General features: G+C 40.0%; 21 protein-coding genes, 2 long non-coding RNA genes and 1 pseudogene across 57 annotated transcripts in view; 10 read left to right on the top strand and 14 right to left on the bottom strand.

The window, feature by feature from the left end:
• Positions 1–844, top strand: part of LOC143521543 (fibroleukin) — a 3,368-nt gene extending 2,524 nt beyond the window's left edge. The window contains exons 5-6 of the mRNA XM_077014497.1: positions 1–34; positions 305–844. The exon at positions 1–34 is cut by the window's left edge and continues 229 nt beyond it. Of these exons, the coding sequence (XP_076870612.1) occupies positions 1–34; positions 305–635 (365 nt within the window). The 3' untranslated portion in view covers positions 636–844. The remainder of the gene's footprint in view (positions 35–304) is intronic.
• A 6,920-nt stretch (positions 845–7,764) lies between these two features.
• On the top strand, positions 7,765–14,448 carry gata2b (GATA binding protein 2b). Its single transcript, XM_077013625.1, has 6 exons — positions 7,765–8,042; positions 8,277–8,695; positions 9,235–9,774; positions 10,452–10,597; positions 12,785–12,910; positions 13,199–14,448. Exons 2-6 carry the CDS (start codon positions 8,446–8,448, stop codon positions 13,439–13,441), a joined length of 1,305 nt encoding a protein of 434 aa, XP_076869740.1. The 5' UTR covers positions 7,765–8,042; positions 8,277–8,445; the 3' UTR covers positions 13,442–14,448.
• A 7,017-nt stretch (positions 14,449–21,465) lies between these two features.
• On the bottom strand, positions 21,466–27,886 carry eefsec (eukaryotic elongation factor, selenocysteine-tRNA-specific). Of its 2 annotated transcripts, none has more exons than XM_077014479.1 (7): positions 27,281–27,417; positions 25,872–26,158; positions 25,622–25,718; positions 25,277–25,441; positions 24,448–25,083; positions 23,980–24,136; positions 21,466–22,700 (listed from the first exon to the last, which is right to left on the bottom strand). In XM_077014479.1, exons 1-7 carry the CDS (start codon positions 27,308–27,310, stop codon positions 22,525–22,527), a joined length of 1,548 nt encoding a protein of 515 aa, XP_076870594.1. In that variant the 5' UTR covers positions 27,311–27,417; the 3' UTR covers positions 21,466–22,524. The 2 variants fall into 2 exon arrangements, with proteins under 2 accessions (XP_076870594.1, XP_076870593.1); XM_077014478.1 differs by having other exon boundaries at positions 21,470–22,700; positions 25,872–26,079; positions 27,281–27,886.
• Positions 27,887–28,342: 456 nt separating this feature from the next.
• ruvbl1 (RuvB-like AAA ATPase 1) lies at positions 28,343–33,437 on the top strand. The gene is made up of 11 exons (XM_077014487.1): positions 28,343–28,635; positions 29,055–29,141; positions 29,281–29,413; positions 30,018–30,169; positions 30,264–30,353; positions 30,863–31,012; positions 31,125–31,188; positions 32,205–32,403; positions 32,491–32,593; positions 32,675–32,766; positions 32,948–33,437. The coding sequence occupies exons 1-11, from the start codon at positions 28,495–28,497 to the stop codon at positions 33,105–33,107; spliced, it is 1,371 nt and encodes a 456-aa protein (XP_076870602.1). The 5' UTR covers positions 28,343–28,494; the 3' UTR covers positions 33,108–33,437.
• Positions 33,438–33,605: 168 nt separating this feature from the next.
• mustn1a (musculoskeletal, embryonic nuclear protein 1a) lies at positions 33,606–36,497 on the bottom strand. Its single transcript, XM_077014496.1, has 3 exons — positions 36,336–36,497; positions 36,132–36,261; positions 33,606–33,727 (listed from the first exon to the last, which is right to left on the bottom strand). Exons 1-3 carry the CDS (start codon positions 36,342–36,344, stop codon positions 33,639–33,641), a joined length of 228 nt encoding a protein of 75 aa, XP_076870611.1. The 5' UTR covers positions 36,345–36,497; the 3' UTR covers positions 33,606–33,638.
• An 833-nt stretch (positions 36,498–37,330) lies between these two features.
• On the bottom strand, positions 37,331–41,020 carry rft1 (RFT1 homolog). Its single transcript, XM_077014480.1, has 13 exons — positions 40,761–41,020; positions 40,484–40,569; positions 40,290–40,409; positions 39,971–40,160; positions 39,756–39,857; positions 39,545–39,679; positions 39,188–39,266; positions 39,041–39,091; positions 38,775–38,905; positions 38,540–38,684; positions 38,296–38,401; positions 37,878–38,127; positions 37,331–37,787 (listed from the first exon to the last, which is right to left on the bottom strand). Exons 1-13 carry the CDS (start codon positions 40,821–40,823, stop codon positions 37,626–37,628), a joined length of 1,620 nt encoding a protein of 539 aa, XP_076870595.1. The 5' UTR covers positions 40,824–41,020; the 3' UTR covers positions 37,331–37,625.
• A 209-nt stretch (positions 41,021–41,229) lies between these two features.
• c8h1orf74 (chromosome 8 C1orf74 homolog) lies at positions 41,230–43,492 on the top strand. The gene has a single exon (XM_077014495.1). It carries the CDS (start codon positions 41,513–41,515, stop codon positions 42,305–42,307), a length of 795 nt encoding a protein of 264 aa, XP_076870610.1. The 5' UTR covers positions 41,230–41,512; the 3' UTR covers positions 42,308–43,492.
• sirt4 (sirtuin 4) lies at positions 42,031–57,312 on the bottom strand. 5 transcript variants are annotated; one of them, XM_077014488.1, is made up of 5 exons: positions 57,059–57,198; positions 49,894–50,063; positions 44,101–44,588; positions 43,615–43,909; positions 42,031–43,151 (listed from the first exon to the last, which is right to left on the bottom strand). In XM_077014488.1, exons 2-5 carry the CDS (start codon positions 50,053–50,055, stop codon positions 42,999–43,001), a joined length of 1,098 nt encoding a protein of 365 aa, XP_076870603.1. In that variant the 5' UTR covers positions 50,056–50,063; positions 57,059–57,198; the 3' UTR covers positions 42,031–42,998. The 5 variants fall into 5 exon arrangements, with proteins under 5 accessions (XP_076870603.1, XP_076870604.1, XP_076870606.1 ...); XM_077014489.1 differs by lacking the exon at positions 49,894–50,063 and having other exon boundaries at positions 57,059–57,312; XM_077014491.1 differs by lacking the exons at positions 49,894–50,063; positions 57,059–57,198 and adding an exon at positions 49,322–49,510.
• LOC143521539 (putative G-protein coupled receptor) lies at positions 50,100–53,158 on the bottom strand. Its single transcript, XM_077014494.1, has one exon. It carries the CDS (start codon positions 53,022–53,024, stop codon positions 52,128–52,130), a length of 897 nt encoding a protein of 298 aa, XP_076870609.1. The 5' UTR covers positions 53,025–53,158; the 3' UTR covers positions 50,100–52,127.
• On the top strand, positions 56,092–58,240 carry LOC143521542 (uncharacterized). The gene is made up of 3 exons (XR_013132796.1): positions 56,092–56,232; positions 57,728–57,869; positions 58,137–58,240. It is a non-coding gene; the product is annotated as an uncharacterized LOC143521542 (long non-coding RNA).
• Positions 57,338–63,322, bottom strand: sxph (saxiphilin). Of its 2 annotated transcripts, XM_077014476.1 has the most exons (17): positions 63,130–63,319; positions 62,485–62,648; positions 62,253–62,352; positions 61,830–62,009; positions 61,288–61,450; positions 61,067–61,131; positions 60,714–60,871; positions 60,447–60,633; positions 60,167–60,315; positions 59,896–59,986; positions 59,739–59,789; positions 59,238–59,420; positions 58,948–59,095; positions 58,756–58,838; positions 58,188–58,372; positions 57,673–57,859; positions 57,338–57,460 (listed from the first exon to the last, which is right to left on the bottom strand). In XM_077014476.1, the coding sequence occupies exons 1-17, from the start codon at positions 63,179–63,181 to the stop codon at positions 57,411–57,413; spliced, it is 2,196 nt and encodes a 731-aa protein (XP_076870591.1). In that variant the 5' UTR covers positions 63,182–63,319; the 3' UTR covers positions 57,338–57,410. The 2 variants fall into 2 exon arrangements, with proteins under 2 accessions (XP_076870591.1, XP_076870592.1); XM_077014477.1 differs by lacking the exons at positions 57,338–57,460; positions 57,673–57,859 and having other exon boundaries at positions 58,239–58,377; positions 63,130–63,322.
• Positions 63,323–63,646: 324 nt separating this feature from the next.
• sfi1 (SFI1 centrin binding protein) lies at positions 63,647–70,968 on the bottom strand. Of its 5 annotated transcripts, none has more exons than XM_077014486.1 (13): positions 70,921–70,968; positions 69,404–69,540; positions 69,250–69,321; positions 69,032–69,142; positions 68,651–68,745; positions 68,258–68,375; positions 67,877–68,014; positions 66,922–67,017; positions 66,554–66,797; positions 66,351–66,423; positions 64,831–64,978; positions 64,619–64,721; positions 63,647–64,012 (listed from the first exon to the last, which is right to left on the bottom strand). In XM_077014486.1, exons 2-13 carry the CDS (start codon positions 69,535–69,537, stop codon positions 63,890–63,892), a joined length of 1,455 nt encoding a protein of 484 aa, XP_076870601.1. In that variant the 5' UTR covers positions 69,538–69,540; positions 70,921–70,968; the 3' UTR covers positions 63,647–63,889. The 5 variants fall into 5 exon arrangements, with proteins under 5 accessions (XP_076870601.1, XP_076870597.1, XP_076870598.1 ...); XM_077014482.1 differs by lacking the exon at positions 70,921–70,968 and adding an exon at positions 70,820–70,906; XM_077014483.1 differs by lacking the exon at positions 70,921–70,968 and adding an exon at positions 70,820–70,906 and having other exon boundaries at positions 64,831–64,975.
• A 208-nt stretch (positions 70,969–71,176) lies between these two features.
• Positions 71,177–82,809, top strand: eif4enif1 (eukaryotic translation initiation factor 4E nuclear import factor 1). Of its 5 annotated transcripts, none has more exons than XM_077014473.1 (19): positions 71,177–71,272; positions 72,563–72,711; positions 72,840–72,913; positions 73,136–73,260; positions 73,431–73,693; positions 74,170–74,368; positions 74,477–74,634; positions 75,252–75,390; positions 75,491–75,664; positions 75,752–76,026; positions 77,671–77,754; positions 77,904–78,090; positions 79,973–80,058; positions 80,164–80,300; positions 80,394–80,469; positions 80,695–80,812; positions 80,893–81,225; positions 81,415–81,570; positions 81,748–82,809. In XM_077014473.1, the coding sequence occupies exons 2-19, from the start codon at positions 72,622–72,624 to the stop codon at positions 81,942–81,944; spliced, it is 2,871 nt and encodes a 956-aa protein (XP_076870588.1). In that variant the 5' UTR covers positions 71,177–71,272; positions 72,563–72,621; the 3' UTR covers positions 81,945–82,809. The 5 variants fall into 5 exon arrangements, with proteins under 5 accessions (XP_076870588.1, XP_076870587.1, XP_076870590.1 ...); XM_077014472.1 differs by having other exon boundaries at positions 71,210–71,885; positions 72,566–72,711; XM_077014475.1 differs by having other exon boundaries at positions 71,210–71,885; positions 75,752–75,981.
• Positions 82,810–85,182: 2,373 nt separating this feature from the next.
• On the top strand, positions 85,183–94,337 carry patz1 (POZ/BTB and AT hook containing zinc finger 1). Of its 6 annotated transcripts, XM_077014466.1 has the most exons (7): positions 85,183–85,284; positions 85,561–86,749; positions 86,995–87,058; positions 87,501–87,672; positions 88,173–88,334; positions 90,115–90,327; positions 91,630–94,337. In XM_077014466.1, exons 2-7 carry the CDS (start codon positions 85,587–85,589, stop codon positions 92,085–92,087), a joined length of 2,232 nt encoding a protein of 743 aa, XP_076870581.1. In that variant the 5' UTR covers positions 85,183–85,284; positions 85,561–85,586; the 3' UTR covers positions 92,088–94,337. The 6 variants fall into 6 exon arrangements, with proteins under 6 accessions (XP_076870581.1, XP_076870580.1, XP_076870582.1 ...); XM_077014465.1 differs by lacking the exon at positions 85,183–85,284 and having other exon boundaries at positions 85,372–86,749; positions 88,248–88,334; XM_077014464.1 differs by lacking the exon at positions 85,183–85,284 and having other exon boundaries at positions 85,373–86,749.
• A 3,537-nt stretch (positions 94,338–97,874) lies between these two features.
• On the bottom strand, positions 97,875–106,067 carry slc2a11a (solute carrier family 2 member 11a). Its single transcript, XM_077014463.1, has 12 exons — positions 105,936–106,067; positions 105,054–105,152; positions 104,728–104,888; positions 104,366–104,490; positions 104,037–104,166; positions 103,591–103,739; positions 103,133–103,320; positions 102,178–102,288; positions 101,787–101,888; positions 101,408–101,483; positions 101,030–101,157; positions 97,875–100,856 (listed from the first exon to the last, which is right to left on the bottom strand). The coding sequence occupies exons 1-12, from the start codon at positions 105,978–105,980 to the stop codon at positions 100,638–100,640; spliced, it is 1,533 nt and encodes a 510-aa protein (XP_076870578.1). The 5' UTR covers positions 105,981–106,067; the 3' UTR covers positions 97,875–100,637.
• Positions 106,068–112,151: 6,084 nt separating this feature from the next.
• Positions 112,152–120,151, top strand: tgfa (transforming growth factor, alpha). Of its 7 annotated transcripts, XM_077014459.1 has the most exons (8): positions 112,152–112,585; positions 112,672–112,749; positions 113,800–113,875; positions 114,299–114,433; positions 114,909–115,023; positions 116,003–116,152; positions 116,553–116,658; positions 117,632–120,151. In XM_077014459.1, the coding sequence occupies exons 4-8, from the start codon at positions 114,352–114,354 to the stop codon at positions 117,653–117,655; spliced, it is 477 nt and encodes a 158-aa protein (XP_076870574.1). In that variant the 5' UTR covers positions 112,152–112,585; positions 112,672–112,749; positions 113,800–113,875; positions 114,299–114,351; the 3' UTR covers positions 117,656–120,151. The 7 variants fall into 7 exon arrangements, 5 of the variants coding, with proteins under 5 accessions (XP_076870574.1, XP_076870576.1, XP_076870575.1 ...); XR_013132794.1 differs by lacking the exons at positions 112,672–112,749; positions 113,800–113,875 and having other exon boundaries at positions 117,632–117,753; positions 117,868–120,151; XR_013132795.1 differs by lacking the exons at positions 112,672–112,749; positions 113,800–113,875 and having other exon boundaries at positions 116,553–116,662; positions 117,632–117,753; positions 117,868–120,151.
• A 2,142-nt stretch (positions 120,152–122,293) lies between these two features.
• On the bottom strand, positions 122,294–124,161 carry hdhd3 (haloacid dehalogenase-like hydrolase domain containing 3). The gene is made up of 3 exons (XM_077014456.1): positions 124,046–124,161; positions 123,360–123,693; positions 122,294–123,043 (listed from the first exon to the last, which is right to left on the bottom strand). Exons 2-3 carry the CDS (start codon positions 123,687–123,689, stop codon positions 122,648–122,650), a joined length of 726 nt encoding a protein of 241 aa, XP_076870571.1. The 5' UTR covers positions 123,690–123,693; positions 124,046–124,161; the 3' UTR covers positions 122,294–122,647.
• Positions 124,162–124,648: 487 nt separating this feature from the next.
• trub2 (TruB pseudouridine (psi) synthase family member 2) lies at positions 124,649–127,250 on the bottom strand. Its single transcript, XM_077014455.1, has 8 exons — positions 126,937–127,250; positions 126,625–126,759; positions 126,467–126,541; positions 126,279–126,340; positions 125,855–125,936; positions 125,646–125,718; positions 125,358–125,494; positions 124,649–125,198 (listed from the first exon to the last, which is right to left on the bottom strand). The coding sequence occupies exons 1-8, from the start codon at positions 127,064–127,066 to the stop codon at positions 124,861–124,863; spliced, it is 1,032 nt and encodes a 343-aa protein (XP_076870570.1). The 5' UTR covers positions 127,067–127,250; the 3' UTR covers positions 124,649–124,860.
• Positions 127,251–134,819: 7,569 nt separating this feature from the next.
• entpd8 (ectonucleoside triphosphate diphosphohydrolase 8) lies at positions 134,820–141,927 on the top strand. Its single transcript, XM_077014454.1, has 10 exons — positions 134,820–135,065; positions 135,414–135,553; positions 136,185–136,302; positions 136,432–136,582; positions 138,699–138,858; positions 139,051–139,281; positions 139,556–139,819; positions 140,061–140,171; positions 140,342–140,476; positions 141,431–141,927. The coding sequence occupies exons 2-10, from the start codon at positions 135,425–135,427 to the stop codon at positions 141,623–141,625; spliced, it is 1,494 nt and encodes a 497-aa protein (XP_076870569.1). The 5' UTR covers positions 134,820–135,065; positions 135,414–135,424; the 3' UTR covers positions 141,626–141,927.
• On the bottom strand, positions 139,678–153,418 carry rab44 (RAB44, member RAS oncogene family). Of its 2 annotated transcripts, XR_013132793.1 has the most exons (12): positions 153,230–153,418; positions 151,948–152,373; positions 144,586–151,074; positions 144,402–144,484; positions 143,933–144,090; positions 143,697–143,819; positions 143,443–143,524; positions 143,231–143,345; positions 142,948–143,046; positions 142,701–142,777; positions 142,415–142,586; positions 139,678–140,161 (listed from the first exon to the last, which is right to left on the bottom strand). XR_013132793.1 is itself a non-coding variant. In XM_077014452.1 (11 exons), exons 2-11 carry the CDS (start codon positions 152,344–152,346, stop codon positions 142,499–142,501), a joined length of 7,713 nt encoding a protein of 2,570 aa, XP_076870567.1. In that variant the 5' UTR covers positions 152,347–152,373; positions 153,230–153,418; the 3' UTR covers positions 142,311–142,498. The 2 variants fall into 2 exon arrangements, 1 of the variants encoding a protein (XP_076870567.1); XM_077014452.1 differs by lacking the exon at positions 139,678–140,161 and having other exon boundaries at positions 142,311–142,586.
• Positions 153,419–153,927: 509 nt separating this feature from the next.
• LOC143521523 (uncharacterized) lies at positions 153,928–157,396 on the bottom strand. Its single transcript, XR_013132792.1, has 3 exons — positions 157,241–157,396; positions 156,854–157,017; positions 153,928–155,755 (listed from the first exon to the last, which is right to left on the bottom strand). It is a non-coding gene; the product is annotated as an uncharacterized LOC143521523 (long non-coding RNA).
• Positions 157,397–161,079: 3,683 nt separating this feature from the next.
• fkbp5 (FKBP prolyl isomerase 5) lies at positions 161,080–178,042 on the top strand. 3 transcript variants are annotated; one of them, XM_077014451.1, is made up of 11 exons: positions 161,080–161,338; positions 165,222–165,348; positions 168,297–168,441; positions 171,732–171,874; positions 172,721–172,793; positions 173,153–173,309; positions 173,441–173,531; positions 173,857–173,940; positions 174,060–174,245; positions 174,396–174,635; positions 176,449–178,042. In XM_077014451.1, the coding sequence occupies exons 1-11, from the start codon at positions 161,295–161,297 to the stop codon at positions 176,557–176,559; spliced, it is 1,401 nt and encodes a 466-aa protein (XP_076870566.1). In that variant the 5' UTR covers positions 161,080–161,294; the 3' UTR covers positions 176,560–178,042. The 3 variants fall into 3 exon arrangements, with proteins under 3 accessions (XP_076870566.1, XP_076870563.1, XP_076870564.1); XM_077014448.1 differs by having other exon boundaries at positions 161,088–161,338; positions 172,721–172,835; XM_077014449.1 differs by having other exon boundaries at positions 161,089–161,338; positions 172,721–172,835; positions 176,464–178,042.
• Positions 178,043–183,516: 5,474 nt separating this feature from the next.
• LOC143521520 (sodium- and chloride-dependent GABA transporter 2-like) lies at positions 183,517–201,317 on the bottom strand. Of its 6 annotated transcripts, none has more exons than XM_077014447.1 (15): positions 201,228–201,317; positions 195,108–195,307; positions 194,693–194,827; positions 193,717–193,857; positions 193,523–193,610; positions 193,292–193,424; positions 193,052–193,186; positions 192,654–192,757; positions 192,232–192,356; positions 192,013–192,125; positions 191,763–191,900; positions 191,429–191,531; positions 188,204–188,304; positions 187,950–188,120; positions 183,517–187,743 (listed from the first exon to the last, which is right to left on the bottom strand). In XM_077014447.1, the coding sequence occupies exons 2-15, from the start codon at positions 195,301–195,303 to the stop codon at positions 187,675–187,677; spliced, it is 1,752 nt and encodes a 583-aa protein (XP_076870562.1). In that variant the 5' UTR covers positions 195,304–195,307; positions 201,228–201,317; the 3' UTR covers positions 183,517–187,674. The 6 variants fall into 6 exon arrangements, with proteins under 6 accessions (XP_076870562.1, XP_076870560.1, XP_076870559.1 ...); XM_077014445.1 differs by lacking the exon at positions 201,228–201,317 and adding an exon at positions 196,933–197,063; XM_077014444.1 differs by lacking the exon at positions 201,228–201,317 and adding an exon at positions 196,919–197,039.
• Positions 201,318–203,638: 2,321 nt separating this feature from the next.
• Positions 203,639–209,788, bottom strand: LOC143521519 (sodium- and chloride-dependent GABA transporter 2-like; annotated as a pseudogene). The gene is made up of 14 exons (XR_013132791.1): positions 209,292–209,788; positions 208,894–209,028; positions 208,475–208,615; positions 208,281–208,368; positions 208,050–208,182; positions 207,819–207,953; positions 207,395–207,498; positions 207,025–207,149; positions 206,823–206,935; positions 206,560–206,697; positions 206,221–206,323; positions 205,944–206,044; positions 205,683–205,853; positions 203,639–205,490 (listed from the first exon to the last, which is right to left on the bottom strand). The product of XR_013132791.1 is annotated as a sodium- and chloride-dependent GABA transporter 2-like (transcript).
• Positions 209,789–220,372: the final 10,584 nt, after the last annotated feature.

The raw sequence follows: 220,372 nt of genomic DNA, 5'->3' as shown, positions 1-220,372 counted from the left end.
ACAACACCTTCAAAGTGGCAGGGGAGAACCAGAGGTATATTCCCCCCAACCAACTTCAAATGTATACATACATACACAAACATGCCTACTCTGTCTGTCTCTAACACCCCCCCCCCCACACACACACACACACACAGATAAGACAGACACAAATGCAAACAAATGCACATAGAGTTACACAAAGACTTGTGCACTGCATGGCAACACAAATCACTTGGCACCAATCACTCATGTAAAAAAAATATCACTATCACAGCACACAACAAATTTCTCTTTCTGCTCTCTTTTTAATTTTACCTCTCAGGTTCCGTCTCACCGCACAAGCCTATCATGGAGATGCTGGTAACGCCCTCAGTTACAGTAAACGTTACAACCATGATGGCAGAGCTTTCAGCACATATGATCGTGACAATGACCGCTACGGTGCAGGAAACTGTGCTCAGTATTACGGTGCAGGCTGGTGGTTCGACTCCTGCTTGGCTGCCAATCTCAATGGCCGCTATTACCGTGGTCGCTACAGCGGCATCACGGATGGCATCTACTGGGGCACCTGGTACATCCTCACTGACTCTCGAACTGGGGAGAGATACTCCTTTAAAAGTGTAGAGATGAAAACACGGGCAAAACAGCCATAAAAAGGCCTATATACTATATTATACAGACATACTTTAATTGCCACACACACATTTACTCACACACACTCTCTGTTTTACACACACACACACACAGACACAAACATACACAGACCTTAATTAATGGTATTTTATTATGGTATTATAATGGTATTGGTATTATATAATGGTATTATAAACTATATGCAAAGGTTGACATCTGACAATTTGTTTATAGCCAATTCTATGGAAATATGACAGTAAAAATAAAATTACAATTTAATTGGAGTATCATCTGTGTCTATTTCTCATAGTGATGCCTTTTATTTGGGTTCAGGTAAATAGTTTATTACAAGCACATAATATGAAATGTACACATTAACCACCGACTTACACAATGATTCCTTACACCAGTAGCTGGAAAATTATGAAGAAAAGACACCAAAAGCTTATAAGGAAGAACTAGGCCTGAACAAGGTCTTGGACTAAGAGAAGTCATTCAAATGCACTTAAGAACTAAGAGTTCTCAACATCTAGCCGATTTTAATGTGAAATTAAACACTCTGTAATCTCTATATCCACCCAGACCTTTTCCTTCTGTTTATCATAGAGCACCATTACAGTGCAGTTACACATACAGCAGGTGATCAAATATTCAATATTGCCTCCAACAATAGCGTCTAACTAAAATCTTACTCTGATCTGTTTTCATCTGACTGGCTAGCTTTTCAAAAGTATGCTGAGAGAAATTTAGAGGAGTTGACGTCTTTACACAAACACAAACTCTGTAACTATTTACTCCTAGTTTCAGGGAAGATTTGACAGGAAACTGTGGATAAATGTGGGGATTCACTTCAGGTTGGAGAGTAAAAGAAGGGAGGTGTCAACCACAGGGACCATGATGCTAGCATATTTCTGTACTTGCATCACAAGCCAAAATGAGTATGAGCCATAATCAAGGTAACACATAATTTGGCACAAATTGTATTTTAATCCAAAGTTAAGACCATGTGCATGGAGAAGAATAGAAGAGAGTCTGTTCAGCATGAACGCATGTGTGTACATGTGTGTGTGTACATGTGTGTGTGTGCATGTGTGTGTGTGCATGTGTGTGCATGTGGATGTGTGTGTGTGTGTGTGTGTGTGTGTGTGTGTGTGTGTGTGTGTGTGTGTGTGTGTGTACCTGACACACAGCAGTGTGTACACTCAAGAGTGCACCATTTTAGCTGTATTCACAGTGGGACACCGATCTGATCTGCAACCACCGAACATCTATTAATACCACAGGTCTCTGATCTGCTGACTAACTACCAACCATATATGATATTTCACATGCACTTACTAACATACACATGCATACACACCTACACGAAGACACACATACACAGCTGTGCTGTATGAGCCACACGCTTCCCTTCAAAGGACATTTCATCACATGAATTGTACAGTTCTATGTTTGGAAGATGAGAAATAAAATATATGAATATAAAACAATGAATTTGTTTATCTATGTAAGGCAGTGGGTACTAGACTGTTGTAAAAAGCACTATATAAACAAATTTTGATTGGTTGATATGGCAATGATCTTTTAAATTCCACAAAAATATAAAGTGCTCTGGCTAAAAGACTAGTAAATGATCAAATGAAAATGTTGCTTAAACACATCAGATTTATGGGGACATGTGAACAAGTTCAATCTGCTGAATCATTTCACATGTGTTTTATTACAGTTTAGAATGGGTTTCTAGAATGGGCTAAATATGTAGACTAATCTAATAGAACAATTGAATTTACCTGCCTCAGAGAAACTAATAGTAGGCCTTCAACATTATGTGGGTTATGAATATTATTATAAACTTTATGAAAGCAATGTAGGTGAGATATGATTTGAAAATAAACATTAAAATGATGTGATTCACCTCATTATCAAAGACAACAATTTACTGTGAAGAATACTATTTATCAAAGGCAGAGATAAGTGATACAATTCATGAACACAATAACCTTTCAACTTTTGACTGTATAAATTGTTCCTTAATGTCTGTCTTGTTTTCATTTATCATGACGTGTTTAAATCCTTTATGCCACTTTATAACACTTTATGACACTATATGCCAAGAACAAGACAGAGTGAGTAACACAGAAACAAAACCAAGTTAAACAGCAAAGTACGCTTCATGTATCAGAATCTAAATGTGTTGGAAGCGATATGTTGGTGACCGACCACTCAGGTGAGTCAGACAAACAAGTCAAAGGTCATGAACAACGAGAAGAGCCAACAGTGCTGCCCTGTCATCAAGTTCTCTCCGAATCACTCCGCTGCCTTCTCCACTGTGGCGGTGGGGGCTCGATGTGAAGCGGAAGCCTGCTATACTGTCACCACATTGTCCTGGCTGAGTGCCTGGCCTGTGTGACAGAGAGATAGCAGGAGTGATGGAGAGACAGATAGCAGGAGAAGGGGAGAGGAACCGGCAGTATGCAGGCGCCCACTCCAGAAACCCAAAGCGGGCAGCAGTTACCCAGCACATCCCCCGGAAGCTGACAGAGGCACATTTACAGACACACATACACGTGCACATGTGCAACTCCACAGAGCCACATTCTATGCTAGGGACCCAGGAAATCTGTATTAGTTAACACCATTTCAAAAGCTAACTGTGTGTTATAATTTTACATTGAAGAAACATATAGAAGATAGTGATTATCAGCAAGTGATCGCTTAGGGTCATGACGTGGAGATTCAATAAAGGCCTATCTAAAGCCAGGGACCGACATATGTAACCAAATCAGGCAGCCTTTGTGGGTTTGACTAGAGTGCTAAGTGGCTGCCTCTTTCTCTGTGGCCAGGAGATGGCAGCTTTAGTTTAGAAATGATACTGAGGCAGTATCTGTGACTGGCAACAGGCCCTTTGCAATCACATCTTCAATCTCAGCGCTACCCTCAAATATCCCTCTCACAGACTTTGACCCCTCCCTCTTTCTGATACAAAATAAAGGTGTGCTTGTCATTTGTGTCAAAAGGTGTGTGTGTGTGTGTGTGTGTGTGTGTGTGTGTGTGTGTGTGTGTGTGTGTGTGTGTGTGTGTGTGTGTGTGTAAAAAATAGGGCTGCATGTGTGTGAATGTGTGTGCATACATGCCAGCATGTGTGTGTGTGTGTGTGTGTGTGTGTGTGTGTGTGTGTGTGTGTGTGTATTAAGATTTCTGTCAAAGCCGAAAGTGTGTACTTACGTGCATATATATTACAACAATGAAATATCTATACAAAATGTTTGAGTTATGTATGTGACTCCTACAATTGTGAACATCATGAGCTTTGTGTGTTATTATAGTAATGTATTTATTTTAGATTACTTTGTATGTATACTATGTATGTGTGTGCGTGTGTGCTAGTGTCCGTTAGGGGCACGTGTCTCTCAGTGTGGAGAGGGATATTTGTGTGTATAACACACACGTTGCGGTGCACCAGCGCTCCGTTTCATACCGGAATTCAGCAAGCAACCCTGTATCCTGATGTGGTGAAAACCAGGCCTGCAAGGCACTATGGGTAAAGGAGGGGGAAAGGGTTATTCCTACCACACTGGTACATCTGATAAAACAAATACACACACACACACACAAACAAGCATGTACATACATACACATGAACACACACCCAGAGCCACATACATATATATATGTGCCAACACACAAACACAATCCAATTTGTGCTGATGTACAGCACACACACATACACACAACATGGTTATCTTGGCAAACTGCAAGGCCTTAATTAAGAAGGAAATTGAACAATTTAACAAAGTTACACACACAAACTCACACACAAATGTTCATAAAGACTATCCTGTGGTGCAGAAGTGTTGAACAGATCTTTTTTGAAAGCAGCACAATCATCATCTAACCAAAAAGCCATTGTGCTTGCATGAAGCATAATACACTCAGCATGCTGTTCTTGAACTTGTGCAAAATCCTTGACACAGAGCTTAAGGGAGTCTGAAAGGATTCACCTGCTTGTGGTCTTATGGAGGGAATGAATGGATGTGACCATCTTTCAACGTGTATTATGTAACATACCAACAAAACTGGGCACCTGCATAACTGCACATCACTAAAAACCTTAGAAATTTTCTTTTTTTAATGAATGTGCTCACTACTACATTGAAAGCAGTTTTGAAAAGATGACCCGTATTTCCTTGTGTTATTGTCTGTGGTAAGGTGCAGTTTCAGTTTGAATCCATGTCAAAATGGGAAAATCAAGCAATCTGAGCTACTTTGAACACGTTGTGGTCATCAGTGCTGGAGCAGCTGGGGTCAGTATTTCAAAAGCTGCTGATGTTGTGGAGTTTTATCGAATAACTGTGTTTAGAGTATACAGAGAATGGTGTGATCAAGAAAAGCATCCAATGGGACCCTGTGTATAAGGGAAACAGAAAGGCTACACACTCCCAGGGGCAAATGAATGGAACAGATCACTGAGCAGTGGAGCCAGTGATGAGACCAGAATTTGTTGCACCATGTTGATGGGAGGGTCAGAATTTGGTGCAAGCCATATGAATTGATGAGCCATTCCAGTTGGTATCAGCAATTCTGGCTGGTGGAAGAAGAATAATGATTTTGGGAATGTTTTCTTGGGACATCCTGGGTCCTCTGACACCTTTGAATTGATACTTGGATAGTAGGACTTACCAAAGCATTGTGGTTGAACAAGTAAATCTCATCATGGCTGCTTTTTATCCTATGGCAGGACACTTTCATCATGACAGAGCACCGTGCCTCAAGAATCGTATAGACATTAATTGGTTCAAGTAATAGGACAGTGAGTTGCTTCCCTGGCCTACAGATCGTACAGAGATGTCATGTCTAGTATGTAAAGCTCTTTAGCATTCTGTCTCTGGTTCACTATTAAGAGCAAGTCAGTACCTCCATCTAAAATTGGGCAACTGCAGTTTGGGCCAAGACTCTTGCAGAACACTTTCAACACCTAGTGGATTTTTTAGGCCATAGTTTATTGCTGCTGTTCTGAAAATCCAAAACACTTAAGTAGACATTCAGGAATGTCCTCAGTAGCCTAATGTCTTCATAGTCTTGTGTTATACATAGGACCATGAATTAACTGAAGATGTGTGAATGTCAGTAAAAGAATTCAGGGATTCACTGGTATACCATTTCTGGTTGGATTGTAATGGTGCAACCATTACGCAAAAAAGAAAAAGGCTTTTCATTGCCTAATGAAAGATTTTCTCTGGCTTTTTAGCACGGACTGAAAAACTGTATCAATTAAATATCTGGTCAGTTTTCTTGGGAGAAGGATAATGTGATTGGCAGGCTGTTACTGTAATATGCAATAAATACTGTTTTTCTGTTTCTCCCTCTGCAGGAAATGAACTTTTGACTGCAAGGCAATAAGGAAGACATGAGTTACACTGTTCAGCTCCAGCGACTGCAGAAAACTGAAAAAAGGGAAAATGCTCTAAATATTGTTACACGCAATGTGAAGGTTTGACAAACAAGTTCTAAGTAGAACCATAAACTATTCTGAAGTTGTATATTCTGCAGAGAGGCAAGTATCGTGTTCATAGACGTTCTGTAAAGAACCACTAAGGAATGCTTAGGTTTCGTAATAAAGGGGTGTTCAACGAGACCCACAAGGAACCTGGAGAACTAGCTGCTGAAATGGTTAAGACAAGGATGGACAAAACAGAATCATACATTTGGAGTACTGATATCGGCTATGCGATTGGCTTTCGGAAACTGACTGGTTCCTAGATCTGGTATGAGCAGACATCCTTCATGTAGATAACTTTGTGGCAGTACTGCATTAGTTAGACTGCTAAAGAAATGATATGCTTCTCTATGCTTCAGCTTTAGGGGAATCCATTTTAGTACCAGATAGAACCATCTCAGAACTGGATGTGGGAAAGTAAATATCAAATCCTAACAATTCTATTATATCAATCCTTATTTAATGTTCTTTGTTCATCACAACTTGCTGCTTTGATACTGTTTTTATTCAGATTCACAGTCACAAAGCCCTTGCAGCACAGAGACGTGCAGAATAGCTATGTAACTTCAAAACTTTTAAAAGTATTTAACTACTGTGATACAGCTATCTCAATAATCACAATTAACTAATGATTTTAACAAATGACATTTTTAATGCATTCTGCTATTTTGAAGGATCAGATTTTTTGTTATCTTGTCCTGCTGTCTGTGAAAAGGTCATTTTAAATATAAGGAACATCTAAGACATTACTAGTGATTCAATAATGTAACCTGATTTACAAGTTAACTATGTATGAGAATCTGTTTCTGAAGCACAAATCTACTACAAATGATTTCATTCTTTTAAGCCTATCCTGTCACAGTTAGGCATGAGAGGTAACCAATAGGCTGTAAAATCAATCTCTCTCTCACACAATGACAACACTCTTGAGAGACAAACAGAGCCTACAAAGAAGTTGACTCTCTGAATTAATGCTTAAGAGATGTCTTTGTGCAAAGTTGCACAGCCAATGAGTGGGGACAAGCTCATTAACCTCAGTTAGAAAAGGGGCTCTTTGCCTTAGATGTCCATTTTCAGCTATTGAAATACATTCTTTCATGATGTATTGTGTTGGAATGAGTTTAGCTATATATGTGGCTAAATCTTGATGCTGTAGTGAAAAGCAAAAAGAATAATGACATGAAGCCTATTTCTCCAAATTTATATTAGGGAAAACCAGATTTTATTTTATTTCTTATGTATTTTTTTATACTACATCATCTCACAAAAGAGTGCTGGCAGTATACTGAGTAAAATGCCTTATAGGCTATAGTACTGAACACGTTAGAAAATGTTTTCTGGCATAGTACTTTTTATTTATCATAAAACAATGATAAAAATAAACGATTACAATTACAGTTTCCTGAGGTTTTATGCACATTATTATATTCTTGTCTGTTTTAAACCTTCTGCATTATTAAAGCAATTAATCATTTTTGTTTACCAAGCACCTCTACTTACTGATACTTTCATGTCCTAATTTACGCTCAATGGCACAGGCAATGTGATAGCACTTAACCCAGCCTTTTACACACATACTTCCAGACTGTTAATAAGCTAAGTACCCATTAATGACCTCCTCGTAAGTGCGCGGTGTAGCGCACTGAGTCAGGAGAAGAGTCACCTACGGTGAAAACCTGGTTTCACGTGTCAAACGTGAAAAAGAGCGACGTCTAATTGGCCAGGAAGACTTCAATGTTGGGGACAAGATCCCGCCCCTGGCCTCATAAATAAGAATTCTGTTTCATCTAGGCTGGCAGGTCATTGGACAAATGTCTAGTTAGGATTCAAACACAAAACGTGGACTAAAACTTGAACAAGAACAAATGCACTCACTCATCCCTGCTTTGCAGACACAAGCCAGATTTCCCTGATAGACGAGCGTAATTGGGTAAGTTGTACTTTTTTATATATATAGAATTTATTTTTCGAGTAAGTAATCAGCTTTAGAAAACAAATGGCATATTGAAGATTTCTCGAGGTTATGGTGAGATTTGAGATCGCACGAAGTCTCTGCCATCAAATAAATCTCTCGGGTCACTTCATCTTCTCAAAACAGGACCAGTCACGCGGGCACAGAGTAAATATCTGAAATAACAATATCTGTTACCTGGCTTTCTTCTAGGTGTTCCATCACGGTGTGCGCTTTGGAGTAAGATAATTTTACATGCTTCGCTGTGTAAAAGACAGACGGGCCACAGTGGATAAACTTAGAAAGGGTTTTCTGTCAGGTGTCTAATCACCTCACACAGTAGCGCGGAGCCCAGTTCACCTGGATAGCACTACACTTACACATGGAACTCTCGGCGGAGCCCCGATGGGTGATGCACGCTCATCATCCAGCCATGTTGGGCACGCAGGACACAATCACGTCTCACGCGAGCTTGGGGAATCACTGCACTGGGTTTATAGAGCCATCAGCACCATTACTCCCGCCAGAGGATGTGGATGTATTCCTGAGTCATATAGACTCTCAAGGAAATTCCTATTATCATGCACACGCGTCTCACACCCGAGCAAGGATGTCTTACAGCCAAACTCCAGGTATGAAACCGGGACCTAGCTCAACTTATTTTCACCCATGCAAGAACTAACACATTGTATTTCAACATTTTAAAGTATTTTAAGTAGAGCAAGGTAGCAGAATATATATATATATATATCAATATTATATGTGTTAATTTAGTACTGGATATAGAATAAAACTACAATCTGTTATAAAGATGTCATGACATCGGCACATGAGTGGAGAAATCATTTTGACTTCATGACGCATTTAACAGCTTCGTTTATACTCAATAATACATAATCAAATCATCCATTATTAGTTTATTACTTATTCGTTTATTTATTGGTTAAGAAACTAGATAATATTCAAAAGAAAAAAACAATGGTCGCGATATTTAAATGACCAAACAAATGTTTCTTTGCGTTAACTTTAATATTTCTTTAAATAATGAATCATTAACAAATATAGTAGGCTACGTAATTTTATTAAGCTTATCTAATCTGTTTTGACCTAATGATTGCACTGTAGGCTATTTCGGTGACCAGACCTGTTCTTGTGTCGTTCATATCTACAGCTGGATTGACTGGTGGTTCCATGTGTCGACCTCGTATTCTACACGCCCAAGCTTTCCCATGGCTGGAGAGCAAATCGGCCACTTCTGCGTCCCAGCACCACAACACATGGACAGCAGGCCACTTCAGTAAGACCGTTTTACACCCTGCAGCGTCAAGCGGGATTTCATCAGTATACCCCGGAACTTGTGCTGCCAGCTCGGGTTCGGTGTCCTGCCTATCACAAGCCCAGCGATGCAGTCCTCAACTGTACTGTCTTCCGCCCACACCGCCTACGGACTCGTCCCCGGATCCCCCAAGCGTTAGTGAGCGGGACGTGAGGAAGTACCCAATGTCTCTCGTAGACGGGATGAAGATGGAGAGCGCTGTACCGCTCCGGAACAGTTTGGCGCACCATGCAGCATCACTGCCTTCATATTCGCCATACGCCTTACCAGGAGCGCAAGAATACACGGGCCGCTCGCTCCACACAGGCGGTCTTCTCGGTGGGAACACCGGTGGCTTAATTGCAAAATCAAAAAACAAAAGTCGCGCTTGTTCTGGTGTGTAGAATTACAAATCGAAATATTATCGATATGTTACAGGCCTCATAAAGTACGAGAGGTCATGTTTTTAATGAGTTTCTTAATGGAACGTGAAACGTGAAATTAACGTGAAACTTCGGCCACAAATATACATAGGTGGACATGCAGGACATGCAGGTTCAGAAAGTAAAACTTCTTCTGAGGATTTTACTCAAACTTGCTGGATTTTCTAATTAGTGTATGTCAGGTAAAATTAGTGGAATCAACACAATCCAGGAAGCCTGAGCACAATCTTGATGAGGACTTTTTGAACCTGGAATGTCCACCTCTGCAAATATATAACTGAATTCCATCCATACACGACCGCCTATGAACTGACTTGTGGTGATGAATGACATGGATTTGTGTGAGTGCACCTGGTGACCTGGCGCGTGCCTTTTAGTAGATATCATGAGCAGCTTTTAACACCTCCAATGTATTAGATTTTGAAGATACCACTTCAAATATTTATTTAGTTCAACATATCTAAATCTTTTAAATTTGCACAATGAATGTAGTCATATTAGGGGTTTTAAGTAATCTTTAAGCATTACCCATGAGAAGGTGAACCATGTGAACCAAATTGTGTGTGTGTGTGTGTGTGTGTGTGTGTGTGTGTGTGTGTGTGTGTGTGTGTGTGTGTGTGTGTGTGTTAGAAGGACGTGAGTGTGTGAATTGTGGGGCTACCTCCACGCCTTTGTGGCGACGAGATGGTACAGGCCATTACTTATGTAATGCTTGTGGACTCTACCACAAAATGAACGGCCAGAACCGACCACTCATCAGACCCAAACGTCGACTGGTAAGTCAAACACATCCACATAAACTGAAATATTCTGTATTGACTAGAAATAGTTCTATTGATTCCACTTTGAACAATTTGCAGCAGTATTTGAACAATTTGACAACGGTTTGAAAAGGGGCAGAGCTGTGAGACTTCTTTATTGAGTGGTGCTTTTCACTTCCATTGTGGTGGTTGAATTGGGGCTTACTTGAATTACACACGCAGAAGGTAGGTTAAAGAGACTGAGGAGAATAAAGGAGGGAGAAATAGGGAGAGGAGAGAGAGAAAGAGAGGAGGGGGGTCAACTCACCATGGATCGTGAAGTTTCCTTCGCCAAACACACAGGCTTAAATAGCAAGTACTTAACTGTAGTTAATTAGAATCAATAAGTGATAACATGATATTGGATACTTAGCAATCCCTATATCCATCAGACTGGCATTTACAATTGTGGTATTATACATTACAGTTTCAACTAAAGACACAATGTATTCTTGTCTATAATGGTGAATTTTGCACCATTAATTAAATATTTATTCAACCTCCCTATCAGTATTTCCAGTGAATACAGTCTAAAAATAAATGGTTAAATATGGTGCTACTTTAAGTCTTTGGGATGCTGCTTTTAGTTATATATATATATATGTGTGTGTGTGTGTGTGTGTGTGTGTGTGTGTTATTATTAACTAAAAGCAGCATCCCAAAGACTTAAGTAGCAGTAGCATCATAAAAGATGACAAAATAACAAAACACTTTCAGGTACTGACAAAATAACCTGTATACCAGCCTTTTAGGTCATTATTAGTCTGGCACACACAGCATTGCAGAAAACTAAAGTATTACCTTCAGTGTTGTATGATCACGTACAGTGTTTTCAATGTACAATGTAACTTTCTTCAGCTGGACTGTCTTTACTTCCTTTAAAAGTGTGCTGGTTTCTGGCTATTTCGTAGCCTATCTACTAGGTGTTTGATGGATAACAACAGCAACATCCACATATGTAAGATGTAACTATGACCAAAGCTCTATAGAATATTGTTCATAGAGCAATAGAAAAACGGAGGTGAATCAAAAAGTCACGTCAGTCGTATTAATGCCGTCTGCACGCAGCTGAAGGTCATGACGTTCTGGATGGTTTTTGCTAGTCTAAACTGTGGCAACTCAAGCAGTTACTTGGGAATAATACGTGCTTTAATGTATTTTTTGGCCAAGACTATAAAATTAGCGTTATTCCGTGTTGCTGTTTTGCAACTTGGATGATTTTCTTGGGGGAAAAAGTTTTTTGTTTTAATTTATCAACCAAAAGATGGGTCATCTGATAAGCGACGCCTTCTTGAATGTGATATCAATATGCAATAAAAAATAATAAACGCTTTAAGCTTCCCATACTTTTCAGCTTTCCGTTGAGCATTCGATACAAAAGAGTCTGGTTAAAAGGCAAATAATATACAAAAGAAAAAATCACCAAAGGTGTTCCTATTGTGAGCAAAAAACGATTTATTCTGCAAGCTAGGTACTGATCATGTCAGATTCATTATGACTTGATATATTTTACAAGTAAGAAATGTTGGCGTTCAACCCGAATATACAACCCACTTTACCGCAGTCGTATATTTGAGGTTCTCACGCAGAGACGGGTCGATCCAGTTGTTTCCGGAGCCGGATGTCTGCTCGGTACCGATAGAGAAGCGGGGACCATGAGAACGCGCTTCCGCCCGAGTTTTTAAAAGCCGACCGGTGCTTTACAGCGCGCGGTTTTGCGCGGCAGGACGGGAACGTAAAAGAAAAAAAGCCAAAAGGGAAACGTGAGGGCTGGGAAGAAAAGCACACGTCGAGGGGCTTTTGTAGGTTCGCCCATTTGTCGGTACGATTTCAAGTAGACCTGTCTCGCAGTAACTGTTCACCAAGTCTGCGCGAGATGTGATTTATAGGCTTTTATTGAGAAAGCCTGCAAAGTGTGACATTTGGCCGTATATATATAAATAGGTAGCCTATAATAAAATACATGGGAGTACATAGGGCAGTAGACCTATTGGATCACTAATCAGTGACTGAAACACAACGTGCGTAAGCTAAACACTTCATATGTTATTCAAGAAACATAATGTAAATTTACAGGCCTGTATGTTTATGTATGTGTGTGTGTGTGTGTGTGTATGTGTGTGTGTGTGGTGGGGGGATGCATTTGTGCGTGTGTGTTTGCAGTCAGCAGCTAGACGAGCGGGTACCTGCTGCGCTAACTGTCACACAGGAACCACCACACTTTGGAGACGAAATGCTAATGGTGAGCCTGTGTGTAATGCTTGTGGCCTCTACTACAAACTACACAACGTAAGTATCACGTGTTGTGTCCATTATATGCCTTCTATATGAGTTGTTATTATAGAGATACTGTAAGAGAGAGAGAAACATGTATTTGTATACAATATCACAGAACACATTAAATTTACAGTGCAATAGCTGAGCTGAAATTGCTTGTGAATCTGCTGTTGGCATATATTAATAATTACTAATATAAAACAGGGAAGAAACTTTATACACTGTATAATGTATTCCATATATACAGAACAGGCAAACATAATATTTCTGTCTGTATGTGTGATTACTCGTTTTTATCAGATAAATCGCCCGCTCACAATGAAGAAAGACGGTATTCAGACTCGAAACAGAAAAATATCCAGCAAGTCCAAAAGAAGGAGAGGGGAGAGCTCTCAGCATCTGACCAGTTTCATGCAGGACAAGCCAGCCACATTTAACCACATTACCAATATCTCCCACTCCTTCAGCATGACTCCACCCATAGAGCTACATCCAGCCTTCAGCCATAGCCACCACACTAGTTTGGTTACTGCCATCGGCTGAGCAACCGAGCTCATATTACACACAAAGACACACATTTTCAACATTCTTTAGTTTTAGAATGAAATGTTTTTGTACAACCACACACAAATTAACACACTAGTTAACACAACAAAATTTTCATTTCTAAGTTTCAAAGAATTTTACTTCATTATAACAATAAATTATGTATAATAAGTTGCACTTTATGTAGAGAACTCCATTGTATGATTCTAGTTTATGAGAGTCTTAAGACTTTGACTGTGCCTCCACTGGGCATTTTGTAATTTTTTGTAAAGTTTTGTACTTTTACTTTTAAATCTGGTAACTAACCAGCTAGCTGTTCTTTAGGCATACTAGCCAACTCTTACACATTCAAACTGGGTTACTGTACAGATAAAGTGTACTTGTGCACCTGGGAAGTGTACTGGTGCACCTGGGAAATGTACTGGTGAATCATGTGGCATAGGCAGTACATCAGTGTGATAAATCCAGAACAATGCAGTGTTTGTAAAGTAGCAGGTCTTAAGGTCTGGTGTTTTCAGATCATTTAGAAATGATTAGCCATTTCAGCAGTGGATGCCATGGCAATGACAGATGAATGTAGAGACAGTGAGACTTTACAGTTAGTCTATTAATGCAGAAAAACAACATGGGCTCAGTTGTATTCTTGTCACATTTGTGTTAATATTTTAAAGATCTTTTTACTTTGCTAGAGCTCTATAATTTAAGACAAGGATGTCACAGTGTGTGTGTATCTGATAGAACTGTGTTGAACATCCCTAAAAGTCTCCTGTTACCCAGTTGTGCTGCTCCAGTTCCCACTCCTCTCAGATACATTTTCTTCATTAGTTCCCAATTATGTGGCTGTAGACCCCTTCAACTATCTTATCCAAAGGTGCCCAGACTTCAAGCACTGGATTCAGGCCCGTAGCCAGCATTGTGATGGGGGCGATCTTTTTCCCCCAAAAGTGGACTTCATTTGGCTCTCTCATTATAAGCATGGTTGCCAACTTTTCAAAATCACTAGGAGTGAGATTTGATGTGGGGGGGGATTGGGGGGGGGGGGGGGGGGGGGGGTTATGTCTTATATGTTTCCTCTATGTTGCGCCTAAAGCGATCGATCGCCAGTAGTTGGCGCCAGAGCGAACTAGTAACTCATTGAATCATAGATGTACATCGGAGATAAATAAACTAGATTTTTTCAGCGTGAGAAATCGGATGTATGGCGTGTGAAGACAGTCAAATGCGAGTGTCTCATGCTCATTGCGTGAGAGTTGGCAACACTGTTATAAGTTTGTTGTGAGTCTGTTGTTGCTGTCCTTATTTGTTTGTCTGTATATCCACCGGAGATTAACAATTCATTCGTTGAATAGCCTACCTATCTTGAGGGGGCATGTGTGTACGGGGGAGGGGGCGGGGGGGGGGGGGGGGGATCGAACGAACCCTCCGATCCCCCCTGGCTACGGGCCTGTCCATATACTTTAAGTAATTTTTACTAACTAATCTTGCATCGTTATCCTCCTATAGTGGAGGTACTCTCCAGATTACAGAATGACATTAAGATTTCATGCCCGTTCTTGTAATTATATCTACAATCTCAAAATAACTATTTGAAACAAGTTTATGATTGAGATTATTTCATTACAAGTATTATTTAAATTTATTTTATTTCCTTCATTGCTTGTTTCCAGTGTTGGCAAATGAATGGTTGTGTGTTGTGTACATGTCTTTAGTCAGTACCCAAACTCATATACAAGTACATACTTAAAATATACTAAATGCACATTTTTCTTGTTATATATTCAGTAAAACAAAAGACTAAAATACTGGTGTTATGGGATTGCATTCTTCTTTATGGGCATCTAAATGTGGCCTATGCATATGGGTGATTGTTGCCCTCTGGGCTGTCTGGTTCCACGGCAGACTTAATGCACCTCCTCAGATACTGGAATTACATTTCAGCTGTCACTGAAACACTTTTAAAACAGGTATACTGACCACAGCAGCATCTGCAGCAATTACACAAGTAAACACACAGACAGACCTGAACACATGCGTGATTTAGCGGAGGAACCTCCGTGCTGATGTCCGAGATGCTGTCTGCAAGAAGGTGCAAGAAAGAGAATGAAAGCAGTCATGGACCCCAGAGAAATGAGTGAAAGTGGAGAGATGAGATAATGGTGAAAGGAGAGACAGCTATCTGCTAACAGCTGGGGGAGTGTCAGGGTTGAGTGTGCAGGTCATGGGTGCCACTGTAGGGCCCGTCTGGGGCCTCCTTATAAAACCCTCTCTGTTCCTCTCTCCTTTACTCACATGTTCGTATTTCTTCTCAAAAAGAATATGTGGAGTGGTGCTGTAATTCATTATTTTAATTCTTGTCAATGTTTGAAGTTTGACCATACATCAACTAACAACTTAAAGTGTACAATAAAGCCTAATTTATAGAAATGTTTGAACGTGCATCGGCATTCTATGTCAACAAACACTTAATGCAGTTGTTGTTTCTATTTGTAAAAAAAGAACTGATACATAATTGAAAGTAAAATTAAAATTGTTCTTCAGCTGACCTCTGAAGATAGACCACATCATGTATGACTATATACTATATGCTTAAATACATAATCTCATAATGCTTTTGTCTCTCTTTCTTTCTTTCTTTCTTTCTTTCTTTCTTTCTTTCGTCTTTTCTTTATTTACAATCAGGAAATTTGTCCCAGAGGTTCTAGGTATAGGATGCTGTTTTCAACTGAGACCAATTAATGTATCACATTATATGCTTACAAAGCTTAAGTAGCTACATAACAGCATAAATTTAAAGTTTAGTTTTCCCGTCGCCCAAATCTTGTCAGTTGGGTTATCTTCACATGTAGGGACCGGTGTAAATGATAGTATCTGTACACATCATTCTACTAGATCTGCTGCCACGTGCCTTTGCCCCCCCCCCCCCCCCCCCCCCCCCCCAATATCTAAGGGAGGGTGGCTAGCATCTAATGTTCAGCTGTGGACCTGGAACTGTCCAAAATAATAAAATACTGTACACTATAGCAAGCAAGACAGCACAAGGGTTAACTATGAATTTCTTCAGCCATATATAGTGATATATTATTGTATACTAGTGCAATAATGTACCACAGTTAATTTTGAAATGTGTTTGTTTATAACAATGCAGTCTATTGAATTTGTATCCCTTGATTGTATTTGTTTCTCAAAATATTATACAAGGATGCAGTGTTAATTGCCAATTTATATAAAACTATAAAAATTATTTACTTAAATATGTTAGAACATTATTTGTGAATATATACATTAAAAAGTTTGAATGTGCAATCATCATACTCAGTGTCAGGAGTTTTATTCAACCTTAATTCAATAGCAGCATTACCATATGGTGGTTGCAAGGTCTGGCTCAACAGGTGTGTGTTTACTAAGGTTTTAACTAAAAACTGGGACACACAACTCCTTCAACCCCAGGATACATTCATCAGCTTTCTTTACCTTTTCTTTTGCTTTCTCTTCCTTTCTGTATCTTTCTGTTTAGCAGGTAAATTAATTCATCCCTTTGTTAAAAAAACAATCATTCCTTTCAAATGGCAAACGCCAACTTGAAATACTCAGTTCCTCTCTCTAGGGACAGTTTGTGTGATATGAGGAGCTGAATATCTGAGGATGTGTGTGTGTGTGTGTGTGTGTGTGTAAGTGAGAGAGAGAGAAGGAGAGAGGGAGAGAAAGAGAGAGATAATGTTTATGTGTGTATTCTATTGCAAGTCTTTTCTTTTACTTGTTCTAGTGGTTTTGTCCTGAGGGAAATTTTAGAGGGAGGAAAGTAGGCCGGAGGCAGGAGAGAGGTTATTACTTATGCACACACATCCCTGCGTGTGTGTGTGTGTGTGTGTGTGTGTGTGTGTGTGTGTGTATGTATAAGTAATAACATCTCTTCTGCCAAATATATATATATATACTTAAATATATATGTATATAAACCATATATATATATATATATATATATATATATATATATATATATATATATATATATATATATATATATATATATATATATATGGCTTAAATCCCATTGTTAAGTGTAGGCCTATCAAACAGAAGCCTGTGTTATGAATGTACAATGTACAAAGTTCTAATGTTTTTACATGCAAATATTTATAATATTTTGGTGATAGACAGAAAAAGCCACCAAAATATTATAAATATTTGCATGTAAAAACATTAGAACTTTGTACATTGTACATTCATAACACAGGTTTCTGTTTCTGTTTGATAGGCCTACACTTAACAATGGGATTTAAGCCCTGAAACTCACCCTCCTTTATTCAATTACATGAGGGGGGGATAATAAGAACAGCAATATTAATGTATAAGGACACACAGACGTGAAACCAGAAGACTAAAAAAGTGGCTAAAGGAGCAGAGGGCATGGCAAACTACTGATGACAGATAAGCTGGCTGACTGACAAATATTTGCAAAATGTGCATGGTGGGGGACAAAGGAGACCCACATATGTAGAGAGAGGGAGAGAGAGAAATACATGCACACCCAGATATACACAGGTATATAAAAGTTTGACCTAGACAGAACAAGTCAGATCATTTACTGAACTCCAATTGTGTTTATATTGTTTTGATTGAAAAAGAAAATTCTAGAAGCTTATGGGTAGAATAGGATTCCTATCACCAGAGTAACCTGAGCGCTGTATTGAGTGATAGATGGATCCTTTGAGTTTGACCTGTAATTAGAATACATACTGTAACCACACTCCCTATATACACAGTTGACATTCACTCCACTATCTGTATGCATGCACCACAGCGGCGAAACCTTACACTTTGCTGGCGTATAAGATTTTAAGCGTAACATTATATTAATGAATCTAAATTAGGAGCACATTTGTGTACATGTGTGTTAATGTACATGATCCTCCTGATGAGATTGAATGCGTCCTCTATGGTGGAAACAGAGAGAGAGAAAGGAAGAAGTCTGTGCTTGTGGGTGTATCTGGTTTCACACTTTCTACTCTATTATAGTAATGTTTTGATGTTATCTAACTAATACAGTTCACTAAGCACAGAAATTCCTCACAACATAGAATTATTTTATTAAAACTCTTTCACAGCTCGATCTTTTGCTCGGTCATACATAAAAAAATAAACATTACATGCTTATGACCACATGCTGACTACTGCTTATCTTTGTATCAAACACACACAGACTCATGCAAATATGAGATCATGTAAGCCCTCGGTCACACATACACGCACAGAAATGATCTCCATAAACATCACACTCTTACACTCTGATAATTGTTTGTTTAGACATAGGCCTTAATTGAATAGCTGTAATTTAATAGATGACTCTGTTTATCGTTTCCAGATAAGAGAGAGAGCCCACTAATGCTGTTAGTCTCATTACTAACGGATCCAGAAGGCTTTTAGCTCACTAGGTTATTAGATTGGTGAGTCTGAGAATGTATGTGTGTGTTCAACTATGACCCTGCTATTGTGCACAAAATGACCTGTCTTAGAGCTTTTTTTCCTTTCAGTCCCTTCATAGTCTGTACTGTACTGTATTTAACTTGTATACCTTAATTTCTTTATTACACACACACACACACACACACACACACACACACACACACACACACACACACACACACACACACACACACACACACACACACAGTCACACCTATGTATTTTATGAGCACACTATGATGCTGATGTACATAAATAACTGAGCTCACAAGGAAACAGAAGGAAGAGATTAAACAAAAAGGACAGACGTAAAGACCAGGACAAAGGAAGAGTAAGGACAAGGTGGGAGTGGACAAAGTCACGATATGGAGAGAATACAGAAGCTGGGATCATGGGAAATTGAATAGCCCAGAACAAAGACTCACTGCTGAATGACTGTGTTACATGACTGTGGCTTTGCTATGGTCAAGTTTTATGTTTTTGTTTCCCATATACCGTCATAACACCTGTACTTGAAGGAGTGAAACAAGATACGTGCACAGTGAGACGGATATACATATATCACCACCAAACACTATACATAAAATGTCATTTCTGAAAATTTTGATAAAAATATTATAAGAACAAATACCCTGCTACCAATCTTTGACATATTCATATGTTTTCAGAATACAGGAGTGTTCGGTGTGCTACTAGTGCTGTCTTCCGCCTTAGAACAGTAACAGAGGCATTACTTCATGTTCAGCAGAGAGACATCCAGAGTTGCCTAACTGATCAATAGATTGATCAATTGATTTTGTTGTGTAATTAAATAACTGACTGACTAATTGAAATTGTCAAGTTGGCAAGAGGAAATGGATGACTTACATACAGAACATGGATGTTTCTTATGTAAGAAAGCTGCTTCCATTATTAATGCTTTAAATGTAGTGGTTTCATTATATAATAGTTATGCTTAAGATGTGTAAAGTTTAACTGCAAATTTGAAAAAAAAAAACCTGTGACAGGTAAGTTTTAAAGTCTGAAATTATCATAATGTAATTTTTTTTGTACTTTTTTACTAATTACAACTGCAGTTTTGCAGCAGATAAAGCTGTTTACAGGTATAAAGCACTAAACTGGAGTTAGAGAAAATCAACCACACAGACCCTAAATCAGGCAGTTGAATAAAAGCTGATGTATTTCTATAGTATTTGCTTGAGATTGCAAAATCTCCCAAGACAATCTCAGACATTTCCTTTAAAAATGCAGACTGTCTCTCCCCTTTAAATCACTTGTGGATGTGTGTATAGAGTTGGTATGCATTTTTGGTTCTCACCAATGAGGGCTCTGCCTTTCCAACTCAAACAGCTATTATTGCTTATACAGTTATTATTACATATTGTTTTAGTTGAATGTGACAGAATAAAAGACTGCTCCAACTCGCAGGACTGCATTCGATATGACTGAAAGGAAAATTCATCAGGTCTGGTAAAGACAAAAAACTGCTTTCAGTGTTCTCGGCAGACACTCAAGCTTTAAAGCTGCCACTGCTGATGTCACTAAGCAAGATAATTATTTTGCAGGAAGCTTCAAAACGACATTTCTCAGCTGAAAACCTTGCTCCAGCTTCATGGTTTCGTGGCTCCTTTTTAGAGTCATTGGGAACTTAATAAGAAATCATTAAACAGGTCAGGTTTAAAGTGAACTGTATCATGACTGGCATGAAGCATCGTCCAGTTTGGCAGGTTTCTGTGTGTCTGTGGTACTTCTATTCTTATGTCATAACTTTTTATTATTTTACTACTGGTGAATTTTATTTACTTTTTCTGAACAACTACAGGCTCAGTGACAAATCTGCAGTATTTTCTTATCCTTTAACAATACATCCTAGTGTCATACATAAATGCTGAGCACAAAGCAATTACATGTCAGATCTAATAATAATTTGTTCTGTCACCTGTCACTTGTCTCTCTCTCGCTCGCACGCACACACAAACACACACACACACACACAAGGTAATTGTTCCTCACCTGATGAAGCCGATAGTGTTAATATTAGTAATGACTCATATGCAAAACGTGACCCCGTTTCACACAGGTCTCATCTAAAGGTCAGCCAGCGTTTGGGGTAGAGATGGAGCCAATCAGCAGCTTCTATCTCATGGGAACTGTTCTGTTTTCATTCCCCTACTGCCCCTTAACTCTTTTCCCCCTTTCGGTTCCTCCACTTTCCTTTCTTTCCACTCGTTTATAAATTGTAAACAGGCACAATATAGAACCTCTCTGATAAAGGACCCTGATTAGAGAGGTTAACAGACTCAAGCTGTCATATCAAAGCCAGGTTCATAAATACATACACACACCACACTTGAAAGAGCTCCATTTTAACATAATCGGACTGAGATTTCTATCTGACTGTCACAGACAGGGAATGAGAGAAAGAAAGAGAGAGATCAAATGCATGTAAAATGGGAGATTCAAAACAGTCACAATTATCGTAACATGGCTGCATGTCACTTATAAAAATAATCATAATCAAAGGTGACTATTGAGTTATTTATTGGTAAAACCAGTGAGTACCTAAGTAATAGGAGTCATGGTATAGTCATTCAACAAAAGTATTTTTTTTAAAGGCCACAATCACACACTTCTGTGATGAGTGAGTGAGTGAGTGAGAGAGAGAGAGAGTTGTGCCCTGCAGTGTTTAGCTGAATACTCTTGTTCCTGTTGTAATTAATGAAAGAAACTCAACTCTGCTTCATGTTTATACAGAGCACAGGAAAACCTTGACACACACACGACATACAACACACACAGAATGGTCATATCCACACTGCTAATAGAAGAGAAACTGAGACAATGTGGGAATATTTTGTTATACAATTTGTGAATTAGAAAATACTTTTGCCTTATAGGTTGTTTCCTTTGAGCAGATGAATAGTATATGAACTCTTATATGCCAAGTAATGTTTAACACCCACTGTAACATTTGTGGCAAATGACAAACGCACACAGCAGATGGCTGGGGTGAAATTAAAAAATGCTCAAAAATCAGGGTACATGAGGTCAAAATACACATGATTTGACAACAGAAAATATGTCCTACCATTAATTTTGTTTACTCACACAAAGACATATTTAATATTCCACTACTGAATATGGTAAACCTAAGAGCAACATGTCCAACGAGAGCTGAAGTCCACTTAGCTGTGAAGGGGAACAGTCCCAACAATCGGCATCAGTTTAGTGTTGGCTCCAAAGTGCCTGAAGGTCACAGTCCTCCGAGCAGCACTTTGGAGATGGCCAGAAATGCAGCTCTCTACATGGGAATACCAGACTAAGCCCTAGAGCACAACTGCGGTGAAATTGATTTGTTTGTCTTTTTTCTTCATCTAGCAGACCATGGTATATACAAATTAAGTACACAGTTTTTTTAAAGAATGTACAGTCTTTTATTCCAGAGAGAAAATATATGAAGACTTCAAAATAACAGAACGCCAAACAGATGAAGACATTCATACGTACATACACCTTCCACACTCACGTGCCCAGCAACTCATCTGTCATGCACTGCTGTCATGCAGAAAAACTCCTGTCAAGTGGTCTTTCCCACAGCAATTAGTGTTGTTTAATATTCAAAACTGTACCATCTTTTTTTGGGGGTCATAAACGTATCTTTTGAAGTTCAGGTGAATGGTGATTGGCTGAGAGTCTGTCTTGGCTTGTTCTTCATTGGTCGGTTCATTTTTGGCCTTTCCTTTTTTCTTGGAAGAAGAGGAAAGCAGCTGCTTTGTTTCTTCCTTTAGTCCCTCTGGAATTAAAAAGATTTTTTAGCAAAAGGTAACAATGAAAATGTGAAATGAAATGTGAAATTAAATCCTCAGTGTTGACATGAAGACAAGTATGACAAGAGTCACTTACTCCAAAATCCAAAGATTTCCTAAGGAAAGTATCTGTTCATAATTACGGTAAGTATGGCCATCCCTAATTATGCTTTTAGAGTTTTAACTAAAACTCGCTGTCAAAGAGAAAATGTTTAATAGGATCCTCAGTATTTTGAGGATTCTGGCCATGATTTGTATGAAACCACATTTCTGTGCATTGTGCTTTTGATAGCAAAAACTGGCCTCTGAATTACAATCATTTTAATCTACGGTGTGGCAATGTAATATTAGAGGTTAAAATTATTATAGATTAAAATTCTAAAAGGCTGCTGAGTGATGATCAGTGGTAAACCTTTTTAAATTGCCATTTAATTTTATTTGTCACAAGATTTTCACAAGGTTTGCACCAAATTCAAACATTATATTATGATTATGGTTTTCTCATACCCTGACTCAGACCATAGATTCTCAAACCAAAGACAGCAAATGGACCAAAGCCTACCATGTCAAAATATGCCTTAGCTCATAACCACGTTCTGTATAGTACATAGTACTACAATGTCAAAATTAAAGACAATATCAACTGATCCAGTTGTTTCTATATTCAAGCTGAGAAAATTGTTTTCAAGTTCAGGCCACATTTTTCTTCTTTTTGTTAATTTTTTTAGATCCAACCTGCAAAAGTGATATCTGCACTAAAAGAAATCTGTGTCTACGCATATGTTTAAATTCTATAAAAGAGCCTTTAGGGTAAGGAAAAGGACAAGTATTTTCAAGTGTGATTAAAATAAAGTGACTCTACATGTGTGTCAGGGGCATTACATCTCTCTGCCAGTCTATACATAAATAGACACGCACACACACACGCACACGCACACGTATATACTACAGCCAAAAGTTTTGACACACCTTCTTATTCAATGCTCATTCAATTGTTTATTTCCATGACTATTTACATTGTAGATTCACTGAAGGCATCAAAACTATAAATGAATACATGTGGAGTTATGTACTTAACAAAAAAAAGGTGAAATAACTGAAAATATGTTTTATATTTTAGTTTCTTCAAAATGGCCACCCTTTGCTCTGATTACTGCATTGCACACTCTTGGAATTCTCTTATTTACATTGTGTACACAAACACACACAAATAAAAAAAACTTTCTTTACATATCCTTATCACTTATATGTAAGTGTGTTACATACCTGGCACTCTAATTTTGATCTTGCCACTCTGACCAAAGCCACCTTCAATGATCCCTGCTTCTCCTGATGAAAGTGTAACCTTTAACCCCACAAACAGTTGAAGATTGGTCTCTTTCTTGAACAGGTTTTTGCCTATCACAGTGTAGTCATCAGTCACCTGACCACAGAGAATAAGGAGTTAAGTGCAGTTAGTGAACTATAAATTATACATATTATTTAGGGAGGTTTTGGACACTTCCTAGTTTAGTGTCAGACAGAAAAATATATGCTACAATCTAATCTGGAAATATTTCTTACAGTACATTTAAATGTCCAGTGATACAATTCCTACTTAATACACACACGCGCACACACGCGCGCACACACACACACACACACACACACACACACACACACACACACACACACACACACACACACACACACAGCTTCATTGTAAGATTCAGAATAACGGATTTGTCGTGTTACCCGTTCTACTGCTCCTTCTTTGTGCTTGTCTTTACTGATTTTAAGCCTTGGCAGTGACGTCTCTGTGTAGTTTTTGTCTTCGAAGCCCTCCAGCAGCTTTCCGTGGAACACAAGTCTGCATGTATTACTGTGAATATCAGAATCCAGGCGTGAGCCAATCACCAAGCACAGCGGTGGACATGTGACCGGCCGCTCAAACTCTAGTAACGCCCACTGCTCAGGTTCCCGCCCCTCAGCTTCTCCCTGCCCAGTCAAATACTCCTCCTGGTGATGAAACTCCCAGTCAAATGAGAAGGAGTCTGGACTCGCTTCTGTAGCTGAGGGACTTCCGCCTGAGGGCACTCCAGATTGGCTATGGGACGCCCGGCTGAAGAATGAAACACGCGCCATGACCGTTTCGTGTCCGATGGTGATGTGGAATTTGGAACGGCTACTTATTGCGCCGCGGTAGTACTGGATCTTCTGCGCAGTGATAATGCCAGCGTGAAGGGTGTTTACAGAGCCAGGCGTACACACCAGGCCACGCTCCAGCAGTTTGGGGTCGAACTGCGTCACACACACACCTACCCGATCCCCTTGCATCGCACTGGGAACTGGCTTACGAAACATCTGTACTGACTTCACCTTGCGGGTCACCTAAGGATCACAGCAAACTGATCAGACAAAAATATGCACTACAACCAGTATTGATAACAGTACAGAGCTCCATTTGAGCTCCAAGTTTAGTAACATCAGTTAATGTAATGACGTGTGTTTGTGTGAGCACTTCAATGATGCAGTTATCCACACAATATAGATGTGTAATGTATGTGCATGTGTGTGTGTGTACCTTAAGTGCAGGTATCTCAAGTGTATCATTGACATGGAGCGCCCCCTGCAGAACAGTGCCAGTAATTACCGTTCCCTGGCCACGAATAGAGAAACAGTGATCCACAGCCATGAGCAGAGAACCAGATGGGTCTCTGTGAGGCAGGAATGCCTGGGCCTTCAGCAACTAAATACAGGCATCAAACAAAACACATTTCTCATGATACATAACTTAGAGGTACATATCAGACTACATCCACAGACAACAAACTCCAGTAGTCAATGTAATATGGGGTTGTGTTGGTGGAATGCAGCACAAATGTGAACTTGTTGTACCAATATTAGGTTGTACCAATGTATGTCTGACCTGCATGAGCTCAGCAATCCCCTGAGCTTCCTCTGTATCTGGAGCCTCTGGTCCTCCTGGTTTTGCTGCCACGGCGATGACAGGGCAACCTTTAAATCTAATGAAATTAGAACAGCCATGATGAAAACAAGAGGGTTTAAGAAGTTACCTGGAGCTACCATACCAGAACTCCTCTGCAACATTTCCAGTATTTATTTTTTGCCATACTATATTTCACGTATCTTTGCATGGGATTTCTGTTTATATTTACCTGGTGTTTTCCAATGTTTTGTGCATCCTCTTGGTCATCTTGTCAATGGCACTCTGTTTTTTGTTTCTAGGCAATAGGTCTATTTTATTGAGGATGATGACCATGCGTGAGCAGGTGAGCTGTCCAATCAGGAGACACTCTGCTGTTTGTGTCTGCATACCTTTTACAATGTCAACCACCAACAGCATCAGATCAATGATCTGAGCACCTAAACACACACACACACACACACACACACACACACACACACACACACACACACACACACACACACAAAACATAAGAACCTAAAAACACAAAAAAAGACAAAGACAAAGACAGAGCCCAGAATGGAGAATGAGACAGAGAAGAAAGGGAGGGAAGAGAGAGAGAAGTGAAGGATAGAAAGAGGAGGGGAGAAAGAGAAGGGGGGGGGGGTCTTGTTATGTCTTTCCTTTCTCTCCTTGGCACACGTTCTTTACTGAGTGATCCCCTCGGGGGGCAGAGAGGAAGTTTAGATGGAACCTTAAACAGCAGCTTTCCGCCTTAATCAACCACATGTGCCCCCCACACTACATCCTCATAAGTAGACTTGACCCTGTCCTTTCTCTTCTCCCTTCCTCCATTCTTTTCTTTTTATAAAATATGTTTAGTCCTTGTTAAGTGAGGCCTCTGAAGATTTTGCTTCCCTCTGAATGCACCCTCTCTAACCGCAGGGCCTCTGAGACATGGTCGATGTAAGATGTAAGATATCTGGCTTAATCTCTACATCTTAATTCAGCTGTGCACAAGACCAGTGACAACCATGTAACCATGTTTTTACTAAAGCATCAACCTTTTCAAAAGAATACTTCTGTATCATGACTAGTCCTGCATTGTGCACTTTTTTAACATGTCTGAATTTAAATTAAAAACTTTATTATATGTTTTTTTTCTGAGAATCCACATCAAAATCTTTCAACAGAAAATAAAATGAAAGAAAAAATGAGAATAGACTATTGTGAATTCTTAGCGCGTAGGGTAAGTGAATGTGCATTTTGGGTCATATTAGTAAAAACTTTAGCAGGTCTATCGCCACCTTCTGATCGTAACTGGAAGTGCATGGTCTTATGCAAACCAAATTAGTAGTACTTCTCGACTACTTTCCATTACGTCTTTTTAATAAATGCATATATGATAGAATATAATAAGTTATTCATGGTTTTATGCCTTTTATGCAATGCCAGTCCATTTTTTTTAGCAAAACACTGCTGGAGATGGAGAAAGAGAAGGAGATGAAATTGTCATAAGCTTAGATTTAATCTTTGTACAGCCGTAAAATAATACCCTAACATCCATCTACGTTTCGTCTCTTTCATCGGAACGCTTCACAGGGGACCGACCACAATGCGTTCATAAGAGAATCAGGGCAATCTGAAGCAGACACTCACCACCAATGATGGTGCGGATGAGGGAGGCATGTCCCGGGCAGTCAACCAGCGTGAACTGCAAATGGTCGAATCGATCTCCGCAGGCTTGTGTTAGATGTTCGGGCAAAGGCACCATGAGCGCACTGAAGCCCAGGTCCAGGGTGATCCCGCGCTCTTTGGACTGCGGGTTCTTGTCGAACGCGGCCGTGGACGCGGTGCTGCTCAGCGCGCGTGCGAGCGACGTCTTCCCGCTGTCTACATGGCCGAGGACGCCGACGTTAAAATTGAGGATTCTGGGGACACCGACCCCGGTATTCGCAGCGGGGTCTGCCATACTGGGGATATGTGGTTGTAGGGGATCTGTGTGAAGCAACCGAGCTTGGAGGTAAGGTATAAGTGGACCTAAACGGGACGTTGCTATTTCGGATATTTTCACAACAATCACAAAATAATGTCAACAAACAAACCCGCAGATCTTCCAATCGTACGCGATTAAGCCTAAAATTTTCACGAATGAAAATGACATCCAAGTTAGCTGTAAACACACAACTAAAGTCTGAAGTACGCAAATTTGACAGACACGCTTCCTGCGCTACCGAAAATGTATCCACCTGCAAACATGATCCAGCTTAAGGTTCCAAGCACATTCGATTATATGCGCAGCAACGCTAAAGAAAATGTTACTAAACAGTAATAACCGTATTTACGAATAATACGAATCAATTACATTTGCCAGTTTATTGAAACGAGCAAAAAAATTAACATTATGTAATGACAAAGCAAATATTATTATATCAGTAAAGAGAAAATGAATTTAAAGGTCAATCCTTAAATTGGCATTTGAATATTATTTATTTAATGACTGGTCATAGAGATCTTGTCTGGCTAATCGGGAGTAAAAGCCAATGCATACGAATAAATATAAATATTGCAAATGTTTCGATAGGGATTTTCAAACTCGTACACAAACGGAAAAGGGGCGTGTCTTAAGACGTTGATTCCTGATGGGCATCAATATCGCCCAATGAGCTAAATCTTCTGAGCACCAGCAACCAATGCTTACAAGGCGAAACACAAAAAACCACTTCCTGAAATTTCCTTGGTAACACGCATGGAAACGCGGTCCCCGTGTTTGCAGTCGCGCCGATTTCAACGACAAAAACACATAACTGGTTTTGAAGGCAGTTTAGAGTTTTACTTGCTTATTTCAAGCTTTTGTATCACAAAAGACAGTCATGAAGATCGAAGAAGTGAAAAGCACAACAAAGACCCAGCGCATCGCGTCTCACAGCCATGTGAAAGGCCTTGGACTAGATGAAGCCGGCAATGCGAAGCAGTCATCGTCCGGCCTGGTGGGGCAGGAGACCGCTAGAGAGGTAACGTTCACTGGCTTGTTGGCTACATACTCTTAGAATTAAATTAGATAACATATTCAGCATATTAACATTTTGTAATTTAATTAAAAATTCATTGCTTAATTTAATGTCAAAATATTAATCTTCATAATATATTGTGTTTGGGGTTTTTCCTAGTTACAGGTATTGTTGACCCTTTTTGAAGAAAAAGTTGATTACAACATGGCATTTAACAACAAAGAGCAATATTGCTCAGATTTACTTACTTTTGCAACTATAAAACTTGCTCCAAAAATTTTACACAAGATATAAAGCAAACAAGCATCTAAGTAGCTTGTTGAACATGATGGTTGAACATTTGTAACAATTGAGGATAATCCATAAATTACGAGTGAAAGCTGTTTCACTTTCTGACTTGCTTGTTACTAAATGTTTTTCAGGCCTGTGGCATAATTGTAGATCTTATTCGTTCCAAAAAGATGGCTGGTAGAGCGGTTTTATTGGCTGGGCCGCCTGGAACTGGAAAGGTATACAGTATTACTGTGGTTACTTTTGTCCCTCAATGTGAAACATTACATGTAATTGTAGTGATATGTCATGCTTTTGACCATATGAAAAATGTAAGAATTTGAGTATGTGTCTGTGTTCTTGATTTACACCTACCAGACTGCCTTAGCATTGGCCATGGCACAGGACCTGGGGAATAAGGTTCCTTTCTGTCCTATGGTGGGGAGTGAGGTGTACTCATCAGAAATCAAGAAGACAGAGGTACTTATGGAGAACTTCAGGAGAGCTATTGGTAAGTCCATACGCAGGGATAAGGAAAGAGAATTCCTCTACAGACAAGTCCATGATCCAAGCCAAAACCTGCTCACATGCTAGAGCTTCTTCTGAGGCTTCATATACATTTTGCTGCTCATCCTGATGATGAAATTAGAGAAAAGGAAACATTTGGAATGAGAACTGATGAATAGGATTTGTGTGTGTGTGTGTGTGTGTGTGTGTGTGTTGACACAACCTGTCAAGAGGCAAGGAAATAGAGTAAGAAAGAGGTTACATTACACTCACCTCTCAAAAGAAGGATACTGTGTGAGGCCAGAGAGGGTCGTTTATCTGTCTGTCATCACAACTGCGGACATTTGCCCTTTTCTTCTGGCATGTACGCACGCACGCGCACACACACATAGTTACCTAATACAGACAGGCAGTGTGCTGCTGAAACAGTGGCTACTGTGTGGTAAAGCCTGCAAAACTACACCATTATTAACACTCAACGTCAAATAATAGTTGAATATTATAGTGGAATAATTGAGTGCATTTATATAAGGTAGTGTGTTTTCTTTCTGTAGTCTGTGACTACTGATGTCCTTTCATCAGTTACATTTCTATTTATGTCTGCGTAGGTCTGCGGATTAAAGAAACTAAAGAAGTGTATGAAGGTGAGGTGACAGAACTGACACCATGCGAGACGGAGAATCCCATGGGCGGTTATGGCAAAACCATTAGTCACGTCATCATCGGCCTGAAAACGGGGAAGGGTACTAAACAGCTGAAGGTAAAATAATCAAAAATGGTGTTCTTGAACATGTATGCTTGTTGCAGTTGAGCTTCTTGTACACGCATACATGTTGTGATTTGTTGTGACGCAGCTTGATCCCAGTATCTATGAGAGTTTACAAAAGGAGAGGGTGGAGGTTGGCGATGTCATCTACATTGAAGCTAACAGTGGGGCAGTCAAGGTAAGGACACACACGAGCTATTCCCTTCTTGCACACTCTCCAGTTTAGGTGTGTTGATTTATTCTTTAGTCAGTGCAGGTGGGCAATGCCGTCTGGCAAAGGATGAAAGGGAAGACTGTATTTCATTCTGCTGAAAGATCGTTCATGCTCTTCATATACACAAGTGCGCACACACACACACATTGTGGCACAATTCCATGAAATGTCACTTTCTCACTTTCAACAGTACTGAATTTGTAAAGAAGCCTTCTTATGAATATTGGGGTCACCTTTAATATTTTTCAAGATGGTTTTTGGGACTCAAACCAAACACAAAGGACAGCTACTTGTTTGATCTGTCACGACTGTCTGGGTCTGATTATTAAGTGAAGTGATGAATATTAGGTGAAGATCATTAGATAATGGTTAAGCTTTACCTTTTCTATCTGCTAATAATGGTGAATAAATATATGGCACTTACTTCATGTTTTAGAACAGTGATTGGTCACTGTGCTGTAATTGGTCCACAGAGGCAGGGACGTTGCGACACATTTGCTACAGAATTTGATTTGGAGGCAGAAGAATATGTGCCACTGCCCAAAGGAGATGTGCACAAGAAGAAAGAGATTATTCAAGATGTTACGCTTCATGACCTAGACATAGCCAACGCGCGACCTCAGGTAAACACATGTGCACAGAATTTACATATGCACTCTCTGTGTAAGACATCGAATGCACTACGTAAATGCATGTAACACATGGTGTCATACCTGTTCTGGCTTTGTGTTTCAGGGTGGCCAGGACATTCTTTCTATGATGGGTCAGCTAATGAAACCCAAGAAGACTGAGATCACAGGTAGGATGTGTTCTTTAGACATACATACACTAGGGTGTTTCTTATTTGGGGTAAAAAAATTTTTTTTTGTTTTTCAGTGGGCCACCCACTGAAATGGTTCATTTTGGTGAGAAAATAAATGTGTAAAAATTTCAAGGGGAAAAAAACATTTTTACTGGGCGCTACCAGTCATTGAAATTTAAGGCATATTTTACTATGCGCTCTTAGTCATTAACATAGGAAAAAATCATAAAACTGATGGAGACTGGTGATAATGACTCATTTACTTGGTACACATTTATTTACTTATTACATGCATTAAAAACATCCATTTTCTGTCATTGCATTTCTACTTATTTATTAAAAGACGTTGCGTTGGCATGGGCAATATCGAATAGTTCTTCTAACCCAGGGGTCACCAACGTGGTGCCCGCGGGCACCATGTCGCCCGCGAGGACGTTATGAGTCGCCCGCGGGCTTGTTTTAAAAACAGCTCACTATATTGCCATGCACCAAAGCGCTGCATCGTTTATGTTTTTGCTGCTATTAGCGATTGTCCGCGGATGCTAGCGGTCTTCCCGCTTAGCAATTGACACGCGCACACGAACCCAATCCCCCCCCCCCGCTCAACAACTTTCGTTCGCCACCCCGTTCGGAACAATTAAGCATTATAGACACAATTTTGCACACTAAAAGTAAAAGAATTACTAAATAAAAGAGATTTGTACGCTAAGCACCAACCACTTTTGTTGCTTAACATCATATGCAACATGAGCATTTTTAGGGTACATTTGCGCAATACTGTAGGGTCGGTAGCGACCCCTAAAAATCATTCTATAAAAAAATTTAAAAGGTATTACTTTTTTATGATAATGAACCAAATGGCAGGGTGGCCCATGCAAAAATCGAATCTTCAAAAATAAGAAACACCCTAACATACACTGCATAATTAGTATTCCAGTTTTGCTGCTTTTTCTGTTGCGCTGATTCCTTGTATGAACACATGTACAAATTGCATTTTGTGTGTGTGTGTATAGACAAGCTGCGAGGAGAGATCAATAAGGTGGTGAACAGGTATATAGATCAAGGTGTGGCAGAGCTGGTGCCTGGTGTTCTGTTTATCGATGAGGTTCACATGTTGGATATTGAGTGTTTCACGTACCTCCATCGAGCTCTGGAGAGCTCCATCGCACCCATCGTAGTGTTCGCATCCAACAGAGGAAACTGCCTCATTAGGTAAGACTCTTAGCTAGTCTCATTATGCGAAGATGATTTGATGGGATGCTGCCAGCAAGTTGTTTTGATTGCTTTCTGTTTTCTCAGGGGGACAGAGGATATCAGCTCTCCTCATGGAATACCTCTTGATCTACTAGACAGAGTCATGATCATCAGAACCATGTTGTACACTCCTCAGGAAATGAAACAGGTGAATGTATAAAGAGAAAGAGACAGGCAAAGATCCATCTATCCTGTGCTAATTTCCGTGTGCCTATCTCTCCCTTTCCAGATAATTAAAATCCGAGCTCAAACGGAGGGCATCAACATTAGTGAGGAAGCTCTATCTCACCTGGGAGAGATTGGCACCAAGACTACCCTCAGGTAACCCAGAAAGACACACGCACAACACATTAGTTCTCTCCATTCACTACAATGTTCCACATACCTTAATAAGACATGGAGTATAAATAGAATGTACTTTTAATTATCCTCTAAAAATACTCAAAACAGTTTATAGCTGATGTAGATTGAAGTAATTGATTACTTTGGGGGGTGTGTGTAGGTATGCAGTGCAGCTTTTGACTCCTGCCAATCTGCTGGCCCGAGTTCAGGGGAAGGAAGGTGTGGACAGAGAACATGTGGAAGAAATTAACGAGCTCTTCTACGACGCCAAGTCTTCTGCAAAGATACTGCAGGACCAGCACACCAAGTTCATGAAATAAGGCCCTCTCTTTCAGCCTATCAGCTGCTTGCTCACTTGAGTTATTTGGCCACAGCTGAGATGTCCGTAAAATGGAAGAAATCTTTAGACCAAACGTTTCATAGGTCAGCAAAGCCATCGCACTCATTTTATGATGAATCTGGTAATGGAAAATTTTCCCTTACTGGATTATTTCTTCAGCCACCTGTGCATTTTCATTTTCATTCTCTGATCTTTTTGCTTTTTTCTTTGGAGCAGAAGGTTTTTTTTCATGCTGTTTGTTTTTTAGAAAAACATGTTTTGAATGTAAAAATGTGAATGCAATACATTTAAATAAATCTCTTTATAACTATGTATTTTATATTTCATGACAATTCACTGGAAATTATAGAAAGTCCTGGCATCATTGTCATTACTAAAGCATACATTACTCTGTAGTAGCACAAAGACAAAAAAATGCATATTCCCTATTTAGCACTTTGCACCAGTACATGAAGAAAAATGACAATGTACAAATCTGTTACTTGGAATTTTACTTTATTTTCTTTGTGTGTTATTTTCTTCTGCTGGGTTTGTTGAAGGCGGTCTCTGCTCCTGAGCGAACATTACTGAACACAGATGGAGCCACTTTGCCAGTACGCTCTGGTGGCAGAACACATACATTGACAGGTTAATAGTTAACAGAGCCTTGAGTCATTTAATGAGGCTAACAGGTGTGTAATATATAAACACACACACACACACACACACACACAGGAGATCAAAATTTGAGAACAATGTACTTGTATTTTTTTCCAGAAACAATCTATATTGATCAACATTTGAAAGATTATTATATAAAGATTATTATTATAAGGGTACACCATGCCTCTAAAACAATGATTTACAAAATAAACAAAGTATATCAACATTTAGCAAAAATGCTGTTCTATAATTATGATCACAATGACTAACAGTAAGATTACAACCAAATTTTCTGAAGGTTCCAACAGTCAGTAATCAGTAGGGAGTGTACAGGCCTTTGAATGACCAATACATCTGTGGCCACAGGACATCACTAGTCTCTCACACTGCTCTGGTGGGATTTTGGTCCACTCTTCCACAGTTCTGTGACTTGAGGGTTTCTTGGCCATAACGGTCACCAAAGATTTTCCAGAGGTTGTCTATTGAGTTTAGATTAGGACTCTGGGCTGGCCATTTCATTGTTTCAGTGTTTTCAATTTCAAGATATTGCCCATTTTGCTATGTGACTGGAGCATTGTCATGCATGAAAATTGCTGGCTGATTAAATGCAAGAAAGGAACCACGTGGTGTTGAAGGTTCTGAAGACACTGGCATTCACTCTGCCTTGTAACTGTACGAGAAGTCCAACTCCTGCTGCCGAAAACATTCAGCAAACCATGACACTTCCTCCTCCACTGACTTCTTTACACACTTTGAGTTCAGTCTTTCCCCTGTTTGTCAACAATGTTTCCCATCAGACCCTTCCCATTAGTGCTTTCATCACTAAAATGAACTCTTGGCCACTTCTCTTCTGTCCACACATGGTCAACAATGGTGAGTCTTGCTTTTTGATTCTTTCTGCTAATGAGAGGTTTAGTCACGGCATAGTGGGCTCTCAGTCCAAATGTTCTTAAAGACACTGTATGACTAGACAGATCCTTAGCCTGTTCAGTGTTGAACTTGTGAGCAATTCCAGCTGCAGTGTTGAACCAATTATCCATGGAGATTCACTATATTATCCTGTCTTCTCTTGCATTTGTCTTTTGTGGGCAACCAGCCATCTTGGGGGATTTGAATGAGTTTGTGATCTAAAGAAGCAATATTCTAGAAATCACATACTTGCTATGGTTGTGACAGGATAATCTCTTTGGCCTTCAGCTAGATAGCCTGCTGCCGAAGGGTTTTAGTCACTGTAGCTCACCATTTTTGCAAACTCAGTGAAAACTGGAAGGTTAGTCTGCCAGTTAAATAGGTTAACACCAATAACTTGCGGGTATCTGAAAGTATTCTCTAATTTTGATCAGTGCTCTTTTTCAAGTATATCATTTAAATTTTTATGCTGTGATTTAGAATATATACAATGTATGAAATAAGCTTAACATACTGCAATTTCACTCCTGTTAGGATAATTTCACATATGGTTAGTCAATGACCTTGACATTTAGTAAATTTGTCGTTCTCTAATTTTGATCTCCAGTGTGTGTGTGTGTGTGTGTGTGTGTATTGAAGTGCACTACATTTGGAAAGAGGTCCTTCCATTAGCTGTGCAAAGTGCTCTCATTTCACACTCTCTTTTAATATTATGATATTAAGCTTGACAGAGCTAGCAATTAGGTGACAATAATAATTTTACACTCAGCTAGTGGAATCTCCAGGCTATAGTCATCTCCATAACCACTCCTTCACTGTCCACCATGTGTGTGAGAGAGTGTATGCCTGTGTACCCCAGTCTCCAGGCTATAGTCATCTCCATAACCACTCCTTCACTGTCCACCATGTGTGTGAGAGAGTGTATGCCTGTGTACCCCAGTCTCCAGGCTATAGTCATCTCCATAACCACTCCTTCACTGTCCACCATGTGTGTGAGAGAGTGTATGCCTGTGTACCCCAGTCTCCAGGCTATAGTCATCTCCATAACCACTCCTTCACTGTCCACCATGTGTGTGAGAGAGAGTGTATGCCTGTGTACCCCAGTCTCCAGGCTATAGTCATCTCCATAACCACTCCTTCACTGTCCACCATGTGTGTGAGAGAGTGTATGCCTGTGTACCCCAGTCTCCAGGCTATAGTCATCTCCATAACCACTCCTTCACTGTCCACCATGTGTGTGAGAGAGTGTATGCCTGTGTACCCCAGTCTCCAGGCCCTGTACTACTTTATATGGACAGGAAACATCAGGAAGCCTAGCTGAGGCACACATTTGTCAAACCTACCCAAACAAATGGGTCCACAGAAACTTCCTGAGCAGCACTGTCGCTGGACACACACATACACACACACTTCACAGAACCTGAGCTGCTGTAATTTCACGAGCTGTACTCACCACATTCCTCCATCACCTCGAAGGTCTTACTCTTCACTTGTGTCCCAGATGCCAGATTGTCCTTTGCTTGAATCAGATCCTCCTCTTTCATCTCTGGTCTGTTAATTTTCTCCTCTCCCTCCTCCTGAAGCTAGACATCAGGAAAGATAAGTTCCTCTCCTGATGATGACTGCGTTGGCGCTCTAATAAGTAGCTTTCACATACCTGAGACATCTTTAGAGTTTAGGTGGTTAAATCCAAAACTCCACTGAAGTCTTGCAGCTTTACACTGTTCTGTAAACTCCGTTTTGTTCTTTCCTACTTATACATGCACACACCCTTCCTCTGCAGAGTACACACACACAAACCCTAGGGAACTTTAATGTTGTTATCCAGAGCATGAGTCAGATACTCCTCCCACATTCTTTATTTCCTCTGTTCTCACAGTGGTGTAGAAGATAATTGGCCAAATTCTCATTTTAGCTGGTTCCTGCAACTTTGCAATGACAAATGTAAGTGTTAATTAATTCATTGAAATATTTCTCATGTGCTCCTATAGGTCCTCGCTTTGTGTTAGAGGATGGTATGTTTTTAATTTGTTTGGTCCTGTTTTTAAGTCACTGTGAGTCCTCCCTCCTTCATTCCATTTAAATGAGTGTATGGTTTTGTTCATTTTAGAACAGATGGCATCTTTATCATGTATTAAATATAAAAAAAACTTAGATGATCTAGATGAAGGTTTGTCTCATCCTCTTAATTACACTATTTCCCTGCCACCCTGTCACTAGTCCGTTAGCTCAGGGCATTAGAACAGGTATATGACGCAGATCAGACAGATTAAAATAAACAATTTTATTGTTTTGTACTTTCTCCCATAACATCCAATTGCATATATTTCCCCCAATTATGTATTATATGTGGTATCCAGCACCTTTAAGTAAATATCCATTACCTACGTTATTATTATTATTATTATTTTTACGCAAGTAAAAAAAAGGTATATAAAGTGTAGCCACTGTTACAGAAAGCTGTCAGAAAGCCACTTTGTAAACTGTAATAACCCAATATCACTCTTTGGTCTAACTTTAATAAAATGTAATTTTAATCATTTAAAGGCTTCATTTTACTTAATTTTGTCAATCAATTTTCTTTTTCACTTTCACCGTTTACGTTTCAATTTATCAACAGAATATATATATATATATATATATATATATATATATATATATATATATATATATATATATATATATATAATTACATATTACACACACACACAAAAAGTGACACTTGTATTTCATAGACTAAAGCATACACCACAAAATCCATAAAATCATTTGGTTGAGGTATTCCAAGTTTTCAAAAACAGTTTGTGATTAGCCTAGAGTGAACATCAAATGCGTCAGGTAGGTCAGTGGAATACCTATGCAGCTCTTAAAAATATGTGGTCCATATCTGAACACCAAATTCATAGATACAATGTAATTCAATGGCAATGTTTAAGTGGTTACAGACTTATGTCTGTTTATTGCTGTATTTGGGTTGCAGCTGGGTTCGGATGAACTGGACAAGTCTCGTTTCTGTAAGAAACACTACAATGAACACACCTAGTAAACAAACAGCTCCCACGGCGACATGAGCCAGCCTTAGCAACCAGCCACCGTCACAGAATATATGCTGAAATACACAAAGAAAACAATTTTTAGAAGCACTGATTTTACACAACTCATATTCAAATAGTAGTAAATACCACATATACAGCTTTACCTCTGAAAAGGCTGTGAGGATGGAGCTTATCGTGAGGGCGATCAGAACAGCTGAATTTGGGCAGAGCCCAGACAGAGGGGTGTGGTCACTGTGTCTGAAGTAGCGGTGTATGAACACAAGACTATGTATGCTTCGGAGAGCCATGTTGCAGCAGTTTGCCAGGATGAAGCCCACACTCCCCAACAGGCAAGTCAGCCAATAGGAAATCAGTAGAAAGGATGCGGACAGTGCCAGCATCATCAGGTTATACCTGCAAATGAACAGGAGACCCCTATATTTTGAAAACATTACAAAACAAAAAAGCAGCATCTAGAATTCTTTTTGTTACCGAAAGAACTTATTAAAACGATTGTTAATGTGTGAATACACTTATGCTTAGATCTACACTTTCAGCATTTAGAATGGGACATATTCTTACCTGTCCACCTGCTCCTTGCTCATGGCAGCAAAAACAAAACACTCTGTTATGCCATTCAAGGCTAAAAGAAGTACATAAAAACTGTAGCACCTTAGAAGAGTAGGCCCTGCAACACACACACACACACACAGTCCAATATCATACATTACCATTAAATGCTAAATTGTATATGCAAATATATCTATGCTATTCTTAAGTACATTTTAAAAGACATTGTAAAGTTCATAATGTGTGCAGGCTATACCTGTCCCACTGCTCAAAAGTTCCCCTCCATATATATGAAGAGCCAGGTGAGAGTAGGAGTAACCAAATACAGTGATAATCAGACCAATCAGAAGAACCAGCTTCAGTAAACATTCCAGTACATTTGCTGCTATGAAAACGTCATCCTGTGGACCAAGTAACACGCACCAATGTCATCCAAGTTTTGAGCTGCCCGAGGGTCCAGACTAAGGGGATATGTGATTGAATGTACAGACTTGTTTCTGATCCTTTATTTCCCGTCCTCGCTCTAACACTTTGGCGAAGAAAACATAGAAACTCTCCTCAATGGGCAGAAACAGGAACCGAGCCACCATCGAGCCAAGATTGTTCACTATATCATATACCCCTACACAGAAAACACAAGCATGCAGAATGTAAGCCCAACCTAAAGACCACAGAAAGCTGTTTGTGTACTTTTTAATTTCATTTCTATTTGTGTACTTGTATGTAGTTGTATTAGTTTCCTGACCAACACACTCACCCTGGTCTCCAAAGTTGAGAACGTTCAGAAAGGTCATTACGTAGCGCTCCCCTGCAACATAAATTTCCTCAAAGTCTCTTAAAACGTTCAACATGCCGTTACAGATAAATACACGTCAGACCATTGATGTTAGTGTATGTGTATTACCTTCTGTAAGTATCTGTTTGAGAAAGGACTGCTTGAAGAAACTCCAAGTCAGTGTGGCAAGTTTCCAGTTGATCACAGGCTACACACACACATACATGCATACACACACACACACACACACACACACACACACACACACACCTTTTACAAAAAAACTGACATCAACTTATCTTATCTTAGTATGTCCAGACTATTGTACTGTAATCTAAAGGTGCATGAAATAGAATTTTGCATCAATATGTAAGCCGTCAGCTAAGTACCTTATTGTCTTATGACTGAGACAATAAGAAACTAAAGGAATTAAAAAGAGACATAAATGGAGGTCTATTGTAAAGCTAGATAGGAAATTCTCTGCACCTGTCCCTTCACTCTGGAGGGTAGCAGCTCTGAGATGTGTTGTAGAGGGAAGGACTTCCTCTTTGACTCATCAGAACCAAGAAAATGCATGAAGTAGGCAGTGTAACAGAGAACCAGGATCCCTGCATATACACACTATAAACACACACACGGTAAGAAAAACACCAACACAGCAAAAGATCACACACGACATCACACATGTAAACCTCACCTGTGCAGCAGAGAATATATACAGGCCCCACTGAGGAGCAGCGACTACCATTGTTACAGTGAAAACACACTTAGCAATCATGGATAGGCTTTCAGCGATCACCTGTTAAAAAAAAACAAACAAAAAAAAAACATAATGTTTACTATTATTAGATGCAAATTCTATTTGATTCTCGTTTATTATTTCAAGTCAAGTTTTTTTATTATCTTGCTTGCCTTTAAGCGGACAAGCATGTGTGCTTGTGCAAGGACCCAGAGAGGCTCAGACAGCAGCTCTGTAAGTGCAGCTAGGCAGAAGATCATCACAGCAGGTACATAATGTGGAACAGTCTGAGGGTCTGGAGCCTGTAGGACCCACCACCACACACACACAAGAACAACTCCCCAAAGACAGCCTAGTGGCAACCTGAGGACCAAAAAGAGTGAGAAGCAGTGAGAAAATCCAACACACACTAATGATAATATATTCAGATCGCACGTGCATCCTATGATAATACTATGCCCATGGTCTTAAGCTTAAGATGAATCTACATACGTAAGCCATAGCAGGTTGATAACCTGTCTCCAGTTACGTCCCACTGTGTCTCCACTCAGACATGCCCTCCTGAATGCTTCTCTGGACAGAAAAACTAGAGTGGAGTAGAGTAGCATCAACCTAAAACACAAGCAATGCAATGAGTTCACCATACATGTATAATAAGAACAACGTATGTAGGGATATCAACACACCTGACGTTCACCACGCCAATTAATTCTTTGGACACGAAGCGTAAGGTGAAAGCATTCAAGAAGAAGGTTAACGCACGGAACATCACCTAAACAAACGGTGAAAAAAATTAGGGATGCCGAGGCATATTTGAAGTTATCTAGCTCTAGTAACAGATCTGGGGTGAGTTTCCCGAAACGTTCTTAGCGCTAAGTACTTATTAACCTCATACATACGAGGTTACGAAGTACTTAGCGCTACGAACGTTTCGGGAAACCCACCCCAGGACAGTAGGCCTACCTGAAGTAAGACACTATAAGACGCAAGAGTTGATGTACTTCTGAGTATGTCCTCAGAGCCCATGATAAAGACCGATTTAAGCTAATGCACACCACGGAGATAAAATTACTATTATATTTTCTAACGTGTCATCGCATAAACTACGACCTGCACTGCTAACCTACATACATTAGCATTAATTATCTAAAACCATAGAAAATGCTCATAATATAGCTAGTGAGATAGCTGTGACAGCCAAAACATACGTTTACTTATTGAAAACGAACGTCATGAATTTATTTCATAATAAAAGCATACACACGATATAGGCAGCATTAAAATCGTGCTTAAATATATATCAGAACAATCACAGACTTTATATAAATTCGTTAGGATATCGTATTAACTTGTGACTATATTTTGTGTGGGTATTAGTTGTATTTTAAAACATGTGACATGTGAGACCACGTGACATGTGAGACCTTTATTTTGATGCTTCGTAACCACGTTTGCAAAATGTTCAAACTAGAATGCGTGCACTATGTAGCTTCGATAACTAGTTGAACAGAAAGTTGGTTGGCTAAAAAGCTGGGAGATTTTGTTGAAATTCTTAGTATCTTAATAGCTACCTGTCTGTTTTTTTCCACAACGTCTTCGGGTACAACAACTAAATACTGTCATGTTAGCTAGCTAGCTGCGACAGAACGTAAACCAGTCATTATTCCGAGATTCCCTCATATTGTGTTCGTGTCTGGTCTTCAAGAGTGGGAACGATGGTGGTTTCAGCAGACCTCTTCATCTCAACTGCCCATAAGTTTCTTTGCCGTGGGAGAAAGAAGAAACGACTTCCAATATCAACATGTCTTGATGTGGCTGTCCAGATTATAGCGGTGGACCTGGGCCTTAAACCTGCTCTTTTGTATGACAGTAATTCAGCATCTTCAGAACAAGTGCATCAGTACGTGAACTCCTTGTTCGGGATTGGGTTGCTGACCACAGAACTGCAGGTGGTGTCTATCAGTGGGAGTACTCTTGTAGTTAACTCTAAATTAATGAAGTTACACCTTGAAGAACTGCTCCAAAGCAGGAATCTCATCAGTATTGATGTGTGTCCCTGGAGGGAAGAGCCATGCATTACTGCCATGGACAAGAGCACTGAGGATATGGTCAAGGACATTTTAAAGTTCTTCATGGACAATGAGAACAAATATTCAACAGTCATTGGGTTGGGAGAGGACATGTGTGGTAACTGGAATCTGTGTACCCTTTTTGGGATCCTTTTGGGCTATCCTGCTTCTTACTGGTTTGATCAAGCCCAGAGTTTGGAGAACTGTCTGAGTATGACTCCACTGGTGGTGAATAAGGCTTGGGTTTGCTCACAGATAGGAGATTGTAGGCATGGCACTTGTCTTTACTCATTCAGTTTTCCTGAAGTACTGTGGTCTGAAATCCACATATTTATAGAACGATGGACTGAGCTTTTGAGAGACAAATTTAGCCAACAAGCAGTTTTAACTGAGCTCAGTTTTTCAAAAGATACTGTTGTTTTACCCTGTGTTGCATTATGAATGCCTTGTTTTTTATTAGTGTTTGAAATAGGTCTAAGTAGCCTACTTCTGTGCAGTTTCCATCTACACTACAAATGGACACCCATAAGTTAGTTTATTTAAAATATTTTTTCAAGATATAGTAGTAACAATACAGTACAAATACTATTATTCCCAAATATATGCTTACAACAAATTATGGGTTTGCATTTGAAATATGTTAAATGTAAGGTCTAAAATTACTTTTCCAGAACAATGCAAATGCCAAAAAGTAAAAGATCCCAAACTTCAAAATGGGGGGGGGGGGGGGGGATTAAAGTCCAGTAACACTTTATCTGGATATACATAATACAAAATTAACAATTCCCATTACCAACATTAAGGGTTTTACAACACTACCCCTACCATTACAGTGAGTTACAGTTAAAAAGCCATAGCAGAGTCTCACTGAATTTCTTATTCCCAGACACATGTGCATGAATAGGTCTTCTTCATATAAATTTTCACATTTCCCATCATATATTCTGTCTAGTGGTCACCAAATAAGGCTACCTGATACAGATGATCATGTCTCCTAAATAATGTATTCTGTACATTGCTTAATGAGGTAGAATGCTAACTGTTTATGGGGAACAGCCATGAAGTAAAACAGTCTTAAGAGGGTGTTATGAGTTACAAAGTCCACTAAAAACGCCTTCCATGTGTCTTCATCTCAGCAGGGAGTGAGTGTTGAAAGCACTTCTCCACAGCGAGCACTCACTTTGATTTCAGCAAGATGGTCAGCCCTCGTGTGGCCAATGTTCAGAATGGCCACTGGGATTCGTCTCTCTTTGGCTGCTAACAGGAAACGATATCCAGAATAAACCTGCCAAAAATAGCTAATATTTAGACAAATAATTTCATGTTTTACATACAAATAATGCATTCAGACAACATTAAGATTTTTAACTCTGTTCTACTCATTACAAATGTGTTATACAAAATCAGCCTGGTGACCAAAAATTACACCCTTTCAAAAGTATGTTCTCATGGCTATTCTTAGTAAATGCCTTGGATGAATTCTTTATTTTAGAAACCTCTGCATATTCCTTTCTTGTCAAGCAAGTTAAAATAGCCATTTGTCAAAATGACAAATTGTATTTGTCATTAAGGGTCACCAAGTCCACAATCTTACAAAAATGCTCAAAAATAAAACCCTTGAAGAAGCTTTTGATAAATCTCTGTACACAAGTGGATCAAAACAGAATTATTCCACAGATGTTGCTTTTGTAAACAATTTTTATTACCTCTTCATGGTTAACTCTTTAGAAGCATGTATGGGTAGTCACCTGCAGTGAGGATCCAGCCACAAGCACAGCGTCACACTCAGCCAGCCTGTCTTGCACAAACTGCACAATTGCTCGGTCGACAGTGTCACCAAAAAACGTCACATCAGGCTTGAGTATGCCGCCGCAGGCCTGACACGCAGGCACTCTGAAGTTCAGCACCTGCTCATCTTCCAGCAGAACGTCCCCGTCAGGTGCCATCTCCCCTGCACCCACCTTCCAGCTGGGGTTCAGGGCAGCAAAGTGCTTCTGGAGCTCCTCCCGAGTAGTCAGCTGCCTGCATCCCAGACACATCACCCTGAAAGAACCACAATAACACATTAAGATTATTTTAGGAATAAGTTTATGATGTAGGCTTGTGCCTACTGTTTGTTCTTAAGGTGACAAAACTCAGAATCTTGTTGGATTGCAATTTGTGCAAATCAAAACCAATATATAGCTGTATGTTCAAACAAGGTTTTTTTTTTAAGACTTCTTGACCTACTGTACCTGTGGGAACAGCCATGCAGCTCAGTCAAGCTCTGCTGTCCTGCCTTTGAATGTAAAGCATCTACATTCTGAGTGACAAGCCAGTGAACTTTGCCTTTCTTTTCCCAGTTCCTCAAGGCATAGTGGGCTGAATTGGGCAGGTGAGAGGAGAACTGCGGCCAGCCAACAAAGTTACGAGCCCAGTAACGCTGCCGGGCCTTGGCATTACGCACAAACTCGACGTGTTGCATAGGCCGTCGATTTGTCCGCGCGTACAACCCAACTCCCTCTGAACGATAGTCAGGGATCCCAGACTCAGTCGACAGTCCTGCTCCAGTTATTACAAAGAGACGTGAGGCTTGTGATATAAACGTCTGGAGCTGCTCTAAGGAGGTCCTGTCAACTGAGCTGCTGGACGGAACAAAATCGAGTGCACCTGCATGTACTGAAGAGGCAGTTCGTCTTCCGGCTGCTGCAGATGATGGCAGGGATCGCCATGACCGCACCATCTAGGAACAAAGTGCATTAGACATAAATCAAGGTGTTCTATTCCATCTGAACACCACAGCTTTTACCAACCTTCTAGGCACCCTCTTTTATGCTGGATAGTAATGTCACTACATAATCAGAGGACTGATATCAAAGACACAAGTAACCCAGTCCAATGCAACCTGCATGGGACAAACTGGACACCTCACCTCATGTACCATTCTAACTGCATGTGGGTGCCCAAGGATGCTGCTAAGCATTAGTTGTTACATGAAATGTCTTTTTTTCGTTATATATAGCCTTTTGTCAAATAAAATCATCCTAATTTCTGTTAATAAATATTTTTAAATGATGTGTGTGCATTAATAATAGGCATCTTCCTTACTACACATTAATAAATCACACCCTGCAGTTGTACAATCCAAATGAGCGGAGTTGAAAAAAAAAACAGTTCAGCCGTTTGTCGTTTCGGTCATGTCCTGTCATCTCGTCGCGTCTCGGCAAGTAGTCCTATAAACATTTTTTGTTGTTGTTTGCTTTTTAAATCCCGTTACTTAAACCTTTACTTCTAATTTTTTTGCTGTTGTGTGGCAATTTTTTTTATATTTTCAGGCAGGCATATTTTATTTAAAATATTTTTGACATTTTGCACAGTGCCTGTCTGACAGTTAGATATGCGCACTGACAGTAACTTTTTTTTGTTAATGTTCTCTAACGTTTAATAAAAAAATAAATAAATAAAAGCTGAATAAAGCCAACCTACCATGTTTATTCATTTATCTGAGTGTTTTAGGTTTTTTATTTAAAGTGGAAAAAAGTCCTGAATGAGAACGGGATCCCGTTTAAGGTGCTCTAGATAAAAAAAAAAACCCGATTCGACTATTAGTCGAATTTATACAGTCACTTATGTGGTCAATCAAACCTGCTTGTCAAATTTCTGAGACGATGTAGGAATCAGGAGATACAGCCATAGAAACTAAGACAAATGCACTGTATGCACAGTACATTCTATCGCCTGACATGCCAAGTTCACAGGGTGATCAAACAAATATTCTACAGTAAAAAAATCTTTTTCTTCTGGATTTATACAGACACTTATGTGGTAAATCAAACCTGCTCGTCAGATTTCTGAGACGATGTAAGAATCAGGAGATACAGCCATAGAAACGTACAATACATTCTATCGCGGCGACATAATGAAACTACCGCATTATTTTTTAAGGTGGAACGGAAAGTGCGAATAAGACACTGGCGAATAAGGAACCAACTTCAGCCTCGTGTAAAAAAACTAACTTTTATTGAACGTATAACTAGTTCCATTAGTCATCCTACGGAGTGGTAAAACAGTCTATATTATTATGATATATTATAATATTATGAATGATACTGACAGCTTTAGTTAACAATATCTAGCTAGATTAGCAAGCCGAGTAACGTCAGCTATTGATTGTTTGGTTTACATCAGTATCAATAAAGTTCATGACACACACCAAGTTATTAAGTGTTGTTGTTTATTCAGTGTCCAATATAATCGATATTAATAATAAAAGTGATGGTCAGAGCTGGATGAGCTAGATACTAGTGGATCAGAGCTAGATGCTAACGGACCAGGGCTAGATGCTAGCGGATCAGGGCTAGATGTTAGCGGATCAGGGCTAGATGCTAGCGGACCAGGGCTAGATGCTAGCGGACCAGGGCTAGATGCTAGCGGACCAGGGCTAGAAGCTAGCGGATCAGGGCTAGATGCTAGCGGATCAGGGCTAGATGCTAGCGGACCAGGGCTAGATGCTAGCGGACCAGGGCTAGATGCTAGCGGATCAGGGCTAGATGCTACCGCAAATGCTCAAATATTCCACAACCCCCGACTCTGGGAGTCTGAACACCCTGGTGCACTGCAAATGCTCTTGTTATTGGACTCTGCCATTGTTTAAATGTGTAACGGAAGTAACTTTACCCTGCGCCGAGAGCTTTCCAAAAGAAAAAATGCAAAAAGGCCTATTGCTCAAAAACCGTATTTTACGTGTAATAAAAATTCAAAGTTTCTCGTCCGGCCCGTTCACTTACATGGAAATGGGCGGGGTTAAAACTTGTACTGCAGCTTCACTTTTCTGGTCTCTGGTTACTAAGTAACGCATTACTAACAACACTAGTGACGTCACACTTCAAGTGACTATAAAAGGAGCGGCCGCTGTTTAAAACGACAGACGACGTTTTTGATGATTGCGGAGCAATGTTTCATGCGATATACGTAATCAATTGGACCGTGAGAGAACTGATGAGCGTAAGTTCAAGTTCTTTTGAGATGGTTACATTTTAACTATTTATAGTAGGTCTAACTAGATAGACAAAGTTTGTTCACAAACTTTGCCTATGTTGGCTTGCAAAGCAGCTAAAACGCTGTTTTGAATGTTGATGACCTAATGTTAAAGGTTGTTTTAAATTTATCATTGTTAAATTTTGTTGCGGTTAAGGTTTAGGTGTTTGGGGTAATTACTGCTGAGGGGTAATTGGCTGTGGGGTAGTTGATACTGAGGGGTTATTGACCTGTTGGGGTTATTGTTTTTGATGGCTATTAAGATTACTGTGTAGTTCCTGTTAAAAGCTTGTTTAGATGTGGATTTTTTTGTTGAGTGGGTATTTACCTGTGGTGGGGTAATTACTGTTAAGGAGCTATTGCCATTGGGGCAGTTAATGCTGATGTATTTGATATTGTTGAAGGCTATTAGTTTAATGGGGTTTTTGAGGTTAAGAGGTAGCTTAGCTGTTTGGGGCAATTACTGCTGAGGGGTAATTGGCTGTGGGGTAGTTGATATTGAGGGGTTATTGACCTGTTGGGGTTATTGTTGTTGATGGTTATTAAGATTACTGTGTAGTTCCTGTTAAAAGCTTGATTAGATGTTGATTATTTTGTTGAGGGGGTATTTTCCTGTGGTGAAGCAATTACTGTTGAGGGGCTATTGCCATTGGGGTAGTTAATGCAGATGTATTTGATATTGTTGAAGGCTATTAGTTTAATGGGGTTGTTGATGTTAAGAGGTAATTTAGCTGTTTGGGGCAATTACTGCTGAGGGGTAATTGGCTGTGTGGTAGTTGACATTGAGGGGTTATTGACCTGTTGGGGTTATTGTTGTTGATGGCTATTAAGATTACTGTGTAATTTATGTTAAAAGCTTGTTTAGATGTGATTTTTTTGTTAAGGGGGTATTTACCTGTGATGAGGCAATTACTGTTATGGGGCAATTACTGTTGAGGGGTAATTGGTTGTGGGTTAGTTAAAATTGAGTGGTAGTGCAGTTATACAGTTAATGGGAAAAAGTCAACTTTGGAGCGTTGTCCTGAGGACACCGTATGTCCGACATGTCCCTGCTACATTTCAAGGTTCTAGCTCAAAAACTGCGACCTGTGAAAAGTGCCAAAAACTGGAATAGAAGAAGAATAATAATAAGAAGAAGAATAGGGAGAACAGTATGTTGGCTGCTTCGTAAGCCAACATAATTACAATTCAGGTTGTTGCAAAATAGATTGTGTAAATGATTTATCCAAAATGACTATCATGAACTAAGCGGCACTGGCTTTCATATACGAAAGTGTTCATGATGCTGTTTTACGTCAGGGGCGGAGACAGGTAATTTTACGGGGAATATGTCTAGCTTTTGGTGTGATTAAGTTTGAGGGATTAAAACCATCTGAGGATATTACGATTGAAATCTCTGACCAATACTATTCTCACCTTTAGCGGTTAGTGGAAAAAAAGCATAAATTTTCTCCCAACCCAGTTCAGATGTCCACAGCCTGTATATGCGTGATAGATTTGGTAAAAGTACAAACCTTTCCGTTCCTCAGCTAAGAAGGCCTCCCCATGACACCACCCAGGCTCCCCAGGATGCAGCCCAGGACACTGCGCCCGTGAATCTGGCTCCCCAGGACGCCGCCCCGGCTGCCCAGGATGCCGCCTGTGACCGTGCCGCCGCCCGTGACCGTGCCGCCGCCCGTGACCGTGCCGCCGCCCGTGCCGCCGCCCGTGCCGCCGCCCGTGCCGCTGCCCGTGACATGGCCCATGCCACGGCTCGTGACGTGGCCCGTGACGCAGCCCGTGACGCGGCCCGTGACGCGGCCCGTGATGCGGCCCGTGACCGTGCCCGTGACGCGGCCCGTGACCGTGCCCGTGACGCCGTCTATAACACAGCCGCCCGTCACGTAGCCGCCCGTAACGCAGCCGCCCGTAACGCAGCCGCCCGTCTCAGAGGCGACGGTGACACAGCTGCCTGTGGCCGCCGCCCGTAGACGCCCCCAGTGTTCTCCAGGATGCCGGAACTAAATCTATGCTAAGACAACGCGAATACGGTTAGCGAGATTTCACATTAACGACTGACAGCCTATTAATTGTAAATTCCTCTCTTAATGCCATTTCACCTAAACGCAATGTTTTTGCGGGGTAGCTAAGCATTGGTTAAATATAACATTTGAGTGTGATTGTAGAGTGTGTTGGGTCGAGGAGGTGAAATGAGGATATCCATTTTGGAGTACCAGCTAACGTTTTATTTCCTTTTATTTTATTTATTTATCCTTTTATTTATTTTATTTTCCTTTTTATTTCATTTTATTTATTTTTTATTTTATTTTATTAACGTATTTCCTCAGTTTTTGAAACTGCTGGATATAAAAGACATATACTATTTAGTGTGATTTAACTTTTAAATATTCTATCACTTAAAGAAATAATATAATTATTAGGAGTTCATACTTATTATACCTGTGTCACCTCTAACAATGTCTTTACAGGTCCAGTGGTGCAGGGGGCTTCCTCTTTCTGAGTGCGGGGCGATGCACAAAAATGGTGGGAACAGCATCTGCTCTCAGCCTAGTCTTGCCCTGTTTGGTTTTGATGAACTGGTCTGCCTCAAAATGTGCCTGCAGAGTGATGTGAGTTTACTCCTCACACATGACAACTCAGTTTTGTCTACTCATATACATATCCCATAGTGGGTGAATACACAGTATTAGAGAACACTTACTGGATATGTATACACTCATTACACATATAAAAAAAAAACCAAGGATGTGCAACAAATTCAAATTCATATCACATCAATACTCATAATAATCATTTTCTCCTGTCTTTTTCTCCTCTCTCTCTTTAAGCCAAAGAACCATAGGGGATTCAATGGAGCCTGCAACCAGATAGCACCCTCACCCTGCACCAGAGTCTGTCTGGAGTCTTTGATTTTTTTTTTGTTCACTATTCTGTATTTTAATAAATCAGGCATTAAGCTTTCCAATAGTGTGTTTATTGTGAAAAGTGCAAATGCAGTGTTTGATGATTACCTCACATATATATTTGCTGTTGTAATATTTAGTGAGGGTAAGATTGCTCCTGCTTAGTTGAGACAACCATTTTTTTCTCCTCTCAGTATCAGTGGGGAAACCATACATTTTTGCTCCTTTCTCTGATCGATTGGAGCATCCCCATGCAGCACAGCAAACCATGGTGGACACTACACAAACAACACGGAGGAAAGCACACAGAAAAACGTCTTGACGATATTCATATTTGAGATTATTAAATTTATTTAATGAATTAATTGCTGTAAATAAGTGTGTATTAAAAAGACAAGATATTAAAATACATTGATAAATTATATATATATATATCATATACTGTCTGGATGTAAATGTAATGTGTTATAATACCCTTTTAAAGCATATTTCTGCACAATGAAGTCAAAGAATTTCCTTCTGTCAGAAAATGTACATTAGTCATTTAGATTACTTAGGTCCCCAATACCATGGGATTACAGAAATCACCATGATTTAAACATATGTTAATGTTAGAAAATTTATTTAATCTGAATTTCTCACCCCTTCCTGTCCTTCTAAATATATAAATGAACGTAATATATAACAATTATAAAACAATCAAAGCATTAAACAGCAATGTGCTCTAACATTAGCCTAAAGTTGGTTGCTATATGTTCACAATAATCCTCAAATCGCAGTTCTGTCTCTGTGTGCACTCAAATTGAACTTCCTGGAACTATCTGTAGCCTCTGTGAATCACGTGACCACCAAGTGTTTTGAACTTCCGTTGTCACGACTCTCTCTATATGGCTCTGCTCTTAGGGTGGGGAGCATGCATTGTATGTGTGGGGTCTCCTAAGATATCTTGGTACAAATAAAGCTTTTTATTTGCAGTAGATTGGTCTGTTTCTAATTATTTCCTTCTACATCAACGAACACGCTACGCTGATGTACTGAAGAGAAGTTGAAGAACAACAAAGGCGAGGAAGATCACCAACTTAAATGAAAATTTAAAAAATGACAATAAATCAGGGTTCCCGCGGGGTCTTAAAAAGTCTTAAAATGTCTGAAATTCAAAATTTTAAGGCCTTAAAAGACTTAAAAAACAGCCAGATTTTCATCCAATGTCTTAAATTTAATTTAGTCAGGTCTTCAAATTTTACCTTAGTTAATTTTAGAGAAGTGTAGTTTAATAGGAACGTCCGGAAGTCAGTTCTGTGTTGTCTGTGTTTGTGCGGGGCTACAGGTGTTGGTACGTGTTAATTAAACTACAAAACCCATAATAACCGCAGGCAGCAAACGGCCTTTGCCATGAAAAGCATTCAGCAGACTCAAGCCATCACGCAATTTTGTGCCTCATTCCTGCCGTCTTCTCTATCGTCCAGACGTGTGGACTCGAGTCACATGACTTGGACTCGAGTCCGACTCGAGTCACTAAACTGATGACTTGTGACTTGACTTAACAACATCACTGAAGACTTGCGACTTGACTTAGACTTTACCTTTACTGACTTGGACTTGTAATCGGACTTGAGCTTTAAGACTTGAAAAGACTTGAAATCCTTATTTTAACATAATAAATAAGTAATATAGAATCACATAACTGGATCATTTTGTATTAAATGGTGCTGTAAAATGTGAAACCTCAAAGGTGGTTCATTTTATGCAGACAGTGTGAAGTAACAAACAAGTGGTTATCCACAGGTAATGTGTTATCATGGCTTTGCTTGGGTGAAAACGCTACTGCAGGACATGGCATTTTATCCAATTTACAAGGAAACCCAAGAACTCCTCTCAAAAGAACCCTGTTGCTATGCAAAGCTGTGGCTAAACAGCATTTCCATGGAGACGAGCAGATGGAATTAGTAAGCTACATCAGAGGCTGCTTGTAGACACAGGGAAACTCAGCTTGTTGGCTTAGAATTAGTTCAATTAGATTAAAACTCACAGTTGTATGGGATGAAAATAATGAAAACATAATAAGATTTCTGGTATACAGTTGCATTGTTCATTTGTTTTGTCTTTAACACGACATGTAAAAGTAATATTGAACTTTAAATGTTGCTTACAGTTACTACTGTAATTGTGAAGTTACAAGATGAGCCACATAGTAGTCATATCAATAGAAAATGAAATTGTTTCATTTGAAATGGACGTGTGTGCACCCACACCCACCAACAATTCATATAATGTCTCGCACATTTCTCAGGTTTAGCCATGTCAAGTCAAGAGTCAAGAGGTTTTATTGTCATAGGTCTCCATCACTCTTCAGGTATCTCCCCAGGTATTCTAACCCCATGGTCCAAGGTATTTTTAGGGCTGGAGTTTACACAGGTATTCCTAAGACTGGAGTTCGCACAGCTGGACTTGGTGGTCTCAACTGCGCTGTTCGTCCTCTGCAGGAACTGCAGAAAGTTCTCCTGGATGGATCCTTCATGACTCGAGGCTCCAAGTTCCACGGGCAGGTGGGGAGCACAGCACCTTCTCAGGTTGACGAGCTCCTCGCGGATCTGCCTGTTGAGCAGGCCGTAGAAGAATGGGTTCACCGCGAAAGAGGAGTACGCCAACCAGGTGACGGCCTCCTCTACATCTCCCGGGCTCTGGAGCGGGGCGGTGATGGACATGTGCAGGTGAAAACTGAAGTACGGCAGCCAGCACAGCAGGAACTGCCCCACGATGACCACGAGGGTGATGGCAGCTTTCCTACCCCCAAACACCCTCTCTGGGGACAGTCTCTGAGGCAGACTGCGGGTGGTGGTGATGATGGTGGTCTGGCTGTTGATGGAGTCCGAGCGGCACTTAGCCCGATCGACGGCCCAGGTGGGCACGGGCGTGTGCTGGAGGGCGGCGGTTCGTGCGACTTTGTAGACGTTGCAGTACACGGTGAAGATCACGACCGCAGGAACCAGAAAGCACACCAGGAAGAACAGCACTGCAAACACTTTCCTGAGACGACTATGGCTCCAATGCAGAGAGCAATGGGCGGCCGCGATGGAACTTTGGTTCCCGTATGCTGGCCAGCCGAGCATAGTGATAAGAGCTAAAAGGATGGACTTCACCCAGATGAACACCATGACCCCAATGGCCAGGTGAATAGTCATCTTAACCTCGTAGCACATAGGATGTTGAAGGTGTGGAAGGTGCCAATATATGTACATTAAAACGCCAACAAGCTTATTATACAGCACTTATGCTGCTCTTCTGCTGTTACCAAACACGGTATAATCTCTTTAATGAGATAAAAAGCGAAATATTTGGAATAATTTCGAGTATATGTGTGTTTGTATAAATATGTAAATTAAGGTGAAGGTGCTGGAAAATAATGAAAATTCGCACGACCTCGCGACACGACCGCGCGTGGCCAACGCGCTTGGGCGGAGCCACCGCGATTGCGTCATTTTTGCCGCGCGGACCCTTGCGGCAGTCACGGCGTTAAGTGAACCTAGATTACAAAGCTCAAGTGTTCAGTGAAGGCAGCAGCAGAGTAAACGAGACGCAACCGGAGCATCAGGGCCGGCCCTTTCATTAGGCGACATAGGCAAATGCTAGGGGCGCCGTCTGTCCAGGGGGGCGCTCGCGTGCATGCGTTTTTTTTTTTTTTTTTTTTTTACAAATGAATAATTAATAAATGTGAAAACAAGCAAAGTCCACATAATCATAATTTCATTGTTTAATAATATTAGTCAAATTAATAATTCTTATAATAACAACACATGACACCTCTCACCCGCGCGCCAACCCACCCTCCCGCGCGCGCTCTGCGCACCTCGTTACTGTTTCTCTGTGGGGAAAAAGACACCACAGAGTGAGTGACATCTCCTCGAAAAGACGTCAAAAAGGCAGAAGTCCTCTGGTGCCCAGGGTAGTAAAAGGAGAAAAGTGGAGGAAGAAAGGTGGCAAAAAAAACCTGGTAATATAATGGTAATATGTGGTGAATTAACACTATACCATTGACGTCAGGGACTTCAACGCCTTCTCTGAAGGTTAATTGATCTTTAAAATGATGCTTTATCTATTATATGCAGTGTTGCGAATAACGCCGTTAAAAATAACGGCGTTAGGTAACGTCGTCATTTTGTCAGTAACGGGATAATATAATTAATTACTTTTCCTGTCGTTACAACGTCGTTTACGTTACTGGTCATTAAAAGCGGTGCGTTACTATATATTGATATACTAATGCGAGCGGACCGCTGCCCAGGCTAGTGAGGATTAACAGATCCCGTTAGGTCAGTTCTCGGTGTAACACCTGTTTAACTTAACAAGTCAATAAGCGTTTAGCTAAGGCAGCGTTATGATAGCCAATCAGAGCCAGTGTTTTTACACGCGCGCCGAAGCACGCGAGTGACACGACACAAACGGAGAAGAGGCCGAAATGGCGTCAGGTGCAAGCCGAAGAAAACTAGAACTTTCAAGGCGATATAAACATTATTTAAGAAAATACTTGAAGTTCCCGAATGTCTACCAGACTGGGTATTTGATTTATTTAATTAAGAATAGAGGTTTTATTGTTAAGTTTACTTCTGTTGTAAACAAACCAGTTGTCTCAGGTTGAGAGAATTTAATTTAATTTCATAGATGTAAATGCACTTTATATAGTGTAACTGTTTACTTTTGCTTTTTTTTCCCCAAAGATTTTGGGATTTTAAAGGATTTTATCCTGCACTGGTCTGTGGATGTGCAATAAATATCAAAAGTTAAACAATTTTCTGATCTACTCATTTCAACTGACTGTGAAAACTGCTTAAAAAAAACTTAATTAATTGGCATATAACCTTTTTTTAACTGTAACGCAAATAGTTACTTTCCCTGGTAACGAGTTACTTTTATTATAGAGTAATTCAGTTACTAACTCAGTTACTTTTTTGAACAAGTAGTGAGTAACTATAACTAATTACTTTTTTAAAGTAACGTTCCCAACACTGATTATATGTAATATATGTTAATAACGCTTCACCAATAATTTGTATTTTCCCTATAAATCGGCTTTCAAATCCACTTTTCGTGCATGTGATGAAAAAAAAAAACTTAGTGCTGAAATAAAAAATCAACCAATCAGAATATTTCACACTGTTGTTTCTAGGTAAAAGAGAGAAAGGCCCTCCCCTCAGGAACTTCTGTTTATCTGTCACCTACCCTTGTCTTTTACATTGAGAGCTTTTATTATAGATTGGCAGTTTTATCAACCAATCATATTATCGAATTAGAATCGTGGGGGCGTGCTCCAATTGTCTCTCATTTTTATTTGAAACAAATCCAAAATGTTGCCAATCTGTAGCTGTTGTGTTTTTCTTTTAAACCAGCTCTCTTGACTCACAACTAACACTCAATCGTCATTGTGGCTTTTCCCCTCTGTATGATCTTAGTGAAAACCGCCACTGTCATCATACTGCCCAATCCTAGTAGGTGCTATTATTAGCTTAGCTCAGCAAGTTTTTAAAATAAATATATATTAAAAACACACATATGCTCCTCTGTTCATTGCAGATGCACTTTTGAAATAATAATGTTGCAGTAGGCAAATTGCCCTGATTTGCACTGGTGGTAGTTGTTGTTTTTTATTTTTTACATTTATTATTTATATTTAAAAGTTGTTCTCTGCACTACGTTATGTAAAATATGATTGATGATGCAGGGGGCACCAACCAAAATCTCGCCTAGGGCACCACATTGGTCAGGGCCGGTGTTACACCGAATTCTGCGACCGTCGAATTTTGTGACCGCAGAGGGCGCTATTTCGCAGTTTCAGTTAGTTTCAGTTCACAGGCACGAGCGCTTTACGAATGCTGCGTAAGCTACGCCGACGCGCTTTCATTTCTCGTTTTGCTGCTGTCCACGAGCCAAAATATGAGATGCGTGTATTTACATTTTATGTCGTCTGTTAACAAGAATGTTTCATTACAACATTTTTACACTATATTTAAACATTTTATTCAGAAGTGTATAATTACCATTCGGAATGAGGTCCAAATGACAGCAGCTTACATAACTTATGAAAAGTTTGCTATTGTCAGGCGTATGTATTGGCTGACTTTAGGCTACTCCTGTCGTCACGTGTAAAAATGTTGTAATGAAACATTCTTGTTAACAGACGACATAAAATGTAAATACACGCATCTCTCATATTTTGGCTCGTGGACAGCAGCAAAACGAGAAAAGAAAGCGCGTCGGCGTAGCTTACGCAGCATTCGTAATGCGCTCGTGCCTGTGAACTGAAACTAACTGAAACTGCGAAATAGCGCCCTCTGCGGTCACAGAATTCGACGGTCGCAGAATTCGGTGTAACACCGGCTCTGCGGAGCATGCACAGTTTTCTCATAAGCCTGATTGCTTGACCCGGTGACAGCGCCAGCTAACATCTTAATTGTGAGTAACTATATAGCACGTAAAAAATGTATCGGAGTAAAAGTATTAAACTGCTAACTGTAAAAGTGGAAGTAGGAGAAAAAAAATAATACTCCAGTAAAGTACAGATACAGCATTTTAGTACTTAGAGGAACTACAGAAAACCTGGATTTCAAAAATGTCAATAAATTATTAACTTTAAATAATTTAAATAACTTTTTTTTAATTTGATGTCAGTTACTCGCAATTTAAGCATACACGTGATAACAAAAATATATTAATATTTTGTGTCTTGTTAATTTTACGGTCATTGAGTCGCATAAATTAACATCCATTTGAAAGTTAATTGCTTTATTGTGTTAAATGACAGTCGCAGGGTTGCCAACTCTCACGCATTGAGCGTGAGACACACGCATTTTACCGATCGCGATATAATACTTAATTTGTGTCCATTTTACGTTCGTACTGAGCCCGGGAGGGGACATGGGTAAAAAAACATTTAAGCGATCTTCAAAAGTTGGCAACCCTGCAGTCGTTCAATATCTTACAGAAAGCTCTGGCTGATTCGCCAAATCGTGTAACAAAATATTTTTAGTAGGCCTACTGAGAAATCTCGTTTTATTCGCTTAAGAAGACAGAATTTACAAAGTCCGTATAGGTAGCATCTCTTACATTACATAATAACAATCAAGAATGTTCATTATTCCAAGTGCAGTCGTTTTATGTACAGTCAACATATAGAGTTAGCTAAGACATTTCTCAATTCCAACAGTTTGAAAAAATACATCGTCCCGATCTAGCAGCTTTAATTCATTGCATTTAACATCAGGGGAAAAAAAAAACTTACCGATACTGAGAATTGTTTCCACAGGCTCATGACTACAGATCTTACATTGCGAATGTAACGCCTTTCGTGTAGGTTATCGACAAATACTTCCGTTTTAGAAATGACAAGATGCATCATGGGAACTGAAGTCCCACAGCTTCCTAATTCGTTGGCGAATTCATTCTTGATGGGTTGTGACTGATCACTTACAAAATGTCATTTATGTATTTGTCATTTTTAACAACTCTACTAGTCAGCATTCATTCCTGCGTAGTTAAAGCACCCAATAAATTGCACCAGTAAAGCAGGAGAGTGGGAATTTATTGTGCATTGGGAAATTATTTAACATAAGGGAGAAAATGTTGTGTCATTTTCAGAATGAGAATATGCTACACACATCTTGGTTGCAAAACCTCAGGATATCTGTCAAAAAGAAGACAATTTTCACCAATTCCATTATGAAAAATCTACATTTTGAACTTTCTTCATTTATGTAATATATTCTTTTAATATTGTATCATACTATTAATATGAGTTAATAAGAAAATGCCAGAGAACTCCAAAGGTTGTCAGGGTATGAAGTGTTGACAATCATCCAGCAATATATCCAGCAATATATGTGAATTCAATCTCACCTGAATGTGTGCAGTTAAAGATATTTTCTGCCTGTGAATAAAACTCTTCTCCCAGTATAGTGCGGTAGTCCAAATGGCTGGTGTGGACCAGACACTGAGTTGCATCTTTGAAGAGCAGGTCACTTTCTCCATATTGCTGAGACTCAAACAGCTTGAACTCGGATTCAGGGTGTGCTGCCATGGTCTCCTGGGAACAGGTAACAAAGACACGATCAGCGATCAGCATTTGTGAATGTCCACGTCTGTCATATTTACTGATATACTGTGTTCTTTGAGATCTACTATATTTTCATGGGAAGCATTATGTATTATGAAGATGTGAAGATACTGATCAACCTGAGAAGTCTGAGAACTTTTATTTTCGCTAACCCAAAATGACAGTCATTTTACATATTATGATATAGTATTATAATGTCATGATAATATATGTTCATTACATAAAAATAATAATCTTCACATTCTAGAAAGTGCACGAGGCTCATTTTGTGAAGCGTTTGACCCAGTAATGCGGCGACCTGTGACTTCATGAGGAAATCGTAGATGCGAGCAGTGAGTACAGGTCGGGTCATGACGGTGTTGGGTGGGACCGCTCCCAGATTACAGTTCTTCCACTCCACCACAGGAACTCTCCTTCCGTCCCCACACAGCAGCTCAAAATCCCAGGGAAGCCAGCCCTCTGCCCAGCCACTGCTGTTTAGGTCTGCCCTCCGGTAGAGTAATAATGGCATCACTTGTGTGATGATGGTAACAAGCTCTAAAATGTATTTCAAAGCTACTTTAAGGTAATGCAGTCTTAATCTATTATGGTGACCACACCTCTCCACACGTATTTTAATTGATATGTTTTAAAAAAATGTGAGACCCAATTTGGATTAATTATCATACATTCACTATGAGTCTCAATGAAGTGATCGACACAATGGTTTGTGAAATATACAGTATCCAGGTAAATACATTATGTGGAAGGTTTTACCACCAACTCTACCCCACCTGCTCCAAACAATAAACATGATTAGCAAAAGAAATTAAACAGTAGCAAACTACATCCAACACGTCAGTGTATAAAACTGTAATGCAGCCTACATTTAATGTTGCTCTCTAGGTTGTGGTGTTCCATAAATGCTACATCCCCATAGCTCTTGCCACTGGGGTCTCCAACCAGACACCTAAGAGGGAGGCAGCATTGTTATGTAGCAATATGCTCTTTTGGAATGACGATGACATTCTGAAACATGGTTCTGAAATGCCACCTGGCAAACAGTGGCATTCACTCACCGCAATGCTCCAAGGTTGCCATAGTAGCGCTCATTGTGGTTGTCAGAGCAGCGTTTGGTGGCAGCCTCCTCTGTGCCACCTACACACACCTTACACAGGCTGCCCTGAGCTCCTGGCAAGCAGCCCTTCCAAAATACCTCAGAGTAAACTAAGATCACAGGACAAGCACAGGCATTCAAAACACTCTAGCATCTAGTATTAGTTACCTTGCAGTGCTTTCATATACAAATAGTGAAGATTAACTACAAATGCTTGCAATATTCTTAATATTTTAGGGAGAGCTGTAGTACCTTTGTTTGGCTCACAAGTGGCGCTGTTGTTGTGTTCTGTGCTCAGTGTATGTTTCACAGGCAGTACCCATCCTGCAGGACTGTACATATGACCGTGACAGGAGCGTCGACCACCCATATTCCCAAAATATACATTTCTACTGGAGCGACGTACCACTGCCACACTATACACTGATGGCAAGTCTACATGGACAAAAAGCATTTATTTATTTTTCTGGGTTTTTATGTGTGTCATCACATTATAACCTTCTGTGCAGAAGGCTTGAAAGTTACACAAATGTATTCAAGCATGATGTATGCAAGTCCATAGTTCATTTATAAATGAAAACCCTTTTTTATATCAAATGAATATATTGTTTGTGATATATATGTGATTTATGCGTATACTACATTATTTAGCGTCTGCTAAATGCCATAAATGTAAACAAATGTAAATATACTTTCGTTATACCACAGTTTTGGTACATGTGTCTTTCAATTAGAAAATAGGTTGATTTTTACCTTTAGTCTCAAAATGGCCATTTCCTCCATCAGTAAATTCACACTTCGTCCCTTATGGCCAGAACAGTGTACAAGAACAACAACAAAAGAAAAGCTTTAGACAGAGCAGGTGAAAAAAACAGAACACAAAGGACATAAATAAAGACATCGTATTTACCATAATATTCAGTCACTACCGAGACAAGACCACATTTCCCAGCAATGAAGGAGTGTGTAGCATCCAGGGAGACAGCATCTACCTCATCCCTCTGCATGAAGACACAAAAAAGCCCTGTGAGTTGAAGCTTATGCTTCATCTATTTTGTGGTACAGACTTTACCTTGGAGGACAGAGGACATCAGGGGACAGTGCTGTGCTGCGTTCATGTGAAAGTGTCTCTGCCTGTTGTACATAAGAAGCCAGTAAGTACTTGTTTCATCATACTGCACCTTGACTTTCTCGATGCAGTCGCTCATGGAAGATGCTCTGACACATACAAGAGGGTCAGACTTTATGTTGAAGGCCCACTGCTCACATTTCTTCTGTTCAGCATGACTTATACAGCACCACCTTACCACGCTGTCCTCTAGAGAACTCCCTACACACACACACACACACACACACACACACACACAGCAGAGAATGAGAACTAAAAAATACAAGTAAAATACTAATACACAAAAATCTATAGCTATTAAGACACATTAAGATGGCTGGGATAGACGGTACCTTCATGTCTGAGGCCTTTGAGTAAAGCCACATAGTCCAGACCGAGAAGCCGATTGATGTCTACGTCTTCTTGCAGGACAGACAGTTTGGCAGTCACATCTCTGAAGAGCAGGTCACTCACTCCATAATGTGATGAATTAAAAAGCTGGAAACGTTGACGGTCTCGTCCCTGCCAGCCAAACGCTGTCTAATAAACAGATTCGTAAACTATTATGAAACACTTAGACATTCTCGGTGAAGAGAACACACGTGGCTCGCAGAAATTACCTGAGCAGCTATTAGAAATTTGCGGACAATCTTGCGGTGGTTGACTCGCGTGACCACACCTCCGCCAGGGCCACGCCCTAGATTGCACTTCCTGAAATGGCTGAGCGGAGCCTGTGTACCATCTGTGCACAGTAACTTGTACTCTTCCTTCTCTCTTGCTGTAGAGGGCAATGGAAAAAGAGGGCGTGGCAGAAAGGGGGACAGAAAGGGTATGAAAAAGCATTACATGTCATACAGTAAAGTCTCTGCCATAAGGTTAACTCCAGAACAAGGCAGCATGAGCAGGACCTTAAAATACATTTTAAATAATGTATTATTATAATGTATTATTATATACAATAACATTGTATTACCATCTAACACATCAAAAGCCGTATGGTCCACAAAGGCCACGTCTCCTGCTCCTGTTTGCAGACACCTTAGAGAAACCAGGAGAAAGCGCCAAACAAAGTAGATGCATTTGCCATGCTACCACACAGTTTGTGTGTGTGTGTCTGTATATATGTGTTTCTTTTTGTACCATCAAGGGTGTGTTAGTGCGTGTATGCATGTGTGCATGTGAGAGGTTTTAAACCTGAGTGCCCCTTGGTTGTGATAGAATGGTTCACTGTGAGAAGTTTCACAATAGAAGTTCTTCTGTGGGATGTAAGACCTTTGACCCTGGCACTGGGAACACAAACTGAGTGCCATGGCAGCTGCGCCTGGCACACAGCTGGCACTGAAGAAGGCCCTGATGGCTGGCACACACACGCACACACAGACAGAGCACATACGCACAGACACACACACACACAGCACATTCACACAGATGGAGCACACACAGACACACAGACGGAGCACAGATACTCACACAGAGATGCAAAACACACATATACAGATGGAGCATTCTCTTAGCCTCGAGACTGGCAATCAATATAGGATATCATACAAATGTAATTAACACATGTAGGTAAAACATAACCACATACAACTCATTCATCTGAACTGAACATAGGACGATGATATAACGAGGATATTATAAGTAATTTTAACTGGCTAAATGTGTATTTGGTGTAAATTCCATTTTAAGCTGATTCTCTGTTTCCAGGTTTACTACATAACAAGCAAACTAATTACCCTGACTGAGGGGCTGTTCCTCTTCCCAAAGCAGGTAGTTACGAGAAAGGAGGTGTCCTAAAGGCAGACTCCAGCCAGCAGTCCATCGAGCCCCACTGTGACAACTCCTCGATCCCTTCAGAGAGCGGATGTCTAATGAGCTGCTGTTTCTCACCACTGCCACTGCCAGAATACAGCTGCCTGACAAACGGTGCAAAGCATTTGAACAAACTGGCAGTGTCTTCAGAAATACATTTCTATGCATCAATTTCATCAAACTTAATGGCATGCATTGCTTATGTGCAACAGTGATGAAAATTCAACATAAAGAGGATCTGCTAAAATGATCACTGCTTGCAGTTTTTCATATTTATGCATTATGCATGTTGATGAGAGACAAATGTTTTGGTTTAGATAATAATTATGATAATAATAATTCTCTACCATCACTGTAGATCTCCTTTGCAACTGCTGTCAGACCGAACTGCTTTACTGCAGAGTAGACCTCTCCAGCATCCAGAGTCACCAGGTCAGCTTTATTGGCCTGAGGTGACATGAAAACGGCAAGTGCAGGCCAGGAATAGGATTTATTTTTGTTCTGAGCTTTATTTTTTTTATGGTAATACCAATATATTTCTCTAGTATGAAGTGCCTTGCATGAAGACTAGTGACTCACCCGTATCTTACTGATACAGTCGGCTGTGCTGTAGGCCCGTACACAGGACAGTCGGGCAAAGGCTGTGACCGCAGCCGGAGGTAAGGAAGCCACCAGTGCTTTAGCCAAGTCTGCACACTTCCTCTGTTCTAGCTCAGATACTGTGCACCAACGCATCTTCTTAGCTGGAAAACAGAACCACGTGTGTAACACATAATACCAACTGGCAGTATGAGACTGGTCTGAAGCATAGATGGGCTAAAAAAATTCTTTATGTGTCATTGAAATGTATTACTACATCTTGCAGACAGTTGTATGGCTTAATATATTAAATCTAAATCTAGGACATACACATAAGATTCCTAATTTAGATTGATTTAAACAATTTAACTAAAAAACAATTTGAAATTTGCCAGCTGTTCTTTCATCAACTTTGTAGGTGAGTTTTAAAACTATACAAAATAGCAGCAAGAATGTTTTTTTTAAATTGGTGTCAGGTTAATTACAGCAAAATGAGCTGCTCTTCACTGTAGAGCCTGAGTTCATGTTTTCTGCAAAACTCTTTACTGAAAAGTAAAGCTGAAAGTAGGTTTTTGAACATCTTATGGGTATAGGTTCAGAAATATATCTAGTAGGCTATATATGTAGTGAGAACTTCGTACCTACCATAAGCGACAGTGGCGAGAAGCAGGAAGACAATTCCGAACTCCCCCTTCATGATGACATTATCCGATGGAAAAGTCGCTCGCGCTGCTTCCCATATACACGCTCGTGCAGATGTTTGGCGACCCCGCAGCTTAGAGCGCGCATTCAGTCTGCGAACAGGCTGCTTTCAGTCTAGTCTACCAATTCAAAGTAGTTATTGAGCAATAGTGTTTTCAGAGTGAATGGTATTCTTGGGCCCGTGGCCATATGGAAGGAATTAACGGTGGCTATCTCATACTGCCGGCAGGTTTCCCAACTTTCGCAGAAGGCTTGGCGCCCGTGTCCATCAACTTCATGTTCATTAAGAAACTAATTATGTCCGAACCTAAACATATGGAAAGACATACGTAATCCTAACAATGTTCCACTGCCAAGCATTCAGTTAGTACTCACTAGCAGAGGAGTCCTTAGAAATCGTCAAAAATAAATAAATAAATGCCTTAATGATTCACAAATATACACCATGATTTGTTTTATTATAAATAAAATTTCAATGTGTCATCATAAAAGAAACAGCAACGTGACAAACAATCTTTGCAAGTTTCATCTTGAATTTGGCATAGAAGTCTTCATACATCTCAAACAATGCCAAGAATACATTTAATTTAGTGCAGATCTGAAGATCAAGTCACAGGTTTCAAGAAACTGTTAAGGATAATATTAGTAATACAATAAAAATGTAGTGGTTGTCAGATCTAAGCTCTGGATGGGGTAGGATGATCTACGTTGGAGCGCTTGATCCCAGCAGCTGGCTCGCTATGCTTTGGACCCTTGCGGCATGGCAGATCATGGTGGGCTTCTGTTCAGTCAGTTTCACAGACAGAGCGGAAATACGGCTCTCCAGCTACAAAAAAAACGGTGAAGGATGAAACAATCTTGAATGACTTGAGTTACTAGTACGAGTCAGCGCTTCGAGTTGTACTTCACCACGGTTCCCCATGTGTATTATACACATACAAAAACTATTATGAGGAGGTTCACCGGGCAACCAGCCCTTGGCCATACACCTACAACAGTAAAACACCCAACAGCTGGTTTTCACATGGAAAGATTTATGCTTTAAATGCCCTTCCAAAAGAATGTACAAAAACTCAAACCAGAACTGACTCATTTATAAGTATGTTGCTTGTGGATGTACAGCACCTACAGAAAAATCTTTCATTGCCTTAAAAAAAATCCCTGTCTCGCATAAAAACCTTAAGTGCATTTCCTCCTCTTACTCAAAATTTAAAAAGAAACACAATGTGTTTACATAAATAATGCATAAATAATAGGGTTAATTATATTATGATGGGTGGGAAAACACTCAATAAATAAATAAATAAATAAATCTACATAGATCAGGTCATTCCATTGTAACCACTTGAGTCAAGTACGTGTCCGTGTGTGTGTGTGTTTATACATGCATACAGGAGCCTGCGAGACGTTGGTGAATACATAAGACAAATACCTCGGATAGTTCTTGTATGATGGTCCCTCTTTCCTCAGTTTCACCATCACTGCCTGTGGTTTGTAGCCAGTTTGTCATTACCTTCTGGAGCTTACGCCACGCTCTATGCAGAGATGGACAGACAACCTTTACCAAGACATCTGCTGTGCATAAATCACAGTAGCAGCATGGTGAACTGTCCAGTTGTACTGGGCCGGACTGAGAGCACATACTGCAGCTGGTTTCTCTCTTGCTGGTATCTCTGCAGGTGCAGTTGGATTTCTAGTAGTTCTTCAGTCAGAGCTTCAGTTGGCTCGCAGGCTGACTGCGTAAGCAGATCATCACCTTCCTCATCCAGAGTACCACTCTTAAACACACCTGCTGGTTAGACACCAAAATGATCCTTAAAAGACTCACAACATCCAGTCTTAATCTACCAAAACATCTTTACAGAATACTATCACATTTCAACAAACAGGAGTGCGCTTCCCAAAAAGTTCATAATGCTAAGTACTTTGTAACCTCCTACTTAAGAACATTTTTAAATTTACAAAGAGTTTCCGGAAACACTTGTAACTTACATCGTACTTAGTACATTCGTACTTAAGAATATTCGGACCCATTCATAATTCACTAAGCGCTTCTTAACTCAAAGCTCACGTACAGTTCTACCCCAAATAGGATAGAGTCCCCTAATTTCACTTTTTAAAAACCCGCACTGGTTTTAAGCACGGTATGAGCACATTTGCTAATATAAATATTATTGTGAATTTCATATTTATTGTGAAAAGGCAAAGCTATTAGCATGAATACTGTAGTCAGTATTTTCCTAGAATTAAATTAACTTTGGATGTATGAGTCAGGGTTTAGTGGAGTCACAACAACCCACTATGAAGGTCTTTTAGATCAAACCTGAACATAAATATATATTGTTTCATTTTATTCCAGGGTTAAGTCATTTCATTCACATCAAACAATGTTGATATCATGCTGATGTACACATTTAATAAAATTATTTCAATTTAATAAAATGCCATTTCCAATTAATTACATTAATACAGCTATTTAAAAAAATCTAATAAATGTATTCTCTGCAAATAAATTATTACAATTAGCCTAATAATCTTGACATAGCCAATCAATTGGACTGTCCTGCGTTGCCCATGAGCAAAGCTGCTGTTGTAACTACAACAATGTTGTAACTAAAGCACTGCTGTGCCATGCACCAATACATAGAACATTTCCACATACTAAAGATGCATTGCATGAAATCAGAATAGGTTTTCATATAATTGGAAGCATTCCTGGAATCGTCAGTGCAGTGGATGCACAATGATCCTCATACACACTCTCAGCATCTTGAGTCCTATTATAAAGGAGTACAAGTCCCCACCCAATAATTCCTGCTCAAACTACAAAACTACATACTATTCATACTACTGTGTTAGTTTGGGTGATGTGGGTGGTGTGAGCGGTTTTCAACTAGCAGAGCTTTTCCAGTGTAGATGCAGAGGCAGAGTCAACAAAGAACTTAAAAGAAGAAGAAGTTTTAAGAACTTAAAACTCGTTCATAAATTTGGAGACCTAGAAGGCTTTTGGGAAATACTTTGGAAAAATTGCCATTCTTAAAGATACATGATTCTTAAAATTGTTCATAAACCTCTAAGATTGTTCATTGTCCCCAGAACTACATTACCCAACATTCAACATTATTTGGTACATGTTAACAAAGGAGTATGTGTGCATTGTTTACCTTGGCCAGACAGGTTATGGTGAGTGAAATCATGGGGGGTAAGTAGTAGGGAGTCCTTATGTCTTGAACTTGTCTGTGCAAGGCAAATGGATATACAGAAAATGGTTTACTCTGTACCTAAAATACTAATGCAAATTAAATTGATGAAATACTATCTAATACAAGAAAAACACTGTTTATAGCTGTATGTCTGGTGTGTTCACCTTGCTGGATGCAGTAAATGAAGAAGGAGGAAGCAGAATATCCTGGCTTACAGGACTGGGCTGTGTGGCAGGAACTACTGTCGGGGCAGGCCTAGAACACAGGACTGGAGGGCATGTGGCCAGAGCAGGGGCCCACAGCTGGGTGGAGGGGGGTGAGACTGGAGCCTGCGGCTGGTCAGGGGGCGCTGGGAGACGCGCTATAGGAGCAGACAAGTCAGTCTGGCTCGCGTTCGCCGTCCGGAGACTGCAACACCAACCATAAAGACACAGAAAAGAACGCCACATGGGAGAATTTAAAGAATCGTCCAATACATGTTATAAATAATCGAGCATTGACACATGCTGTGTGCATGTCTGATCAGCTGTACCTGCTGGGCAGGGGGTGCTGCGTTAGCTGCTTGGCTGGAGAGTGTAACAGGTCATCAGGCCTGCGAGGCTGAAGCCTGGAGGCTCGAACCTGTAGCCTGAAGGTTTGAGAAAACCATTAGCCCTGTGACATTTGCCACATCACTGCTGAACTGACTACAATTCAAAGCCCACAGTCAATCAATAAATGCTCAAATAGGTACACTGTGTAGGAAATGTCACTGTAGTCCATCCGGTTTAAGAAAGAAAGGAAGAAGAAAAAGATATAACACCACAATGTAAGAATACCATTACCCCCCCCCCCCCCCATATGATTCAGATTTCTCTTGTATCTGTAGAAATAGTCAACTGGTAGCAACTACTCCCAAACAGCTCTGTGCTTTATCTTCCGAGACCTTCTCTCTCTCTCTCTCACACACACACACACACACACACACAGATTCCCCCTCCCACTGCCATTCTTCACGAACACCTTCTTTCTCCTGCTTCTTCTCTGGAGCTTTTTCCGACCACAACTGCCTCTGGCCTCTTGAGCCACTACAGTGACGCACTACAGCAGGGGTACTCAAATAGAAATGATGACGGGCCACATTTTATTTTTTCAATCACTGACGGGGCCGGTTACGGGGGGGTAGCGAACGTAAACTGTCGAGGGGGGGGGGGGGGGGGGGTGTGTGTGTGTGAAGTGAACGCATTTGGGCGTCTGCTACGTGTTTGTAGCATCGTCTTGAGATCGCGGTGCACGATTTCAAAATAAGAGCGGATAGCGCGATTGAAAAAAAAGATTCCTAAAAAAAAAAAACACTTTTCAAAACAGCTCGCGGGCCAGAAATACATCTGGCCCGCGGGCCGCTATTTGAGTATGGGGGCACTACAGTGTCTTCAAACAATACTTAAAAAGAGAGAACAAATAAATGAAGACAACAGGTAACAAACCTGTCCAACAATTTAACTTACAGTCTGTCTGCAATGGAGTCTCCCGGCAGAATTTGCGTGTTTCCTGCTGTATGTTTCTTGGCTGGGCTAAGGGGGTATCTGGAGCTCTGGTCTTCAGGCAGGTTGAACGACACACTCTTTTTAGGAGGCAGCCCAGTGCTGTAGAGACAGGGCACCTTGATGACACTCTCTATGGCGCTGCTGTAATGCAGCTTGCCACACAGTCCAAACCCACCTATAATCACACACACACACACACACACACACACACACACACACACACACACACACACACACACACACACACACACACACACACACACACACACACACACACAATGAAAGTCTATATGTTACTTAGACTAGACACAAATGTGACATGTGTGCAGACATGAAGCTCACCGAGCAGTAGTGAGTGTTTGGTGCTTTACAGCTGCCTCTTGCATCCTGCGCTTTAAGTGTTGCATTTCAACATACAGCTCCCAGCCATCCCACGCGAGACGCAACCTACGCTGCCCTACTACAACACAGCACAAAATGAGAGGGTTATGTAAGGAACGATCCCAGAGTAACTCAAGCATGTTATAATCAGTAAGAAATATAAAAGATATTTTAATTGTGCCAATTCAGTGTGGTGCAGTTCACTTTGCTCAAGTTAAATCTCACCCAGACAGACCGTCTGAGCGCAAGGTAAATTAAATAGCTACTCTTAATTAGTCACTACCTTGGAGATGGTTAACAGCCATTGGAAACAATGATATTCAAGGTAAACATCTGAATGAATATGTCCCGCACCAAACTTAAATGCAAGCAGTAGTTTTCTTTTTTCTTCTTCCTGGACCGACACATATTCACGCCAGGCTTGATATACTTTACTGTACAGGACATACCTGCAAAACGTGTATAAAAGAGTTATTAGATGCATTTAGAATTTTTTAGTCATCTGGCCACAGAGCAACCTCCACATTACATCAGCCTGTTCCAACATTACTGTACTCTAAAGATCAAGATAATAGTGCAAAGAGCACAGTAAAAAAAAATTAATTCCCCCAAATAAATGATAAACACACCAGTAGAGAGCAGTGTTATCTCATAATATGCAAAACATATCGACTTGTCTACATCATTAATGCTATCATAATTTTTGCATAATGTATTCTCTTATGTAACGCTCACTTATAATGACAGTCTGCTCTAATGGTTAAGGTCCATTCCCTTCTAGCATGCCACCATTCATCTCTCCAGGCCCTTAGAGTCTTCCTCAAGAGCACATTACGATAGAAAGACCTAGAAGGAAAATGTTGCTTTAAAACCTTTTGCATTATTAACTCAGTAATTCTAACTGTATGTGTTCAAATGACACAAAAACAACAGTGAGAGCGCCAGAACTGAACCTGGCCTGTGATATAGTGATTTGCCCGAAGGTCTTCTGGATCCACACGTGAAGGAACTTCCGTGCAAGATGCCTAGACAGTCAAGAGCAGCATACTTATATTATAATGCAAACCACCATCTCTATAGCATATACTGCTTTGGTAGACTTCAAACCTGATCCTGAGCTCTTTGAGACGTCCACCTCTGTTCCATGTGTATCCAACTCGATAAGTGACCTTTCTGGTTGGTGGGTGCCATCTCTTCCTAGAAAAACCCACTTTTGCAGACTGTGGCCTTGCTGTGTACATAATCTTTTTAAACATTGAAAAATCAGACATTTAAGACCTAGCAATACCACCTTAACACAGATCTAATATCATCTAATATACCTTGTCTCTGTGAGTTTTTTTATATATTTACCACTAGTAAACACATTGGTTTCATGAATATTTAAACTTTTCAGATATTTCCAAGTGAGATACTCCAGTCTCCAAACACAAATACTATGGATAAAACTCAATTCATAGACTATGCAGTCATTCTAACTCTGACCTGTCATCCATGTCAGCTAGCTACGCTAAGTAACTATAAGCATAGATTGCCTCCAACATTTTGCTCTCCTGAATTCCCTCACTGCTCATCTTAAAACATTAGCTTGTTAACTAGCTAGCTACCTTTTACAGGCAGGGACCTAACTTTGCTGTAGTAGCTAGTTAGCTAACCTATAGTAAACGCAGGTTTGTCGCCCGCTTGTTTTGTCTTTGATACAAATAATGAAATAAACGAATATTTAAAACTAAAGTCTACTAACATCGCTTACCAGCTCTGAGTAAAGTATTGTTAAGATGCATTAGCAGAATAACTCATTTGACTACAGGAATCACAATAGTCCATTTGGGTAACTAATTAGCTAACTTGTATGGGTGAAATTGACTTTCCATCACAAACCATCTAGGATGTAAGAAACTGTAACTGCCGCGTTCAGTGTTTCCGAAGAACTTCCGGTCGGTCAATTTCACAATAAAAGTGCGTTCTAGTTACATGCTAGGTACAGACTTCGCCTGTGTTATATTAATATCTCAGAGTCGTTGTGTGCTCCACTGAGCGATACAAGCTCTGTATCCTTTTTGGAGGTCTTCAGTTTCATGCACAGCTGCTTCATACACTTATTTTGCATAATTTTCGATGCAAATTAGCATTATACAAAATTAAAGTCTGATCCTCAGGTTTTCTAAGGATCTGTGTTCTGTGTTGTCTCCATATGTGCTTGCTCTCTTGTGAATTTTGCTACAGAAATTATTCAATGTCTTTATTAAAGCATTTAGTCTTTTCTAGTCAAACACCAAGTGCAGATGAGTAGTGTTTGCAACTAGAAAGGAAATAGTCTCACTATATCCTATATGCAGTTTACTGCTCCTTTGTATTATATTAATATTGGAGATGGCAGCCAAAGAGTAAAGGTTGAGAGGGAGACACTTTTGTCCGACCCTAATAAACCCTTGATAAACAAACTGGTTTTTGCCAACACTTCCAAAGTAACGTGTCAAAACGTTGGTCCAGATAACCACAGGAGTAAGTTTTGAATTTTACCATGTCAACTCCATAGTCAAATGCATTCGGATATTTTAGTACATTTACATTTATACTCTCCATGCAACGTATACAAGCATTCCCCCCTGCGCGTTTTGTACCTGTAGTCCCAAGAACCTCGTCACCGAAAATGCGAACGTGATTTATAATAGGAGACCAATTGGAATGCCTGACAGCTATTATATACATCGTTATTTAATTGCACTTTATAATAATTTTGAAGCATCCCTAAAGCTGATTTCCTAAATAATAAATGTATTTTTATTTAAATTAGCTGTCATACAAAAAATAAAAGGCGCGCATTTTTTTTTATTTTAATGAAGGCAGCGGCGGTCACTATATAATCCTTGATTGGGCCTTCAATCAGAACCTGTAGTGATCAGAAGAAATTCGCCGCTGAGCGACTGGAGAAAGACCAAAGAGGGAGAGAGCTTATTTAAAAAGTGCCCCGAGGTACAATTATAGTTGCAGGCAGCTTCAAACGAGGGTCTGAACTGAATATCCTGCATAAATCAATGCAAACTTACTATCGTACTTAAATTGTTAACGCGCTTTCTGGCTATATTGGACTTGATAGTGAGTATTGATAAATTAGCTGGCTGGCTAGCGTGTTAGCTGGCTGGCTAGCTGGCTGGCTAAGCTAGCCGGAGACCTTTCGGCTCTTTTTGGTAGTTTATAACCGGCAGTAAAAACGCTGCGAACATCTTGGATGCGAGTTACTTGCTGTGTGACTTCAGCGTTAAGCGGTGGAATATAACGAAAGAGACCGGCGGTTGGATGTGGCGCTTTTAGTTAAAAGGAAGCTAGCTAACGGACATCACTGGTTCGGTTGAGCGTTTAGCTAGCCAGCTAACGACTACGCGGTTCTCGGGACGTTTCACCCGGACCGCCGCGGTCGACCGCAGCCTGGAAACCCGAGAGAACGAACCTGCGCGCCGGACTGTGAATATTAAGTGTGGCGGACTGCTGAATAGTTTAAACACAGTCGCGTCTAAAAGTTTGTGTAGTTAACCTAGCTAGACTGTAGCATCAAGAGAGCCTGTGGTGTATTTTTGTCTAGAACCGGGTAAGTTAAACTTGAGTACAAGCAAGGCAATATACACATGTGTTGATGTGGTGGTCGTTTATACGACGATGTTAGTTGAATCAACTACACGTTTTAACTATGCAACTTAGTTGGCTAATTACCTTTGCTAAATAATCAGATAACTATTAGGTTTGCACCTGGCTGATGACCGCTTATTATTACTATTGGGCTCGCTAGGCTTCAGCTAACCAATATAGCTGACAAATATTTTTTTAACAAGCTCAGTTTTGTTCAGTCAATGAAAGCGTGAAAATAAACTCAACAAACAAACGAGTTTACGCCCTGTTCGTGTGTGTACGAGCCACTAGCATCTTCATTCTGCTGATCAAATAAGATTGTGGCCTGGATGGGTTCGTGATGTGCACCAATATTCAGAGCTGGTAGACGGCCTACACGACTAATCCGACGGAAACGTACGATATGTATTGCTATGTTTTTAGGGAAGACTGCTGTTATTGCCAAGTCGTGTATTAAGGGAGTTGTACTTTACCAATTTGGAGCCCATGCACAACAAACTATACTGAACTCCACCACCAAACTATACTGAACAGCCATTGCGTGTTCACGTTTCCATATTGGTGCTCCTAATCATTTTGTTTATTAGGTTTTTGGTCCATTTGGTTGACTCTTGCATTAATGCCCTAATTTTTCACCAGCAGGTACTTCGAGTGTTTAATAGGGAAGCCATACTTTGGTTTGGCCTCCTGCCTCAGTCATGGAAAAAGATGCCTGTATAGAGGATCAGGAAAATGGCGAGAACACACCGAAGAATTCTGTAGTAACGTCTGCCTACCGATACACCAAGGTCATTACTGTTTCATGTTTAACCAGATGAGAAGGTTCATGTTGTCTCTAACATTCTTTAAAAGGTGCTAACAAATCAGACTTGTTTAATTTAAGTTTTACTTAAGTGAGCTTAATTTTCTTTCACAGGAGGAGCTTTTGGAAATCAAACAATTACCGATCTCTAATGAAAGACCAGAGTGTCTGTCAGAGAAATATGACAGGTGAACTTGTATGCACAGTTTATAAAATGATGTTTAATATGGTGCCACTTTACTCCATTTACTTACAAGTTCTGCTTATGACCAATGTTCTGTTTCATGATATTGGTCTTGTAGGCCTGTTTTTGTGCTCTCCATAACAGTCCAAAAGTCTGTCTTAATAAGTAGATGTCCTTCTGAAAGCCATAATATCCCATGAGGAGCTAACTTCTTTGTCATCCATAGTGATGGTGTGTGGGACCCAGAAAAATGGCACGCTTCCCTGTATCCATCAGAGTGCAACTCACCAGTAGAGGGATACAAAAGAGACTATCCTGAGGATAGGGCTCCACTGAAACGCAGAATTGCAGGTAATTTGGAGAGAGGGGGAGAGAGAACGAACGAACACTGGTACAACACTTGTTGATTAAATTGATGTCTGTTTTGGTAGAGCACTGTTTGGAATGGATGCTACTATTACACTCGTCATTTCCCATTGCAAGTGGGAGCCCTTTCATACTTTGAATGCTTGTCCTTCTAGACCCACGAGAGCGTCTAAAAGAGGATGACTTGGAGGTGGTCCTTAGTCCACAGCGCCGTAGTTTTGGAAGCGGCTGCCAAGTGGCTCCTGCTGCGTTGACCCGGCGTCCCATCAGCCCCTTGGAGAATAAAGAAAATGAGTCTCTGCGCCTGGGGGGCACGCGGCGCATCGGGAGTGGCCGCATAATGGCAACACGGGGGTTTGAAAGGGATGCTCGGGTGGAGAAGGAACGAGAACGTGACTTTAAGGACAAAAGATTTAGGGTAGTGTGACCTTTTTACTTCATGTATTTCATACTTTGATATGCATGTGGCAAGATTGGTAACCTTTTACATTTCCTACAATTCCTCTTCATGTTATGCCAAATAATGCACGTGGTACAAATGTTTTGTTGTGGAGTCTGCATAGCCAGTGTTGATTCCTGACATTTTCATAACTGTTCGATGCTGGTGATCATTCACAAGATTTCTTGGCAGAAGTAGTTGAATACACAATCCTGGGATTGAACAAATTAATTTTATTGGCCTAAATTTAATCATATGAAGGGTGTTGAAAGGGAAATTCATTGGTGCTTGCCTGCAATTTCAAACCATTGAGACTTGCACATGAATAAGAGTGTTGGAAATATTATTGGTCTTGGAGATGGGCAAGTCTTATTTAAATGCTGTTAAATACAATCTCTTGTTTGGTCTTCAATGTAAGTAATTCATTTATGTAATGAGTGCATCTATAATTACAGAGAGACTTTGGTGACAAAAAAGTGTTTAATGAGAGGAGAAGAAATGACTCGTATGTTGAGGAAGAGCCAGAGTGGTTCTCTGCTGGCCCCACCAGCCAGTCGGAAACCATTGAACTCATTGGCTTTGATGAGAAGATCCTGGAGGATGACAAGAGGAAGTCGAAGCGCTCTAGGAAGCGGGTGGAGTCTGTGAGAGAAGGCATGTGGTGGAATTTTTCCCAACTGTCGATGTGTCTCAAACCTTTCATGGCTTTTTCTCAGAACTAGTCAAGCTTGCTTAATCTCTTGTTTGCTCCTTCTCCTGCAGCGGAGTGCAATGGTGGTCTTTCTGAGGAACCACAGCTGGTGCAAGAGACTGGTGCTGATCAAGAGGTTCCTCACTCGGTTCTTCCCGATCAAACGCATGGAGAGTTTGACTTCAATGAGTTTTTCAATCTGGAGAAAACAATGCCTGGTCTGGCATCGGTAAGATATGGGGAGCACTGCATGCTTAGGGTGCTGGGTATGGGGTGGATTGCTTGTATTAAAAAAGACAAAAAAAAAACCTCAAAGCTATGCACGCTTGGTACATTTTAAGGGGGGGGGTGTCCTTCACAGTCCACTTAACTCTAGGATGCTTTGTATGTTTCTGCAGCTGCCCTGCTTGTATTTGATCTGTGCGTTATGTTGAATTACTCCTGTGTGATATGGGTGTGTGATCCTTTGGTTTGCGTTTGCTCAAAGCTGTTGTTGGAGGCTGAGCTCTTGGTAGATGACCAGAAAATGATACAAATTTATGCCCATCACTAATACAGGTTAGGTGTAGTTTGGAAATGAAATTGAGATTGAAGGATCTGTGCTGAAGCTTTGTGGACCTAGTAATGCTTAAAAAAACAAAATTAAAAAATCATTTTGGTGGATGGAGCAGTTTTTGGTTAATTGATGTGAATGTTGCCCATGGTTTTGAATTTTGCCCTCATTGCTGTAAACAGCCTGCGAGCTCATCATGTAAGTTCCATCCTCACCCCCCACCCCTTCCCCATTTACCCTTTCCTGTCTTTTATTCGGACGCTTGCTAAGTCTCCTTTCCATCCGTCATTCAGATGATCGAAGATGTGCTCGGTGAAGGGCCCGTCACAGCCAGCCGTTTCAGCCGCTGGTTCTCCAGCAACCAGAGTCCCGGTGGCAGCCGCTCGAGCAGTCTGCGTTCCACCCCACATGAAGAGCTGGAGAAACTAGCAGGTAAAGGAAGACCCCAGCTGGGAGCACCAACACGCTGCTCTGTAGCAGTTTTCCTCCGTTACATGATGCATGTGGTGGTTTATTTTTTTGTGTTATTTAGGTGTAGACCTCCCCGGTAGTTCACCTAATAAGGGTCCTTCAGCTTATTTTACCCCCATTCCCTTGGAGCGAAAAGAGAAGGTGGATATCTTGGAGCTCCTCCATAAGGCCAAGGTTGACCTTAAACCACTTCTCTCCAGCTTGAGTGCCAACAAGGCCCATCTGAAGGAGAGCAGTGAGTGACGCCTGCCCGAGACTTGGAAACATCCCGTTTTACCTATTTGAACAGAATCCAAAATGCTACCATTTTGTGTTTTGACAGCTAACTCTGGGGTGGTGCTGTCCCTGGAGGAGGTTGAGAGTGGTTTCAAGGGGCTGAAGCTTCAGGCCGAGCAGGCCCGGGCGGCTCCACGACCGCTACAGAGTCAGGGTGCAGGCACACCTTTCATGGTCGAGCACCTGGAGGAAGCACTTACTGGAGGTTCGGGCACGGTGCTGCGTTCACGCGATCCCGACATGTCTGCCTTCAACAAGCTGGTCAGCAGCATGAAGGCAAGTGGAACGCTACCCACCCACCCCAAGGCCAGCGGGAACAGCGTAAGTGTATCGACCCACACTCGGGTTGCGCGCGTGTGTGTGTGCGCATGCGACTTCCTCACACTGCTCAGCATCTGATTGCAAATGAGCAAGAATAACTGATGGAATGTGAACTGAAAAGACAATGCCGTTTGTTTTGTATTTGTGTGTTACAATTGGCTATCTGTCAGTATGGCTTGTGATGCAAGGTTCTTAATCAGTTATCAGATGTTCTATTGGATAAGATTAATGATGGGCATAAATTTGTATTCTGCAGCTAAGAATAATCTGAATAGCCTTCATTGGAATTGTAAATATGGATATGCTAAATGGCAGATTTCATGGATTTTGTTGGTAAACAGTGATTTGACATTGGGATTAAATTCTGGATATTTTTTGTTAAATTGGATGCAGTTGAGCTCGTTGCTTAGTCATTTTTGGCAACTTGTGTTCAGTGTATTGAGTTAGGAAGGTGATTTGGATGATTACAGTCATTTTGAGGATACAGGGCGCCAGAACTGCTGAAACCACACGTCTTTTCAAAAGGTGTTGCAGATGGTATATTTGTTATAGTTAAACCAGAAGACACTTCTAGATTCTAGACACTGACCTGTTTCCCTTCAGGACTGCACACAGGCTGTAGATGTTAAACCCGTCATGATGCCCATATATGTGTTAATTGCTTCCTTAATACCAAACTCTTTGTGGAGCAGATTAGGTGCATGGGTCTTCAGTCCTAGCACTTCATAATGCTTCAAAAGAGCTCGTTCTTTGGCTCCACCCACAACCCCACCCTCTTTACTGAGTCTTTCTCAAGGTAAACAGAGTGATGGATGACTGCACTATTTGGACTATATTTTGGCAAACTTTTGGCCAATATTTGCCTTTTTAAATTAGCATTGGCATTTGCTTCTCATCACTTGAAGTGGGTGGTTTTGTTTGTTTGCTCCCCCCCTCCTTGTTTACATGTGAGTTGCTATTACTCCACCCTGTAGTCCAGGCCTCTGTGAGGCAGGAAGTCCATGCACTGAACAGGACAGTAATGAGCAGAGTTGATCTTTACAGTCTGATTGGAGTGAAACATTACAAAAGACAACACAGCCTACAAAGCTGCACTCCTGCACTCTGTAAACACAAAGTCTTGGGGATGGCCAAGTAAATAAACTAAGAGGATAATAAGTAAAATTAGGCTGTTGAAATACTATTGACAAGTGGTACTGCATCTTCTATAGTCATCCATAACGAACAGGTTAGTGGTGGTGGAGGTAGTACATGGTGCCTTGTTTATATCATGCAGTAACTTATTTTTTAATCGTTTTCTTGGAAATTTTTGGGTTGTGAGGATTAAAGGCTACATTACATATGAACATGCTTCCAACATGTGTGCGATGGTGCCGAGACTCTTGCAGACAATTTGCTGTCTGAACAGTTGCTTCCATGCTGGTGATGAGGGACCTCCTTAAGGCAGGTTGTCTTCTGGGGCAGTGATCCTTCCAGGCTAATTCTTTTTCACTGGTGATGGAGTTCTGAACGTTTTTGGTACCTGTGCTTGATGTAAATATGAACAGAGCCTAACCATGTAATTGGACTGGGGAGGAGCTAGTCTGGTTCACAAGCTCGTATGTGGCTCTGTTCTAAATTTGCTGCCTTCCTCCATGTGCTCAGCTGCAGCAGTCAGCAGAGCCTGCGACCTTGAGCCCCTTACCTGAGACTCCAGTACCCGTCACACAGCAGAAAAACATATTTCAGGTAATTCACCCAAGCCTGATATTTCTAAATGATGCTTTTTCAGTGCATTAAAGAGGCACACATTTACTGAAATTCAACTCTCAACGGGATTCCTGGGATTGAGTGAGTTTGTATGACTCATTTGGGATCATGTTTTCACTTGTCTGTAGGAGTTGTTGGGTGTTCAGGGAGCTCCACGGGCAGGCTCCCCACTTCTGAGTGGACTGCTGCGGAGTTCTGATGCCCCACATGCCCCTCCCTCGGGCCTAATGCCCCACCGTGGCTCTTCACCCCCTCTTTTCTCGCAGAGAGCTCCGGTTCAGGACTTCTTCCCAGGCTGCATGCCACCAGGAACGGGTATGAACGTTGCTAATGTTGCTCTGTCAATTAGGGGTGGGCGATATAATATCGTTCACAAAAATACCGGTACATTTCTTTATTCGATAGGATTTCGCAATATCGCGACATTATGACGCAAGGACGCAGGTTGTGCGTGCAGCGCGCAAAATAAACATGGCCAACAGCGGAGAGAGCAGCAGTGCTCACACTGTGAATGATTTAGTTCCTAAACGAGGAGCTACATCAGTAGTGTGGAAGTATTTCATGAACAGTTCACGTTCAAAGTTCACAATTTTAATTATGAAATAGTTCAAAGTTCAGTTAATTTTACTTTTTTCGTGAGATATTCAAATAGTTTTTTCAGGATTTGGCTGTTGCGCAATCAAGGGGCGGACACATGCGAAGTAGATGGTACAATCTCATTAGATTTTATTTCACATCTTACAGTTGCAGACGACACGCGAGTGGACCGCGAATGACGTGGCATGATGAATAGAGAACTAACGCTTAATACACTAAAAGGCAGCGGAAATGACAAGGGCACAAAACTAGACCAAACACAAGAGTACAACTAATTGTTACATACACTGACATGAACACAAACACGGGAAGCAAGTAACGGCCATACATGAACATGAAGTCCAACAGAACATACATGTATTGCCAGGCACGATATCACGTTAGAGAACACAGAGACCAAACATGAACTGAAAACCTAAAACACTACGAACCTAAAAATGGAACAGAGACTTTAACCATACACGAAGCTAATCAAAACCACGAATCACAGATAAGGCGTGAATACCGTGCACATCCAACTAGGAAATAAAGAAACGACAATGATCCCTCAAGGTATAGTCTAGACATAGGCAATACACACACACACACACTTGTAAAACTAAGACAAGCTAACACGGAACAGCTGAAACAGAGGGGCGTAACAAGAACAAGGAAAACATAAAAAACGACGAGACTAGAAGGGGGCGGAGCCAGACGTGACGACTACAAGCTAGAAATCACTATACGTTCTTATAAGTGCTATGCCTACCCCGCTCTGCTGCAATTCATCACGGGTAACGTCGTGCGGAAGCCAGTATGTTATTAACTAGCCAGTATGTTAACTATTCTCATGCGGACACTACGTTGCCCACAATGCATTGCGCACACAACGTCAAAACCATTTCTGTCTGGTGATGCATGATTTAAGCGGCACCAGCGAGAATACAGGAGGGAGGAACTTTCTCTCGTTGCGTTTCAAAAGAGAAAACAGATGTCACTCAGTTTTCAATGGAAACAAATTCCAACGTTCATTTACAGTGATGTCTACCGTTCATGACACATAATGTGAACTAATTCACGTTCAAGTTATTAAAAAATGTCGTTCAGTTCAACGTTCACGAAAAAATGCGCGTGTTCAATGAACGCGTTCTTTTGAACTCTGTCACGCACAACACTGTGAATAGTGAATTTACTTGAGTTTCTCTTTTAACAACTTCCGCCCTGTCCTGCCTCTCCTTCGCGCAACTCATTTGGGACGTAGATTTGACTTATTACTGCCTCTGTTATTACCTTTTGGGAAGAAAAAATATCAAGATATATATCGTGTATCGCCATTCAGCTAAAATATCGAGATTATTTTTGCTCCATATCGCCCAGCCTTACTGTCAATACACCAAGATTCTTTAGTTTGCTTATCTTGGTGCTGGTTGTTGCAGTAGGTATAAATGCTTTTTTATATGGGTCTCTTCACAATGTATTGCAGCATGTGAAAAGTTGTATTTTTGGTTTTGTAAAAATGTTCTAGGTGTCCTCATGACCAGGTACTTTGTGTTGATTCCAAAATGCAACCTGGTTAAAGCTGCTGTAGAGGAGGTTTATTTTTTTTTTGGTTTCCACACAGGCTTCCCTGTTGGTCCACAACAGTTACTCAGGGAACAGATTCCTGAGATGCACCAGCCCATAAGTCCTGGACCAACTCCACAACAGGTCAGAACTTGAAGTTTTTTCCAAGTACTGTAATTGCCAGCTGCAAAGCAATAGAAATCTGAAATTTGTATAAAGACACCATCTGAAATATTACCTGGGTTTCAGATGAGGCTGCTGTCTATGGGAGTAGACCAAGCAGAATTGGATGCCTTGATGATCCAGCAGGATTTGGCCGTACAAGCTCGCCATCAGTACCAACAAGGCTACAGTAAGCACGTTCAGGATAAGGCATACCGGAACAGGTACGGCTTTTCTGTGTCCATTTCCCTTTGTAGATGGAGCTGATCTACTGTAGAAATGTAAGTGGTTCACATGCTCTGTTTTGGGTGTTGTAGACAGCCAAGGATGATGCGGTCCCCTGGTCCACACCTGCCCGGCAGGAATTCACCTGGTGGTGCTGTGACTAGTATGGTGAGACTGTATACTACAATTAAGTGAAAAATGTCCTGCCCCAAACAAAATGTACTGTTTTTTGTTTCTACTAATTAAAGTCTTGAACGTGTCCCTGGAAAATACATATATTTTTCCTCTTTCGTCCTTAGAAATGCTTTAACTTAATGACAACTGTAACTGCTCATTTTTCTAGCAATATTATGGCCAATTACACAAGTCTTTATTTATTTTTTTTTTTTGCAGCTATCCCCGTCCTTTACTCCTACCTCAGTGATCAAGAAGATGTACGAGTCAAAAGAGAAGACTAGAGATGAGCCAAGCAGACCAGGAAGCAAAGAGGACACTGCGAACTCGCAGGAAGGTGAGTGAGATTCTTTATAGATTTCTGGCAGGCAGTTGTTTCTCAGTCTACAAGCACTCACCCTTTTTCTTTGGCTTTAGACACTCCCTCCCCCAGCTCCTTCCTTGAGGGAGTGGACAACAGTGGGTCTCAGACAGGTGGGGTAAAGACCTGCTCCACCCCGGTGTCCGCCCAGAACCGTTCTAAAGAGGCAGAGCGACCCAGGCCAACCTCTAGCAGCGGGCACCACACTCCTGCCATGCTGTCCCCAGGTGCCTCTTCTACCTTCCCCAGACCCATTTACCCAGTGCCCCTGTTGTCTCACGTCCCACTGGTGAGGCCGCCACCACCACAGCTGCATCCCAGTGTGGTACAAAGGATGCTGGCCCAAGGTATACAGCCCACACAGCTTGGACCTGCACTGCTACAAACAGGTTTGTGAATTGGGCTCGAGTTGCATGTCATTTCTGTTTAGGTTTGCTAAAGGATTGACTTGTGATGAGGGCTGAGATGTCCTAGGTTACTCACTTTATTAAACTACATTTTAAATCCATTATTGTTGGTTTTTGAGCCAACTACAGTGGCATTGGTTTTAACTTGTGGTTTTGGTTTTGTTTGAACAGGAATATTCCCCCAAACTGTGGATCTGTCCCTGCAAGGTCTATCCCCTGCACTCCTAAGCCAGCCTCTGTATCCACTGGGCACTACAGGCCATCCCCTCATCCCTCCCCGAGCTGCAGGAACACACATGCAGTTAGTCATGCAGCAACAGAGACAGAGTAAGTAGCGAGACCCCTGTCAAAAATCATTACCTCTTTTTCCCTTTAAAAAAAGTTTAAGTTTTGAATTGGTTATTCTGCAAGTACATAGTCACACACAAGGAAAGGTAGTGTTCATTTAAAACCTGTGCAAATAGCTGTATAAACATGAGTCTCTCTTGCTTTTTGTCTATGCAGATGTGCACACAGGACTCACAGGAGCCCCGCAGTCACAGAGCCATGGCACGCATCGAACGAACCACTCTCAGAGGAGAGGGGGGAGTCCCCCTCTCGGCCTGGCCAAGTGGTTTGGCTCAGATGTGCTGCAGCAACCCCTCCCTTCTATGCCCTCAACTAAAGTAATCAGTGTTGACGAATTGGAGTTCCGCCAGTGACATCCCACAGCCAGAAGACCAACCACCCTTCCCCATTGCCTTGTGTAAATTGAAAAATGTGAACTTTAATTTCTACGATAATGTACAGATGACGGAGGCTCTGTCATAAACCTTGCAGATGCTCAATAGTTGTTAAAGGCCTGAAAGGGGAAAGGCCTGTCCTGTCGCTATTGTCAAGTACTGTAGTGAATTTTATTTTTAACATTTTTTTTGGGTGTTTTTGTACTTTTTGAGTTCATTTCAAGTAAATAATGTATAGGCCAGAATTGTACAGACTATGGGAATAGATTTTTTTTTTATTTTATTTTTTTTTCTTCTCTCTGCCCTGTACATAGTGTGCTTTTTTTTTTTGTTTGTTTTGCAGTGGGGAAGACTAGCGGTGGGGGGTGCTGAGGATTTGCGCTTATTCTTTTTGCTTTTTTTGTTTGTGTTTTTTTTTTTTTTTTTTTTACCTTTTGGCTGACCCTGTTTCACAAGTAGTGGGATTCCATGCTTCCCACCCTGGACTGTGGGGAACAGGCTGCACTACTGATTACTTGTTCATTGGACTGGAGATGCCTACATGTTTAGGAGCAATGCTTCCCTGATCCATAAGCCCAACCTCTCGCTGGACAAGAGTAGCTGGACCCTGCTAGAGTCGAGCCCAAAGGGGCTGTATTATGTATGTGCCTTTTTGCCCTGCCCCTCGCTGTCCTTTTTTCCTTTCTCCTGCCCTCTTGCCCCTTCCTTTCTCCCCTAGACAGTCTTCATAGTTACTGAAGGAGAAGCACTGCTCTGAATCACATTTGTTTTAGGGTGGCAAGGGTTCAATTAAAAGAAGTGTGCTATTAGAATTAAAGATGTTCAATAAAAAGAATTCACTTTCTCTTTTTTGTTCTTGATCTTTGTTTTGGAGGGGGGTCCTGACCTGTCTGTAGTGTGAGGGGAAAGGGCACACTAAAGAGATGATGGCACATGGACGGCTGTTGATCAGAATCTACCGCACATGTGTTCGAAATTGGATCAGGACTTACATTTTTAGCTGAGGACTAACCACCTTGTTATTCATTTGGTGCTAAACATGACTCATGATCTTCCATCACACCGGCTGCTGTGAAATTTGTTACCTGAGACCAAGGCTGCCCTGAGTTAACAGGTGTTCCATGCAACAGTTATTTCCTCTTGAATAGTCTTTTTCTTAATGTCTGAACATTCATTTGGCAACAAGTGTTTATTTAAACATTAAACTGCCTTCTTGACCTTGGCTGCAGCATCATCTGCTGGGATGATTGAGCAGTATTCTAAGATAAGGTTGGAGGGGGAGGGGGGTGATTGCCTCCGAGCATTAGGGGAGAAAAGTTGGGGATGTTCTTAGAAGGTGCTTGTGCTGACATAACTAGAAATCTTGGGCATGTTGGCTTTTTTTTTTTTTTTTTTTTTTTTTTTTTACCATTATTGTTTACTGACTGGGTCATGTATGTTTGGATATAAATATAATATCCAGCACTTTTGCTCAATTTCTCCTAAAAATTATTGGCTGTGAGTGGAGGATGGGGTTGTTAATCACTTGTAACTACCAGCTGGAAGCAGGCAGTGAAGTGACTGAAATTTGCATAATTTTCAGTAACCTTTGTGATTTGCAAATGCCATGACACTTTCTTTGCAGTTGGGTGTATCGTAGGGAGGACTAACACATTTTAATTGTGAAATGGTGTAAACCATTTTGAGTATTAAAAGGAGCAGTGTCTTGAATTCTGACAATGTGAGATGTGGTTGGTGTGTTCAAATCTTTTTGCAAGTCAAAGATTGCACAATCAACAAGTAGACATGAGGGTTGAGAAGATTTTTAGCTCCTAAAAACACCACTTGTGACCTTTCATTGACATGTAAAACAACAAACACCCTGAAAGTGTTGTGGGGCGAGGACACTCTGAGTAAGCTTCAGAAATTGCTTGACTTAATGTGCTCATTTTAATCACTTTACATGTGAATATCAGCCCTTTATGGATGCATTTATAACAGGCTTCAGTTATAAATGTAGAACCTGGACCGCTGACCCAGGCAGACAGGAAAAGGTATGTAGGCCAGTCGTGGATATTACGTAGTTCGTATGCTGCCATTTCATAAACACTTTAGCTACTTATTCGCCTGTGTAACAATCTTATAAGTAGTTGTATTTCACAATAGCTATTACAGAATGAAATTGTAAGAAAATACTACTTCAGTTTTTGTGAAAATTGTTTGTTTCCCTCCACATTTAGTACATTTAATTTGCATTACACATTTTATGCGCCGATCTGAATTATCATTTTCAGTATGTCTGTTAACCTCATAACACAAATCGATTTAATAAGTTATTTAAATATGAGGGGTATAGTTTTCCTATTTTCTAGTGAATGTGTTTACCAGTAATTCAAATAAGCAGCTAAAGACCCTTCAGCCCAAGGCTAAGTGGTCATCAGTGATTATTATGTCTAGTTCTCCCATCTAACTAAAAATGAAATGGAACTGATCTCATATGGACCTTCTAGAGTTGCAATAGGTATAACTTCCTAAAATTTGCAAGGCCTATTTGAATCGAGAACAAAGCCGTATAATAATTGCGATGTACTTATCATTTGCCTCATTGTATAATATACTAAAGACTGTAGGCTATACAGTGTATACAGTCTTTGGTCACAGTCTTTGGTCCAGAAAGGTAAAATATCCCATGTTTCGCTTTTATATTTTGGAAGTTTAAGTAGGCTAAATGTAACAAAATAATGTGGCCATCAAAACCGACCAACGCGTGGCTTAGTACGTTGTGGGCTATGCTGTTTCACATGATTTTGTTGACTGTTCAAAATGTTAATATTTCAAAACGGAGTTACGTAGCAAACAAAAAATGTAATTGTTTAGGAAATATGTTAAAATTGGAATGTCGATATACCTCGCAAGAGATATGCTGATATAGTATTTAGTCGTTCCTAGTTGGGTTAATATGAAACTTGGGGGAGGGGGTGGTTTGTTTTTTTTACCCCTCAGAGACCTTGAAGGGGGCGGGGGCCACGGGCATGTATCGTTTCAGAAGCAGGTCTGCGTTTCCCGTGCATTATTCGCATTACATGAAACCGACCGTGTCTGACAACGTGCGGCAGGAACAAAGTGCTGCGGTGTAGTCCGCTTTTGTTGGCCGGGTGTGCTTGTCTTTTTTTGGGGGGGAGGGAGGGCTACGAGGGGGGGCTACGAGGGGGGGGGGGGGCTGACTGGAAAACAAGGACGTGAATTCATAACACGCCAGAGGGGGAGAGACAAGCGACACACACAACACGCACAACGAACGAACAACACGCATAATTCCAGCGGTTAAATGCGTTTAAGTGTAAGTACAACACGTTTAAGTACAAAGCGAAGACAAAAATAAAAGCGAGCGGCATACCCCTCCCTCCAAGCAAAAGGTCAAAGTTCACAGGAAGCTGGGGGGCTGCCATTTTTTCCCCTTTGCTAACATGGTGGATGCTAAAGCGAAGAGGGGTGGTCGTCGTTGAAAGGCTTGTTTTTTGTTTGTTTTCCACGGACCCCCCCCCTCCCTCCCTCCCTCACCAACAGGGGCTGGTTTTGTATTTACGTGGTCGCCCTCTTTTGTCACATGTGTTAGGGCGTCGTCGTAGCACCGAAGGCGGCATGGAGAGACCGGAGCAGTCGTGGAGTTCCTCGTACACGTACCAGGTGAGCGAGCACAGCGCCGAGATGCTGCACAACCTCGACGGCCAGAGGAAAGATGGAGGCCGGTTCTGCGACGTGGTGCTGCGCGTCGGGGAGGAGAGCTTCCCCGCCCACAAAGCGGTGCTGGCCGCGTGCAGCGAGTACTTCGAGTCGGTGTTCAGCCGTCAGGCCGAGGGCGACGGCGAGGGGAAGGAGCTGGAGATGCACACGATCAGCCCCAAAGTTTTTGGGGACATCCTGGACTTCGCCTACACCTCCAAGATCGTGGTGCGGCTGGAGAGCTTCCCGGAGCTGATGACCGCCGCCAAGTTCCTGCTGATGCGCTCCGTCGTCGAGATCTGTCAGGAGGTGATCAAGCAGTCCAACGTCCAGATCCTCGTACCCCCTCCGCGAGGGGGTGACCACGGCTTTCACCGTGCCGCGGGGAACCCCGAGCTGCCCAACGGCGCGGTGTTTACCAACAATCTGGATAGCGACGGAACCACCGGTCCGACACGGTCCGGCGACGGTTCCCATCCCACCGTAACGACCGGGAGGCTGCCCGTCTCTCCTACAGATTTGACGGGGAATCCCTTGAACGGCGAGGGCTCCGCCGGGTCCAAGCGAGGCCGGGGACGACCGAAGAAAGAACCCGCGGTGGGCTCCGCTGCGTACAATAACGGTACTACCAATGAAAACGAGGGCCTGTTTCCCTGTGGGGTCTGTGGTAAGATGTTTACGGACACCGTACAGCTGAGGAACCACGAAGCACAACACGGGACGTTCAGCGGTGGAGTCAGCACCGGGAGGGAACTGGTACCAGTGGACATCCCGTCGATGGTCCCTCACTCCCAGTCGGGACTGCACGAAAATGGACTGCCGGCCCACGGTGCGGCGGACGGCGGGCGCAGACGAGAGAGGACGAGGCGACACGTTGGATGTGACCTCTGTGGGAAGGTTTTCAGAGACGTGTATCACCTAAACCGACACAAGCTGTCGCACTCCGGTGAAAAGCCTTATGCTTGCCCGGTGTGTGGTTTACGCTTCAAGCGTAAAGATAGGATGTCCTACCATGTGCGTTCCCACGACGGATCTGTGGGGAAACCATACGTGTGTCAGAGCTGTGGAAAGGGGTTTTCAAGGTGAGTTATTTTGAATACTCAACCTCAACCCTATCTACTTATCTATTTATCGATGTCTTAGTAGACATGCCAGCACTGGACTGTTGGAAGTGTACACAAAACTATAAACGTTTAGTACTTGTGTGTGTGTGTGTGTGTGTGTGTGTGTGTGTATGTATGTATGTACACACACATTTCTGCACAGAACATTTTGTGTCTGTTTTCCATTACTATTTTATGTATCATTGTTTTCTTGGTTATTGCAGGCCAGACCATCTAAATGGACACATCAAACAGGTTCATACCACAGAAAGACCTCATAAATGTCAGGTGAGAGACACTGGACACTGTTTCCTTAAATATTTGTAAATAGTTCAATACTTGTAAATGTATCCAGTACTTAAATGTATACATTTATAAATGTATTTGTTTTCAGGCCTATTATTATTAGTTTGAAAATTGAGTATTTTTTTAAATAAAGCTATTAATTCCAGTTTAATGCAGATATTAAATTATACTTGAATATAGGCCTTTTATGAAGGAATGCTACCATAATTTCTGTATTTCTACAGGAAAGGTCCCATAAGTGACAATATTTGCAACTTCACTGGCCAATATAAAAAAGCTTACATATAATCTGGTCTCTTTATTGACATGCTGCTAGTTTTTTATCATGTTGTAGGGTTTTTTTTAATTTAAAAATGGATTTTCAAATATGCAAAATATATAGACGTAAAAACATAAATGAAAGTCACTATTGCTTTTTGTGTAGGTTTGCAATGCGTCATTTGCAACTCGAGATCGTCTGCGGTCACACCTGGCCTGCCATGAAGATAAGATACCATGCCAAGTGTGTGGAAAATTCTTACGGGCTGCATATATGACAGACCACCTGAAAAAACACAGTGAAGGACCTCACAACTACTGTGGCATATGCAATAAAGGTAACCCTCAAGCACAGATTAATTATGCATTTGATAGGAAATCATTCACATGCAAACTGCCAATTATTCAGTGCTAACTTTGCATAGGATATGCATGCATTTACAAAAAGATACTATGCCTACACTCGTGGACAGGTAATAACAAATATGCCAAGCTAAAGTTGGAACAAAGGATATAATCTGGTTGAATTTTGATTCACTAAGTACATGCTAGGAAGAAGAATGCCATTCAGTTATATACAAGCATTTCCACATTTGAATTATTGTTTAATTCAGTCCTTTGCAAACATGTTTGTGGAGAATTCCTTAGCTCAGTTGTGTATTCCTGCTGCACTTCACTTGTACATCCCTGAACCTGTAGCCAATAAAGTTTTTTTTTTTTTTTCGTAATCTCCAGCTAAATGGGAGATTGTAATCGTAATGTAAAACAAGACTCTGCTTGTTCTATTTTTTCCTTCTCTTTTTGTTTTTGCTTTTTTTTGCTCCTCCGATGGTCTCAGGTTTTTCCACTGCGTCCTACCTTAAGGTACATGTAAAAACGCACCACGGCTCGTCCATGCTCCCTTCCTCCACAGCAAACCAGTTCCTAGAGCCGCGTTCCAATGGGCCGCAGATGCACAACGGCGCCCCCTACCACTCAGGACGCCCGTGCGCAGTGGAAGGCAAGCAAGCCTCCCCCCACCAGCGTCCTTGTCACTCGCTCACTCGCTCTTTCACCCTGCTGCTAAATATCTGCTTGCAAAAAGCACTCGCTCACATACACACTTACATGGTCCATATTTTTGCACTAATTTATCACCATGGCTGAGTACCATCATTCTCTTTTCTTGCATTGTAAGTAAATGTTTGAGAGGCATCTCCAGTACCCGAAATGTACTTTTGGACTTTTATTTCAAAGGAATGTAGCTTTAACTTTGAATTGTTCAGCCTAAACTGGGCTTTTCGTTGGAGGGGGGGGGTTCTTTTTAATATCCAGTATATTTGATTCTTATTAATATCCATTTGAGGTATCGGGAACAATGTGGCCTTTTTAGTATTCAGCAAACTATCACAAGCAAATAGCTTGTTCAAACAGACACATCCAGTCAGGTTTTCAGTTGAACTTTGCAGAACAAGTCTGATTGGAGCGTCTGAAAAGCCCTGTGTTTAAGCTCGACTTCATAAGCGTTTTCAACTCAATTTAAAGGATTAACTGTGTGAGCCGCTTGCTGGCTACTGCAGTGCATGTATTTACACTGGGTCTGGGTCGTTCTGGGGGAGGTCAAACTGCACGATGGTGCAAGGCTGCAGTGCTCTGTTAGTTTGGAAGCCAGACGGTCCACCTTAAGAAATCGAATGTTTTAAGCAGTGTTTTGTAACTCCAACATAATAGTGCTTTTCTTTCCCTGACGTTTTGCTTATTGTTAGATTAGGTGAGTGTTTTACTTCCACACCGAATTGGTGTCCTTGTGTTGAAAAGAACTTTGGTGCTTAATTTGCCAAAGTATAAAGAATGAGTCATAGTTGCAGCCATACCAGCTTTCACTATGATGAAGACCACGGCCCCTTATACTGCTGAGTTCGCATGGCAGCATATTTCTGTCTGTTGCTTTCTGTCATTTCCATCACATGCTGGCTAAGCAAATGTTCCATTAATGCATGTCCAAATTTAGGCCTGCATTTTTTTGTGCAATCTCTTTTTGGTATCTAATGGACCTTTTTTTCATACAATTATTGCCATGGAAACCAGCAGCCTGTTGTTGGGGGTATGCTGAGAAGAAGAATTTGGTCTTAGTTGGTTGTTGAGTCATTTTTCATTGTAAGATATTATGTTAGGCACTGAAAAAGATTTTTTTTTCTCTGCATATTGTGAAGCTTGGCATTTTAATAGAGAAAGTACTGGGTAAAATTCCAGTCAGTGATGCTTCAAAAAGAATTATATTAAATCATTATATATATATATATATATAACCACTTGCATATTATGAGTTCATTTTGCAGTACTCAACTAAAAGTACTTTGTAATGTTTATTTGTGGTTAGGACTTGAGGTTGAGGTTATTTACAGTATAACTGATTCATGATGGATGTTTTCTGAGTTATGGAAAATGGAGAAAAGTGAAAAACATCAGAAATGAGACATTAACTTTACATCAGTACTGAGATTGTTTTTTTTAAAGATGGGCTCCAACAATATTTCTGCAGGCTTGGCAAGTAATAAAGGAAAAAAGATTCATTTCCTTGTGGTATTACTCAGACTGCACTTGAATAGTACACTAAAAGTACATAATTCAAGCAATGGAGAGTAACTACCAAGTGTGGTGTGTACACAAACTGATGTGAAGTTAGTCATCATTCTGGATGTATTGACGGTAAATTTCCCCCCTCCCCTGGCCTCCCTGTCTCTCCTTCTGTCTCTATTCCTCATCTCTCTCCCTTGTCGGGGTGGTTGATAACGGTGTAGACCTTTGCACCAGCCGCCGGCTCCTGGTTACCTTTCCTGAGACTGAGGGGTCTTTTCGGGGGCTTTCTGGGCCTCCGGTTCTCCCCCAGCCAGGCCCTCCTGCCCTTGGCTTGCAGCCTGAGCTGCTCCTTGGCAGGCCAGGGACGACTCCCTATGTATGGGAGTGCCGCTCTGCTGGAGCACCAGGCTTCTCTCTGCATGGGCCTCTCCCAGGTCAGTATGGGTCAGCCGGAGGGTGGGCGTGGGAAGAGACATACGCCGCCTTTCAACACAGGATGTAGGACTAGTGGCCCGCTGTTGGACGGACTCGATCCGCTCTGACAAAAACAATTAGAATGAGGTGTTCTGAATGGTTAGGAAAAACACATAGGCTATGGGGAACCTTCAAGTAAGCTAAACTTTACATTTTGTTTAATTGTTTGTTAATTAAGTTGACTATCTACACAGTGCTGGCCTTCGTTGTTCCAAATGGGCAAACAAATGGATTACTTACTGAAATATGATATTTAGTGTAATTGGGAGTAATTAGTGTCTTCACTGATTGTGTGCATTCTGAAAATTCTTTCATTCCTTTGTGTACGTTCTGAAAAAAAAATTATACAAGAAAAGATTTAATAACAAAACGCACGTCCTGGATAAGCACCAAAGTGCACACCTATGGAGGAGTTTTGAAACACAGTAAAGTCTCTGGAATACACTGCTGGATCATCTACATCTCTTGATGCTGCCACACATTTCACAGATAACTGAGATATGTGATGATAACTCATTTTGCCTGCTGTTTCCTTGCAAACTAGATTTTGTCAACTACACAAGTTGATTGGCCTGCCAAAAAACAGACATTGAATTAGGGGTGAAATCTTTCTGGTGTTGCATTCCTTGGATATTGTTTTGTGTGTGCACAAGCAGTGGGCTGTATATCTCATCAGTGCATGTATAGTGGCCGTTTTATTTTTATTCTTTCCTCCTTATGACAGGCATTATGCATTTTAGTTGCAGACTTGTGTATGGGATAGAAACTAAGAAGGCAATCTTGATGTGTTTATTAAAGCATGGAGCAATTGTCCAGTGTATACACATTTATATTTTCAATTCTGACCAAAGGAAAGTCAGTTAATGTGTTTTAAAAAGGCAATGTTTATACAAAAGTAATGAGCCATTTGCTTTAATATAAACTACAGTACTGTGCAGAAGTCTTGGGCCACCATGAGATTTGTTGTAATGACCCATTAAATTTTAAAGGTTTTTTGGTAGCTGCATTTGTTAAAACCTTTCCCAGCTGATTTACTAGCCATTATATATAGTCATATTCTTTTTTTAAACTTTTTCTGTAATGTATCTGTGTATCAAGTTGTTGTTTGTGTCCAAAGACTTAGGCAGGTGGTGGCAAATTGATCTACATTTCTTGCCTAATGTGAGGTTCTTTTCCCATTTCCCCCTCTGTCCTTCTCCGCTTCTGCCACATCTCATTTCCTCTGATCTTCCTACCCCCACCCAACTCTGTGTTTACCTCAGACGGGCAGGAGAATACTGGGAAGTGCCCCCATCAAGATTCTGATGGTTCGGAAGCCGCGTACGGGGACCTCTCTAACGGAGCCGACCTCAAAGCCGAGCAGAAGTCTGAGGGCGAGGAGTTGAGGGGACCCTCGCTGGTGTTCAACGGGGAATCCAACGGGACTCCGGCAGAGGCCTGTGGCTCCAAACAAAAAACTGACGTGGAGAAAAAGTTTGCTTGTGGCGAATGTGGCCAGACCTTCCGCACAAAGTCTTACCTCAGCAAGCACCAGCATCGGGTGCACAAGAAACACGGTGGGTCCGGGCCCAGCTTGGGAGACCTCACCTCTCCCTTTTCACCGCAGCAGAACATGTCTCTGCTGGAGTCGTTTGGGTTTCAGATCGTGCAGTCGGCTTTTGCATCTTCACTGGTGGACGCTGAGGTGGGGAGCAGTGGTCTGGGTTTAGGAGATAAATGACTCTAAAGCAAGGAAAGCGGCCATGTTCTTACTGAGGTTTGACAGTAACTACAGTTCTACCTTTTCTCATCTTTCACCGTAAACTGCTTTTTCTTTGCTTGTCGTCAGTGTTTATCATCTAATGTTTTAATTTGTTTGCCAACGTGTTTTTGTTTTCGTGTTGGTATAAAGCAACTATCTTTTTTCCCCCCTCCATTGTAGTGATTTTTTAAATACTTAATAGTTGTAGTGTTCTAGAGGAAGCCAGACCACTTGCAGCTTGAGCTGTTATTTGAATAAATTACACAATTAGATCTAAATTCTCAGCTTGTCTGAATGTTTTGGACACATTTTAAATTCCATGACAATTCTAAAACGTTTAAATATTGTGTCCTAATTAATAGTTGTTCGCGCAAGTTTGTTTTCTTTGCAAGATGGATTCTTTTTGGTTATGCAGAGTGCACGAGTTTTGAATATACAGCAGGGACCAATTTCAGGTATGACTGTAAGATATCACAAGAAATGAAGAGTATATTTTATTAACTTATTGATATTAAGTGTCCCTGTCTCCTTTACGAAATGATTTATATAAAGTTGTTGTTAAAATTTAGATCTGTGCTGTGCTATTTTGTCTTTGAATTATTTGTCTGACAGGAACCTAGCAAAAGAGCTTGTGTGTGTGTGCGCGCGCATGATGACTGACATGGACATGTGTGGGCCAGGGTCTCTTAATCTTCAGAATGTAATATAATCAGAGGGCTTTTTAATATATCAGATTTTTTTTTCTATAAGGTTCAATACATTCCTGCTTAACTTAAGAATTCCTATATGTGTATAATGTTCATATATGTAAGAAATGTGTATATATCTATATCGATAACTATATGGCCAACATTTTTAGTTTATGTGAGTGGGACACTTTGATTATCACATTTTCCTTGGCCTTCCTGGATGAATGATTTTTTAAATTGAGAAACCTGATTTAAGACAAGGAGCCCAAGTAGTCTGAAGTTGGTACCGGCAGACTCTCAAACTCACTCTGATTCTTCGTGTGTGCAGGTGTAGAACTGTGTGATTGTGTAAACTGGCATTGTGTGTGTTTCCTTGTAGTGTGTGCCATCACTGTTTCAGATCTAAATTTCATTGTTTCCTTTTTTTGTACCTTCCAGCTAAACAGTATGAACTACTGTGTAAGTGGTCAGTGTTTTAAGAGGACACGGGAGGTTAGGAAAACCTTTAACTGCATCAAACTAATGTGCTGACAAATGCTTTCTGGTATGCCTGAGAGGCTGTTTTATGTAAATGTGATTTAATGCTGATGATATAATATTTAATTATTGTTTGGGGAGCTGATCGAATTTCCATTCATTGGTTTTTTCCATATTTTTTTTCTAATACAGCTTTGTTATACCTTGGTCCCCCAATAGCTTAAAAATTGTAACAGATTTTCAATATGAGGCCTGTTATATTGATGTATAATCTAAGTAAGTTGATGGTTGTCGGTTTGATGTAGGTTTCAAATACATAGTGACTAGGGCTTCAAAAACAAAGGACCTGTGTAACTGCTTGCTATTCCTTTCCTGACAGCACTGTATCCGGCTGCTGTTTCTCCTAGCTAGCCTACCAATCCCTCCAGATTGTTACTGTCAAACTAGAATTTCATCTCACTGTTTGGACAATTATTTCTTAGTCTGCATCAACCAGTATGTCTTTCAATGCCACTCCAGCATTCTGAGGCTGATTTGAGTGCATTTCACTTTTGTTTGATGAATCACAGTGGGCCTTGGTTAAGATTCTTTGCTCAGTGATAAATATACTGATGTTTTTTTCATGTTTTGAGGCACATTGGATCACTGGAAATATATATTTTTTTCAGTCACTGTTTCATTTGTTTGTATTCTGCTTACGTTTTTATATATGCGTATGTTGCAAAGTGCCTTCCCAGTACTGATTGTGAACAGCAATGGGTAGGAAAATCTGTCATTAAAAGGACCATCTTCAGAATAACCATGTACGCAAAGTGACTTGCATTGACACTTTTGTATAAAGACATGCACATAGAAAAAGAAATGTACATTTGTATGTATGTTTGGTATTTTTTGTTCTCTGACAGTAAGTTTCTTTGCGATTTATGTCAAGAATTTCATTGATTTTTTTGACATTTGGATATAGACATACTTTTCTATTGATGTTTGTTTTTGTACACTGTTTTGTGTCTTTGTTTATTTGCTACAGAGATGAGTATAAAATAAAATTGTATTTGAGAACCTTTTCAGTGGTATCGCAATGCATTTTGTATCACTGGCTTTGAACTGGACTAAGAACCTCGAACCTTGTGGGGCCCTACAGTGCTTTCTTACTTGATTTCCTCTGGTTGCAATGCATGTTGTAGCTTTGCAAACAAGTGGATAAAACAAGTTTAGCACTCACTTCTGCTGCCCCTGCTTCTCATACTGGAGTGCCTTACATTAGTCTTCATTCACATTGGACATTTCCATATTTTGTTTATTTTGAGTAGATGCCTCATTCACAACTGACACTGGGAGAGATTAAAATTAGATTTAGAAAGTGCTGAGCATAAGCAAACCATCTTATTTGTAAAGTACACATCATCTTAGCATTCTGATATAGGTGCAAAAATCAAGTGTCAAACTGTTGAGATTTTCACGTATTGAGACAGACATGAGGGACAGCTCATCAGGAGTTTAAGAACGTCATGACTTATACTGATAGCTTATCTCTCAGCTCCTTATCTCGTTTTACACGGTGCCAAAATTGCAATGACTGTCAATTCTTAACCTAGTAAAACATTACAAACTAGTTGGAGATTACAATTATTGATTAGAATGTGCTATGTGTTTGAAGTAGTGGTGGGACTTTAACGCGGTAATTTCGATTCATTAATTACAGGAAAATTAACGAACTAAAAAAATTAACGCATTTAACGCATGAGACACTTGCACCGTGGAATGTTTCTCAGTGCATGAGACAGACATACAGATTATATGGACGCACAATAAGATCATGATGGAGATGACTGAAGAGGCTACGCTGGTGGATGGGAAATTTAAATATCAGAAACTTCCAGATGGAAGTACAAACACAAATAGTGTTATTTGCACTTTATGTAGAAAGGAGTTCGCTTATCACAGGAGCACTTTCACCCTTCTACAACCTCAACGCAAAACATGTTGGGGCTAACGCACAGGTCAGTAATGATCACTTAGCTGCTAAATGTATTCCTAGTACGATAGGGTGACGAAACGTCCGTATTTCCCGGGACATTTCCGTATTTCACATCCTGTCCCGGGCGTCCCGGGTTTTTTTAAGTGAGGAAATGTTCTGGTTTTATAATTACCTTCATTGGACCATTAAGACTGGATTAAACTTTCGCGAGTTACCGTAGCGCGCGACTCCGCACACCTCGCGCGAGCGGCGTCACATTATTTGCAGTGTTGTTCGCTCTCTGTGGTCGAAGATAAAGGCTTACAAGAAGCACTGCAAATTGCGTCAGCTGATGCAATTTACGAACTGCCGTCCAGAAAGACAATGTCTAAGAAAATCCAGCAGCTGTATGCCGAGGAAAGGGAAGTAAAACAGGTTATTGTGAAGAGCGCCACAAATATGGCTCTGACTGGGGATCACTGGACCTCTGTTAGCAACAAGAATTATCTTGGTGTGACAGCTCTTATTATAGATGATGAATGGAAGATCCAGTCATTTGCTTTTAGCATTCAGAAGACGGCTTCTAGGCACTATGGAGATGCCTGCGGCAGAAATTAAAGAAAAAGTATCCCATCTAAAATGGTATTTAAAAACATATTCTGATTTACTTCAATTCTTCTTATTCTTCCAGTATCCTGAGCAAAACTCCCAAACTTAAACAACATTTTTGGTCAGAATTTCCAGTGTTCTGAAAACTGTTTGCTCTGTTTTCTGCACTCATCTATTGGTCTGTGTAGTAGACTGGTGGAAAAATAAACAAGATGTTGAAGTTTATGATTATGTTCATTGATTCATTCATCATTCAAACTTAAATTAATATTTCTCATGTTAAATACTGAAATGCGATTAATTTCGATTAATTAATTACAAAGCTTCTGATTAATTCGATTAATTTTTTTATCGCGTCCCACCCCTAATATGAAGTTTATTCAGCTTTTTAATTGTCCTAATACTTTTGGTCATTACATAACATTTTTTGTTGATGTATCTGGTAATTTTGAGGTCATACCAAAGCATGAAATGGACGAAGGAATTAATATCAGTGACCTTAATGAGGACAACAGCAGTGATAAGATAGCATTAGCAGCAAAGGAGGCCATAAGCAGGAGAATTTTGCATATATTTAATTGGTATTTCAAATAATATATTAGATGCATCCTGTAAGAGACTTGCACATTAACTGCAAAAAAATATATATAAATCAGAGTATGGTTTGGAACTGCTTTTAAGTTGAGCATGGCTCAGTAAGTTTTCTAATTCTTAGAATTTTATTCATGTGATTACATGAATGCAGTCCAGTTCAATATATATGGAACCATTATGAGAGAAGCCCCAGAAATCTTAACACTATTAATCAACATGTTATTTATTATTGCTACATATTCCTTAAATGCTGCAGAACATTGAACAGCAGTTATGTATCTTATCACTTCTGTATCTAATGTGAATAGCACACAAATTATTGTATTAGAGTAAATAAAATATGCAGGTTAACTAAACATATACTTAAAGTATAAAGCAAAATGCTACTTCTCTAAAATAACTTACTTCACATATTCACATACTTTTTAGTGTCACAGTCCAGCTCTGCCTACCTTGGTCACGGTTTATCTGCAAAAAGTATTTTGCTGCACTTATCCATGTTATAGGTAAATGTTTCCGATACATTTACAATTCAGTGCACCTTAAAAAGGAATGGGATTCAAACATAATCTTGTGTGCCAATCTTACCTTTACAGAAAGACTGCACAAATGTCCTGGAGAAACACAGTTTGTTTTGATTTCCCTGCTCAAAACACATCACTCAACACATCAGGTAATAATGAGGTTATAAGTTTGAGCAGGGAAATAATTATTTCTGTCCAGCTCTAATCTCTTAGGGTAAGATGCATCCCTGCTTACAAAATCAATACAAAAACAGGCCTTGCACATAACTATTCATATATCAACACTGTGCAATTTTCAAACCTCCAAATCCGGTCTTCAGAAACCTCTGCCTCAACACAGATTCTTCTAATGACCTAGAAGAGTTGGGATCAAAACGCTGACGTGGATCAAGATTTTTAAGAAGCCTATTGTATATGGCTGGCTACAAAATATCAGATGAACTGCAACTGAAGCAGAATTCAGTTTGTATTGCCTATTGTGAGTGACCTCCGATATCCCCGTTATACATGAATATAGAAAGGAAGAAAGCAAGTTTAAACACTTTATAAGTGATCTTCTAATATTGGTATATTTAAAATAATGCTAAGAAAAAAGTAGTAAAACAAAGGGATGTCAATTACTAAACTCTGATAAGTTTTCAGGAAGGATTACTTCTTAGCTTGCCATTACATTGCCTTGCAAAATAACAAAAAAATTAATCTGTTCTCAGCTGTAATAATGCATCATATTATTTGCTCATTAATGATGTTCAGTGAAATATTTGGTGTTTAAAGACCATAATTCATGTACGTTGCATACAGCTAAAAATACTTCTGTATGGGGGAAATGATACAGCACAGAACAAGAAGGTGACCATCACCCTTGGCATGCTGAAAAGACAGCAGTCTGGGCTAAGACAATACACCTGCAAATATAACCATGTTTATCACTAAATGTTTTTATCTGTATTATGAAAACATTAACAATCAAATGCATAGGAACTTTCACATGCTGACATAACCTGTTGTTTCTAGCCAGGCTCCTTGTTGTGGGTTGATGCAATGCAAGAACCAGGGAGTTCAGAATGACAGTGCAGCAGCTGGTGGTGCTGTTTCATTGGCAGACTTCTCTGGTTTCTTGATAAATATAAAACAATACTGACAGGGTCCATCCCCACAACTGGCTTGCACAAAATGGGCTTCTATTTGAGCAATATAAGTATCGTCTTTCATTTACTGTATGATATTGAAGAACTTAACAAATCATCTCTAGTGTTTCTCAAAGATCAAATTCACAAAAACAACAGTGCATATGTTTTAAACCTCCATACATTCATCTACATAAACAAAAAAGTGTGCCAGTTTGAATCTTAACTGATACACCGGAATGACAAAATCAGCATGGCTTGGTGAAAACACTGTTGCTGGATGGAGCACACAACAGAGAAGAAGACTATAACTGCTCCCAAAGTTTTTCTTCTGGTACAGACGAGTGTACTCTTCGACTGGTGTTATGTATTTTTATTAGGGGTGGGACGCGATCAAAAAAATTAATCGAATTAATTGGAAGCTTTGTCATTAATTAATCGAAATTAATCGCATTTTAATTGCATTTCAGTATTTAACATGAGAAATATTAATTTAAGTTTGAATGATGAATGAATCAATGAACATAATCATAAACTTCAACATCTTGTTTATTTTTCCACCAGTCTACTACATAGACCAATAGATGAGTGCAGAAAACAGTTCAGAACACTGGAAATTCTGACCAAAAATGTTGTTTAATTTTGGAAGTTTTGCTCAGGATATTGGAAGAATTGAAGTAAATCAGAAGATGTTTTTTAATTCCATTTTAGATGGTACATTTTTCTTTAATTTCCCAGGCCTCTGCCACAGGGATCTCCATAGTGCCTAGAAGTGGTCTTCTGCATGCTCAAAGCAAATGACTGGATCTTCATCATCTATAGATTCATCATCTATAATATGAGCTGTCACACCAAGATAATTCTTGTTGCTAACAGAGGTCCAGTGATCCCCAGTCAGAGCCACATTTGTGGCGCTCTTCACAATAACCTGTTTTACTTCCCTTTCCTCATCATACAGCTGCTGGATTTTCTTCGGAAAAGTTAGACTATCGCATCGCCAAAATTCGAAAAAACTGGATGGAAAAGGGTTTTTCGCATAAACGATGACGTATCATGCCTCAAATCATGTGGTTCTGTACATGATCGCGATGTAAAGATGGCAAATGCATGCAAAAACAGTTCTGGAGAGAGCAAAAATTGAATTTAACTTCTCCATGTATAGAAAAGAAAAAGAAAAAAATGTTTCAAAACCTCAACGTGCAAAAATGCGTAACTGCCAGATGGACGTAAAACCACTATTGTTTTGGCGTCCTCTCACGTGATCTAAAGTTTATTCGCACAACTGTAATGAATGGAAACAAGGCTTAATTCGCATTTTTTTCTGCCGAAACTTGGAAATTGCGCATTATTTTTTCGAAAGGTTTGGATGTGCAGCGCTTCTTGTAAGCCTTTATCTTCGACCACAGAGAGCGAACAACAATGCAAATAATATGAAGCGTCATGTATAAACGCGTGCGGAGTCGCGCGCTGCGGTCACTCGCGAAAGTTTAATCCAGTCTTAATGGTCCAATGAAGGTAATTTAAAAACCAGGGGTGGGTTTCCCAAAACGTTCTTAGCTCTAAGTACATCTTAACCTCGTGAACGTTTTGGGAAACTCACCCCAGGACATTTCCTCACTTAAAAAAAAAACCCGCGACGACCGGGACAGGATGTGAAATACGGACATGTCCCGGGAAATACGGACGTTTGTTCACCATATCGTACTAGGAATACATTTAGCAGCTAAGTGATCATTACTGACCTGCGCATTAGCCCCAACATGTTTTGCGTTGAGGTGGTAACGAAGGGTGGAAGTGCTCCTGTGATAAGCGAACTCCTTCCTACATAAAGTGCAAATAACACTATTTTTGTTTGTACTTCCATCTGGAAGTTTCTTATATTTAAATTTCCCATTCTCGTGCACGGAGAAACATTCCACGGTGCAAAAGTGTCTCATGCGTTAAAATGCGTTAATATTTTTAGTGCGTTAATTTTCCTGTAATTAATTAATCGAAATTAACGCGTTAAAGTCCCACCACTAATTTTTATTTAACCTCTTTTTCACCTTCACATCTTTACACACTGTGAAAAACTTAAATAGAACAAACACCACATCTTTTACATTAGCAGTGCGTAGAATCTCCATAGCTAATAATCATTCTTGTTTGATTAACATTTATCATACTTGTTAAACGACATTAATAAATTACTAAACCAAACGTACCATGTGCATCTTCTGTCCAGAAATGAGGAGAGGTTAGGTTTATACACTTTCCTCTGTGTCCCGCTCTGTACAATTTTTATCCTCCTCTCACAACCCTTAACATGGCCACACAACTTGCAGCTACCAGCACGAACGATAAGCGTGATTACTGAATGGTACACATTTGCATACGTATCCATACATATTTCATAAATAATACAACATACATCCTGATAGGCTGCCTCTACAGTAATAAACACAAATCAAATTTCCTGCGACAGCTACAAAGACAAACCACCAGGTGGTATATTGCATACTAGATGGTCTACTAATAACTACCTTACACCAACATTTAAATTTATGCAACTTCTACAGGGCAATTGAGTGAAAAACAACACTCAGTTGGTCATGAGCCTGTTTGCTCTTTGGCTCTGTGCTTTCTTGTTTATGGAAGTTCAGCGTGCGAAACTCGTTGGTGATTGTGGAGAGAGTCTTCCCTTTGGTCTCTGGTAGAACTAGCCCAACGTACACAGCAGTGAGGAGACAGACAACACCAAACGGCATGAAGCAGAACTGTCCCAGCCCGTTCTGATTGAAACACACGAGGAAGAAAGGCATTAGAGACGCTTCTACTGACATGATTCATACAGATGCAACCACCATCCTTGAGACATATATCCTTGAAAATCCTCTGGTCAATAAATTTTTTTTTTCTTTTTCTTTTTTTACATGGTGTTGTGTTATTTGTTTAATGTGCTCACCACAAGGAAAGGGAATATCATCCCCATAATAAAGAGGTTTAGCCACATTAGAGAGCCAGCGATCATGTAGGCAGATGGGCGGGCTGTGTGGTTAAAGATCTCAGTAGGTAGAATTCCAGTCACGCCAGCTTTGGGGAAAATGAATCCCTTTATCATAAACATACTGCACAAATGATAATAATGTGACTGCCTTATATTGGGTAGTAGATTTTTTGTCTAAATTAATGCATTTAAGAATGTTAAAGCCTATGATGGCAGGTTTATCTGGAATAGAAATCTGAGTTTTTTTTGTACATTAAATATAGTTATTACCTCTTACAGTGGTACACAATTGAACAGTTAGAGCAGTGCCACTCAATGCAGTGTTATGTTACTGACCTGGTCCCATCCCAAAGCTGAGGATATAGGTGAATACACAGACCATGCTCATGTACGGCATCCAGGACACTACATCCTGGGGGATCAGTATAAAACATACATTCTGTTTATCTACTCATCTTTGCTCTGGTGGATCTTCATGATGTTAGACCTGTAAATCAAAGTATTTCTACCACTTCTCCTGGTTTAACCACAAATCGTTAAATTCTTTAAAATAAATCTAAATAAAGCTTAGAGCACAACATCATGGCCTCAGTTTCAGTGTCATAGCAACAGGCAGCTTCATCACCCTGCCCTTCTTTTTCCTGTGGTGCATCTTTTGCACCTGTGACAGTGGAGATCTTTTTTTACTGTGTATGGGACTATTGAAAATGCAAACCTGAAATGAAAGAGCCACAGTGAAGATTGCAGCGCAGCATGTCATGAGTGCATAACCTCCCACCAAAAGCATCCTTCTGCCCTGCTGTTCAATTAACAGGTTCTGAACACACACACACACACACACATTCCCGTTCACATTTACATCAAGAGAGGGAAACCTTTAAAGTTTTACTGAAAAGATGAACATTATTATTCATTATACATTGGTAACTTTGAACTGTGGTAATCTAGACCAACCCTCCCAGTATGTGGTCTTGGCATTGAAAGCTACATTTGTCTAACCTGGGTGTACTGGTATAACATTCACAAATGACAGAAATCAGCAGTCTTTAGCAGTCATGGAACACTTACATAACATGTGAATAGATTACTTCTTGTTAAACACTTACGCACAGAATACAGGCGGTGAATTCACATGCGCCTGTACCAATGGTCACATACTGGATGTGCTCAGCAGATATGCCTGCCTCTTGAAATATGTAAGATGCATAGAAGTAAATCTGCGAAAGGGGAGACCAAATGTCTCAATGTTTGGAATTTCTACAGAAACACAAATATCTTCATAGGTGTCCTCAAGAGCCATTTTTAAGTAATATAGTTTGTAATAGAGGTTGATACAGTGTGTCATACAGAAGGACAAGGGGAAAGGTTGGCACTTATTCTCTCAGCACAGCTTACTGAGTCACTCATTTATTCAGACAAGGCTCCACTCCTGGTTAATTTTCAGTCCCTCTTGTCTTTTATTTCCTTTCTGTATCGAGTCCAATGTAAGACTGAATTACTCAGAATTTCAGAAGATAGGCTGCTGGAAAATATATCAGCCTGTTTGAGCGTCAATTTTCATATTACAAGGATATTTTCCCCTCTTGCATTCACAGTCAAACTAGGGTTTTATGAATATGAATGAAATTTCTCAACCTCTTAATGAGCTGATGCACCCTGTTAACCCTTCATTACAAACTGACACAAAGTGTCCTATCACACCAATTTGCTGACATAAAAAAGACCATAAATAATCCAGGAGATATGGAATAATACTAGATAATATGATGTGGAATAATACATGCATACATCTCCTTTGAAAAGCACAGTATTTCCTTTGTTTCTTGAGTGTTTCTGAAGTCCAGTTATACATTAAAAGCAATCAGGAGACTTAGTTTTTCTTGTGCAGTGTCAGATTACTATTCAAACTAATGGAGAAACACTGACGCAGAGTGTTTAGCTCAGCATGATGATACCATAACATGTAGGGTAGAACATTGTGTAATCTGTAGCTTCATCCTGAGGTAGAACTCTTCGCTGACTGCTGCCCATCAAATCATGAGAAGAGTTGACATTCCTCACCGAGTCATTACCACATAGCTGCATGGCGCTGCTAATGATGGCGATGGAGATGAGCTGCCAGCGTACAGAGCAGTCGCTGATGAGGTCCCACGGCTGCTGGGTTCTCTTGCCCTGGGCCTCGTCCTGCTCCTGCAATATCTCATCCAGCTCGTCGGTCCGCACCTCACGGCCTCGCAGCTGCCGAAGTGCTGACCAACATACGCCAAAGAAAAGCACATGTCCCTGGTGCTCGGAAAGTGCTTCTTTTTCCAGAGATATGGTTTAACTCCCACTAGACTTGCCGCACAACTTGCTGAAATGGTCTAACCTGTGGAGCTTGAACTAAAGCACTCAAAGTTTGAAGCAAAGAAATGCTACGCACTAAACTTCGTCTTCCAATCTTGCTCTACGTTAGGTATAATAAATCACCCATCCCACCCACCCAAATGACCATTCAAAATTAGCCAGAGACCTATTACCCTTCAAGCAGCCATCTTTGTCTCCACAGTCAATGAGGAGGTAGCGGGGACTCTCTGGGAACCAGGGCAGGGTGAAGAGTTGAATGAAGCCGGGCACGGCATTACTGGCCAGCAGGTACTGCCAGCACGACTCACAGCCCAAGAGCTCCCTACATGCACACACATGTTGTTAAACCATGATAAAATAGTGAAGGAGGACATCATTTTACTGCCTTGCTGTTACAGATTATGGCTTTCAATATTAGACTCTGAGGTTTTGATTTCTTTGCGATACCATTTCAATAAATCATCTGAAAGTGCATGTGGTTATTAAAAATCTTTTTCACCATAACTGAATGAAACCCATACACACTCATATACATGTAACTACAATAACATGTAATCTCTAATCACAGTCATATTACTGGTGTAGTGGTACTGGTGTTTCTACTGCTTTGCAGACAAACCTCAGACCCACCACTTGACCCAGCACCACTCCAAAAGAGGTGAAGACAGCTGAGGACAGGGACACAGCCCCTCGTAAATGTTTAGGAGCACTTTCCCCAAAATACATTGGCTGGACATTCATACTGACACCTAGAAATGAACAGAGCAGAAATACCCATTCAGAACAGAGCAATACACATTCAGAAGTGCAGTGATGCACAAGGAAATAGGACACTAAGAGTTCATGATGTTCGCATGAACGTTTATGAACACAGCATATGAACACAGAGATGCATGTAACATGCTCTGATATAAAACATTTTGAGATTTGGTTTTGTAGGTTCCACACCTGCATTGATGCCAACTAGAAATCTGGAGATCATGATCATCTCAAAAGACCTAGCTGTTCGGCTTGTCACGGCCAAGAGTGCACTTGACATTAGAAATATATTATTTAGCAACAGAGTCTTCTTCCTTGAGGGAAATTACAATGAAATCATTGTACGTTTATAATTAGCAATTAGGAGGCAGAAATATGTTAAAATGCTTGCATGTTTCTATGTATGAAAAAGGAGGTAATATTTTAGATTATCTGTTGAATTATTTCTGTAAGATACTGTTCAAACATAAAGAGTGGAATGCTTTAGCATCATGTCTTAATGTATTGTAAAGTTTAGCATAACACACTTTGAATTGAGAGAGAAGTGGTACCTTCCAAAGTGGATGGACATTGGCCCAGCCAAAAGTGCCCCTATAAGGCCCCCCAAGGAGAAGCCAGAGACTATAAATGTCCATATAAGAGTCACCTTATACACCTCTAAGTGCACTCCCCAACGCTCCTGAAATGTCTCATTAATGAACTTCTGAATGTACTGCAAGGAAAACAACAGAATAAATGCTAGTAATGAAAAGTACAGTAGACTCAATGAACCTCTCATTCCCAATCAGGCATATGATGAGGAAACTCCATCTCTCTCTCTCTCTCTCTCTCTCTCTCTCTCTCTCTCTCTCTCTCTTTCTCTCTCTCTTTTGCTTACTACAGTGGGTGCATTCGTAATGGCAAGGTTGTATCCATATTGTACTGTTCCTCCAACTGCAGTAGATGCTACCATTAAAGCCAGAGTGAGGCTGTGGCCCTATAAAACAAGAACAATACCAAAACACAATGGTGCTGTGCACAAAGTAGTGGCATTAATCTAATACACAAATAGATAACCAAAATAAACAGGTGCTGCAACAGAAGGAAAAACATGATACATTTCAAGAAAGCACAAAGAATGCACTGTTTAAGCTCTGTTAGCAAAATTCGCAGTTTGAAAGTTCTTTTTTGTATCTCTGACGTTATTCATCTCGCACTATCAATTAACTTAAAGTGAGCACAGAGCAAGCTTAACCTTGAAAGCGCCCTTTACAAGGTACACAGTGTCATAGAACCCTCGCTCTTACACAGATAACAACCCTGGCCATCTGCCAGCATTCATTTCGTCTTAATTGCATCTCGCAACAGCTTCTCCACAAATTGTAGTGTGCATTCGGCTCCTATCGCGTATGAAACCACAATACAATGTGGCAAAATAAAGGGGGAATGTAGGAGGGAATACGTCCTTTCAGTTTTTCCAGTCATTGAAGCTTTCCCACCGATGTTTTATTTAACACTTTATTATTTGGGGTTTTGTTTACAGGCTAGTTTCAGTAAAAAAAGAAACAGTAATCAGTCTAATGCCTGATTAAGGGATCAGTGAGTTGAATTAAAAAGTCCTGAAATGTACTAATCATAAAGTGGTTGTATTACGTAATTAGCGCGAGATTTAAAATATTACATAACAAAATATATTACAAAACAACATAATTATCTATAAATTTAACTTATTATATTTTATAACATTTTAAAATGAAAAAAGTCATCCATTTTAACCCACCTTCTGTTCCTCAACCGTGACAGTTTGCTTGCCATATGAAGTCATGATGTTCGTATGATAAGCACCGCTGTGGATCGACTGTGATTCCACTAGTGCTCGTGCAAGAGTGCGCGTGCTTTTGAGGGAGGGAGAGTTGATGTAACAAAACTGATCAGCTCAATCTACACGTGTTAAAACCGACGTTCGAATGTCGCAATATTCCTGTTCAACCCCCTGCAATTCCTAGAAAATTAGGTTTTGAAATAATATAACGTCATATAACGTATTCGATATTCTACAGAGATCAAGTCTACCGTAACTGACTTGAGCTGTGTCATTTACACCTGAAATCGATGTTCTCTCAACATGCCAGTAAAACAGGCTGTCACATCATAAGTACATCAAAGATATCGAAATCAGCTGTTTAATTGCTAAAGGGCAAGAATGTTTTGATAAACTTCATAGTGGCCTGACACACTACAGCCCGAGCAAACAAGTGAACACACACGGCCTGGCTGAACACCTCTGTGTTGGGGGACTTATAACAGGAGATCTTTCAGTCATTAAGAAAAGTTTTTACAGGATGAAGGACATTCTGGACATTCTGGGAATATACCAGCATGTCCTCAAGAGAGTTTACAGCAGGGGTGTAAAACTTATGACCCGCGGACGGGACCCAGGGGGTTTCAGTCCAGCCCGCGGAATCAACCTGCATTATTAAAGAAGAATAAACTCAATTTTATTTAAAATCTGCAGTTCCTATATTGTCTGCGTGTTTTAGTCAGTTCTATCGCTTTCCCTCGCTTTTTCTGTTGACCCTGGCACCCTCTTAAGTGAAATATGTCTTTGTCAAATAAGAGAAAAGTGGACAGTGTCGGATTTTTCAAGAAAAATGGAAAGTCTTGTTGAAATTGCACATACTTTTCTTAAAAAGTAAAATCTTGTTCATAATATATTTAGTAAAAGAACAATTCATTTGCACCAGCACAACAGCTGAACAGAACATTCTTTTAGATAACATCTCCAGAACAGAACATTCTTTTAGATAACATATATGAAATTCTCGCCACAGCAAAAAGTCCAATGTTGAATTGACAGAGAATCCCACAGAGTTAATTTTAACACTTTTTGAGGTTTTATATAGCTCCACACTCTGCAGTTAAATTAACACTTTCAAAATAGTTAAAACATTTAACACTTAGTGAGTTACATTGTTAACTCTCAAAACAGAGTTAAAGTAACACTTTCTTTGAGTTATTTATTTATTTTTATATTTCAGTAGTGTTAGTTTCACTCCCAGTTAGCTATTAACACTATTAAAATTAGTATAATATATTCCCATACATTTTTTGCTTTTTTCCTCTTGAGGTCCTTCAAAGTTGAACTAAAACATTGTGAAAGAAGGTACAATGTACAATGTTGGTGTTGTATTGGTGTGTTAATGTGCTGTTGTGTGCAGGTTCCTGGTGGCGAGAGAGGTTCCCGGCCAGCGTTCCCGACAGAGACCCTCCTCTTCGGGCTCGGGGTGACTAGGGTGTTCCTGTGACAGATTTCCCAGGCCTGATGGGGTGCCCAGGGCCCTATAGTCTCTGGCGCTCCTGGGTTGGGTGGAGGAGTCCACCTGGCTATGAGTGGCCCTGGGAGGGGCTGACTCCCCAGGAGGCTGGGGTGACCCCTAGCAGAAGGCAGGGGTCAGCCCCGAGAGGTAAGGTAGCTGGGAGCGGTTAGCAGGTGGTGATTCCGCGCCCCAGGGAGGCAACCTGCACACACAGACACCACGGACGAAGGGGGAGCTGTAGCTCCTCGTCCGCACACACTTGTGGGGCTCAGTGGTCGAATGCGGGTTAGGGCGTGAGGGCCCTGTGACCGACCAGAGCGTGGTTTCATCTTGTTGACGGCCCAGTCGGTTCTGGGTCCCACCCAGGGAGGTGAGCTAACGTGTTTGTGTTTTGTGTTTCAGCTCCAGGACTGCAGGGGGTGTGTCCCTGCCTTGTCCCCGCCTTCCTGCCCCTTCATGTTTTGTGTGCTGCCGCTGTGTGCCGCACAGCCGTTGGAGGGGAGTGCGGCTTGGTGAGGGGGCTGTCACAGTACAGCGGGCCCCCTACTGGTCGCAGACAACTGGCAGTTGTCTTGTTGTTGTTGCGTTGTATTCGTCCCTCATGTGGGCGGGGCCTATGATCTGTCTCACCTGAGGGTCGTTTGTTTGTCTATACAGTGAGTCCCCGCTTACGGGGTTAGAGACTGAAAAGTCCGTCATAAAGCAGTTTTCGTTGTTAAGCGTGACCCTAGATTTAGATATGCTTTGATCGTAAATACAGTATAGAAAAAAACTAACAATGTTCTCGTGTGTGCATACAGCGTGAGAAAGAGCGATCGCGTTGCCGAGATGGGCTACGGTGGAGGCTGCGCTGCCTCAGCTTATCGTACACTAGAGTCCCGCACCGGGTCGGGTACCCACGGGTACGGGCAAATAGATGCTGAAACGAATGAGAGGGCAGACGATGGACAGGTTCAGTTACAAGGAGTTGATTTGGTGAAGGTTGACGAGTTTACCTACTTAGGGTCGAGGATACAGAGTAATGGAGGAAGTGTGAAAGAGAGGTAAAGAAGAGAGTGCAGGCAGGGTGGTGTGGATGGCATAAACTGTCTGGGGTGATCTGTGATAGAAGCGTGTCAGCTAGAATGAACAACACCGCCACCCTGCAAACAGAGGGTCACGACAAGCACCATGAAGAACTACTTGTAAAGAAAGACATGAAGAAAATTCAGAATGTTACCCAACAAGAGGCTATGCTGACCATGGTGCAAACCACCCAACACGTGCTCACTAGCAGAGGACGGTGGAGGGGCCGAGGAAGAGGAAGGGGTGATAGCAATTGTTACAACGGCGGAAAACCAGGACACTTTGTAAGAGACTGTCCTGAAAATGAAGACACTGAACAGGAGAATGAAAACTCTGGAGATTCACAGGCAGCGGAGAGGCGGGACAGCACAGGACCACAAGGAGAAGACAACAAAAGGAAAGTAACTGGTTTAAATTATCAATGTTTACAGAAAATTAGTGAAGGACTGCAAGGCTTGCCAAAAATAACATTAAAAGTAAATGGCACCAAAGTGAAGTTTTTAGTTGATAGCGTTGCCACCCATTCAGTTATAAAAAAGCCTCTCCGATGTAAATTAAATAATACCACATTTAAACATACATTTTTTATTTCAACTACATGTTCATTAAATGTAATGGGTAGAAATTTAATGTGTAAATTGGGATATAATATGTCAGGTGGGAGCCAACTATGTCAGGAAAACTAGACCCCCTGGCAGCCGGGCTACCTCTGTATGTGCGGGTGATAGCAGCTGTAGAAAAGGCACTGGTAGCATTCAGAGACATAGTGGAGTACACCCAACTCACACTTCTGGTCAAACATGCTGTTTCTCAAATTTTACAGGACCAGAAAGTAGCACATTTATCCACACAGAGGTTTTGGAAACTATCACTCCTGTCACATTATTTTGCCCAAGCAGCTGAACTGATAGCCCTCACCAGAGCATGTCAGATAGTCGAAGGGCAAACTGCCAACATCTGGACGGATTCCAGATGTGCATGGGGAGTAATACATGGTTTTGGAGCAATTTGGAAGTACAGGCAGATCCTTACCAGCTCATGGTCAAAGTTAAGAAAACCACCAACTAGTTTCACAACTATTGGAAGCCATGCAACTGCAGTCACAAATTGCAATCATCAAATGTGCTGCAACCACAGAAACAGGGAAGCATGTGTGTGAATGAGTGGGCAGACGGTGGACAGGTCCAGTTACAAGGAGTTGATTTGGTGAAGGTTGACGAGTTTACCTACTTAGGGTCGAGGATACAGAGTAATGGAGGAAGTGAAAGGGAGGTAAAGAAGAGAGTGCAGGCAGGGTAGGGTGGATGGCATAAAGTGTCTGGGGTGATCTGTGATAGAAGGGTGTCGGCTAGAATGAAAGAAAAGATCTATAGGACAGTAGTACAGTAGTAAGACCTGCTATGTTGTATGGACTGGAGACAGTGGCACTGACAAAGAAACAGGTGAGGGAGATGGAGGTGTCTGAGATGAAGATGTTGAGATTCTCATTTGGAGTAACGAGGAAGGATAGGATCAGAAATGAGTTTATTAGATGATCAGCACATGTAGCATGTTTTGGAGATAAAGTTAGAGAATCGAGATTGAGATGGTTTGGACATGTACAGAGGAGGGAGGAGAGGTATATTGGTAGGAGGGTCTTGAGGATGGAACATCCAGGCAAGAGGAGGAGAGGTAGACCTAAGAGGAGGTTTATGGATGCAGTGGTAGAGGATATGGGAGTGGCTGGTGTGTCAGTGGAGGACACTCAGGACAGGGCCAGATGGAGTTTGATCTGCTGTGGCGACCCCTAAATGGGAATAGCCGAAGGAAGAAGAAGAAGAAGTGTATTTTCCCCCCTCAGTGTCTCAGTGTGCCCAAATGTACTGTAAAACTGTGATAACAATGGAATAAATATCGGACTGCCCTCTCTCCTCGGAGTTCATGTTCTAGATGAGACTCCAGAGACTCTAATAAAACTCTTTTAACCACGTCTGAGTCCTCATCTATTTGCAGGAAATGTCCATGACAGTAGGATAAAAGAAGTGCTCAAGAATTACAGTAATGCTTAAAAGTTTGTGGATGGTTTAGAATTTTCTGCATTTATTCCACATTTATAGTCGTTTATGTTCATAAGGCTGGAAAAGGTTACAAAACCATCTCTAAGCAGTTTGGAATCCACCAATCCATAGACAGAGATTGCGTTAATACCCTCCCCATTAGTGGGTGGCTAAAAAGATCACACACCAAGAGCAATGGCAAGTAATAGTCCATGAGATCACAAAGGAACCCAAGGTAACATTTACACAACTAAAAGCCTTTCTCACATTGGCTAAGGTTAATGTTCATGAGTACACCATCAGGAGAACATTGAACAACAAAGATGTGTTAGGCAGTGTTGCAAGGAGAGAGGAGATGCTCTCCAAAAACCACACTGCTGCTGTCTGCAGTTTGGTGATTGTATAAGATTATATGAACAAGCCAGAAGGCTCCTGGATCAATGTTTTGTGATCCGGGGCACTGCTATGTTTTAATCAAGCCAGCAGGTGGCAGGGTAGGCTTGTGGAAACTTACACATATTCACAACCATAAGCCTTGAAATATAGGGCTTACGTCTATTTAAATGTTTACATCTCTTTTTAATTTTGCACTCAAAGGAGTATTTGTAGGATTCATGAACTGATGCATCTGTGCCCCATTTAAATGTGTACATCAACTGATTGCACAAATCTTGATCAAAATTATAATCTTAATGTTAATCAAAGATAAATATGTTTGAGAAAAATAAACTTTTTAAACAACGTAAATAAACAGCCATTTAATTACACCTCAAACCTTTTCTGCAGGCTATATTTAAGACACTCTAAAATCACATGAGCAAGACAAGATGCGCGTGTTACCTTCTTCCTCTGGTGTTGACTCGCTCTACTTTAATAGTTACATCAGTTAGTCTAAATTAGGCTTGGAGTGTAAGGTAATCTAGTGGAAACATTCCTAACCAGGTAAGAGTACACCTGCAGAACTACAACGGAAAACGGCCACACAGACAACGCTGAGCAGAAGGGGCAACGCCCTGTTTAGATGAGCCACCTAGTGCCATCTGAATAAAATTATTCACCAAGGAGGTAAACGGCGTCTGCGTTTCCAGGTCCTTACTCACACCACAGCGGGCGTGATGTGTTTGACACACACACATAAAGCGGTGGTATAGGTTTCATTTCAAATGGGGGAGGGGGGTTGAGGGAGATAGGGAATACCGCTCACACCTCCCACCCTAACAGATTATACTGAGTAGTTTGAGCTGGAATCAACGCTCCCCCCCCAATAAAAAAACATAAAAACAACCCAAAGGAAAAAAAAAAACAGAATGAAATGAAACAAAAAATAATAACGACACATATGACAGCGTATACGCGCAACATTTATTTCTAGAATAGAAAAGTTGATTAAAGGTTGGGGTTGCCACGAAAAATTAGCTCGATGAATATGATTCCTAAAATAAAATCCAATTTGCATTTGCAATACACACACAAAAAAAACCAAAGTAACTTCTATGGAAACATGATGAGTATGAATCTCAAGATTTGAGTGATACCGGATTACCACACACACACACACACGGAAGTCAGGGTGTTGAAGATGCACCCTGCGTAATTGAATAAATGGTGCTGTGGTCACATTTGTCTCTTGCCTTCAGTCGTGAACTCTGGTAAACTGCAGGTCTTATGTAAAAGTGTTGTTATTGAATATGCAGTTAATAGTCGAACAGAATCCACCTTTCAGTTTGGCGTTATCGACACACCAATTTTTTGACGACTCAAAAATCGCTTTAATTTCCAATCCACTGTTATGGAAAGCGGATTTCTGAACTGTTCTGTAGTTAAATCGTACTTTCGTCTTTCTTTAATGCGCAAGTGTACGCTTTCTCGGATATTGACAAAGAAGGCGGAACAAACTTAAATTCGAAATATACTTAACGCTAAGACGCTGAGAATCCAACGGATAACATTTGAGCCTGGATAACATATAATGATGCATCATGCTTTTTGGGATATGATATTCCTCATTGCTGGTAAGTGAATTAGCTACTTACTACAGTTCGTCTTATCCGGTGTGAGGTATTTAAATTGCATGTGATTTTAACTAATCCTAACCAAGTCTTGATCCAGAGTCTTCAGTAGGGGAATTTAAGGAAGGACTGTTCAAGGCTTCTTAAATTTGTGCAGTAGTCAATTTGTAAGTATTAAAATGTTTCATATTAAATTAAATGCTGTGAATGTTACAAACATTGCTTAGTTTGTATGAAAACCCTTTTCGGGATTTTGTCTCAGTGTATATTTTCTTCTCAAGAAGGCTAAATAATTGGATGTGAGTAGTTTCTTAAAGATTTATTTATATTTAAAGGGATATTTTCGAAATTAACATATGAATGGTTTGGGGCACATGGATTATCTCCATGTGTGAAACTGAACCGTTTCAATAGAGCGTCGTTCCTGTGATCAGTTTGTTTGTTGATTGATTGATTGATTGCTTTTCCAAAACATTATAAAACCCAAATGTTCCAATGTTGTGCAAAACACCTACTCGTTTTATCACAGTAAAATGCTCATTGGGTGGCGAATGAAGGGATACATCCTTATTAACTCTCCTGATTAGAGACTTCATCCTTTATACTAACGCCTGTCTAAAGCGTGCAACAGAGACATTACATTCATGGTTTCTTTTTCTTTTTTAAACCACGTATAAACCAGTCTCTTGACACTATGTCTATTGTGGTTACCTTTATGAGAATCAGAATTCAGAATTTTGATCTCACTTGACGGGTTTAATTTTTTTCTTTAAACCTACATAGAGGGGCATAATGAAATAGCCCTGTGTTTAGTTGTGATTAATGTAAAATTATACATTTCAGTACATAGGCAAAATACCTCCTGATGTAATGCTATGTGAAAATCTGAAATGTGGGAGTTCTTTGTTTTACATCGAGAAATACACAATTCTCACTGTCAGGCTTGCATTTTCTATGCAAAATAAAATATCTTGGATGTAAAAGTAAACATTTAAGGTTATTGTATCAACAGTTTGCCTAAAAATAACCAGACCAGTGATCACTCTCTTTCCGTTTGCATATGAACCACCACAATCGCACAATTAGGCAAACTGAAAGCAGTAATTAGAGAGATTTCTGATTCTTAGCACCCATTCACCAGAATAGGTTTTTGCTAAGTCTTAAACACCTATTGGGTGGTACAAAGTCTCAAAATGTGTTTTACCATTTGAATACAGGAATTTTATTGATGGTGGCACCTTCTGCTGGTCACTTGATGATTTTGAGAAGCACAAGTGAACTGTGGCAGCATAGGTGAGGTTCAGAATCCAGAGATGTCAATGGGTAAAATTCAAGTAACAAAAACATAGGTCCACAAAAATCTGAAAACCTGGTTATATACAGAGATGTTATTTATGGCTGAAATATCTTAAGAGAAAATCTCATGTTTAGCATATTATATCAAATTAGCACAACTATATAATTTTTTTTCTCCAATTATTTGAAATAGGAACATGTTTTAGCATAATGCCCTTGTTTGGACTGATTCTGAGGGATTTACTTTGGGTGTTTTATTCCCTGTGGGTCTGTGTTTACACACATCTCCTTGGCCTCAGTCATCCTTGATGTAGACAATATGTTAACAAAGTCTACAGTATAAAGTAACATTTGCAACATAACTTTTGACAAAAGCTTCATTTGGCATTGGATCTTTTGTTGTCGTTTTTGTTTTTGAAGGCTCTTTACTTACATATGGGCAAGTGCAAGAAAACTCTACCTCATCAACAGCTATGGCATCGGCTCCCATAACAACCATCACCACAGCAACTGCTATCAGCAGCTCAGCTAGAGCAAGCACTACTGTTGTCCGAAGTAAGCTTTGGCTTATTACACTAAGCCTTTATCCTTTATCTCTGTGTTATCTGAAATATGATAGCTGTTGTGTGAATGATTGTGTTCATGTATTTTAATGAGCGTATAAAAGTGGATGTAAATAGGAGTGTTTGCACATAGCTGCTTCTTAGAGTTGCTTGATTTAGTGTAACTGCCTAAACTGCAAAAGAAGATCCAGAAAAAAAACTTTGGAAGACATAAGTTGTGAAGCAACTGTATTAAGGAGCTAAAAACTTCCTACTACCTGTTGTACAGACACACATTTGGAGTGGGGGGGGGGGGGGGGGGGGGTAATAGTTGTCTTGATGTGGACAGCTGGATTTTTTTTTATTTGCTGTAGTAAAATGCCAAATGATCATCCTTGTTCTCATCTCCATTCTTCTCCCTGTTCTCGCCCCTGTTCTCCTCTCCGTTCTTCTCCCTGTTCTCCTCTCCGTTCTTCTCCTGGCTCTAGAGTTTGTCGCAGCAGCTGTCCACTCACACTTTGCCGAATGCCCCGACACTCACAACGACTTCTGCTTCCATGGCACATGCCGCTTCCTCATTGTGGAGGAGACGCCTGCGTGTGTGTGAGTGCACACACCCTGTCTTATAGATGATGGACATTAGCGAGTAGACAAGGAATCACATTTTGCATGTCTGAGTCTGCGAAGGTGACAGTTCTGTTTCATTTGGAATTATAAGACTGCAGACTACATGCCTATCCACTGAGATGTGTGGATCTTTGACTTTGCAGATTGGTAGCAGTTGTTAATTTGGTAGCATACAATCCAGTGATGTAAAATGGGAATTTGTTGACTAAACTGGAAAACCTACACAGGGAAATGTAAATAAGAAAGTGAAAGATCATTTAGCCTTTTGCAGAACCTTGACACTTGATAATGATACTTTTCAGTGTAGTTTAATGTAGCACAGCCTAACTGACTGAATCATCTGGATACATTCCAACCCAGTCTCTTGAGTGAGCTGTCAAGGTATAGATAATTGAGTCTTGTTATTTACTAAATGGCTTACTATGGACCTAATATAACACAATTATTCTGTTAAACCAACCTCTGTCACTTTCACAGTCATGTGAATAGTGTTTATAGGGGTTTGTGTTCTTATGTCTTCATTAAAAAGATATTTGACCATATGGGTCCGAATTGCACCGAATTGAAATATAGAAGTAAATAAAAGTAATTGCTTGTCAACTTTACTCATTGCCATTGTTGTGTAATTGGTTGGTTTCATAGTTCTTTGGTGACATCTCTCTGAAATCATTACCAGCTTGTTAACTACAAATTATATGATGAATGTGTATATATAGAGGGAGAAGGGAGTTCATGGGGTGTAACGCAGTTAAAGGACGTTGAACTTGTCTTTTTGGGAACGGAGTTCAGGCATCCCTGATGTTTGAAGTAATTTACACAAGTGCATCCACAGGCAGGAACAAAATATAGTGTGCCTATTGGGACAGGGATATCATGGGTCATTTTAAAGATTTTGAGACACATTTTAATTATACATTAATTGACGTGCCTTAATTTTTGTTTTTTGATCATAAAGGTGCCAGCAAGGCTTTATCGGTATGCGCTGTGAACATGCAGATCTATTGGCTGTGGTGGCAACCAATCACACGCAGCAGACGGTGGCCACCATGTTGGTGTTGTGTGTAATGGCCACTGTTGTCCTCATGCTGTTTTGCACTTTGCTCAAGTAAGTACCACGCTTACTCAAATCAGCTCCATTAAGACGTTCAACAGATTACACATTTAGGGGTCCAGTGTTCTTTCAAATGGTTGTGCATGTAAGTGTGTAGTGTACCCTTCATGTACTGTGTAAAGTGTACATGTAAAGTGGTTGGCTGACTGACCTGGCACAGATGATTATTGAGCCGTTTTGACTGAGTAGCACAAAATGAGGGAAAACACATGGATTGGGGTTTGGTGTATCCATCTATATCCAGTTAAAAAAAACCCAGAATCTCTAAATTTGTACGTACTTGCTTATTGTATTAATGGGGCAGCTTAAATATAGTGATGAAAGGAGTTGAGCTGGAGACAGAGGGCTTGTTGGCTGGTTGTATTACACCGATTAAAATTTGATTTCTCTCTAGTTGTTGGTGGAGGCGGAGTGGTTGTAGGCGAGGCCACAATCTTTCCATTTTGTCACAGAAACCAAATAGCATCATTAAGGGTGGGACTTCCTTCTACCACCCAGAGGCAGGTAATTCAATGTATTTCTTTTTTAAGTATTTGTGTGTGTGTGTGTGTGTGTGTGTGTGTGTGTGTGTGTGTGTGTGTGTGTGTGTGTGTGTGTGTGTGTGTGTGTGTGTGTGTGTGTGTGATATAATACAGAGCTATTCAAAATCAAAATTGTAGTGATGTATGCAAGGTTTCCAGGGAAACGGGACATTTCAGACAGTGGTCCTTCAACTGTTCAGTAAAGTGCATCTTTGTAGGACAATTAACCAGTTTACATTTAATATATATAGTAGCTTGGTGAGAGACACAACTGAAAATGTATATTCTACAGCATATCCTACTAAAATTTTGGCATAAATCATTGGGTTCAACCTTACTGGATTTCACAGTTTTTTCTCAGGGCAGCTTTGCCTTGAATGTGAGGTCAATGCTATTCGAGTATGGAAAGCAACTATGAGGCATTTGTATTTTTGAAAGTTATGGCATTCTGTAGAATTGATGTTTGAGCTCTCATAGCTTCAGTGTTTAGTAGACAGTTGTTGTGTCTGTGGAGGAAATTAAAACATTCATGTAAAATTATACAATTACAAATGGAATTGGTGGAATTTTGGTCAGACAGAACTGGCAGTGATTGTCACTAGTCTAAACACTGTGTGTCTTGTTGACGGACTAACAAAAGTTTAATCAGATTTGACAACAGCAGGGTTGCGCATATTTCCCAGCATTACCATATAATTGTTAAGCAGGACCAGGGGCAGAGTTGCCATATAGGTATGCAGCCCAGTGGAGGTAAATATAGATTTAAAACTTTTCTCATTCCAGTCCTTTTCATCAAACACACTCTTTCAAAGTACCATTTTCTCATTTGTCTTATTGAGGTTAGTGCGACTAAAATGTCATATTGTGCCTATTGCTAATCTGCTGACTTTCTTTTAGAATATCAAAAAGACTGCACAATTTTACAAATGCTTTCTGCTTTTTTTTTTTGCAGTGGTTTGATATGGGTTCTCCATAATGTTCTTGGTGTGGCTTCTCTTTCCATTCTGCCACCTAAGACTCCAAAATCCTCTGGATTATTCCTGGACTAATCCCACAGATCAGCCTTACTCAGTGGTAAGAAACAAAAACATATGGAGAACCAAACCAGATGGGAAATTTGGAGCTTTCATACTCAGAGGGACTTAACCAATTCATCCATTTTTTTCTTGTGGGACATACAACTAAAAGGATGGACGACAACTTATTGAAATTCAGAACACGGAACATCTTTGACTTGCTTTTTGTCCTGGTCTGTTGGCCCAGATGGAAGTGGATAAAACTAGTCAAAGTGAGGATCCAGTCCCTGTTGGAGGGAAAAGGTCCTATTCGAGATGAACTGGAGCAGTACCTGTAGCACAGCTCATCCAGGTGCATGGTGTCCTCGGGCTGAGATGACAAGCTTTCAAAAATACTCTTACGAAAGGTGAATTAATGGAAATATGGTGCTTCAGCATTCTCCCAAGACACTGATTTGCATTATTTTAGACATGAGAAATGGACGACCTAAAATTCTCACCTTTTTGTCATTTTTAATCACAACTAAGGGCTTGAAGAAAACTAAATCTGTATTTACACAGTACACAGTGTTTATGGGATGTGACACATGCACCAAAAAGATACAATAGATATCCTTTTAAAATTTTGCCTTTTTTAAAAAATGTCACAATACCACTGCTTAAGAATGGGAGAACAATTTTACAATAACAATCTTGGTGTGCTATCAGATCAAAATGTTATTTGTCAATATATAATCTAGTATCAATGTAGTAGCTAGTGTGCATGTATTTATATATGGTAGCTAATATGACAATATTGAAGTAAGAATTTCCAATATTAATAATAAGAGAAATGACAGGCTTTTGTGTTCATATTTCTGACACTTAAACTTGGAATCCAGATATTTTATATACTTTCTATTTTCATTGCACTAAATTATGCACAGGTTCCATTTCAAGACATCAGTAAGCAACACGCACACACCTCATTAAGTTTACCTTTGCCATTTGTTGAGTTCTTGACGATATAGAGCAACGTTTCAAGGTTTTTAATAACATTACAACTCCTGTCAACACAATCTGGTTGTAGCTTGGGAGCTGTGGCAGTTAGATTCAGCTGCAGTGTTGGATCACAGTATTTATGTTTCAGTATACATTGAAGGCTCTTTTTTTTAAGGTTGGGTGCAGAGCATGTATGGTCCCATATTTCACTGAGCACTGCTGCAATTCAAATGATTTCAAAACTGCACTCTGTCTTTGTTAGCAATAGGCCATCAGCTTGGTTCAGAAATGTTGAGGCCTGCTACTCTTCAGAAATTGCATCCAAAATGTGCATGATGCATGAACATGTTCAGGGATGAGGAGGGAGAGAACGCATGCCAAAAGAACTGCACCCAAAAATGAAGACTTCAAAACTTTACAGAGTGCGGATTTGATTCAAATCAATAGCCTACATCATTCATAAGAGAAATTGCACAAAATGTATATATGGTGTACACAGTTTTCACTACTGCATGTTGTTTTTTTTTTTTAAGTCCATACATGTTTACACTCAACTGTGTATTACTGTGGACATAGATATGAAGATCCATACCAGCACTGTGATATATAGGATTATGATGACTGCAAATCTGTTCAGAAGCTTCTAGACTTGGAGAAATATTTTAAACCTTGTGTAACGGTGTTCATTGTCTTATTCATCTCCAAGCCTTTTTGTCATAGCTCTTATGTAAATGATTCCAACATTTACATGCACAGTTAAAGACTGGAGAGGAGGACTGTAGCCCCAGAAAGCAATTGTTCACTCTTAACAACGAAAGTAAACAAATATGACTGTGAAACACTAGCTGAAATTAACTAGCTAATTGATAGTAGTGATCCTAACTTTTGATCACTTCGATCAGTTTTGTGGCACACTGGTCCGCAGCCATGGAAAGAGCCAAGAGTACTGGCTGTTGCTAAATGTCCCCTAAGTGGCCTTGACTGCGAATGAGGAAGAGGAACTAGCAACATGTCATTTGTTTGGCTAATTCGGGTAGTACTTAGCTAATATTCAAAGTAAGTTAATTATGTTACATTCAGGAAAGCTACTTAAATTGCCGAGGAAGTATTTGCTGTCCACATGTGAGCAAAGAATGTTGACTGACTGTGCTAAGAGATATGTGTTTGAGATGTTGTCTTGTGTCTTATAAACCTGTCATGTGAGATGCTAGATATCCTGTGTTTAACATGTGAGCATATCAAATATATTGGAGTATGTATCCTATTCAACATATTCATCCAACATAAAATGTTAATTGTTGGAAATGCAAGATAATTTAACAATTACTTTGCTATTCAAAATGTCAGATTCCACTCAAGAGGTCGTGCTCCTAGATTACCCAGAGTTTCAGATCTCATTTTGACACCTACTACTTGTTTAATTTGTGTGCAAAAAACAATGTTGTTAGCTTGTCATCATAAAGGAATAACATTGAGTGTCGGGAGAATTGTGCTTGTGATTTTTCACTAACAGGGATCAGAGGTAACCCAATCTAGTTTACAATGTTTGTTCTGTGATCTTTTTCCTCGTGTTTGTTCTTGACCACTTTATGTAATTATGAATGCATCTACATATATTTTTCATAATGCTGGATGTCTTGGTGGTGGTTATTATGCCAAATCTTGCATTTATAATTTTTTTTCTCTAGATAACTGAATTTTTTTTCCAACTTTTACTTTTTTGTTGACCATTATTTTCCTTGCAGCGTAAGCCCTGTGTTTGCACATTTCTATAGAATATTTTAAGATGAAGCCAAATGAGGTGTGAGGTGGTGGAGAAAGGCTGCACATAGGTTAGGCTAACAAAGAGCTGTGAGGGACCTCACAGTAAAAACACGGTTTGTGAGGAAGGATGCTTTGCTGGTAGTTTTCTTCTATTTACATACAGTTTCAAATTAACATTTTGATTTTCGCTTTCAAAATATTTCCACTTGCTCTTTTGCTAGATGTCCCAGCCTCTCTGCACCTGTCTCATTCTAGGTTACGCTTCCTAATGATTCGGCCTGGCTGTCATGTTCTGTGGTTTAGGTTTCACGTTACCCACCCCCTCCTGTTCCTGCACCTTCTGCTCCCTGCTCTGTTCTGCTAGGCCCATGGCCACAGCTCTGTGTGCCAAACCCATTGTGTTTGCAATAGGATTGCAGCGGAGCCTCTTGGAGCTGCCTGGCTGATCCTTTACCGCTGCGGGGCTGTAAAGCTCTCTACTGCATGCAGCCTTTAGACACGCAGCAGGCCGGGAGAACCTGGACACAAATTCAGGGCATGCAAGACATGGAGAGCTTCACTTACTTTGCTGAGGATGGAGTCAGTACAGAATTATACCGTACCGCTCAAAAAAGGGTCAAATGCCACAAACCTATATTCTGCACCATCTTTAATGCCAATGATGGATTGGGAGTTTGCCTGGGATTAAAAGTTTTATTTATTTATTTTTTTTAATCTTTGTTTTTCAGCTTCTCGGCTCAAACGAATCAAATCTATGTGAAGTGACCCCAGGCATTGCTGGTATCTGTGCTGGGGCAGACGGGAGAGAATGAGCTCATGGGGGTATTAGAGTTAAGTGGTCTTTCCCTTTCACTGAATCTTTATGACCCTCTTGCAGCCTTTATCACAGAAACCCGCTGGTATGGAAACACTCGTATCGGCACACTGCAGATTCAGTTTGGTCATGATATGAATTACTCTGACAAATGTAGATTGCCTAAATGGTGATGCTTGGCCTCCCAAAAAAGAAAAGCCTTCAAATATACCTTCTTTGTGTGGTTTGCATCTGCACACCTGTGCAACGGAAATGTTTTAGTAGCGCAAATTTATTTATAGCAAACGTGATTTCATTACAACAATTTTGGCCAATACATGCTTTGATGTATTAGACTGTCCAGGAGGCTAGCTGAACGTACACTATGTTGTTTGATGACTTAACAGTTCAGAGGGATTCCCAGTTCTTGAGGGTCCTCTCTCCTTTTCCACTTTAGGTGCCAGGTGTGATGGCAAAGTGACCAATGATTTACATCATCTGTTCTAACAAGGAAGTAGTTCCTTCATTCCCCTGATTTAATGTCTTTTTTTCCAGTCCTCCTCTTGGAAAAATCAAAAGATTGGTCTCACATCACTTTAGTGCCTGGCGGCAGCAGCAGGAACGTAAAAATATATACATGTCCCAGAATAAAAATGTTAGTGTTTCCCTGTCCCATAAATGACAAGGGTCATAGTGTTTTAAATTCAAAATACATTTTGGAACTTTACCAGTGATTAAAATATTTCTAGGATTTTCCAACTCTGGCTTAAACGGTATAATCACCTGTTCTGTACGCTTACTACAAGGTCTTGTCAAACGGGTCTTTATCAGTCAAAGCCTGTGCAAATTTTTACGTGTATTCAGTGTAACAAAAGCCAATGAAAGTATAGCAAAACTTAGTTTTGTTTAACTTCACCTTTGCTAAATATATTTCATTATCTTTTGTCTAATGCATGGAACTGTAAAAATGTTCACACTTTACTCAAAACAGGTTAATCTTCACATTTAGCTTGTGTCCCCCCAATGAGGTCTTCAATTTAAGAATGATAAAGCAAGCAAATTAACAAGTTATTTTTATTTCTTATGCTTTAACGGCTGGCTCATGTATTAGTAAGTTCCACCACTGATCACTATGCCAACATGCTTGCATGATTAACAGAGCAAACATTTTTTGCACATAATCTTGTTACTTGATGACATACCTGACTGAACTTGGATGCCACACTTGTAAATAATTCTCTATGTCTCCCTAGCATATAAACCAGTGGGTTTTCAGGCATGAATTAAGCTAAACTGCAGTGCCAATTGTGCATTTCTTTTTAGACTCTGCTTAGATGGGCCTGGGAAACTCAAACCCTTCATTGCACTTTTCGGCAGAACGTCACAATTCTGCCGCAGAGACATGATGCAGATTCTAGTCAGTTTCCTGCTGCAGTCGAGCAGGTAACTCATCCAGGCTCTGAAGTCTGTGCTGTGGAGGAACATCCAGATGCCTTTGGTGTCCCTGCCTATCAAGCAGGTAACCACGAATACCCAGTGATCGAGAGGCAAGGTAGTCATTTACATAGTGGTCCCCAACGTGGGCTACATTTTTGGCTGGCACAGCACACTTTTTCAAGGCTTGTGTGAAAATGGCCACATCTGGCTTGCCCACGCCTGCCTCTTCTGAAGTAAGGAGAAATGAGAAGTGGGTGAGGAGGCCACATCCTCTGAGAACCCCTTCTAGGCGGCTGTCAAAGTTGGACACCACGCCCTGTTTCACTCCTAGGGCTGAGCAGGATTTCAAGACAGAACCTGAGTCTGGGAACACCTGATGACACAAACTGAAATGAGTCACGTGGGTCTTGGTTAAGTTTTTATTTAGTTACATACGCTGGTATTTAATGAGAATTATTAATTCGATTTACTAAGTAATAAGAAGGATTTATGTTCTTTGTTTTATTAAATCTGCATTAAATCAATTCTTATCCATATCAAATTATCATTCTGATCCCACTGCTATACGTATAAATATAACTCGTCTAGTAAAATGTAAGGCGCATGCAACATGTAATTATACCACGTATGCAACTAATACTACAAGTATGAACAAGCACTGTTGTATGAGTTTAACAGAAGTCTATTACCTCCCAGTTCTCTGGACCACAGAAGTTCTTATAGAGGTTACTGGCCAGTGTGTCAAGCACTGCAGGATCCTGCACCCCACACTGGCTGAAGACGTTCTTCACAAGGTGTGTCCACCACACCTGGCCATTCATGCCCTGAGCAGTGCCATAGTTTGGGTAGAGGTGCGAGTGCTGGAGATAAGCTTGCCTGAACGCCGACTCCACCTGCGCGGGTAGTAAGTGGAGTCCTGCGCGCTCAGCCTCGCGGTGGTACTGCTCGCCCACAGAGCGCCGAACCTTCAGTAGTGTGTCTTTTACGTCCCATAGCACCCAGCGCACTGGCCCACGCATGGCCCTGCAAAACAGAACTTGTAGTCATTTAACATGCTGCTAATATTTATTATGCCCATGTTTAACCATAGTAGTACATTATACTTCTATACTTCTATACAATATACTTCTATACTGCACAGGCCTGCCGTTTAGTTTCAGGCCAAATTTAGCACACCTGCCTTCCTACCGAGTTAAGCTACAACACAGATCTGTTCAATCAGGTATGGCAGATTTAGGTTGGAACTACACTAGTTAGCTAAATAGCTTGTTAGGAAGGTTAAATATATTAAATATAGTTAACTAATACGCTTATTTATATGAAGGTAAAAAGCTAGGTAGATGACCGTCTTCATAAACTCCACGAAATCAATTACCTTTTTAAGACTACTTCTGCGAAACACTAATTCGGTGCCTTTTTAAAGCTAACTCGAAGTGTAAATGACTAGCACATTTGGCTAGCTAATGTGTGACGTCTTTCTATACTGTAAAACATTCGGTAATCGTTTTACAACACTGCCCCTCTGTGGCAGTAAGGGGAAGACAAACACTACAGCTGCGTTATTCATTGTTTCTCTACTTTGCGACGTTTTATGGCGTTGGCAGAAAGTTAAGAGACTTAAAGATTTAATACACGATGTATTGTCAGTTACTGTGTAGTGTATTCATTAGGGTACCCTTACGTTTTATGCATTTGACAAATGCTTTCATCTTAGTATTGAATCGTTTTGTCTCATGTTTCACATTTCAATGTGAATTCAAAGTCTTCACCAATTAATTTACATATTATAATGCTGAACTCTTTCTGAAGTTGTAGAGTGGTGTGAAGTGCATAATCAAAGAACTTGCTAAAGAATGTTACAGTACCTTATAACAAATTTCTACAGCAGTATTCAGTAAAAGATTAAATCTGTTAAGACCTTGCTCCCTCCTAGATATGAGACGGTTCCCTTATATCAACCACATGTACACACATACAGTTTCACTTAAATAATGCTTTATTAAAAAATGCTATTTTATATGCCCATATACTTCAATGAATATTGAAGTAATCACTTGTGACAATATTCTGAAATACCCCAAATATATAAACTGTAATATACAGTACAATGAAGATTTACTCAAGAATGAAATGAGAACATAAATCTTCTCCTTGGTAAACGGGACCCAAAGTAATCCATCAAAAACTCCATTAAACCCACTGCTTACTGTCCGTAGGCATTTCTGAATCGAGGTTCTGGGATCCTGCTTTCTGTTCTGTAGCAGGCTGGGTCTCGGCCTTGCCATCCAACTGTTTGACAGCTTGCCTGTCGTTCTTCCGGATCTTCCGTGTAACACGGCGGAAGTAAGCGACGGACGGAACGATGTCGTCCGCAGTCCAGTTGCTGTGGGTCAGGGCGTCCTCGATTTTGAAAGGACCATCCCGCGTGCGACGCACCTTGCTGCAAACCGCATTGCTGCGCAGTTCCAAGCCCACCTCGTGCAGGAGCTTCCGCAGATACTGCTGTGTCTCATTAACGCACTGCACCTCTGATGAGATAAAGGCATGTAAGCACGTGTGGCAAGGGCCATAGTATTTAGCCAGCTCCTTTTGAAAGCACTTGGCAATCAAATGCATTTCAGTCTGTGTGTTAAAGAGGTGGGTGTACATCTAGGTGTATACATGTAACTTGTGATATTTTTTCTTACCCAGCGTGAAGTGAGGCGGTTGAAAGCGAAGACATCGTAGGCCAGTTAGAATGGGAGGACTTTTACACTGCGGACGCAACATCCCCTTCACTGCCAGCTCATAAGCCTCCTGAGTGTGCAGGTCCACCTGGGAGTACCTGTGTGAAAGAACACGCTAGTATCTGAGAGAGAATGCACACCCTTCTGAATGTAATGAGACTGTGAAGATCACATGGCTTCATTTAACACTTAAATGTCATTCAACATGGTGTCATTTAAAATTACAGTACACTGACTGCAGTGACTCACGTGATTAGAGCCTTCTGATTAGCTCCCTGGATCATGGCTAATACACTCTCTAGCTTGTCCTGTGTAATGTGCTCTGAAAGACATGGCAAAAGAAAGTTAGGCTTGGGGGGGGGGGGGGGGGGGGGGGGCTGAAACTAGCTATTGGACAGCATAACTACACAAATATACTATTTCTGATAGTTTTATAAATATGGAATACAGTTTATAACCATATGTGCTTCTTTCTATGATGCGTCCAGTGTGAGTGAAATCGTCTGTGGCCACTCCAAACTCCCCCTCCAGTGTGTAGTCCTGCAAAACACCACATCGTGCTGGTAATAAACCACCCTAAACTGCCACAGCTCTCTACACTCCTTTGATTCTCGACTTCCTTCCTTTCTGATATCTAATGTTAATTAATGATAAATTGCGATAAATGAATTGTATAAAACTACACTAAAATTAAACAGAGCGCTTCCACCTCAGGCTTTTTGTGTGCTTATTGCTGCAGTAGGCTATCCAAAACAAAATCCAGTATAGTACGAAAGCATGGAGGTGCATACTCAACAAACCACTAAGAAGACATGATGTACGAGGGTAATGCACTGCACCTCCATGAGGTACGCACATATAGTAACATATATCCATGTTTACCCTGGTGACGTGAGATCGGTATAGACTGTCCAAGGCTGTATTTCCACGCCCCAGACCCAGAACTGCCAATAAAAGAGAAACTCAGATTGCACTTCCAAATAACTACAAACTTATATAATATACCACAGACACACTGGGAAAAAGTCACTTATTTATATTATTGTCTTAAAACGAAACATAGTATTCACCTAGTACTCCAGAAGAAAAGGTGTCCAAACGATGTCCAACTCCGATTCGGATGTGATTATACTGTTGTCCTGTAACTAAAGGAACGACAGGTGTGCTTTACTCGGTTTACTGTATTGACATCGTATTACTGGGTCGTAGCAGCTGAATTTAGACTAACCCAGAGGATGATCTGTCAGTGTAGGTAGCTTGGATGCAGTTACTGTGAGGTCGGTGGAGTCGCTGGTTTCTCCGCTGGGTAACACCTGAAATTGCACCATACACCGCGGGGCAGGTGGGGGTAAAGAATTAACGGCTTTCGAGCACAGATGAGTGAGGGAAAAGAAAAGCAAACAGGAGGAAAACAGATTATTATGCGATATAATCTTGAGCAAAAAAAAAGTTACAATTATTTGAATTTCGTATATATCACAAAATTGCAATAGAAATTAAACATATACTAAACGATATTGTTTTTAAAATTATATCATACCCTTTAATAGTTTTGTCTCAATCGTGTCTCGGACATGTTTCCAATTAACTCCTTGAGGTTTGTACACAGCAAACAGACCATCTAGCTTACTTAAAAGCCGTGCAGCTTGCGTAGCCATTGAAATAGCCATATGTCTTAACTACTCGTATTGTACAGCTTGAACTGACAAACCTCTTCAATAGGAACACGGACCCTAATGTTAAATAAGATATACAAAGCGCTACTTAGCTGGCTAGCTAACGCTCTCCTCTATAGCCTCTTACACAACGTGTCTACATTCTGCGCAGCAGCTCCATTGCTGATGTGTTCACTGTTGCCCTCTAGTGGATGGAGGTTTAGTGAACTAAAGGTGTGCAATACTGGCATACTGTGAAATTTTCGATAATGCATCTTAAGCTACATATTCCAGTGTAATATAATAATAATCTTTATTTGTATAGCACCTTTTATATATACGTGCAACTCAAAGTACTTTACAGAATAAATAAAAAAACATTAAAAGGAAGCAAAGACATAAAATGTAACTAAATAAAATAATGTAATAAAGTAAATAAGATGGAAAACTATTAAAATATTAGAACAGACATAGAATGTAAAATAATGTGATAATGTTATACAATTATTTACCATTAGAGTTTCTTAACTAAAGCAGATCTAAACAGGAAGGTTTTGAGACTCTTCTTGAAGCTGTACAAGGATGAAATGTCTCTGAGCTCCTCAGGAAGAGTGTTCCAGAGCTTTAGGCCATAGTGTCTAAAAGCACCCTCGCCATCTTTAATCGGCTTTTAGGAATCATCAGTAGATTACTGTTTGAAGACCTGAGAAACCTGACTGGAACATATCTAACCATCGTTTCACTGAGGTAAAGAGGAGCAAGGCAATGAAGACATTTAAAAACCATCACCAGAACCTTAACATCTATTCTAAAACTGACAGGTACCCAGTGCAGTGAGTGAAGTGTATGTTTAATATGATCTCTCTTTCTCCTGCGGGTCAGGACCCTTGCAGCAGCATTCTGTATAGGTGAAAAATAGAGCTATTTGGGAGAACAGATAGAACAGTGTTACAATAGTCTAGCCTTGATGTGATAAATGCATGGACAAGTTTTTCACTATCAGCAGGAGAGAGCATATCTCGGACCTTAGCGATGTTTCGAAGGTGAAAATAAGCTGTCTTGCATGTAGTTGTGATGTGTGATTTGAAACTGAGCTCATTATCAAAAGTGACGCCCAAGTTGGTTGGGTGCAAGTTTCACATGTGAGTGATTCCATACAGTAACTTATCCACAAGCATTTGAGTCCCAGCCTAATTAGGGTGAAGACGATCAGGTTTAAAAAGCTCAGGATGCCTCCAAAAGATGCTCCATAGAGATGCTCACAAGTCACAAGTCCAAGTCAAGTCTCAAGTCAAGTACCAAATATTTGAGTCTGCATATAAAGAAAATAGCAACCAAATTAGTGATTATAAAATAAAAATTAAAAACAGAATTCAAATTTTACAATAATAATGATTCTGACATAAAAAAACAAGAGGGAAGAGGAGATTAGGGAAACACAGGGGTACAGACATACATACAGGGACAGGCAGCCACGTTATCGGTTGGGCTGCCTGCCAGAGCGCTAGCGGTGGCGCTATCCCTCCTGGGAAGACAGGCGGAAAGGACAGAGCAGGTGGTACAGGTGGCGGAGTCCCTTCGGCCCTCGGTGCTGCGCCTCCGGCGCGCGTTGCACCTCTCGGTGCGCCCTTGGACCTCTCGCCCGGGAGTCTCCCCCGAGGAGCCTCGAACTTCCTCTTGGGCGCCCCCGGAGCCGATACTCGGCGCCGCGCGCCGGCGGGCTTCCGTGACGTCCCCAAAGGCGCACGGGACCCCCACCTTGGACCACTGACCACGCCGAATCCCTCTCGTGCTCCCGGAATCATCGACGCTTTCTCTGTCGTGGTCTCCATGGGCTCCACCTCCGCTTCACTCCGCCCCAGGAACATGGACTCTCCCAAAGCCGGGCAGTGTGACCAGCTCATCCTGCTCCCCACTGACGGAGCACGAGAGCCCTCTTCGCCTTGCGGACACCCCTTCTCCCTTTTCACTGTCTCCTCCGAGCCCGCCGACGTGCAGTCCTCTACGTCGCTCCCGCTGTTAAACCCGGAAGGATCCGAGCAAACGGACGGGGAAGGACCGGCGCTCTCTCTCTCTCCTCGTAACACCCCGTCGACTCGGCGTACAGGGACGGAGGGGGACTGACGTTCTCCCCTTCTCCATAGTACACTGTGGACTCAGAGTACAGGGACGGAGGGGGACTGACGTTCTCCCCTTCTCCATAGTACACTGTGGACTCAGAGTACAGGGACGGAGGGGGACTGACGTTCTCCCCTTCTCCGTAGTACACTATGGCCTCAGAGTCCTCTCCTGCAATACGCTGCTGCCCTCTGCCATGGGTGGCAGCTCTAGGGACGCGGGAGGGTGCTTTTCCCTCCATATGCGCACCGCGGATATGGACGGAGGCTTTCTGCCATCTCTCTATCCTCCGTCTCTCGAGCCGCGCACAGCAAGTACGCACACAAGGGGTCCAGCTTCATAGCCTGCTCGGTGACGGGGGATTCGCGACGCCGGACCGGGGAAGAGCAGTGGTGACGCCGGCTCTTTCTCTTCCCCTTTGGTGCACGGGTGGCGTATCCTGGCATCTCTCTCTTTGTTCTTTGGCTCGTCTTTATGTAACGCTGGGTGCAGGAGGCAGACACCACGACGTATACTGTGCACAAATAACATTTATTAACGACTACACAAGTAAGCTCTGTGCGCTGCTTTAGACAAAGACGAGCACAAGACACTGCGCGAACGCACTTTAAATAGGTGATTAACACAAACCCTCGTGATCTCGAGACAAGGCACAGGTGCGACTACGAACACGCTCACAGACAACCCACACCCACGGAAGCACTAATATGGACATAACAGCACGCAGACAACGTAACGGCACGCCCACAGGGAAGGGTCCGGAGCTGTGACCGTGACAATTTAGACATAATACTGCTGTAATACTGCGAAGTCATGTGGTCAGAGGTGAACTTCGGTATAGCCAGTGTGTTTTTTATTTAAAATAATTAACACCCTTGAGCCACTGTGTCTTTGGACATAGATAATGCCGTGCCGTTTGCTGTGATGTATAATTAAAGTCTAGCGCTTACTTATGCATAGAAACGTAAATTGACAATATAATTTGTAGCGTCTTTATACACGGATAAACGAGGGGAGTCGGAATTCGGCACAACACCGTCTGAAAGCCAAATCTGTCGCACGTGAAATGCTACAGGCACCGTTCAGAAACTGATCAGTTCAGTTAAATGTATTCAGTTCAGTAGATATATGGAGCTTTTAGACCGGTGCGGTTTATACAACATATTTTTTAAAACTTAGTAGGTGCGGCTTATAGTGAGGTGTGCTCTATAGTCCAGAAAATACTGTGATCCACTTCCCAAATAGGTTTGTACCTACTTTAGCCCATGGTCTGTCCTGTACCTCATGTGGATGTAAAGTTTATTTTTGCAGACGTATATCCATTGACCTACATGTGTCACCTTTAGCGACATATGTTTTGATATGGTCGCTCATGCCTGGCCAGTATACTCATTCTCTTGCACATTGGAGACATCCTTCTACTCCCAGGTGTGAGGAGTGTATTCTGTGCATAATGTCATCCCTGATTGCATCTGGAATGACTGCTCGCTCTCTTCTAACGACTATTCCATCCTTGTAGGTCAGCTCTTCTTGGAAGGTGTAATAGTGTGCTATTGCAGTGGTTGCATTCTTTTTGTTTGCTGACCATCCTGCTTGGATTGTCTGGATCAGTTTCTGCATCTTTATATCAGTCTCTGTTGCTAAACGTATCATTTTCAGCCTCTGTTGAAATTGGTAGTGTGTCACATTCACGGTTTCAATCTCAGCTTCAACTGCGCCAGTGATACTCTCAGGTAAGTACGCTCTACTTAAAGTATCAGCCAATAGCATCTCTCAGCCTGGCACATAGGTCACATAAATACTGTACTTTTGCAATCTAAGTAACATTCTTTGAAGTCTTTTTGGTGTGCTTAGTAAAGTTTTTTGAGAATGTTCTCTAGTGGAATGATCGTTCTGTATGGTCACTTGATGTCCATAGATGTATTGGTAAAACCTTTCCATTCCAAAGACTATCACAAGACAGATAGTTTACCATTCCTACTAGACGTCGTACACCTTACACATTTGTCGGCCTTGGCATCTCTGTGACTGTTTTCACCTTTTCTGGGTCTATTCTCCATCCCTCTGATGTCAGCAAATGTTCAATGTTGGAAACTTCCTCTTTTGGTTGAACTTGTCAACATTGAGTCACATATTCATTTATGAACACAAAGCAGCTTTACAGGATTTACAAGTTTTAACAATCATATGGGTCCAAATCCCTAATGAGCAAGCCAGGGGCGCCAGTGGCAAGGAAAAACTCCCTAGATGGTGGGGAATAGGAAGAAACCTTGGGAGGACCAAGACTCAAAAGGGAACCCATCCTCCATTGGGCATTGGTTCGCCACTGATCATTCGTCAATCATTCGTCTTTTCAGTGTGAAGACTGACCAACCTCTCGTCACCTGAGTATGAGTGACCAATCAAATGAAGCCGGTCAGTCACGTGATCACATACGCAAACTTTCCCCACCGGTTGCAAGAAAGTGACAGAAAAACCTCCCGAGCATCCCTGACCTCATACAGCCAATGTTTACATTACAAACATGTAACAGGGACAGTTATATAATGCGCTGTCAGTTGTGTCTGCCAAACGTGTGGACATTTCAGCCTACAAGAACTCAACATCAAATTTGAGGAAACACGATGCGATAAGTTTGCCATATGTATAATTATGTGTAATGCTATATCTCTGAGGCATAACGTTTGTATGATGTAATTATTAAATGTAACGCAGTGCAATACTAAAAACCAGTTCACCCTCCGAGTGTAAACACCAAATACTATGGTACACACTAGCAATATATGATGATTAAGTTTGCTACAAATTGATTCAGTTGGCGTCAAGTTGTAGCTATACGTATTGGCTGACAGCATAGTTGCCAGGTTCGCGGTTTTCACGCCAAATTGGGCTTGTTTGAAAGTCCAGCCGCAGGTAAAAATTCTGGGGTTGCGGGGTGCGGTTTTTTGGGCTACTTTTGAGTTGGGCTACCGCGGGAGTTACAAGTCAACACTAAGAATCGATCGCGATATAATACTAAATTTGTCTCCATTTTATACTCATCACCCCCCCCCCCCCCCAAGCCATTCACATTAAACCTAATTAAACTATTTCTCCTTTGTGTAGGTCATTTCAGTCATCATCGTACAGCAATTTGTAATTTGTAGCAAGATTCCACTGAAAGTCAAGTTCAGTGAAGTACAGTCCGTATGCGCGACCCCGTCTATACTGGTGGGCTTATCCTAATGAATGTGATCAGAGTTGGGGGCGGAGATACTGTCCTGCCTACCGGTTCTAATGCACATGCTCTGGCTCCAATCATTTTCATCTACTGCGCAAGCGCATCTAAGATGGCAGCGTCCATGACGGCCATCTTGGTAGCTTCAAAAATTCACAATGGTAGTCAACGGTGACGTACCGTCCATTATATATACGGTCTCTGGCTAATACCATTAGCATGCATGTTAGCATGCTGCCGGCTAGCACGGTTGGCAACCTGGTGGTTGGTCCACGTGTGACCAATGTAAGTTTGTTTTGTGCAGTAATTCTGCTAATATAATGTTCATAAAATGACCTAGACATCAAATGGATTTTGTATAATCATATTTTATTAACCTTCCTATCAGCTGCTATGGCTTTAAACAATCTTATATTTATTCCATTTCTGCTGGAAAGCTAACAATTCACTAGCGGTTCAGAATTCAGCAGCTCGTCTTCTCACTAGGACAAAACGTAGGGAACATATCACGCCAGTTTTGGCTTCCCTACATTGGCTGCCTGTGAGTTACATAATAGATTTTAAAATTTTAATGCTTACATATCAAGTTCATAATGAGGCTCCATCGTATATTACTGAGCTACTTCGTCCTCTTCATAGTGCGAGATCTTTGAGATCTTCCAATCAGGGGTTATTAGCTGTCCCTCGCACAAATTTAAAGTCGAAAGGGGACTGTGCTTTTGCAGTATATGCCCCAAAACTATGGAATAATCTTCCTATTGATATCAGACTCTCGGATTCATCGAGATTTTTTAAAAACGCTTGAAGACTTATTTTTATTCTTGTGCCTTTGATTTTTCATGAGCGGTGTGCATTTCGAGTTTTTAATAAGTACTTTTTAATTTTTAAATTCTAAATTAATTGTTTTTATTTAAATATTTGTTTATAATGATCTTAATTTATTTTTAATTGTATTTTATTTGTATGTATTTTTGTAAAGCACTTTGTAAGTTACTCTGGAAAAGTGCTATATAAATAAAGTCTTACTTACTTAGTCTTACTGATGCATATTTTATTGTAACATATCAACAGATTAAAGCACAAAAAGCAAAAAGGCACTTCCTCATTATGCCTCCTGGTTACAGTCAGTACTTTGGTCAGCATGTAGATTTTTTTATAAGCTTTACTACATAACATGGGACATGGAGAGAATATAGGCTATGAAGTAATTCAGAAAGGCTCAAGTCCAAGCCAGTTTGTTTTATAAATAATCAAAGCTTGTATGCGTCATAGTTTACTTTATCATACTGCTAGTGGAGGTGAGTTCTCCTTATAGGGCTGAAACATTTGTGAGGATTGCAGTTCTTATGTTCTAATTTAGAGGATATAGGCTATGTTTAGTTTAAGTAAACAACAGATTATTCATTTTGTGTCTGGTTATAATTAGGGGGTTAGGCTTAAATCTAGGATCAGGGTTCCAAGAAACTTTGTGTGTGTGCATGCGTGCGAGTGTGTGTGTGTGTGAACGTGTGAGTGTTTTGCGTTTTGCAATAAGAGGCATGATTGTAAGATGCAGAACATCAATTATCTAGACATGGCATTAGTGGGTAATCAATGTGGGAAATCTAATCTGATACGTTTTATGATATGTTTTGTACCATCCCCCCTTTTTCAAGGTTAATTTATAATTGAGCATGACGGTGAGTGATTACGGTTTTCTTTGTGTGGGAGGTACACAGGTAGGAGCAAAGCTTTTGTGGAATCCTAATCAGGATACTGAACTGAGTTGGTTGAAAGGATATATGAGATTGTTGTGCACAGGTGTTCCAAACTAAAGCTATCACTATAGAAATATGGTGAACATACTCAGTACAAGAACATTTGTCACTGAAATAGGTCAACGCTGAATACGTTATACATATACATCTTGGCTGACTTTTAAATAAATCTGCATTTTATAAGCATTGGATCATACCTGAGTAAATGCATATACATACATTTTAAATCTATAAAATAAATAAAACAAATGTGAATAAAAACAAATGTGCATTAATTCGTATACATAATTGTTTTCTGTGTCTATTGTTTTCTTTAAAGAGTTATGAACAGCTTCTATTGAAGTGTCCTTACAGTTTGTATGCATTTAAAGCACATTGTACATTTAAATTTAAATCATTAATGGCCTCCAGTTCATCTGGTCTGAGAACCAGATGCAAACCTTCATCAGTATCAAGGTACAAATATTGTTTTGTTACATTTGTCAATATGGTACATTGTTTCAGTTTTGCAGAGACAAGAACGTTTCTCATTCACATTGTTTCCTATTGGACAATTTCTGATAAATCCTCTCTGGAACTCACTTATCCTTTTAGGACATGGTGTTTTTATATCTGAAAGTTACAGCAACAGAATAAATAGTATAAAAAGAAAAGCCAGAAAGTTTTTCTGCAACAGGAATCAAGGACACTGTGCATACCTTATGGAAGCTAGCAGTGTGTAGGGTGTGTGTGTGTGTGTGTGTTTGTATGTAGGGGGTAAAAAAAACTGGAGAGATATTGGTACGAGAGAAACGGAGTATATGTTCACTCGCTAAAGTGAAGCGGAGGTGTGAACAGTGTACTCCACAGTTCTGTTGAAGTTCTTACACTTTTATGTTTGTATTCCTGTCACTGCTCTCAGAGCACTGCTGGACCTAACAGGGTAAGTAAGGCAGGCATTTTTCAGGGGTCTATCTCTACTTTGGGTTTCTGTCACCCTATCAGCATTTTAGCAAACAAAGTTCTCTGGTAGGAGCAGTCAATAGTTAACTCGGCATGGAGTCCTCATTTGTTAATATGTTACAATTAATGATAAACCATGCAATAAAATGTTATGTCTACCATCTTTTCTTGATATGAGGAAATGCAGCATAGATACAGCATACATTTGGAAAGTTTCAGTAGAAAGGACTTCTTTAGCAAGTGAATGTCTTTGTCACCGTATGTCTTTATGTCTGAACTTGGCAAATACCAAACATTTTTGTATATGTGGATGTGTGTTTGTTTACAGTTAAAACAGTGATGGACAAGCCATGGTTCAAACCTGTGCTACTGGGTATTGCACTGGTATCAGTGGCATGCATGGCTATCATCACACTGGTCCTCACTGTTGCTAAACATCAGACAGTGGATTTGCCATACTCAACACAGGTGCTTATATTACACAAGACTAATTCCAGTTGGGTTCACCTGTGCTTGCTAATAATAGATGCCATCAGATGAATGTATTTCTTTTTGATAATGAGCAAAAATGCTTATGTAAGAGTGCATCACATCTCACCACATCTGTTGATGGACTACAATTACTTCAGCAAGGGTCTGTGTACTTAGAATCAGCCTTAACCCAAAAAGGTCTACGGGCAAAAAATATAAACATTTTAACTTTCATGAAAGTAGCCTAGAGGTTTAAAAGATGTGGAATTAGGTGTCATCACATGGGTGAATCAACCAAGTGTAATTTGCTGATTTTGCCAAACTAATGACTTAGTGTAACTTAGGATTTAAAAAATCAAACTTTAGTAAAACACCTAATCATAGTTTGGAATAATGAATAAATATTGAAGTATCAGACTTTTTAAGGGTGTTGAGTTAGTCCTGGGTAAAACAATGTTTTTATTGCAGACTTGTAATTGACAAAAAACTTGTGAGCAGGTTCAGCATTAGCTGTGACTCCTACATCAGCATTATGAAAAGCAGGTCTAGCAAGTTCAAAAGGGATGGATCATTAATTTCCAAGTCTTTGGGTAAACCTGGAGATATTGTTTTTGTTTGATTTCCTCAGTATGGGATTGTGTTTGATGCGGGTTCCACGCACACCTCCCTCTTCCTGTATCAGTGGCCAGGGAACAAGGAAAACAACACTGGAATAGTTTCTCAGAAACTGACGTGTGATGTTAAAGGTGGGCCCTTTTTTGGCTGCCAGTTTGGAAATTAAGATAATTTAAAATGATCTGTAACCCTTGTTAAATGTTTTAGACACCGATAAATGCAACAGTGATGTTAGGCATGAATATGTTTCTCTGGTTTAGGTGATGGCATATCCAGTTATGTCACAAACCCTCCTGCTGCTGGACAGAGCCTAAAAGAATGTTTAGATGTTGCCATGTCTGTAATCCCTCCCAGCCAGCAGAGGACAACACCTGTGTATCTGGGAGCTACAGCCGGCATGCGCCTACTCATGTGAGTTTCTACTCTTATTCTGCCCGATCCATCATTTGGATATACAAAGGCCATTTGGCTATCTGTGATCAGGACATGACGTAAACAAGAAAAGTGAATAATATATAACTTTAATATATAACTTAAGTATAACTTTTGATTTTTGTATGCTTCCATTTCTATAGCTTAACAAAACATTCTATGTATAAACCAGTATACAGTGGCATGAAAAAGTGTTTGCCCTTTCCTGATATATATATTTTTGGCATGTTTGTTACACTTAAATGTTTTATATCATCAAACACATTTAAAGATTTGACAAAGATAACACAATTGAAAATAAAATGCAGTTTTTAAAAGTAAATAATTTTATTATGGGGGGGGGGGGGGGGGGGGGGGGAGGAATCACATAAATAAGACCTGTCTGACAAAGTGAAGTAGATTCTCAATAGCTAGAGCAAATAATATACAAAGTAGCTCTATCAGGTTATAAAGCCATTTGAAAAGCTTCGGGACTCCAGCAAACCACATGAGAGCCAATTTCCACAAATGGCAAAAACATGGAACAGTGGTGAACCTTCCCAGGACTGGCTGACTAAAATAGCCCAAGCGCAGCAATGACTCATCCAAGTCAAAAAAGACCCCACAACAACAGTCAAAGAACTGGAGCCATCAATTGCCTCAGTTAAGGTGTGTACATGCCCCCACCATAATTAAGAGACTGGGCAAAAATTGACTGCTTGGAGGGTTCCAAGATGAAAACCACTACTGAGCAAAATGAACATGAAGGCTCATCTTAGTTTTGCCAGAAAACATCTTGATGATGCCCTAGATTTTGGGGAAAATACACTGTGGATTGATGAGACTGTGGACTGATGAGATTTGTGTTAGTTTATAGAGGACTTACTTTCAACTGTCTGAAAGGGTGAGCCTATATACTTGCCCTCCTTAATGAAATAACCTATATACTCTGGATAGGAACTGGCAAATGGATTTGTTATGTAAAGGACATTGTACTGTCAATATTTAACTTGCACTAGTGTACTCGACACTATAAAGGTGGAGTTTTTTAGGCAGTTTCTCGTGGGTAAGGCACAGCTGAAGAGGTGAAAAGAGTGGAGGGATTTCTAAGACTATTTCTGACCAGGTTTTGTAAGCCTCCAGTTTCTGTGGACAAAGGCAGTGGAACCTCAATCTCACAGGTGTCTAGTGTTAAATCACCCACACATTTTTGTTGGTTGAGCCTGCTGTTCTCATGGCTCATCAAGTCTACCCAATAGGACATGTGTTGGAGGACTGTGGGCCTGGGGGACCGCTTGTTTTCCATCCTCCGTGCCTCCAGACCCATGACCTGCAGCTGCAGCACCTCCAGAGACCACCTCCGCACCTGTCTCGGGTGTCCCAGGAGCCCCAGAGGCTGTCCAGAGGGCTCCGGAGGCCCTGAATTTGAATGAGATGCTGTGGCAGAAGCTTAAAAAGACAATCGATTCATGATCGAAATCCCTCCAATGTGGCTGTATGACAACAATTAAGCAAAGATAAGTTGTTGCTGCTCTGGGCTCAACCAGTTTTTAAGTGTAGGGGGCAATCACTGTCACACAGGGCCATGGGCAAACACTTTTAACACCACTATATGCACTACAGTAATGGCATTTAACACAGCCATTGAACCCTTGTCTGTAGGTCTTCCTAGAAGCACCACTATTTTTTTCAGAAATAAAAATTTCCCCTTATTTTTAGAATTCCTTCACACTGATTTACATTCATTACGTGTTCCAGTATTAATAATTCATAAAATGCAATAATGAATATAATTACATAGAGTGAAATTGGAAATCAACAATCACAGGGGTTAAAGACAGTTTGATTTGAATGTAGTCTTGAAATTGTTGCAGTCTGCACTGTGTATGGTATCTGGGATAAGGCAGTCTGATTATATTCAGTTCACTTTGAACTGAATAGGGATTTATACAATTGAGACCATTTAATCATTTAATCTTAATTATATGCTTTGAAAATGTTATGACTAAAGTTTTTGCTGGTACATACATTTTTTTTTTTCCACCAAAGAAACAAAATAATAATAATAAAAATAATGGGAAACACAAAAGCTACGAGTAATTACTTTATTGTACAGGTTAGAGAACAAAACCAAAGCAGACACAATACTGGATGAGGTGACCAAAGCTATCCGGAGTTATCCCTTTGATTTTCGTGGGGCTAGAATCCTCACTGGCATGGAGGAGGGGGCATACGGCTGGATCACCATCAACTATCTCTTGGAGGGCTTTGTTAAGGTGCAGCAAGCTTGCATTTATGAAGAATGCTAAGTCACTGATGACTGGATGGATTACTGATCGCATATCATCATGATAAACAAAATGTTAATACTCCAATGACTGGAGTTTTTACATTCAGCACATATCATCCTTCACTACATTAGGCTCAAACCCATTGATCATTTCAGTTTGACTCATTTCCCCAAACAGTACACGTTTGATGATAGATGGGTTCACCCCAAATCAGGGAAGATTCTAGGAGCTCTGGACTTGGGAGGTGCATCCACACAAATTTCGTTTACGCCCAGGGATCCAGTTGCAGACCCACAGTCTGCTTTTGACCTCCAGCTTTATGGGTACAGGTACCAGCTTTACACATACAGTTACCTGTGCTACGGCAAAGACCAAGCCTTGAAGATGCTCCAGGCACACCTGCTGATGGTTAGTGCTTGAGATTTGGCAGATGGTTAGTGTCCGAAAAAAGTGGCATAAAGAAAATTGCTAGTTACCTGTAATAACTATTCTATAATTACATGTTTCTGCCTTTATGCAAGTTTCTGCAATTGTACATTTGTTTCTTACAATGCATGATAGAAGGTGATTTTACAGATAAAAAATGTCCTGCTGTAACATTTGATATTATGAAATCATTTATGCCATTTACTAAATGACTGCTCTAAATGACATTCAGCATCTACTCCTTTTCTTTTTTTAGGCTGCTAATCGCTCTTCTGTTGTTCAGCATCCCTGCTATCACAGGAATTACATCCTGACGCTAAATCTGGGTGATCTTTACAACTCTCCATGTGTGGTCAAGCCAGTGCCTTTTGACCCTGCTTTAAAGGTTACTTTCATAGGGACAGGTGATTCCCAGCTCTGCCTGTCACTGATGACCAACATTATAAACCTGACTGACTGTTTTTACCCAGACTGTGGCTTTAATGGAGTCTATCAGCCTCCAGTCAATGGACAGTTCTTTGTGAGTGTTTTCCCCAAATTAAAAATTCAATTATTTTAAATGCATTTTAAAATATCCACTTAACTGTCTACATTTGGGTTAGTTATAACGTCTATGAATTAGAGTATGCCAGTGGATTAATAATACATCCCTCTGGATAAGAGCATCTATCACTGTAAATGAAAATATGGACATAATGCATTTCTGATATTTTACCAGGCTTTGGCATGTTTGTTTCACTGTATTGGTGTGTTTTACTCAGGCTTTTTCCGCTTACTTCTACACCTTTGACTTCCTTGGTCTTGCTCCAAGGGCGACGTTGCCTCATGTTCTTGCCACAATTGAGTCCTACTGCAACAAGACCTGGAACACAGTGAGTCTTGCTTCACACTCCCAGCCTGCCATTAACTCTTTAGAATTACACACATTCTAACATGGTTGTTATGTGTCATAAATGAGTGCTGTTGTCCAACTCTCTCTTACAGTCTTTTGTTATTTGCACTACCCAAAGCTACCTGACTGCTTTATTTGATCTATTTTCAGCTTGTATTAGAATATCCAAATGTGAAGGAAAAGTTTCTTAAGGATTATTGCGGTTCAGCTCATTATATCATGACTATTCTCCTCAAAGGATTTAAGTTCACTGCTACCTGGGATCAAATCTACTTTCAGAAACAGGTGAGCAGTATATAATTACTAAGAAAAAAATGTCATGTCATGGGTGTAACGCCGGGTGCAGGCCGGAAGACGAGGCGGTACTCAGGGTGCAAACACTGACGTTACTTTATTTTGTTTGATAGTGCAGACAGCACACATTTAACACGCTTGTAACACAAAATGTAGACATTGACTACTGACTACTAATACTCAAACAAAGACAAGCACAGGACGCTACACACACACACACACACACGCTTTATACACATCTCTAACAAGCACCACGTGAAACACATTAGACTAACGACACGGGTGAACACACACACACACACACACACACACACACACACACACACACACACACACACACACACACACACACACACAAACTCCAGCCACACCCCCAATGTACATACACGGACACGGACTATGTAGACACACGCCCCAAAGGGAGGAGTCTGGGGCTGTAGCGTGACAATGGGCAACATAATTAAACGTAATTTAAACAGTATATGTTTACTGTGTATTTTTGTACTGAAAGTGTATGTAGGTTTTTATTATTTCTATGTCATGGTTAAAGTGAAACTGTGCAAGTAACTGTGAAAGAACCACTATTTTTTATTAACAATTTATTTTACCTCAAAATATATCCAATTAATTACATGGCACAATTAAATAGAAACTTGAAAGTGGGTTAATTATACCCCAAGATCCTTAACAATAATCCTCAATATAAAGTATTAACCATATGCATTCACCCATATAAAAGTATACATATAAGCAATTCTCAAAGGAAGGAAGAAAAATAAAAATATAAATACAGAAAAGCTTGCATAGTTCTCTTGTTCAGTAATTTTATATTTAAAAGTTTAAAGTGGAAATAATAAAAAATGTATATTTTCATTAATTCCATTCTATTTGCCTGATAAATTAAGTAAAATATTTTTTTGAATAATGGTAATATTTACATTTCAGGTGGCAGACAGTGACATTGGCTGGACCCTGGGCTATATGCTTAACCTGACCAATCTAATTTCCTCTGACCTCCCTCTAGTGGTTACAGGAGTACAACACAGCCAATGGGCGGCGGAGGTTTCCTTTATTGTATTTGTACTATTTCTCAGCTTACTAATACTAATTGTTCTCTGTGTTTGGGGCTCAAAACAATGAAAGAGACTTACAGTGTGTAATTATGCACATTAATGTATATTTTGTGTTTATCACACTAGAGTTGGCATCAATATGTGAAACTTGATCTTACACTTTGAACTGGCTGATCTGAAAAACTCAAATGACCATTACATTTCTAAACTATTCAACAGAGTGTTTCTGAGATTTATGTATCCCATAAACTAAACTCTCACAAATATGTGTCAATAGCTTAATAATAGATTTGACTGTATGTGTGGTGTTAGTTTTAAACAATTCTTTAAAACAATTTTTTTCCAGAATATTTCATAATGTAAGTTACAGATGTAGGTAAAAGGGCTGGTTATACCTCACTTATCTAATATATGTTTTTAGTAATCTAAGATCTACTGTTAATGAGTCTACTGGGAACATTAGCAAATAATTCATTTAGCTTCATGCATCAGTACAGAGCACATTTAAAGAGGTTTATTAAACCTCTCAAGCTCATTGTATGAGTATACATTTGTTAGATCATGGTGAACATTAGAGTATAGAGTTTACTAGAATACTGTATCAATATTCTATGCCATGTTATATTTGATAGACAAGTATGTTTTCCTGCACACAAGTTTCATAAAATATGTGTCAACGGTGTATATTTTTATGTATCACCTGTGTTTTCAACAGCAACTTTATTTTTCTGTGGTTGTATTGTGTGTGTGTGTGTGTGTGTGTGTGTGTGTGTGTGTGTGTGTGTGTGTGTGTGTGTGTGTGTGTGTGTGTGTGTGTGTGTGTGTGTGTGTGTGTGTGTGTGTTTTCAACAGCAACCTGATTCTTCTGTGGTTGAATCCTGTTTGTGAGTTGCAATCAACAACCTGACTTTTTCTGTGGTTGTATTGCATCTGTGTGTTTTCAACAGCATCCTGATTTCTTCTGAGGTTGCTTTGGCTGTAATGTTGTTTGTTCGTCCTCTTTCCTTACCCTTTGGTTCACCAAGAGCCTGGAAGTAATGATTCATTACAGAGATGCACACGCCCCCCCATCCCCCACACACACAAATTTAAGTTTTGTGGAAAAATGTCAAAACAGAGTTTGTTTGGAGGTTTTGACTTACCAAGCCAGAGCCTTCATAGATTCTGACACATTCTCACCAGTTGCAGCACTGCACTCCATAAAATGAATTTGATACTCCTGTTGTCAGGTAAATGGTACAAAAGCACTACATTATTTACTTAATATGTTGGTCAATCAATGTTTTTTATGCATACCAGAGAAATGGCAGTTCTTATAATGCCGAGTGAAAAGCAGTGTGACAGTTTGACAGATTCTGCAGTGTGAGAAGATCAGTATTGTCGTGGTACCCTTGACAAGTCCTCCCCTTCCTGAAGCCGGACTTCTCGTTCAGCACAGTCATTCTTGTTGCCAAGTAACATAATGATGACATCAGTAGGAGCCCTGTCCTGTGTAAGATTGTATATGATTAATATAGCTGCAAATAGGGAATAACATGAACATAAATATTACAGCACTTGATTTAAATGTATTGAATGATGGAAATAGATTATTTAAAGGCGAGTTTCAAAGACAATGACTATGACATTTAGACTATATGTTGTCATAATAACATTAGTGGTTAAAACCAACCTGAATCTGGGAGATCCAGTCACGCACAGAAACGAAACTCTGGCAGGATGTGATGTCATACATGAGCAGAAGACCCTGGGCCTTGTGTAGCACCTGGGTTGTGATGCTGTGATATCTGATAATGATGTTTCCAGAAATGAAAAATTCTAAATGTCACAACAGTCATAACAATTTTCCGTATTCTGCATATGGATTCTTAGTTCATGTTTTACCTCTCCTGGCCTGCAGTGTCCCATAAATTCAGTTTTATTGTTCTGTTACCCAGCGTAATGGTCTTGATAAAGGTGTCAACACCTAGACACATATACATAAATATAAATTCTCCCAATATTAGACCCAAATGCAATATGAATGAATGAAGTTACACTTATATAGAGCTCTTCTCAGAACCCAAGGACATTTTACAGCGAACACACAGCTTTTACATTCAGTCAGCAAGATGTTTAAACTGAATCCTTAGACTCACCAACAGTAGAGTTGTACCCTGGGCTAAAGTGACCACTCTGGAAGTATTTTATGAAGGATGTCTTCCCCACATTGCAGTTCCCGACCATCACGACATTATACACAGCAACTCCAAAATCTGGGACTACATATCAAATTTCAGTTTGCTATGGGTTTAAAAGACTTTCAGCACAAATCATTCCCCATAGTGGCAATACCGAGTATGTTCCCTCCCAGTATGCCCATTTCAACTCTCACCTTGTTCATTCCATCTCTCAAAGTCTATCTTCAATCTTTCCCCACTGCTCCCATCAAAAAGTGCAGACTTTCTGATGTCATCCAAGGAAACAAGGCCATCTTCTGTAGCTACATCTACATCTTTCACAAAAGGTTTTATGCCCTCTTCATCACTTGGACTGTAAAGGGGAAACAAGGCAAAATGTTATATTGAAATAATACATTCATAGCAATTTGATTAAGCAAACAAGTACATTTCAAAATAAATTGCTAATGGTAAAACCCCAATGTATAAACAGCTGAGACCTGGCTACTCTTGCAAACTTTTCTCTGTTTGCAATTAATGTTTTGCTCCAGCACATGATTAAACTGATCTGAAAACACATTGTGCACGAGACACGCAGCATATGGAGTGATTGGAGTCAAGACAATCAATGACTGAAATAATGTGATTCCCCACAAAGAAAATAAAGAGAATTTGCATTCATACCTGGTTTTCATTCTACTGTGCTCAGAAGTTGAGTGAGAGATCGGTAAACTCTCTGGTTCTGAGATGACATATGGCTTACCATCCTGTGCAATACAGATGATATTTAATGTGAGCTTACAAACAAATAAAATGTACAGAGGTTTAAAAAATAATGTAGAAATTAAGTTGGACATGAGATACAAACTGTTAAATGATCAGTGGGCACAAGGACATCTTCATCAGATCCCTTCAGGTCTCCTGAAACTTGCATGTCAATGTCCTTAGGTGTTTCTCTTTCTTTCTCAAGTTCACTATTTTCTCCAGATTTACTCTTCACCAAGTTCTCGACCTCCTGTTCAGTCTGGGTATTCTTGTCCCCAGTTTCTTCTATATGCTTGTTTCTAGAGGTTTTGCGTGTTGATCCCATTTTTCTCCGTCTTCCAGGGGAGGATGGATCAGTGCAGGATTGAGAGAGAATTTCGAGAGATGGTGATATCTGCAGAGTGCTCTGACATTGTTCAGACACTGGATCAGGGATTCCAGATGTGTCTTGTTGATTATCATATATTTCCAAAGGGGCATTTAGCGAGCTACCCTTTTTTAGTTCATACTCTATTTCACTGAGAAGGGAATCTTCTAATTGATCAGACGTTTCATACATTTGTGTATGATCATCATGCTCTGTTGTCTCAACATGAAATCCTGACACTGTATTGACGATGGCATTATTTATTGCTGATTTTGTCTCTTCTCTGGAAATGTCTTCATCATCTCTTGAGACTATATCTTTCATTCTTTCCATTCCAGGTTTCTTGTTTTCTATTCTCTGTAGATTTTTGCGAGTTGAAGCCATTCTTCTTCTCTTCTGATCTATTTTCTCTGTTCCCTGATGATCTGTGGACTGAGATTCAGCTGTAAATGTAGGAAGAGAGCTGTGTGGAATACCCTCTACATCTCCTCCAATCACTGGAGGGAATTGTTCTATTGTTTCTTGCTTAATGTTTCGATCTTCTTTTATCTCTTCAATGCTGTATTTCTTGTCACTTTCAGGGAATTGGCCTATAAGACTCCTTCGTGTTGAACCCATCTTCCTCCTTTTCTCAAAGACATTTTTCTCTGCAATCACTTTATCCTGAGTGCTTTTTGATACCTTTATGTGCATCTCTGGATATGTGCTTTCAAGAGGCTCTGTATGTAGTTCTCTGCTTCTTGACTGCTCTAAATCTTTTTCAGCCAAGTTGTGATCCCATGGCGTCTGTCTAATTTGATCAGACAAAACTTCACGAGTACTTTCTTTATTCACTGGCATTGTTAAACTGTCCCCTGTTTCAAAGATGTGTTCCTTTGTTGTACATGTAGGAGAACCATCAACTTGTTTGGGGAATTCATTTTCAGTCGACCCTGAATCACAAACTTCAACTGTCATGGATGCCTCCTGGGGAGATGGCTGGTCTGTAAAGTCATTCTGAATCACTCCTGTTACATCTTTTAATTCCCCTTCTTCTCGCTCTGTTGTCAAAGATTGGTCAAGGATGTCAAGTGATACTTTGCTGTCAACACTGTGTGACTGAGTGAATGAGTGGTGAGTAGCTGCTTGATTTGTGACTTCTTCAGAACATCTCTCTTCCCTGTCATGTTCAGGTCCTTCTGTAGTTTCCACATCTTGCCATTGTCCTTCTTTTCCTCCGGTGCCTGGCTGATGTTCACCTTGAAGCCTCCGAGTTGACCCAAACCTCTTCTTTTTCTTTGTTTGGTTTTTTGCACATAGTTCAGTGTTTGTCATTTCTGTATCCTCTGTTATGTTCCGTTCATCTTCTTTGGGATCTGAATATTCCAGCACTGGTGATGGCTGTATTTTAGAATCTAAATCTTTTTCAGTAGTTTGAGAAAACAATTCAGAATGCAAGTGTTGTTTTGAACTTGCTTCCCCGTCATGTTCAGGTCCTTCTGTAGTTTCCACATCTTGCCATTGTCCTTCTTTTCCTCCGGTGCCTGGCTGATGTTGCCCTTGAAGCCTCCGAGTTGACCCAAACCTCTTCTTTTTCTTTGTTTGGTTTTTTGCACATAGTTCAGTGTTTGTCATTTCTGTATCCTCTGTTCTATTTCGTTCATCTTCTTTGGGATCTGAATATTCCAGCACTGGTGATGGCTGTAGTTTAGTAACTAAATCTTTTTCAGTAGTTTGAGAAAAAAAATCAGAATGCAAGTGTTGTTTTGAACTTGCTAGTAAAAAATCATCTGTGGTTACATATTCTGTGGAACCAAGTTTTGTTTCTTCTTTTACCTCAATTTTGTCATTTTTATAGAGTTCATTTGGTGTGCTTGATAAGTCATATTTATTCACAATAGTCACATATTTTTCTTCTTGATGAACTTCACCATCTTCATCTTGCTCTCCACTCTTTCCTTCAAAAATCAGATCAGAAACCATTATTTGTCTGTGATCCGCTGCTCTGATGTGAATATTTGCTTCCTCTTGAACAGGAGTGCTGGATATATGACTGATGATTTCTTTTGGTTCAGTAAGCTGATCATCTTCTACTATTTCTGTTTGCTCAACAGATGTCAAGATGTCATCAGAATCTGCTGCAACATTCAACTCAGTTTCATTACCCACAGTGTTTTTTACATCATGTATGTTTACAATTATGCATGTATTTTCAGGTGACTCTGTTTCTAAGTCTCTGTCTGCTGGCTGCTCTAATTGATCTTCAGCCATGTTTTGATCCCATGGCATCTGTCTAATTTGATCAGACAAAACTTCATGAGTGCTTTTTTTAATCACTGGCATTGTTAAACTGTCCTCTGTTTCAAAGGTGTGCTCCTTTGTTGTACATGTAGGAGAACCATCAACTTGTTTGGTCGACCATGAATCATGAACTTCAACTGTCATGGATGCCTCCTGGGGAGATGGGTGTTCTGTAAAGTCATTCTGAATATCTGTGATGAATGGTGCTGTTTTCTGTTCATTTGAAGATGTGAACTCATATTTCTGCTCTAGCATAATAACAGGTGCTGTATCGGTCCTTCCACATGCTCCTGTTACATCTTTTAATTCCCCTTCTTCTCGCTCTGTTGTCAAAGACTGGTCAAGGATGTCAAGTGATACATTGCTGTCAACACTGTGTGATTGAGTGAATGAGTGGTGAGTAGCTGCTTGATTTGTGACTTCTTCAGAACATCTCTCTTCCCCATCATGTTCAGGTCCTTCTGTAGTTTCCACATCTTGCCATTGTCCTTCTGTTCCTCCAGTGCCTGGCTGATGTTGCTCTTGAAGCCTCCGAGTTGACCCAAACCTCTTCTTTTTCTTTGTTTGGCTGTTTGCATATAGTTCAGTGTTTGTCATTTCTGTATCCTCTGTTATGTTCCAGTCATCTTCTTTGGAATCTAAATATTCTAGCACTGCTGATGGCTGTATTTTAGAATCTAAATCTTTTTCAGTAGTTTGAGAAAACAATTCAGAATGCAAGTCTTGTTTTGAACTTGCTTCCCCATCATGTTCAGGTCCTTCTGTAGTTTCCACATCTTGCCATTGTCCTTCTGTTCCTCCAGTGCCTGGCTGATGTTGCCCGTGAAGCCTCCGAGTTGACCCAAACCTCTTCTTTTTCTTTGTTTGGCTGTTTGCATATAGTTCGGTGTTTGTCATTTCTGTATCCTCTGTTATGTTCCGGTCATCTTCTTTGGAATCTGAATATTCTAGCACTGCTGATGGCTGTAATTTAGAATCTAAATCTTTTTCAGTAGTTTGAGAAAACAATTCAGAATGCAAGAGTTGATTTGACCTTGCTAGGAAAAAATCCTCTGTGGTTACATATTCTGTGGAACCAAGTTTTGTTTCTTCTTTTACCTCAATTTCATCATCTTTATTGAGTTCATTTGTTGTGCTTGATGTGCCATATTTATTCACAATAGTCACATCTTTTTCTTCTTGATGAACTTCGCCATCTTCATCTTGCTCTCCTCTCTTTCCTTCAAAAGTCAGATCAGAACCCATTATTTGTCTGTGATCCGCTGCCCTGATGTGAATATTTGCTTCCTCTTGAACAGGAGTGCTGGACATATGACTGATGATTTCTTTGGGTTCAGTAAGCTGATCATCTTCTACTATTTCTGTTTGCTCAACAGATGTCAAGATGTCATCAGAATCTGCTGCAACATTAAACTCAGTTTCATTACCCACAGTGTTTTTTACATCATGTATGTTTACAACTACGCATGTATTTTCAGGTGACTCTGTTTCTAAGTCTCTGTTTACTGGCTGCTCTAATTGATCTTCAGCCATGTTTTGATCCCATGGCATCTGTCTAATTTGATCAGACAAAACTTCATGAGTGCTTTTTTTAATCACTGTCATTGTTAAACTGTCCTCTGTTTCAAAGATGTGCTCCTTTGTTGTACATGTAGGAGAACCATCAACTTGTTTGGTCGACCCTGAATCATGAACTTCAACTGTCATGGATGCCTCCTGGGGAGATGGCTGGTCGGTAAAGTCATTCTGAATATCTGTGATGAATGGTGCTGTTTTCTGTTCATTTGAAGATGTGAACTCATATTTCTGCTCTAGCATAATAACAGGTGCTGTATCGGTCCTTCCACATGCTCCTGTTACATCTTTTAATTCCCCTTCTTCTCGCTCTGTTGTCAAAGATTGGTCAAGGATGTCAAGTGATACATTGCTGTCAACACTGTGTGATTGAATGAATGAGTGGTGAGTAGCTGCTTGATTTGTGACTTCTTCAGAACATTTCTCTTCCCCGTCATGTTCACGTCCTTCTGTAGTTTCCACATCTTGCCATTGTCCTTCTTTTCTTCCGGTGCCTGGCTGATGTTCACCTTGAAGCCTCCGAGTTGACCCAAACCTCTTCTTTTTCTTTGTTTGGCTGTTTGCATATAGTTCAGTGTTTGTCATTTCTGTATCTTCTGTACTGTTCCGGTCATCTTCTTTGGGATCTGAATATTCTAGCACTGGTGATGGCTGTAATTTAGTAACTAAATCTTTTTCAGTACTTTGAGAAAAAATTTCAGAATGCAAGTGTTGTTTTGAACTTGCTAGGAAAAAATCCTCTGTGGTTACATATTCTGTGGAACCAAGTTTTATTGCTTCTTTTACCTCAATTTCGTCATCTTTATTGAGTTCATTTGTTGTGCTTGATGTGCCATATTTATTCACAATAGTCACATCTTTTTCTTCTTGATGAACTTCGCCATCTTCATCTTGCTCTCCTCTCTTTCCTTCAAAAGTCAGATCAGAACCCATTATTTGTCTGTGATCCGCTGCTCTGATGTGAATATTTGCTTCCTCTTGAACAGGAGTGCTGGACATATGACTGATGGTTTCTTTGGGTTCAGTAAGCTGATTATCTTCTGCTGTTTCTGTTTGCTCAACAGATGTCAAGATGTCATCAGCATCTGCTGCAGCAGTAAAATCCTCATTACATTCTGATGCTTTCATCTCTCTTATTTTTGTGTCAGGAGGAGAATGGGCAGGCTCTTCTAAAGATATATGTTCATTATTCATCTCTCTCTCCACTCCAGGTTTGTTTTTTTCTGGTACAGTTTGTAGTACTTCTCCAGATTTGTTTTGCATTTTGAGGACCTCAGTTTCATTACCCATAGCGTTTTTTACATTCTGTATGTTAACAACTACGTATGTATTTTCAGGTGACTCTTTTTCTAAGTCTCTGTGTGTTGGGTGCTCTAATTGATCTTCAGCCATGTTACGATCCCATGGCATCTGTCTAATTTGATCAGACAAAACTTCATGAGTACTTTCTTTATTCACTGGTACTGTTAAACTGTCCTCTGTTTCAACGATGTGCTCCTTTGTTGTACATGTTGGAGAACCATCAACTTGTCTGGGGCTTCCATTTTCAGTTGACCCTGAATCACAAACTTCAACTGTTATGGATGCCTCCTGCGGAGATGGACGATCTGTAAAGTCATTCTGAATATCTCTGATGAATGATGCCGTTTTCTGTTGATTTGAGAATGTAACCTCATAGACCTGAGCATCATCTACTGCTGACTGCCCATGTTGCTCTGTACTTTCCACTCGTGCTTCTGCTTTGCTGATGTCATCATATACAACTGTCTCATTCTGATCAACAGCATCTAACAAAATAACAGGTGCTGTATTGATACTTCCATATTCTCCTCTTATGTCTTTTAGTTCCCCTTCTTCCCCTGTTATAACATGCTCTGAGAGACCATGTTTAATTTCTTCCTTTACCTCCTTATTCTCTTCTTCAGTAAGTTCTTTATTTTTTTCTGTAAGAGGCACATCTTTCTCCTCTTCATAAAGGTTCCTATCTTCATCTCTTTCTCGTCCGCTTCTTTCAAGAGCCTGATTAGCATTTCTTGGGCCGGTTATAAACTCGGTACATTCTGATGATTTGACCTCTTCTAAGTTTGAATCATGTGAAATATGTAATAAATAATTTACTGAAGATATGGGTTCACCATCCTTTTTGTCTTTTCGTTCATCTTTTTGTAGTGTAACTTCTTCCACTCCTGAATTACTTTGTGTTTTTAGATCCTCACTATGAATCTGATGTTCTTTCATATCTGATAACATTGTGGATGCTTCATCTATCCCTCCATATATCTTACTGTCCTTTGCCATCTTTTCATCCTCATTTTCAAAGAGCTTGTACTCTGGTTTTGTGATGTCAATATCCATCTGATTGTCGCCTGTCTGAGAGAGAGAGTTGCAACCATTTACATTTTTAACATCTACACAAGTTATTGGTCATGGTCATAAAAATTTGTCACGAGGGCAGTTGTTGCCTCATCACAGACAACTACTGTACTAGATGTTGTCATGTACACTATACTCATGACCTGTTAGCCTCACATCACCTTCAGCTATGTCATCATATTTGGCCACAGCACTAGGACTCATGTCTCGTCTTCCTCAAAGCATGTGGCCTGTTTTTGTAGTCTGTCTGCTCAAAATCACCTCCTGTTCCAAGCTCTCACCAAACACCTGAACATCCTCAACATAATGATTTGCATTTTTGCACCTTCATTAAAATACACAATTCCATATTTGATAGTCATTTCACAAATGTTTTCTGTGGAACAAGGATCTTCACATGCTATGTTATTCTTCACCTAATTTCCTGACCTATGTAATCCTTCCTCTCTTAGTCTGAAATGTTATGTAGGAAATTTTCTTGACCGCTGAACATCCCCATTATATGGTACATTTGCTAAGAATCATTAATGGTTCATTTACTTTCAGTTGGTGTGTCAACACTGCAAACTAATGAATGACATTGACTCTTGATTGAATACTGCCTCCTTGGGTTAGTGATAATGAGAGATCCATAGTTTGGCTTTGAAAAGTTATTTCTAAATTATGGCCCTTGATATTTTCTGAAGCCTCTTCTGTATTCCCAATGCTACCATGGAGCAAGTGCTCCCCTCGTAAGGTGAGTCTCTAAGTTTATTAGTACTGACTAGATGGACCGTCTAACAAACCTGGCTCATCATAATATTTGCTGCCCTTCTCTCTGAATGACACTTCCACAGTTCGTCCTTGGTGTTCAGTAATCTCCTCACTTACCTCCAGTCTACACTGTGGTTCTTTCTCATTTTGTTCCGCAGCTTTAAACCCTCTGTTGTTCTTGCGTGTTGATCCCATTTTTCTCTTCTTACTAGCCACTTCACCCTGTGCCAATACATCTTTGCAGTCCTGTGACTGTGAGTAGGGAGAAAGCTCCGAAGAAGAAATCTGCTGGTCAGTACAAGCTATTGCTAGCTCACTAGCCTGAAGAAGAAAAGAAGCTGGAATGTTTTCATGAAGTGTATCCGTCTCATTTTTCTCACGCTCACAATCTTCATTTCCAGAATGTGGCAGCCTGTCATCATTTTCCTTCTCTCGAATGTCTATGTCACTTTTTCTGTTAAGACTTCGCCGAGAAGATGCAAGCTTCTGGCTCTTTTTGGACTTTCTGCCTGACATGATTCTTCACACTTTGCCCTGCAGTGACTTAAAAACAACACAATACTCATTATCTAACCCTAATACATCCTTACAAAAACATGATTCAAATTCAACCAGAGTCCTAAACATTCAACATTTACAACATACCGCTAGCATTACATCAGATGCAACTATTACTACATCATCTTTAATCATCTTTAATTCTGTGTTTTTGGTTCAAATATCTAGTGTGGCTGTAAAAAGCTATTGTACTTGCAGCATACTGTTGCAGTAATGTAGTATCAGTAGTTAGTATTGATATTTACCTGTTGTCAGATGTGATAGACATTAGTGATATTATTATTGTACAAGATACTGTAACAACTAAAACCACCTAAAGGCGAACCACAAAATGCTTATCACTAATCACAAATGTTGACATTTCCTGGTTGCTACCACCAAATGTTGCTCAAGTTCCCTGCAATACATTTTCTATGATATATACACTGCAACATCTTAAATATTTAGATGTGACAATAATGGATTTAAAACTGATACTGATACTGTACAAGCATGATTGTAACAATTTTAACACTTATTTCAAGTACATACATAAGCCTTAATGTATTGGAATTCTTTAAAGCATCAATTGTGTTTACTATGTGAACTAGCTGCTTATAGCTTCAAAGTCTGCTATACACATTAAGTGCTTTACTTGCATCTGTAGGTAAATTTCACTGGGTAAAAATAATTTTAGCATTCAATATAAACCATAAAGGCAACAGCCTTTGCAAAATTTCACAAGGAACATACTTTTTTCCCTTTTACATAGTAAATACTAGATATCAACGGAAATAAAACAGTAAATGATATAATGCAGCATCTCTAGCAGTGTCTTTAGGGACCCAAGATGGAAACCTACCCCAAACCTCAGCTAAAGGTCTTAAATCAGGAAACTGTTCTCTTCTGAATGTCCTAGAGCAAAGCGCAGACATTAGTTGGTACCTCTTATCTTTGCCTTTTGGGTGCTACATCTGTACATCAGTTTTTGCCCAACTCGTGTCACTTCCTCGTTTGCTGCTACCCTGGTTTTTTGACTTCCTGTGTTGTTGACACTCTGCACTTTAACTAAATTGTGACCTGCACACACTTTCACAGTTGCATGAGACATACTGGCCAGATTTCCTGTGTTAACACAGGCTGTAAGCATTCAAGAACTCAACAGTTTTACCATTACAGCCTTGTTTACCTCAACTTCCCCCCTTATCATCTAGCTACCGCTGTACTAAACCTAAGGTTTACACTTCCCAATTCAAGATAATGTTCTTTTATTCCCCAGTTGTCGGTAGTGAAGATTTAGTAACATTACAGCTAAGCGACACCAGAAAACACAGCAGATATGCTAAAAAGGTAGCACACTGTGACTGCAGTTTTCCATAACCATCATAACTCATTCAGTACTTCCCACTGTACTTTAATCATTTACTTAGTCAAAAGCAGACAGTATAAATCTTCACTGCATGTTTATGGGTTTCCATACGATATGCAGAAGCAGTTTTTTTTTTTAATAGTTGCCGTAAAACAATCCTAAATCAGCAATGGAAGAAGGAAAAACACGAGTTAGCAAAAAAGGTTTTATTTGAAGTACAAATGAAAAAAGGGAAAAAATTTGAGTCCAATTATACATCATATTATGAAACAGTGGTTATGACAAATCAGCTTCACTTTGGATAAGGAAATACTTAAAGCCTCAGTACTGGAAAGACAGGTCAGGACATAAAACACACAATTCTAAGAGTCTGAATCTTCTTTAACAAGAAAAACATTAATCGTCCATAAGGTTTATCTGCAGGACACGTCAAAGCTTGAAGTACCTTAGATTGGGAGCGACTACAGATTTATTTTAAAAAGTGAATGAAAAACAAAAGCCCAAACATTCTTATTGAACACATATACATTTGTCATTGTTCTTACATCTTCATGAGAGGAACAACCTATAGGAGTACAACCTTACCTGCATGATCTGAAGAAAGATCGTGAAGGTTTATGATTTCATACACATACACACAAACATTTTGGCAAGTGATAAACAAGACTAATTTACTGACGTACAATGTATGTTGTTTACTGAGTTACAATGTTGAGTGCAAAAAAAAAAATCTGATTGTGCTACAAATGAGAATAAGACACTGGTTGACACAGAGGTGAAGAAATTAGTTTCTGGATGCACCACATGCATCATTTTCATTACAAATTGGCCCATTACTTGAAATTACCATTTGATTCTAATTCCATCACCACTGGTTCAACCACCATTACTAGTACTGTGGTAATTAAACCAGGTATTGGTACTTTTGGCAGTGTGAACAGGTGCCAAGTCTTGCTGGAAAATGAAATTTCCATCTCCAAAAGACTTGTCAGTAGAGTGAAGCATGAAGTGCTCTAAAGTTTCCTGGTAGAGGGCTACGCTGACTTTGGTCTTGATATAACAGTGGCCTACACCAGCAGGTGTAGGTCCAATGTGTTGTTTTTAGATAAAAGTACATTTATTTTCAAGGTCCCAGAGTCTGGACGAGGAGTGGAGAGGCACACAATCCAAGTCTAGTATGACATAAGTCTAGTATCAGTGATGGTTTGGGGGAGCCATGTCATTTGCTGGTGTAGGTCCACTGTGTTACATCAAGACCAAAGTCAGTGCAAAATCATTATCTCAGAAATCAATGTCTCTTAGGGTAGTTTAGAGCATTTCATGTTTACCTCTGCCGACAAGCCTTTTAGAAGTGGAAATGTTACTTCTGAGCAGGACTTGGCACCTGTCCACACTACCAAAAGTACCAAAACCTGGTTTAATAACCACAGTATCACTGTGCTTGATTGGCCAGCAAACTCACCTGTTTGTCTTATATAATACTCTAAGAGATAATGATTTCTGAGGTAATGATTTTGGGTTTTCACTGGCTGTAAACCATAATATAAACACTTAAAATAGATCACTCAGTCATGAATCTATATATATATATGTGTTTCACTTTTGTATTGAATTACTGAAATAAATTAGCTTTTTGATGATATTCTAATTTATTGAGATGCACCTGTATATCCTCAACAATTTACAGGAAATCTTCATGGTTTTGGAGTCAATAGCCAAGCTATATGCTTCTGAATTTTGACAGCATAAATTTATCCATTAATCCTACAATAAATAGATTGGTGGATAATCCAAAATGCATCAAGCCCTTGCCATTATATCACTTAAACCAACTAATCACTTTACATAAGTAACACCTATAACACTGAATGTATAACTGTTCTCCACTCCACAATAAGCTACCCTACCAGCTTCTTGGAGGAGAGCTCCTGTAGTCATCTCTTGGACGGCAATTCCAGGTGGCCATCGACATCTTGGCCGTTTCTCACCAGTAGACATCTCAACTCACACATGAGTGTTCTGAGCATGAATGAGAAGACAGATGCAGGACATGTTGGAATGGCTTTTGGAAAAAGCAAGGAAGTTAGTTACCCACAGTTAAATCTAGAGAATATAACTGTGGACGTGTACATTTTTAATTCAGTTTACCTTCCATTTAGCTCTATGACAGCATCTATAGCATCTCCATAATCTAAAGCAAACCCCACAAATGTAAAACCAGGGGGATTCCAGGCCACCCACACACTCTGCAAAGGACCATAATATCCAAATGCTCTATCCAACTCATTCGTGTTCCCACTTTTACATAAATTACCCACATAAACCTTTTAGTCTATACAGAGAATAACCTAGTGTGGAGAAACAAAGGTCTTAATTTTCCATCTATAAAATTATTAAGACTTTGCCAGAAAGACCGAGAAATTACAAAATATAACTTGAGAGCTTAACGTAAAACATTTGTAAGATTCTACAAGGCCACAAATATTTCATGAGATTAGCTGAATGGGGACAGACGACGCAATGATAACCAACCTCCCATTTTTACTTAATGTGCTTTCAACTTCAAATAATGTGCTTAGGGGAAAAGTAATAAAATATAACACGTCAGAGAACATGGTAAAATTGATACTAACCAATGCAACAAAATCGAATTCTGCTTGAAATAATGAACTAAACGTCTTCTTCCTTTAGATCCGCCCGTACAATGAAAATAAAAGTCCAGTCTATCCAAAACGGAAATTAACGGGATAGTCTGTAGTTTGTAACGGTGGATGCTTTTGACAAGCTACTCAACCTAGTTCGGCGACTATTTAGTGTAACGGATAAGCTAGAAAGCTAGTCAGACACTTAAATTAGCTAAGAACGACAATGTATCGTAGATTGTAATTTATTATGGACACTCTAGGAGAAAAGGCGAACAGAGCCTACAACAAATATTTAGTGACACCGATAAACACCTAGAGCTCCGAGGTGACCCTAGCAAGCTAAACTCTAGCTAGCTAGCTTAGCCTAAGTTAGCGGATCAAATCAAAGTAAGAAGCAATTGCAAAGTTATTGAAACTCTGTACAAAGTGACTATACTCGTTAAATAGATAGATTGTTATTTAATTTTCTCACCGTTTGCAGCGAGCTACTTTGTGAGGCCAAATCCAAAGAAGCTGGCTGGCACGTTAGCAACGAAGACAACTCATGAACATACAGCCAGGTCAGCTGATGTTCAGTAAAAACAAACAGGAAAAAGATCTGAAGTCTTTAAGACATCATACTCTGAGATCATTAACCTTTTGGGAAAGGACAAGGAGAGGAGACGAAAATCTAGTGTTGATTAAGATTAATTGCATTGAATGTGTTATAAAACATAGGTGCTACATACTCACACAAAGCATGAAGATGCATGGCTTTATTTTTGTTTCTCTAGGCATTTTGCTAAAACGTTACGTTTAAGTGTATATTTGAGTGTGCGTGTCTGTAAGAGAGAGAGAGGGGTAGTCAAAAAGTTTTCACCTGCGTTTTGTGTCCTTAACATAACAAAAATATTTATTAAAAATTTCCACTGTTTTTAAATTAACGTTTCAGCCATAGATATTAGATATCATACCAGAGCTAACTGAAACATGGATAGGCTATGTGTAACCACATGGGGTAGCTACAGAGTATTTTCTAAACAGATTAGTACTGCACATTCTGTTCCGTATCATTTCCTGATGACTAGGTAGCCTTGTGAACTCACTTTCATAAGACACAAATATTACATTCTTTTTTCCTCTATTTCACACACACACACACACACACACACACACACACACACACACACACACACACACACACACACACACACAAATACAAATGTCTATGCCTTTGGAATGTCTGTGTGCCACTTACTTTGGCACATGCATGTTATTTTGCTATAACTTGTATTGGTTTTTGCAGATTTTAATGTAACATGATACATTTTTGATTTGTGTATGAAATCAATTCATGGTTATATCACTCAGTACCAACATAAGATCCTCCAACATTTTTATAACTACATTGGCTCTTTCCTGACAGACCTGAATGCAGGCAATATCAGATGGAATAATTTAAGTGGTTGTGCTCCTTCTAGTTAAAACCTCAAATATCCAAGCTAGCACTAGCTTGCACTTATAGTTCATATTAATTTAGTAGACAATTACTTGTAGATCATCATATATGAGTTTTGCTGTAGTGGTGCAATCTAACCAATACATGGCTATTCTTCTCTTTATGACTCTTAAGTAGATAATTTGGGAGTTTGAAATAATAAATAAAGGACATTTGAGCATAAGCATGAAAATTTCACTGGTCATTTAGCTTAAATGGGTGGGATAAACAAATTTAATCAGTTAAGTGAACTCTAATGTTGATCATTACTGGGGCCATGTGCACTGATGGAATGTAGCCTGTTCACTAAATAGCTACAGAACAGGTGGACACAGTTGGCTGACTGGTTAGAGAGTAGCCTACAGTTTTCACCAAAATGTATTTTATTTATTTATTATTTTTACAAAGACAAAACAAACTAATCTTATTTTGAAATAAAATGTCTTTTCCTAAAGATAAATTGCTTGTCCTCATGGATCATCTGAGTCATTTTCAGATAAGACTTCCGCTGTTCCAAATAACAAGAGCCTGCATTTTATTCTCTTTTGTTGGAACTTGAGTTTCATGTGAAGTTTGACTTCATCTTAGAAGTGGCCTTGCAGGCACAGGCCTAATTCTTACAGAGTGTTCCATCTCTAATGATACCAAGACAAGAATGTATATTTGATTAGCCCATATCAGTTTATTAGCCTACAAAACATTATTTAAGCACAGCATTCATCACATGCACACACACACACACACACACACACACACACATGCATGTGTGTGTGTCTGTGTGTGTATATATATATATATATATATATATATATATATATATATATATATATATATATATATATATATATATATATATATGAATGAAAACATTGTAAATGCAATACACACAATATACTAGGCATAGATAAGTAACTGTATCCAGGCTATTCCTTATGCATGCCCTTGTGTGTGTGTGGGGTTGACTTTTTCAAAGCTACACTCATTATATGATTATATGTGGGATTTTAACATAAAGATGTCATAACATTAGGTCTCCCAATAAACTGAGATGTCATGGAATCTTGTGGTTTACAGCAATTAATCACTACTATTCCATACTATAGGTCTTGCCATTTTTATTATGTTGGAATGGTTCTCTAAACTGTTGAGTACAAAAAATTCATAACACCTAGTTTCTACATTGTTGCAAACCCAACCTTTAAAATCTTAATTATATAGAATCGCAGACTGATTTTGCTTTCTTAGTCTTTGTTTAACCAAAGACTAAATGACCCAATGTCTTAAATTCGATGTCAGGCAATTTTCAGTTGTAGTGGGAGACATTGTTTTGCTAACAGAGTGAGATGTTCATGATTTGATAACCAAACAGGCAGAACACACATTTATCTACCTGAGTGACAGTTTCCATCACACTGCCCTCTCCTTCAGCATACACACCCCTGCACTTCACACATTCAATGTGTCCCTCACACATCTACCTTTGTCCATGGTCACACCCTTACTCCTCACCATCTGACAGTTGGGGTGGGGTGTGTGTGTGTCTGTGTGTGGGGGGGGGGGGGTACGGGACGGTGGTGATGGTGTTGAAACTACCTTTCTATGTTTTATTACAGATGCTCCATTTGTGCAACTTCCTCAGCAACAGAATTATTGTCCTGTCTATCAATGTCAGATGATTTGGATGTTTTTAAACCCACAGAACAGGAGAAAATAGTTTGGAATGTTCTGGAGTAATTACTGAATGCAGAGCACTTGTGTTTATGAACACTTGTGTTTTTAAACACATACTTAAAAAATGTTGTGGTATGTAATTTGAATATAGCAATGGCTCCACTTACATGCAAGCTGAACCCATCTTTAAAAGGCCCGTTTGCTCACTGTCTAGTTCTTGTATCATCGTCAATGAACATTTTGCACACTCAGCTTTGCCGAACACCAGCTGCTACTTACACATCAATTCTAGACAGTATGTAATTGTTATTGTCAAAAATGTTACTTTTAATACTTATTTGTCCATGAAGCAAAACGCAGTACTGGCAACCTGGTTTCCAAAACATGAAGTGGTGAAATGTTGTCAATACCAACAAAAAAAACATACATACAATATGTGAACAGTAGTGGGCAAAATATACCGGTATATAATTTTTGCAAAGTTGCATCTTTAGTATAATACTGGACACATGCTTATTACAGATCATTTATAAGAAATGAACCACACACTCACTTTGTACAATTAATAAATAATCATTGCCAAGTATTTTTGATGACTACAGTGAAAGCGTTTTAGCTTTTGAGGGGCATGAAGGAATGACTAAGAGGATCTAAAAGCAGACAGGCTTTAGATTTCAGGGTGATCAAACCAGGGAACATGATGTCTCCTAGCACAAAGAGAACAAACATGTTGAAAATACCTGAGTAACAGCATGTTATTTTGGTTCTCGTCCCCAAGGCTGCATTAAAAGTGTTGAACACAAAGGATGTGCAGTTATTAAGCCCAGCTAACAAAATGTGCTCATTTGACAGAATTGGCCATTTATTGTTGTGTGTCCGAGCCTAGCTGGCCTTGAGCCTATTTTAGTTTGTACTGGAATGGAAATTTTCACAATAATCTTATTCACAGTAATCTTATTATTTTTCTTGTAATCTATTTTCAATTTTGATGGCTTAGTACGTTTTTCCCCCTTTCATTTGAACATTATTGCCTAGTCTATCCCAAGCAGTTTGTTGATCTATTTGCCCATTGTCAACAGATTCAGTCTTTTATATTTAATTTTTAAAAGTGCAAAACATTGCTGACAGAATCGCAGGTTAAGGTTTTTTTCTAGGATAAACTGAATAAACAGGCTACAATAACTGTTTTAGAATTCAAATGAGGTAAACGTCTTACCAAGAGTAAAACAACTGCCAATATTAAAATCGCCACGTACATTTGTCCTATGCTACAATTAAACTTGATCTAGATTTAACACAACGCTAAGACTGTGCTCATACCACATATCAGGACGTCGACTGTACACGCTCGTACAGGCTGTTCCCTACTCAGGCGGCGGATCGGCACGTAATGGGTTACGGGTCAGGGTGTCTACTAGGACACTGTGTTCTCATCAGAGAAAGCTACAGTACAGCCAGAACATTGTGTTACTTTGTGGATAGTTTACAATACCTGCCCTTAATTTTTACTATAGGCTTCATTGCCCTCCCCTCATTCACTCCGCCTCCTCCCTTCGTCGTTTCTTTCATTTCCCAAGTCCATGTGGCTGTGGTCGTCGCGTTGATAGTTGTTGGTATCGTGCAGGCTGAAATATTGCCGGTGGAACATTTAGTACTCTCACTACGAGAGGGCGGGCTTTACCCCCGCACGCGCAGCGCTCTTAACAAGCCGTGTAGGTACATGTTGCACTTGCCAGTAAGACTTGCTGAAGTTACATGAGGATATATGGGCCAACATATGAAAGGAAAAGGTGACAAAAGGCAAATTTTGTAAGTATTTGTTTAATGCTCTTTATTCTAACCATCTTATGACCGTCACAGTATACTGATATGGCTTAAGAGTAAGAGCTCGCGGTAGTTACTGTACAATCCTGCATGATATATAATCATATATAATGGCGCCTATTAGAAAACAAAACAAAATAAACAAACAAAAAAACATCAAAAACCCCATAACATAATTAGACTCCGAGTTTTATAGTTTTTTTATAGACTCAAATCGTTTTATCTAAATAATTGGAAAAATCATTGACATTGTGAATGAGATTGTTTACTAATTTCAGTAAACTAAAATGAGCTTCCATTGTAAACATTGTAAAGCTGTGTTCATTTAGCGATTATATGATGCTCCGTGCTCCTGTATTTTACATGTGTACAACACGTACTGCACGCCAAACAGGGAGGATAAATCGTCGTCTTTTATACAGATGCGAGAGTTCGAAAGAACTCGCTGAACCCGAATTCGTATTGAAGTGCTCCTGAAGGGATACCCTCGTGCACAGTATCCCCCTCATTAAAACTGATGTGAAACCTACTATCTGAACCAACTACTTAAAGATGTAGAAGGATATAAAGATTTTGACGATGTGAAACCAGAGATGCATAATAAAAATAGCTTAGTCAAACAGGAATGTACTGGTTAACGTTAATGGATTAACTTCTCTCTAATCCTGTCATACTGAATTCAACATTTGACGTATTTCTAGATATATGTAAGTGCATGATTATTAGAGTTTTTGTTTTACAAGGAATGAATTTGCCTCTTCTTTTGGAAATAATACGTAAAAGGAAGAAAGTAAAATGTCAGTGAAATGTTATTTGATAAACATGTTTATTATTTGTTTTGTTTCATAATCAACACAGAACACAGAATGTGTGGGAGGTAAAGCTCATAGAACATGTGTTTCTGTTTGTCAGTCTATTTGAGGACACAATGATTCAAATGGACCCACATTTTATTGAACTGAGGTTTAATTCAATTATCATATAAGGAATCAAGTGAAGACACGTCAGCCTAAAAAAGATGGTAGGTCGAACACAGACAGAAAGATTGTATAATGTAATGATGGACAGATAAGTTATCAGTATGATAAAGCTTTTGAAAACAGCAAGTGTGTGCTCAACAACAAAAAAACATACAGACAAAAAGATAAACAGGTTGGTAAAAATGTGATGTACATATAGGTATTTGATTATTTGCTCACTAGCATATACTGATTCAGGATCATCCAGAGACATACATGAAATTCAGTCCGCTATATCTAGGTTATTCATAATTTTGTATTAATAACCACTAACCGCAATTACAGAGTTAGTATGCAAATTAATTTTCTGTATGCGAGAGCGACAGCAATGTCTGGATTGAGGTGGAATCCTTCATGTTTTTTTTTTTTGGGGGGGGGGGGGGGGGGTTTGCATCTGCATGCATTATTATTGTTAGTACCCTTTGTGATTCCATATAAATCACAGTGCAGTTGTTATGTTCTCCTAAACGTGTTTGTGTACATAAACATTACATTAGGTTCTTTGAAAGAGAACCTTGTCTCGCAGTGTGTGTCATCCAGGACCGCACTGAATGTTCTCTTCTCTGATCTGTTTTTGTTCCTGCACCTCTTCAGTCCATCTGCAGACGTAATACTCGTGAGACACCTGTCTTCTCCAAATCTATGACTTCAAACCATACAGCCTACTTAGAAATCAAACAGTGCCGATAGAATCAATGGCAGTAATTATGCTCCAGTGTTCTTTGATTTGAATAGTTGATTAGATTGATCAGTTGTACAGTACTGTGCCTATAGTTGTGTAAAATATGAACTTGCAGTCTCTTTCACATTTGGTAATGTATGTTGTGAAGTGCTGAATGGGCAAAGAATGATAGGCTTGTTTATTTTAACACTTGGAAGTGAAATGGTAGAGCAATGTCTCTGAACCCTGATGTGAAGGCTGAAATTTGGTATACGCCATCAGTTTGTGCCAGGAACTGTGAACAGAGGGAACATAGTGTTCCCTTGCACACTCATGAGCTTTAGTGTACACTCACACATGCTTCCTCCCGCTATACACACACACACACACACACACACACACACACACACACACAGAGAGAGAGAGAGAAAGAGAGAGAGAGAGAGAGAGAGAGAGAGGGAGAGAGAACAAGGTGCCTATGGATATGTTCTCTTTTGGGAAGACCATTGAGAGACAACGACCAACTGAGAGAAATACACAGAGAAACACTCTCATTCTTATTTTAAATCACATGTGAGTATAACTGGTAGTTAGAGATGAGAGGCTGTGCTGTGTTTTTGTCATGAAGATTTTTAATTTGATAGGAATAAACTACATTTTAGTTTTGGATTGGGCAGCGCGTGTCTCTGTTCTCCCCTCCTATGATTTTATGCCTCCATATTAGACATATGTGAAAAGGGAAGAGGCAGAGAACGGGGGCGGAGATTTGTGAGGGGGGAAGAGGAAAGGGAATGTCCCAACATAGCTATCCTATACAAATACAGGTTATTCTATGGGGAAGATGTTTGTGTAATTATAACTTTACTATATATGATTATTTTAACTCAGTTTCACAGGTTAGAAATTGTACATCTAAGGAATTCTGTGGAATTCTGTGAAATGTGAAGATATTTGATATGAATCAAAATCAACAAAAAAATCCAGGATTAAAATAGCTGGTTTTCTGTAATAATATTAAACTGCAATTAGAAGTCACAACAATCAAAAGTGTCATTTAACGTGCATTGTGACCAGATTATGGAAGCAGGTCTCTAATAGGCTAAATATGCTTATATTTGACCTTATAATTACAAGATGTTAATGTGGCTAATTCCCAGTCCATGTGAATAGTTTGCAGCTTGTCAAGAGAACTAATTAAAAAAAAATTATTAATTCATTAATGAAAATGATCTGAAACTGTAAAATGTTTTACAGAGAGATGCAATTCCCCACTGACACTTTAAAACACAGTGATATGGCTACTCAGGCCATATTTTAGAGGTTTATGATGTGAATTTCACAAGGAAATCTAGTAAGCATGTGGGGTGATCTGCCAACACTTTCTTCTGAAGTACAGAATATCTAAACAGTTTGTGTATAATCATGTTTTAGACATGGTTTGTACATGCATGAATGATGACAATTCCAATGAACAGTAAATGTGGTCACTCACCAAATAAAGTCAGATCCAATAATTTAAGATGTAATTGAACAATATGAAATGTGCAAATGTAAATGTGCCATATTTTGTCAATTGTGATTTTTCACCGCAATCGAAATTTGTTCTCTGCTTTATACCCATCTGTGCAGTTAGAACACACACACACACTAGTGATTACTAGGGGGCTGTGGTGCACACGTGCCCAGAGCGGAGGGCAGCCATAGCCCTAGCCCGGGGAGCAGTTGGGGTTAAGTGCCTTGCTCAAGGGCACCTCAGTCATGGCCTCAGGCCTGGGAATCAAACCCATGACCCTCCGGTCACAAAACCAGTTCCCTACCACAGAACCATGACTGCCCCCACTATGACACTTAGCACTTGATTAACACTATTGTTAGTATTGTTACTCTGGTGATTAGAGTTACTCCTCTAGGGTGTCATGACCTGAGCTGTACGGACTGTGTGACAATAGATCCTGGGGTTCTCTAATACACACACACACACACAAAAAAAACACCACACCACTGGCCTTTGTGTTATTTTTATATATCTGTGAAACAAAGTTACATCTATGTTACATATATGTCTTGCATGTCTCACAAATAAGCATACAAAACATGCTTGTAGTAGGAATCCAGAAATTTGTATAAAGAACTATATAAATATGGCATGTTATACATAAAATGTCTGGTTTGTGTGTTTGCATTTTAGGGGAACTAGAGCATGTCAGAGTTCTGAGATGGCCACACTTGAAGATGAGTCTAGCCAGACCTGTATTGCACTGTTTGCCTCACAGGGTATAGACATCACAGCAAACAAAGACCAGGGAGTCTGCAAGGTTAGTCAAATGTTATTGTCTCATTATCTCACCCTCTTTAAATCTCAGTCATCATATCCTAATTTGCTTATTAGTTCTGTTATGCATTAGTGGTGATGTAGCTTCTGTTAATCTGTTAAAATAACTGATAAACATTTGGCATACAGGTTTGAAATTTACATGGTTGTTGACATCAAACAATATTAAACATTAAAATGAATTAAATTAATGTATGTGACATTTTTATTTTTACTTTTGCATAGGGTTGCAGCGGTAACCGGTTTCACGGTATACCACGGTATTAAAATGCATGGTTATCATACCGTGTGCGTTTGCTTATTACCGGTAAAAAGCAAGTCAGCGGAGAAACTGACCCGCGCATGCGCAACTCCGCTCCGGTACAGCTACTCAGCACAGCGGTGAGAATGTCAGAAAGTGTATCAGACTTAACACATTTTTTAACAAAAAAAGCTAAACTAATGTCAGCGGCGAAAATGACGTAATCGCGGTGGCTCCGCCCGTGCGCGAGGGCCTCACGCGCTGTCGAGGTCGTGCACCTCTCGAATTTTGTAACTTTGCGCGCGCCGCGCCTCAGCGCGATGAACAAAGTCATATTTGCCGGGTTCATACACCTTTATAAGGTGGAATTAAAGCACTTGTACTCAGTGGCGGCCCCTGACAAATATCTCAGGGGGGGCAATTGTTGTGATGACATCCAAGGTGACCATTTCAGTGGGTAAATAAAAAACTGACTTAACCAATTAAAATATAATCATAAATATATATTTCTCTTTACATTATAGACTGTACAGTATTTTTGCACCGATATATCTTGTAAATATCATCTTGGTTAAAGCTGTACAATGAACAATTAACTGTAGTCAACAAAAATTGTCATCTCTCAGTTTGCCCTCACAAACAATTTTAAACATGGAGAGGCCAGATTTACCATTAATTAAATAAACTGAATCTTTCCCACTCAATTTCTGTATTCTCAGACAGCATTTTATTTTGGGTGTTGCATTTTAAAATTTAAATGGGCAAAAACATTAAGGCTGATGTGCAGTTAAGCACTAAATATTAAACAATCAGTTCAATCACTAATTACATTACTCACTTGTACTGAAGTACAAGTACACAGCCCGCTAACCATGTTTTCCGTTCATACCAGTTAAGGGAAAAACCCCGGTTATATGTTTTTCCTCCCTTTGTAGACACTTGCTTTATGCTTAAATTTGGCCTCGGTGGCCCTAATTCCTTAGTTGCTAATTTGTTGTCATTGTTACGACGAGAGAATGGCACTTCTTTTAATGACACGATCGAGTTTTTCTGTGTTGAAGGAACGCTGTCCATGTTGAGCAGATTGCGAGCTGCCGTAATTTCCCTACGTTACGTCTGACGTAAGCACGTAGGGGCAAGCCCTCCCGGAACCCATAGACATTGCATTGCAGCACCTACACTTTGAAAAAAAAACTTTTAACATGAGAGTCTATGAGAGCAGTCGGGGCGATTTTCAGTTAGTCTCAAATCGCCCCAAAAAAGGCGGGACTACAGGGAATGCACCTCATAGCTGATTGGACAATGGCATTCAGAGGCAAGAGACGCTGTCCAGTACAGACATAGCTAGTGAAATGCCGTGATAGAATGAGAGAAAAAAAAACCTCCTTTTCATCCTGGTGGTGCGTCGCCCAATCGCCCTAATGAACAAACCGCCCCTGCTTGTACTTCACTTTCAAGGTCCAGTTCAATATTTCCCAGCACCTTAAACTTAATAAAGTTAAATATTTATACATATACTCGAAATAATTCGCTTTTTCATCACATTATTTAATGGTTGTTTATTTTCAAAACGCCCAATCTTAACGTCTTCACGTTCTCTCATGTTTCGTCCTGGAATTACAAGAGGCTCGTATTTGTTAACGTACATACAAGAGAACTGCGGAGTCGCGCGCTACGGTCACTAGTGAAAAGTATAAACCTAGCTTTTTATGGTCCTTGCTTTCACTGGATGTGAAAGACGCCATTAATTTACATGCGTTCATTTTCAAATTCTAACGTGCCTGTTTTTCACATGTTAAAACCAGACTCGGTGTGAAAGCCTTAAAATAGAAATCTCTATTGTGATGATGTCAGAAATAAATCCTTTCTTTCTGCAGTATCTGGTGGCAGTACAACGGACGTTTACAACAGTTGTTGATCAGACACTGACCCAGGCTGAGTTTATCAGATATTAAATAATTTAAACTTAAATAATTGTACTGAAATCCATGATTTAGGTTTCTCTAATTTTGCAGTATTTATATAAACATGTTTACAGCTTTTTTTTTTTAAAGGAGACATTTTGTATACAATAGTTGCAGGTTTCTACAATAAATAGTTAATTGAACAAAAAAAACTTGTTGTAATTTCTTTAAGGGTCAGTGTATCTTTTAATAATATACAAACTAACTGTGATACCGTGATAACCGTGATACCGCGGTATTTTTTGAGACGGTTATCATACCGTGAAAATCTCATACCGTTGCAACCCTACTTTTGCATGTGGTGACACTTATCTGGGGTGAGTTTCCCGAAACGTTCTTAGCGCTAAGTACTTCTTAACCTCATACGTTTCATACGAGGTTACGAAGTACTTAGCGCTACGAACGTTTCGGGAAACCCACCCCAGATCAATAGGCCCTAAATTATAAGTGGAACATGCAGATGAAGCATATAGGACATTTAATATTTTTGGATTTAGTAAGATTCTAAAGAAAGATTTCTGACTTGAAATACAAACCACAAATAGTGTTCAACTGAAACATAAAATACAGGTAACGATGTGATCTTGACACAAGCAGTTTCTTTCAAAACACAATTCAAAAGAACATCACGTTGATATTTCACTTGTTTGATTTCAGAAGAACTTAATGATAGAATAACTGAATAGTATGAAGGATATTTTGACCCATTCCCCTCTTTCTGAACAGATTGTGAAGAGGCATGGTATAGAAGGGGAGAACCCTATGATTGGGGACAAGGTGTATGTCCACTACACTGGAAAACTGCTTAATGGGAAGAAGTTTGACTCCAGTTATGACCGCAAGGAGCCTTTTGTCTTCAATGTAGGCAAAGGTATTGAGGTTTGATGGTGCATTTTATCTTAACAAACTGACCTCACAAGCTTCTGGTTATGATTTAATCATCCTATCTTATATTTCTTTCATAGAGCTAAAGGTTCAAAAGATCCAGAACATTTTATCACCATTTATCTATCACAAATCATGAACATAAATCCTGGGAGATGATGTGTATAAGAAGTCAAATAAAAAGCCTTTTAAGTTGGTAAGAGAGGAAGCCATTGTTTAGAACACCTTTAGTTTATAAAGAGTAAGTTGTTTCACTATTGGGAGAAAAGCTAATAAGATCTCCCAACTCATCATAGCATTACAATCATTAACTAATTATTTCTATGTATTTCTACATATTATGTATTGGACATATAGGTTAAATGTTTTTAATCAAAATGGAATATACTGGTACTACCAATATACATTAGTTTTAAAAAAGAGGTTTGGCAACATGCAAACCATCTGAGTGTACTTATGCATTTGCTGGTAGTTTCAACTGAAACATTTTAGTGTTATGGATGAGATTGCACCATGAATACCATGCCATCACAACTGAAAGCGCTATAGAAATACTGTTTCAGTTCAAATGTGTGCTTCAGATGGCGTAAAACAAAATGTCTGATTCACAAATAAATATTCAGTATTAGGCAGTGTGATTACAATGCAACATTAGAGAAATCTAGTGATTCTTTTTTCTCCAGATTTATCAATAACATTAAGCATAGCATAATAATATTTGCCATGGTTGACAAGCTCACACTTACCTACCCATATGTGCACATTAGTTCTTCTGTATACTCCACAAAGCCCATATCTTCTACATCTCCACATAAAGATGAAACAATAAAAAATTTCCCAGCCATTAGCAATGAAATTTTAAACAATACATCAAATCATACACTTGTAGCATTGACACCAAGAAGCTTTTAAAATAATGTGTTTCACACAATAACAGCGATATAGTAAGTTCAGACAGTAAACACCTCACTCATGTCAGGTGTTTTCCCTAAAACACTGAAGACTGACATTGGGAACCCTGTATAAAATCACCTGACAAAAAAAAACTACTCTGTTAAGTAATTACAGATCCATTTCAAATGTACTGTTATTTGGGAGTACAATGTCTTTAATCTGTTTTCTACTCTTAAATAGCTGACTATAGAAAAAATCTGTCAGGATTTTGGCCTACTCATTGTACTAAAACAGCATTACGTATTAATGATGTTTGTATGAACACAGATGCCGGAAATGTATCAGTTTTACTTTTGCTCCATCTCAGTGCTGCCTTTGATCAACCATATTATAGATAAACGTGAGAGGTGCGTTAGTCATTCAGAAACAATCTTAAAATGATTAGGACCATACCAGCAAGTACAGAATTCATATATATATATATATATATATATATATATATATATATATATATATATATATATATATATATATATATATATCTTCAATGTACAATGATATCCCTTGACTCACTTTTAAGAGCCTTGAGCACATAACTAAATTTTCTGCAGAAGAATAAAGATATTATTAAAGACAGAGATTATTATACTTGGGAAAATTAATAATACTTCCTATTGTGTTCAAAAGCCCTCAAATCTCCTGAGCTAGATTGTAACATTGGTGTAGTAATAGACTCTCAGTTTTAGCAGTCATATTAAATAAAATAATCAATCTGCTTTTAATAACCTTAAAGAGCAACAAGATCAGACATTTCCTGACTCAACCAAAACCTAGAGGAACTCATCCATGTTTTTATTTCTATCAATCAATGTTATGGTCTCATAACGGAACTCCCAAAAAAGACACAAACAGCGTCAGCTGATTCATAATGCTGTGGCAAGAGTTCTCACTAAGAGCAAAATAAGGGAACACACCATCCATATTCTTAAGTGGTCTTAAAATCTTAAATGGCTGCCAGAGTGTTACACAAGGCTGGACGAGGTAAAGACTGAGCATGGAGAGGTAGCATTTAGCTGTCATGTTGTTCTTAAATGGAACCAGTTGTCTGAGAGTATTAGGAGAGTGCTTTTAAATCTGCACTGCAGTCATTTTATTTGACCAAGAATTCAACTCAAAGTGATGACTTATGAATTTTCAGCATCGTAGTGCAATTTTATTTGTTTTAGACAAAAAAGTCAATAGTTTTACTAGTGTAGCAGGGGCAGTTTGAACAGGCTTGTGAAGTCTCTCGCTTGGCCTGTAGGAGCTGTGAATGTGTAGTGGTGGACTGGGGCTCCTGTGGGGTTTAAATAAGAGAGAGCAAATGAAAAGCAGGTGTGTAAAATAATCAGTGACTGATGCCTGTGAAGCTGCTACTGACAGTATCTTCATTTTTAATATTTTAGTACTAGATTTTTAGATTTCTGGTTGAAATTATGTTCCGTTTAAATCAACTGTTTGTAATTGTAATCTTTAATTTTGAGCATGTTGAATTGTCTCTATATATATGCTATATAAATAATATATAAAACATCTGTTTGTTTCTAATGAATTAAATGCTGCATGAGAAGTCAGGGGACATCCATATAAGTAACATAAATAAAGTAATAGAAATATTTTAGGGAATTTAGGGAATCGCTGGGAATATATATCCCCACAAAATCCCCATTCCTGAATTGTCTTAAAGTGTGTTCAATTTCAGGTCACACCATTAGTGAAAGTGTGACTTGGTCTTTGAAATGTATAGAATTTCTTCTATTTGAGCTGTTCTATTGTTTATTTATTCCTGTGTCACTGGATGTTTGTCTAAATATCCAATCTGTTTGGAATTTTAGATCATAGACAGATCTTAGATCATGTTTGATCTCTCTGTAATAGCATGGCATTCCAGCCCCTGAGATAAATGTTTTCTGATATGTAGGATTCTATATGCAAAAAATATAATGATGTGTACAATTATCAAAAGGTTAAAGCGTTGTCTCATGTGTTCATTTAATACTAGTCCACTGGTAATGTGGCAAAATCTTTGTTGTTTAACAGACTTGAAAGGGGTAGCAGTGGTTTTCTGGATACCATAGGTTTCTTCCTTAAATGTGTAACACCTTAAACCGTTTCTTCAGAAATATGGCAATGGAAATTGAAGTGTGGTTAGACTTTAGATTAGACCCCATTTTAGGAGCCATTAATGCAGAAATCCATTAGGCTTCAGAAACCTTTTAGTGGTACGACTGGTACACTAGCGGTAGTCGGGACTATCTTTATTTTCATTATGATGACATTAACATAACAGGTACAGCTATGTAGCAGTATGCATTCATAATCTTCTTTATTTGCTTCTCGTAGGCCAGGTGATCAAAGCATGGGATATTGGTGTGTGCTCCATGCAGAAAGGAGAGATGTGTTTGCTGCTATGTAAGCCTGAATATGGTTATGGATCTACTGGCAGCCCACCAAAGGTCCCTCCTAACTCCAATTTACTGTTTCAGGTAAACACCAAGAGCAGTCAAACTCACCCTTTGCACTAACAGCAAGTTTTCAGTATGGTTTTGTGTCTGGAGGCAATTTGTTCGGTGACACCAGCATAGTAAAAGATTAACTTGAGGTTTGTTCAACTCAACTTCAAATTCATCTTTCAATGTCATTATTCGAGTAGAAAATTGAGCTGGTCTGTGGTGCATCTGAATACCACACAGAGTTAAATGATCAAACACATTTCCCTCAAATCCCTCCCGTCAACTGCTAATCCACATGTTATACAGATTATAATATGCACAATATGTACAATGTATAAAAATCAGCAAGGAGGCAGCCAATCACTTTGGATTTCAAATCTATACATTTGATGGTTGAATTCATGTATAGCAGAATGAACAAAGGAACAAATCTGCTCTATTGGCTGAAATTTCTGAAGTAGGGGATGTCTAGAGTCTTTGGATAATACTTTGAAGCTTCTTTAAGGCCAGGTCAGTATAGTGTAGTGTTACTCGCTGTCTAAATTAATCTGTGGAGTTTATTTCAGTCTATGACATACATATTTCCAATCATACAACAGACCAAATCTTAAAACACACTATAATACAGGGGTGAGTTTCCCAAAACATTCTTAGCGCTAAGTACTTCGTAACCTCGTTCTTACGTACGAGGTTAAGAAGTACTTAGCGCTAAGAACGTTTTGGGAAACTCACCCCAGATTAATTGACACATTGCAGAACAGAACCATTAACATTATAGCAAATTATCTGGTGTAAAAAAAATAGTTTGTTACAATTGAATGTCATAATGATGTTACAGCAGTAATCAACTAAAATTATTTCCGTCCCCTTCTGCTTCAGGTAGAGCTACTCAGCTTTAGAGGGGAGGAGCTTACAGAGGATGGTGGAATATTGAGGAGAATAAAGGTCAAAGGTGAAGGCTACAACAATCCCAATGAAGGGGCTACAGTCCATGGTACTTCTAACTGTCCTGTGTAGTTCTTACATAAAGCCAGATGTTTCACTGTGATCGCATGAATATTATATTTTCGCACATGAGTTGTGTATCAATGTGTATCAATCCACCATCTAGGGAGTTTTTCCTTGCCACTGTCGCCTTTGGCTTGCTCATTAGGGATTTGGACCCATAGTATTGTTAACCTTGTAAATCCTGTAAAGCGCTTTGTGACAACATGTGTTGTGAAAAGTGCTATACAAATATATTTGATTTGATTTGATTTTGATTTGTATAAACACAGATTATACAAACCTGCTGTTTTATCTGTGTGACAGTGCACTTGGAAGGAAGGTGTGATGGTCGTTTGTTTGAGAAACGAGACGTTACCTTCGTGGTAGGTGAGAGCGAGGATAAAGGTGTTCCTTTGGGAGTCGACCGGGCCATGGAGAAGATGCAGAAAGGAGAATGCTGTCTATTATATCTAAAACCAAAGTAAGTTCAGGGACTAATTGATATTATAACATTTGTACAATATACATCTTAAGGATGCAAAATATATACTAGAACCATATGAACCGCTATACAAGTTACACTATTAATGTAATGTCCTCTGTATTTTACAGATATGGCTTTGGAAAAGAAGGAAAGCCAGAATATAACATTGGTCCAAATGCCGAGCTGTTGTATGAGGTCACACTCAAAGATTTTCAGAAGGTGCAGTCTAGTACTGAAGAACCAAAGTTTATTATTAGCTCAGAATATAATGTTTGGATCACTGACATGAAAATCTGTATTTACATAACTTGGAAAAATCCAAAATAAATATAGATAATTCTACTTCACATGGCTTTGCTTGTAAGCAGATATTTATTTCATATACACCTGAAAGAGATGGATTCCTTAGCACAACAGTTCAGATCAATATTTCGTGTAGAATCATGACTAAGAATGGTTTATATCAGGAGAACAGAAACAGAAAACACTCCCTCTAGTGTTCAGAAATGGAACAAAGCTGGAGCTGATTTTCATGTTTCAACAGGCGAAAGAATCCTGGGAAATGGACTTAAATGATAAACTAGACCAGGCAGTTCAGGTTAAACAGAAAGGCACCCATTATTTCAAGGTGAGACTGTTTTTTCTACACACACCATATTGCTAATATAAACACCTATAAAGATATCACTGGAGTTACATAAACCTGTTATAATGAGGTGTTTAATCACGTGTGTGCTGAATGTTTAGTCTGGACGGTACTACCACGCCATCATCCAGTACCAGCGGATAGTATCGTGGTTGGAGATGGAGTGTGGGGTTGGCAGGGAACAGCAGCAGGCCATCCAGGCCCTACTGCTAGTGGCACATCTAAACCTGGCTCTGTGCTACCTACGCCTCCGAGAGTACTCTCAAACAGTGGAGAACTGCAACAAGGTGGAGTACCTGAGTGACCTTCATACACACAGCTGCACTATTGCACTATGGGAGATTAACTCCAACCACGATTGTAGCTCCTCAGTGAAGACTGAACGGTGCGGTGTGCATGTGTCTCATTGGATCACTTTGCTCTGGTCGGATCACTAGGTGATGGAGCTGGACTCCGAGAATGAGAAAGCTTTGTACAGACGAGGAGAGGCTCGTCTCTTGCAGAATGAATTCAGTCTCGCCTTGATGGACTTCCGGCAAGTTCTGCGGGTGAACCCCTCAAACCGTGCTGCCCGTTGCCGGATTACTGTCTGCCAGCGTAAGATGCGGGAACACCATGAGCGTGATAAGAAGATTTATGCCAACATGTTCCAGAGGTTCGCTGAACATGATGCAAAGGTATGTACATTATCATGATCTCTGAGTTATTGATTAAACAAGCTTTCAAGGGAATTCTTCTGGGCAAGGTTTTGGTAGTCTTATATAAAGTTTTATAAATGTATTTGTATAATTTACTGTTACTATATGTTTTTGGTAAACCTACCGAGTACTGAACGTGGCAGCAGTATGGGCCAGCCATCCTCTTCAGCTGAAACAACTTTGTCCTTAATGCAAAATTTAGTTTTTTGGGCCTCAGCCTCCTGAGGTTTGATGGCATTGATCTTCTCATTGAAGCTGTAAATGTGGACTACACCTAATATTTTACCAAATCATCTTAAAGATTATGAAGACTATGGAAAACGTATTGCTGAGATTCAATTACATTACTTAACTACATTAACCATATAGCTCCAGTGCACAACTAAAAAAAAACAACAAAAAGTGGAATATTTAAAATTTACTAATGCTGTATCAGGCCTACAGACAGAAACTCCTGAGACTGGTTTCATTTCCTTATTCTACAATTAGCTTGCTTCAGAGACAAGAGATTTTTGCCATAATTTGGTCACAGCATGTGTCTGACAATAGATGGATAATAGATGGACTGGAGTGGCTTGTTCTGTTTTCAGTGTTTCTCAGTGTGTGCAAAACATCATAGGACATATTCAAATGTTAAATGTTGCCAACAAGAGAGAAGGCGACTAGATAAGCCTTACCTACACTTGTGTAGAACCAGTCAACAAATCCCTTTGTCATTAAGCCATGCCACCCAAAATGTTCTGCAGCATTGTGCACAGTTAGCTAACAGTACTGACCATGGTTTGTATGTGTTCAGTACCAAACCATATTTGTGTGGTAATAGATTGGAATAGTTACTATCCATACCACAGAACCAGGCTAAAGAGAGGCTATTGTCTAGGGCAGTGGGGAACCGTCAGGGCCCTCTACGCCCTCTCAGAGGGCCTAAAATATTCTTAAAGCATTATATATATAATTATCCAATTTTATTTTATCTACTTACAGTTTGACATTCGACATCTAAACAATTACAAAAATATAAGCAAATAAAATATTCACCCGTGTCTATTCAATCTGTGTTGGAAGGTGAGGGGTTGAGTGGAAGCCTGTGAGCCTGTGTCTCCCCCTATCAGGACTGTGATGCCCGCTGTTCGTTTACAGAGGGCCTGGCAGTTATAATTCAGCGCAATACCAGTTTCAAATGACAGCAAAATTGACCAATCATATCTTCTCTCTTAGTGGGCGGGCTTAACTGTATGATAATTTCCGCCCGCTGTGGCGACGCTAGCTGTCGTTAGCACCATCGCTAGCTAGTTTCGATTCGTCCCTTTGACGTCCTCGTGCGCGTTGTTGACATATTCCGCTTCCGAGAACCACGGAGCTGTGAACCTTATTTTGTTTGGAAACTTATTTTGCTTAAGATGTTATTTAGTACAGATATTATTGTTTATTGCGTTTTTAAAGCTGTACTGTCGTCTCAGTTTTTCTTTATTTAGTTTATTAAGAAAGGGAAAAAAAATTTCGGGGGGGAGGGGGGGGGGGGTAGCGGGCCCAGGTTTAAAGGTCACGGTTTGCTACTGGTCTAGGGTGATTATTATGATTATTATTATTTAGAGTAAATGGAAATTATGTAAACCAAACCTTTCCTTTTAATTCACAGACAAGAATAATAGTACACACAAAATCTTTTAATATTAGCATATTTATGCCTTTCTAGCTCACAGCAGGGGTAAATTCCAGAGGCACCAAGCCCTGTTGAGACTAGAATTATTTTCTGAAATTCCAAGAGGTGTTGTATTTTAAGGAATTACAGTTGTTTTGGCTGCAGGTGGGCCGTTTGAAAAGGAAAAAGGAGGAGAGTGGCGTGTTGGGTCATAGCAGTAAGGTTGGGAAGAGGCCTCGTCGGAGTCAGGATGGATCGTAACTCCCACATCCCACCAGCCAGTGCCTGAAACGGGACGAAGCTGGACATGGACTCTCCTTGCGTACACCATGTGTAAAGGGGCCCAGATGTGAGGCATGGATCAACCCCGGCCCACACATGCCTTTACCAACAGCCTCATGATGTAACTGCTGTCATGTGTCATGTGATTGCTACCACTCAGAACCTAAAAGGTGATGAGGCTAGGACAAATTGTGAGTAAGAGCAACGAACACTGCAGAGGCTGTAAACCTACGTTACATTCCAACAGATAAACAATAACCAAACCACGCACAATCCACACAGCCACTGGGATTCAACACTCAACCTTTGTCATATGCACCCAACTCTGCAAGGCACATGTACTGTATACAAGATATGGGCATATTTAATTCTGTAGGGTCAGATAATAATTGGGAGAATTTTTTTTGCAGTGTTGTGGTGTGTAGAAGACATTTTGGGATATTTCATGGTGTTTAGACAAACGACCACAATGGACAGCTGAACTCCACAATACTGTAATGTCCCCTTTAGCCAGTTTTGTCTTTGCTAATCTGTTGACACAACGTGCAATATTCCCTATGGGAACCCACTGATGACTGTCTGGCTGAGTGGAAGTCTGTCCTGCATATGCGCAGATAGCCAGAGAAAGTCTCTTAAGAATCTTCATTTCTGGAATCTCCTGATGTGAACTGTACCTTGAGGCAGGCCCAGGTCTACACAAAACATCTGCATGTACATGCCTACAGACACACACTCGTACATGTACACACATGCACTCGTCCATGTGCAAACATATACACATACACACGTTTATTTAAAGAGACTGTTGCATGCTTCAGTGGAGGCTTCTGGGTCTGTCTTAGACTTGGGAACATAATTTATAGGAACAACAAATTTTAAACCTGTTAAACAGGATATGTTCTTGACTTCAGTCTATAGTCTGTTACATAGTTTTTTTTGCATTTCGTTATTTTTACACACCTTAAACATTTATTCATGTGTCATTTGGCCACATACCTGAAAAATTACCACTACTTTCATCTAGAATAATTTCCCAAAACATAGTAGCAAGGATTATTAATTACACTCTACCATTAAATAATGATCATAACAGTGTGATGCTTTTGGAAAAATGCATGTTAAGTGTCTGATGTTGATTTAAAAAATATTTGCATTGTATTTTCCTTTTAAGTAATTTCCCATTTCAGATTGTTGAGATTATCAGCATAGTCCTGTAAGAAATAACATTTTAAGTTGATTGTTATTAAATCTTTTTGTTTACAGTTTTGATGCATTTAGACAGACCTAAATATCTACAAAAGAAGAAATGAATTAAGTTGTTGCATTTGTGTTTTTGTGCTTAATTCACAATGTTAATGTTTAAATGTTTTTGTGCTTACTGATTAGAAATCTAAATCGACTGATAGCATATCTTGGTCAATCATAAAATGTATTTTACAAGCTTGTCAGCTTAATCCATTAAGATTTCAGTTGTGTGTCTTAATGTGGAAGAAAATGTGATAGTCAACAGAGGGTGGCAGCTACATATCCACAGGAGAAATATGATGCGAGGGTTATATATGCAAATGTCACCCCATACACACAATAGAAGAGTGAACAATTGTTACGGCCTGTCTAGGCGTGAGGACCGTAACAGTGGTGTATGCGAACAGCAGTGCGAATGTAAGTGATGATGGGACAACAGGAGTGGGTGGTTAAAGGTGTATTATACAGAAATTGTAATTTACAAGATATATACATACACGTAACTGGTCTCAGCTTCAGGAGTGGCCCAGGCCAACATAACAAACAGAACTGAACTATAAAATAAACCAAACACTAATTACTCTAACAGAAAACAAACATACAATACTACCCTAACTCCCTAACAAAAAAACCATACAAACAAACCCAAATCCCAAAACAAAATGGCAGCCACTCCCTACTTACCAGAACACCAACAACACATAGAATATTTACAAAATGTACAACCGGCAGACAATCCAAGAGGGGCAAAGGCAAAAAGCATAAACAAGTTCAAAGCAGTCAAAAAACCAGAGTTCTAAGATGAGGTACAAATGCAGAATACTAATAACTAACACCAACACCACCAAGGAGCAAAAATGTCTCGCTGGGAGGCACCGGGAAGGGCCTTATATAGTGCAGGAGCATTTCGCAACCCAAAAGCCATCACTGTATATTGTAGGAAGTTGTCTGGCGTAGCGAAGGCAGAAATCTCAGCAGCACGAGCAGTCAGGGGAACTTGCCAATAACCTTTTAGAAGGTCTAGTTTGCTAACAAACTTTGCAGACCCCACACGGTCTACACAATCTTCCATTCGGGGAAGAGGAAACGAGTCTGGTATGGTGACTGCATTCACTTTTCTGTAGTCAGTACAGAAGCGATAAGTACCATCAGGCTTTGGTACTAAAAGACAGGGTGAGCACCATGAACTACTGCTAGGGATTGCAAGATTGTTATTAAGCATGTAATCCGTCTCTTTCATCAGAAGGGAGCGTTTGTGAGGGTTTACACGATAAGGATGTTGTTTAATAGGTGGGTGACCTTGGACATCAATGTCGTGTTCTAGTACGGAGGTACACGTAGGGACATCAACAAAAAGAGAAGGAAACCTAGCAATCAAAGATCTAAGATCAGACTGAGCAGCCAAAGGTAAATAAGACAGCTTCTCAGACAGGTGCTTTAATGCCTCAGAGTTAGCAAGTCTAGCACTCGGAACACAGCTCCTACCCAAGTGAAGGTCATCCTGTTCAGGGGCATACTCAAGTGATGCAGATGCTACTGGCACAGGGACTGACAACTGAGCAACAGCTGTAGCACTTACAGTTGTGGGGCGATCAACATATGGCTTGAGCATGTTAATATGACAAAGACGTGACTTACGCCGACGATCAGGGGTTGTCAACACATAGTTTGTTGAGGACAGTTTCTGCTGGACCACATAGGGTCCCGAAAAGCGAGTCTGTAGGGTAGAACCTGACATGGGTAACAGAACCAGGACCTTGTCACCAACATTAAATGAACGAGCAACAGCGTGTCTGTCAAATTTCTTCTTCATAGCTTGCTGAGCTACACACAAATTCTGCTTAGCTGTTTCACGAGCTACCTTAAGGTGTTCACGTAACTTACTGACATAGTGGTCTACAGTTTCAAAGGAACGAGTTGTAGGGGAAGCTAACCACTGCTCATAAAGCAATTTGAGTGGGCCACGGACTGAGCGTCCGAATACCAAGGCATTGGGACTGAAACCAGTGGACTCTTGCGCTGTATCACGGATGGCAAACAACAGTAATGGGACACCTTCATCCCAATCGTTTCCTACTTCCAAGCAATATGATCGCAACATAGACTTAAACGTCTGATGGAAGCGTTCGAGAGCTCCCTGGGACTCAGGATGATAAGCACTCGACACTTGGTGCTGTATATGCAGATCTGACATAACTTGAGCAAAGAGTTTTGACATGAAATTGGACCCTTGGTCCGATTGTACACATTTTGGCAAACCGAAGGTAGTACAAAATTTTACAAGGGCTTTTATTACAGATCTTGACTTCAACGAGCGTAATGGAATGGCCTCAGGAAACCTTGTAGCAGCACACATTATGGTCAGAAGGTAAGTATTTCCTGAACGAGACTTCGGTAAAGGTCCAACACAGTCTATCAACAACCGTTCAAATGGATCTCCTACCACAGGTATGGGACAGAGAGGAGCAGAAGGAATGGCCTGATTTGGCTTCCCAACAAGTTGACAGGTATGGCAAGACCGACAATGACTAACAACATCAGATTTCATTGCTGGCCAAAAGAAATGCTGCAATAGGCGCTGAACTGTTTTTCGAATGCCTAAATGACCCGACAAGGGGTGGTCATGGGCTAAGGACAAAACATGCGTTCTAAATGGTTGGGGAACTACTATTTGGTGCACATCATCCCACACACCACTGGCATTTGCTGGAGACCATTTTCTCATCAGGACTCCATCTGTATAAAAATATGTCACACGAGTGTCTAGTGAGAGAGGGTTTTCCGTAACTGCATTAAAGAAAGGGACCAGGCTTGGATCAGCCCTTTGTGCTCTGATTAATGCTGTTCTAGTAACAGGAGGAGGAACACTGGACTCCTCTACTTGTGATCCCAACTCACGTTTGCTAATATCCCTTGTCACATCAGGAACAGGGCTAGGGGGCACAACAGGGTTAGGATTCATAAATGTCTCTGCCAAATCTATGTCACCGAATTTACGTGCCTGTGCACGAGTCAACACACATGTAGGAAACACTGCATCAAGGTCTTTATCGAGTGAAACATCCACAGGTTCATCTACCACTTCTGGTAGAGTGAACAGTGTACCACCAGCAAGATCATTGCCCAGAATAAACGACACACCTGTGACAGGCAGTTTAGAACTGACCGCAACTTTTACATAGCCAGTAAGCGCCTCAGTACATAGATATACACGATGCAGAGGAACCCTAAGTACTCCAAGTTCTATTCCTTGGACAAGCACATCACTACCACAATAAGACTCTGCAGAGAATGGCAACACACTCTCCAAAATAAATGACTGAGCAGCCCCAGTGTCCCGTAGGATGGATATGGGCTGTTTATGTGTACAATCCTCAGTTAGTGAGGTAGTCCCAGAAAACACAAATGGTTTAAACACAGGGTCTACTGTGGCTGAAACAGTGGCTCGACATCCTAGTGTCTCCTCTGTAGTGCTGGAACTAAAAGCATTGACTTTCTTCACAGTAGGGTTTTGACGATCATTTTTACGCTTCAAAGTAGGACATGCAGCAATGAGATGGCCTTGCATATGACAATAAAAACATTCCCGTTTGTCTGTGGCTGAAGTGTTTTCCCGAGACTCTGAAGAAGCAACAGGTCTGGACATAACAGGTCGACTAGGGTTTACACTTCGGGGAGTCAAATGAAATACAGTTTTGTGTGTCAGCACAAATTCGTCTGCCAATGTAGCAGCAGAAGACAAAGTAACTACCTTCTGTTCATTAAGGTAGACCACCATTTTCTCAGGAAGGCAATTCTTAAACTCTTCTAGCAACACAAGCTCTCTGAGTTGATCAAGAGTTGTTACACTGCAGGCTGCACACCACTTATCAAATAGGAGAGATTTCTCTCTAGCAAACTCAACAAAGGTCTGGCTCTGGGTTTTAGCCAGACGCCTGAAGTTCTGTCGATAGGCTTCAGGTACTAACTCGTATGCTTTCAATATAGTGGATTTTACAATGTCATAATCTAAGCTCTGTTCAAGAGACAGAGAGGAACACACTTCCTGCGCTTTTCCTACAAGTTTACACTGTAGCAGCAGCGACCAAAGACTCTGTGGCCAACTAAGTGTGGTGGCTATGCGCTCAAAAATGGGGAAATAGGCATCTACCTCATTTTCCCTGAACACAGGAACTAGGCCAATATGTCTACTGACATCAAAAGCAGTACTCACGGTTGGGCTTGCTGGACTTGTAGATGTACGTGAGGAACGAGGCATAGGGACTGGTGAACTCACGTGAGAAAGGGGAGCTGGTGCTGGTGAGGTTACCTTCCGAGGATAAGGTATAGGTTTCTCCAAGCCCATACTCAACCTCTTCAGGGTAATCTCTTTGTCAGCCTCCACTTGCAACCCCCTGACTCTGAGTAGCTCTGCCTCGCGTTCCTGTATCTTAATTTCCAGCTCTAGCTCCTTCAGTTTCACTGCTAGCACAGGATCCACCTCATAAGAACGGTAAACACCAGGTTCCATGCTGGGCCTAGCCATGAAGTCGGTTACAGCCTCCGCTGCTTCCAGCCCCTGGGCCAAACTCGGTGCAACACCAGGCGATTTGTCTCGGTCTGGCAAGATCCCGTCCTTAACCAACTGTGCCTCCAAAATCCTCTTAATCTCTCTCTTGGGAGCCAAACGAGGCACATCCACACTAAAGAAATCAGCCACCAACAATAAGTCAACCTTGCGGCAATCATCAAACTGTTCAAGAGTCGGATAAACAGTGAACTGGGTAAGGTCAAAGTCCGGCATTTTACATACACACACACACCCCCACCCACAAAGAACAAAACCCACCAGCCAAAACCAAAAGAAGCAGCAAACAAAGAGCCAAAAGAAAGGAGGACGAGCCCCCAATTCTGTTACGGCCTGTCTAGGCGTGAGGACCGTAACAGTGGTGTATGCGAACAGCAGTGCGAATGTAAGTGATGATGGGACAACAGGAGTGGGTGGTTAAAGGTGTATTATACAGAAATTGTAATTTACAAGATATATACATACACGTAAGGTAATGGAAGGTTGTCCATTTCTGATTTTGTTATACTTTTATTCTGTTCAATTTCATCATTTTCTATCCTACTTCTTTCAAATATTTTAATGAGCAAATTAAGTTGAAAATTGTTTTGAGTATGTAGTTTTTATATGAACTCAAATATTTCACTTGAGAAAACACAAAACAAGGCACAACCATAGAACATGATCATTTCTGAATAAACCTGTCTTGCACTCACTCAGGTAGCTATAAACAATTCCTCTTCATCAATCAAGAAAATATATTTTTTTTATTATGTTGATAAAAACATATCCATTTTGCATTTTATTATAAATGTATTACTTGTAATTGAGCAATCCTAAAAATTTTCACATTTCACTTGACTATACAATTGAGAAGTGTTTGACCTGGTCTGTTTGAGAAACCTCAAAATCATCATCATATGCTATCCCACTTATACAACAAAAATCCCTTATACTGCAACACTTTTGTTTTAATACTTTTTTCAAGTTATGTACTGATTCTCAGGAGACTATATCTTCTTTGAAGTATTGAGACACTGGAAAGAACAGTAAATGTCACAGTATGCAGAACCATCAAGCTAAACTGCAAGAGTGAGAAATCAAAACCAGGTCTCTGCGCACATTAATTTGAATCCACAAATGGATCCACTCGGACCTACAAATGGAAGTTTATTTTCAGTTTCATTACAGGATTGAAAATATTACAGAATGAAAAACCAGCAGACACCCAAATAAGAGGAGTTTAAAAATACAGGAGATGGGTTTCCACAGCATTCTTAGTCGTATTATAGAATGGGAGACCAAGAGGCTGGTCTAAACTGGCTCATATGTCAGAAAACAGTGTTTGTAGGTAGAAGAGATTTTAAGTGCACTAACTGGAGATCAGAAGAAAAAGAAATAAAACAAAAACAGAAATTAGATTAATGGAGCACATTTGTGGACCAGAAAACACAAATAATTACAACATTTTGTAGCATTTTAAAGGGGAAGGGGAGAGGGCCATTATGGTTGGAGATAGGTGGAGACAGGGTGGAGCAGTACTGCCCCTCTAGTCAGTACTCTAGTCAAAAAAATCCTCCATAGTCCTAAAAGTAATTTCATTAAGACAAACTTCTGAAGTGTCAGACCGGAGTTCTTTTAAAACAACTATGATCTATATAGTTACACTAATGACTAGTTATTTTTAAGCGCAGAGGTGTCAATTCCAGGTTCAGAAAGTAAAAGTCCTCACCAGGATTTTGCTCAAGCTTGCTAGATTTTCTAATTAGTGCAATCCAGGTAAAATTATTGGAATCAACACAATCCAGGAAGCCTGAGCAAAATTTAGTTTAAACGGATCATAACAGTGGATTAATGATTACCTTAGGTACTTTAGGTCTCTTGCATGACTGACTTTCACACAAAGAAATGCCATGTCAGAGCAAACAACTGTCTCTGCCCATGACCACATCTCCCACCAGCACATTCCCTTCTCCATCCCCCAGTGTCACTTCCCTTATCCTCTTGATTTCTTCAATCAAAAATCTTCAATTGCTAAATCTAATTTCTTTATTGTATTTAAGGCTTTTACAATGAATATACTCTGGTCATATTCATAAGGTTGAAGAATAAATCAATACAACATCTACATAGTTTCTAAGCAGGTGCTATTAGCCTCTTGAAGAAAATCATTCTTGAGTCTAACCACGGAGATATTCATTCCACTTCCCCTGTCTTGGCAAAATAATTAAGTAGCTTAATTCAGTTAAATTCTCAGTGATCATGATTTCTATCACCATGACTGCAGAACATGGTTGGCAATGTTTTGGCTATAAATACTGCTATACTGGGAACTTTGTTCCTGGATACAGCATGGCTTGGAAACATTTCTCAATTTTGGGCCCTTCACTATTAAACTTGTACATGCTCCTCAAACATTTCCTTCCATCATAATGTAGAAGTCACATACATCTAATCACTGTCAGTTTGACTACACAGAGAAAAGTGACCATTTTCTGCAATTAATCAAAAACAGATTATTGTATCTGAAAATTAAACAGAACAACAGATAAAGACAGGGCCTTTATATTCCTTTCTCTCAAGGCCAAAAACTCACAAAATGTCACAAAATGTGTATAGCTTCAAGAACATCACAAACGTCTGAAAATTACTATCAGCTCCATAACCTCAAAAGGTGAATAGCCTTCACTGACGACAGGAAGAACCTTGCACTTGGTTTAATTTCGGATACACTGGATTATGAGGCTCTCTAATCTGGCCTACCCTAGAGCTTTCTTATAAAGTTCAGAATTTCTGAGCAATTAAGTCATCATTGGTTACTAGTATTTTAAGAACCATTTAATAATCCCCATTATCATTATTTCTACTGCCACTTACTGCCACAATCATTGATGGAGTTATTATTTCATTCAGATAAACTCATCATTTGCATTGCAACTGTAAATAATATTTTTCAGTAAAAGGACCCCAAGGGAAAAACTGGAGTGAAATTAATATACAACAATATTGCTGCCAAGTTACAGTTCTTGTTGGACTCTGGCTCTTGTGAAATACAGACGATATGTTTGTGCATTAAACTAGTTTGCTTAAGATAATTTGAATTATCCCATTTTCATGCTCAGATTACATTTTCTCTCTAAACTCTGCAGCAGATGTCCGACCAGGAGCAAAAAAAAATCAGTAGTGTACATCCATGCATTAGTCACTGGAAGCATATTGGTAGACCATGGTAGACAATGGTAGACCATATATGGTCTACCATGCATGAAACTAAAAAGCCTAGTTTTGCTGGACCACCAATTCCTGCACTAAAGCATTAAAAAACAACAACAAAAACAAATCCATGTTATCTGAAATGCCTGGAAATCACAGAAGGAAACAAAATTTAAATGCTTTAACTGGACTCTAATCTGCTGCAAAATATGCAAAAATTACTCCACTTTTTACTATGTAATTGTTAGTCACAGCTCACAATGTTAAACATTAAACATTGAGTCCTTTAGACTCTAATGACACTACAACACACCAAAATAAAACCATAACCTACCTAACAAACAAAGCTGACTAATTTGTTCTAGTAATGTTTTACCAAGACAGTATTCAAGTTTGACATAGTGTACAGAAAACATTAACCTTTCCCACTCTTCCATGGGGAAAAAAATGCACAAACAACGAAGAACTGAAATAGTTTTTAGCATTTTCACAGTGTTAACAACATCCTAACTGGCCAAGATGTATATTATAGACTTGAGGTACGAGGTGACCTGTCAAACCAGTTCAATACGACGTATTTGCTTTGACATGGATTTGATCCAATGCTAAAAGAATATTAATCAATGGTAGTAAACTTCCAGATCACTTCAGAACATGACAAACATGTGTCCATCCTGGAGAACACGGAGCAGCAAAACCAGACTGACCGGTCCAAAACAGTCATCTGACCACCACTCATCTACTAATGTGCATTTCAGCAATGGAGAGGTAGTCAGTCTCTCATAAAATACCCTAACGTTACCTTTAGAAGTTTAAATCGTAATCATCACAGTGTGTGCTTTCACTCACTGCTCTTGATCACAAAATCCTCACTGAAATGTTAAAATGTGACCTGCTGGCTAATGCTTTGATTGCTAATAGATTAAAAGTGTGACTAGGTATATTGCTACACAGCACACTACATGTAGAACACAGGCATAGTCACATAGCTAGCTAGTCAAGTAAACAACATAAATGGTACAGCCAATAAGCCAGGTGTGGCTGAAATGCAGCCTGTTAACATTACATGTTAATCAGCAGTCACTTCTAAACCATTTCTAAGCCTACATTTTTAGTGATTTTATAAATCATGACATCTGACAATCACCACACACAATTTAAAAGGAAAACAGCTGTGCTGTGATTTTGGCAATACTACAGTTGCATGTAAAATGATCACTTGGAGTGACAGTTTAAAGCAATGGAATATCTAGCTTATCCTATCCATCTCACAGAACAGTAAAAATTATCAAATGAAAACTGTATATTTAAACAAAGGAGCAAAAATACAGATTTTAGTTATTGGTCCTTAGCAACACACGCACAGCTCATTCAGTCTATACCAGCTGCCCTACAGACCGTGTTGCTCCACTAACGTTTGTACAAAAAGCCTGTAGATTTGCCATTAGGTGCTTTTTGGAAAAAAAAAAATCACTAAATCTAGTGACAAAAGACCCTAAGGAGACAACACTGGCTACGTGCAGAAAATGCATACACGTAACAAAGTATATATGGACTGTATTTATAATTACCAACTCGTGTATTTATAATTCCAAACTCAACCCTTCCTTTAACTTTAGTAATAATCATACTCCAAGTAAGGACATATACCCACATGAAATAGCACAACCTTAGCTTTACTTTCTTCAAAACATCTTAGAGGTGGCTTGGCTGATTGATATATCCCTGGAGTTACTGTTTGCTAGCTGAAATGTGTTTAGCTAGGTTTTTTGTGAATGTGTTTGGATCATCATGCATGAATTACTGTACCCTGTGCTGCTATGAGAAGAGCACAAAGCAGCTTGAAATATTTCCATTCTTAACAGTCTTTCATCTTGAGCTCTATGGTAAGATTGATAATTTAATACTTAGAGCAGTAATAACTTCATCACTCGTTCCATGTGTTCCACAACAGCCATTACAGTTCAGTGGAAGGCTGACGTAAATGTGGGCTTCTTGGGATATCTATCATTGACATAACTGTTATCCTATGTGATTCTTGAATGTCCTTGCTGATGTTTAGAGACATACAGCCTCTACATGTTTTAGTTTCACAGCATTTCCCTTTGTCTTATAGTCAAAGGAAGGTCACTTGATGGGGTACAAAGAACACATAATCTCTAAGGAGGCAAAAGATTACAAGTTACAATCATTACAACATTCAGTTGTTGTAAATAATTCAAATTAATATCACAAGTACGATTGTTTCATTTTAAGTATTCACAAATGTCAGATGGAATTAGTGCCATTTTAGTTTTGTACATTCTTGGGCAAGTATGATTAAGCATTTACCATATACCATCTGCCATTCTGGAAGAGAACATACCTGTTTGAGTGAACCACTGGATGTGAGGAGGGCGTAGACCATCCAAAGGGGAACCAATAGGGTTGAAGAGAGAGTGAACCACCAACCAATAGCATAGCCCCACCAGGGGTAATCATACGTGTTGTTAAACTTCAGAGGAGTGAATTTGACCAGAGAGAAGATAAATGTAGCCTAAAGATAGAGAAAAATGCATGTTCAATTCTGGAATACATTAGTTAATAAACAAAATATCAAAGAGTCTTAGTTTCACGCACTGTGCAGACCGCAGGTGTAATGTATTTCCAACAGTACTGTGTTATGGTCCAGGGACGATACCCAATCATGTCCACAATATTTTCATACAGACGATGAGAACCTAAGAGCAATGGATACACCATCATGATTTAATGTTTATTATGTCAAACTCACAAACACTCCCACACTGTCTACTATATACAGTACATAATTCACAACATCCATGTTCACAACCACATAATAACCTACTTAAGAGATATATATATATATATATATATATATATATATATTAGAGAAGCTATAACACTGACCTTCCTTTAAGCTAGTTGAGAATCTGGAGCATTACAATTGTTGGTTCGATTAAACTCACAAAATGGCCAGAAAAAGACAACTTTCAATTGAAACTCGACAGTCTATTCTTGTTCTGAGAAATGATGGCTATTCCATGCGAGACATTGCCAAGAAACTGAAGATTTCCTACAATGGTGTGTACTACTCCCTTCAGAGGAGAGCACAGACAGGCTCTAACGAGAGTAGAAGGAGAAGTGGAAGGCCCCGCTGCACAACTGAGCAAGAAGACAAGTACTTTAGAGTCTCAAGTTTGAGAAATCGACGCCTCACAGGTCCTCAACTGGCAGCTTCATTAAATAGTACCCGCAAAACGCCAGTGTCAACGTCTACAGTGAAGAGGCGACTCCGGGATGCTGGCCTTCAGGGCAGAGTGGCAAAGAAAAAGCCATATCTGAGACTGGCTAATAAAAGAAAAAGATTAATATGGGCAAAAGAACACAGACATTGGACAGAAGAAGATTGGAAAAAAAGTGTTATGTACAGACGAATCAAAGTTTGAGGTGTTTGGATCACACAGACGAACATTTGTGAGACGCAGAACAACTGAAAAGATGCTGGAAGAGTGCCTGACATTTACATTTACATTTATGGCATTTAGCAGACACCATCTGTCAAACATGGTGAAGGTAATGTGATGGTCTGGGGTTGCTCTGGTGCTGGTAAAGTGGGAGATTTGTACAAGGTTAAAAGGATTTTGAATAAGGAAGGCTATCACTCCATTTTGCAACACCATGCCATACCCTGTGGACAGCGCTTGATTGGAGCCAATTTCATCCTGCAACAGGACAATGACCCAAAGCACACCTCCAAATTATGCACAAACTATTTAGAGAAGAAGCAGGCAGCTGGTGTTTTATCGGTAATGGGAGTGGCCAGCGCAGTCACCAGATCTCAAACCCATTGAGCTGTTGTGGGAGCAGCTTGACTGTATGGTACGAAAAAAGTGCCCATCAACCCAATCAAACTTGTGGGAGCGGCTTCAGGAAGCATGGGGTGAAATTTCTCCAGATTACCTCAGCAAATTAACAGCTAGAATGCCTGCAATGCTGTAATTGCTGCTAAGGGAGCATTATTTGACGAAAGCAAAGTTTAAAGTAGAAAATTATTTCAAATAAATAAAAAAAAAACATTCTAAACATTTCTACCTTGTCAATGTCTGGACTATATTTTTATTCATTTTGCAACTCATTTGATAAATAAAAGTATGAGATTTCAGGGAAAACACAAAATGGTCTAGGTGACCCCAAACGTTTGAACGGTAGTGTATATATATATATATATATATATATATATATATATATATATATATATATATATATATATATACACACACACACACACATACATACACACACATACACACACAAACAGTGAATCCCCGCTTAATGACAGGGTTAGAGACAGAAAAGTTTGTCGTAAAGCATTTTTCGTTGTTAAGCGTGACCCTAGATTTAGATACGCTTTGATCGTAAATACAGTATAGACAAAAACTAACAATGTTCTCGAGCATGCGTACAGCGTGAGAAAGAGCGATCACGTTGCCGAGATGGGCTGCGGTGGAGGCTGCGCTGTCTCAACTTATCGTACACAACACTCCACAACACTCCACTGTGCGGTTACTGCTTCTCCGTGCACCACGCGAAATAAAAAAAAAGTCAGTCGTAACTCCGGTCCGTCGTTAAGCAGGGGGTCACACATACACACTATATTGCCAAAAGTATTCGCTCACCCATCCAAATAATCGGAATCAGGTGTCCCTCTCACTTCCATGGCCATAGGCGTATAAAATGAAGCACCTAGGCATGCAGACTGTTTTTACAAACATTTGTGAAAGACTGGGTTGCTTAGTGAATTCCAGCGTGGTACTGTTATAGGATGCCACTTGTGCAACAAATCCAGTCATGAAATCTCCTCGCTCCTAAATATTCCACAGTCAAGGAAAGGGTTTCCATGGTTGAGAAGCTGCATCCAAGCCACACATCACCAAGTGTAATGCAAAGCGTTGGATGCAGTGGTGTAAAGTACACCGCCACTGGACTAGAGCAGTCGAGGTGTGTTCTCTGGAGAGACGAATCACGCTTCTCCATTTGGCAATCTGAAGCATGAGTCTGGTTTTGGGGGTTGACGGGAGAACAATACTTGTCTGACTGCATTGGGACAAGTGTAACATTTGGTGGAGGGGCAATAATGGTGTGGGGTTGTTTTTCAGGAACTGGGCTTGGCCCTTTAGTTCCAGTGAAAGGAACTCTGAATGCTTAAGCATACCAAGACATTTTGAATGATTCCATGCACCTAACTTTGTGGGAACAGTTTGGAGCTGGTCCCTTCCTCTTCAAACATGGCTGTGCACCAGTGCACAAAGCAAGGACCATAAAGACATGGATGGTAGAGTCTGGCGTGCATGAACTTGACTGGCCTTCACAGAGTCCTGACCTCAACCCAATAGAACACCTTTGGGATGAATTAGAGCGGAGACTGAGAGCCAGGCCTTCTCGTCCATCATCAGTATGTGACCTCACATATGTGGTTTTGGAAGAATTGTAAAATATCTCCATAAACACACTCCTAAACCTTGTGGACAGCTTTCCCAGAAGAGATGAAGCTGTCCCTTCTGCAAAGGGTGGACCAACATCATATTGAACCCTATGGATTAGGAATGGGATGTCACTTAAGCTCATATGAGAGTCGAGGAAGGGGAGCGAGTGCTTTTGGCAATATAGTGTGTGTATATGTATATGCTTTTCACCACTGCACACATATATGCATGTATGCATGTATGTATATTCACACACACACACACACACACACACACACACACACACACACACACACACACACACACACACACACACACACACACACACACACACAGTATACTCATTTGGAGTACTCACCATACACCCATCCTACACACACTGACTGTAGAATGGCAAATAGTAGGAGGGTCATCCCACTGCAAGCATAATAATCAAACAACTGGAAGATGTACAAGCCGCCCTGCAGAACAAAAGCAACATTCATAGAAAACATTCAGAGAAAAGAGCTACTGGAAAAGAACAAGTGTTTAAATAATGTTCATGTTATAAATTATGGAAAATTAAATTTTTCCCACTCATCCCCAGAAAACCACCAGATGACTTCTCTTGGTCAGCCAGGCCATGTGTTCAATAATGATCACTGCAATAGTAGATGACATGGCTCAGGGTGGAGCAGTTTAAGCATAATCACCTCTGTAACCATCACCAGGCCGATGAAGAAGCTAACAGCACAGATGAGGAGGAGGAAGAGCTTGCGGCGGTGACCCAGGAGGAAGAAGGAGGGGTACATGTCGGTTATGGCCGTCATCAGCGACTCCAAACCCACAAACTGGAAAGGGAACAGAGAAAAGCTCAAGTAAATTTACAGTCAAATCACTTGCCTAATATAGTTAAGGCAATGGATTATGGGTAGTGATGAATATTCTTTCCTCCAGGCTGACCTCACTATCCAAGCCCAGCAGAATGATCATAAGGAAGAAACAAACGGCCCACAGTTGGGGAACAGGCATCATTGCTACCGCTTTGGGATATGCAATGAAGGCCAATCCTGGACCTGTGAAAGCAATCAAGAAAGTTTGTAAGGATAACATACTCTTCAACTTTTAAAAAGTATGTAGAAGTGTAGTGCTGTAAACAGTATGTGTGAAAGGTCTAGTCACCTGACTCTGCCACAGTTGAGATGTCTGTTCTCTGCTCATAGGCCATGAAGCCCAGCACAGAGAAGATAGCAAAGCCAGCCACAAAGCTGGTGCCACTGTTCAATAGGCAGAGATACACACAGTCTCTGCAAAGACAAGATCCAACATGCCATTATCTCTGCTATGTTTTCCATTTATCAATATTTCCTTCACTCATAGTCATAGTACATGGTTAGGATATCCATTGAAGAAACATTTGAACCTAATTAAAATATGGTAAAAGCTTAAATTTGGAAACTAATGTCAATTTGATCTTAGGCATCCAAAGCCTCTGCATAAAAAATATCAACCAGTCAACATATAAATTATACTAATAATAAGAATCCATATCACAATTACTGTAAGCATAAGTATATTGAGATTTATGAGCTTAGCTTGCTCACTTGTAGCAGTTGTTGTTGTACTTGTTGTAGCTTCCCAGAGCAGTGAGACACCCAATGCAGAGAGCGTAAGAGTAGAAAATCTGTGTTCCAGCATCCATCCACACCTACATGGCAAAAGAGAAAGAACACTGGCAGACAATTCACCAAGTGTCTGAGATACAAGCAAAGACAAACAATCAAATAACATGCAAGTATAAACATACAGGTGAAATCCATACCATCCTTGTGCACAGAAAGTAAAACATGAAGACACTTCGAAACCACAGTTTTATCAAAAGCATTGCCATGAAAAGTTACCAGCTGACAATAAAAAAAGGATGCTATATTTTTGCTACCCAGGATGGATAGGTATCACTAAAATATGAATTATTTTAAGTGTCACATTCTGTTAGTTCTACCTGTGGGTCTGCAAGGCGTGTAGGATCTGGATAGAGGTAGAAAATGATCCCATTTACAGCTCCAGGTAATGTGAGTCCACGCACCAAGAGCACCACCAACATCACATAAGGAAAAGTAGCAGTGAAATAGACCACCTGAGAATGAAAGAATGAAGAGCCAAAGTGTCAAATGCAATGAAAACTCATCCTTGAGTTTGTAAATCCACCACTAAGATCTTCTGAGTCTCATGTTTCTCCCACCTTGCCTGTAGACTTCACTCCCTTCCACACACAGAAGTAGCAGATGATCCAGGCCAGCAGGAGACACAGAGCCAGCTCCCACCTCACGCTGCCCAACTCATTCACATTACCTGTGATATTTAGCACTCTCCTCCTGGAGAACAAACACCACGTTTGGACTAGTGAATTCCTTCTTGGAGGATGGAATGTAACAATAATAATTTTATCATAATTACAACACAAATGACTCACTCCCAGAATTCCTTGACAGGTGAAGTTGCATTCTGTGGTATGCTGAAGTTGCTTAAATTGTACACCCTGTCAAACTCAACACACGTTTCTGTGAAGGAAAAATGAGAGGTAAACATTTAGGTGTTCACTCTACAATACATTTAAACAAAATAGTTTTGACATGACTCATAAGGGGTAAATATGAATTAAAATACCCGTGTTCCACTGGTTACTGCAGCTAGCCCATGGCAGCTCCGCACTGAAGGAGGAAAAGAGATAGAAGAAAGCCCAGGCCAGAATAATAATGTAGTAGATGCTGGAATACAGCACAACTACCTGATTCCCGTAGCCCAATCCTGGGAAAGAGGGAAAAAAAGAAGAAGTTAGAAAATTTGTGTTGGAATTCATTTTTCTCTCTCACACACACCCATCCACCCGCATTTGACATTTCTGCTACAGAGTGCTGATTGGTTGGGCAGCTGACACTGGAGTAGTGGAAATGTGTCCTACTGCACCAAAATTTGCTTGCTGTTGAAGGAAAATATTCCCTCCCATATTTCTATTTTTGGCGTAATACATCTATTTACTTAACTACAAAGTTAAAGGAAGAGCCTGGTCAAATGTTGAAAAAGCTTTTACATTTTTCATCATTTAACTTAATTCACTGTGCACTCACTCACAGGCACTTTTAGGTTCTGACAAACTCAGAAAACATTAGTGTGGTCATTCTTTCAAAAAGAACCTCTAGATTTAGTATGAAATCTCAGAATCACATACAGGCCACTAGGTGTCAGTATAATGGCAGTTTCAAAACGTGAAAAATATCACTGGGAAAATGTCTCATTGCTCCTATAATATCACATTCTTTACCATATTTGTTTGCTAACCAAGCATATTCCATGTTTATTGTTAGTTGTACTGCAGATACATTAGAAAGACTTGTGTGGGATTCATTTTTTTGTTATGCTTTGAAAGACACATTCCAAAAGCTGTTGTTAGAAAATATACAGTACATTTTTTTCTGGATTAGAGTTATGTAAGTCCTCAGGGCATATATGTACCCAACACAGTGAAATTAAAACCCTCTGTAACTGTGTACTGTATTGCAGCTTGTTACTTTTTAGTTTTTTTTCACATTTAAAATGAGTGCCACGACACTCTTCTTCTCCAGAGTCATCATTAAGGATTCACCTTCAAAGAGAGGGCAGATCTTCCTCCAGCAGGTGATGCTTCCCTGGCTGGTGTACTGACCCAACGATGTCTCCAAGAGAAAGAGTGGAATTCCACAGGCAATCAGGAAGACAACATAAGGAATGAAAAATACCCCTGAAGGAAAAAGTCACAATTTTAGAACTGTTAATGGCCAAAATAATTTAGGACCAATTTTTTTATGCTGACAGCAGTGCAGTGCATTGATACCCCTAAAGAAAAAAAGGTGCTTTATCACTTTTTAACTTTATCACTTTTTGATTAAATAAATTAGTTTGATTCATGGTGTTTAGCTATGTATGAATAGGGTTTAAACCTAAAAGCACATGACTTTCTGTTTCTAGAATGTCTGAATACTACTGAAATTAAATGCCATGTTCATTCTTTGTTCACTCACCTCCTCCATTCTTGTAGCACAGGTACGGGAACCTCCACACATTTCCTAGACCGATGATTTGTCCAGCAACAGCCAAGAGAAATTCCACTTTACTTGACCACTGGCCCCTCTCCTGAGATTGAAGCTTTGCATTATCTCTTCCTGACTCTGGATAAGACAATTTAAACTGCATCTCTGGGTCAAAATTTACCGCCATATCACTGCAAAGAGGCAAAATGTTCTTAGGCATCTGCATAAATGTAACTACACAGAGGTACAACTAAAAGCTCGAAAACAGAGTAAACAGAACAGGAATCACAACAACTGCAGTTCAATGTCACGGAGTCGTCTTTAAGAATAAAGTTATTCAAAGTTTAAGTGCACACAGTAAAGTTCCAGGTTTAATATTAACTCGGGGGTTCTGCAGTAATTCCCAGTATACTGGTAATTAAACTATGATCCAAATTTGTCTATGTACACACTCCTCATTTAAGTACATTAAATGAAGCAATCCTTGACAGCAACAACATTAAAGCAGACAGCGCCTTGTTGATTTACACAAGGTCTCTGAAGAAAACATGTTTGACCTTAGACCTGAATGTTTCCACAAAATGATCTTTTAATTCAAAGGGTGAATTTAATAGCACACATTGCATAGCAACCATGTGTAAATCTTACAACCAGCCATACACTTGCCTAGTGTTTTTTTTTTACTCCCTCCAAACAACTTTATACTATATTAATCCTATAGTGCTACAGAGGACATATTCAGTGGACAAAGTGTGTACTGTCTAAACAGTGTACTACAAACAAACAGTATTACCGCAGTACCATATTACATTTTTTATGCAATCAGGACACAAAACATTAGCCTGAAAAATCCTTAACCCCTCTAGAACTGGACCAAACCAACAGATCTAGAAATTATACAGGGACATCAATAGCATTTGTCCTGATACCAGCACAGTTGTCATGATAACTGTACAAAATATTGCTTGCCATATTATTAACCATTAGTTTAACTATTAAGCATTTTACTTTTTAAGTGTATTTCAAGTCAGATTTTTTCTTCAATTATTAAATCAAGCACTTTTTTTACATATGAATGAACAGGAACTGATTAAACCTTTATGGAATACAGTCCCTGATTTGACATTTCGGGTTGTAGTATAAACCATACATCGCATACTGATTAAACTACTGTCATGCAAATGAATTTGAACTTATATACCGACATTTTATACCTCGGTTTTTTTCTCAGGTTTATACTGCTGTGCTAACAAAAAATAAAAATAAGTAAAACAAAACGTTTAACGTTACTTTTGAACATGCTGCTAAAAACATTAATACATGCACTTGCTAGTCGAGTCTATGAATGATTAAAGACAAGCATATGGGTCAAACGTAGTGAATGAATGTAATCAGCCTATATTACCATTAACCATTAATAAAAAAAACTCACAATTCAGGTAATGAGTAAGCGAACAGCCCCTATGGAGTACAGGAAGAAACACATGAAGTAACGACGCCTTCCGTGTGCCCTTTGGCCTACATTCATCTGCTGAGAATGAGACACAAAACACTGGGCTGTTCTGTTTGCTGGCTTACCCGGTACAAACGACGAGGCTTAGAAAACTCAACCTAAATGTCCTCCGAACGTCTCCGTGGACTTATTTGTCATATAGCGTTACATGCAGAATTGCGAAACAACGACAAAAATAGTGTGACTATAAAGGGAACGCAATAAATATTGCCGGCTACTTGGTGAAGGCTGTTAAAGAAGTTAAACAAGCAGTTCTCAAAAGTTTGCCGGCTATATAGTGCGTACATACTTAGTCGTACATACTGTTATTGTCCTTAGTACGTTTATACTCTTGTCAATCGCATCCCTCTGAGCACGCAAATTAGCCGTCCATAAACAAATTAGAGCATGTAGTCACATGTGTCCATATAAGGCGGTGTGCGCGTGTAGGCGCGCGTATCTGTATATGTAACAGAAGGCGGAGCTTACAGGCAGTCGCTGTGTATAAGTGAATAATCTTACAACTTCGCCAAAAATTGCTCCAAGCAGAACCAAAGCAGTGCGAGATAAAGCAAAATTTATTACCTGTAACTTTAAATGGGTTACTACACTAAATTGGTAGGACTAATTAAATGTATATGTAAAATAAAAAAACTCACTATATCAATGGTTGATACCTCTACACCACAGGCATATGAACAATTTTGAATCTGGGTGGTTGGGTCGGGGGTGTATTATTTTTCTGTGCTCTTTTCTGGTGACTATTGAGAGCATCATTTATTTTTCAATTGGTAACAAATACAGTATAATACCCAGGAGCATGATGGTCCTGTGTAGTATTTTAGCTGGTCCCAGTACTGAACTGTTCTGGACATTTTTTTTGGATTTTGGATGTTGTTCCTGAGATCTGCTGGAGCCACTCTCCCAGTTTAGGTGCCAGAGCTCCTAGTTCTCCATTTACCATGGGAACCACTGTTGCCTTCGCCTTCCACATCTTTTGCAGTTATTAAATGTTTTTGTGTTGTTGTTGTTCCTGATGTTGCTATCTGTGTTTGATAGGTTAACCATAGGTTAGCCATCAGGCCCATAGGATCTTAACTTGGTCATTTCTATTTCAGTTTTTTATGCCAATGGTATATCTGATTAGTGGGAGACTGTGGGTATTGATAACCCTCATTCTCATTCAGCTGACTTCTCAGGACTGTCTCACTCGTTGTAGGTATCTAGATGTAGCTGCTTTCCTTGTGACCTCTTCATGATTCATATTGGCCTGTGGGATTCCAAAGTACTTGTAGATGCCCTCAACATCTGCTACGTCACTTTATGGTAGCATGATCCATTCTGGTCTAGCTACCTTATCTCTCCCTGTAACCATCTGTCCACACTTATCCAGTCTGAATGACTCAATGACTTCACTTCTGACATACAGTCTGATGTATGGCTGATGTACAGCTTCTATAGCTGGTAGCTGTAGCCACTCTTGGAGATGATTTCACTGATGGCCTTCACGCTTATGCAGAAAAGTACCAAGGACAGGGCAGCTCTTTAAAACCCCTCACTTGATGGTGATGCATGCTATTGGTCTGAAGGCAGTGGCAGACTATTGACTGTTAGTTGGATAGAACTGCACCTTTCAGTTCAGTGTTCTTCAGGATCAGAACTGTCTGGCCTTCAGTTAAACATAAAGGGTTGGGTCCATCTGTGAGCAACTGGTTAGTTTCCATTGCCAGATGTTTATGGAGTGCAGTTTCTTCAGCAGGTATTGACCATATACCCTATTTTGCCAAAATTATTTGCTCGTCTGCCTTTGCACACATATGAACTTGATTGACATCCTCTTCTTAATTCATAAGGTTTAATATGATGTCAGCCTACCATTTGCAGCAACAACAGCTTAAACTCTTCTGGGCAGACATTCCACAAGGTTTAGGAGTGCCAAACCCAGACTCACTGGATTGTCAGACAGAGAAGTGTGATTCTAGAGCCCAGTGTCGGCATGCTTTACACCGCAACATCCGTAACTTTGCCTTGCACTCTGTGATGTAAGGTTTGGATGCAATTGCTCAACCATGGGAACTCACTCTATCAGCACTGTTCTTGTGCCACATGATCTGATCTTGTGCCCACTCTGATCCTTTTCTGTCATTTCACGTGGCCTAACACATTGTGGCTAAGTAGCTGTTGCTCCACTTTGATATAATACCACCGACAGTTGACAATGGAATATTTATTAGCTAGGAAATTTCATGACTGGACAAATTGCATGGGTAGCATTCTATCATGGAACTGTTTTGATTCTGTATGTGTTGACAGCTAACAGCAACAGATGAACCATTTTATTTAAAGCAATTAGCAACTTACACAAGTACTTTGTAGTCTCTATCAAACACATATCTTCATATGAGAAAATATGTCTAGAATACTCCCAGGCATAAGCCATACAGTGGAAAATAATACAGAACATTTAATGTCAGAAATATCAGTAAGTTATTCATTTTACACTACTTTGTCTTTTAGACCAGGAGTATGAATTAATAATTATATAATTTCTAAATATGACTATTACACAGGCCACCTGCTTCTGCATTTTATTGCAAGTACAATGGTTAAATTCCCCCACACTCTTAATAAAATGTACACCCTAAATATGTGTCATAACTGCAATAAACAATATTGTGAGTAAAATGAGTACAAACTCACATTTTACAACAGTAACAAACCAAAATTGAAAATGTCAGCAAAATGTAATGAGGTTTATTATGAATAATAGGCACCACAATGGCAGTAACAACCCCCAACCATAATTACAGTTTAGTGATTTTGGAAATCCTGTTGGAGCTAGAGGCAGATGCCACAATATACAAACAATTACTAATGAACCCATTAACCCATATGTATTGTTTTAAAGCGTTAGATGTCTATGTAGTTGCTGGGGCTTCCCTGCTATGTTTAATTTCTCTATACAGAGCGCACCGACAACAAATCATCAATATCGTTCTGCCACTCGAACTATATCTGCTGACCACCTGAGGGCGGGAGGTTTCCGTTATATTGGGGGATTGCGCGAGGCGCGAAGGGGGCTTTAGACTTGAATTTGTGGCTTTCGTAGCACAGTCGAGTCGTAACGTTTGTTAGTCCACAGTCCTTCTTTGTTCTTAGCCGCTATTTTTCTATATTACTGTTTATAACACGGAACCTCTGGCTTGACTTTGCTCTGCAGTAAACAGCTGTGTAAATATTCATGCTGTTTTCATTGTCGGGTGTCTGTTTTTACTCCCACTAGGTTGTCTTTTGAGAACAGGCTAGCATGTGCACGCACCTACACTGCACCACGTAAACTTGTGCACACTGGTTACACACATTAGGAAATAGTGTGGGGTGCCATCACTAACTACCTGGCCAATGTAGCTTCCTTGTTTGCGTCAGGGTTAAGTTAGACTAATAACATTTCAGACGAGGGAAGTGCATTTTTGTTTGTTTTTCTTTGCTTGAGCACCGTTTGGCCACTGACCCGTATTTGACAGTGTTCACTTTGTGCATTTTTGTGTCTGTTGTATTGTTGCCATGCTTATGTGTACACCTTTACATTTGTACATACTTGCACATATATGAAAATGTTCTGGTTAATTTGTGTGTTTATTGGTTCTGCTCTGTCACCTTAGACACAAGCTTAGACACAAGATTTTGACAGGAACGCAACATAAAAATACAATTAAAAAATTTAAAATAAAACACAAATGTCCAACTAAACAGCACATACCATGTTAACTCATAGCTACACTCGGCAACACTTGAATTACGTATAAAGTATTTCTGATTCTGATTCTGATAACGATGAAGGTCGAGCTGATTCCATTGCGTGAAATAAAAAAAGAGCCTTTATGATGGATCTGTCACAAGTTGAATATGCAAGTAATCTTTCTAGCCTTTTCCTGTTTACTGTTCAAATGTTCCTTTTTTATACTTTTATACTTAAGGTAATCTATTTGTGCTTAATATTATCAGTATTATGTGTATGTTTATACTATTTCAGAATAGTACGTTCAATGATGTACCTTTCCCCTAGTGTTTATTTGGCCATTTAAAAACATTACTTGTACTACAGCTGTGCTTCTATGTATTCTCTCTTCACCACTTCTGTGTCCTCACCACCTGTCCTGTGTTCCTTGAGCCAGTCTTCCCTACAGGTACGCTGGTTACTTTTCATTGGTTTGGTTTCAGGTAGTCAAAGTTAAGTCCATGTATTAGTAATTCATATAATTAGTAATTCAATCTATGCTAAATTTCCCAGTGTGGGACTATTAAAGGATTATCTTATCTTGTAAACAGCATTCACAAGTTTGCAGATTTATTGTCCTAATAAGCCTTGCTTTGTAGTTTCTTTGACCTGTGCTTTGTACTGTCCTTATATTTGTTTGTCTCAGTTAAATAAACACAACTGGATTACAGACATGGCTTTGAGTCAAGACTATTGACTATTGACTAAAAGACTAAAAGACTGCACTGGCTAAATCCAGTCAAATGCATGAAGTACTCAGAATGTTAGCAAATCAGGGGGAGCAACTCTGCAATTATAAGCATCAACTCTAAATAGTCAAAGTGACCTTGTGGTAGCTCACCTCTGCTCTTTGTCAGGAACCTGCTTAGCCAGTCCTACCTCCTCAAAGGCACATTACTGGCAGCTTAAGACCTCAAACCTAGACCTTAAATCTCTCAATCCCTGAAAAATATGATGGTGCACCGCACCAGGCACCACGGATGAGTTAGCTTCTGGTACTACAGCACTCATAAATAGACATTACGATGCACATGCACCTAGCTCACATTTACCCTTTAGAGGGTGACCTCGGATCAGAGAGGACACTCGAGAAGCTAAGAGACAACTTTCATTGGTCATTTATAGAGGCTAAAGTAAGGTCATTCAAGTTGCTGTATGGCCACCAGCCCCAGGGGCTCCTGGCCGTGGCAAGAAAAGGCCTGGGAATACAAGCCCTCTCCATTCAAAAGGATAACAAAGTACATAAAAACCATGCAAGTGTGGTTCACAAAGCTCACCCCAACTGTGAAAGATAACATGGATGAGACCCAGCATGCACAGGATGCAGCAAACAACTGTCCCCATGAGTTGGGAGACAGGTGTCACTTTTAGTCTCTTTGTTAAACTGCAAATTCCTGGTGAGATGGCAAGGACCATACACTGTTATGTAGTGGGTTATGTAGTGGGTTAGACTCATAAACTGCTACATGCAACAACCAGGTGCACCAGCAACCCAGCTGTCACACATTAATCTGCTCAAATCTTGGATTGAGCCCTTGCTCCTACTCTGCCTTTGCTGACCAAGAACTCCCCCTCCATGGGCCTCACTATACACCAGGGAAGAACTCACCCCCAAGAAAAAACATTGCAGATGTTTTCTTGCTCGAGCCAGATAATAGATGAAAAAGCTCCAAAGAAGAGACAGACTTCCAAACTGCAGCCCACTCAAGTGTGAGAACTTACCCATTTTATTCTACTTCTAGCCACAGTAGCAGACATTACTTATTTAGCAAAATATGTCAGGCTGACTTTATCACAGAGCATTGTGGTAAACACCGTACTAAACCTGATAGAATAGCTAGCTAGCAAACACAGGCAAGCCATGGAGGTATTTCATACTATTTAAAAGTAATTTTACTTTATTTACTGTATTTATTCTATTAATCAGTGGTGTAGAGTTATATGGGAGCAGGGAGACTAGGTGTGTTGCCACTAACCTGGAACATACCCCATATTTTTACAGCTTAATGTTGGCAGGTATGAATGTGCTGATTACAATTGTGCTGTGAAGTATGGATTAATGTTTTCACCTGAAAATCAGCTAGTAAAAACAGCAACCAACAACACAATATAATAACCAATAAAATAAATCCTCTGAAAGACACTGCACATCATTGAGACAGCCAGCAAATTTTCAAGATGCTTTAATTTTGAGAGGAGTAAAATTTTGCAGCTTTACAGGTTAGTTTGTTTGCCAGATATTTTTCTGAGAAAACAAAAACCATATAAAATGATTAAATATAAAAGGAAAAAACACAAACAGAATAGCAAACATTTAATGTGTGCATGAAACCTATTGTGGAAGCAGAATATGTTCCAAAGATAAGCTCCAAATATTGATAACTATTAATGACATTGGTTATAGTCTGAACCAGTTAGGTCTGCTTCCGTCCTGTTTTTGCCCATGAGCAGGTTAAGCATTGTTTACATGCAACTTGACATGTGCACAGATGGAGATGTTTCAACATCTAAAATATTAAATAACTTCACATGTAAACCATTAATCAGGGTCTGCAACAAGCTCCAAAACACCAAGAGAGTTCAGTAAAATTGTAAAATCAAGTAATAGGATTTAAAAGCTTAAAACGGTGAAAATTAGTTCCCCATTAAACAATGACTAGAATTTCATTTATAATCATCATTATAATCAAGAACAAAGTTCTTCAAATTATCTTATTTAATTATCTTATTTATATTTATAACCAACATTATAGCTGACTGTTCATATTTGAGATTAATTTCAAAATATTCAAATGTACAGAATGATGGTCAGTGATGGAGAGTGCCCATCCTTAACTCGATGAATATTGACAACACTGTATTTTATTGAGGGAGATTGTTAAGAAAAATGTAGTTTATCATGGTCAATTAACTGTCAACCTTTTAGTTAATTAGCATATATAAAGTATAATAGACTTTAGTATAAGAGGAGCTATTTTCTATTTATACTATTTTTTTCTCTTATACTCATGTCAGTCGCTATTACATACAATTAGGATTTACAGCATACTCTTTCAGGACTCTTTCAGGACTCATGACCGTCTATGAATCTTTAGTGTTATGCTGTGTTACGTTTTATTTTTCGGAACTAGCTAGCATTTACAGTATAAAATGGTTTAGTATATCAGTATGGTTAACAAACACAAAGAATAACACAACAAGATATTAACAGACAATGCAATAAGAGATGAGGAGATGAGGTTTCCAAACGCATTCACTAAAACTGTTTTATTACAGAACACCAATGGACTTGGTCTACAACTGGCACATTTATTTGGAAACTGAAACATTTGGTATTTGTGCACATAGAAGAGATTTTTGTTGTGAAATAAAATGTAAAAAACAAATGAAACACACATTTGTACCCCAGAAAACACAAATAATTATAACAATTCTTCAATGCATTGAGGGCTGTTTTGATTAATATACTAATATTCATACAGTTTATGAATAAATCTTATAAAATCAGTGAACAAGATTTGTACATATTGTACAAAATTTATGTACACAGTTTAAGCAGCTGCTCCTCAGCTCTGCTGAAGTAAATCAGCCAATCGAACCAGCCAATCACATGGCAGTAATTCAATGCATTTAAGCATGTAGGCATGGCCAAGAGGATCTGCTACAGTTCAAACCGAGCATCAGAATGGGGAAGAAAGGTTATTTAAGTGACTTTGAACGTGGCATGGTTGTTGGTGCCAGACGGGCTGGTCTGAATATTTCAGAAACTGCTGATCTACTGGGATTTCCGCACACAATCATCTCAAGGGTATACAGAGAATGTTCTGAGAAAGAGATAATATTCAGTGAGTGCCATTTCTGTGGGAATTATATGAGGTGATCTGTCAAACCAGTTAAATATGAAGTATTTGCTTTGACATGGATTTGATTCAATGACATGCTAAAATAATATTAATCAATGGTAGCAAACTACCAGATCACTCCAAATACGTGTCCGCCTCCATCCACAGCGGCAGTATTTCATGTTGTCTTGTTGTTGCGTTGTGTTCGTCCCTCAGGTGGGTGGGGCTTACTATAATCCCCAGCACCTGAGGGTCATTTGTCCGTCTATATATGTCTTGTCTTTGTACCAGTTGACAGCTGGTTATCGTTTCCTTAATTTGGAGTACATCACAGGTTTTGTGTTGTGCACTGTCTCTATTAAATTCCTCCTTTTTCCCCTGTGACTGGTGTGATCGCTTCCTTTTTATTTTGCACTCCTTGCCCATTACAGTGTGATTTCACTCATTGCTCTTGACCACAGTGTCCTCACTGAGATGTTAAAATGTGACTACCTGGCTAATGCTTGGCTTGCTAATGGATTAAAATGTGACTAGATTGATATAGCCAACTACACATAGAACATGTGCTGAGTCATGCAGCTAACTGGTGAAGTAACAACATAATGGTTGAAAAATACAGCCAATATGCAAAGTGTGACTGAAATGCTGCCTGTTAACATTATATGTTAATCACTTCCAAACCATTTCTAAGCCTCTGTTCTGCACTGCTACATTTTTTAAACAAATTTTGTAATCAAGACTTAATGACATCTTCTGACAATCATCACACACATAATTTAAACGGACAACAGCTGTTCTGAGATTTTGACCATATTTACATGTAAAAAGATCACTTAGAACTCACCTCTGCAAAATGACGTGTGTATCACCAAATGACAGGAGTGGGTTGGCCCATGCGTGTGTATCACCAAATGTCCCTGGTGTCACTCACTGTTGTTAGCAGTTGTTTGCTAAACTGAAATGTGTTTATCTATATTTCTTGTGCATGAATGTTTGATTAATACTTTTCAGCACACCTTCCATCATCACCCGTTCCACTTGTATTCTGTGTCAAAGTGTGTTACCACAACAACCCTGACAGTTCAGTGGAAGACTGATGTAAATGCGGGCTTCTTGGGATATCTGTGGTTGACGTAACTGTGATCCGATGTGCTTCTTGGATGTCCTTGCTGATGTTTAGAAATGTACAGCCTCTACAGCTTTTCTCTTTTTATTGATGTCGAAGGAAGGTCACTCGATGGGGTGCACAGAACATGTAATCTCTAAAAGAAGTAACATATTTCAAGTTGAAACATACAATTTCTATAAATAATTCAATTTATAAGATCACAAGAACAATTGTTTCAAGGTAGATAAAGATTGCAATGTTTTAATTTTTGTTTTGTACATTCCTTGGCAAGTGTGATTAAGAAAGGCATTTACCATACCATCTGCCATTCTGGGAGGAAACAAACCTGTTTGAGTGAACCACTGGATGTGAGGAGGGCGTAGACCATCCAAAGGGGAACCAATAGGGTTGAAGAGAGTGTGAACCACCAACCAATAGCATAGCCCCACCAGGGATATTCAAATTTGTTGTTAAACTTCAGAGGAGTGAATTTGACCAGAGAGAAGATAAATGTAGCCTAAAGATAGAGAAAATGCATGTTATACATGGAATACATTAGTAGTTGATAAAAAATATATCAAAGCGTCTTAGTTTCATAGATACACACTGTGCAGACCGCAGGTGTAATGTATTTCCAACAGTACTGTGTTATGGTCCAGGGACGATACCCAATCATGTCCACAATATTTTCATACAGACGATGAGAACCTAAGAGCAATGAATACACCATCATGATTTAATGTTTATTTGCCCAAAATAGACATCAAACTCACAAACAACACTCCCACATTACCACACCATTTACCATATACATAATTCATGATATACCTGTTCACAAACACATAACCTACTCAATATGTGTATATATCATATGGAGTACTCACCATACACCCATCCTACACACACTGACTGTAGAATGGCAAATAGTAGGAGGGTCATCCCACTGCAAGTATAGTAATCAAACAACTGGAAGATGTACAAGCCGCCCTGCAGAACAAAAGCAACATTCATAGAAAACATTCAGAGAAAAGAGCTATTGGAAAAGAACAAGTGTTTCAGAAATGCCAAGTTCATGTTATAAATTATGGAAGCTTAAATTTTTCCCACTCATCCCCAGTAAACCACCAAATGACTTCTCTTGGTCAGCCAGGCCATGTGTTCAATAATGATCACTGCAATAGTAGATGACTTGACTGAGGGTGGAGCAGGTTAAGCATCATCACCTCTGTAACCATCACCAGGCCGATGAAGAAGCTCACAGCACAGATGAGGAGGAGGAAGAGCTTGCGGCGGTGCCCCAGGAGGAAGAAGGAGGGGTACATGTCGGTTATGGCCGTCATCAGCGACTCCAAACCCACAAACTGAAAAGGGAACAGAAATAAATACATGTGAATTTACAGTCAGATAATTTGCTTAATACAATAAAATTATATAAAGATAAACTGTAGTTTGTCATAAACTTTTCACTGGATTTTATCGTGCTGACCTCACTGTCCAGGCCAAGTAGAATGATCATAACAAAGAAACAAATGGCCCATAGCTGAGGAATAGGCATCATTGCAACTGCTCTAGGGTAAGCAATGAAAGCCAACCCTGGACCTGTAAAACAATAACACCAACATGTTTATGAATGACTACATTCAGTAATATTAAGAAGAATAAACAACATGGTTGAAAGGTCTAGTCACCTGACTCTACCACAGTTGAGATGTCTGTTCTCTGCTCATAGGCCATGAAGCCCAGCACAGAGAAGATGGCAAAGCCAGCCACAAAGCTGGTGCCACTGTTCAGCAGGCAGAGATACACACAGTCTCTGCAAAGTAGCGATCCAGCATGCCATTATCTCTGCTATGTTTTCCATTTATCAATATTTCCTTCACTCTTAGGATATGGTTAGGATGTGATTAGGATAACCATTGAAGAAACATTTGAATATTGGAACCAAAAATAAGAAATATTATCAACCAGGCAACATATAAATTATACAAATAATAAGAGTCCATATCACAATTACTGTAAGCATAAGTATATTGAGATTTATGAGCTTAGCTTGCTCACTTGTAGCAGTTGTTGTTGTACTTGTTGTAGCTTCCCAGAGCAGTGAGGCACCCAACACACAGAGCGTAAGAATAGAAAATCTGTGTTCCAGCATCCATCCACACCTACATGGCAACACAGAAAGAACTGTCACTGGCAGACAATTCACCAAGTGTCTGACTGAGAAAGAAGCAAAGAGAAAAAATCAAACAACAACAAAAATCTTAGTATAAACTGAGTATAAAGCTGACATTCATATCACCCTTTGGCACAAAAAGTAAAATGCAAAGACACTTACACACCACAGTTTCAAACAACAAAAGCATTGCCAGGAAAAATTAACAGCGGACAATAAAAAAGAATACGCTATATTTTTTACCACTCAGGACGGGTTGGTATCACTAAAATATGAATTATTTTAAGTGTCACATTCTGTTAGTTCTACCTGTGGGTCTGCGAGGCGTGTAGGATCTGGATAAAGATAGAAAATGATCCCATTTACAGCTCCAGGTAATGTGAGTCCACGCACCAAGAGCACCACCAATATCACATAAGGAAAAGTAGCAGTGAAATAGACCACCTGAGAATGAAAGAATGAAGAGCCAAAGTGTCAAATGCAATGAAAACTCATCCTTGAGTTTGTAAATCCACCACTAAGATCTTCTGAGTCTCCCACCTTGCCTGTAGACTTCACTCCCTTCCACACACAGAAGTAGCAGATGATCCAGGCCAGCAGGAGACACAGAGCCAGCTCCCACCTCACGCTGCCCAACTCATTCACATTACCTGTGATATTTAGCACTCTCCTCCTGGAGAACAAACACCACGTTTGGACTAGTGAATGCCTTCTTGGAGGATGGAATGTAATGATAATAATTTTATCATAATTACAACACAAATGACTCACTCCCAGAATTCCTTGACAGGTGAAGTTGCATTCTGTGGTATGCTGAAGTTGCTTAAATTGTACACCCTGTCAAACTCAACACACGTTTCTGTGAAGGAGAAACGAGAGGTAAACATTTAGGTGTTCACTCTACAATACATTTAAACAAAATCATTTTGACATGACTCATAAGGGGTAAATATGAATTAAAATACCCGTGTTCCACTGGTTACTGCAGCTAGCCCATGGCAGCTCCGCACTGAAGGAGGAAAAGAGATAGAAGAAAGCCCAGGCCAGAATAATAATGTAGTAGATGCTGCAATACAGTAGAACTACCTGATTCCCGTAGCCCAATCCTGGGGAGGAGGGGAAAAAGAATTCTAACATAGATTTTTGAGCTTCATCTTTTTCTCACACCCACCCACATCTGGCATTTCTGCTACTGAGTGCTGATTGGTTGGGCAACTGACACTGTAGTGGAGTAGTGGAATGGTGTCCTACTGCCCAAAACCTGCTTGCTGTTAGAAAAAAAGGAATTATGCTTGGTAGCTTTTACTTTGCATTTAGAATGACTGCTGGGACACTAAGACCTTTTTTGACACTCCAGAGTCATCTTTGAACATTAAGGATTCACCTTCAAAGAGAGGGCAGATCTTCCTCCAGCAGGTGATGCTTCCCTGGCTGGTGTACTGGCCCAACGATGTCTCCAAGAGAAAGAGTGGAATTCCACAGGCAATCAGGAAGACAACATAAGGAATGAAAAATACCCCTAAAGGAAAAAGTCACAATTTTAGAACTGTTAATGACCAAAATAATTTAGGACCAATTTTTAATGCTGAAAGCAGTGCAGTGCATTGATACCCCTAAAGAAAAATCACTTTTTAACTTTATCACTTTTTGATAAAATCGTTTGATTCATGGTGTTTAGCTATGTATGAATAGAGTTTAAACCTAAAAGCACATGACTTTCTGTTTCTAGAATGTCTGAATACCACTGAAACAAACTGCCATGTTCATTCTCTGTTCACTCACCTCCTCCATTCTTGTAGCACAGGTACGGGAACCTCCACACATTTCCTAGACCGATGATTTGTCCAGCAACAGCCAAGAGAAATTCCACTTTACTTGACCACTGGCCCCTCTCCTGAGATTGAAGCTTTGCATTATTTCTTCGTGACTCTGGATAAGGTAATTTAAACTGCATCTCTAGTTCATAATTTACTGCCATATCACTGCAAAGAATGTTTTATGGCATCTGCATAAATGTTACTACACAGAAGTACAACTAAAAGCCAAAGCCAGAGTAAAATAGAGCAGGAATCCCACCGACTGCAGTACATGTAGTCACTGAGTCAGAAAAAGGTTATTCCCAGTTTAAACGCACACAGTAAAACTCCAGGTTTAAAATTAACTCAGGAGTTCTGCAGGAATTTACACTGCACAACACTACACTAATTATACTAATTCAACTATGATCTCGATGAAGGGCTGGACTGGTAATCTGGTGTACCGGGCATTTGCCCGGTGGGCCGACAGTCCTCAGGGGCCGATGGATTTTTTTCTTCCCTTTTTTTTCTAAGAGACCGGCCCACAATTTAGAGGGGGCAGCCCATTGGCACATCTTCAATATAGACAGTGGACTGAACCAATCAGGATTTAGGACGAAATGGCCCCACCCTTTCTCTGCGTGGTCCGCTGTAACTCCCGCTACGTTCAGTGTTGAGCGCGTTGTTAAAGGAGAGCATAGTTGCCAGGTTCGCGGTTTTCACGCCAAATTGGGCTTGTTTGAAACTCCTTCCGCGGGTAAAAATTCTGGGGTCGCGGGGTGCGGTTTTTTGGTCTACGTTTGAGTTGGGCCACCGCGGGAGTTACAAGTTAACACTAAGAATCGATGTCGATATAATACTTAATTGGTCCTATGGGAGGTAGATCCTGCCAATATTAAAACTGAAATGAAAACACTAAAATGAAAATCAAAATACCGTTTTGCCATTTCTTTTTCCATACATGTGTGAAAATATTATGACAAAATTAAAAATAAAATGAAATCACGTAATTTGCAATTTAATGTTTCACTCGAGCACGGGTCATAAGTGACAAAAATGAAATTAAAATAAAAAAGGAGGATTGGCGCTACCTGCTGGTGGTTTTCTTTTTCATTTTCCACTTTTCATTTTCATTTTCCACTTTTCTTTTTCGTTTTCAACTTCGCCAACATGCAAATACATGTAAATTAACAGTAGGCGGAGCTACAACTACAGAACCTCCTTTTTCAAGCAGGTTCTGAGCTCATTAGCAAATGAAGTTCTAACGATTGTTAATCAGTCTCTGCAATTGGGTGAATTCCCTAAAATTTTTAAATTGCAGTTTAACTGCAATGGTTAAACCACTATTAAAGAACAGAAATCTTGATCCCACAATTCTTAATAATTATCAACCTATATCTAACCTTTCCTTTCTTAGCAAAATAATTGAAAAAGTAGTGTCAATCCAGTTGAATGACTATGTCAAAGTAAATCAAATAAATGACACTTTTCAGTCTGGTTTCAGAGCTCTCCACAGCACTGAAACAGCCCTAGATAAGGTAGTAAATGACTAGAGATTGAATAAGGATGCAGGCAAACTCTCAGTACTTTTTCTGCTAGATTTAAGCACCGCTTTTGACACCGTTGATCATGAAATACTTCTTGATCGACTACAGAGCTGGGTAGGCCTTAGTGGCTTAGTCTTAGACTGGTTTAGATCATACCTAACTGGGCGTGATTACTATGCAGCATTAGGTACCTCTTCCTCCACACGTCAAAAAATAACTTGTGGCGTCCCCCAAGGATCAATTCTTGGGCCGTTACTATTCAACCTATATATGCTTCCGTTACCACACATAATTAATAAACATGGTATTAGTTATCATCAATATGCAGATGACACTCAACTGTATATCTCGCTAGAACCTAAAGCCCTAAAATCAATTTGCTCACTGTTTGACTGCATAGATGATATACAGACATGGATGTCTGACAATTTTCTACAGTTAAATAAACAGAAGACAGAGGTTCTTGTTCTTGGCAGTGATTCACAGAGGAATGATGTCCAGACTTATTTAAATCATATGAATCTGAATGCCAGACAATGTGATTAGAACCTGGGCGTCACCTTTGATAATGAGCTCAACTTCAAATCACACATCATGACTACATGCAAGACAGCTTACTTTCACCTTCGAAACATCGCTAAGGTACGAGATATGCTCTCTCCTGCTGACAGTGAAAAACTTGTCCATGCATTTATCACATCAAGGCTAGATCTGCTCTTCCAAAGAGCTATATTTTGCACCTACAGCGAGTTCAGAACGCGGCTGCAAGGGTTCTGACCCGCAGGAGAAAGAGAGACCTGCACTCCACTCACTGCACTGGTTACCTGTCAGCTTTAGAATAGATTTTAAGGTTCTAGTGATGGTTTTTAAATGTCTTCATGGTCTTGCCCCTCTTTACCTCAGTGAAATGATGGTTAGATATGTTCCAGTCAGGTCTCTCAGGTCTTCAAACAGTAATCTACTGGTGATTCCTAAAAGCCGATTAAAGATTGGCGAGGGTGCTTTTAGCCACTATGGCACAAAGCTCTGGAATTCTCTTCCTGAAGAGCTCAGAGGCATTTCATCCCTGCATAGTTTTAAGAACAGTCTCAAAACATTCCTGTTTAGATCCGCTTTTAGTTAAGAAATTCTTAATCTTATTTACTTTATTACATTATGTTGTCTATTATTTTCTAAATCCAATTATCTTAATAGTTTTATCTAATTACTTTATTTCTTATTATCTTATTTAATTTACCTTTTTTACTTTTTATGTTATTTTAATATTTTTATCTTTAATTTCTTTTAACATTTTCCTTTTGTCTTTTTGTCTTATCTCCTTTTAATGTTTATTTTATTTATACTGTAAAGCACTTATGTAAAGCATGTATGTATGAAAGGTGCTATACAAATAAAGATTATTATTATTATTATTATTATTATTATTATTATTATTATTATTATTATTATTATATTACAACATATTACAATTATATAGTCATATATGCCATATGTCATATTAGATATGCCATACTATTAAGCAATAGTTTAACTATTAAACATTAATTTTTTTTAAAAGTGTACTTCAGTATTTTTTTCAATCTTCCTCTAAATATGGGTGAACATTGCTGACCTTGATTTCCAGTTCTGCAATCTCGGATTTAGATAATATTTTGGGTTGTAGTATAAACTACGTAAAGTATACTGATTAAGTGATTGTCATTCAAATGAATTCAAAATTATATGCCAACTATTTTCATATTGTTCTTTATACTGTTGTGCTGACTAAAAGTAAAAATATGTCGAACACAATGTTTATACTGTTGTGTTAACTAAAAATAAAAACAATTAAAATATAATGTTGAAAGTAACCCAGACTGACACTGAACATGCTGCTCAAAACAACAAATGAATACATGAGCTTACTCTTTGAGTCTGAGTCTATGAATCATTAAAGACAAGTAGGCCTATATGGGTCAATATATGGGTCAGTAATGAATGAATGTTTTCAGCTTCTATTACCTCCCTCACAATTCAGGTAATGTGTAAATGAATTGTCACTGCATATCGGTCACAATAGTGACCAAATAAAATGTTTTAGTTGTAAGGCTGTAAAAGAGTTCCTGTATGATGTGATGAGTTGTTTACTTCCTGACTGCACGAGGACGATGGCTACATCAAAGTTCCCAAACAATTGGTTAGCAATGTGCTGTTTTCTTGCATGTGTGTTTAGAAGAAAACAGGACAAACACTTGCTTGAATGAGTGGTCACGTTCTCCTTTTTAAATGTTTTCCGTCTCCTGCCTCATTGGTTCAACCTAACTTCTGTCTAGTGACATCTAGTGTTGAATGAAATTAAAACTGACTGAATATCAGTAAATCCCCTCTTCTTTCTGAGATAAAAGAACACCTCACAAATGCAGATATTTAAACAACATACCAAATGAGCAATAACATGTCACATTAATTGTGAATTCAGTCTATCAGCTTTGTTATATTGTATATCTGCATAGTGGTGTGTCTGTGGTATCATCATGTGGAGTGAGGCAGAGCTTAAATCAGGCAATTGCTCCTTCATATGTGGGCTGTGGATATATGTACCCAAGATGAACATAGCATTTTGATTACATAAATGAAGTCTTGTCTTCTTTGTAATTATAAATCACATGCCTGTGAGTGAATGGTCATTAGTGTAACATTAGTGGTTATTCTTTATATTGTACTTGACTAGCGATCAGACCTGGCTAGCTATTTTTTCCAAAATTTATCTCTTGATATTCTTTGGGCCCATGTCAGTCAAAGGCCCCTTGAATCATCGTAACTCCATCCCTATTATGGAGCCCCTTCTTTTGGGTGATGAACAAAGTGCATGTTTATCTCTTAGTGTTGGCGCTTCACAAAATACTCAGATACAGCTTCACTGAATGTGTTGTTCCCACTCAATCATCATCAGACAGGAGAATGTCTACCATGAAAGCTGCACTGCAGAATGTACAATAGTTATTCATTTTACACTTAAGTCTAGGGGGACTTACAACCTGGCCAAAGAACTGAGATTAAGTATATGACCCGGAACTGTATACTGAAATAATAGGTTTAGGTTAGTACCCTAAATTACTACTTAGTGGTTAGAATTAACTGGAAAATAAAAACTCACTATATCCATGGTTGTTAGATGTACAGCAATTTGACAACTGGGATGTGGCGTCAAGGGTGTCTGGGAAATTCTATATTTTTTGAAAAACAAAACTTCTGTGCTTATTTCTGGTGACTATTAATTTTTTTTATTCTGTTGGTAACAAATATAAAACACTTTATCACTACAGTTAGTAGTTTTTTTCTGATTTGGTTCTACATGTGTTGACAGTTAATAGCAACAGACAAACTAAAAAACAAGAGACCAAGTGACCTTTGTGTTAGAAATTCTGAAACCCTTAAATGGTGAGCACAATAAAAGTCAGAAGCAGTTGGGTTAGATAATAAAGTACAATGATTTATTTTAACAAAGCATGGATTAACCCCTTAAAACATTTAGCAGATGCCCTTGTCCAGAGCAACTATCAGACAAAAGACCTAATGTCATAATATCAGTAAATCATGCATTTGACAACACACTGTCATTTAGACCAGGAACAGGCATGTGTAAAAAGCTAGTACAACTACCTCTTCCCCACTCTGGTACAACAGGAGCACACCCTGTTCTTCTACTCAGTGGTCTAAAGAGTGAGACCCATTGACTGAGCAATTAGAATAAGGTGTGCTCTGGCTTGGCTGAAAGAACTGGCAGCCACACCAGCCCATTGTAGATAAGATTATCTACCTGTTTTAAGAATCAAGCCTTTACATTTGACAGGCACAACAATTAGTTACAAATGAGATACTGTTCATTGAAGACAACTCACTGATTACAGTGATTAATATAACGAATAACTCATTTATTGTTGTGATATAGTAGGTATCTAGGACTTTCCCCAACTGCCACTTCAACTGTATGGGTAAGGAATTCAATGCTAGGCTGCTCAAATAAATTAGCTTGGACAAAGCTGTTAAACAACATTTTAAAAATAATTTAGTAATCAGCAGTGGCACAAGTGTTTGTGTAGCAATAGTAATTGTGTATAATGCTGTATAGTAATAGTAAATATAGCCTAAACCTTAGAGAGTAGTGAGGAATGTATAAATACTCAATACAACCTCAGGTCTGCACACACACAAATGAAAAAGAAAAAAGAAACACTGCACATTGAAGAAAACCTTTCCAAGAAAAAAAAGTATCACAACAGCGTCTTCCATAATTATTGGCACCCCTAGTTAAAATGTGTTAGAAGCCTTAAAATTCATTATTTTATTACAGAAGCATAATCTCACTCATGGAGGGCGCTGTAGTTGTTACACATCTATCCACAAAAAACAACAAAATCCTCAAAAGTATGGTTGTAAGACTGTACACATCCAGGCTCCTCTAAAAATGAAGACAAAAGAAGGGTCATTTGGGCATTTGTTTGCCACTATTGATGGTTGTTTAGAAGAAATGCCAGCTTGATGGTTGGATAGCGCCACTGCTTAGCGGCTGCCTAACAATGCCTGAACATACTGTGACGGCGCTGGGTATGCAGACTGACAGGCCCTGCCCTCATCGGAGAGGATGCTGGGCAATGTGTGGAGAAGAGAGCGAAGTTATATACATAATTAAGTAAAATTGTTAATCGATATGCAGTTGTTCTGTTGTTGGTAGTTATGGGGGCATGGGGAACATGCTCGGGGATACTGAAGTGTATGATATGTGGGGAAATTTAGACACCATCACCGGCGGCTGAGTGAGGTGGCTGTCATCACGAGCAGAGGTTTGGTGGTGAAATGAGTGGTGTGTTCATAATAAAAGCCACTTTCTGTTGAAATGAACTCCTCTCGTCAGACTCCTTTCTTCGCGGATGTGACAATTGGTGTCAGAAGTAGGCCTCGGGCTGATCTGCACGAACTGATGGACCAGATCAACGAGGTGGACAGACAGCTACAGCGTGAGGAGGAGCTGCTGCGACAGGAGCTGCGGGACCTCGCTGACAGTCACAGCACGGCAAAACCAGAGTGGTGGAAGGATGAACTGCGGTCAACGGATCTGAACCACGCAGCGTCGCTCGGGTCGGAGACACCCGGCTGGCCCGAAACCGACCGGCTCATGGGTCTACCTTTGCCTGAACGCCGCGACACAGCGATGTGGAACCCGGATTGGATTGCAATTAACTCGCCATTGTCACTGCCCCAATTCGACGGGTCCGCTGACTGGGCTGATTTCGACGCACAGTTGAGGGTTGCGGCAAGAACGCTGGGCTGGTCGGAAAGGGAGATGGTGGTGCAACTATGCATGTCATAGAGTCCTCATCGAGTTCAGAGACGAGGACTTACAGGAGCTGTCTGCTTTGCGTGGTTCGGTCTTGGCAGAGACTGATACAAAGGCGTTGCACTCGGGGAAAATGTATTGCGGACCTGGCAGCAGACCTCTCACTGCTGTTGCGCTAAGCGTACCCCACTTTCCCTGAGGCAGTTAGGTGGACCCTGGCGTTGGACTGGTTCGTATAGGCCCTGGAACCTTTCAAACTGCGACAGTACATGCTCCTGAAGGACCCAGCGTCGTTGGATGCGGCAGTAGAGGAAGCAGTGAAGGCGGAACTGGTGTTCTCTAGCGGAGCAGCAATACAGCCATCGCCTCCCACCAGACCGGGATGGGAGCCAGCGGAACGGTGGGCAAGATCATGCTGGAGTTGGGCTTCAATGGATTCTACACCCCCCTAGTCATAAACGGACGCCAGGTGAGTGCCTCAATTGATACGGGGTCAGCTGTGTCTGTACTACGTTATGGTACGTGGGTTTTTGGGCCCGAGACGAGAATTATCACTGGGGAACATCTAGACCTAGTTACGGTAACGGGAGGAAGAGTGGTGTTGAATAAGCATACTATGGTCGAGGGTGGATTTCGGACGGCGTGCGTTCACACAGAAGTATTGGTTGGGCCACACATGTGACGAATGTATCTTAGGTCTAGATTTCTTAAGGCGGGCGGGGGCAGACGTGCACTGTGGTTCTGGGGCTGTGTCGTTCGGTAGTGAACTGCCGGGGAAATACATGGAGTGTGAGCAGAACAAGCCCACTGCGCAGGTTACTGTGGCCGTCCACAAGATGTGGACTCACTGTGTGGGCCAATTAGATGCCGGACAAGGAGCTCGGGTCTGGTCCTTGTTAGAGGAATACATAGACATCTTCGCCCTGTTAGACCACGACTGCTCTAGAACCATGTTAGCATCACATGATATCAAAACCGGCAACACGAAACCAATCCGCTCCCGACCCCACTGCATGCCATTCGCGAGACGCAAGATAACGGAGAAGCTGGTTAGTGATATGGTGGAGGCGGGCATTATTGAACCCTCGAGTAGCCCGTGGGTATCATCTGTAGTCCTGGTGCAAAAGAAAAGTGGTGACTGAAGATTCTGTGTGGACTACAGGCATCTCAAAGCGATCACAAAGCTTGACGCGTACCCATTGCCGAGGGTTGACGAGTCTTTAGAACTGCTTGCGAGCTCAACGTGGTTCACTTCCCTAGACCTATGCAGTGGGTACTGGCAAGTTCCCCTAACCAAGCCAGCCAAGGAGCGATTGGCTTTCACTATCGGGAAGGAGTTGTGGCAGTTTACAGTACTACCACGACCGCGTCGGTACTGGTGAACGAGTTCTTTTGTCGTTTTGGAGTACCTGAGACGCTGCATAGCAACCAGGGTAGGAATTTCATGGTTTAACTGAACATATGCGACCCAGCTCGCCATAGTTACCAGTGAGCACCAGAAAGACTGGGATGTACGCCTACCCGTGCTTCTACTTGCGTGCTGCTTGGCTGTACAGGAATATACAGGGTTCACTCCTGCATGCCTCATGTTTGGCAGAGAACTTTGCATGCTGGTGGACCTCGCGTTCGGTGCACCCCCGGACGCAGCCCCACAGTGCGAGCCCATTGAGACACCATCAACATGAAGTGAACGCGGCTGAGTGAGGATAGCTGTCAGCACGAGCAGAGGTTCGGTGGTAAAATGAGTGGTGTGTTTATAATAAAAGTCAATTTCAGTTGAAATGAGCACAGACTCCTTTTTTCGTGGATGCAACAATACTTTTTACAATTTCTGTGTACATGACTGGATGGTATTTTTCAAACGGTTAAACAAATTCATTTTCTGAATTTGTTTTCCAATGTCCTGGACCGCTCCACTGCCCATTCCTACTGCTGATTCTACTCCGGCTGTTTTTTGAGATTCTTTGATAAAAACGTTCATGCTAACTCGTTATCTCAGGTGATAGCTAATCACCACCATGTATTTGTTTGTGGGACGAGTGTATATTGTATGTAATTTGGTAGACAGAAATGCGATACTGTATTAATTGAGTTATGTGCATAGTTAATTTGCAACGAGACGCTATGTGGGAGCAAGAGGAAGGAGGGACAAACTCCCTTTGTATAGTCCCTGTGATGAGCTTTGCCTCAGTTGAACAAAGACAAGCAGAATTACATGACTGTTGATTGAATTGCAGAAATAAACCCTGCCTTCAGTACACATGGATGCTACTGTCTTTTCAGGTGTGCAATACAAAGCAACTCAAGCTGCAAACCTCTCTGTTGTTGGCAGGGTTGCAACTACATACTTTCTGAGGTGTATGCAAACATACTATCGGCACCCCCCGCACTCCATCCCCCACCCCCCAACCAACTCGGCAAATAATTTTCTGGCATCGATTTGGCGCCCCCTCTAGTGCAGCGCCCCTATGTGTTGCATACGCTGCATACCCCCTTTTTGCGCCACTGGTTGTTGGATAACACTATGTAACACAAGTTTTGTTCCCAGCTTTTTAATGTTTTATTCAAATTGCTTATGTCTAAAACAAAGTAAAAATTGCTTACATTCATCATAAACTTTGCTTTTGTGACCACGGCAACGAACATTATGAATTTTTATTATAGAAAGAGACGATTTTGCATCTTCTCATTTATACAGTCAGACGAAGAACACTATAGGCATTGCAAATTTACACAGATTACCAAAAACTGTTCAGAAGTGTGTGGTTTTCCGAGATTTATGACTATACTGCAAATCAGTTTCATGAATCAATCCCCAAATATAGTCGCCCATCATGTTCTCGTTATATTGTCCTTGGTAACGGCGTTCAAAGTTCATAATGTCCTGGTAGAAGCGCTCGCCTTGCTCCTCTGAATAAGCTCCCATGTTCTCTTTGAACTTATCAAGATGAGCATCAAGGATATGGATTTTGAGTGACATCCTGCAGCCCATTGCAGCATAGTTCTTTATCAGAGTCTGAACCAGTACATAGTTTTCATCTTTATGATTGCCTAGGAAGCCGCGAACCACTGTGACAAAACTGTTCCAAGCCGCTCTCTCCTTCCTATTCAGCTTCTTGGGAAATTCACTGCACTCTATGATCTTCTTGATTTGTGGTCCGACGAAGACACCAGCTTTGATCTTTGCTTCAGACAGCTTAGGGAAAAGATCTTGGAGGTAATTGAAAGCTCTCGACTCCTTATCTAGAGCCCTGACAAATTGTTTTATGAGCCCCAACTTGATGTGTAGTGGTGGCATCAGCACCTTGCGTGGGTCCACCAGTGGCTCCCACTTTACATTGTTCTTCCCAGGGCTTAATTTGAGCCGGATCCTGCCAGAACAGGATCCGGGAACTCTTTAATTTTGAAGCGCGCGTTCCGGCAACTGTTTGCCTCGATCCGGCAACATTTTATACCGCCAGTGTAACAATTTACGCTCACCACCCCCGGTCGTCAACCACACCCACGACAGTTAGAGTACACCCACTTGGGCTGATGTGACCAATTGAGTTGGAAAATTCCTTGGTGGCAAGGCTCCAGGCTAGATGAATTCCGCCCTGAGTTCTTTAAGGCTCTGGGTTTTTGTGTAGACATCGAGGGTGGTACCTCTGGACTGGCAGATGCAGGTGGTGGTTCCCTTTTTCAAGAAAGGGGATCGGAGGGTGTGCTCCAAGTTTTGAAGGATCACACTCCTTAGCTATCCTGGTAAGGTCTGTGAAGGGGTACTGGAGATCAGAGTCTGGCTGATGGTTTTACCTCAGTTACAAGAGGAACAATTCAGGTTCCTTCCTAGTTATGAAACACGTGTTTTGTCGATCTGGAGAAGGCGTTCGTTTGACTGTGCTACTCAGGGTATCCTGTGGAGTAGGGGTGCCCACACCTTTTCAGCTTGCGAGCTACTTATAAGATTACCAAGTCAAAATGATCTACCTACAATAAAAATGCAAAACAAATGTATTTCTTCTATATTATCATTATTTGTTATTATTATTGCTATTTGATATTGTGTACTCTTTCTTTTCACTTTAGGATAAGGTATTTTATTTATTTATATTTATTTAAGTATTAAGTATATAAGTATTTTAAAGTATCGCTAATTGTAGCAAGAAACACTCGCAGTCCGCAATATCCTTTCAAGTTGCTGGCTCAAATCCTCGGCCGTGG

The sequence above is a fragment of the Brachyhypopomus gauderio genome, chromosome 8, assembly GCF_052324685.1.
Source record: "Brachyhypopomus gauderio isolate BG-103 chromosome 8, BGAUD_0.2, whole genome shotgun sequence".
NCBI classification, from domain to species: Eukaryota; Metazoa; Chordata; class Actinopteri; order Gymnotiformes; family Hypopomidae; genus Brachyhypopomus; species Brachyhypopomus gauderio.
This window is presented reverse-complemented; position numbering and strand designations above follow the sequence as displayed.

Excerpts from the sequence above, each read along its gene's own strand:
- gata2b (XM_077013625.1), top strand. The coding sequence starts at position 8,446 with ATGGAACTCTCGGCGGAGCCCCGATGGGTGATGCACGCTCATCATCCA. Across the intron at positions 8,696-9,234 it reads GTCTTACAGCCAAACTCCAG|CTGGATTGACTGGTGGTTCC; the intron begins GTATGAAACCGG and ends TCATATCTACAG. Across the intron at positions 9,775-10,451 it reads CAAAAGTCGCGCTTGTTCTG|AAGGACGTGAGTGTGTGAAT; the intron begins GTGTGTAGAATT and ends TGTGTGTGTTAG.
- eefsec (XM_077014478.1), bottom strand. The coding sequence starts at position 27,593 with ATGGCAGACCCCGCTGCGAATACCGGGGTCGGTGTCCCCAGAATCCTC. Across the intron at positions 25,442-25,621 it reads GGATTGCTGAGCTCATGCAG|TTGCTGAAGGCCCAGGCATT; the intron begins GTCAGACATACA and ends GCCTGTATTTAG. Across the intron at positions 22,701-23,979 it reads GATCAAAATTAGAGTGCCAG|AGGGACTAAAGGAAGAAACA; the intron begins GTATGTAACACA and ends TTTTAATTCCAG.
- ruvbl1 (XM_077014487.1), top strand. The coding sequence starts at position 28,495 with ATGAAGATCGAAGAAGTGAAAAGCACAACAAAGACCCAGCGCATCGCG. Across the intron at positions 30,170-30,263 it reads AGGGTACTAAACAGCTGAAG|CTTGATCCCAGTATCTATGA; the intron begins GTAAAATAATCA and ends GTTGTGACGCAG. Across the intron at positions 30,354-30,862 it reads CTAACAGTGGGGCAGTCAAG|AGGCAGGGACGTTGCGACAC; the intron begins GTAAGGACACAC and ends ATTGGTCCACAG.
- mustn1a (XM_077014496.1), bottom strand. Across the intron at positions 33,728-36,131 it reads CGAGGTGATGGAGGAATGTG|AGCGTACTGGCAAAGTGGCT; the intron begins GTGAGTACAGCT and ends TTCTGCCACCAG.
- rft1 (XM_077014480.1), bottom strand. The coding sequence starts at position 40,823 with ATGGGCTCTGAGGACATACTCAGAAGTACATCAACTCTTGCGTCTTAT. Across the intron at positions 40,570-40,760 it reads CTTATAGTGTCTTACTTCAG|GTGATGTTCCGTGCGTTAAC; the intron begins GTAGGCCTACTG and ends CCGTTTGTTTAG. Across the intron at positions 38,685-38,774 it reads AAATAAAGGATCAGAAACAA|GATGACGTTTTCATAGCAGC; the intron begins GTCTGTACATTC and ends CTTGGTCCACAG.
- c8h1orf74 (XM_077014495.1), top strand. The coding sequence starts at position 41,513 with ATGGTGGTTTCAGCAGACCTCTTCATCTCAACTGCCCATAAGTTTCTT.
- sirt4 (XM_077014488.1), bottom strand. The coding sequence starts at position 50,055 with ATGGTTTGCTGTGCTGCATGGGGATGCTCCAATCGATCAGAGAAAGGA. Across the intron at positions 44,589-49,893 it reads ACAGCAAATATATATGTGAG|ATGGTGCGGTCATGGCGATC; the intron begins GTAATCATCAAA and ends CTTTGTTCCTAG. Across the intron at positions 43,910-44,100 it reads CTGCATGGCTGTTCCCACAG|GGTGATGTGTCTGGGATGCA; the intron begins GTACAGTAGGTC and ends TGGTTCTTTCAG.
- LOC143521539 (XM_077014494.1), bottom strand. The coding sequence starts at position 53,024 with ATGTACATATATTGGCACCTTCCACACCTTCAACATCCTATGTGCTAC.
- sxph (XM_077014476.1), bottom strand. The coding sequence starts at position 63,181 with ATGAAGGGGGAGTTCGGAATTGTCTTCCTGCTTCTCGCCACTGTCGCT. Across the intron at positions 61,451-61,829 it reads GGAACAGCCCCTCAGTCAGG|CCATCAGGGCCTTCTTCAGT; the intron begins GTAATTAGTTTG and ends TGTGTGTGCCAG. Across the intron at positions 61,132-61,287 it reads CACAACCAAGGGGCACTCAG|GTGTCTGCAAACAGGAGCAG; the intron begins GTTTAAAACCTC and ends GGTTTCTCTAAG.
- sfi1 (XM_077014482.1), bottom strand. The coding sequence starts at position 70,882 with ATGGAGAGTATAAATGTAAATGTACTAAAATATCCGAATGCATTTGAC. Across the intron at positions 66,798-66,921 it reads CAGCACCCCCTGCCCAGCAG|TCTCCGGACGGCGAACGCGA; the intron begins GTACAGCTGATC and ends TTGGTGTTGCAG. Across the intron at positions 64,722-64,830 it reads CAAGAGAGAAACCAGCTGCA|AGCGTGGCGTAAGCTCCAGA; the intron begins GTATGTGCTCTC and ends ATCTCTGCATAG.
- eif4enif1 (XM_077014473.1), top strand. The coding sequence starts at position 72,622 with ATGGAAAAAGATGCCTGTATAGAGGATCAGGAAAATGGCGAGAACACA. Across the intron at positions 78,091-79,972 it reads CTGCATGCCACCAGGAACGG|GCTTCCCTGTTGGTCCACAA; the intron begins GTATGAACGTTG and ends GTTTCCACACAG. Across the intron at positions 80,813-80,892 it reads CACTGCGAACTCGCAGGAAG|ACACTCCCTCCCCCAGCTCC; the intron begins GTGAGTGAGATT and ends CTTTGGCTTTAG.
- patz1 (XM_077014464.1), top strand. The coding sequence starts at position 85,419 with ATGCTAAAGCGAAGAGGGGTGGTCGTCGTTGAAAGGCTTGTTTTTTGT. Across the intron at positions 87,059-87,500 it reads AAAGACCTCATAAATGTCAG|GTTTGCAATGCGTCATTTGC; the intron begins GTGAGAGACACT and ends CTTTTTGTGTAG. Across the intron at positions 87,673-88,172 it reads CTGTGGCATATGCAATAAAG|GTTTTTCCACTGCGTCCTAC; the intron begins GTAACCCTCAAG and ends CGATGGTCTCAG.
- slc2a11a (XM_077014463.1), bottom strand. The coding sequence starts at position 105,980 with ATGACTTCATATGGCAAGCAAACTGTCACGGTTGAGGAACAGAAG. Across the intron at positions 104,889-105,053 it reads TTACGAATGCACCCACTGTA|TACATTCAGAAGTTCATTAA; the intron begins GTAAGCAAAAGA and ends TTTTCCTTGCAG. Across the intron at positions 104,491-104,727 it reads ATGTCCATCCACTTTGGAAG|GAAGAAGACTCTGTTGCTAA; the intron begins GTACCACTTCTC and ends ATTTCCCTCAAG.
- tgfa (XM_077014457.1), top strand. The coding sequence starts at position 112,543 with ATGATGCATCATGCTTTTTGGGATATGATATTCCTCATTGCTG. Across the intron at positions 114,434-114,908 it reads AAGCACTACTGTTGTCCGAA|AGTTTGTCGCAGCAGCTGTC; the intron begins GTAAGCTTTGGC and ends TCCTGGCTCTAG. Across the intron at positions 116,659-117,631 it reads CTTCCTTCTACCACCCAGAG|TGGTTTGATATGGGTTCTCC; the intron begins GCAGGTAATTCA and ends TTTTTTTTGCAG.
- hdhd3 (XM_077014456.1), bottom strand. The coding sequence starts at position 123,689 with ATGCGTGGGCCAGTGCGCTGGGTGCTATGGGACGTAAAAGACACACTA. Across the intron at positions 123,044-123,359 it reads GTGGTCCAGAGAACTGGGAG|GTGTTCCCAGACTCAGGTTC; the intron begins GTAATAGACTTC and ends TTGTGTCATCAG.
- trub2 (XM_077014455.1), bottom strand. The coding sequence starts at position 127,066 with ATGGCTATTTCAATGGCTACGCAAGCTGCACGGCTTTTAAGTAAGCTA. Across the intron at positions 126,341-126,466 it reads CTTTTCTTCTGGAGTACTAG|TTCTGGGTCTGGGGCGTGGA; the intron begins GTGAATACTATG and ends TTTTATTGGCAG. Across the intron at positions 125,199-125,357 it reads ACCGCCTCACTTCACGCTGG|AGGTGCAGTGCGTTAATGAG; the intron begins GTAAGAAAAAAT and ends TTATCTCATCAG.
- entpd8 (XM_077014454.1), top strand. The coding sequence starts at position 135,425 with ATGGACAAGCCATGGTTCAAACCTGTGCTACTGGGTATTGCACTGGTA. Across the intron at positions 136,583-138,698 it reads GCCGGCATGCGCCTACTCAT|GTTAGAGAACAAAACCAAAG; the intron begins GTGAGTTTCTAC and ends TTTATTGTACAG. Across the intron at positions 139,282-139,555 it reads TCCAGGCACACCTGCTGATG|GCTGCTAATCGCTCTTCTGT; the intron begins GTTAGTGCTTGA and ends TTCTTTTTTTAG.
- rab44 (XM_077014452.1), bottom strand. The coding sequence starts at position 152,346 with ATGTCAGGCAGAAAGTCCAAAAAGAGCCAGAAGCTTGCATCTTCTCGG. Across the intron at positions 143,346-143,442 it reads GACACTGCAGGCCAGGAGAG|ATATCACAGCATCACAACCC; the intron begins GTAAAACATGAA and ends CATCATTATCAG. Across the intron at positions 142,587-142,700 it reads TCTATGAAGGCTCTGGCTTG|GCTCTTGGTGAACCAAAGGG; the intron begins GTAAGTCAAAAC and ends CATTACTTCCAG.
- fkbp5 (XM_077014448.1), top strand. The coding sequence starts at position 161,295 with ATGGGCCAACATATGAAAGGAAAAGGTGACAAAAGGCAAATTTT. Across the intron at positions 172,836-173,152 it reads TGAAGGGGCTACAGTCCATG|TGCACTTGGAAGGAAGGTGT; the intron begins GTACTTCTAACT and ends TCTGTGTGACAG. Across the intron at positions 173,941-174,059 it reads AAGGCACCCATTATTTCAAG|TCTGGACGGTACTACCACGC; the intron begins GTGAGACTGTTT and ends CTGAATGTTTAG.
- LOC143521520 (XM_077014442.1), bottom strand. The coding sequence starts at position 195,342 with ATGCAGATGCCTAAGAACATTTTGCCTCTTTGCAGTGATATGGCGGTA. Across the intron at positions 194,828-195,107 it reads GTGCTACAAGAATGGAGGAG|GGGTATTTTTCATTCCTTAT; the intron begins GTGAGTGAACAA and ends TTTTTCCTTCAG. Across the intron at positions 192,126-192,231 it reads CTCAACTGTGGCAGAGTCAG|GTCCAGGATTGGCCTTCATT; the intron begins GTGACTAGACCT and ends TTGCTTTCACAG.